This window comes from Molothrus ater, chromosome 20, assembly GCF_012460135.2.
Source record: "Molothrus ater isolate BHLD 08-10-18 breed brown headed cowbird chromosome 20, BPBGC_Mater_1.1, whole genome shotgun sequence".
NCBI lineage: Eukaryota > Metazoa > Chordata > Aves > Passeriformes > Icteridae > Molothrus > Molothrus ater.
The window spans coordinates 6473988-6720827 of record NC_050497.2 but is presented as its reverse complement, the minus strand read 5'-3'; the positions used below and the strand labels follow the sequence as shown (position 1 = coordinate 6720827).

Genomic DNA, 246840 nt, shown 5'->3' with positions numbered 1-246840 from the left:
GGACACGAGAGGGACACGGCAGGGACAGGGCTGGGAGCGGCAGCGCCGCTGTCCCGGACCCTGCTCTGCCCCTGACAGCCCCTCCCCGCCTGTGCCAGCCCGTTCCCGCCTGTGACATCCCATTCCTGCCCGTGCCATCCCATCCACACCTGTCACATCCCATCCCTGCCGTGCCACCATCCGTGCCTGCCAGTCCCATCCCATCCCTGCCTGCCATTCCACCCCATCCCTGCCAGTTCCACCCCATCCCTGCCCATTCCCTCCCACCCCTGCCTGTGCCATTCCATCCCTACCTGTGGCCATCCTCTCCCTGCTGATGCAATCCTCTCTGTGCCCCTGCCATCCCATCCCTGCTGTGCCATCCCATCCCTGCTGTGCCATCCCATGCCAGGCTGTGCCACCAGAGCCCTCACTGAGCCCCTCCCTGGAACACACCTCCCATAGCACCCATTCCCTGCCTGGTTTGGTCCATGTGTTTGAGGTTCCTGACTCTCGTGGCCATGGCTGGACACTGCCATGGTGTTGGTGACGCTTTCCACAAAGATTCTGGGCATGGGGTGCTCTGGGGAGGTCTGGAGGTGCCCCCAGGTCTGGTCCAGTCCCCACTCCTGCCACAGTGGAGCAGCAGGAGACTCTGGGATGATGCAAGGACCAGTTAGTCAAGGATTCATGCAAAGAACATGCAAAGCTTGTTCCTTGAGCAGGGCCCTACACAGCCCTTCCTGCTGCTTTTTGTGAGGGTCATTTTTGGGTGATACCTCCCAAAATGCAGCCTGTACCCAGCTCCTGGTTGGGTTTACACACTGGAGCAGTCCAAGGTTCACTGACCCCACAGCCCATTTCCCAAAGCCCTGAGTAGGAAATTCAACACCTGAGGGACGTCCCACAGAGCTCTGTGCTCCTCCTTGGCTGGGTCTTGCCCTTTCCAGTTCTGTGCATCCCATTTGTGCCTACAGGAGCAGGAATTGCTGAGCTGATGGAATGATCTGGGGTGCAGAGTCTGCTCTGGTCACGTCCCCACACCAGTGGGCTGGCTGCTCCCAGCCTTTCTCCTCTCAGAAGCTGGGGTCATTTTAAGCAAAAAGCCCATTTGTTTTAGGAAAATGGACACAGCCCATGGGGGAAGGATTTTAACCACAGAATGGTTTGGGGCCTTCAAGCTGCTGATTCCACCCATTAGACACCTTCCATTAGACCAGGTGGTTCAGAGCTCCATCCAGCCTGGCCTGGAGCACCTCCTCACCTGAGATGATCACCACAGCCACCCCATCATCTTCTGAACGTGATAGAGGCAACATCTCCAGCCATGCCCAGGGCTTTGTTTCCTCCTCTCTTGGGAACACCCAAAGACTTTGGATTCGGGGAATTTTCCCCTCCTAACTCTGGCTGGGAAGACCCAATGTGCTCAGCACCAGCCTCTCCCCAGCTGCCCCTTTTTCCCCAGGCATATCCTGGGTGGGGGATCACCCCAACAGCCCCACTTGGCTCTCAGGGGTGCCCGGTTCTGAGCAGGATCCACCCTGTGAGCCCCCAGCTGATGCCAATCTCCAAGTGGCTACAAAGGTGACCCAACCTGAAGCATAAAGCCACCAGCACTGGGACACAGGCAGGGAGGAGCTGGAACCTTCCCCCCCAGACCCAGAGTGGTGCCCAGGGCTGTGAGAGCTGAATTTTGGGATCTCAAGCCCTGGTAAGAGAGGGAAAATCCTCCTTGGCACTGGGCAGGAGCAGCTGAAGGACCAGGCTGCTGGGAGGGTGACAGCCAGCCTCAGCACTGGAGCTGGCAAGAAGAAGACATCAGGCAGTGATTGAAAAGAGGGAAATTACAGGCCTTAAACACTTCCAGAAACAAATTTCTGATGTAAATCTTCCTTTTGAGGAATAAAAAAATAAAATAAAAAAAAATAAAAAAGCAAGGGAGTGATTCTACGGCTGCATCCCCCAGCTCCCCCCTCTCGAGGCACACACACACCTTTGCACACACACACTGAAATTAGTTGTGACAGCTGAAATTCTCCGCTCATTGGATGCTGTTTGACAGGGTACTTAAAAAAGGAGGAGGGAAGGGGAAAAAAAAAAAAAAAGAAAAAAAAAAGGAGAAGAAGAAGAAAAGGGAAAGTGGTTTGGTGTCGCACGGGGGAGGCAGAAGGGGGGTGATGTGCTGGGGGGTTTCAAGTGATACAAGACGCATAATTCAGGCTTCTTGGATTGCAAGAGCTCCTCTTACCTAAAGGGCCTGCTGCCTTTATTTTTATCCAAATGGCTCAATTACTGCAAAGCCCCACAGAGAAAATTATGGATGTTTGCCTCTATTTTTCTCCCCTTGTCTCGACAACTGTAGATATTTTGTTTTCCTTCTTTCCATCTCTTTTTTTCTCTTTTTTTTTTTTTTTTCCCTCCCTTGTGGTGGTGGTGGTGGTTGTAGGGCGTAGAAGGTGGCTGGGAATGAGGATGGGGGTGAGGGGTGGCGTGCTGGCATGTGGTGGCCCTGCCACCATCACAAACCTTGGTCCTCTCTGCATCTCCCCTGTGTCACCTCACACCTTTGGCTCCTTGCATCCCCTTCTCCCCCAGAGCCCCCACTCTTCTCCCTTCCTCCAGCCCTCTGTCCCTCTCTTCTCCCCCACCTCCCTCCTCTCCTTCCCCCTACTCTCCTCCCCACCACCCCCTCCCTGTGCCTCTCAAAGCCACCATAATAGCAGCTTGTTTGGCACTTCACTTGGTCTCAATGAGAAAATTCCCCTCTCTCCCTCTCTTTGCCTTCGTTATTTCCAAACCCTGCAATAGCTCCTTTGCTCAGGGCTGCGGGAAGTGCCCATTTTTCAACATTTTTCTTTGGCTTATGTTTGTCATCCTCTGAATTACCGCCCCGGGGAGTCCAGTCAGCCCGACACCAGGCCCTGCTATTCACACCTCTCCTGCTCCTTGAGATCATGTAGGGAGAAATTAGTTATTTATTTCGAGCACCACTGCAATGCACTTCCCCACACAAGTGTTTGTTTTGATCCCCTGCTGGAAAAGGAGGCTCCACGGGGAGCGCCGGGTCCGGCTGGAGATGCGGTGAGGGCAGGGCAGGGTGTGGGAAGATCCAGGGATTCCCAGGAAAGCTGTGAGCACAGAGACCCTCAGCACGGTCCCCCACCATGCTGAGCTGCTTTTCTGCAGGTGCTGAGAGTTTCCAGGTGATTTTGTCCCATCAGGAAATCCGTCTGTCCGTGGTTTTATCTCTGGGTCCCCTGGCACCAGGGCATCATCCCACCCTGATGTGGCAGGCAGTGTGACCCAGGAGCCTCTGCCAAACGCTGAAAGATTTTGTGGCTGGAAGGAGAAACTCTGTTCTGACACAGCCCACGCCACTGGTCATAGTCCCCAGCCCCATTCACCACCTGTTTTTCTGCCCACCCTGTCCCAGTTTGCAGAGCAGGGCTAGGCCTGCATCAGCAGCCAGCCTGCTGTACAAGGGCAGCACAGCCTGGGCAACATCCTCCAGCCCAGAGACAGCCCAAGATGATGGGAGAAGGGAAGGACCATCCTTGGAGATGGTGATCCACCTCCTCTCCTCCCTGTGCCAGTGAGTTTCCATTTCAGACCAGGCTGGCATTGCTGTGGCTCCACAGTGAGGATGCTGCCGATGCTCCTGAGCCCTCGTCCCTGTGCAGATGCCATGGCCAGGCACAGGCAGCACTGGCACTGGCACTGGCACCAGCAGGCTGCAGGGAAGGGGCCCAGGGAGCTGCAGCTTTAAAGAAAGAGGAGCAGCGGGGAGGACGAAAATGCAAAATTGGCCCAGTGGGTAGAGCTGCTATTTAAGTGCAGTTGAGAAAGGAGCAGGAGGAATTACAGGAGAAATGATAGTGTCCTGACAGCTGCCATTTCCCAGCACCAGCCTCCCCTAATGGAGTCCTAATGTAGTGGTGGGCTCCTCGCTGACAGCACAGCCCGACACAGGGCTCGTCTTTGTGCTGCTGACAGATGGGACAGTCCGGACACAAACCTGTAATCCTCGGATTCCTGCCGCCGCTTAACCCCTTCCTCCCCAGCACCCGCCCCTGCCAGGTGTGGGGTGGGGTCTGACCAGCCCGCAGGGACACCCATAGCACAGCAAGGGAATGGGAATGGGGATGGGAATAGGAATAGGAATGGGGAATGGGGATAGGAATGGGGATAGGAATGGGGAATGGGGATAGGAATGGGGATGGGAATGGGGACAGGAATGGGGATGGGGAATGGGGATGGGGAATGGGGATGGGAATGGGGAGAGGAATGGGGTTGCGAATGGGGATGGGAATGGGGATGGGGAATGGGAATGGGGATGAGGATGGGGATGAGGATAGGGATGGGAATGGGAATGGGGATGGGGACAGGGATGGGAATGGGAATGGGGATGGGGACGGGAATGGGAGGCAGCTGCCTGCATCTCCCGCCTCATCCCTTGGCTGCCTCTGGGGCAGAGGCTCAGCCTGGCCATGGAGCTGGAGCAGGCGGCAGCACCAGTCCCCGTGGGTCACTCAGACTCTGCCCCGTGCCAATGAACTGCGCAGGTGAATGCGGGCGGGTGAGCACGGGCAGGTGAGCGCGGGCAGGTGTGCTCCGTGCCCACAGGGAGGGCTCTGGGCTGCCCGCCCAGCACAGCGCCCACAGGCAGCCTTCCCACTGCCTGGCACTGTCTCTGAACCTCCTTGCCTGCCTCAAGTTAGCCCCAAACCCGGGTGTGATTGGGTGGCTGTGAGATACAAGGTGTGACAGCTCCCCCGCCCCCAGAGCAGGCGGCAGTGAGTGCGTGCTGCTCCTGTCCTGCTCCCCAGGATGCCGGGGGTGGCGGCAGGAGAAGCTGTCCAAGTTTTTCTGCAGGAAAATAAATGCAGATACTGCACATACTTGTGTCTCTCTGAGGCGGGGGAAGGCTGGGTCCCCTGGTTGCAGAGGGGGAGGTTAACCACCCTCTGATCTCTTTCCCATATCCCAAAGGGCCCAAAGGATTCCTTGGGAGGGATTTTTGGAGGCTTCTCTGTTAGGCAAAGGTCGAAGCCTCTCTGCCTCCCTTCCAGCATTGAAGCATCTCTGACTTGCACCCTCTCTGCCCTCCATCAGGCACCTGGATCTCCATTCCCTCCAGTGAAACCCACTGGCATCCCTCTAAGCTGCCACAAAGCTCTCTCCCATCAGCATGGGGCAGCCAGCTCTTCTGGCTTTCAGCCCAGAGTCACAGAGCTGAAGTCACCAGTCTGGCAGGGTGGTACCCATCTCATCCCCCCAGAGCTCCCATTCCACTGCAGCTGCCTGCTTTCCTTCCCAGGAAGGAATCAGCAGGTAGGGCAGAGTCCAGGGAGCTCTGCTGCACCCATCTGTTCATCCATCCTGCTGCAGAGTGAGGGCTGAGCTGAGCCCCACTCCTGGCTCTGAGGGGGAATGGAAATGGCTCTGACCATCCTCTCCAGGCTGTGGGGAACAGAAACATCCCAATCCCATATCCCTGCCCCACCACACCCTGCAGAGCAGCTGAGACACCCCCAGGGCCAATCCTGGTGGATGCTGAGGGTTCCCATCACCACTGCCCTGGTCCCTGGCAGCATCAGAGCCTCCTTGGCAGGAGAGCGCAATGCGGGCCCTTGGCACAATTAGCCAACAAGTGGCTGTTTTGTGAGGGATTGTTGCTGATGTGTTTTAAGTGGCTTTCTGAGTGGAAAATGTGAGGCGCTGGAGAGGCCGGCAGACAAAGAGGGGGATGCATTAGGTTTTATTGGTCTGCCTCGCACACATCTGACATCACTCCACGGAGCAAGTTCTGCCTGGCTTTAGGGAAAATGAAAAATAAAGCAAGAAAAAGCAGCCGAGGGTGCAGGGGCGGGGGAGCGCCGGTGATTCAAGCAGGCAAGTGGGGGCTTAATAGCAGGAGACACTGGAGCAAACTGTGTCAACCAGATGGGACCCGGGTGCCGCGGGAGGAGAGGGGAATTAGCCAACCCTGCTTTGTTCCCGCAGAAAGCGCAGCCCTCTCCTCCCAGGAGCTGCCTCCATGTGATATAATACAGCCCCTTTCAGCCGCTAAGCTGGCCAAGGACAAAAGTCACCAATAAATAGCGAGAGGGCGAGGCTGAAAGCAAAAGGCAGAGTTGCCAAGAGCTCCCTGCTTTTCTCCTCGGGCTGCCCGAGCTGCTGGGCATCTGCCCTGGCTGCTGGCACAGGGACCCTGGGCACGGCTGTGGAGTGGTTCTGTGGGACAGGAGGGGCTCTGGAGGTGTGGTGCCTTCAGCAGAGGTGGTGTTGGAGTGTTGCCCATGTGTTCTTTGTCTTCATTCCCCAAGACAAGCCATAAAACCAAGAGTCCTCATGCCCTGGGCGTCCCCCAGTGTGCAGCAAGAAGGGCTGGAGGCTGCTGTCCCAGCCAGGGCTCTCACTGCTTGGACTTATTCAGTTGATGATCATCCTTTACTGTCACCTCCAGGCTTCTGTAAAAACAGCCCCAGCACCAAGTAGAACAGCTCCAAAACCCCTCATGCAGGCCCAAACACCACGAGCAAGAAGCAGATCCTCCAAAGCAGCCCCACCCATGCTGAAGCCATCCCAGCTCCTCGGGTTTTGAAGGCAAAGATATCCCAACCACTGTGCCTCAGTGCAGAGAGTGAGAACTGGAAGGAGGAGACCTCACTGGTCTCAGCTCCACCCCTGATTTAGGGTCTTCCTCCCTTCCCAATCCCCAGAAATGATCCAGCCCAGCTAAGCATTAAACCAGCTGTGGGGCTGTGCAAACAAGCAGGATCCCCTCATCCCCTCCTTCCCCTGGAGGGATCCTCTTTGCCCTTGCAGAAATATTGATCCAGATAAACCAGGGAGACACATTAGGTGCCCCGGGGAGGGTCAGGAGATCAGCAGCTCAGCTGGGCCCCTGCTGCCCACAGGGTCCAGCCATGCAGGACCAGGATGGGCAAGGGCACAACTGAGGGCCTTGGGAAGCTCCTTATGCCATGGAAGGGGCCAGGGCAAAGTGCTTTAGCCAAGGGGAGGTAAAACAAATCAATGAGGGGCCGCTGTGACACGCTGACCCTGGCGCTGAGCTGGGGTTTAATGTGTGACAGCAAAGCTGGGCAGGGGGCTCAGAGGCAGATGGCTGAGGGGGGAGGTGAGAGAGGGCCCTTACTGGTGGGACAAGGGAAGGGCAGGAGCTCCCAAACTGAGCAGAGGCCAGCAAAGCCCCCAGGGAAGGAAGAGGAGGTGGGAGAGGGGAGCTTGGACGCTGACACGGGGATGGGTGATGCCTCTGCCATGAGCAGGGTGCTGCTGACAGCCAAGGATCACTCCAGGGCTCCCTTCCTGCTGCTGCACCTGCCCCGTCCAGACCAGAGGGGTGCCTGAGGCTTGCTCCAAACCCATTTCCAGATGAGGAGAAGCATCCCTGCTGAATGGAGGTCTCATTTCCAGCCTTCATCTCCTCACTCCCACCCCCCTGCCAAAGCCAGAGCAGAGGGCAGGAAGGCACCAACGGCTGCAGATCCTGTTACCTGCGGCCAACAAAACCTACCTGTCCCTTCCCAGCCGCTCCCCCTGCCCCCTCTGCGGGGGGACAGAGCACAAGGAGCCCCTGGCCCTCCCTGAGCATCTCCAGGTCGCTCCCTGCCACGATCGAGTGACCAGATGGACACTGGGCTCCGAGTGCAGCCCCCTCTGTGGGTCCCTTGTCCCTCCCCGAGCCGGCTGAGCTGTGAGGCTCTGTCCCCCCGGGGCAGCCTTTGTCAGGGCCGTGCAGAAGGGCCCCTGTGTCCCTCTGATCCGGCCCCACAGCAGCGTGTCCCCAGGCAGAGCATAAAGCTGGCTTTCAGGGACCCGGCGTTGGGAAACTCCCGGGGAAGGAGCGAGGGAGCTCCTTGTTAAACGTGAGACAAAGCCACCTTGTTAAGGGCTTTACAAAGGCCACCATCTCCCCCCTGCCTGGGAAGATCAGGACTAGTGACTCCCAACCTCACTGGGGGGATGGCTCTGCCTTGGAAGGACGGGAATGCTGAACAGCCGTGCTGTGCTGCAGCCCTGTGACCTGTGTGCAGAGCCCAGGGCACCCTCTGTGCTCCCATGGACCACTGGAAGCCACATCCCCAAAGGAAAATGGGAGCCAGCCACTCATCCTGGGGAATCCTGTGGTTTTCCCAAGAGTAAACCATTGCTGCCAGTGTCCCTGCTGGGGGGATGTCATCCAGGGCTAGGGAATGCCATCTGCACAAAGTGATGGGATACTGGGCAGCACCAGAGGATTTTCTGTCCCTCCTTTGGGAGAGGTGGTCCAGGGTCCCCTCCCACACACCCAGATGGGAGATGGAGCCCCAGGAAGGGATGTGACATGGGCACAGTCCCACAGGGCACAACCACACAAGGCCTCCCTGCTTCCCTCCTGTAAAACATAATGGATTTTTCCTTGTAGGGACCCAGTGATGCGTTTCTTTGCCCAACAAAATAAAGTTTCAGCAAAAACCCAGCAGCCCCACAGCTGCTCTATCTCTCCAGGAATTTTCTCTTAAAATCCATCTATCCTCACTGTCTTTTGCAGGAAAAATCCCTACCCCAACAAGGTCAGCACAACCTTTGGCATGACTTTTGCGGGCTCTGATGGTCACTCAGCCTCTGAGGGGCCCCCACCAAGCCCTTGGGCTCCCCATTTTCCAGCCCACATCTGGGAGCTCCACACACCTTGGCCGTGCCTGAGCCCCCAGGATGTGCTGCACACACCTGGGCATTGTTCTGAGCTGTTCTTGGCAGTTCATGCTAAAATCCACATGCATAATAAACCTCACACCTGGCAATTACCTCAGAGAAACGGGAAAATGTATGATGCCACTGGTATCCAGCAGGATGTGGTAGCCAGGGATGGCTGGTCAGCTTCAAAAACCAGAACCCCCTGGGCCCTGACCCCATCTGGGTGTGATGCACAAGGAGGGAAGGGCAGACCTGGCTCTGCAGCAATCCTGAAGGATGGGCAAAACAGGACGAGTTCCAGGTGGGGAGTCCCACCAAGCAGCAAGTGTGATGCCAAAGAAGCCAAATTAACAGCAAGAAACTGCCACCCTTGCTCTTCCCTGCCTCCCTCCCACACATGCAGGTGGCACTTTGGGGGTCCACATCTCTTCTGGCATCATCCCCACATCCTTCTCCTCTTCTCCCTGGGGAACTGCCACCTCTGGAGAACACATCACCTTCTCTTCTTTGACCCAGTACATGTGAGCAGCTCTGCGGTGACACTGGGGGTGCCAGTTCTTCTCTGGGGAGCCCCAGCCACAGCTCTGTGCCCCATGGAGCCAGGCTGCAGGCAGCTCTCCCTCCCCAGGACAGCAGCAAATTGCAGTGCTACAGCTTTAAAGAAGTGTGTCTGCTCCTTGGCAGGGCTGGTGGCAGCGGGGAGAGCCAGAGGACACCTGCAGAGATCCCGTACAGCTGGGGAAGATTAGCCTTTTCCACTAGACAAGAGCCATTACCATGTTCCAATATACCATCACTTCCGCTAGGAGAGCCTGCAGATGAGATATCGATTGCAGTGACCCCGGCCAAGCCCTCCACCAGAGCCTGGGAGGGTGGCAGAGCAGCCCCATGGCAGGGCCCGGGGTGCAAAGAGGGGCTGCACCTTCCCAGAGGCATCCCCAGGGGTGGCAAGGGGCAGCCTCAGAGCTGGAGTGATGGGTGACGCTGTGGGGGATGCTCAGGAGAGCCTCAAAGGCCAGCAGTGACCCAGGTCCCTTGCCAGGGTCACTCTGGGCTCTTTCCAGGGCAGCTCTGCCCTGGGAATGGACAGCCCCCAACCCATCTTCACTGCCCTCAACACCCTCAGGGCGCTGCAGAAAGAAGTTTTCACCTTAAAGGCCAAAATATTCTCCCCAAAATTTCTCTGCCGAGGAGTTCCAGGTGGTTCAGGAGGTGCTCAGAGTGCTCCTCACCCACTGCTTTTCCCTCCTGGCAGTCCCAGCCCCTGAAATACCTCCCTGAGACACAACAGGGTGGAAGGACACTGAGAAACCACCAAATCTTGTGAACTGGAAGGGTTGATGGCAATTAAGGCAGCAAAGTAATTAAATGTGGTGTCTGTCTCACAGCATCCTATCACTGCAGCCCCAATGGGAAGCTCAGGCACTTTGGTGGGTGTCCTCCATGCTTTGAAACCAAGATTTCTGAGAGTTTTTTCCTTTCTCCAAGACTCACGCTGGGTTTGACTTGGCTTTTTGAATACACTGAGCTCTGCCTTACCAGCACAGTCCACTTGCAGCCCAGCTGGAAGCAGCAGCTGGAAGCTGACACGTGATACTCCTCCAAGGCTGAGGTGTCCTGTCCATCACTGCCTCCGAGAGCAACCCTGTGCTTCCTGAGGAGCTGGAGCTGCCAGGGTGGATCATCCTCTGCCCTGAGCCAAACACCTCCCTGGACACTCCAGTGGGCAGCCAGGATCCCCTTGGATCTGGGCTCTGGTGTGAGTGCTGGAGGATATTCCAGGACTGGGAGTGAAATGGCTTTTTCCAAGTGATGATTTAAGCACCCAGCTGGCCCAATGAGCCCTCACTGAGTTTTCCAGCATTTCTCAAGCTTTGGGGCACAAGAAGCTTCTGCCAAGACACTTGGTTTTGTTGTTCTGTTTTGGGTTTTCCCTCCAAATAAAAGACATCAGCTCCCCATTACACAAAATTGCTTCAAACTCCACTTTTCCAATGGGCTGCTCTACCACAGCCAAGGATGGGCATGGGAGGGAACTCTCACAGCTGCCAGGGCTGCTCACTGTCCCATGGGGCCAGCACAGCATCCATCCCTGGTGTGTGGAAGGGAAGCAGCTCTGTTCCCATGGTTTTGTGAGGTTCCAAACCCTTCCCCCAGCTGAGAATGAGCTGCTGTGGGCTGAAAAGGGCTCCACACTGGGCACCCAGCCAGGCTGGCTCCTCAGCACAACCTGCTGCCCACCAGCCCCACTGGGGCTCATGCAGGACCCCATGTGCAGCTGCACTTGCAGCATGGACTTGCTGCTGGAAGCAGTGGGATTAAAGGAATGGGGTGGCCCTGCAGAGCATCCCCGCCTCCCCACAGCCCACAGGGGTTGGACAGGCTCCACCAGCCCAGAAAACCATTTCTTTCCTTCTTTCCCCTCTCCTGACAGCCCTCTGCTGCTTTCTCCTCCCAAGATGGTCGCTGCCAATAATAGCAGGGAAATTCACATCCAAGCTGGGAAAATAACATGTTATTTTCCCAGCTGTGATGTCAGAGCTTGTCACACTTGCTGGCTTGGCAGCAGAGTGGGCAGGGCACGCCTGGACGTCCCCAAACGGCCACTTGGCCTGACTGTCCCATAGGGGCTATTAAAATGTGCCCCTTTTTGGGGGCAGCTCTGCTTTTGCTCCCCAAGCACGTTGGGAAGCCCCACATTGCTGCTGCTGGGCTGGGGCTGCCACAGCAAGCGCCGTGCTTGGTGCCCCCCAGCTCCAGGGAGCATCTCTGCTCCTCTCCTGGGGACATCCAGTGTGGGGACATCCCAAGCCGTGTCCTCTCCCAGCCTCAGCAGTGCTGAGCACCAGCACTGAGTGTTTGCACAGTTAGGAAATCCAGTCCTTTCCTCTCTCTTTTCCCTCTGCTTCCACCACAGCTCCAGGTTTCCCTCTCTGAGCCTCCCAGCCAGGCATGAGGATGGGGACCACAGGGACCTGCAGCTCTCCAGGCACTCTGGGAGAGGGACACCCTGCCCAGCCTGCACCCAGCACTCCTTCCCTCCTCACCTCCTGCAGCACCACCAGAGGCTATTCCCTGCATTTTTGCCTTTCCCGTGTCTGCTCTTTTAAAACTCACCAAAACCTGCAGAAAAGATCAAGCCCCATTGACCCTTGAGCAGCCAGCTCAGCCCTGCAGCCCCTGAAATGCCTCTCTGAGAGGTGTTTCCTGCTCCCCACCTTCCCCACAAGGTACCACCAACCCCCCTCGTCCTTCGCAGCCACTTAACCCATCACAAATTCACAAAGCCGGCCTGGGGGAAGCGCTGCCCCGGCGGAGCAAACAAACGAGGCAGGAATAAAGCAATAAAGCCCGGCTCTCAATGCCGGACCCCGCGCGTGGCTGGGGTTTATTTCTTTCCCCACTTCTCCTCCGATGGACAAACCTCTTTTTTTTTCTTTCTTCCCCCCTGATTGCATTTCACTTGCAGCCCCGTAACAAAGCCGTCACCTCCGCTCCAGGGAGACGAGTTACAATTACCAATTGCCACCACAATTAGTGCTACTTCTTCCAGAAATTAGAAAGGGGAGCGGGAGGCTCGCGTGCGATTGATTGCTATTCATCCTGCTTTACGGTGACCTTGCTCTGGAGACGATGATATTCCTTCAGCCTGGAAACCGGGATTCGAAAAAAAAAAAAAATTAATTGTAAATTAACAGTAAGAACACACATTTCCTTTCAATTAATTTAAGCAGAATGAGGGGGCGTGAAGAGCAGGCGTTTGTTAAGGCCCGTACAGTTTAATTATTTTTTTTTTCCCCCACGAGATAATGTAATTAATCTTAGAGAAGTCGGGGGGACACGGAGCATCGGGGAGAACAAAGCAGTTAACAGGCAAAGGAAAAATTAAGAGCCCATTATGTAAATGCGGTGTGTTTTACAGCCCTGGAGTTGGGAGGGGTCTGAGAAATAAGTAAAATAACGAGGCTGGCTGTGCTGGGGAAGGCTGCAATTAAACAGGGCTGGTACTGGCGGGGCTGGTGGCACCCCACTGCTCAGGGGGGGCTTGCAAAGGGGGCTTGGATCACCCCCAGAGCCTGAGTGAGGATGGGGGAGCCCCGAGGTGCTGGGGAGGGTGCCCCTGGACCCCGCAGACCTGAGGGAGTTGATGTTGATGAAGCCGGTGGCATCAGCAGGCTCGTAGTCCCCTTGCACATTCATGCTGCAGAGAGAAAGGCACTGTCACTGCCACGGGATCCCCAGGGGAACCTGGGCTGCCCTTTGGGAAGGGAGAAGGTGTGGGGGACCCCAGAGCAGGCTGCTCTGCCCTGCTGCTGCCCCCTCATCCGCTGTGGGGGGCTCAGGGCAGGGTCCCTGCCAGCCCCTGGGGAAGGGGCACATGGCTCAGCCATGCCCAGGCTGCACAGGCCCTGCCAGAGACACAGCCCCAAAATTCCCTCCTTGGTCCCTCACGTGCATCATCACTCTCCCACCATCATCACCCTTCCACCATCATCATCACCCATCCACCATCATCATCACCCATCCACCATCATCATCATCACCCTTCCACCATCATCATCATCACCCTTCCACCATCATCATCACCCATCCACCATCATCATCACCCATCCACCATCATCATCATCACCCTTCCACCATCATCATCATCACCCTTCCACCACCATCATCACCCATCCACCATCATCATCACCCATCCACCATCATCATCACCCATCCACCATCATCATCACCCTTCCACCATCATCATCACCCATCCACCATCATCATCACCCTTCCACCATCATCATCACCCATCCACCATCATCATCACCCATCCACCATCATCATCACCCATCCACCATCATCATCACCCATCCACCACCATCATCACCCTTCCACCATCATCATCACCCTTCCACCATCATCATCACCCATCCACCATCATCATCACCCATCCACCATCATCATCACCCATCCACCACCATCATCACCCATCCACCATCATCATCACCCATCCACCACCATCATCACCCTTCCACCATCATCATCACCCATCCACCATCATCATCACCCTTCCACCATCATCATCACCCTTCCACCATCATCACCCTTCCTCCCCGTGCTCTGGCACTGCCCAGGGATGCTCACCCTGTTCCAGAGCAATCCTGCAGGGTTGGCTCTAGAAAAGGGATGGGATTCTGGGCAGGAGACACTGCCCCAGGCACGAACAGGGCTCCAGGCAGGCAGGGACAGCCCCAGGCTGGTGTGGGGGTTTATGGACCTGGCAGTGATTCCTCAGTGCAACACTGAGCTCATCCCCTTTCCCAAGGCAGCAGCCACCCACTGAATCCCAGCTCCAACAGTTTCCTACATCCCCAAAACACATGGCTCATTTCCCAGAAACCACAAACCTTAAAGCGGGAAGTGGAGGGAAATAAAGAAGAAAAAAAATAAAAAAAGAGTTTACAACGATTTTACCTCCCCTGACGGGCTACAGAAAAACCTCTGTGCTTTTATTTTTGCTCATTCGAGTGGTTCTGACCTGCTCTATAATTACGTTACTTTCTACCTACTGTGCAGAGGCATTTCCACACAGCTCTGCCTCTCACAGCTTTCTCTCGGGTTCCTGTGACGCCGTCACTCAAAGGCTTTCAAACCAGCGATGTAGAAATCAAAAAGAAAAGGAAAATGGTTGGAGACGCAGGGAGAATAAGTGCCCCTGCTTTTCTCTCCCTCTCTCTTTTTCCTCCGTCACACCCCCCTCCATCCTCCTTTTTTTTCTTCCCTCTTTTTTTTTTTCTTTTTTTTTTTTTTTAATACTTTATTCATTTAATCTCTCCAAGTGAGAGTGCAAAGCATAATGAAGGGTTGGGACGGATTATTAGTAGCTGTTGATTTTGAGGGGGAGGGAAGGGGGGAAAAAAAGCCAGAGAAGAGAAAGAGAGAAGATAATTTGACTCCGACTGATCTAAACTCATTCGGGTGTATTTATGGCTTATAAAGTGTTTAGAGAGATTGAAAGGAGTTGAGGGAGGGCTGAGGGGGGAGCGAGCAAGCGAGAAAACAACACGAAGAGAAAGGGAAAACCAGAAGGGGGAAAAAAACCAATATTGACTTGAAACATGGCTCATGCTTCAGCTGGATGCTGGGCTGGGCCCATGGTGTCACCTGGGGATGGGATGGGGTGGGATGGGATGGGGATGGGATGGGATGGGAAGGGAGGAAGGCCGCTGTCACCACTCCTGCCCAGCCTGCCCCACTCACCTGACCAGCTCCTCGTTGTAGAGGGACCGTGGGGACTCCCTGCCCAGGATGTAGACGTGGCCCTTGAAGACAGAGAGGCGCACGGTGCCCACCACGGGCTCCTGCGAGCGCCCGATGCACTCCCGCAGGAACTCACACTCAGGGCTGTGCCAGAAGCCTGGGGGACACGAGATGGCATCAGCAAGGGGCCTGGGGAAGGCCAGAGGGGTCTGGGACCCCAGGGCAGCCTAGGGTGGTCCCCAGGCTAAGCCTTACGAGGCAGATCCTGGGAAATTTCCAGGGGAAGGGATGGGATTGCAGGACTGGGTGAGGAAATGAGATGCTGGGACACGCAGGCTGAGCCATGGGGATGGAGATCTCAGGTGTTTCCCTTCTCCTTGGCGGCCCTCAGGATGGGAGAAGAGGATGGAACAAACTAGAAATAGGCCATGGGGCCATCCTTGTTCCAGCTCTGCTGGGCAGGGGTGGTCATGCAAATGGAAAGATTTGTTAAGTAGGTATGAAATTGCTACTCAAACATCACCATCTTGGGAAGGCCAGGCGGAGACAGACAGATGGACACAGAAATGATGGGGGGATCAGGTCCCAGCCCCCCAAGAAAGGGATGAGCCTTTCTCCCCTGGGATGGCAGAGTAGGGGTCTGCCCCAAAAAGTCAACCCCAGCCTGTGGACTGTGCTCAGAGGGATGCAGCCCCACAGGAACACCTCACCCCAGCAGCTCTGGGAAGGGAAACCCCCTCAGCACTGGGGGTGCCAGTGGGGCAGTCACCCCAGGAGTGCCCATTTCCCATCCCAGAGGGATGCAGAGCAGAGTGCTCCCCCGGCTCACACAGCCTGGGCTGGCACTGGGCTGTGCTTTGGGCCACAGGGGTCTCAGCGGCCCCATTGGGCTGTGCTTTGGGGCACAGGGGTCTCAGCAGCCCCATTGGGCTGTGCTTTGGGGCACTGGGGTCTCAGCAGCCCCATTGGGCTGTGCTTTGGGGCACAGGGGTCTCAGTAGCCCCATTGGGCTGTGCTTTGGGGCACTGGGGGTCTCAGCAGCCCCATTGGGCTGTGCTTTGGGGCACTGGGCTCTCAGCAGCCCCATTGGGCTGTGCTTTGGGGCACTGGGGGTCTCAGCAGCCCCAGGTGTGCTCTCCACCTTCCCAGCCCCCCAAGGTCAGTGAGGCTCAGCGTGTCCCTGCTGCCTCTCATGGGGAAGTTTGACTTGTCCCCACTGTGGTCCCAGCACGAGGAGCTGGTGGCACACAGGGAAGCAGTGCTGGCACCCCAGAAAACCCCATCTAACCCTGACCAGCCTCCTCCTGCCCTGGCTCCAGGGGGGACAGCAGCCCCTGGCAGCCCAAATGCCCTGAGCTGAAGCCCAGGTGAAGAGTGAGTGTTGGGGTGATAGGCAGGCACACCCTGGTCCCCCAAACACATCCTGGGGGAGTGGCTGGGGCACTGCAGGTGCATGGAGGGGCCGTGCCCTGCCTGCCACCCCCACGCCCCTCCTGTCCCTAGGCAGGGTTATTAGCCAGGGAGTCCTGGGGGACCCGGAATAAAGCCTGGGAGATGTAGAAAGAGATAGAGGTGGAGAAAGAAAGAGCCCATTCACCGCCCTCCAGGCATGCCCCGGTTTTATCTCTCCCATCTCACACCGGTGCCCTCTCACCTTTCCCTCCCCAGCTGGGCTCTGGGGCCGAAGCCATTAAAGAAACAAATAATTTCTTTTGTTGTTTGGCCTCACCAGCCGCTGAGCAGGGCTGTATCCTGCAGCCTCGTCCCCGGGGTCTGTGTGGCCCTGTTCCAAGGCACAGCACCATGGTTCTGCAGCCCCTGAGCACCAAACCCACCTCTCTGAACTGACCCCCTCTGCCGGGGCACAGTATGGCTGGGGGATTTGGGGACCCCTTCCCTGAAACCAGCACTGCCATGCCAGTAGCAACCCCAGCTCCAGGCAAACACGCTCCTTTTTTTGGTCCCCACCCTCCAAGTACAACTCTTCAACTGGCAGGATTGATGTAAAAATCCCCGTAAAAATAAACACCAGACACACTAAAATAATAACCAGCTGCTTAAATCCTGACTCTGACAGCTCCAGGTGGGAGGAAGCATCCCCCCCCTCCCGACCCCCCACTGCAGACACTGGAAGCGATCCCCCTTAATGACCTCCCCACCATCCTGCCCTAATCACGGCGCAGGCAGGGGGACAATGGCATTTCCGCACCTGGAAAGGAGGGAACCGGCTTCAAAGCCGCCCCTCCACAATGGGATCAATAGGAACAGGGGGGAAGATAAACACTAATTCTCCTAAAAACGGGGCTGGCTGCAATAATGAGGTGTTAAAGGAAGGTGAGTTTGAAAGCCTGGCCTCGGGCACGGGGACCCACGGGTGCTTGTTGCACCCTGCTGGGGTTGTTCCTTGGATTTAGGATTGGCTGGCAGGGGAGTCTAGGACCAAACTGGGAATCCCTGGGGATTCAGCAGGAGGAGCCAGGGAAACAGCAGCCTCTGCCTGGCAGAGGTGGGGAGGGAGAATTCAAACCGTGATTCCCTGAGTGGCTTTTTAACCTGGTGGCTGCACAACAAGCCAGTGGTTAGGAATAAACAGACAAACAGGTTTATGCCTGAACTACAAAAAAAAAAAAAAAAAAAAAAAAGCCAAAAGAAAGGCAGGCCAGGTCAAAGTCTAATAAAAATGGCCAGAGGCAAGAGTGGCACTGGGGAATGAATGAGGGCAGGGGCTGTGATCCAAGAGGAAGGTGACAAAGGCTCCCCCAGCCCCTGTCAGGGCCCTAAAATGTGATTTAAGCAGCAAAGGGGCTCAGGCATTAAATGCCAGTTGCTGAGGAAGATACAAGAGTGAATGTCCTTGGAGGGGAAGGTGACAAGCACTGGCACAGAAACTGCAGGGGAGAGAAGCCTGACCCAGTCCTGCTGGATCTGCTGCTGCCCAAAGCCTGAGCTCCCAAAATCAGGTAATTTCAGGGTATCTCCCCATTGAAAACCCCACAGGAATCACCCCAGCCCTTGTGGTTAGAGACCCCTGCAGTGATGGGAGGAGGAGCTGGGAGGCTGAGAAATCAGGGCCTGTGACTGACAAATGTTTGGCCATGGGGCAGGAATCTCCTGCTGTGGGGCCTGCAGGGGTGACAGCTCTGAGCACCCAGGTGTGGGCAGAGGGGCTTTGAGCCTGCTCAGGGCATTTTGGGCTAATCCCACTTCCTTCAGCTTAGCACCAGGGCCTGGGTCCGGCTGGATCCATGGAGCAGCCCCCAGGGCAGTGCTGGTTCTCCCCCCGGGTGCCAGGACAGGAGCTGCTCCTGTGGCACAGGGCGAACGCTGAGCTGTGACCCCCTAAACTCACCCCACGCTCTGGGGCTGTGGCTGCTGCCCGGGAGGGAGGACACAGGGCTTCCCTGCTGGGTGAGCCACTATCCCCTCGTTCCTCAGGGCTCCCAGCCCTCTCCAGGCAGGGCTGTCCTGTCCCAGAGCAGGAGCCCCAAGCCGCAGTGCCCCTGTGTGGGCTGTGCACCACATAGCACAGCCAGGACCCTCCATCCCTCCAGAGAGAGCCCCCTGTGCCACACTGCCAGGGCGCAGGGACACTCCAGAGCCCCCTGTGCCACACTGCCAGGGCACAGGGACACTCCAGAGCCCCCTGTGCCACACTGCCAGGGCACAGGGACACTCCAGAGCCCCCCGTGCCACACTGCCAGGGCACAGGGACAGCTCTCCATCTCCAAATGCCACGGCAGGTCTTGAAGTTTAACGTTTTGGTGCCCCCTATCCCAGATATGGGAGGCAAGGGCAGAGGTGGAAGGGGTTGGAGGTGAGAGCTGGGGAAAGGTGACACAAGAGGGGACAAAAGGATGGTGAATTACATCCAAAAGTGCTGGTTGGGATGAAGTGGTGGCACTGGGCTGGGAGAGATGGCAGGAGAAATCCTCATGGAATATGGCATTGCCTCCCAAAGGCAGGCACAGAGCTCCCTGGGCAGGAAAGCAGGCACAGTGTGGGGTTTTGCTCAGCCCAAACCCACGTTTCTCCCCAGGAGCAGCCTCAAAACCCACACCTCAATTTTGCCACCAATGGGACCTGCAAGCTCCAGCAGCAAGGAGGGAGGATGAGGAGGAAGCTGCTGTGGCAGGACTGGACTGCACCTACCGTTGTACACCAGCTCTGAGAATTTCAGGGAGAGCCCCTGCTTGATTTTCCTCACTTCCCGGTCCATGGTGAAGGCCTCGATATCTAAATGTGCATGGTATAGGATCGTTCCTGCTGGGGTCTCATAGATACCTAGCCATTTTTCCAGGCAGGGGGAAAAGCAGAAAAAGAGAGAGAAACGAATGAGACCAAAACTGTCAGCAAATGACAAAAAATAATGACTTGGCTGACAGAAGGAGCCGTGGTCGAGCGCATTCAGTCTCAGCTCGCTGTAAAATGCATCTGTCATTATATTCATGCTGGGGCCGAGACAGTCCACTCCGCACCTTGCGGAGAAAATTTCTAGATTCCCCTCTTTGAAGAGGCACTCTGACGAGGCTAAATGACAGGGTTTGGGAACCGATCCCCCCACCCATCCGTGCCCAACGGTCTGCAGCTGAAAACCTGTAATTAGCAGAACGAGCGGGGCACAGGCATGGGGAGCGCGGGGCCCGCAGTGCCCTCCTCTCCCCGCGGCTGCCGGCAGCCAACGAGGCTGCCTGGGGCTGGCAGGGCAGCTCCTTCGGGCTGGGCAGGGCCCCCCAGTCCCTTCCTGCTGCCCCCCCCCATTGCACAAGGCCTGGGGATGGAGGGTGTTTAATTATTTTGGCGTGCTGCTCCTTTGTTCCAGCCGTTCAAAGCTTGTTTTGTGCGTGGTGTTTAAATGCGAGTGTGGCCAGGCTGTTCTCCCGTCCGTGGTGATGGAAATATTGTGGGGAAATGCTGAGCTGGTCTGGCAGTGAGGATGTGATGGGAAAGGCTGCGAGCTGTCCACAGCCAGGGCTGCTCCACCAGCATGTCCCTGTCCCCTGCCTGCCCACAGCAATGGTCCCTTCCCAGTGCTGGGCATCTGCTGTGGTGCAGTCATGGGAACGGCAAAGGGCACAAAGTCCCCACTGAAGGGGATGTGTCCCCAACCAGCCCCAGCCCCAAGAGAGGCTGAGGGGAGCCCACAGGGCTCAGAGCTTCACCAGGCTCTGCTCTCTCAGTGCCACAGACACAACAGGAGCCACGAGGGCAGCAGCCCAAGGCTCTTCCATTACACCTCAGCCCAAGCAGTGCCCATGATTTCAGCATCCTACAGGACCACAGTCTGCCTGTCCCAAAGGAGAGCAACCCCTCCTATCCAGCCACCCCAGTGATGGCGCAGCCCAGTCCCTGGGGCAGCTCAGGTGCTCACCAAACATCCATTCCCTCAGGATGTGGGAGCAGACAGCCAAGTTAACACCAAACCCCAGCTGTCCCCATGGGCACAGCAGTGACACAGGGCCACAGGGAGCTGCTCCAGCCCCTTACTGTGGAGCTGAGCCCACCACTAACACAATTAATACAATTATAATTAACATTCCCTCTCCTTCCCCTTAGGGGCTGTTAAGGCCAGTTTGGTCTGAAGGTTTGGGAACATGCCTTGACCCCCACCTCCTGCCACTCTGGGGGTGCTGGGAGACAGGACCAGAGCATGTCAGCTGGGGCAGAGGGGAGGGCAGCTGACAGCCACTCTCCAGCCTCTGCCGAGGAGACAAGAGACACCTTCAAAGTGACACTCGCGCAATCTCCAAGTGTCTATTTTCCTCTCCCCATGTTTACAGGAAAAAGACAGAGGTGTCAGCACTGCAGCCCAACGATGCTTCAATCACCCCATAATTACTGCTAAGGAAGGGGGGACGGGAGCAGGGGGGACAGGGAGGGAGGCAGCGAAGGAGACAGCTGCCGCTACTTAAAATTTTCTAATTTGTAACCTCGGCTGTCACTTCACCTCCATCGGAGCAATTCTGCTGTGCTGAGTGCAGGCTGTCACTCCCGACGTCATCCCTGGGACAGGAAGGGATGTGCTGCCTTCCTGAGGGGAAGGGCAGGGGGATGCTGTGCCCACGGGAAAACGCTGCCCAAATTTCCACCCCTGGTCCGGGGCTGAGCCATCAGGCCCAGTTTGGCCTTTTCGTTGCAGGGAAAGGTTTTCCACTTTCCTCCTCCATCAGCTCAGCGCATCCAGAGGAGGAAGAAGGAGGGAGCCAAGGGGAGGAAAAGCCCCAGCCGCCGGCAGCGCTCGGCTTTTGGCAGTGGCCGTCCCCCTCCTTCCCTCTTCCTCCCCACTGATTTCATTTACCTCACTTAATTAGCCCCCCTTCGGAGTTAAAAAGATAATTTGATAATGAGGGTGTGAGCGGGAGGCAGAGGCAGGGCCGCGCCCCCCGGCCCAGCCGTGCCCCCGACCCTGGCACCCTGTAATTAGCCACCCTCCTGCCACTAAAACAAATAGGGCAAACCCGAGTTAATTGGGCTTGAAAGGCTGCGAGTGGTTCCGTGCCCCCTCGCCCATTAGGCCTTAACGAAGTCCAATTAGGAGCTTAGTAAAAATCAATGCAAATGAATTTTTCCTCTTCTCTGACTTCCTGGCACTGGGAGATGAGGAAGAGGAGGCACCTCGCTGCCACCTCCACCACAGGGAAGGGTCTGGCCATGCTGCTGCCTGTGCCTCAGTTTCCCCTGCAGAACCCCGAATCTGCAGGGCAACCTCACACTGCTGGGGTTTAAAGGATTGTCTCCTCCAGGCCCAGCGCCCACCTCCTGCACCACTGATCCTAAATCCATTTGGAGTCCCAAATGCACTCAGGTCACATCCTGAGTTCCAAAACCCTGGAGGAGAGCAGGTGCCCACAGCCCCCTCCTGTTCTGACCCGCTCCCATCCCACTCTCCCTCTCTCTCCTGCAGAGCACTTTTCTGGGAGGTTTCTCTCAATCCCAAAAAGCCAACCAGGGGCAGGATCCCGCTCAAAGCAAGGGAGAGAGCCTTCCCCGAGGTCTCATCCCCACGGGGAGCCACCCCAGGGTCTCCTCCCTGCAGGGCTGGCCCGGACCCCCCGGTCCCCTGGCTCAGGAACGCGGCAGCGATCGCTCGGCGGTGTCACACAGCAGACAGACGTGACAGTTAAATGGGGTTTGGAGGAATTATTAAATGCTGGAAGGGTCACTAGAGCATGTCAGTGGCTCTTAAAAAAAATAAAGCAGTTTTTGACAAATTACTCAGCATCCTGAATGCAAATGCACAGGCTGGCGTGTGTGGGTTGGGGTTGGTTTTTTTTTTACTTCCTTCCTTTGGTTTCAATTTGATTATTTAAACTCAGATCAAATGATTTGGGGTTTTGTTTCTTGCTCTGCGGTGGGGAGGAACACTGCAGGTTTAGTCTGACCAAAATATTTGCTGTTGTCCTGCACAGAGGGCAAGTTTAAAGAAAGGAAGCATCTAATTAAGTATTAACAAGATTTAAAACAAAAGAGTTGGAGCAAGGAGTTGGGAAATGATGCTGAACCACCTCCTTACTTAGTTTTGCACTGGGGAGTTTGCTGCCTCCAGAGGTTTCCAATGAAATTGATCCCAATGGAAGATCAATATTAGGAGACTCAAAAATGCGTGGAAAAATCAAATATTTGCTTTTTTTTAAAAATCAAAACAGTAATTTGCATCAACTTCCTGTGGTTTGTACAGGTATTGGAGAGTCTGGCACCATCCAGGACCTTCCATGAGCATATCCCCACACAAGCCCAGAGCCTGGTGTGTTTGCTGTGGGGACAGGTCTCACCTGAGGGCACTGGAACCGCTGGGCTGGTGCCAGCAGTGGCAGCGAGTGGGAAACTGCTCTCATTAAAGAGCAACAAGGAGTCCCTGTCACGGGAAAATCTCTGCCAAAATCTGATGGGGAGGGAAAGGCTGTGGGCTGCTGGTGTGACCTGAACCAGAGCACCCAGCATTACTGAGCACCCACCATGGTTTTCCCATTTCTTTGTCTTTTCAGGGCAGTGCTCTCACCTCTGGACTTCATCCCAACGAAGCGATTCTCCACGATGTCGATGCGCCCAACCCCGTGCTTGCCCCTGTGAGGAGAAGGGAGGTTGCAGCAGTCCCAGCCCCACAGGTGGGTCAGAGGGGTGGATAATGGGGAAAAACCCCAAATAACAGCAGGCCAGCCTCTGGGCAGCACTGCTGACCAGCAGCAGGGACCCCAGATAAGGCAGGTGACAAGGAAATGGATTTTTCTCTCCACCACTTGTCACTGGAGCTACCAGTACTGCAGGCAGCTGTGGCACCTAGGCCACTGGGCAAGGAGGCAGGACATGGCACAGCTGTATTCCCAAAGTACTTTTGAAACCACTTATTAACCATTTGAAAAGCGAACAAAGTGGAGAAGTTCATTCCCATTCACCACCAGGAGGATAAAGGCTGAGGCACAGAGGACTGGGTGGCACTTAGGAGGGGTGGGTGCCCTTGTGGGTGGCCTCATGGGTGCTGCTGTATTTTTGGGCAAACTCCTGAGCATGGGTCTGTGCCAGCAGCAGCTGAAAATGGGCATAGGGTGGCACACGGAAAGAAAACCCCCAAGGAGCTGCTGCTGTGGAGATGGGAATAGAAAAGGGCAATGAACCTGGCCAGCAGGTCTCCATTCCTTCAAAAAGTCAACTCTCCACACAAAAAGGACACTGAGCCCTGTCAGGGAGACAGGGCAAGGCAAGATGTGAGAGCAGGGCGTCCAGGACTGAGCTAGTAAAGGGTGCCCTGCAGTGGGCAGGGCAGCTGGGCACACAGGGAGCCCAAAGAATGCTCAGAGGGCTTTTTAATCCTCCTCACACCCAGTGAGCAAAACCCTGAGGTGTTTATACCCTTGTGCTCCCGGCCTTGGAGCCCAGCTCTGCCTGCTGGCATTTATGGCACAAGTGGCACCATCCCATCGCTGACCACCGTCCCCTGGGCTCACCAGGACGTGAGCATCCCGCTCCCACCCCGCTGGGTGCCCTGGGGACGCTGCCCCTGTCCCCTCTGCTGGCCGGACAGGGTGGCACTCACGCGATGTCGTTCAGGTACACAAAGAGCTCCAGCGCCGAGGAACGAGTGGCTCCGTCCCCAGTGTTGGTGACCTTCACTGGGACACCTGCAGAGGCGGGGAGAGAGGATGGGCAGGATCAGCCGGTGTCAGGATCCCCCCGGAACATCACCCCGTGGGCGTTAAATAGATGTGACAGATATGAACTCTAAATAACTTCTTAAAAAGGCATATCCAAGCTGGTGCGAGGGGGAGGCGAGGGGAGGGGGACCCACCTCGGGAGAGGAGCGAAATAAATAAATAAAAAAGGCCATAAAAACGTCACACACCCCCCCCTCCTTTTTCCTCTCTCTCCACCCTCTCTTTTTTTTTTAGGGCCTGTGAAATTGCAACCAGGCCCTTAACTAATTGAATTTCACGCTCCGCAATTGTCTTACGGCGCTGCACCTTCTGTCCCACCAGCCCTTGCTGGGGAGGGGGGACAGAGTGACAAATGTGTGTCCCCCCCTCCTCCCCTCGGCGGCACGGGGGGTGTCTGGGGGGGACCCCCACCCCGGGCTGCTCGCACACGCACGCACACGCACCCCGCCGCGGGGCGCTCCCCGCCAGGAATTCATTATTGCACCTTTTCTTTCTTCCCCCCCCTCCTTAATTTTTTGGGTTTTTTTTTCTTTTTTTTTTTTTTTTTTTTTTTTTTTATTTTAAGGGCACCGGGCAGGAGCAAAGCAGAGCGGGGTGGTGGTGGTGGTGGTGATGGGGGGGGGGGATGCTGAATAGAAAGAGGCATTTTTCTTTAGCGGTGTGAAATGAGCAATAAATGTATTAGGAAGCTGACAAGGGGGCTGCGGAGCCCACAAAGAAAAGCGGTGCGGAGTTGGAGGCTAATCCCCCCTCCATCTGCCTTCCTCATTACCATTTAACGCACTATCAGTTGCCAATCAGCCTCAATGCCTCCCTTTCTAGTCTTTATTATATAGGCGCCCGCAAGAGCCCTGGCTAGTGATGGGGGCTGTCAGCTCCCCCCCAGCGCCCCCCCCCCCCCTTAAACCCCCTATTTTCCAGGGGTTTATAAACTCAGTTGTAAATTGCTATTAAATGTAAACTCGCGGCAATAATGAATCTTAAGCTGCTTCTCGGCGTGGGCCCCCCCACCCCGCGCCTCCCTCGCCCGGCTCTTTCTCTCCTCATCCTCCACCGGGATATTGGCCGGGGTCCGCTCGGCGAAGAGCCGACAACGTCGGGGCTGTTGTTGCTGAAAGCTGCTTAGCCTTTGAAATAGTTAATAATTAGATTAAAACTTCAAATAAATTAACTAGGGGCTGAATGGGCTGCCGGGAGGGGGGCTGCTCCTTGCAGGGGGATGGTTATAATGGAGCTGGCGGTGGGGAGGGGGCGTCCCCTCCCAGCAGGGTCTCCCCCCCAGCCTGTGCTGGGCTCACCACTGCTGCCAGGCTGGGTGGTGGCACGGGGATGGCCGTGGCTGGCAGAGGTGGAGATGCTGCTCAGTGTCCCCTGCTCTGGGGCTGGGCCCTGCTGTGTGTCCTCAGGGATGCAGTGGAGCATCCCTGTCTCCTTCATGATGGCATCACCAGCCAGATCTTGCTGAGCAGCTCCCCAGCTGTTACCTGGCCAGCATCACCTGCATGCCCTCAGAGCCACCTGCAGGAGAGGGGATCCTGTGCCCATTGTGCCCTAATGGGAGGTGAGGGAGCTCAGATCCTTTTCCTCTCTCAGGGGGGGTCTCAGAAAGCCCCTGGGATCTGAGCAGACCCTCAAAGAGCCCTGGTGTGCTGCTGCACCATCCTCAGCCCCAGCGTCAGAATCAGGGCTCACCCATCTGCCCCCACTCTGGGGGTGCTCCCAGCTGCCAAGAACCCCAGTCCCAGCTGGGAAGTGGAGCCTGGGGGCCCAGGGACAAGGGCCTGGCAGCAAGGAGGCTCTTACCCCGCTCAAACTCGATCTCCAGCACGTCTGGGGTGTCGGGAGACTTGGCCAGATCACAGGTCTTGGTGTAGAGCCCGGGAGGAGCCTGGTTCTGCAGGAGAGGGAGAGAACAGGGACAGTCAGTGGCACTGCCATGGGCAAGACTGCTGGCAGCCCCAGCCCAGAGTGCATCCCCCATCCCAAAACACTTCCCCATCCTAGGGGTGCATCCCCCATCCCAAAGCACATCTCCCATTCCAGGGGTGCATCCAAAACACATTCCAAAAACACATTCCCCATCCTAGGGGGTCATCCTCCATCCAAAAGCACATCCCCCTCCAGGAGTGCATCCCCCATCCCAAAACACTTCCCCATCCTAGGGGGTCATCCTCCATCCCAAAACACATCCTCATCCCAAGGGGGCATCCCCCATCCCAAGGCACATCTCCCATGCCAGGGGTGCATCCCCCATCCCAAAACACATTCCCCATCCTAGGGGGTCATCCTCCATCCAAAAGCACATCCCCCATGCCAGGGCTGCATCCCCATCCAAAAGCACATCTCCCATTCCAGGGGTGCATCCTCCATGCCAAAGCACATCCCCCTCTCAGGGCTGCATCCCCCATCCCAAATCACATCCCCCTCTCAGGGCTGCATCCCCCATCCCAAATCACATCCCCCTCTCAGGGTTGCATCCCCCATCCCAAATCACATCCCCCATGCCAGGGCTGCATCCCCCATCCCAAATCACATCCTCCATGCCAGGGCTGCATCTCCCATCCCAAATCACATCCCCCATGCCAGGGCTGCATCTCCCATCCCAAAGCACATCTCCCATTCCAGGGATGCATCCCCATCCCAAAACACATTCCCCATGCCAGGGGTGCATCCCCCATCCCAAAGCTCAGGACCAGCACGGCGCAGCACCGGCGCTTACCGGGGGCCCCGGGAACAAAGGGGTTGGCAGAATCAGCCAATTTTTCCCCTCAACTTGATCTCATCTTTTCCTCCACCGCCCCCACAGCTGGAGGCGGGCTGGCTGAGGAGAAGCAAGTCAGGCAGGGAAAAGCGGGGCGCCGGAGCGGGCGGGCGGGCCCCGCACGGCCCCGCACCGCGGCCGGGCTCATTCGGCACCGACCGAAAACGCTGATGAGGAAGCCTGACCCCAGCAGGTGCTCCCGGCACACCGGCTCTTTCACGGTGTCCCCGGGGTTAATACACACGGGGGAAAATAGAGCGGCAAAGCAAAAACCCATTTCAGAGCACATCAACCTTTATGTGTATATTTTTTTTTTCTCTCTCTGAGATTTATAGGGAAGAGGCATCTTATCTCCATCAGAGCCAGGCCAGCAGAGGCTCGGGTGCCGATGGTGAATTGCTGCAATTGAAGTGCGTGCCAGAAGGGGGGTGGGGGCCGGGAAATGTAATATGAAAAAGCTTTCCGTCCCGGAGAACAAATGCTCTGCAATTTCACATGGCCCCTCAGCACTCACCCATGATGCGACTGCACAGGCTGACCCCAAAATACTTTCAGATCTGTGTTTGTAAACTCCTGCCTCCAGAGGGACTCCCCACGCAGCCACAGCTCCGGGAGGTGGAGGAGGAATGGAGGCGCAGAGCAGCCAGGGCACTGCAGCACCATGGAGAGTTAAGCAGCCTTTTAAAGGTGGCAAACTGGTATTTCCCCACCAAACCCAGCTGGAGCTCTGGGTATCTCTGGGCAGGGAGGCCCTGCCTGCTCTCACCCACCCAATGCCTGGTCCATGCTCTCCCTGTTCCTCTTTCCCTTTTTAAACCATGATTCTGCTCACTTAATCAAATCATGGAACAGTTTGGGATGGAAGGGACCTTTAAATGTCCCTTTACCTCCCTTCTCTTGCATTCTAGCAAGGAAAAAAATGATAAGGTATAAAGCAAGTTAGGAAAAAAGCCCCATAATAATCCATCCAAAAGTGATTGCTTAAAAAAAAAAAAAATAAGCTTTTTAAATGGAAAAGTAATTTCTCTACAGAAGAAGTTTTCATCTAAAATTTTTCCAGACTAGCAACAAGAATTCTAGTGAAAACTTCAATTTATTTTCGTCCAAATGTATTTATATTTCCTGGTCCACTGCCATCCTGAGGAACCCACACAGCTGCAGGGAACCCCACACCACCCTCCACACTGGGGGGGACCCCTTGCCTCACCCCAAACCTCGGGGTGCACATCCCAACACCAATCCTGGCAATACAGACACAGCTACCCAAGCACCCACTGCAGCAAACCCCTCCTCAGTGCCCATTTAATGTCATTTTTGTCCCTTTCCCTCGTTTTAAGGGACAGGCACTGGCAGGCAGGCGCATCTCCCCCGTGCCCCCACGCACAGATTACACGGGCTGTGGATTTCAATTTTACATCGTCTGGCCTTTCCTAGCCCTGATCACACTTATTAACTAGATGAACCTGTGAGAGATGATGAAAAACTTTGAGTTCAAAAGGAAAAGGTTGAAGGGGGTGGGAGAAAAAAGACCGGAAAGTATTAAAAACTCTTTACTAAACATTGGAAGTCAAAGTCAGGTAGTTTCCAATTTTCCGAGCCAACTATGAAAACCTCTATTAAATAAAATAACTAAATAGAAATAAAAGTGACATTTGGCTTGCATTCCATCATTACGGTGTGAGTCTGTCCTCTTTTTATTCTCTCTCCTAAAAGCACAGTTCAAATGACAAATAGTTTGTTGCAGTGTATCAATGCCTTCTATTTATCCCTCCCCGCAGGGGGGCTAGTCCTGCAATGTCATCTTTAAAGGGAAGAGAGGAAAAAAAAGGGGGGCAAGAAGAAGGGGAAAAAAAGGGAAGAGTGTGTGGAAAGTGAGAGAGGGAGGGGGGAAGAAAGAAGCAAGAAAAACGGGGCAAGAAGAGAAGAAATTGGAAGCAAATGGTCCATGAAGTAAACCGTGATGCAGAGCTATCGATGCCGCAAATGGTTTATTCATCCGGCTGATATTGTTGTGCCCGGGACTGAATGAACTCTTTCAGAGTGCCATATGAAGTTAAAGCAAGTAAATTTCTATCTTTCTCCACATTAGCTGCCTCATTGCCCTTCAATCGGGCCTCACAGAGGCAGAAAATAGCTCAACCATCTGCTTTCAAATCCCTGCGTTTGGCAGGCCCCGGGGGTTTGGGGAGGGGAGCCCGCCGTGCCTGGCACCCCGGATCTTGCCAGGGCCACCTTGTGCCCAGCACCTCTTCCCGGGCCGGGCAGGGGACAGCGGTGACAGGAACAGCAGCGACAGCAGTGACAGCGCGCTCCGGGGAGCCACCCCCAGCACTGCCACAGGGTGAGGTGCCCGAGCCGGGGATGCTCCGGATGGGGTCAGGGGCCCCGTTTGGGAAGGGAACGGGCTTGGCAGAGCCTGGCGAGAGGCGCTGGGTGCGGCGGCTGGCTCGGGATGGGCGCGGGTCAGGCCCGTGCCACCTTCGGCTGAAGCCGTGAGCGCCCATCCCGCTGCCAACCACCGTCCCCGAGGAGGAGACCCTACAGGAGCCCGGCTCTGACCCACAGACACCCCTCGGGAGGGCACCAGAGGAAGAGCAGGGCCCCCTCTCCACCTTCACCTTCCTCTTCCTCCCTCCCCGCCGCAGGCACGCGTCAGCCCCGCTGCGGGAGCGGCTGCGGGCACGGAGCTCCAGCGGCTCCGCTCCCTCTGCGCCCGCCTTCCCCTCCTCTCCCGGGCTGTCTAATTAGGCCTGATGGATAGTTTAAATAGATAGTTTAAATAGATCGTTTAAATAGCGGCCGGGCCGGGGACCCGCCGGAGCGTGAACGGCGCAGGCAGCGCCAGCAGCACCGCGGGCACGGCTCGCACGGCCGGAGATGTGGCGCTGTCACCGGCAGCGGTCCCTGCTGGTACCCAGAGCTGGTGGCCCCCATGGGTGCCCACAGGGCCTCCAACACCACCACCCACCCAACGGGAGGTTTTAACCCGCGCCTCCATGGAGAGCGGGCTGGCAAAGCGAGGAGGGCTGGGGGGGCTCAGGGGACACCCCGAACCTCTGCCACCCATCACCAGCACCGCGTGTAACTGCGCCTTTAACGCTGCCCCGCGACTCTGTCCCCTCCGGTGTCACCCTGGTCCCTGCCCCTGTTCGAGCTGGCCATGAACGCGCCGGGGGCGGCGGCGGAGCCTCCCCGCACACACGGGCGTGAAATTTCCAATTAGGCTGCAAATACACGAGACGCCCCCGGCCCCGTGGCTGCCGTGATCGATTACCTTGGGGTTCTCCAGGATCCCGGCTTCGTAGCTGCAGCAGGCAGGGAAGGAGAGAGAGAGGTCACTGCAGCACCTGCAACTTTGCAACCCCAAAACCCACCGGGATGAGACCCCCGCTCCCACCCACCCCGTGAGGATGGACATAAGCACACGTTAAGGATTTCCAGAGCATTTTAGCAGCAACCCTGAGAGGAGAGGCAGGCTTAGGAGAGTCTAGGAGATGAATGCTGCCACGTGGAATGTGGGTAACTAGATAGAGAGGGAGGATTGGAGGATTTGGTGTGGTCAGCATGTGGTGGGGCAGCCTGGAACAACGGATGTGCAAAGGGCTGCTCTGGACACGTAGGTTGGAGGGGACTGGGGCTCCAGATCTCAGGTCTTCACCTCATGGGAGCTCCCCACCTGCCCAGCTCCTCACCTGATGTGCATTAGGTTCTCATCCATGCTCCAGGGTGTCTGAGGTGTCACAGGCACTGGGATCCCATGTTTCTGCCAAGAAAGGGAGAGTGGGGGTAAGCCAGCCTGCAGGGAAGGCCAGCCCTCATCGATGCTGGCTCCCTGCAGGATCAGCCCCAAAGGCACAACCCATGGCACCAGCAGGGCAGCACAGAGCGAGGTGCACTCCAATGTCCCTGAGCAACATCAGCTGTCACCACAAGGGCCACCTCAACAGGGACATCAGGGACACTGCGTGGCTGGGTGGGGGGAGAATGGCCATCCCAGCCCTGCCACACGCTGAGGAGGGGCCCCAGGGCACCCCGTGAACCCCAGAGATGGGGACACCAGCACAGATGTTGTCTGCTTTTCCCAGCTCCAGGGCCAGGATGGTGCCATGATGCTCTCAGGTATCTGGTGGGATTGTTGGGATGTTCTTTGCAGGGCCAGGAGCTGAATTTGATGACCCCGTGGGTCCCTTGCAACTCAAAATGTTCCATGGTTCTGTGATTCCCCCAGCCAGGCTTCTCAGCAAGGAGAGGTGACACTGGAGTCCCCAAACCCACAGGAAGCTCTAGAGCCTCCAGAGGACAAATGCTCTGTCACGAGGGGACAGCAGCACATCCTCAGAGCCTTGTGCAAACCCATGGGGCAGCAGACACACCCCAGGCAGGCTCAGTGCCCAGGGACGTGTGGCCCCACAGCAGCTGCCTGGCCAGCGGGACTGCAGCACCAAGCCCAGCTCCCTAACAAGGTCACCAGCCTGCCATTTATCCACTGACACTTCAATGGGGGAAATTGCCTGTGAAAACGAGGTGAATACGTGGGGGAATTAGCAGGAGAGGTGACGGCAGCTCTGAAACTGGAGCCAGTGGGGATGTCACCCACCCTGCAGGGACACTGAGTCACAATGTGGCATGGTCATGGCAAGACAGGGATGGGGACAGCAGCTCCCACTGAGCCTTGATGTGTCTGTACAGCCTGGGCAGCCCTGGCATTGCAGTGTCACCACAGCAGGGACGCAGTGAAGGGCTCAGCTGGGCACAGAGGAGCAGGAGCTGAGGGGACATTTCTTGTTTGCCAGGAACGGGGGAAGGAAATGCTCGTGGTTGTTGCATCACAGCCCTCAAACCATCACCTGAGGAGGGAACAAGGTTCTGAGATCTCCTCATGCTGTAGAGGGACTGACTCAGCCCTGCTCCTGGGGGGACATGGCCTCAGGCTCATGGGTTCTGATTTGCTGGTTCCCCACCATAATTCCAGCATAGGACCTGCTGAGACCCCTCTATTATCCAATCTAGACCTTCTCTGGCACAGCTTAAGTTTTTTTTTTCCTCTTGCCCTATCTTGTATTTGTGAGAAGAGACCCAGCATTGGCACAGCCACCTCACGTGGGGTGTACAAATCCATCTTCCAGACCTGCACACCAGTGATCTTGAGCTGACTTGTGCCCTCTGCCAGCCCTCTCCTGGAGGCTGGGGAAGCCAGAGCTCCCCCACCCATTTCAAGTCCAGACCCAATATCCACAGAGCCTAGGCAGCCTTTGCAGGAGCCAAAGGTGCCAGCACCAAAAAGGGATTTTGTTCTCAGCTTCACTGGCTCTGCCTGTGGCCAGGCTATTCCTGGGGCAGCACCCAGGAGAGTTTGGCTGCTCTCATTAAGGCGTGTGAGAATGAAGCAGCCCCTGCACAGATTTGCTGCCAGAGCAGGGCTGGGTTCAGCCCCTGGGCAGCAAATCCATGGAGAGAGCTGTGCCACAGTGAAACAGAGCCTCACTTTCCCTGGCACCAATGGAGCCCCAAACAGCATCATTTTCCAATTCCCCCAGCACCAAGGTGAGCACGTGCATGTGCTCAAAGGACCTGGCCATGCATCTCCCTCTCCTCAGGATGAAAAAGAAGGGAAACCACCTTTTTTTTTTTTTTTTTTTTTTTTTTGTTACAGATAACCAAAGACTGAAAAGTACTTAAACCCTCACCCACAACCTTTTGCTCATGGAATGGGGCCCCAACCCATTTCATTTCCCTTCCTCCCCCTTCCCAAACAAACAAAACAATCCCCACAACCAAACAAAACCCCCAACCCCAAAACACATGTTCCATTTTCCATATAATAAAACCATGGTGCTCTTAATAACTCCCCTATTTGACAATTTGTTTGGCAACATATGGAAAGCTCTCGTAAACTCTCCCCTTCATAATACAGCAGCAGATGGCAAACACAATCCTCAACACACCACGCTCTCCTGGCAGCCCTAATGGGCTCAGAGGGCTCCTCACCCCACGCCACATCCCTCCAGCTCCACACCTCTCCTTCCCTGAGATTACCCAGGCAGCTCCAGTGGCAGCTATTTAAAAACCTGAAGCAATTTTCTGGTTTATGCACAGAGCTGACTTTTCCCTTTTGATTGATTGAGCTGAGTTGTCAAGCATTTCCATGAAGTCGCTAAAAAAGAAAGGTACCCTGGTGGGCACATAAAAACCTGATGCAAAACTTCTAATATGTTTTATTGTAACTTGTACTTCAAAAAGGAAGGGACAACAAAGGTGAATGTATTTGCTTTGTCTGTTACACAAGTCAGGGAGCTGGGACCCGTTTCCTTGGAAAGAGGGTTACAATTAATAGCCAGGTAATTATGGGGCTTTTAGAAAGGAAGGAGAAAAAGAAATAGAGGAAAGGGGGGGTGGGGGGAACTCTGACCAGGAGGCTCCTGAGTGGTGCTGCAGGGATGTAGTGCAGGGTGTGCTGCTGTCACCTGCCAAGCCTGGTAAGCATCCTGTGGTGGCCCTGAGCATCCCATGGTCACTCCAAGAATCCCACGGCTACCCTGAGCTTTCACAGCCACTCTGAGCACCTTTTGCTGCCCTGGGCATCTTGTGGCTACCCCACACCAGCTCCTACCTTGGCATAATCCATCAGCTCACGGCGTCCAGGAAAGCGCTGGTAAAACTCAGGCAGCCTCCACGGTGCAACAACCTGGCAGGAGAGCAGGAGATGAGAATCCCCCTGCCCTCTTGTAGCCCCTGGGAGCCAAGAGCCACAGGGTGTTGCTCCCTCAGCTGAAATTTAATCTCCCAGCACAAGGTGGGAGTAAACCAAACCCCGACCCTAACCAGGCACTGGATGCAGAGGGAAACAGGCAGCATCGATTAGCCAGCAGCTGCCTTGGTACTGTCTCCTTCCTCTGTGGCCTCGTGGTGTTTGGGGTAAAAATAGGTCAATTAAGGATCATTACAGCCCCCTGAAATGCCAAAACGTCGCTGAGTGCAGCTGGTGGCTTGTTAAAGTGAGGCAGGGCCGTTTGCACGGGTGTTAAAACAGAATTCCCAGCAGCTGCAGAGGGCCAGGAGCCCGGCAGTGGGGAGGCAGGGGATGGGTTTGGGTGCCTTACCTTGATCTTGGGACACAGGGCATAGCAGCTGAGCTCAAAGCGAACCTGGTCATTGCCCTGAAACAGGAAAGGAGGTGCTGAAGGGTCACCCCAGCCCAGGGTGTGACACACACACACTCACTCACACTCAGCCTCTGAGGAGCTGCTTGGCTCCAGCCACAGCTGCCCCTTGGGCACAGAGGGTAAGGATCCTCTGCCCTGATCATTCCTGGTCCATCTCCACGGCCGGTTGGAACCCCAAGCCACCTTTCCTATAGCTTCTGATATGTGTTCAAACCAGATTTGGGTATTTTTCCCCCCAAAGACATCAAAGGACAAAGAAGGAAGAGGGCAAGGTGGGGGTAAGACCACAGTGAGCAGAGGGATGCAGAAACTCATCATTAAACAGCTCCAAACCTCCCTTTACCTTAATTGTCCCTTGCTGATTAGATCCCACTAATGAGTCCAGGTAGCTGGGAAGGGGCAAGGAGCAGCAGGAAGGCTGGGAATTATGAGCACTTCCAAGGGAATAGCACTCACTGAAACCTATTTTCCACCCTCGCCACGGGGTGTATGTAAGGAGCCCCACTTCCCTGCCGTGGGCCTGGAGGATACATTTACACCGGGCTGGGCATTCCCCGAGGACTATTACACACATCCAGCAGAGCACTCATCTCCCTCCCGGGCCCGGGCCTGTCCATCTGCTCGGCAGCGGGATCCGCACCCCAGATGGTCCCATTTAAGGCCCCGCAGCCGGGTCGAGTTACCGGCAGTCAGTTCGTCCGTCCCTGCCCGCGCCCGCGGCTTAATGGCTTGGGGAGTGCAGCCACCGAGGGTGGCCCTGCCAGCAGGGAGGGCTGGTGGCACCTGGGGACAGAGGGGACACCGTGGCGTTGGGGGTGCGCTGCTCCAGGGCACCTCTGAGCCGGAGCTTTCAAGCAAAACTCACTGGAGATGGATAGGATGGACAGAAAGGGGTGCAGGGACCCGACTGCAGCAGGACAGACAGTAATTCTGGTCATGTGTCCCCCCAGCTGCCCCTCTGCCCCATCTCCTGGCTGCTGGCAAACCCTTCGGCAATCTCCTGGCTGCATTTAACATCCCCTTTCTAGCAGGGTCCCCGCCGCGGGGACCCCCAAACCCATTGCGATCCCCCGGGGACCCCAAAGACGTCACCTTAGCCCCAGGCACGGGCTGTGGGAGGAGGAGAAGGAGGCACCGGCAGGTCCTGGGTTCACCCGCTGAGCCCTCACCTGCGCCAGGTGTCCCCACCCCGGCCGGGGCAGCGGCTGGAGGTGTCGGGGGTGACCCACGGCCACGTCCCGCAGGTCCCACGGCCCCACCACGCTCCCCGAGGGGGATTCCCCCTCTCCAGGAACGGGCTGGCCCCGAGCATCCCTTTGCCACGGTCTCTGGCTGCCTCTAGCGGCAAAGTGTCCTCCCTGCGGCCAGCGGGGACAGCGGGGACGGGGACAGGAACAGCCGGGACAGGGACAGGAACGAGGACAGGGGCTGGAACAACGGGGATAGGGACAGGAACGGGGATAGGGACCGGCACAGCCGGGATAGGGACAGGAACGGGGACAGGAACCGGGAGAGCCAGAACTGGGGACAGGGACAGAGCCTGTTCCAGGATGCCCCTGACCGTGCCGGCTTGTGCTGGCTCAGTCTCAGCCGGCTCCTGGCCCGGGCAGCCTCAGCATTTTGACATTCTTGCCAGACACAGAGTGCTCAGCTGTGACTCCAGCCTTCCCAACAGCGAGACGGAACCGAAATTGGGCACAGAAATCCCAGAAGCGAGGAGGAAGTGTTGAAACACGTTGGAGTTTTGCACAGTCCCCCCAAAACACCCTGTGCAGCCCTCCGGGCACCCCCTGCTTGCCCCGCAGACTGAGCAGCTCCCCCACCCGAGCACCTGGAGCCATCCCTGCCCGGTGCCCGTGTGCCCCCCGCTCACCTTGCCCGTGGCCCCGTGGGCGATGTAGGGCGCTCGCTCCTGCTGGGCGATGCCCACCAGCCCGCGGGCGATGCAGGGCCGTGCCAGGGCCGTGCCCAGCAGGTACCGATCCTCGTAGAGCGCGTTGGCCTGCACTGCCGGCCAGATGAAGCTCTCCACGAACTCCCTGCTGACGTCCTCGATGTAAACCTGCCAGCAGAGGGACCCTGATGGAAGGGCTGCTGCAGGGGAAACCCGCTCTGCAGTTTTAGGAACAGTGCAGCAAAAATCTCTTTGCCTCTCTTTTCCTAAATGGCACTAAAAGGCTTTGGGGCAAATTCTCTGGAGAAGGATTTCTCATTGGCACAATTCCCTCCCTGGGGTGTGCGAGAGCCCAGGGTTCACCCCCGTGGTGGGGAGCAAGGGCAGGGATGCTGTGTTACCTTCTTGGCCCCCAGTGCCAGTGCTTTCTTTCGTGCTGCCTCAAAATCTTCCTTCTGCCCGATGTTGGCCTGAAAAGCAATAAAAAAAGAGACTTGGACTTTGTGGTCTTGAAACAAGACTATAAAACCCAGAGCAAGCCCAGTTTGGCACAAGGCATCACGTGTGGCATGACAGAGTCTGTGGTGGCTGTGCCTGAGTGAACCCAGGATGGGCAGGAGGGGAGTTCCACCCCCTGAACTGGATATCTCAGGGCCATGCCCCCCTCTGCCAAGCCCCTTGGCTCTGCCCTGCGTCCCTGCCTTCATTAGCAGAGGGTCATTAGCTGGCAGGACAGGCTGTGCCACACAGGGCTGGCAGCTCAGCAGAGCAGCAATGAGCTGGGCCATGGTTAACCAGTGCTAGCAGGGTCACACCCACAGCACACACACACAGCTGGACCCCCATTGCTCACCCAAGCCCCCCCAGCCCAATGGCCCAGCATCCCCTGCCCCCCCAGCCCCTGGGGACAGCCCAGAGCTCACCAGGTAGGCGATGACATCGTAGCCCTGCTCCTTCAGCCACACCAGGATGCAGGAGGTGTCGAGCCCCCCGCTGTAGGCCAGGACCACTGTGCCCTTGGACTGAGCCATGGTGCTGCCAAAGCAAAGAAAAAGGGGGTCATGAAGCCCCTGCCCCTACTGCAGCCATCAGCTGAAGCAAGAGCCCTCCCAGGCTGCAGGGAGCCAGGGCAGGGCTGGGGGCAAGAGAAAAAGCCACAGCACTGTGACCATGGCCAGGTTGTGGCTCTCAGCCAGGGAGGACACCCTGCCTGTGCCCCAACCTCTGTACCCTGAGGTGGCTGGAACAACGGAGGAGCCCTCCCAGCCAGGAGGGTGGCTTTGCTCTTCCCTTTTCTCCATGCTGGCAGCCCCAGCACAGCCTGCCCCACGCTCTGCACGTGCCCTGCAGTGCTGGGGAGGAAGGGCTCAGGCACTGTGGCAGAGGCACAGCTCAGTGCCCTGCTCTAGCACAGCCCAGCACGTCCTGCCCGTCTGCAGAGCTGCCTCGGGCTCAGCCCCCGTGCCCATCAGGACAGCAATGGCTGCAGGGCTGGGGGGCTTGGCAGCATCCCCTAGAGCCCAGCCCAGCCCCAAGTCTAATGAATGCTTACAGAGCATTTATTCTAATTGTGCTGCGGTGTTTTCTGCCAGCACCAAACTCCTACGTGGGGATTCAGCACCTTTCACCCCCCAGCCAAGGATACCGAGGACTTCAGCCAACAACGGGAGACAGTGAAGGGTGCAGCAGGCTGGATCTCAGGCGAGGGTTGGGGCTCCTGGGCAGGAAGGGGCTCAGGACTGTCCCTGCAGTCCCCAGGCCAGGCTGTGAATCCCAGGGCCCCACGAGGAGGCGATGCCAGCTGACCCTTGGCCGGGGGAGGCGGACGCGGCACCGGCCAAGCCCTGTCCCGAGCCACTTTCACAGCGCTGCCGCTGCCAGGTCAGCACAATCCTGCTCCTGCAGGCTGCCCCGGGCCGTGCCTGCCGCTCGGGGCCGGCCCACCCAGCAGCTCTCCCAGGGATGGATGGAGTTACACCGGGGTGTGCTGCAGAGCCAGCATCCCGCGGGGCGAGGCTCGGAGCCAGCCACAGGCAGCTCTGCGCTGCTCCTGCCGGGTTCTCGCCGAGGAACAGAGCTCTGGCAGCCCCGGACCCTTCCCCACGGCTCCCCGAGCCTGCCCGTGCCCGTCGGGCTGTGCCACGCAGGCAGCACCCGGTGCCCAGGCTTGTGCAAGCAGCGTTTCCCCGTGGCTGTGCCAAGCTGGGTCCCTGCCCAGCGAGCTCCAGCCGTCCCCTCCTCACCGGGGCATTTACAGGAAAGCAATCTCAGTTCCCAAAACGGCCCAGCCCAACCCTGACGCTGCTCCTGCGGCTCCTTTAGAGACAACTTCCCTCCTTTAGTGCCAAACTCGTCCCCGCTGCGGCCACCAGCATCGCTGTGGTGGTTGCCAGCCTGAGTAAGCAGCTCCGAGAGCAGGCACACTCGCTCCACCAGTGGCCCAGCAGGGCGATAGGGAAATGCCTCCAACTTGTGCCTGCGCAGACCCGTCCCAGTGTCGCAATGCCCGAGGGGCCTGGGGGCACTTTGTCCTGGAGACGCATCCTGCATCCCAGAGACGGGGCGGGACCAGCAGCGCTCCCAGCTCGGGAAACACGGCTGGTGCCAAACCCTCCTGCCCAGGAAGGGAGAGCCCCGAAGTTTCGGCGGCAATAAATCAGAGCAAACAAAGCTCGGTGAAGGGGAACGCGGCGGGACTTTCTCAGCCCTTGTTGTTATTCCGTAGCGATTTCCGTGTGAGTTGGGGCAGGGATTTTGCTGCTGGAGAGAGGCTGGGGCTGCCCTGCGCCAAAGGAACACGGCGCTTTCGGTTTTAAAACCAAGAAAGAAACGGAAGGAGGGAGGAGAATAAAAAGGCTGAAACTTTGGTGAAGAGAGGAGCTGTCTTTGCCAGCCGGGTTGCTGCCTGAGGGCTGGGATGGAGCAGGCAGGAGAGGCTGGAACAGGCAGGAGGGACAGGGACAGCTTTTCCAGCAGCAGAGGCGTGTGCTCAATGCTGCTGGGGTTTTCTTCAGCATCACTCCTCCACCTCGTGGAGGTCCCATCCTGCCCCCCAAAATCCCCAGAGCACAGAGGGCGTGAGGAGGTACCAGCTGAGGTCGCAGTTCCCCTCCCTGAGGTGGCCAAGGGGACCCTCAAGAAAATGGGACTCACTTGGAAGCTCCCCGCCCATCCCAAGCTGAGCTGGGAAGGGTTTGACTGCAGTCTGCACCGTGCTGGGAAGGGGCTGGCACCCCCCTGCCCTGCGCCACAGCCAGGGACACCCGTGGGTGGGTGGAAATGGGACAGACGGGATGAGGGGACATCCCCCAAGGCAAAGCCCCCCCTCTCCCCCCGTGCCGTGCCCACACTCACTCACTCCCGGTGTCCGGCTGCCCTCGGTGCTCTGGGCCGGTGCCTGGAGCATCCTCCCCCTCCTGCTGCTCCTTTGTACCGGGCTCAGGCGGGCGGAGCCGCCGCAGGACAGTCCCTCCTTGGGCACCGTCCCGGGAGAGGCCCTGAGCTCTTCCTGTCCCGCAGAACGGGGGGAGAAGCTGCCCCCGGGCAGGGATGGAACCAGCCCCAAGCCCTGCGGGGCTGCTCTGGGTGCTGCCACAGCTCTCCCCCCACTCCTGACCTCCTCAGCAACCTCCACAGAGCACCCACGGGTGTCACCCCCCCCCCCCGGGAGGCTCCACGGAGCCACCTGCCCCCAAGGAGTGGGAAAATGGGGGCAGAGATGGTGCCCTGCAGCACCTGACTTTCCTCCCCGGACAGCAGGGAGGGGAAGGTTGGGTTTATTTGAACCTCCATCAGGAGGCAATGCAGGAGGGGAGGGGACAGGAGGGGACAGGGCAGAGGGCTGTCCAGGGGGCCAAACTCACCTTTCCCCCCTGCATACCCCCAGAGCACCCCAGACCCACAGCAGGCCTGGCTTTGGAGGACAGGAAAGCTCCATCTCAAAGGACAGAGAATTTTAGGGGAATCTCTGACAGGTGCAGCAAGAGCCAGTTCCAGTGACAGGATCTGACTATGGAAGGAGCAGAGCCACCATCAGCCTCTATGGCCCAGCCCTGGTGGCTGTGGGCTCACATCTCCTGGGGCCAGCAGCCCACACCCCACACCATCAGCTAGGACTGAAACTGTGTTTAGGAACAGCCTCCATCTTCACCATGTGCAGAGAGGCCACGTCCTGCTCTTGCTGCTTGAGGGGCTGGACACCAGGGCAGGATTGGACCTTCAGGGCTGGACATTGGCCTTCTGGCATTGCTGCATCCAGACAACCTCCCTTCTGTGGTCCAAGGCCAGGCAGGGAGGTGTCCAAGCCTTGGGAATTCTCCCACACACTGAAGGAAGCTGCTTTCTTCAGGCACAGCTAATATTTAGCTACAAAACACCTTCATAAATCAATAAGAGTGCACAGAGACCAAGTGTATTAAAATAACAAACAGACAAACAAAAAGACTATTTCAGTTTAATAATGGTTAATGCTGGGGTGCCCCACACCCTCCCCAGCCCAAGGAATCCCTCCCTGCACCCTGGTGGGACCCTTGCTGGGCACTGTCACCCAGTTCATCCTCCCACCCCCCACATTTGGGGACTAACAGTGGCCAAGGCCATCCAAACACACCCAAAGCTGTGTTTGTTCTGGGATTTGGGACCTGATTGCAGGAGATTGGTGGGACATCTTATCCCCTCAGGATCCTGACCCTCCTGCTGAGTCAGGGCCTGGCCCTGGGTCAAAGGAACGCAGCTGAGAGGGGAAGGGGTGTCTGGGAGGGACAGAAGAGGTACAAGCTCAGCATTCCCTGAGCCACACGCCCCACCGATGGGGTGGGGAGGGACAGGAGGAGAAACGCGTCCCCTCCTGTCCCTGGGCTGTGTCAGTAGGGGTAGGGCGAGACGGAGATGAGGAGGAGGAAGGTGCTGGGTGCTCGCTGCCCGTCTGGGAGCAGCGCCTGCACCTGGAGCCGGTGGGTGCCGGGCTCCCGCAGCGGCCGCAGGGTGGAGATGATGCCCCGGCCCCGCTCGCTGCGGAGGGCGAAGGGGCTGTCGGGCTCCGGCTCCAGCAGCCTGAACACGGGGCGGTGGCGCAGGGCGGTGGCCGGGGCGAGGCGCAGCACGTCCCGGCGGGCAGCGATGCCCAGGGGCAGGGGCAGCAGCTGGTACTGCAGCGTGGGGGGACCGGCCGGGCCGCAGAACGGGGGGCAGCGACCCACGCACAGCCTGCGTGAGAGATGGGCAATGCGGGATGTGCGGGGTGCCGGAGAGTGGGCAGGACACTCGGGGGGGCGTGGTGGGATGGGGAGAGCGGGATGGGCACTGCCAGACCCACAGCACGACTCACCCTGGGCTGGAGCCTCGCCGGTACCCACCCGGGCACGGCACGTCCGTGCAGAGGGCACCTCCGCGAGTGTTGAAGCACATCTGGCTTGAGCCACACTGGATTGTGCCCTCCGTGCACTCATCCACATCTGCAGGGAGAGAGGGGACAGGTCTGGGGTGGCTGAGATGGGGGTTCAATCCCCAGCTCCCCCAGCCTCCCACATCTGCCAGGACCCTGAGGCAGTGAGACACGAGCACTGAGTGTGGAGAGCTGAGGCTGGGAGCAACCATCCTAAGAAAGGAGAAAGACTTGCAGCCCCAAAAAGATGACACCCAGGGCACCATGGGGACGAGGCACCCCCCTGGCACCCCTGCACTGACCGTGGCAGGTTTTCCCGTTGGACAGCAGCCGATAGCCAGTGGGGCAGAGGCAGCTGTAGCTGCCCGGGCTGTTCCTGCACTCGTGCTGGCACTGGTTCAGTGTCTGACACTCGTCGAGATCTGTGGGATGAGAGGGGTGAAGGCAAGAGGGGAGGATCCGCCCCTCTGGTGCCACTGCCTTGGGCCAGCCTGGCTCTCACCTCCCCTTCCCAGCACAGCAAAGACCACAGGGCACAAAGTGGTGACAGGGCAGCAAGAAGGACACCAGGTACCTTTTGGGGACAAAGCAATCTCTGAACTCCCTTCAACACCCTTTCCCAAGCACGCTCACCAGCGCAGGTGCCATTCCTCCTGATGTAGCCCGTGGGGCAGGGGTGGGCCCGGGCTCCCCTCCCTGCATCCTTGGCCACACGGCGCAGGGCCAGCTGGCTGTACCAGGACCGTCCCCGTGGGCGGCTGCTCGGGCCCTGCCGGCTCAGGGGAGCGTCCCGGGGTTCGCTGCTCGCTGTGTCCCCTCCCTCCATCCCCGCCGTGCCGCACCGCCCGCCCGGCAGCACGGCCTGGCCGCCGGGGCACAGGCACTCGTAGGAGCCCCGCAGGTTGCGGCACTCGAAGGCACACGGTGGGGGGAAATTCAGGCACTCATTGACATCTGGGAAGGAAAGAGGTGGGGAGCTGCGGCTGGATGGGGGAGCTGAGGCTGGAATAGGGCAGAGGGAGGTGACCACGGGCCCTGAGAGCCCAGCTCATACCCAGGCATGGCCAGCCCGTGCCCAGCGTGCGGTAGCCGGGCGGGCAGGAGCAGCTGTAGGAGCCAGCAATGTTCTGGCAGACCTGGTTGTAGCGGCAGCCGTGGGAGCCCTCGGTGCATTCATCAACATCTGAGCAGAGAGCACAGGGTTGGGGGGACAGGGAAGTGCCACCAGGTGCCCCTTGCCATCCTCGTGGCCCCTCAGGAGGGTCCGTACCCACGCAGTACAACTGCCCAGGGTCTGGGATGAATCCCAGCGGGCACTGGTCTCTGTCAGCCCCTGTGAATTGAGCAGAGAGAATGCGACATGTCACTGCAGGAACATGGCCTTTGCACCCTCACAGACACCCAGAACTGATCACAGATCTCCATCCCCACGCTGGGGACTCCCCTGCTCACCTGCGTCAAGCCAGGCACGGAGCTGGAAGCGGAGCTCCTCTTTGGCTGGGTCATAGGAGGCTGTGATGGCTCTGGCCCGCAGCTGCTGCACCCGGGGGGGCTGTGGGCCCACGGGGGGGTCGAACACGATGGTGTGGTTGCAGTGGGCACGGAGGAGGCGCCCATCCCGCAGGAAGCTCTGCACCGAGCCCCCGGAGAGCTGCCCCGCGCCCGTCCGCACGTAGCGCTCGCTGAAATCCTGGGGAGAGGCAGGGGCGGGGGTCAGACCATGGACCCGCCGTGCTGCCGGCATGGCAGTCGTGGTTCCCATGGGGATAACGGGCAGTGGCAGCACCTGCAGCAGCAGCACGGCATCGCCCAAGCCCTCGGGCACGGAGCCGCTGATGACGCTGTCCAGCCGCAGAGCGCCAGCGCCACCCGCGCCCCGCGCCACGTGGGTGACCCGCAGGAGCTCCCCTGCCAGGAGGGGGACAGCGATCAGCACCCCACAGCACCCCACACACAGCTCCACTCTGGATCAGTGTGGTGCACGGGGGAGGTGGAGGCTGAGCTGACCAGGCTGTGCTGTCAGGGACCCCTCACCTGTGGCAAAGTGCAGCAGGGACTCGTGCTGGAAGGTGCCCTGCGTGAGCAGGAGCCCGTTCTGGGCTGCCCCGCGGGCCTGGGCCAAGGACCAGTAAATGGGGGCGATGATGGTCACCAGCACCCGCATCAGTGGGCCTGGGAACGGGGAAGAAAGGGTTTCACCATGGAGGCAGCGCCCTCCTGGGGGGCACCCGGGCTGCCCCATGTCACTGACATCTTTATGAAAAATCCTTTCCTTAAGATTTTTCCTCCTGAGAAGCTGAGAGGCCTCAGGAACAAAATGTAAACAATGGTTATCTGCTGCTGTGGAATGCAACAGGTGCATCTGGGATTGGTCTCGTGTGGTTGTTTCTAATTAATGGCCAATCACAGCCCAGCTGGCTCGGACTCTCTGTCCCAGCCACAAACCTTTGTTGTCATTCTTTCTTTTTCTATTCTTAGCTAGACTTCTGATGAAATCCTTTCTTCTATTCTTTTAGTATAGTTTTAATATAATATATATTATAAAATAATAAATCAAGCCTTCTGAAACATGGAGTCAGATCCTCGTCTCTTCCCTCATCCTAAGACCCCTGTGAACACCGTCACAGTCCCATCCATCCTTGCTCACAGTGGAAGTTTTGGGGGAAAAAAGGTTTGCTCTTGGGGGGACAAAAATATAAATAAAAACCTTTCCCCTAGGATTTACATCTGACAGAGGTCAAAACTCTCACAAGGGTGAGGGTAGAAATGTCCACCCACCTATGGCAGGTGGGATGCTCCCAATGCTGCTCTGGAGGGTGGTGGTGCTGGACTGAGAGTCCCCCAGCACGCTGGCATCAAGGCTGGACACACCGAGCTCGTGGCCATTGATGGCACCGACCAGGCTGCCTCGCACCTGGTGCAGCTCCCCTGGGGCAAATGGGATCAGGGTCAGGCAGCAGCACTGGGACTGCACTCCCTTGGCCTGACTCCCCTCTCACTAATTTGCATGTCAAAAAAAATCTTGTTTTCTGGAGGTGAAAGCAGCCAGAGCAAGGCAGGCAGTGTCCCTGCCTGGCTGCAGCTGTCCCCAGGGACCCCATGGCTCCAGGCACAATGCCATGTTGACAAGGGATGTTGTGAGTGTGGCCCTGTGCCTCGTCACACCAACAGGCACTGACACCCCCAAACCCTGCTCTGTATCAGCCTCAAGGTCCTGGCAGAGCCCCAAGCTTTTATTTGCTTCTCCAGCGTGCCTGGCAGCGAAATGCCACCAGCCACACAAGGGCACATGGGGCACCTGGCACTTCCTCCAGCCTGGCTCCCTGCTCCCGAGGGCCAGCAGGACAGGATGTGTCTGTGCACTCAGCAGGGCCCCTGGGAGCGGGGAATTTAATCACGGGCAGCTAAGGCAGGAAGGCCGAGGAGAGGCAAGGGAGGGAGAGGCTGCTCGGGACAGGGCCTGCTTGCGCTCAGGGCTCCAGCTGAGCAGTGCAGGAGAGGACAGGACAAAGCAGAGTTTGAGTCACAGGGGCAGAGCAAGCAAGGCAATGTCACTCCACAGCACCAGGCTGGAGGTCTCACCCTGCTGGAGCAGCCCTGCAGGCAGCCCCGGCCCCGGGGCAGGGCGGGCACCCACCTCGGACACCCAGCGAGGCGTGGGCGACAGCAGAGCCCAGGGCATTGCGGGCCAGGCAGGAGTAGCTGCCGGCGTCGCGGTGGGCGACAGAGGGCAGCAGCAGGGTGGCATTGGGCAGGACACGAGCCTGGGGACCCTCGGGCAGGGGCTCCCCGTCGCGCTGCCACTCCACGGAGGGCGTGGGCTCCCCTGACACCGCACAGTGCAGCAGCGCCTGCTGCCCGGCATGGACCCTCAGCTCTGCTGGTGTCACTGTCACCACCGGGGCACCTGGGCAGACAAAGGGGTGCAGGTAGTGATGCGGCACTCCCCACAGGGCAGGGGGAGTTAGAGAGGCTTAGAGGTGATGGAGTTTGCAGTCCCTTAAAATAAGGGTGCAGAGGGGGGCCAGCACTCACTCTGCAGAACGAGGGTGACAACTTTTGCCGCTGTGCCCGCGTCATTCTCTGCCACACACCGGTACTGCCCCACATCGGTGCTCTACAGGACCAACAGCATCAGCACGGCCTTTTGCTTTGTCAGGAAAGCAGCCTAAAATGTGCCAGCACCCCCCGGGCCCCGCTCACCCTCACAGCACGGATGGCCAGGGAGCCGTTCTGCAGCTGGTGCAGGCGCCCCCGGGCCACCACCGGCCCCCCGTCCTTGCTCCAGCGGATGAGGGGCTCAGGGTGACCCTGGGCGGGGCAGTGGAGGAGGACATCAGCTCCGGAGCGCTCCACCTGGTACGTGCTGGCATCCCCCTGTATGACGGGTGCCTCTGGGAAAGGGAAAAGGGTGGCAGAGGAGTGGGACTGGCCGGGTGTCGGAACTCAGTGCATCCCTCTGGGTGTCCAGAGTTGCTGAGGACCCCGGCGGGGGGCTCAGAGACCCTGGCACACAGCCCAGAGCACCTGGGGATTTGATTTTGACCCCTGGAGCAAGTTGCCAACTTTGCACGAGGACCTGAAAGTCACAGAGGTTTGAATGGTGTAATAACAAAATGATCACAGGGTGAAAATGTTGATTTTGGGATTTTTGGTATGGGGGTTATGGGGACAAGATGGAGGAACTTGGGCATGTCCAGCCTTTCTTCTTCTTAGTCTCCATTTTCTGCAGTGATGTTGGCACTTGGGGATTGGTTTAGAGTAGAAGTTCACTGTCTAACATAGGTGATAGGTATTGGGAAGTAATTGTAAATATGTTATACATAGTTTGTCGTATAATAAGACAACACCACCTCTGGGGCGGTCAGAGCGCTTGTGGCTGCCCTGCTGAGCAGATCTTGGCTGGGCAGAAAGAAAATTTTATAGATAAGAATTAATAAACAACCTCAAGACTGAAAAGTGAAGAGTCCAGACTCGTTCTTCAGTTGCGTGGGCTGAAGCAGAGACACCCTGAACATCTCGGGGCAGCAATTAACAACCAAAACCCGAGAGCCGGGCTACCCATTTTCCCTGCCAGCACCTACCTGTGACAGAGACGAGGACAGCGGCCCTGATGGCCCCGGCGCTGTTCTCGGCGTGGCAGACGTAGGTGCCGCTGTCCGTGGGCGCGGCCGCCTCCCGCCGCAGGATGCTCCGCCCGCTGTGCCCCGAGGCGACACCTGCGGGGTGCAAACACCCAAAAAGGGTGGTTGGCGATCAGCTGGCTACAACCCCGCACGGCCAGACGTGCTGGCACCCCGGGGACCCTGAAAGGTGGGACAAGGGTGGCACCAGGATGGCATCTCCCCCATGTTCAGCATCGCCTGCCCAGGTACCAGTGAGGAGCTGCCCGTTGGCCATCCAGGAGACGCGGGGCTGGGGGCTGCCCGCTGCGGCACACAGCAGCTCCAGCCTCTCGCCCCGGCTCAGGGTGATGTCTGTGGGCAGCTGGGTGAAGGTGGGCAGGGTGTGGATGGAGAGGGAGAGCCGGCGAACGGCCCTCCCAGCGGAGTTCACCGCCGTGCACGAGTAGCTCCCAGCATCCCCTTCCTGTGTGAGGATGAGAGGGAATCACCCTGAATCTGGGCTGAGCTACAGCTCTGCAGGCTCTTGTACACCTAAAAAGTCACAGTTTGGGCAGAGCCACTTTTTCCAGCCCGCATCAGCAACCTCACACTGCCCCAACCCTCCAGTTTGCAGCACAGGGCTGCACGGGGCTCTCCCTCTGCCAGATGTATTCACAATCAACCAAAAGCTCTTCGGCAGCAGAAGCCACTCGTTCCTCATCACTGCAACCTCTCAGCAGCCCTAGGGGATGGTGCTCACCTGGACATCCCGGAGCAGCAGCTCCCCGGAGGGCAGGACCGTGGCCTTCCCGCCGCGCAGCAGCGCTCCCTCCCGGCTCCAGGACACGCGGGGCTCGGGGACACCGCGGGCGGCGCAGGGCAGCAGCACCTCCAGCCCCTGCAGCACCTCCAGCTCCAGGGGCCCGGCAGCAATGGTGGGGGGCTCTGGATGGGGCAGAAGGGCAGGGACAGCAATGATGGGGGCACTGGATGGGGCAGAAGGGCAGGGGCAGCAATGATGGGGGGCACTGGATGGGCAGAAAAGCAGGGGCAGCAATGATGGGGGGCACTGGATGGGGCAGAAGGGCAGGGACAGCAATGATGGGGGCACTGGATGGGGCAGAAAATCAGGGACTTGCTCACAGCTCAGCAGCCACGTTTTGCTGAGAGGCGCTGGGGAGGGTCTGAGCAGAGCGGGGAGCACCGGGGCTCTGGTCGCTGCTGTACCTTGCACAATGAGCCTGGTCCGCCCCGCAGCGGTGCCCGAGGGGTTGCGGGCCATGCACAGGTAGGTACCGGCGTCCTCTGGGGCTGCTCGGAGGAGCCGGAGCTGCCCCCTGGGGAGCACCTTCAGCCCAGACCCTGGCAGAAATGAGGGACAGGATGGGGCAGCACAGCTGAGCCAGGACACGGGTGGACGATGTGCAGGGACTGCTTCCCCTGCGCCTCTTCCCAAGGAGTCTCCATGGAACAGCTCCACCGGCCACCACACCCACCAAGGACAGCAGCCAGCAGGACCCATGCACAGTGACAAACCCCTGGCATCTAAACCTCCCCTTAGGTAGCAGCTGGCAGCACCAGGGGGCCGGCAGCAATGGTGGGGGGGGGCACTGGATAGGGCAGAAGGGCAGGGACAGCAATGATGGAGGGCACTGCATGGGGCAGAAGGGCATGACACCCCCAAACCCTGCTCTGTATCAGCCTCAAGGCCCTGGCAGAGCCCCAAGCTTTTATTTGCTCTCCAGCGTGCCTGGCAGAGAAATGCCACCAGCCACACAAGGGCACATGGGGCACCTGGCACTTCCACCAAGTGGACAGCAGCCAGCAGGACCCATGCACAGCGACAAACCCCTGGCATCTAAATCTCCCCCTAGGTAAAGGCTGGCAGGTGATGTGGGCTCTGCCAGCCCCCAGCTCACTCCTGCTCACCTCCAGTGATGCCAACACCATCCTTTTGCCAGGTGACCTCCGGCCGGGGGATGCCTGTGGCCTCACAGGACAGCACCACGCTGGAATTGACCATCACCATCACCATGCCAGGCAGGGGCTTCAGGGCAGGGGGCTCTGTGAAGGCAGGGAAGCTCTACCCCGGGCAGAGGGCGCAGGACCCGCAGCAGCAGCAGCCCGGAGCTGTGCTTACCGTGCACTGTGAGCCAGAGGTGCTTGCGGGCCGTGCCCGCGGCGCTCCGAGCCGTGCAGGTGTAGCGGCCGGAGTGGGCGGGCAGCGCCTGCCGGATCTCCAGGGCTCCTGCAAAACAGCAGCAGGCAGAGGGGAGGCGGCGGCGGGGCTGGCAGGGGAGCCCTGTCCCCGCGGGGCTGTGCTGGGCCGGGCTGTACCTCGGGGCAGGACGCGGTAGCCGCCGCCTCTGCTGCCCAGCTGAGCCCCCCCCTTGCTCCAGGACACCGTGGGCGGGGGCACGCCCGAGGCGTAGCAGGTGAGGACTGCAGGGGACAGCCGGGTGACAACCACGTCCGTGAGGTCATCAGCGATGGTGGGGGGCACTGCAGGAAGGAGGGAGGGAGGTTGTGAGAAATCCTTTCCTTAAGATTTTTTTTTCCTGAGAAGCTGAGAAGCCTCAAGAACAAAATGTAAACAATGGTTATCTGCTGCTGTGGAATGCAAAAGGTGCATCTGGGATTGGTCTCATGTGGTTGTTTCTAATTAATGGTCAATCACAGTCCAGCTGGCTCAGACTCTCTGTCCCAGCCACAAACCTTTGTTATCATTCTTTCTTTTTCTACTCTTAGCTAGCCTTCTGATGAAATCCTTTCTTTTATTCTTTATCCTTTCTTCTTTCTTCTATATAGTTTTAATATAATATATATCACAAAATAATAAATCAAGCCTTCTGAAACATGGAGTCAGATCCTCGTCTCTTCCCTCATCCTAAGACCCCTGTGAACACCATCACAGGAGGTGGGCAGGGCTGCATGGCAAATGCTGAAGAGGATTCTGTCCCTGTTGTTATGGGCATGAGTATTTTTCTTCCCCTTTTGTCCACCCCCAAGCCCAGCTCTTGGGTGGGCACCCACCCAGTGTGGGGCTGGAGCACATCCATGTCACAGCCAAGGTGGTGACAGACCCTGGGAAAGCCACTCTCAGCAAGACCCCCAGCCCCAGGAGCTCACCATGGACAGACACCAGGAAGGCCTTTCGAGCCTCTCCAGCAGCGTTGGTGGCGATGCACTCAAACCTGCCCTCATCCCTGGGAGTGGGGCTGGAGATGAGCAGTGACCCTAAGGACTGCAAACTGTGCGGGCAGAGCACACACCAGGATCAGCCCTGTGCCCCAGGGAGCAGCAGGGGGGGCAAACCCCACCCTAGAGGGGAACCCTTTGGTGTACAGGTACCTGTAGGTGCCAGGTGGGAGGTGCAGGCTCAGGGGATGACCATCCTTCTCCCACCTGATGTGGGGCTCAGGGGACCCCCAGGCATCACAGCCCAGCGTGGCTGGCTGCTGAGCCAGCAGGGTGAGGTTGGAGGGCCCAGGTGTGATGGCAGGAGGGACTGTGGGAGGGCATGGCAGCCATGAGCAGCGCAGGGTTGCAGGAGGGTGAGCCCAGGAGGGATCCATCTGACTCTCCTACTTACCCAGGACGTGGAGGTCCAGGCCTTGCCGGTCAGAGCCAGCAGGGCTGGATGCCATGCAGAGGTAATGACCCAAATCCTGGGCCTGGACAGGGTCAATTTGCAGGGAGCCACCTGGCAGGACCTGCAATCTGAGGAGGGAGAGAAGGTGAACCCTGTGGGAGCTCTGCATGGCCAGGCTGCATCACACAGGAGCAGGGGTTGGGAAGGTGACAAGTGCCACTGTAGCCACATGCAGCTCTTGCCCTAAACTGGTGTGAGGACAGAGCACAGCAATTCACAGGGTGACTGTCACACTAATCACCTACTGCTGTGGAGGCTGGCACGACCTGAGTGCCAGCTCTTGGTGCCACCAACCCACAGAGCCTCATACCTGTCACTGCCGGGCAGAGGCAGGAGCTGGCCGTCCTTGCGCCACGTCACCCGGGGCACGGGCCACCCCTGTGCCCGGCAGGGCAGCACGGCCGAGCTGTTCAGCAGCACCTTCACCTCCTGGGGGCCCGCCTGGATCTCGGGGGCCACTGTGGCAGCACCCAGAGACAGCACCGAGAGTGTGGGACAAGGCTGGGGGAGGGAGGGCACCAGCACAGAGCAGCACTGGGGGCTGTCCAGCCCTGCCACCCCTTCACCCGACCATAAGATACCCTATAACATCCCAAATCCTGGATTTAACAGGGAAGGGAAGGGAAGGGAAGGGAAGGGAAGGGAAGGGAAGGGAAGGGAAGGGAAGGGAAGGGAAGGGAAGGGAAGGGAAGGGAAGGGAAGGGAAGGGAAGGGAAGGGAAGGGAAGGGAAGGGAAGGGCTCACCGTGAACCCGCACCCGGCCGTGGGGGCTGCTGTCCCCGGGGGCGGCCCTGCAGCTGTACTCGCCCCCATCTGCCGCAGCCACCGCCAGCACCTGCAGGAAACGCCCCTGGGCCAGGAGCTGCCTGCGGGCATCCTCCTAAAAGCACCAGGAGCCGTCAGCAGGGACCCAGCATCAGCCCCAGCACAGCCCCGTGCTGCTGGTGACCGTGGCCAGGCTCTGACCATGAGTGTCCCTGTCCCCTCACAGGTACCTGCAGCACGGAGCCCTCCCGGTACCACTCGATGCTGGGGTGGGGCTCAGCAGCCTCTGGGCACTCCAGGAGGAGCTGCCCCCCTGGCACAGCCGTGATGATGGGGATCTCCCCGGCGCTGGCAGTGCTGGGGGGTGCTGTGGGACACGGCCCGGAGTTGTCAGGGTGGGCTGGAGAGCCCCATCCCTGTCCCCATAAGTCATGCATAGGCCCCCACTCTGTAGGACTGTCACTGTGCTACAGATGCCTCTTTTGGAGCCCACACCAATCCCAAAAAGGGGGTTCTGGCTCTCTGGTCCCCCAGGGGTTCGAGCATCCTGCAGCCCCCTGCAAGCCCCCTCCTGGCTGCTCTGCTGGGATCACGCTACCTTGGATGCTGACATGGAAGCTCCTGCTGTCCTCCCCTGCAGGGCTAGTGGCCAGGCAGGTGTACAAGCCAGCATCAGCCACCTGCACAGCCAGGAGAGGGAAAAAGTGAGGCACAGAAAGAAAACCCAGGCAGGGAGAAAAAAGTGGAACTCCTACCTCAGTGCTGTCAATGTGGAGGGTGCTCTCATTCCCTGTCACGAGTGAGGGCCCTGCCAGCAGCTGTCCATCCTTCTCCCAGGTGACAGTGGGCATGGGGACACCCATCACCACACACCTGAGCCCTAGAGGGGTGCCCACAGCGATGGATATCTCAGTGGGATGGGACCCAGCCTCGACACGGGGTGGCTCTGCAAGGCACACAGCAAGGTAGGAGGGCTCATCCCCTCATTGCTCCTAAAAACTTGGCTCAGCTGCCCTTCCCAAATCCCAGAGGGATGACACGCACCCATCACCACGAGGTGGAAGGCTTTGCTGACCTCCCCCACTTCATTCACCACCAGGCATGAGTAAATGCCTGCATCAGCTGGTGCCACGGCCACCAGGCTCAGCTGTGGGCCCCCAGGCACCTGGGCCCTCTGCTGCCCCAGGGGCTCTCCGTTCTTCAGCCAGGTCACTGACGGTGCTGGGGACCCGGTGGCTTTGCAGGTGAAAGTGACATCGGAGCCCTCGGCCACCATCTGCTCCTCACTGCTCTCGGGGCTCTCCAGGACGGGGGGCACTGGGGAGAAAAGGCAGGTTCTGGACACCGGGGTGGGTTTGGCCACTCCCTACTGTCCTGAGTGTCACAGACATCTTTTATGAAAATCCTTTCCTTAAGATTTTTTCCTCCTGAGAAGCCTCAGGAACAAAATGTAACCAATGGTTATCTGCTGCTGTGGAATGCAACAGGTGCATCTGGGATTGGTCTCATGTGGTTGTTTCTAATTAATGGCCAATCACAGTCAGCTGGCTCGGACTCTCTGTCCCAGACACAAGTCTTTCTTATTCATTCTTTCTTTTTCTATTCTTAGCCAGCCTTCTGATGAAATCCTTTCTTCTATTCTTTTAGTATAGTTTTAATATAATATATATCATAAAATAATAAATCAAGCCTTCTGAAACATGGAGTCAGATCCCCATCTCTTCCCTCATCCTAAGACCCCTGTGAACACGGTCACATCCTGCGAGCAGCCAGAGATGGCTCAGCCCGCCTGCAGGAGGCTCTGGGGCTGCTCTGGGGCTGCTCCTGCTTTGCTCCCACCCCAGCAGTGGAGGAATGGCTCGGGACTGCTCGGGAATGGGCGCCATGCACAGAGTGTGCTCTGCCAACAAAAGCAGTGCCCAGGTGCCCCTGCCGTGCCCTCCCAGCCCCTGCCCTGTACCCTGGATCTGCAGGACGAAGCTGTGATCGGCCACTCCCGCCCGGCTGGAGACGATGCAGGTGTAGAGTCCAGCATCGGAGAGCTGAGCCTGGGAGATCCTAACGTGGGATGGGACACGGGGATGGGGAGGAGACAGCAGCTCCGGGTGCCCGCCTGCTCCCCAGGGCGACACTGGAGGGTGCCGCAGTGTCCCGAGCACCAGCCCCGAAGCCTGACCACGGCTGCAGGGTCGCTTCTCACCGGAGGACGTGCCCAGCCGAGAGCAGGGTGACACGAGGGGACAGGCGGAGGGGCAGCCCGTCCTTCAGCCAGCTCACATGCAGCGGAGGGGACCCCCGTGCCCAGCACTGCAGCGTCACCGCGGCGGACAGGACTGCGCGGGCCGCCTCCGGCTCACCATGGGCGCCTCCCTCGATGCTGGGAGGGACTGGGAGAGGGGACACAGGGGCTGCTGGGGCGGTCGGGGTGGGGTGGCCCCGGCACTCCCCGCAGCTCCCAGCCCTGCTCACCCAGCACGTTCAGCGTGTGCAGCCGCGCGTCCTCGCCCAGGCTGTTCCGGGCCACGCACGTGTAAGCCCCGGAGTCGGCGGCTCGCAGCCCCTCCAGGAGCAGGGCGCTGCCATCGGGGGACACCCTGCGTGGGGAGGGCGGGACGGTGACCCGGGTGCCCATCCCGTGGGGCACAAGTGCTCTGTGTGCTCAGTTTACAGCCAAGGATGAGGATTCTGGGCACACTGCAAGGTCAGGGACCCTGCAGGGTGACAGTGGCCATCCCAGACTCCCAGGTTTACCCCAAGATGACATTCTCCCAGCAAAGAGCAGGGATGAGCACATCCCAGACCAAGCAACAGAAGAAGCAGCACAGCTCACCGTGCCCTGCCCAGCAATTTTGCCCATGAGGACGCTTGGGCATCCCCCCAAGACTCACCGGGCGTGTGAGGGCGGCTGCAGCCCCAGGGGCCGCCCGTCCTTCAGCCAGGAGATGTGAGGGCTGGGCTGCCCCTCTGCCCGGCACTCCAGCCTCACCCTGCTGCCCTCCAGCACGCTGTGCTCGCTGGGGTCCCCTGCACCGCTGATCCGGGGGGCCACTGCACGAGGGGAGAGGGAGGCTGAGGAGGAGGAGCAGGGGGAGGAAGGCTCGCCTCTGAGGCTCCACAGGGAGCTCAGCCTCTGAGGCTCCCCAGGCTGCCTCGGGGAAGCCCTACCTCGCACCAGCACCATGAAGTCCTTGCGTGTCTCAGGCCCCCAGGCCCTGTGCCAGGCAGGTGTATCGGCCCTGGTGGAAGGGCTGCAGGGGGCTGAGCAGGAGCTGGGCCCCCCCGGACACCAAACCCTGCTCTGGGCTCACCTCTGCAAAGAGACACCCTGGGTGAGGGGGGCTGAGCAGGGCTCCTCCACTCAGCCCTCCCCAGGCTCATTGCTGAGCTTTCCCCCCAGACCCAGGTTTGGGGACACTGTTAAAGCAAAGCAAAGCAGGGTTTTTGCAGAGTTCACTGCTGGAGCCTTACAGGAGAAAAGAGACACTGGCTTGGGGGCAAACCCCTGTCCCAGCAAGCACCCCAAGGGCTGGTCCCCAGAGAGCTCACCCCCTGCATCTCCCTCCATCATGCCCACATCCCGTGGCTTTGAGCCTCAGGAATGAACCTCAGGTCTCTCCTGAAAGCTTGCAGGGAACAGGCCAGACCCTTCGTGCTCTGTCCCCTCCCTGTGCAGCCCTGAGGGTCTCTTGCAGCGGGGTTAGAAGTTGGGAAACTGAGGCAGGGCTGCTTGGAGGGGAGCAGCAGGGAGGCTGGCTGGGGGTGGCAGGCTGGCACAGCGATCCCCTGCACACACACCCAGCAGGTGCCCGTCCTTCAGCCAGGTGACAGAGGGCACAGCCACACCGGTGACAGGGCAGCTCAGCACCAGGGGTGTCCCCATGTCAGCTTCCAGCGTCTCCTGCTGTGGGTCTCGGGTGCCTGGGGGTTCTGAGGAGGATGAGCAGGGACAGGGGTGTGAGACAGAGCCGGTCTCACTGTCAGCTCGGGGGAGAGCTCCTGGCTGAGCCCTCAGCACTCACCATGGATGGTGAGGATGAAGCTCTTCTGGTCCTGGCTGGCCACGTTCAGTGCCATGCACGTGTATGTGCCTGAGCTGGAGAGCTGCAGGCCAGGGAGCTGCAGCACCCGAGAGCCTGGAAGAAGAGGAGAGCAGGGAATCAGGACAGCCTGGAGCAGAACCAGGTGACTGATCCCCCAGCACCCGGCCAAGCTCCATGCAAAAGGAGTCTGGCCATGGAATTCCCGTCTTTGAGATCCAAAGCCTTGCTGTGTCCCGCAGGAAGGAGCACTGAGCCACCAGGGAGCAGCAGCGTGGAACTCTGCAGGATGCAGCCCTTGGTCCTCTCCAGAGAGGATCACTCAGCATTGTGCCATTAGTGTGTCATTAGCATGTCATTAGCGTGTCACACAACACAGAGGCTGAGCTGGGGACCCACCGTGGCATCCAAAAAGGGGGATTAGGGGAGCAATGATCCTGGCTGATCCCAACACACCTCGGGTGACAGTCCCCTCCTCTCCGAGCCGCAGGACGTGGCCGTCCTTGTACCAGGTGATCTCTGCAGCCGGGTGGGGCTGGATGTCACACACGAGTGAGACGCTGCCATTGACAACACCATCGACCTTCTCGGGGTCTGCAGCCACACTCCAGGGAGATTCTGCTCCAGTGCACCCAAAAGACAGCGCCAGAGGGGAGCCATCACCGTGGGGCTGATGCCTCCCCAGGAGGAAGCACACACGGAGCCTTTAGCCTGCTCAGCCTCCTCACACAGGGTGAGCGTGACCAGCACAAAGGGACAGAGGCAGCCACGCAGTTCCAGAGCCAAAGGGAACTCCAGTTGGTGGAGAAAGAGGAGGAGGGCAGTAAATCAGTGACCCAGGGAAGGGGAGATGCCTTACCCTGCACAGAGAGGGCAAAGTGCTTCTCAGCTGAGCCAGCTGGGTTCTCAGCCACGCACGTGTAACTCCCAGTGTCACCCACCTCCACCATTGCCACCTGCAGAGGGGGAGCAGAGCACCACTGAGGGCTGCCCCAAGCTGGGGAGGTGCTGGGGCTCCCATGGGGACCTTGGTGAGACCAGGGCAGCCACCTTTGTGAGGAAAGGATGCCCCATCCCCTCCATCCGATGTCCCCTGGGTCTCTCCCCAGCACAGCCACCTGCTATGGGGAACACCAACCTGCAGGAGAGTGCCACCCTCCAGGAGCTGGTGCCGTGGGCCAGCCTCTATGGGGACATCATTCCAGAGCCAGGACACCGTGGGCTCTGGGTGCCCAGTAGCTTCACACTCAAACTGGACAGTGCCATTGATGGTGGCCGTCACCTCCTCCTCCAGGTCCTCTGTGCCACCACGGATGGCTGGGGCAGCTGGGAGCAGCTGGTTATGGGGCTGCCACGTGCCTCAGCCCAGTGTCCCCTGTCCCTGTACTCACTGAGCACCTCCAGCTCGTAGTGCAGGCGGTCCCGGCCCGCAGCGTTGGCCGCCTCGCAGGTGTACCTGCCCCTGTGCTCCTCCTGCACCGCCTGCAGCTGCAGCACCCGGCCCCCTGTGGCACAGGACAGGGCACAGGGCCTGTGGGATATCCCCCAGCCCTGCCCTGCACAGCCCCAGTGACTCAGAGGTCCCAGGGATGCTGTGGGTGGTGGCAGCAGGAAGGGGACAGGATCCATCCTCCCCCATGCTATGGATGCTCTCAACCCACAAGGCTGCAGCAGGACCACCCCCAGGCCCCACAGGGGGGTTCACACCCACTGCCCATTACCTTGCAGCATCAGCACCCCCAGGCCAGGGGAGAGGGGCTCCCCATCCTTGTACCAGGTGAGCTGGGGGGGTGGGATGGCACTGGTGTCACAGTAGAGAGCGGTGGGCTGGCCAAGGACAGCCTGTCGGTGCTCTGTCACCTCCCCATCCTGGTCCTCCTCCCGATAAAAGATCTCAAGGGCTTCTTTGGGGCCTGTTTGCTGCTGGAAGATGGGGGGCACTGCGGGGACAGGCTGTGGTCAGCTGTGGGGAACAGGGACATTGATCCCCAGGTGCATCCACAGCACCTGCCCTCACTGCAGCTGAGGAGATGTTTGTTGTTTTCCAGCAGGCTTTAACTTTTTTTCCTGCTCACTTTTAACTTTTCCTTCTCTGCTCCCACAAGTGGCCCTGAGGACCCCTGCCCTTGCTGAGACACCCCCTGCTCTGGGTGCTGGCTCTCTGCCCAGGGCTCACCTTGGATGTGCACAATGAAGTCCCTGTCATCTTCACCCACAGCATTGGTGGCCACACAGGTGTAGTGCCCTGAATCCGAGACACCAGCAGCTTGGATCTGGAGGACCTGCCCCTCACTGAGGATCTGGATGTGTTCAGAGCTTTCCAGAAGCTGAAGGGAAGAAAGAGAAGGGCAGGAGGAGGATTACACACCCAGGAGTGGGGCAGAGCCCAGCCAGCTGTGTAAAGGGTATCTTCCCACTCCATCCAGCTGGGACAGTCCTGGGACAGTCCCAGCTCCTCCCTGGTCACAGCTGGACCTCACCTGCTTGTCCTTGTACCAGTGGATGGTTGGCTCGGGCACAGCCCAGGTCTCACACTCCAGCACCACTGTGCTGTTCACCCTGGCTTTCACCTCTTTCACAGCAAATTCCCCCAGAGGATCCTCTCTGGCAATCCAAGGAGGAACTGGTGGGGAAAGACAAAGGGAAGCAAAAGGCAGCCAAAGGAAGCAGCACTGGGCTGGTTACAGTGGTGGGGTCACTGCAGGAATTAGGAAGGATGTGGGGAGCTCCCTCACCCAGGACTTTCACAGCATAGCTCTTCACAGCCTCCCCATCCTCACTGGCCACGATGCAGCTGTAGGTGCCTGTGTCCTCCTCCTGGGCATTCAGGATCTGCAGCCCGTGGCCACCTGGACAAAGGGGGTCTCCTGAGAGGGCTGCTGCTCACAGCCACAGCTCTCTCTCCCCATGCAGCACCTGAACACATCCCTAGGGATCTGCTGAGCACCTGCAAGCCTGGCTGGAGGGAGCCTGATGCTCTTCTAGAGCCCAGTCCCAGGTTTGTAAAAACCAGCACTGAGGAGTCTTGTTATTATCAGAGGATGCAGCACTTGGAGGAGCAGCATCCAGCTGATCCCTGAGCCCTCAGGTCCCGCAGGATGATGATTTCTCACCTTCTCACTGTGCTGCACCCCTGCCAGACCAAGAAAAGGCCCCACTCCCCAGGGCATGCACAGCAAGGGGCCACCACAGTCATGCAGAGCCAGGGAACAGCAGCACAGTACCAGGGAGCAGGAGGACATTTCTGGATGCTTTGAGAGGAACCTGGTCCTTGAGCCAGGTGATGTTGGGAGATGGGTATGGCAGGGCCTCGCAGAGCAGGGAGATGGGGTTGTTGATGATCACTGTCACCTCTTCTGCAGAATCATCTTGAGCAGAGGTGGGACTGGCTGCAGAGACGTGGTTGTGTGTTAGATCAGCACTGGCACACACACTTCAGCTTCCCAGTGCTTCATCCCCCCACCAGAGAGCACGATCCAAGTTCAGGCAGTTGGAATTGACCCAGCCTGTGCCAGCTTCAGACTCTGCCCTGCCCTGCTGCCCTCCAAAACCACAGAGACCCAGAAGACACATCCCCCCTTCCACAAGCCACCATCACAGATGGATCCTGCACTAAGCAGGTGCTTTCTGCTCCTCCAGGAGGTCTCACAAGGGCTTTGGGACAGGTCCCTGACACGCTTTGGCTGCAGGACTAAGGGATCCTCCCCACCTACCTGGGGCAGGCCATTAAAACCCACTAAGTCTGCTCACACCTGAGACCCTGCCTCCATCCAAAGGCATCTCATACCCAAAACATCCAGCAGGTAATTCTTGGTCTGATTTGCCACAGAGTTGGAGGCCACACAGGAATAGAGACCAGCATGGGCCAGGGAGGCTTGTGGGATATGGAACAAGGACCCATCAGGGGAGATGGAGAAGGTGCCAGGGAGAGGGTGGTTGTCTTTCATCCAGGTGATCTTGGGTTGTGGGTTGCCTGTGAGGGATGGAAAATGGGCTTTGGCCTTTGTGTGAAGTTTTTCCATGTGTGAGCACAGCCTGGCTGGGATCACTGTCAGAGCTTTTCTGAAAAGCAGAGACATCATCCCAAATCAACATTATCATGATCTGGATCAGGATTTTAGAAGCTGCTGGATGAGCCAGCAAGAAGAAAGAACTGTCCTGAGTGGGAGGTGATTAATTATTCCCATCACTAAAGGGAGAAATGAGATTAGAGAAGTTTTAGCTCCATTTGGGAAAGATTGGATCTTCCAGTGTGGAACAGGCTCCCCACATGGGCGTCCCCTCCCCAGCCCTTCCCGGACAGCACAACTGCAGAGCCAGGAACCATCCCAACCGAGCTCTGCAGCCCATTTCAGCTGTTTCCATGTCTCTGCCTGGAGCCATCCCTTTGTTCCACACCCCAAAGTGAGACTCAGGTCTGCCCCCTGGGCCCCATCTCCCCCTTGCTCATGCCACCTCCCTTCCCCACTCGATGCTCACCTGAAGCCAGGCAGGACCAGGTGACAGCGTGGCCCTCGGGCACCTTGAAGGTGTCTTCTTCATCTGCATTCTCAATGTGGGGAGGAACTAGGAACACAAGCCCCCAGGGACTTCAGCAGCTGGCCAGCTTGGCCTCTGAGCTCACATCCTAAGGACTCCAGCACACCCAGCATGGCCAGTCTTAACTCATGTCTATTCCTGCAAGGGTGGAGCTCTGAAACCCCAGCAGGAATCCTGCACCAGACAGAAGAGCCCTCCTTACCTAGGACCTCCACATAGAAATGCCTCCTTGCCTCCCCAGCTATGTTGCTGGCCAGGCAGGAATAGTGACCACCATGCTGGGCTTGTGCATGGGTGAGCCTGAGCAGCCAGCCCCCTGGAAGGACAGAGCAGAGGGGAATCAGGGCCTGGATCCAGGTACCAGCACATCCCAGCTGGATGGGAGGGGTGTTTGAACTGTGCTCCTGTGGGGCTGTAGCTCCACCATGAGTTTGAACTCATCAGTGTTGGGGCAAAACACATTCCCAAAGCAGACCTCTGACCTGAAAGCAGCTGTGTGTGCTCGCTGGGGGTGACAGGAGAGCCATCCCAGAACCAGGTGATGCTGGGCTGGGGAATGCCAGTGGCCTCACAGGTCAGAGTCAGGGATCCTTGCAGGGAAACGCTGACATTGGTTGTCAGTCCTGATCCTTGAATGAACTCAGGAGGAACTGGGGATGCAAAAGGAGATGGACACTCATTTGCAAAGCAGCTGGGACATCAAAGGAGCAAAGCAAGGAGGGGAGAACTGGGTGAACCTGGGTTTTCCCACCTTCTTGCTTTGTCCAGTTTTAGGACATGAACCCAGAAGGATCATTAGCATCACCTGGAGATGGTGACTTTAAAGGTGTTGTGGGACAGGTGACCCACAGCAAGTATGTGCCACTTACCTGCACACCTGAGCCCAGGCTTACAGGCTCACACTGGGATGGCCTGAGCCACCCCAGAACTTTTATAACTCAAGTGACCTTGACCCATGAGGTAGTAGAGGACTTTATATGAGATGATCTGCTGTGATGGCTCTGGAAAGAAACTCCTACTTGTTGGACACAGTTCTACAGCTATTCCTGAAGCAAAACCCTGGGACCTGCTGGATTGTCCAACACCTGCTGTACATCAAGTTACTCCCCATCACCACCCTCCTCATCCTGCCTGCATCCACCCCACCCCCAGCCCCATCCCACATCCTTACCATGCACCACAACTTCAAACTCCCTCTGCTCCTGCCCCTCTGGGTTGGCAGCCAGGCAAGTGTAGTGTCCTGCATGGGCCACCCCTGCCCTGGGGATGTGCAGCCTCCTCCCCTGCTCTGTGAGCAGGAGCCCATCCCCAGCAGCCACGGGCTGCCCGTCCTTCACCCACGTCACCCACGGGGCTGCTGTGCCCATGGCCTCGCACTCCAGAACTGTCTCACCACCCTCGATGACAGAAACCTTCCTTGGGGTGCTGCTGCTGCTGCTGCCCTGGGGCCTTGGCAGTGCTGTGGGCAGAGGGACAGGGGGTGGAGGGGATGAGCAGCAGCTCCCTCAGCCATGGGGCAAATCTGACCTAGGGAGCAACATCCCTTCCAAAATATCCAAGGAAATGGCTTTAGGGTCCAGCTGGACCTTGCACTGAGAGAAGTGCCAACAGCTCCAGCTGCCCCCACAGGTCTCTGGTGCCCCATGCTCACCTTGCACCTCCAGGTGATGCTCCTTGCTGCTGCTGCCAGCAGCATTCCTGCACTCACAGGTGTACGTCCCCTGGTCCAGCAACTCCACCTTCTCCATGTACACCATGTTCCCCCCTGGGGACACCAGCTTTGGGCTCCCTGGCTGGCTGGAGAGGGGCTCACCTGCCCAGGGAAAGGGACAGCAGCTTCCCCTCAGGCTCCCAGCAGGACAAATTCCCACCCACAAGCTGGATTCTGCTCAACAACAAGCACTCCTTGCTCCAAGGAGAACAACGGCTGGGTCAGCCCATGTGGGGAGAGATGAGGCTGAGGAACAGGGCCCTACCATCCTTCCACCAGCTCAGGGTGGGCAGGGGGGTCCCATGGCACTCGCAGGCCAGCTGCACAGGCTGTCCCTCCAGCACGGACACGGCCTCGGGCTCCGGCCAGGAGAAGGATGGAGGCACTGCAGGGATGAGAGGAGCAGCTCATTGATGGCACTGGGCAAGAGGAGAAGGGCAGCTTGGAGCTCCATCCTGCTGGATACACACCCCCTGCAGCCCTGCTGGGTGCCACAAAAACCCCAGCGACATTCCCCTGCCCTGGCTCCATGTGCAAACAATAATCTTGTCTCTCCAGCCAAGCGAGGGATGCTTTTAATTGCACGTGGCCCACAGCAGAGGATGACCAAGCATCCCACACACAAGCCAAGGTCAGGTTGGCCAGACACAGCCTTATTAGGCAGCCCTGCTCACTGAGAAGGTTACCCAACTCTTTCCATTACTGGGTGATGTTCTCAGCTGCTCATAAATACAGCTGGCTGGAAAATGGTAACTCCTTCCCATGAGGGATATCAGTTTGGAGAAGAAAAGCCTCAACACCCAGAAACCCTTGAAAAACAAAAACAGCAGAACCCAAACAATGCACCCGAGCCAGGACGGCAGACGTGCAAACATTTCCCTGGGAAGAGATTGCAGGAACAAGCCCAGAGCAGGAGAACTGGATCTTCTCCACGCCCTGGCCACCTGCCTGCAGGACTTCCACCAGCTAGAGCATCCCTGGGAAAAGCCAGGGCCTGGCTCAGCCCCCGGAGCTGCGGACATGCTGAATGGTCTGGGAAGCTGCAGGGGTGCTTGGATCAAGGGAGAAAAAGCATCCAGTGCCTGTCTTGGAGCCACCACTGAGTCTGGGGGGACAGAAATGTCACCAGGCACACGGGGTGCAAAAGGGACAGGGTGGGTGGGTGACCCTGTAATGGGGACCTGGAAATACCCATCCATGGGGCCATGGCTTTCCAGGATATCATTTGAGATGAACACAGGGGATTGCATGGCTGGAATTACAGATGAAGCAGAGGACAGGGTTCTGCTAGAGCCATCTCCCAGAGATGTATCCTGAGGGCTGGGACAACCCCACCGGTCCCACACGATATTCCAGGGGGGAGCCCCCATCTCTCAGGAAGCCGCCCCAGCTGCACTCACCGGTGACCCGCAGGCTGTACCGGAGCTCAGCCAGCCCGGCCGCGTTGGAGGCCACGCAGCGGTAGCTGCCGGCATCGGAGAGCCGGGCACGGGGCAGCTCCAGGCGCTGCCCATCCCCGGACAGCGCCAGCCCCGCTCCGGCCCAGAGCCGCTCCTGCCCCTTGTACCAGGCGATGTCTGCAGGGCAGCAGAGAGCTGAGCTGGGAGGAACGATGCTGCTGTCCCCCTCAGCCAGGGAAAAGCCCAGGGATTCGCGAGCAGGAGCTGAGGACAGGATTGACTCACCGGGGGCAGGCAGCCCCGAGGCCAGGCATTCCAGGGATGCCGAGCCGTTCTCGGGGATGGCCAAATCCACCGCGCTGGGCTCGATGGTCGGAGGCACTGCAACCCAGCAGCCCCTGTCAGCGGCTCTGTCTGCCTGCAGCCAGCACAGGGCAGAGCCCTGGGGCACAGCCAGGCTCACCCAGGGCTCCTGGCACAGCAGCAGCCAGGGGCTACAGCTCAGTCCCTGCTCTGGGAGGGGACCACATCCCCCCACGGTGCCACCACTGCTCCCCAAACTAGCCAGAGGTTTGGTCCCTGCCTCGATGAGACATCCATTCTTCCCAGGCAGGGATCTCTGTGCTCAGCTTCAGAGCCACGTCCTGCTGGTGGAGGGGAAATGGGGCTGGGGGAGGACCCTCCAGCAGGAAACACCAGTCAAGGATTTACTGTGCTGCCAATGCCATCACCTCTCAGCTTCATTGACCAAGGACAAGATCCTGAGGGATCAAGCCAGTGACCCTGCTCCTACCAAAAATCTGGGCCAAGAACTCCCACCTCTTTGGGCAGCCACGTTCCTCCCAACACACAGGAGATGGACAGCCCCCCTCACCCCAGATGCTGCACTCACCATGCACTGAAACCTGCACCTCTGCCTGGGCCAGCCCTGCCCAGGTGCTGCCCTGGCAGACGTAGAGCCCTTGGTGACCAAGTCCCACTCGTGTGAGCAGCAGAGTGCCACCATCCTCGGACACCACCACTCCATCCTGTCCCTCCAGAGGGTGCCCATCCTTCAGCCACCTGCGGGCAAGGGGACGGGCAGCAAGTCCTGCCACCACCCACACCCTGTCTCTGCACACCAACAGGGCGAGCAGTGGGCTGCTGGCAGCAAGGACTGTCCCCTTGTCCCCTGGAATGGGGTTGGCAGTGCCTGCAGGGGACACCAGGGACAAGGAGAAGGAATGGATGCCTTCACCCTAAGGGTCACCCCTAGCACCCATCCTGGGAGCACAGGGAGCCTCAGCAGTGCAGCACTCACTGGATCTGGGCTGGGGGGATGCCCCTGGTGTGACACTGAATCCTCAGGGAGGTGTTGGCAACAGCTGCCAGGTGCCTTTCCCCATCACCAATCCACAGCTGGGGGGGAGCTGGGGGAGAGGGGACCTCAGGCTGTGACCACCCTCGGTCTCTGGCACAGGGGTGTGAGGCAGCCAAGGGTTTGGAGGGTTAGGGGCACATGGGCAGGGTGTTTGAACCTTGCACGTGCAGGCTGTAGCTGAGCGAGGCGTTCCCTGCAGCGTTGGTGGCCGTGCAGGTGTAGAGGCCATTGTCTGTCACCTGGGGCTCAGCCAGGTGCAGGGATCCTGAAGGGAGGACACTGAACCTTGGGGGAGAAGGAACAGAAAAGCTGGATGGGAGAAACAGCCATGTCATCCATCACCCAACCCTGAGCAGGAGCTGAGGGCTCAGAGCTCACCATCACCCCAGGACAGCCAAGAGAAGGTCACCATGGCCACCTCCCACTCAAAGAGGGTGGCACTGTCACAGACATATTTTCTGAAAGATACTTTTGCTAAGATTTTTCTCTTGAGAAGCTGAGAAACCTCAGAAACAAAATGTAAACAATAATTATTTCCTGCTGTAGAAAGCAACAGGTGCATCTTTGATTGGTCTCATGTGATTGTTTTTAATTAATGGCCAATCACAGTCCAGCTGTCTCAGACTCTCTGGTCAGTCACAACATTTTATTATTCTTTTCCTTTCCTTGCTAACCTTCTGATGAAACCCTTTCTTCTATTCTTTTATTATAGTTTTAATATACCATTTTCTTTTAATATAATATAGATCATAAAATAATAAATCAGCCTTCTAAAACATAGAGTCAAGATTCTCATCTCTTCCCTCGTCCTGGGACCCCTGCAAACACCACTACAGTGGCACAGCTGCCCATGGGGGCAAATCCCCTTTGCTCAGCCCCTGCACGAGCTCAGCACGAGGCAGCACATGAGCTCAGGGGGATGGAGGAGGACCAGGGTCCCCCCAGAGCTCAGTCCCTGCAGCTGGAGCTGGCCCTGCTCTCATTGCCAGCCCCATCTGTGCTCCACAGACATAACATCATCTCAGCCCACGGCTGCAGATTCCTCCTGCTGTGCTCCCATAAATCACCCAGCATGGACAGGCCAGCTGAGATGTGGGGAGCAGCACAGGTCAGCCAGGAACAGCCATGGCAAAGCAGGCATGAACAGCAAGGCAATGCATGCCCCAAGAAGAGCAAAACCAAGCTGCCTTCCTGCTTCCCCAGGCTACAGCCATCCTCAGGGACAGGTAAGAAGTGTTTAAGCCCAAGACCAAGGCCCGTGGCTTTAGGGATCCCTTCCAACATGGTGCTAACACATGGGGAAAACATTGGAAGACCAAGACACCAGATAACCTGGAGAATGGTTGGATATGAGTTTATCCTCACCCACCAAATCACATTAACTGACTGTCCCATGGCTGTCATCAGCTTCAACGCCATCTACAAATTGATTTGTCCCTCCAGAAGTCACTCACTGGAACTGAACTGGCCTAAAACCCCAAATCCAGGGCAGACAAAGCCACTGCTGGGCTAAAAACTGTGTTTGTGCCAAACCTTGTCCCAAGAAGCACCAGGCCCTGGTCCAACACTTCCCACAGGGATTCACCATCCCCAGGCACATCCTTGACCTTGTGACAGCACAAGGCAGGAATGTGCAGGAAGGCAGACAGACAGACAGCAGACTGAGGAGCTGCACTGGAGCTGCCTTTCCTTCCCAACCTCATGTCCAGGGTAGGCACATGAATGATGGGAAGCAGCTGCTTGGTCCCAGATGTTTGGAAGATGGAAGAAAAGCCTGGTGCTCTCCAAGGAGAGCAGAGCTAATGCTCTGCTCACTGCCTCAGCTCCTGCATTGCCCACAGGATGCCAGGGGTGCCCTTCACGTCCCCCTGCCAAGCAGCTCAGTCCCTTCATGGACCTGGCATCTCTCTGAAGAGACACAAAATCCCTGGAGATGGTGGCCCCAGCACCCAGAACCCTCCTTACCTGGTGCTGGTGAGGGGCAGGGGCTGGAGCTGCCGGCTCCACACCACCAGGGGAGGGGGGAATCCTTGGGCCTCGCAGGGCAGGGTGGTCTCCTGCCCCAGCACAGCCAGGATGGGGACAGGGTCTGATGTCTGTGATCCATTCACGCTGATCCTGGGCTTTGCTGCATGGAGAGGGGGCACAGCTGGTGCAGGGACACTTCAGGTGCCCCACAGCCCTCGCTGCTCCTCTTCCCATCCTCCAAACCCATCTGGCACCTGGATTGGTGCTCCAAGGATGCCAGGAGCATTCCCAGGTCATTCTCTCTCCCTCCAGACCCCTCTGGAGCTGTCCTGAGCACTCACTGCTGATGGAGAGCTGCATCTCCCGGCTGGAGAACCCTGCTGCACTGGTGGCTGTGCAGAAGTAGGTGCCAGCATCCCCAGGGGACGATGAAGGGATCAGGAGAGTCCCATTGGGGTCAAGCTGGTAGTGTGGGCTCGGTGAAATGGGCTCTGTGCCCTACAGAGGAAAAGGAAGGGAGAAAGGCAGAGATTCTCCCATGAGCTGAGCATCCTAAAGGCAAGAAGAGAGCTCTGGACACATCAGGGCAGGCCACACCCTGGTCCCAGCTGCCCAGGGCACTTGGTGCCACCTCCCCAGGCAGCCACAGCCACTCTGGAGAGCTCTACCCCTTCAAACACATTTCCCTGAACCCGAGGATGGCCCCAGCCGGGCTGGCAGGGGCACACAGCCCCCTGTCCCTCTCCCCTACCTTGGCCCAGGTGACAGTGGGGGGTGGCACGCCGGTGGCATTGCACTGCAGGGTGACAGCAGCTCCCTCGGTGGCAGTGACCAGAACAGGGCCAGGCTCAATGCTGGGAGGAGCTGGGAGGGAAGAGGAGCCTCGTCCTGCATGGCCAGGGCCACATCCAGCATGGAGAGCACCTGCCCTGTGTCACTGCTCAGAGGGGACACCCAGCTCCCTGCCACTCACCGTGGATGACCAGGGCCACGTCCTGCCTGTGCGAGCCGAGGGCGTTGGTCACCTCACAGGTGAAGGTTCCTGCGTCCCCCTGGGACACCTGCTCCACGTGCAGGCTCCCATCAGCCCGCATGGAATAGCGGCCACCCGGGGCTACCTGGACACGGGCAGAGAGCAGGGACAGGACAGGTGGCAGGGTCAAACGCCAACACATCCCTGCATCTTTGGGGCACATCCAGGAATGAATCCTTGAGCAGCACCCTGATGTGGAGATAAACCCACAGTGCCTTCCCAACACAAATGCTCTGCTGGATTCTTTCACCGGCAGCTTTCGCCCCAAAGGCTGGGGGAGCCATCCTGCAGTGAAGCCCCCCCAGGGGGCAGGTGCCCACCCACCCACCCAGCCAAGATGCCAGCAGGCTTGGAATTCTCACCATGTGCCCATCCTTCAGCCAGCGGCGGGCTGGGAAGGGGCTCCCAGCCAGGATCACACAGGGCAGGGACACGGGCTGGCCCGGCAGCACACGGACCACGGGGGATGCAAGGGCTATTTCTGGGGCTGCTTGAAAGGGGGAAAGAGAATCAGCATTAATCAGTGATAAACTGGCCAGGAGCACTCAGGAGAATGGAGGTAGATCACCTTTGTTCCAAGGTCTGGATCCTGGCTCAGCATAAGCCAGCTCTGATTCCACTCCCCAGGAATTTGGGGATATTCACTGCAGTGTGAGTCCGTGGCAGCACATGAAGCCAAAGAGGGCTTGCAAGGGCATTGCCCAAACCCTGCCCTGGGGTCTCTGAGCATTCACTGTGGCCAGCTCAGGACCAGAGACAGCTGCTCTGGTCTCTGCCCTCACCCCTGCCGGCTCACTGGGATGGATTCCCGAGCAAAGCACTGAAAAACAAACCCTGTCCTGTGACTGTGAGCTTGATCTCTGCCTGGATCTTCCCAAACTCGTTCTGGGCTTCACAGATGTAGATGGCTTGGTCATCCAGCGAGGCACCTGCAGCACAGTGGGAAGAAGCCTCAGCCTGGTGGGGCTGGAGAGCCCTGAGCAAGCTCCAAGGCAGGGACCACCCTCCCCTGCCCCACCACCATCTCCAGTGGGGACAGACTGCTCAGAGCTGGATTCTTGCAGGCTGTTACTGCACGCCAGAGTTAAAAATACAAATAAATGCATGCACACTCAGCTCTTACTGTCAATGAGGAGCTGGGCAGTCTCCAGCTGGCTGGAAACCTCCCGTGGGCCCTGCCAGCCCACCACGGGCTTCCCGTCCTCCCGGGACCAGGTGACCTGTGGCAGGGGAGATCCCTCCACACGGCATGGCAGGCTCACTCTGTCCCCAACCTTGACCTCCACGTCGCCCAGGGGCTCAGGAAAGTGAGGGGCAGCTGGAGGAGAGAGCAGCAGAGAAAGGGCTCAGGCAGGTCCAGCATCCCCACAGCTGAGCCTGGAGAAGGGATGGGGCTGCAAAACCAATGGGCTGGGTGCCCTGACAAGTTACAAGACCCACATTTGGTGCTTTTCCAAAGCTGACAGAGCCTTTGCAGTTTCTACCTCTTCCAGTTACACTCATCAACCCCTGGCTCAGCAAAATTACTTGCACTTTTCCACCTTTAACTACTTTAAACCCTGCTGCCCTCAATGCAGAGCCTTCCCTCCTCCTCCTCCTCATGCTCTTTCATCCCTTCTGCCTCCAGCAAAAGATTTCCACCTGCATTTTCAGACAGACAAAAGTCAGCCCCCACCTCTGCCTAATCCCACTGCATGCACTTTGCATCCCCAGCTGCACCCCAAGCCCTCATGTCCCTGTGCAGAAACAACTGCCTTGTCTTTTCCCACTTGCTGAGCCTCCTGCATCTTCCCAAAGCTTGGAATTCCTGTGCCAAGCACCAACACCTCCCTGCTGGGAAGCCTTGGAAAGCAGCAAAGGGGAGCTGAGGCACCAAGCCGAGCTGTGGAAAAGGCTTGGGTCCCTCGGTAGGACGCAGCAGGGCTTACATCCGACGGCAGGACTTACATCCCACGTGCAGCACGGTGCTGTCCGAGGCAGTGCCCGCCTCGCCCAGGGCCCGGCAGCCGTAGAGCCCCGCGTCCTCCTCCCGCACCGCCTGCAGCCGCAGCACCGCCCGCTGGCTGCCGGCCGGGAACGCGGCCAGCGCCTGCTCCCCTGCCAGAGCCCCGTGTCAGCGCCTCGGTGGGCTCCTGCCGTGCCACAGCCACGGGCGGTGTCCCCGCGGGGCGGGGGAGGGGGCCCGGTGAGGGCCCCGGTCTCACCTTTGTGCCACACGATGCGGGGCGGGGGCCACCCTGAAACCCAGCACTCCAGGGTGACATCCTCGCCCACCAGCACCTTCAGGCTGGGCGTCACTGCCAGGATGGCAGGGGGTTCTGTGCCGTGGGGAGAGGTGAATTTGGTCACCCTCTGCTGCTCTGGGGGCAATGCCATGCAGCCCAAGGGGAACCCAGAGCCCTGGGAGCTGTCCCCAACACCTTTATAACACACATCCCCCATCCCCAAGGTGCTGTCCCCCAGTGCCTTTTATCACACACATCCCCATCCCCAAGGTGCTGTCCCCCAATGCCTTTTATCACACACAGCCCCATTCCCACTGTGCTGACCCCAACACCCTTTATCACACACAGCCCCATCCCCAAGGTGCTGTCCCCCAATGCCTTTTATCACACACAGCCCCATTCCCACTGTGCTGACCCCAACACCCTTTATCACACACAGCCCCATTCCCAGTGTGCTGCCAGGGATCAGGTACCAGTGAACTCCAGGGTGACCACTTGCTCATCCCAGCCCAGAGTGCTGCTGGCATAGCAGCTGTAATTCCCTGCATCCTCTGGGACAGCAGACCTGATGTGCAGGGAACCCTCAGCATCCCTGAAAACCCTGCAGCAAATGGGAGAGAAAGGGAGAAACAAGCCCTATGGAAACAGGGATGATGGAAAATGTGTTGATATAAATAAGCAGGTTTCAGGCCATGCTGGGCAGGTGGTGGATGTGGGTCAGCACTTAGAGCCAGCTGCTGCAGGGAAGGACTTTGCTTTGAAGCAGGGAAAAGCACTGAGAATTGGGCTTGTGAGATGAAAAAGCCTTCACCAAAGTGAACCCCTGCACTCACAGCCTGACACGGGCAGGAGTTGAAAGGCAAAAAGCAGAAGAAATTAAGGGGAAGTACAAGGAGTATTTTGAGACCTGAGCTCACACCAGGTGTGCAAAGTGGGGACAGTGACCTGGATAAGGCAGGACAGCTTAAAAATAAATGTAGGAAATTAAGGCCAGCAGCATGCCAAGCATCTCAGGAGCAGGGGCTGGGATACTGCAATGCCTCCCTCTTTCCAGGGCTATGGCAGCCCCAGGCCTCCCTCCCCTCACCTCGTACATCCCTGCAAGGGGAGCCCCATCCCTGTGGGACAGGCAGGATGGAGGCTCCGGGCTCCCCAGGGTTACCTCTCATCCTGCTGCAGTGGCCAGCCCCAGTGCCTCCAGGTGGTTTGGGGCTGGGGGTGGCCCCCGGCCGTGCAGTTCAGCCGCAGCTCCTGGCCCCTGCTGAAACGCTGGGGACTGGGGTCCACCTTCACCCACGGCGCTTCTGCACGGGGTTGGAGCAGGGCTCAGCCTCCAGGTGCCATTCAGCACCCTCGCCCAGGCCAGGCTCCCACACAGGGGCACAGCCTACCCTGGATGAAGAGCCACAGTGAGGCAGTGGCAGTGCCACGGGCGCTCTGTGCCACACACTCGTACAGGCCCCCGTCCCCTGGCTGCACGTGGCTGATCTCCAGAGAGCTGTTCTGCAGCAGCCGGGTCCTGCCGTCCCCTGGCTGTGCCACCTTCCCATCCCAGCTCCAGGTCAGGTTGTAGGGCACATCCCCCAGCACCACGCAGGACATGACCACGTCTTGGCCCGGTGAAGCTGTGATGTTGCCCGGGGCGATGAGACGTGGTGGTGGCTCTACAAACGTGGGATGGATGCCTGGGTGAAAGGAGCCTGTGCCCAGCCATGGGAAAGGCTCCAAGGCCTGGCACAAGCAGCCCCCACCTGAGACAGAGAGGTAGGCGCGGGCCCGGGACACTCCGACCTTGCTCGTGGCCGTGCACTCGTAAAAGCCTTCATCACTCTCAGACACTGCAGGGATCAACCAGCTGATGTTCCCTGAAATCCTGCAAAAAGGGAGAGATGAAAATATGGATCACTCCCACCGTGGGTCCGCCATGCCACCATCCTAGTCCTACTCCCTGGGGCTTTTGTTTCATCTGAGTCAGGCAGAGGTGCATCTCCATTTGCTGTGGGCCTGTCTCTTGGGATTTTCCTCTTGGGATGCTCAGAACCTGAAGGCACTCACTCAGCACACAGCACCCCTCATCTGGCACAGCTCAGGGACTCACATGGGACCCTCCTGGGGCTCACTGGGCCATGCCAGACGCTCACCTGAAGAGCTGCTCTTCCCCAAGCTTCCTCCTGCCACGGCTGAGCTGCAGCTGGAAAGGGACCTCACTCTGTGCAGAGCAGGAGATGAGCTGTGGCTCACGGCTGTAAGCCTGGATATTGCTGGAGATGTTCACTTTAGGCAGACCTGGAAGGGGTTGGGGATGTGCAGATGTACAGCACCCTTGGAAGCAGAACGACTAAGGAGAAACCAAAGCAGAGGTGGTGCTGCAGCCTCTGGTCCCTGCTCAGCACCCGCGGGTTGCACTCACCGGGGACCACGCTGGTGTAGGTGACCCCTGAGAGGCGGTGCAGGGGGTGGCCCTGGCCATCCTCACCCTTCACCTTCAGCAGAAAGTCCCCCGGGGGGACCCAGAGCGGCGAGCCCACCCAGAGCTGCGCGCTGGGGCCGGCGGAGGAGTTGAGGAGGGGCTGCACGGGCAGCGAGAGCAGAACGTGGCCCGAGGTGTTGAAGAGCTCGATCTCCTGCAGGCGCCCAGGCGGCCTCAGACCCGTGCAGTTCAGCAGCACAGAGATGGGCAGACCTGCAAAGCGGGGAGGGAAAAAACCACCAACCACATTCCCGGCTGCAAAACCCCCAAATGCGGCACCCAGCCCCTCGGGCAGCACCAGCCTCACCCTGCACCGGCCGCTCTCCGGGCTGGCTGGTGTCAAATTCCGGCTGGGTGGAGAAGCTGGCTTGAAAATTAACATTGCTGATGCCCGTGATCCTCAGCGAGTGGCGGCCACTGCTCCGGGTCTGGAAGCAGATCGAGAGTCAAGTGCTGAGGGAGGGAAGGGAGAGGAGGAGGGAAGGGAGAGGAGATGGGAAGGGAGAGGAGATGGGAAGGGAGAGGTTGCAGCCGGCCCCTTCCAGCCTGCTCACACATCCTCTGCCTGGCCAGAGATGGATGGGGATAGTCCACCCCTGGAAAAGCCTGGCAAGCTAAACATCCATCAGGGAAAGGCAGAGGATGTGCAGCTCTGCCAGCAGCCTACCGTGACCAGCCACGTCCCTGGCTCGTAGGGCTCCAGGGCCACCACCATGGCTGAGTTGGGGATGCTGAGCAGCTCCTTCAGACCTCGGCCCTTCTCCAGGACCTTTCCTGTGACAGGAAGCGAATGCCTCAGGTGGGCAAGCCAGGTCCATCCCCTGGCTCCTACAGCAGCTGGGAATCACCTCCCCCAGGGCTCAGGGTAGTGCAGAGCCCGTCACAGCTCACAGCCAGGGAAAACCCTCAAAGGCAGAGGCAAAGCCAGCCTGGGAGGGGAGCAGGGACATGTGCTGGTGTTTGCTGGGGGCTTTGTAGCTCATCACCTTTTCATTTGAGTTTTAGGGCAGGTTTTGTGAACCCCTTGCTGCTTGTCCTCACCTGAGGTCTTTGTGGGGGCCAAAGCCCCACCTCTCCTTGTTGTCCCTCTCCCAGCTCCTACCTGCTGGGTCCTGGACCCTGATCCCTGGGGCAGGGCCACTCAGGGAGATGGTGACCTCCTTCAGGCTGGGATCAAAGGCGACCTGCCATGTGTTCTCCCCACCATCCTCGTGGTCTGTGGACAGCAGGTGGACCTTGGAAGCCTGGATGGCCTCTTCCACCCACTTCAGCACCTGCAGGCAGTCAGGGGAGGATTAAACCTGGATCTCCCCTCCCCAGCCGGCACAGCCTCACTTCAGCACAAGGGGCCAGGTGTCCCCACTCACCTCTGTCACCTGCTGCTTGTCCAGGTGGAAGATCTGCCCTGAGCTGGTGGCGGCGATGCGCTCGTACACGCGGTACCCGGGGTGGCTCCTGTCCCCGCAGTCCCCCGTCAGCACAAACACCACCTGCCACAGCAACCCGCGGGAGGGGACACAGCTGGCACCCACCAGCATCCCAGGACATCGAATCGGCCCCGGGGGGGTGCAAAATTCCCCCAGTGCGAGGGTTTCATCTCTGCGCCTCGCTGATGCGGTGCTGCAGCCGCAGGAGCCGGGGCCGCTCACCTGGCTCTGCTTGTGCTGCAGCAGCCGCAGCAGCTCCTCCTGCTGCTCGTAGTCCTTGGCCCGAGCATCCGAGAAGACGTAAACGAAGGAGCCGGGATGCGAGATCTCCACGGCCACCCTGATGGCGCCCACGCTCATCTCCGGGCAGTCCCCCCCGCCCTGGGGACACAGGCACGGAGCCACCCAGGGCTCAGCTCCCGGCAGGATCCCACCCGGGGGATGCTCACGGGGAGGAACGGCCTCATGTTACTGGAGTCAGCGGGATGGAACTGCAGGGACATTCGGGATCACACGGACCCGGCCCTGTCTCGCTAACGAGGATAATTAAAGCACCCGTTTGGGGATCCATGGTCACAGAAAGCTTTAAGTGGGCACATTTGTGCCAGCCACCCCAGGGAAGCCTCCTGGCACAGAGAGGACCAGCTCCCACTTTCCCAGGGCTTGGCACCCCGAAGGGCTGGGAAAGCATTTGCAGCCTCAGCGTGACACCTCCTGCCAAAACAGCTGCATCCGAAGGGAAAAGCCACAGGGATTTAGCAATTCACAGGAGGCAGGGCAAGAGTGGGGATGGATAAAGCAGGATTAAGCTCCCGGGGAACATTTCAGCTGGCAGAAAACAGACAAAGTAATTTAAAATTAAAAAAAAAAAAACAACCAACCCAGAAATTAAAAACTCAATTATCAGGCAGTGGTTGTAGAAAAGGGGATTTTTGGTTCCATGAAGAGTCTGGGCAAACTCTTCTGGGATCAGCATAAGAACTGTGAACTGGGAATTCTCTGCCCTGTTGCAGGACTCTGGGACAGCATCATCACCAATCCTCTCCACTCCCAGCCCTGTGTGCAGCCCCCAGCCAGTCTGGCTCAGCCTGAACCCCCATCACACTTGTGGGGGATGCAGGAATTGCCCCCAGAACCCACCACCAGGCAGTGCCAAGGATGGGGGCTGAGGATGCCTACCTGGACATGGAGCTCCCGCAGGCGCTGCTGGAAGAGCTGGGGGTCCGTGGTGAGGGTGACAGGTCCCACCTCTGCGAGCACACAGATGCCACCACTCAGTCCCCTGAGCCCAGCACCAGCTCCTTCCAACACCACCCACACTGCTGGTGCTCCTGGCACCCGTGAGACTCAGGGTCCAGCATCTACCCTGGCCTGGCACCAGCAGAGAGGTGGCTTTGGGCAGACCAGCCCCTGTGCCCATACTGCGACCACGTTGGCAGACTATTCCTACAGCCAGGAATTTCTCCCGACACGCTGGGTGGTCCCAGCCAGGGTGAGCTGCAAACCCTGTGCCCTTTTCTACTGGGGGAGGCTCCCAGCAAAGCAATGCAGGAATCCATTCACTGCCTCTGCCTCCTTCCCTGTCTGGCGCCAATGATTTCACTCAACTCTGTGTTTCAGCTGAAAATAAAGCTTGGGTGCCTCTCTCCTTGGAGGAGGCCAGGGCTCTTTTGGGGAGCAGCTGCTCTTTTATGGATGTGCACAAAAACAGGACAAAAGTAGGGGCAGAAAGAAATGATTCTGGTATCACAGCAAGTTATCAAAGCCTCTTAGCAAGTGTTGTTTTTATTGAGGTGACCTGGAAGCTCGTTGTGGAGTTGGACAGAAATACCCCCATGGTTAGTCCAAGGAGACAGAGCAGGCTGGAAGGGGAAGAGCCACCCACAACAAAGTGCCAGCACCCCTGGGATTAACACAGTGCAAACAACCCAGCCTGTGCCCCCAGGATGGCTTGGGGACAGGAGCCCCAGCCCAGCTGCTGAGGTGTCATCCCCAGCACAGCACTCACCACGGCATCTAAAACAGGGAGAAGGAGCAGTGGGAGCACTTGTGAAGTGCACGCTTCAAGCACAGACCCAGCCAGGGGCACAGCCCAGCTCCTCACAGCCCCTCCATGGCAGGACACACCCTCAGCCTGTCCCGGACCTACCTGGGTCATGGAAGGGCACCAGGGCGTAGTTGCTGATGGGTTTGGTGCTCCTGCTGCGCGTCCGCTCCAGGATGCGCGAGGCGCCGTCCATCACCTGCACCAGGTCGTCGTACATGGAGCCGGTGACATCGAACACAAAGGCCAGAGTGGCCCACCCTGGGGGGCTCTCGGCCGCACCGAGGGCCAGCAGCGTACAGAGAGCTACGAACACCCCTCCGTGGGGCGGCATGGCGGGGGGACACGCTCAGGTGTCAGGAGCGCCCCTCTTGTCCTCGTCCTTCCCGCAGAGCCGCTGGGAGCGTCCCCGCAGCAGGGAGGGAGGGAGGGACACGGTGTGCGAGGGGCCACACGCGGCGGGGACAGCGAAGGGACCCCGGGCAGGCACCGCCCAGCCCTCCGCAGCTGCGGACCTGCTCCTCCAGCGTTCAACTTCTGGGAGGGAGCAGCGAGGGAGGGAGGGAGGAAAAAGCGGAATTTTGGAGCCAGCGACGCGGCAGGGAGGTGGGTGGGAGTTGGAGGGAATCGGGATGGAGATAGAGCGGTTGGGAAGCAGATCCTGCAGCCCACGGGATTGTCAGAAACGCTGCCCAGGCCCCCTCCCCAGCCCTGACCCCCTGGCTCAGAGAGCCCCTGCTCTGCTGGGGGGAGCAGGGGGTTAGGGGAGGACACGGGGGTCACAGCTGAGCACCTGTGAGGAAACCCTGCCAAACCCCAGCGGGGGAGAGACAGCTGTGAAAGGAGCCCCAAGGACTCGAAACTCCCCCTTGCTGGGCAAAGGGCCCTGGAACGGGGGTCTGCAAAGGGGCTTGGAGGGGAGGGGGCTCTGTGGGGGGCTCAGCCACGCAGCCACCCCACGAACAGGGAGCAAAGAGCCACGCAGAGCACAGACGGAGCCGGAGCCGGGCCGTGGGCTGGGACAGGCAGCGCTTGGCCGGGGCAGGCAGCGCTTGGCCGGGTGCGGAGCGCTGAGCTCACGCTGCTCCGCTGGGATGCTCTGCTCTTGCTCAACTCCCCCGCAGCGGGAGCCAGCGCGCAGCCACGGCCAAAAGCCGGCTCCAGGTGAAGCTGGGCACCTCCTGCACCCCCAGCGGCACCTCCCAGGCACAGGAGCTGGGGGACCTTGGAGATCACCCATCTCATACCCCACACACAGGACGGTGGGACCGTTCTGTGCATTTCTTCATCCCTGCAAGCCTGGGCTCAGCCCAGCCCAACCTCAGAGCAGGCAAGGACAACCTCACAGCAGAGCAACGACACTTCTGCCTCTGGGGCTGTGCCAGTGGCCTGTTCCCCTCCTGTCCCAGTACCAGGGCTTGCACTCCCCACCCCACAGAGCTGAGTGGTGTCCCCCACCCCACAGTGCCTCAAAACCTACCTTGGAGCACCCCCAGTCACCAGTCTGCATGCCAGCTCCATCCTGCACCCTGGCAGGGAGCACCAGCACTGCTGGCACAACCAACCCCCAACAGCTTCTCCTCATCACCAAATTAATCCCAGCCAGCCCTTCCCACACCCACCAGTGCTCCCAGTCCCAGGGGCACCTGTTAGCTGGGCTTTAACCCCTTCCCTGCTGGGGTTTAAGGCACAGACTCTGGGTAACCACCGTGGTTTGGAGCCTGTGCCTGTCCTTGCCCATTCCATGGCACAGGGGAGGAATCCCTGGGAGCTCCCACCATGTGCTGGCTCAAAGCACCCCTGCACAAAACCCCCTGCACAAACACAGCCTCCTTGTTCAGACCATTAGGGCATCTCCTCTGGCCTCCTGAAAACAATTAGTCAGCCTCGTTAGGGGAGCAGACACAGGGATGTGGCTGCCAGGGAGGCCTCGCAGGGCTCGTTTCCAGGAGAGTTGGCAGAGCAGAATGGCCAACGCTGCACGTGAGAGCCCAGTCCAGGCTGTGAGCCCCCTGTGAGCCCTGCCAGGAGCAGGGGGCTGCCAAGGGGCACATCCAGGCACTGGGACGCAATTGTGGAATATTTGTATCAAGATTCCTCTGCAGCCACTGTGTGCCAAAGTGACCCAATGGCTCCCAGCCCTCTGCATCAATGAGGGGGCTCGGAGGGGACAGGGACAGGGCCCATGGCTGTGTTTTCATTGCAAAAGGAAAACGGGGTGCAGGCACTGTGTCAGGATGGGACCCAGCAGGGAAAGCCGTGTCTGGGTAAAAGGAGGTGGGAGGAGCAGTGTATGGGGTGCCTGGAGCTGATTCCTGGCAGCTCATCACGGGTGTGGGCACAGTGCCTGCCCACAGAGCCCAGGGCATCCCTATTTGCACCTGTCCTGGTGCCATCACCTGTGCTTGGGGACAGGACAGTGGCACCCCCAGCTCAGCTCCCAGCCCCACCAGGCGCCAGGGCAGCTTTGGGGACCCCCATGATCCCCCCATATCCCACAGCACATCACAGACCACTGCCACTTCGTTACTGTCATTAAGCTTTTATTTCCACTGTCACAAAGTTCCTGGGTTTTGTTTTGTTCTGTTATTAAACTGTTTCATTTGCTTGGTTTGCTCTTGAATTCATCTCAAGACAAGGCAGCGGGGCATGCAAGCCGAGACACACACAGGCTTCATCTCCACAAACAAGGCTCTTTGCTGGAGCTGCTGCTTCCCAGCCCAGGGCTCAGCCACCCCCTGGGCAGGGCTCACCCCTGTGGGCACCCAGCCCAGGGCTGCTGGCCACAGGAGCAGAGAGAGAGAAGGGAAGGATGATTTTGCTGCAGCGCTGCTGGAATAGGCAGGGCTGAAATGTGGAACTGAGACCCCAAAACTGCTGCACCCCAAACTGTGCACTCATGGGGCCATCAGCTCCCTGCTTTGCCCTCAGCCCTCGCTGCTGTCCCAGCCAGACCCTCCTCTCCAATGCCCTTGGGGAGGACAGGTGAAAGATGCTCTCACTAAATGCCCCCAATGTCCTCCTTGGGTGGGGACAGTGAGCTGGCTGCAGGTCACTCACCCATCCCAAATGACCCCCCAACCCTAAATACATGGCAAGGGGGCAGCTCTGCCAGTGATTTCAGCTGCCCCCACACCATGCCTGGCCCTGCTTCAAAGCCAGCCCTGCTCCAAGTGGGGCTCAAATCCACATCCCAAGACTCCAAGACAATTCCACCCTCTGGGCAGCTGCATCCCTGCCCACTGAGGAGCAGTGGCCTGGGCTGGGATTGCCACAGCCTCAGCCTTCCATCCAACAGGAATGTGGTGTCCTGATGGCATGGGAAGGAGCAACAGGCATCCTGTGAGGGAGGGTGAGATGCAGGTGGCACCTGGCACAAACAGGGTCTGGGGTCCCCCATAAGCAAACACCCCCCTCCACCAACCCAGTGGAGAGCGCTCCTGGGACCAGCCTGGTCTCGTTATAAATTGCATTAATTAACAGCCTGCTCCAGAGGAAAAACCCTTCCCTTCTCTCTCTCTTGGGTCCTGGTTTGTGCTGTGAGGAGAGGGCAGGGGGGAATTTGTCCCCAGAGTCCCCTCCCACGTTCTTGCTTCTGGGGGAAACAGCTCAGCTCAGCCCAGCCCCAGAGCTCAAGGAAAGACGGACACAAAGCAGCAACAGTCAGCACACAGACAGAAAAGTGAAAAGAAAGGAAAGTACAGACATGGCATTTAATGGGGCAACACTGACAGGGACAAATGAGAGGGGGCACATGCCACAGTCACCAGGGCTGGAGCCTCACCTCTGCCTGGCTGTGCTGTGAGCCCCCTTCCCATGGCCAGGGCTCTATTTTGGACAGGCACCAGGAACCCAAGCACAAACAGAGACAAACCAGGGCTTGCTGCCTGTTCCATCGTGAGCAGGTGTAAAACAAGGCTGGAATTAAAGACTCACTGACAAACCCAGTGTTCCATGCACTGTTCCTGGTGCTCTGCAGTGCCTGGTGCCCGGTGGGTCCTGCCAAGCCCTGTGCCCACAGTCTTGAGCCGTACCCAGCACTGGTGCTTGCCAGGGCACAGACCCCAAACTGCTTTCAGAGGGGGAGGGCTCACCCCAGCCACTCCACTGATGGGGAAACTGAGGCACAAGGAGGTTAAGGCCGACATTTCCAAGCACAAGCTGCTCCAAGCCTTATTCTCAGTGATACCAAGAGGCTGCAGATCCTGGGGGTGGTCAGGAGGAATCAGAGGCCCTCAGTGCTCCCCAAAAGTGGGACTGGAAGCTTCCAAGCCAGGGTCCCAAATCCACAGCCAAGGGGGAACACTGGGGCAAAACATTTTGCTCAGGGACGCTCAGTGTGCCAAGAGCCCTGGCAGGGCTGAGCCCCTGGGGACACATCTGTGGGCACTGATGGAGCTCAACCCATGACAGGTCCTCCAAAAACGAAAAGCTTTCCAGGGGAACAGTGTCAGAGTGAATGAGGTTTGCCTTTACCTGGGAATTATGTCAAACCTGGCAGGGGCCATCATTCATCAGCAGAGGTGATTACAGCAGTGTCACATTCATTGGGAACATTGATTGGCACCAGGAGGGGACCAGTCTGGCAGATGAGCATTCAACAAGTTGCAGGCACTGCAAAAACCTACCCCAGAGAGTTCCATTTTGGCCACAGAGCAACAAGGAGAAGGAGGTTTCCATGGGAGTGAGTAGGGGACACCCTCCAGAAGCACCCCCACAGTGAAACATGGGCATCCTCAGGGCAGGAACTGCAGAAGAGGCAGAAATATTGCACGTGGATGTGAGGTCAGTCTCCTTGGGGACGGGGAGAGGTGGTTTTTTATGGGCATCAAGAAGTACCACAAGCACAAAATCCCAAAACTGGGGAGTGGGGCTGCATGGTGAAGAACCAGCATCCCTTGGCTGGGGCATCTGTCCCTGCCATGCCAGGAGGATTCAGAGAATGCTGAGGCACCTCTCTGTCTCCTGCATGGTGAGACAGCTGTCACACTGTCCTCCACAGGCAGATGTCACCTCCCCCTGCCAGGGGACAGTCCTGTGTCTGTGCTTAGCCACAGGAGCTGGGGCACAGCTGGGTGGGAAGATGCTGCTGCCATCAGCTGGGCCAGAGATGGAAGGGTGAGGCCCCAGCATGGCTTTAGGGGTCCCAAAAGCTTCTTGCACTCTGCTCCTGAGGGAAAGCACATCTCTCCTTTTCACATCTCTCCTTTTCACATCTCTCCTTTTCACATCTCTCCTTTTCTCCAGCAGAGATGCCAACTGTGCCCCACGGTGTGGGTGCTGGTGGGGCCGAGCTGGGGGCACATCCCAGAGGGGTGCTGGGTGCTGATGGAGTTTGGAGAGGCCCTGCAGGCCTGAGGCTGCAGCTCAGTGTCCCCAGGTGTAAATTCCCAGCCCTTTGCCTCCTCCAAGCCGGGTGCAAGCGGCTCCGTTTGGGGTCACAGCAAAACCTCCCACGTCCTGTGGGAGTGGTGGGGTAAGGAGACACCCTGAGCTGTGCTGTCACCCTGTCACCCTGTCCCAGCTGGGAGGGGGGCACAGAGCAAGGCAGAGCAAGGCTGCCCCTCCAGCACACCAAAGAGCTTCCCACCGTTTGCAAAGCAGAACACAGCAAAGGAATCTGCCTGAAAGCAAAACCCAACTCTGGGCTCCATTAATACTTTTTCATGCAGTGAGAAAATGAAGGGAATGAAGGAAATAGGGATGTTCTGGTGCCCAGCAGTTTCCTCACCCTGCCCAGCTGAGGGATGGAGCTTGGTCTGCTCAGAGGCTGGGCTGAGTGAGCCCTCACTGAGCCCCCAAAGGGTGAACAGGAAAATGCAGGGAACACGGGAACAGGGAGAGGAAAAGAAGCTACAGCATCCCCTCCAAACAGCAGCCAGCCCACGGAGCTTGGGATATGAGGGGTGGGAGGAGAGGGGGGAAGGCAGATTTTTGGCTTCATTGTTATTGCAGGCTCCCGGGTCCCCGCAATAGTGTACGAGCATGTAAACCTTACAAATCCTCACCTGGGTGGGTGGACACACACACGAGAGACAAAACACAGCAGCAACATTTACAACAAATAAATAAGGATATCGATCGTCGAGATAGGCATATAAAAAAAAGCCTCACTTTTTTCCACCGAAGGGGGGAAAAAAAAAAACAAAAAACCAACAAAACCAAACCAAACCAAAAAAGCACAATACTGTCTCACCAGAAAAAATAAAATAATAATATAATATATATCCCTAGTGAGCCGAGCCGGGCTGTCAGCGGCGTCGTGGGTGACGCCAGGACTCTGTTCCCCATCGCCGTCGGTGCCTCCCCGGCCGTCCCCGGTACCTTCGGGCTCCTCCCCGCCGGCGCATCCGCGGTCCCGTCCGGAAATGTGGGGAAAAGGGAGCAGAGGGGCTCGGAGGCCGGGAGGGGGCTCTGCCCGCGGCGATGCTCCAGCGCTCCCGGCCCCGAGCTCTGCGCTGCCGCTCAGACCCGGGTCTGGCGCGGGGAGCGTTTGGGAAAAGCGGAGTTTGGCGAATGGCAGCGGCTGGTTCAGAGTGCAGAGAGGGGGCTGAGCTCGCGCTTTGAGGGCACTCCTCGCTCGCAGGACAGAAAGGGAGGCCGGGAGGGACAGGCAAGCTTCGCACGGCGGTGGTCGGATGGCACGGAGAGCATCTTCCCCCAGGCATCTGCAGGAGAGGGGGGAGAAGGGAAACGGGGTGAGAAGCATGGCCAGAAATTCCCTGTGGCCGTCTCAGCACAGCTGGAAGGGCAAAGCCAGAAGCAGAATAGGTATTGAAAATCTCGAAACTCCAGTGGGGTTAAAAACATCCCACCCCCAAGGCACTCCTGGACTGTGATGAGCAAAAACACTCCAAGGAACTCTGCACCGCTCCACAGGGCACAGCAAGGACCACGGGATGCTCAGCCCAGCACCTGTATGATGCTGTGAACCAGTGTCCCTGGCACTGCTGTGCCAAACCAGCTCCAGGGCATAATATAATAAGATATAAGATAAATAAACCATTTAATATAATCTGTCTCTGGAGTGTCCCCATGTCCCCAGCACGCCAGCTGCCTCCCTGCCTCCTGTGCAGCCACATCTGCCGGTGCGGGCACGAGCTGTGCCACAGGCAAGCATTTCCATCTCCATGGGATGAGGTCTGAGGGGGCTCTGTGATACGGAGAGAAACTCACCAGAATGGGGGCAACATTCCCCCTTGCTGGATTTGGGGGGGATTTCCACGTTTTGGTGCCTCAGCAGAGGAGAATCAGCTGCCTATGCTGGGGCAGGTGGGATGGGGGATTTGGAGCCCCCAGTGCTGCACTCACCGCCGCTCGGCCCCGGGACTATACGAGCCCATCGTAGAGGGAGAGCGCCTGCACGATGGAGGGGTCGGCCTTGGAGCCCTCCTGAAACTCCTGCAGCGTCAGCTTCCCGTCTGCATTCTGCAAAACACTCCTGTTACTGCACTGCTCCACCCAGCTGAGCACCCAGCCTGTCCACACCAGCCCACACACCCTCCCCACTCCGCTGCCTCAGCCTCAGTTTCTCCACTGAGTCACCCATGGAGGGGACAGTGCCACCCTGGAGACCCTGAAATGGATGCAGGGATCCCAGAGGGATGTGGGTATCCCACAGTGACCCTGAAATGGATGCAGGGATCCCAGAGGGATGTGGGTATCCCACAGTGACTCTGAAATGGATGCAGGGATCCCAGAGGGATGTGGGTATCCCACAGTGACCCTGAAATGGATGCAGGGATCCCAGAGGGATGTGGGTATCCCACAGTGACCCTGAAATGGATGCAGGGATCCCAGAGGGATGTGGGTATCCCACAGTGACCCTGAAATGGATGCAGGGATCCCAGAGGGATGTGGGTATTCCACAGTGACCTTGGCAGCAGCTGAGATCTTGTGTTGGTGGGACAAGGAGGCACCTGCAGGAGCCAAGATGCAGCAAAGGGACCCACAGCACCTCCTAAATCCCTTGGGCACAGGGAAAAAACCTTCAAGCATCCTCACCTTGTCCATCATGGCAAAAATCCGATCCACCCTCTTCTCTGGCGTGTTCTCCTCCTCAGGAAGCTCCACTGTGTTCCCCTGCAGCAGCAGGACAGGACCAGGTCACACACTCACCTGTGCCCTGCCTGGAGGGTGTCCCCAGGCGAGGATTGTCCCCACACACATCAGGACAGGGTGCAAGGGGACAACACTGGCACCAGAACCACCCTCAGCAGCCAGATCCAGACACTGCCCTGGCCATGACGGCCACGATGGCCACAACCCCCCACCAAAAAAGGCCAGAGAAGGAACTGGGGGTGTTTCAGCATTCCCACAGAGCTGAGCTCCAGCCCAGCAGGCACTGCTTGCCCCGTGCCCCCCCTGCCCCTCTTACCACCATCTGATAAATGGCATCCACAATGTCCAGCATCTCGTTCCTCGTGATGTATCCATCATTGTCCAGGTCATACAGCTTGAATGCCCCTGTGAGACAGAGCAGCCCCGAGGGGCTGGGACTGTGGCCCCACCCTGGACACACATCCCAGCACCCTGGTGGGGCTGAGCCCACCAGCAGCCCCCGGGGAGCACTTACACCTCAGCTTCTCGTCCAGCGTGCCCCGGGAGGTGACTGACAGCGCCTGGATGAACTCTGAGAACTCGATCCTCCCATCCTGGGCGAGGAAAGGAAGGGAGGGGTCAGGCTGCTGCAGCCACTCCTGCCCAGCAAAGCCCTCCCTGCCCATGTATCCCCTCTGGGGGGCACATCCGAAAAGGCAGCAGGGAGGGAGGAGTGATGCACGTTTATCCCCAGCACTGCGATCCAGCGCTCAGAACATCCCAGCAGGAGCAGCTCTGGAATGCAGGGGGCACCACAGGAATGGGCTTTTGTCAGAACACCACTTCTCCTTTCCTGCTTTGCCACTCCATTGCCCTTCCCCACATGATTCTCCCCAGCTAAAATAAGCACAGGGGCTTGCTCCAGCTGTGCCGCTGCAATTTCACGCCCCAGCATGGTGGAAAACACTGGAATGTTCTGCTCTTCCAGTGCCAGGCAGACACATCCCAAACCCATCCCACCATCACCACAAGCCCAGCCCTGACCCCGCTGGACCCAACCTCTGGATCCCAGACTTACTTTGTTCTCATCGAAGACATTGAAAACAAAGGTGGCAAATTTGGTTGGGTCTCCGAAGGGGAAGAACTGCTTGTAGATCTTCTGGAAGCCGGCGGCATCGAGCTGCCCGCTGGGACAGTCCTTGATAAAGCCCTTGTACCTGAGGATGGAGGGCACAGCATGGGCCCAGGAGGGCCTCCCCACTGATTTGGGAGGCCCTCCCCAGTGCTGCAATGGGCAGGAGCTGGGAAGGTCCCCAGGTGGTCCCTGTGTCACTCCCATCACGCACCTACAACATCCCAGCCCTGTGGGCACCACAGTGAGGGTGGCAGAGGGAACAAGCAGTGAGTGGCACCAGTGACACCAAGTGATGCCCACTGCACTGCCCCAAGCTGCTGCCAGCCCACAAGGGCCACAACCTGGCTCATGTTGAACACTGGGACATGGGAGGTGACAGGGACCCAATGCCCAGCCAGGACTGGCACTGATGCCGCACTGCAGCCGTGCCCTGGCAAAAAACAATGGCACAGTGACCACTGAGTTCTGTGAGGGTGCTTGGCCACTGGAACGGGCTCCCCAGGGAAGCCTGCCAGAGGTCAAGAAGTGTTTGGACAACTCTTGCAGGCACATGGGATTCTTGGGATGTGCAGGACCGGGATTTGGATTTATGCTGATGCTTGTGAGTCCCTTCAGCTCAGGATATTCTGTGATAATTTTTGCACAACCACAAATGAAAGCTGCTCAGAGGAGCTGGAGCACACAGCGAGGTTCCTGTGTCCTCAGATGGCACAGCCCAGGTCACTTCCAAAACCCATCAATGCTTTACCACCCCAAAAAGCCCTCGGTGCCAGCTCCAGGCTGGACCTGGCAGCTGGAAAGTGCCACTGAGCCAGAGGGAAGGGGCTCGGTGGCTCTGTAGGTGTGGGCACCACGCAGAGAGCACGAAGGGAGCATGTGGGACCACATGGGCAGCACGTGGGGTACGTGGATATTATGCAACACCTCGCCCAGATCTGTCAGGCGCCCGCTGCAGCGGGACAAGGGCTGGAGGAGGAGGGGAAGGGGGTGGCGAGGTGGGAAAGCGAAGTGGCGGTGACATCTTCTTCATCTGCTGCAGCTATGACTCACCGGGTGGGGGGGAAGGAGGAGAGAGAGACATAAAGAAAGCAAACCTTGACTGGTGGGATAGGGAGATGAAAGGGAAGCAGTGGCTTTTCTAGGGCGCTGTGTTCGGTGGGGCGGAGGGGACGGAGTGAGAGCGTGGTGCTGATGAGAAACTGTGGATCCTACCCCTGACAGCCTCTGCTGCCAAAGGGACAGCACCAGCCTCCTGCACCAGGTCACCAGCTGGACAGTCCCCATGTCCCCACGCTCTTTGGCTGCTCATATAGGGAGGGAAGAGCCACTAGAACCCAGCCCCTGTGCAGGGTGTGCAAGGAAAACCCCTCTATTTTCTGCTCTCCCCTGTGTGAGGCAGCACCTGCACCCCAATGCAGGTGCACCTGCCCACACCTCCTGCATGTCCCGCCCTGCCCAGCCAGTGGGGTGGCTGAGTGCCACCAGCTCCTGTCCCCTGCCCACAGCCCCAAGCCCCAGCCAGCTCACCACCAGGGCGGGCACTCACCACTGCTGCACCTCCTTCTCTGTGACTGCGAGAGAAAACAGGAGAAAAGAGAAAAAAGAGACAGAAATTTAGTGCTTTTGCAGTGACAGCTGCTCCTCTGCACTGCCCATCAGTGAATTCCCTGGGGAATGCTCTGGGGTTCCCAACAATGAATTCCCTGGGGAATGTCCCAGGGCTCACTGGCTCCATGAGCTGCCAAATTTTCCCCATGTGGCAGAAACTGCTTTTGAGGCACAGCCTGGGCCAGCCCAGGTGGTCCATGGGGCCAAGGCTGCAGGTGGTGCTGGGGACCCCAAAAACCAGGGAGACTCCCAAGATGTTTTATGTTGTGCTCAGGGAGTGCAGAACCACGAAGGAACATGAAGGGGACAAGCTGATCATGCCTGGGGAGGATCTGGCCCTGCTGCCTCATCTTGCCAGAGCCAAAACATGCCCGAAAACATCTGCCAGAACATCTGCCTGGAGGCGGCTCAGGGAGGGGACTTGCCTGGCCCTGACACTCTGAAGGTGGGCACAGGCACAGCCCCAGGGCTGGCATCCCCCAGGTACCAGATGTCCCTGGAGAAACATCCTCAAACCCATCCCAGCACACAGGGCTCTGGAAAAACCCCCAAAATACAACAAACTAGCAAACAGACAGCACTGGCAACCCCAAGTGTCCCCAGCCATGGGTGAAGCTGCTGAGATGAAAAATGTCCTCAGCAGAGGGAAGGCTCTGAGGGGTGCTGGGCAGGGGCTGGCCCTTGTCACTGCGTGTCCCTGTGCAGGAGCTGTGCCTGAGCCTCCCCACAGCGGGGAGCCAGGTGCCAGCAGGTGGGCACAGGGGGGAACGGCCTCTTTTGTCATTTCCTTTGCATCTAAATAGCGATAAAAGAGCCGCGGGTCTGAAAGGCGCGGGGATAATGAGGCGAGTGGAGATGTCAATGTGCAAACGGCTGATAAAAATAGAGAGCGAAGCCACACCAACAGATGCCAATTACCTTGGATGGCAAGAAAAATAAAGAAAGCAATTTTCCATCAGGAAGATTTGTAACGTGCCCGGCAGAAGGTGCAGAGCTCAGAGGTGAGGGCTGGGGCAGCAGCACTGGGGTGGCTGGGAGGGCACACAGCGGCCTCCACCTCACCACCAGCTGGATTCTGGCTCCAGCACCCCTGTCAGCAGGAATTTCGGTGCCCAAGGCTGTCCCCATGCGTTGGAGGGTCCCTCCATCCCAGCACAGGGGTTGCTGGAGGGACAGAGCCTTGAATTCCCCATTTCCCCTGGGGTTCAGCCAAAGCAGCACCCACTGTAGCACCACGGAGTGTTGGACAGCAGCTCCCCAGGAGAGGAGACACAGGCACAGGGATGCTCAGCATCTGGGATGAAGGACGTGGAGGGCTTTGGCAGTGTCACAGGAGGGATTTGGAGGCTGTTTGGTTTGGGCACACAGCAGTGTCTTGGCAGGAGGGAGGCAGGAAGGACACGCTGCATCCAGCAGCCAAGCTGGGGTGGGCTAAAACATCAATCACAGCAGTTCCAAGAGATTTCCCCATCCCAAAAAAAAACCCAAAAAAGGTTGCACAGAAGCATCCATTCAAAAGAGAGATGCTGAGTGACATCTCCAGCAGGAACACCTGCATTGAGACAACAGCGCGACCTCCACCCTGAGGATGCCCAGGGGATGCCCCAGACACCAGCTCTGCAGGCCCAAGCACCCACGAGCACCAAGGAGGGCAGGTGGAAGGAGGAGGATGAGGGTGAGCCCTCAGGGCAGGCAAAACGCACGGCAGCAGCAGCCGGGGCTGCAGTCAGAGCTCGGCTCAGCCCCTCCAGGCAAATCGCCTTCTGCTCTCTCTTGTTCGACTGCTTTTCCCCCACCGTGCTATTTTGGGCCCGGGAGCTGCCTTTCAACTCCAGCAGGAAACAATTAAGAAATTGGTGCTTTTTTTAGTTCGGGAGAGATGCTGGTAATGACAGCTCGGGAGGGAGGGCCGGAGCCAGCTCCCCTCGTGCCGCAGGAGATGTGTGATGCTCCCAGGAGAGGCTTTTCCGACGGGGGGAACCGTTCAGGTGCCAGGCTGGGAATCAGCACAGGGCTCCCGAGGAGGGAATTGTTAATGTGCATCCTGGCATGGAGCCACACGGAGCCCCATCCCTCCCCCCGCACACTGGCACCGCTGCCTCTCCTCCAGCTTTGTGTGCTGGGGAATCCGTGGGGTTTGTCGGGAGCGTGGCCTCATCTCCCAGCCCTTGGAAAATCACCCAGCTCTGGGTTCGCCCCTCCACTGCCACCAAACCTCCCGTCTGAGCAGGGGAAGAGCGTTCCCAGGGCAGGAACACCCAGCCCTGGGGCAGTGGCTGAGCAGTACCTGCCCCCCTGCACCTGCCGTGATGGATCCAGGACTTCCCGGCTGCCATCTCCCGGCCACTCCGACCCTGCTGGGGTCACACTCCGAGTGGCACCGATTAGGAATGCTGATGCCCGATGTGCAGCCACAAAAGCCTTGGGGAGACGCTGCTGCGTGCGTGGCTGTCCCGAGGCTGGGGAGAGAGGACACAGAGCGGGGACAGGGCGGGGACAGGGCTGTCCCTCTGCCCTGCATTGCCCAGCCGGGCTCACAGGCACTCCCTGTGCTGCATTTCCCTCCCGCGGCACCGATCACTGCTGAGCCCACACACATCAATTCTTACCCATATAAACCTCGGCCAGGCGCACCCCCGATCCTCCAGAACAAGGGGGTGACCCACAGCAGCCCCCCAGAGCCCCCCACCCGAGCCAGGGCCGGGCTCTGCCGCCGTGCCGCGCTCCGGGGCCCTCCGGGTCGGGCTATAAATAATGCACGTAGCAGCTCGTTAGTAGCAGCGTGCCCCGGGCTCCTCGGGGATGAAAGGCGCTAAATAAAGGCAGAGCGTTATCGTTTGTTATGAACCGCAGCTCTGGAAGAGGCATCGCCGAGCCGGGAGCCCCAGCGCCGCCCCGCAGGCGCCGGCCCGAGCGCTCAGCCCCGCTCGGCAGCGGCGGCACCGGGCAAAGAACGGGAGGGAGCGGGACTGTGAGGGCAGGAGCGGGGACAGGGACAGGCACCCAGAGCAGCTCAGGAGCTGCCCCACACGGCCAAACCCCGTCCAAGGGCCCTCTCTCTCCGCCGGGCGGTTCCTTTCCTATCCCACCTCAGGGAGGGAGGTTTCGGCGTCTCTCACACAGCGCAGAGGGGCAGAGCCTCGGAGCAGCCCCCAGCCCCCTGCCCGCAGCTGCCGGTACCTGACTCTCCCCCCCAGGCCTCTCCCCCCACCTCTCCATCAATCGCAGGGGCACAGGCGAGGAGTGACAGCTCCGTCACCACCCGCCCTCCGCGGGCCCCCTCTCCTCCCACCGCCCAGCTGCCACTGCAGCAAGAATCAGCTCTGGTTAATCAGTGCTCAAGCCTGTAGTGTTTTCCAGGCAGAGAGGAGAGGAGGGACCCGGGACTGCAAATCCCCATCCGTCGCCCTGCCGCAGGGAGCTCGCTGGACCGCGGCGGGGACGGGGCGGGAGGAACCTGGATTCAAATGGTTCAGGAACCCCTGGTCACGGTGGGATGTGTGAGGTGATGTGATGTCTCAGCCCCCAGGGGCTTGGTTTGTGCCGACATCCCTTCCCCTGTGTGCAGGGCAGGGGTTTGGCCACGGCCGCAGGGCTGGACCCTGAGCAGGGCTGTGCACACTCGGCTCAGCCCCGTGTGCCAAAACCAAGGGCACGGCCCTGTGCTGGCGCAGGTTTGGCTTCCCGAAGGCTCAGCAAGCGCCGTCTCCACGCAGCAGTAGTGAGGAGTCTCCCCTGAGCCCCCACACGTCCCCCCTTGCCCCAGCTGCCCCCCTGATCCCGCGGGGCCGTGGGCACCGCAGCCTTATCAGAGAAACCAGTTAAATATTTCCAGGCACAAAGTGCTTCCCTCACCACCACAGGGCACTGCAACTGTGCCAGCTCATGGGCTGTGCCAGCAGCGCACACTGGGTCATGGCAGGGGCAGTCCCGTGGCATTGATTTCCTCCGGGGATCTGCTGTGGCTCCTTCACAGGGTCCCCGGGCATCCCAGTCTGGGGGAGCCGGAGCACCACCCCAGGATGGGGCTCCCGTCGGGTTTGGGGCTGCCTAAACCGGCTCTGGGTGCTCAGAGCAGTGCTCAGGCCAGGGGAAATTAAACACCCACAATGGGTGCTCAGGCGTGAAGGAATGGGGCACTTATGCACGAACTAAGTGGGTACCCATGCCTGAGCCAGAGGGGCACTCATGCAAAAACACAGCGGGAGATCATGCGTGGACTAATTGGGCACTCGTGCATAAATTATGTGGGTGCTTCTAGGTGAACTAATTGGGTGCTCATGCATGAACTGCCCGGGTGCTGCAGCGAGAGTGCAAGGGCTGCTCATGCACGAACCAGCTGGGGGCTCATGCATCCATTTTTTTGGGCATTCATGAATTCCCGGAGCGCTCATGCACGGATTAATTCAGCAGTCGCACGTCCGTTCGCTGGGCACTCCTGCGTGAGCTAATTGGGCACTCACGTGTAAATTAGTGTAATTAGGAGATAACACACTTGTGCACGTACTAATTGGGCACTCAGGTGTGAATGCATCAGGTGCTCATGCATGAATTAATTGGACATTCAGGCGTGAGCTAATTGCAGCCACGTGCGCCAATTAATTGGGCACTCATGCATCAACAGCCGGGGCGCTCATGCACGGAGCGATCCAGCGGGAATTCGCTGGGCAGCCATGCATAAATCCAGCTGGGTGCTCGTATGCAAATTATTAATTGTGCGCTCATGTGGGTGTTAATTGGGTGCCCATGCGTGAATTAATCGGGCCGATGCTGATGAGCCCGGGGTGCTCATGCGGCTCCTCAGGGGTAAAACCCCCGGGAGCTGCGGGCTGAGCCCCGCACACCCTGCAGTTCATGCCCAACGCACTCCGCCCCTCGTCCCGCCGAAACACACATTTAAGAATTTTCTGAGCGTCAATGTGACACGAACTGCACTCTCAGCACCATCCCAATGTTAATATTGACCCATTAGGAGCGCCCCGCTCCCTCCCGCCCGGCCCGGCTGCGTGTGTGTGCTCACCCGGCTGCACTCCAGCCCCGGGATCACAGAGCCAGCATCAGGGTCTGAACAGCCCCTGCAGAATTCGCCTCTGGTCCCTCAGAGTGGCCAGAGCTCGGCACAGCAGGCACTCGGTGCAGATTTCACACCTGCAAACAGGGACACAGCGAGGTCCCGTCGGTTTGGACACAGGGACCCAGGGCCAGCCCTGGCTCTGCAGAGTGAGTTACCTGGGCCAAACACATCCCAGCCCCAGGGGCCATTCCCAGTTCCAGGCCTTGTCCCTACAAATCACTCAGCCAAGAGCACGGCAGCTGCAGTTGCAGGTGAGTGCAGCACTGGGGACTTCATCCAGCCCCCAAAATTGTCTGGTTTGGGGCACCTCCCTGCAGAGAGAGCAAGATGCCCTGCATGCCAGGCCTGGCTGGGGTCACCTCTGGCAGCCTGGGCTGTCAGGTGGCTCTGTGCAGTTTGGGCAGTCAGGGGGAAGCACTCAGGGACAGCTGAGCATTGGGACAAGGTTCCTCCCAGTGCACTGCCCCAGTTCCAGCACCAAGCCCCAGCACAGAGCCCAGTGCCCACGGGAGCTGCACGGTGGTGGAGGGAAGGGGTGAACTCTTGCAGGCTGCCACGGGCTCAGTCCTCCCCTGGGACTGTGCATCAGCCCATCCTGGGGCACTCAGAGCTCACTCAGGTCCCTGTTTGATGACAGTAACTTTTAGGATACACCACACGTCAGCACTTTGGAAATTTGGGTAGTTTGGTCGTGATGATGTGGTCTCCTTAAAATTCAGGTTGAATTCCTTAAGGATGTCCTAGTCCTGTGATCTCTGCCAGCTCTGGGGCCACCACACCACCCCTGGCTGGGCTTTGCTCCTGCTGCCATGGACAGCTCTGGGGCAGAGGCAGTAAAACATGACTGTGGCACCAGGGTCACCCCCATGCAAACAGCTGTTGCTGGAATGTGACTGATGTCATTTTCTTCTGCTCCCAGCTTGCCCCAGCCACTGCTTCCCCAGCTCACCCCGTGCCCATCCCTGCTCCTGGGATATCACCCACACACCGGGGTGTCCCTGTGTGGGAGCTCATCCCTGCAACATCCCCAAGGGATTTGGGAGCAGCCCCCAACACAGCCAGGGCTGCCTGCCTGTCACAGTGGGACATCCCCATCCCAGCTTTTCTCTCCCCATCAGACACAGGCATCACCAGCACCTCGACAGCCTCCAAGACATTTGAGCTCGAGCCTGACAGAGTTATTGGTGTCATTTGTTACTCTGGGCCACGGAGCAATGCTCACAGCAGCACCAGGGTGTTTGGCACCCTCCTCACCAGCATTGCCATTAGTGGTCTGCCTTGCTCCCAGGCTGGATAAACAGGTCCATGAGCAGCTCTCATCTCCCCCGGGGCCGGTACCAACAGGAAAGCCAATATGCAGCTGAAATCCTTTTTAGACTTTATTAAATATTTAAGGGCCCGACATTAGGCTTTGGAAATTGGGTTTAGGGAAAAAGCAGAAGTTGTTCTTTGAAGCAAAGGCAGGAGAGGAAGGGCAAAGACAGTGCCTTCATTTGGAAATGATGAATCAGGCTGAAGCACCCCCACAGCAGGAGCTGGTGGCTGGGGCAGGTCTATCCCAGGCTTGAATCCCAGCTTCCCCACGAGCCAACACAGCAATGCCTGGAGGGGCAGAGGGTTCCCAGTGCTGCTGGGAGCAGGGATGAAACAGCCCCCCTGCCCAGCCATCCAGGGGCAGCTGTGTCCTGTCATCTGCTCAAATCCATCCCTTGGCCACAGGGATCTCAGTGTGCTCTGGCACTCCAAGGTGCCATCTCCAACCCAAGGAACAATTCCTGCCCTGGCCAGGGGAGAAAACTCTCCTCTAGACCAGTGTGGGCAGTAGGAAGGAAGTGCCTCTGGCTCAGCCATCACTCCCTGGAGCCATGGGAAGGTCAGGAGGATGCTCAAGGCAAAGCCTTGCTGGCAGCAGGGCCACCTCTGCTGCCCTCCTGGTCTCTTGCAGGCATCACTGTGCACTGAGGGGGCACACAGAGACCCAGAGCAGCTCCACCAGGTCCAGCCATCGATCAGAAGATGCTGCAGAAACAGGTGGATGAAGCACAGGCAGCCCTGCTTCCAGCAGGAGGTGTGGGGAGGGAGCCCTGTGCTGGCAGCACCAGGCTGGGGAGCCCATGGCAGCGATGGTGGTGGAATTACACAGACCATGCCCTGGGGCTGAGCCCCCCATGGCCACCCCTGCCCAGGGCATGAACCCTGGCTTCCCTTACATCCAGCTCCCTGGAAGATCCAGGAGAACAAGGAGGGGAAGGAGGAACAAAGCGACCCCCCAAATGTCACCCCGCTCTCAGAGTGAGCGTGCCCAGAGGCTCCTCCCTGGAGCAGCCGCTTCCTTTGATGCCTTCAGAGCTTCTTGTTTCACAACCTTAATTATAGCGGCAGCAGCAAAGGTCAGGAGAGTGGTTAAGCAGATCCATTAACATGTCAGGGGATAAATGAAATGTGATTCTTGTGATGCTGGAGCAGCAGCAGCAGCCAGCGTGGCTGGCGGGGACGGCTGCTCCGCTCTGCCGCAGAGGAAACCCTCAGGGTGTCGGTCATGGCTCCCCCTGCCCACCCTGGCACTGCAAGAACCTCCCAGAGACTGCAGGCACTCCTCAAAACTTGCTTCTGAAACCCTAAAACTTGTTTTGTTTGCATCTCCCTATGGAGCCCCAGGTCCATGGGCACGTGGGATGCTCTGGGTTGGATTCACTGGGAGCAGGTTGGGGTCGCCCTGGAGAAGGAGCTGGAGATGCCTCCAGAGCACCAGAGTCCTCCAGAGGCAGCACAGCAGGTCCACATCGACCTTGCAGTGAACCTGCACCACAGCAAACCCCTTCACAGCTCTGGCTGCAGCAAAACCAGGCCCCAAACAAACTCCAGCCCCTGGGCATCCCTCTGGCACCTCCTGCCCCTTGTTCTGCCCCAGTGCCCCAAACCAACCCGGCCTTGAACACTCCCAGGGATGGAGCAGCCACAGCTTCTCTGGGCAACCTGTGCCAGGGCCTCGCCACCCTCACAGGGAAGAATTTCTTTCTGATATCCCATCTAACCCTGCTCTCTGTCAGTTTGAAGCCATTCCTGCCTGTCTGTCACTCCAAGCCCTGTTAAAAGTGACAATTTCACCCAGCCTTTGCCACTGAGGGTAACAGGTCTGTGGCCACCTGGCCAGCTCACCCTGCTTTCTGCTGGATGAGCAACAGGAGGGATTTCAACACAAACCAACCTGGCAGAGATACCCAGAGCCTGGGGCCAAACACTTTGGAGGCTAAAAATAAACCAGCAGCAGTGGGGGGAGCTACCAAGGTTCCTCCTCTGCTCCTGCCCACTGCCCCAGCCAGCACATTTCCTCAGCACTGTGGTGGCACGATGGAGCAAAGCCCCAGCCTGGCTCAGCCAGCAAGGAACCAATCCATTTTCCTGGCTGAAAACTGCTGCAATCGTAGAATTTCCTTTCCTTTCCCAGAGAATTCCACCCGCCACCATATTCCCCTGTAACTACAAATCAGTATGTTTATAGTTTGCTCTTAAACTAATGCCCTTTAATTCCCTGCATTACTGTCGAGCAATGGAGCCAATTTTGTGGCTTATTGTGAAAGAGCAGAAAATGATGATGCTGGAGTGAGTTGAAAATCCACAAAATAGATCACAGTGGGTGGGATGCGGTTCTTGGGAAAAGAGCATCTTCCTCGCACCCACTCTGCAGCCTGGCTGTCATTTTGGCACCCTCACCGTGGCTCCCACACCTTCACCCGAGCCCCACTGTGGCCTCAGGAGCACCAGGAGCAGCATCCCCAACCATCCTGACCCCAGCCTGGCCCCAGAGCCACGCTGCTGCACCGGCAGAGCTCTGAGCATGCCTGATTGCTCAGCTATTGCAGCCTCAAAAATAACGCTCAGCTAGGTCTGGACACGGGCAACAGCTGTGTAAAGGGAACCCTGAAAGCCAATCTTCCCCAAAATGACTGGGAAAAAAAGAGCTAAAAGGTGCTCTTCTGAAACGAGTGCACGTTTTTAAAACTGCTTCCTGTTAGTTAAAACCTGCACGTTTTTAAAACTGTTCCTGGCCTGCTGTGAGTAGGGACATTCAGAACTGTGCTTCTCTCCCAGTTTCTCTCCCCACACCAAGTCCTTTCCACCCAGGACATGTTTTGTGCTCCCACAACTTCATTTAGGCTGCAGCCACACCTCAGGACCTTCATAAATCTCCAGCTGAGCAGAACTCTCTGACTGTGGCCCCACAAGGTTCTTAAACACAATCCCAAATACCATTGTGGCCTTAAGCCATGAGCACCTGGCCCAAGTTAAGCTCAGGTTTAAATCCCCATGGAAGAGGATGTGATCCAGGGAGGATGGTGGTTCCTTCAAGTCTCAGGACCTCCTGGGACACACCAGCAAACTGCATCTCTGAGCTGCCCCAAAGAGGCATCAGAAGGATTAATAAATTAATTATTATCAAGCACTTTTTAATGAAAGGATCTATGAAAGCACAAAGAATTACATAGTTTATTATTCGGTATTATTATCACTCAACATTGACTTCTCCTGCACGCTCCTGTGTGGCACCAGCCTGGTCTCCAAGGAGGGTTAAACAGCCCTGCAGCCTGGCAGACGGTGGAGCTTGGCATTGCCAGGTATTCCTGGGCACTCAGGTGCCCAGAGACACAGAAAGGCACACGGAGATGGGTCCAGCCCAACAGGACTTGGGCAGCCAGCCCTTCAAAGAAGCCCTTCTGCGCCTTTAGGTGTCCAAGTGCCATTAAAATCTGGCCCCCAGCACTGGAAGTCAGGAGCAGAGTGGGGAGGGGAGCCAAGGGATGAGGTTTCCAGGCTCCTGCCTTTCCATGTCCAGCTCCCAGCAGGGCCTGGGACAACCTGCTCTGAATGCACACAGGAAAACATTTCTCACAGCTCACAGAGGCCGCTGATGCTGCCCTGCAGTATCCTCAGTTCAACCTCCCTGTCCACCTCTGCCCTGGCACCTGAGCCTTCCCCTGCTCCTCTCCTGGCTGCTCCCACCTCCTGCTCTTCCCAGGATTGCTGCAGCTGAGGCAAGGCCGGAGAAACACCACAAATAGGAGACGGAGAGCTCAGAGGGGACAAGGGACACAAGAAGCCACCAGGCACTGAGGAGCACCAAGGGGAAGCAGATATCCTCTGTGTCCCATGGATGAGATAAATTAGGAGAAAAACCATGTGGGTCAGAGAGAGGGAGTGACATTTCCCTCTGATCCTGCAGAACTGAGAGGGGGCTTTTTGGTATTTGCTTTGTTTTGTGTGGAAATCCATACAAACAGAAAATGATGCAATGGAAGGAAATCCCAGCGTGGGAGAAGCCCTCACGTACCACAGGCACAGCCCACACTGCCACAGGAACCTCCCTGAGACAAATGCAGGCTCCCATCAGTTTGGGCTGCTAGAGACATCTGCCCAGATGTGCTGTAGCACCAGCAGGAGCAGCACCACACACAAGGCAGGGACAGCACTTGCTCAGCAATGTGGCAGGACATGGGACAGGCAGCACAGGCCAGGGATGCTCTCGTGTCTGCCAGAAATGAGCCTAAATACCAACATGCTGTGGAAAAAAAACCTTTTCCAAGCAGGCCCCCAGAAATTCTTGAGCAGGCCATGGATCTGTGTGTCCCCTGCTCCAGCTGTTCCACCAGCCACAGCACAGGGGCCTGGACCAGTTCCTCCCTCTGTACTCAGCACAGCCCTGCCCTCCTACCTGCCTCTCCTCTGCCTGGCTTCCCCAAAACACAGAAGGAAATTGGTATCTTTCCAATCTCCCATGGTCTGAAGATAAACCAGAGGCTCTCAGCCGTGCTGGGAGGGCCCTGCAAAGCCTTCACCAGACAAGGGAATGCACGCTTGCCTTGACAGCTGCAGAGAAGGGGCAGAGGCTCACAGCAAAAGTAATTAATCCCAGAGACAAGAGGTGGAATGAGCAGAGCTCAACAAACAGGCCCTGGAATTAGTGACAGCTCTCCCTGACAGGCACCACACACCAGCCACATACTGCTGGGGCACGTTGGGATGCTGCACCAGACTCCAGCCATGCAAAAGGCCATGTGCTGCTGGGTGCTGCTGCCTCACCTGCACAGGTACAGGAATCTTTAAAAAGAGGCAGTGAGAGGTCCAGAGCAGGCAGGCAAAGCTCCAGACAGACTGGAAACTCATTGAGGGAGGGATCAGAGGACCACAGTCTTTCTTGGAAAGGGTACAGTAGAAAGGGGAGGGCACCCAAAAGAGAGGAGCAGAAAGTTGGGAATGAAGTGATTCAAAAAAGCAATGACCTGCTGGCCTTATCCAGCAAAGAGCCATCCCTGTGCCCAAAGATGTTGGTTTCACCAGCGCCGTGTTTGACTGGCTTTGGCTGCACGTGATACATGGGGCACCACTGCCTGTGTGCCCTGTGTCAGCCCCACTGGTGTCAGCACCTTCCTGGGCAGGGGAGCCACCCCAGGTGTGCAGAAAGGCCAGCACACAGGAGATCCCCAGCAGACAGGGCTGTGCTGGGGCTGGCAGTTCCCAGATCCCTCTCCATCGGAGACCAGCTCGGCACAGCGGCCGCAAAGGGAGCGGGGATTGCAGCACAGCACTGCCGGCACCTGGCCCGGCGCGGCTGCACTCGCCGTGGGCGACAGCTGCAGTGAGGACACCAAACCCAGCTCAGCTCCAGCGGGGGCTGTGCCCACCTGGCACCGCCACCTTCTCACGGCTCCCTCCCCCCGAGCACTTTGAGGAAGCCCAGCCAGGGTACCCCAACCTCTCCTCCCATCACGCCCGGCTTGGCACTGCGGACATGCCCCCGGCACCTGCCCTCCTCCCGCCGGCGGTGCCAGGCAGAGAGCAGCCCCGCGTGTAGGGTTGTGCAATGCACCAGAATTGCCTCTTCTCCATATGGGAGAACTTGCTGCATCCTAATCTATTGCCTTTTTGGGTAAGCGCTGCCGTGGGACTGCAGCAATGACAGAGGGGAGAGCTCGCAGGTCTGCTGCACGTTTGGGGAATATCTGCGACCTGCAAGCGGGGAGGCAAACTTGAGCCACCAAAGCCTTTGTTTCCTTTGTGCATCCTTCAGGAAAAAAAATGATTTTTCTAAAACTGGATGGCTGAGGCACCAGCCACGTTAATTAGATTACGGTGGAGGTCCAGACGGGAAAGCCACTCGTTCAGAAAATCAGGTTATTAAACCGATACTGAGATACTCAGACAAATATCGAACTCGCTCGTGTCGGGCTCTTCTCTCCACTTCAGAGCGCAATAACAAAGGGAACCCCTCCAAGTAACGCACCCAAACTTTGGAAGGCACCCAGAGGCTCGGCACCCTGCTCCGGGAGCTGCTGCCGGGCTCCGGGGAGGCAGCACGGGCACCACAACCCCCGCGGCGGGCCCTGGCTACCGGGGCCCGGGCAGCCCGGGGAAGGATGCTCGGGGCAGGGCCGGGGGGCGGCGAGGGAGGGCGCGATGCTCCGCTGGGCGCCGCGGGCGGGCAGGATGCGGCCCTGGCCCCGCCGTTCCCGGAGGCTCAGAAATAGGCCACGGAGGATGGTTTTTATAAAAAAACAGCGCGTTCCCCTGGCTCGCTGCCCCTCTCCATGTCTCTGCTGCCTTATGGGCTTTTTCCTCCTCCCAGGCCAATCCCTGAATTCTTCCAACAAAGCCCGGCCGAGCCTGCGCCCTCCCCGGGAGCGGCCCCGCAGGAGCCGCCGCTCGCCGCGGCACCGACCCGGCGGCAGCGCGGATCCCATCGCACCCCCGGCATCCCCCCGGCAGCCCCCCGGGCACTCACAGTACGTTTTCCTGGTCAGCTCTTCCACAACTTCAGGCTTCAACTTGCTGTTGGATTTGCCCATGGTGGCGGCAGCGCCTGTGAGCCCGCCGCCTCCCGGCCTCGCTGCGGGGCACGGAGCGGCGGGGCCGCTGCCTCGCTGGGGCTCCCGGCCCGGCTACATCCCGGGGGGGCGGCGGCGAGGGGGGCGGAGGGGTCTTTGTTGGCGGGGTTTGGCCGCAGAGCCGCGCTGCGGGGCCGCGCTGCGTGTGCGTGTCCGTGTGCGTGTCCGTCTGCGTGTCCGTGTCCGTCTGCGTGTCCCCGGCTCCACGCGCCCTCCCCGCCCTCCGCCGCCGGGCGCGGAGCGGCCGCGGGGGCGCGGAGGGGCGGGGGGGCGGCGCGCCCCGCCCCGCGCTGCGGGAGCGCCATGGGGATGGCGATGGGGAGGGGGCTCCGGCACGGCCCCGCCGCTGCCAAAGGCGGGAGGACCCCGGAGGGAGGGGGATTCCAAACGCCCCCCCCCGCCCCCGAGCCGCCCCGAGCGGGGATCGGCGGAAACGCTCGGAGGGAAATGTCGGGAATCGGGGTCCTGCTGGGGGGGGTGATGGGGAGAAGGGGATGAGGAGAAGGGGAGCTGGCGGTGGGAACACGGAGCCTGGAGCGAGGCTGAGCTCAGCGTCTGGGGGTGACCTTGGTGGGACATCAACACCTCCAGCTGTAGAAGCATTTTCCAGCCCCTGGGCTCCCCAGATGAAGAGAGGTTTGTTCCCCACGTGGAGGAGTCAGATCGCTGTGGGTCACTTTCAGCTCAGGATGTTCAGGCTGAGGGCTGGGTTTGTTCAGCCCGGGGAAGAGAAGGCTCTGTGAGTACCTTAGAGCCCCTTCCAGTGCCTAAAGGGGCTCCAGGAGAGCTGGAGAGGGACTTTGGACAAGGTCATGAAGGGACAGGACAGGCAGGAATGGCTTCACACTGACAGGGGGCAGGGTTTAGATTAGGCATCAGGAAGAAATTCTTCTCTCTGGGGGTGGTGAGGCCCTCACACAGGTTTCCCAAAGAAGCTGTGGCTGCCCCATCCCTAGAAGTGTTCAAGGCCAGGATGGATGGAGCTCTGAGCAGTCTGGTTTAGTGGAAGGTCTCCCTGCCTGGAAAGAGGGTTGGACTAAATGATATTTAAGGTCCCTTCCAACCCAAACCCTTCTGTGCTCCTACCATTCTCTCACACCAGGGCTCCACTGAGCCTTCACTCACTCTCTGCAATGTGTGCACTTTGAGGGATGAAGTTCAATCACTTCAAAAGCCCCACAGATTCAACCTACAGCAGGTTTGTGGTGCAGCCAGGAAACCATACAAGTGTTCAAAAACAGCAGCACACAGCTTTTCCCCACCTCAAACCCGTGCAGGGCTTTGTGCCTCCACAACAGCTCAGTGTCTGTGTGCAGTCATTAGCTGTGCTGATGCACACGATAAATACACTTTTCTTCCTGCCTGTGTTGCAATGAGGGCCCTGCTGGAGCTGCCTGGGCATGCCTGGACTCCCGTGGTAGCAGCCAAAGAGGGGGAGAATCTGTGCCTGGATACAGCAAAACCTGTCTGTGGGGCTGTGGAGAGCCCAACACAACACACACGGGGTGTTTGCAGAGGACACAGAGGAGCACAGCTGACACAGCACTGCTCTTTGCACCTTTATTGTTTTTAACCAGCCAAACGTTGCCTGACACTCACTTCTCCAGGGATACATTCCCCAAGTGGATGTTTCTAAAATGCCTCGTCCTCCATTACCCAGCCTCGCACAAATGAGCTCATTAAGGCAGAAGAGGATAAAAACACCATCACCATGTCCCAGCAGCAGCACAGCCTGGGGATGAGCTGGAGGGATGGCACTGAGCACAGGGGATTGGCAGCACGTGGCAGCCAGAGCCCTGTGAGCTGTGTCTCCCCTCCAGCATCCCTCCCACAGTTGCTTCCAGCATTTGCATGGCTTTTAGGGACAAAGGCCTGCCTGTGACTCCAACAGGCCTCAGCAGATTCCAGTCTAGTCCCCAAATGTGCTGCAAAACCATCCTGTGTAGCCCCTTCTTTGCTGCCCCTCAGCAAAGCTCCAGTTTTTGCAGTATTTCCCTTCATCTGTGCTCCCTGGGCTGTAACCACATCACAGCAGGGGTGTCCTTTTGTGTGCAGAGCATGACCTGTCAGTGCCCAGCTGGGGGTCCAGCGAGGTCCCAAACCTTCCCTGCACAGCACAGGCTCTGCTGCTGCAAAACTGATTTTGAAAGGATTTAATTCTATTTAAAACTCTACCCTGCCTCCATCACATGAAACGCTGAGGAGAGAACTCAAATCATACAGACGAGAGGAGAAAAGTAATCGGAAACTATGCAAGCCAGTCACTTTCACTCCCCAATTATTAGCTTTAACCCTATTACTGTTTAAATAACAACCCTAGTGACATTTTCTAGAATGAAGTGACATTTCTGAAGGCAGAAAAACACAGCCCAAGCCTGGAAAAACTCCTGGGGCCGACAGCATTGAAATCTGAACAGCGACTGGGACACAAAACAATCGTGCCCAGCTGAGTGTGGTCAGTGTGCCCGGGAAGGAGCTGGGTTGTTTGCTCAGAGGAAAATCCACTGCAGGCCAGTCCTTGAGAGTAGTTCTGCTTCATAAATCCCCCTGGCTTTCTCTTCCAAGACAGACCTCAGGCACTGCTCACATCTCTCACCACCAGCAACTGCAGGACAAGCTCAGAGCCAGCCCTGACCCGGGCTGGCTTTTTGATTAAGCAGTGTGTGCTTGCAGGGCTTCCGCTGTCTGACCCTCACTGCAGCCATGGAAATGAGCATTCCCTGGGCAATGTTTCCTGTTGCTGCTGTGGTCAGAGCGGGTTCCTGCTCCAAGGGAAGCTTTACCCCTCCGGCCACGCCACTGCTGGAGGCTGGGATGGATCCAGTACTGCACGTTCTGACTGTAAATGCTGGGAGCTGTGTGGGCTGCACCGCCCAGTGTGTGTCTGCAGAAAGCTTTTCCTTCCTCAGGTATCTGCTTGAAAGTGTTTAATAAAACCCCAAAGTTCTTTTTGCCCAGGACACAGCAAGTCTGTCAGGCTCAGCCACGCAGCAATTTGTTCCACGTGGGTTCACCAGGCTGTGCACATTTAATCAGCATCCTCAGACGCCATCACGGGGGTTCTCCCCAGCTCATCCTTCCTGATTTAATTGCCAGGATTGCAGCTGCCTCGTGGGAATAGCACTGCATGCATGCAGCGAGGTGCAGACTGTCCTGATCTCGTGTGCTCACTCTGTGCTTCACCACAGATGGTCTTTTCTTTCCCCCTTCATCCTCCTCACTGATGTGCTCAGAGCTAAAAAATCATTGGTGTCACACAGCCCGAGCACAGCACCCACTGAACCCCACCTTGGCACGGCTGGAGCTGTTTGTGGGGTGGGAAGCTGAGGATGGGGTAGTATCCAGCATGGCACGCTTGCACTCTAGGATGTGCTTTGACGCAGGAGCTGCCCCAGGAAAGGGAGAAGAGAGGCAGGGGATGGACCCCGGTTAGCCCATCCCATCCCCTTCCTCGCTCCTCCCCTTCCCAGGGCTGGACGAGGCGCCTCGCAGGGTCCGTTCAGGCTTCTCGAAATCGCTTTTTCCTACTGCATCACGAAACCCACACATCCACCCACCCATCCATCACAGCTGTCTTTGTGGCCAGTGTCACCCCCGGTCCTGGCAGCTTGTGAACATCCCCCTTCCACATCCACCCACCCAAAAACAGATCGAGAAGATGCTCCAAACCTAACAGACCACATGAGCGAGGAATCTGTGACTGGAGACACCAGCCTGGCAGTGAACTCACGGAGCAGAGCACACACAGCCTGTAGTTCGTGCTTTTTTTGTGGAAAAGCCAAGTTTTGCTCAGAGTTTTCTTGTGCCAAAGCAGGAGTGGGTCAGCAGGGGAGTGGTGAAGCATCAGAGCCTGGAATAGGGAAGGAACATACACACAGAGGAGATTAATTATATCAACTACAAAAATAGTTGCTATTTTAAGGTTAATGCTTGAGTGATCTGACTCAGTCAGAAAAAGAGCCAAAGGAATTATTGGCATCAGTGCTGGCTGCTCCCCCAGACAAGCCATGGTCACCGCTGGCACAGAGAGCCACCAAAATAGCTGCTTTTCCAGAGGGTTTGAACAAAAAAATGCCATTAGAGTGAGTTCAACATCCTGGTGCAACAACCACAAGCACAGGAATGCATCGGCTCTTGCTGGGGACACCCTCGGCTTCCCAGGCATCACCCGCATCTCGGATTACAACCATTTTACATACGGATGATCTCAAGGCTGTGAGCAGCGTTCCACGGGACTCCACAGCTCCCAGCTCACCAACCAGGGTGTTCCTGAAGCTGCTTTCTGCTTGACAAGATGCGAGTGAGCTGCTCTTGCTTCGCCCCTGGTATCACTGCGGGTCACAGCAAGCACCCAGAGCTGGCATTTACCAACTGCTTTGATAGCTGAGCTACACAGGACTAAATAAGAAAGCCTTCAAAAATCAAGACTTATAACCCAAAACACTCCAAGACTCGGACTACAGCAGCTCTAATGGCTATCGCTGCCATAAATTAATTTCTATGGCACAGCACTTTAATGCCAATACATCACACGTCTGCAGAAAAACGCGACAGACACAAAACACTCCAGGTTTTTGGGAAAGTGGCAGCAGGAATGGTGCCCTGCAGGCTCTTTCCCCAGGAAATGGAAGTGTAGATATTGAAATGATGGCCAAATGCAGGGGAAGGTCTGGAAATCAAACTGTGCCAGGGCTGCACGTACAGCTGTCGCTCGAGACTGAACGCAGCCGGCACGCTCAGCGTTACAATTTGCTACGCTATTAATTTCTCTGTTAAATTCTAGTTTATTTTTTAAAGCCTGTATTTTCTTTACAGCCTCTGGGGCTGTAATTGTTATGCTAATGTAGGAACCCGGCAAGGGTGGCTGTGGTGAACTCATCAGCTGTTCGTTCTCCCGTTGCCTGCAGTTTGCAGCCCTGGGCTGAGACAAAGCCAAGCAGGAGGAGGTTTTGTGGATCTTCCTTCGATCTTCCTTCGTGGCACACCACAAATCCCGGCTGGCAAGTGGGAAATCACCCTTGTTCTGCTCCTGCCATCCTCATCCTGCAGAGCTCAGCCCAGCCACCTTGAGCTTGATTCCAGACAGACTGAAAATTAAAAAAGGCTCCTTGTAAGGACAACCGAGGAGTGCTGTGCACTTTGTCTGGGGGAGATAAGATCACAGTCACAGAGGCAGCAGTAGCATTTTGCAGCAAAGACTCCACTGGCACCCTCAGGGCTGGAAAAGGGGTTGGAGGAGCTGTTCTCCACATTGCTCTCCACCCACTGCAGGTGACTCGAGCACTGCTCACCAGCTCTGCTGCCAAGCTTCAGCAGGGGGCTTTAATAACAAACCCCACATCTGTGACAGAAGCGTCCTTAAATCTGAAAGAGGTTTGGAGCAGAACAGAGCTTTTAGAAAATATACATATTTATAAGAACCTTCAAAATAAAGGGAAGTCACGTGGCTTCCAGCTCTTCTGTGATCCTGCCCAGATGTTTGCTCTGAAGGCAGCTCCGTGTCTGTTCCACGCTGAGCTCTGAGCCTGCAGAGGGCACAGGGAATGATGTGGTGGTGGGCTTCACACCACAACCCAGACAGAAATCAGCCTCTTGATTACTCATGACTCCTACATTGGCTCATCAGCCCCTCGGTGCCTGGGGTCTGTCTGCTGGGGCAGCTGGTGCTGACCTGCTCTGGTTTCAACACAAGACACAAGTCTCTTGAGCAAGCTTTGTAAGCAAACTGAGCAGTCAGCAGTGATGCCTGCCCACCCAAATCCTACCCTGCAATCGTTAAAACCAAACCAAACCAAACAAAACCACAACAATCCTCAAAACATTCAAACATACAAAAAAAAAAAAAAAATCAACCTGATCGACCTGAACGTATTCTTCAAATTTTGTTGCTGTTTAAGAGTTTGAATTGTTGCCTCCCATAAGGCTGCTCTGATTCATGGAAACACTCAGGCATTGTGTACTTGGTAAATCCCAGCAGATATTTCCACTCAGATTTTGCAGCAACAGTTAAAACCCTGACTGCCTCAGAATACAGATTAGGGCACACACCAACCAGCTTCATTTCAACGTGTTCCTCCTATGGAGCAGCCAGGCTCACTCAAGGCATCTGTGAGGTTTAACAGTAAAACTAAAACGACCCCCCCAAACCAGGAATTATGCACGCAATATATTTCCCACTGAGATAAGCAAATGGAAATTGGCTGAGCCAGGCATTTCATCCAGCTCACAGCTGACAAGGGGTCATTCCCTGCAGTGTATTTAGCAATGATTTGTCCAGCCTAGTGTTGATTATCTAAAACAACACAGAACTGCCTCCATTTCTCCAGGGAGATTGTTTGCAGCCAAACTCATTGGCAAAAGGCTTCTCCTAACATCTTGTTTTCCTCCACAGCTCAGCCCTCAGCCACACTAATTCCAAACCCATTTCTGTGGGTTACCCCCATGCAGCCATTTTGTACTAAGCTACATCTTCTTGGCTTTCTTTAATCATCACTTAGTCAGGCTTACAGCTTTAATTCTTGTAATCTTGTGCCATTGCCCAATTCCTTCTTCTCAGTCACTGCAGCTGTTCTTTGTAGCCCCTCCAATTTGGCTACTGCCTCCTGGTATGAGATCTAGCCCAACATGAACAAGTTTGGCTTCTCCCAGGAGAGGCAGATCCATACCTTCACAGCTGTGCTGGGTGGAGGATTCCTTCCAGCTTCACAGAGCTCCTGCAGAACAAAGATCTGAGCAGTTCAGGGAAGAAGCAGCTGGAGCACTGACAGGGACTCTTCCACACCTGCAGGTAAGCAGTGGGGGCAATCTCAGGGAGAAGCTGGCAATGGGATATTGGGGGATATTGTGACACCTTACCCAAATGACTCAGGGCTGAAGGCATATAGATCATCTCCACCCCAGAGCAATGTCCTCAGGGACTAAAACCCCCAAATTTATTACTACACTTAGAGGTAACCCATGTTTTAACTGCTCATCTCATCAAGGATGCTCTTGCCAAGCTCAGCACAATCAGCCCAAGAGGGAGCAGTTAAAGGAATTTCACACTGCCTCTTCCATTTCAGTCCTCACCTATTCCACCTGCCACCCTGTAACAGCCTCACCTCACATGCCTGTTTATTTTTTTTTTTTTTTTCAGGAATACAAGAGCCATCTCAGGTATTGTGTCTCAGCCTCCCCACAGAAAATATCCCACAGGGGAGAGGAGCCACAACAAAGCAGTGTCACCCCCAATTACCATTTTCCATGGATGAGAGGGGAGAAAAGGAATGGATGATATGCACTTTTTACTACTTAAGACAGAAGAAAGCCTTTGTCTCCTTACCAAGGGCCCCAACATCAGGATCAGCTGTGCCAATAACAAGCTGTGTTATTACCTCTGCTGTACAAAGCAATTTGGTTTTTATTGACCACTCACTATACAGGGCACTACAACACTCTCCTCTCATTAGAGCCTGTCAGTCAGAAAGCAAAGGAAGACAAAAGCAGATTTAAGGAGAAGGCAGCTCTTTGCAGTCATGAAGATAACCTTGCTCGAGCAAAAGCATTGGCAGCAGGCAGCCAGGACTGCAATGAGGAGCTGCAAATGATCAGACAGCTGGGAATGTCAGACACTGGAAGAAAAACCTTAGTGCAGGTAGAACAATTTACCTCCCCTGGGCAGGAAAACACCTACAAAATTACATCCAAACTCAGAACACTGAGGAAAGTTTTGTTAGCTGTGGTTTTGTTTCTTCTGCTCCCTGTGTAAGTCTGCCAGATGACCTCTGCTTGCAATAGACTTCAAATACTGGGAGCTCTTCTTTGTGTCTCCTTGGAGAAAATGGTCAGGAATCAATTTTTCCACTGATAACTTCATTCGGTCTCCTTCTCAAGTGAGTGTTCCCACAATTCAGTCCCACCTTACCCACTCCACCCATAACATTTCACTTTTCCTTATTGGCTGAGTGCAGGCAGCTCTGGGGATGAGTCTCAGCTGCTGTCAGGGAATGCCAAGGGGGAATGTGAATGTCTTAAGGCCAAATACACAACAGACAGAAAATGCAGAGGATGTTCAGTTTGGAGAAACCTGCATTAAAGAGATTTAGGCCACTCCAGTGCAACAACCAGCGACCACCTGCATCAGGAAAGTTTGTGCTAACCTACAGTGAGGTATTAGGAAATCCAAATTCCAAGTGTTTTTTATAATTTAGCTCCCTGGTAAAACACTCACCCAGAGGCTTGAGGCAGTGCAGAAGTGGCTGCTTGGGAGGTGCAGGGTAGAGAAGAGAGGCTATTTCTGGCATTACCCCTCGGTGGAAGGATGAGAACCACAGGCTGAACTCGAAGAAACATCTTGAAGACTGGAATTTTGTGCTGAAGGACAGATGCTTTTGAGGGATGGGGGATTATCAGGAAGAACACTTGACAGGAACACTGTGCCCTCCTCATCCCTGCCAACCCAACCAGTCTGCAGAATTGAAATGTAAGGTTAGATCTCAACACCTCAGGAAGAGCACAACTACAGATGTCCCAAATCACCATCAGTCTAACTTAAAACAGATCAAGGACTTGCCCCTCTGAGATATGTGGCCAGATCCACCAGAGATATTAGTTTAAAGTAACCTTCTATCCTTAATTTGTATCTGGACACTAAAGTTCAGAGCATCAGCTCCATCTGCCCTCACCTGGCAGCTGACAGCAGAGAACACACAGACCTCAGGGCTGGGGAGCAGCAACAAGCCCAGATGCTCCTGAATTCCTGCCTGCCCCAGACGGCAGGAGACACAGGGCTGGGAGAAACATTTTTGTTCAAGACTCAGTCCACAAACACTGCCTAAGTTCAGCTTGCAAAAGTGAAAGAGCAGCTGGGCACACACAAGCACAGCTCCAGCACCTGGAGCTCAAGAAAAGGCACCTCAGTGAACCTCACTGGGTCACTGACAGGAAAACTTTTCCCTTCAACACAAGTTTTCCACACAAGTTTTGCGATTCGGCCCTGAATCCATGATGCAGATGTTGATGGCTGGAAACAGAAGTTGAGCAGAGGGAAATGCAGACTTTGGGAACAATGGGTCAGCTTGGCTGCTGGCAGTTCAGAAGGAGAAAATGAGATGCATTAAAAACTTCTTTCTGGTCAATCTTTATTTTACACATTTGCATCACAGCAGGGAAACCAAGTTACACAGACTGTCCTGACTTGTCTCTACCTTGCTTCTCTTCAAATACTGTTTGCTGTTCTTTTAATAAAGTTTAAAAAAATACTGAAAAAAATCCATTTTTACATCTGAACAGGAACTGAGGAATAGGATATTTACAGGTCACCAAAACCCCAGGAACTGGACCTTGCTGTACACAGAAAAGTCTTTTTTAGTTCTTCTGGAGGTCATTTACTGAATGAATTCAAAGCTACATTGTACAAGATGCCCTAAGGCTGCTTAATGACACAAAAGGATCTAGAATTAATTATTAATAGTTCCTAAAGGGCAAGGGAAGCTATTTAGACCCATACTATGTTTTAACAGAGCAGGTACCAGCTCCACTGGCTGCAGGATGAAGTGCTTCTGATGATGTGGAGGTCAGACTCTACTTTAGTACACAGAGAGCAGAACACTGAGTGAAATCCCACAGGGAAATATTTATTTAGAATTGTCCTTTCTAGAGGATTGCTGCAGTCAAAACATAAATGGGTTCTTGAGCCAGTCAGCCTAAAAGGAGTGACTCTTTTCTCAGCCACTTTCTTCCTACACCACTCAACACCTGAGTATTGATGTTTTCCTACATCCTGTTCCAGCCACTTGGGAGCACAGATCATGTGCAGTTCTCACTGGATCATGGCTATATCCAGGCAAGACACTACAAAGGGAAAATGCACAGCTTCCCAGTATTGCTAAGGAAAAGTGATTAACCAGCCCAAAAGTATTGTATCCAGCAGCTACAAAAAAGAAGCCAAATTAATTCAATTTAAAACAACGTTTTACAGCATATCAGCCCCAGGGAACACAAAGAAACATTGGTCAAGTGTCTCTGGGCAGCACCACCTCAGCTTTCATGAAACATTGAGGCTACTGGCACTACACACAAGGTCACAGTTTCAGTGTGAGTCCCACTATGTTCAAACCTCACTGCACCTCCCACTCCTGCACACCACAGCTCCTCACTTTGTACACAGGTGAAAAATGGGGATGTGCTCTATGAGTGAAGCAGAGATCATAACACTGGAGCTATAAAACATCTTCTTTAAAGTGACAGCCATCTGTTAGCTAGCATGACAGGTCAAATTGAAGGAGACAAACCAAGTAGGCTAAAGGAAGAAATATTTCCTTCCCTCTCCTTAATAGCTAAAGAACTCCAGTTCTCAGAGCTCAATAGAGCCTACAATACCCAGTATTTGCTTCAAATTGGGCAGTTTTCAAACAAACAACAAAATCCCCTCCCTTCTCATCAATTTGATTGTCAGTGGCTCAACTGCTTTTCTCTAAGAGGAACACACAGTAAGGAAAAAAGACTTAACACTAAAAATCTTCTACAGGACTTGCACCAGATGTGCACACTGGAGTGATCAGGACATGGCCTTTGATGGCCAGAAGGAATGCTACAGTGCTCAAGGACACATGGTGGATGCACACTCGTGCCAGAGAGAGTCCACTCAGCTCAGAAAAAATACATCTTCCACACTATGAGCTCCAGACAAAATGCTGCAATGCAGCAAATTTTTACAACATGCTCTCCCAGGGCATGCCAGCATGGAAATCCAGGAACAGGGCACTGAGCTGGAGGGAAACACTGAACAATGCACTGCACACATCACAACAGACAACATGAAAGAGCATCTTAATAGGACAGCATGTGGCTTCTTCAACTCCAACTGCTCCACTCCAGCAGGCAGCAGCTCTGTTCCACATGACCCCATTATGTCTTGCTTTCTTTTAGTATGTCTCTTGATGAACCATCAAGGAAAACATTTTCCAGCCCGAAGAATGCAAGAGGCTGGCAGTGGCACTGCAAGGAGGCTTCCTCTGGAAGACAGCCTGCTGAGCAGCCTCGGCAGGAAGGAGGAGAGCAGCAGTGCCATGTGCATGTCAGCATCCCCAGGGATTTACTGGGGCATAACCTGCACTGCAAGTGAACACTGAACCAATCTCATTTTTGTCTGCAGAGGGGACTGAGTGTTCGGCTGCAGCAGCACACGGGAAAGCTTTCAAACCACTTATTCCCATTGCAGCAGAGCTGCTGTTCCAGGATTCCTGTCACTCTGCTGCTGGAGATTGCTCCAGCTCCTCACTTCAGTAAAAGCAGCGACAGGGAATCAAAGCTACACATTCCTAAACGATCTGTAACCCACAACAGCTCCTCTCTTCCCTCCCTGTGAGAGGCAGAGCTTCCTAGCAGATAAGCAGCCATCAGCACGTGAAAGGCAAGCACTGATTATCCTGCCTGGGGAGCTCTGAGCTGCTGCCCTGCACTGGCCCTGGAGCCCTGCAATGCCAGTCATGCAGCTGGGGGTTTGCCTGGGAAGGAGGGCAGGGAGCAGTCCTGTCTTTGATGCTTTGCAGGGCAGCACTTGCTGTGCTGGAGAGAAGCACAACTGCAGCCATGCCCTTCACTCTCCAACTTCCCAGCTGCCATCCCACCCATCAAGGCAGACTTTCTGTCCTGATCCAAGGAATTGCACCTGAGAAAACTCATTTTGGAAATGGCCACAATAAGAATCTTTTAGGTTTTGACTTGTCCATGACTGATTTTCCCTCCTAATGCTCAGGTCTGACCATTTCCTGCTGCTTGGCATCCTGTGCAAAACACCAGCAGAAGCTGGTTGTGGAGCTGACTGCTGAAGCTCAGGGCTGAACTTGGAAAAAGCTCTTGTAAAAAAATGGACTTCCAGAATACTGCTGTGGCATTTCATGCCAAGACAAAAAGAAATGACCCATTTTTCTGGCCTTTGACAGGTGAGCCAGAGACTTGGCAGAAAAACCTACACCATATGCAACTTTAGCAAAAAAAGAGCATATTGAAAAAAAAAAAAAAGAAACCTGAGACTAAGGTAACAACAGTAACAACACTTGCCAAATTGTCAGCTCCCCTGATGCTGAGGTATGGAACAGGCAGCTGTTTGGAAGCAGCTCAGCATTCCCTGGGATCACAGCACAGCCCTCGTGGTTCTGGGTGAAACACCACACCTCTGACAATTTCACATCTCGTTCACAAAAGGATTAACAGGCTCTAGAATGGCATTGCCCAGATGCACTTTGTTCCTGACAGCACATCCTTATCCCTTACATATCTCAGTGCCAACACTTCAAGTCTTCAGTTCAGTTCAGGGCTTCTCTGAACAAACCTTACAGCCTGTTTGAGCAGCCCTTTGGATGCAGGGAGTGACAAGGGACAGAGGAACTGCAGAGGATGAGTTTTCCAGGTATTGCATTTAAATGTAAGAGCTGGGACTGCCTGTGTTTGTTTATGGCCCAATTTCTCACACTTCAGGCTAAGCATGTAGATTTCTTCCTCCAGAAGGCCTGAAGGCCCATAGGTGACCAAACAGCCCTTCCTTGGTACAGGATCTCTTCTCACTAAAACTCTCACTGCAAGGCAATGACAGCAAAGTAGAACCATCACTGCTGTGATTACTGTGAAGTTACAGCTGAGGAGGAAAACAGAAGAGGATTCTGCAGCCAGAGACAAATGCTCTTCTTCTTGTGCTTTATCTGAAGAGAAAGCAGTTCCAGGTATCAAAGCAGGCAGATTTGTTTCTACCACCTCCATGGTGCACAGAACCAACACCTGGGAAAAGAAGTGGCAATGGGGGAAAGGGATGCTGCTCCTCAAACAGCAAGGCTTGCTACAGACAGCTCACCAAGAGCTCCACAATCCCTGCTCAGGAGTGAGGAAGTGGTTCAAGATTCTGGAGGAAATCCTCCTTCTCAGCTTGAAGAATAAAATAAACTTTAGGCTAACAGTCCTCTCATCAGGTGTGCCCAGAAATGTAGTCCCTCCAAAGAACCAATTCCTGAACGAGTCTGTAAGCAATGCTGGCACATCCAGAGCTCTGCTGATGCCTCTCCTGACACCTGGCAGAAGCTCTTGGCTCCACAGCACCACATGGCAATGTCTCTGCATGAACATTAAGGCTTCAGTGGGTCAGTGACTTATAGCTGATTTATTTTTGTTAAAGCTAATCCTCACTCCACCAGTGAGCCACTTCCATCCTCCCCTAAAATGAGCACTTTTTCACTATTACAGCTCTGGACACCAACTGCCCTACTGACAACCCCAGAGACTACAGAGAAAACACATCTGGCATTTTGGAATGTGTGTGTAAAGACTCTACTGCAAGTCTGCAGCTAACAGTCAAGGATTCCATATTCCCCTGCATCAAGGTTCTGGTCATAATCTTCTCCTCTCCTGACCAAAAAAAAAAAAAAAAAATTAGGACTGGGAGTTACAGTTGCCTGTTTTTGGTGGCAATACTACTTTGACCAGTTCAGCTCACCTCAAACAGCAGTGTTATTAATCCTACACAGCCAGAGAGGTACAAGTAGCCATCCAGAGAGGCCCAGTAACTCAGGGTAACTGTGAACCAGAGATTTATGCTGCAGTAAAATGGCTAGACAGATTTCCACTGGAGAGTCTGGTACTGTTTATACTGTGCCAGAAAGGAGTGACTTTTGAAATACCTTGAAAATATTTTATGAAGCTCTGGGTCACAGCTTGAAAGTAAACATTTAGGCAGACCCCTAAAAAGCAAGCATCAGTCTTATACCTCTTGTGTACTTCTTGTCAGGTGGGGGTGAGTCAAGAGCAACTCCATGGACAGTGGAAAATGTACATAAATACTTATTGCACTATGGGCTTAGTGCTTTAATGGAGAACAGTCACTCATTTCCTGTATAGCAACACATCTGAAAACCTGACACATTCAGGTGGACACCTGCAGGGATAAGACAAGAAGATACTTATCACCTTTCACACTTGCATGAGCAGTGGCAGAAGTCATCTGATCCAATACCCTTCAGTCTCTCAAATAACTGCAGTTGTTCCCATCCATTTGTTTTGCAATGTTCCATCCAAGCCAAAAGGAGAGTTTATAAAAAGAAAAAAAAAATACTTACATGTCTTTATCTTCTTTTCCCACCTTCTGACAGGCTTTGCAAGTCCCAGCATTCATGTTACAAAGCAAGTGTGTGTGTGTGTGTGCATATATATGAGCATTATATAAAATATATTCTTTACATACACACTGAAGATCCCTCTTCACATTAGTATTACACATTCTGAGGAACACAACAATTCAGAATAAAGAACCGATCCAGAAAGGGGGAAAAAAAGCTACCCAAAATCCCTAGGAAAGCTTCAGGCTCCTTGCAGGTACCAGGAGATCCCATTTTCTTATGATCAAAAGAATAGTTATATTTCTGCACTGCTTTGCTCTCCCTAGACACACCCCACTCTGCAGTTTCAGTGGTGGGGAGTGCAAGTTGCTCCCTTTCCACTGAGAGTAATATTAATAAATTAAAAAAGTTTCTCTGAAAGTGCTGCCTTAGTCCAGTCCATCATGCTGTGCTCTCCCATTCGCCCTGAGGCTCTGCTGAACCATTCACCACTTTCTTGACTTTCTTCATGCCCTCCATTACTCCTGAAGTCGTCACCCTAGAAGAGAAGGGAGAAGCATCAGACATCAGACCTTGAACGGTAAAATCCATTTCAGCAACAGCTCACACCCATCAAACAACACTTCTCACATCTCTTTACCCACACTGAGCAGTTCTCATGTTTGATCTTTTGTACTGCCCTGACACAGCAGAGCCACTGTCCTTGAGCACCTCAAGGCCATTCCCATCTATCACTAAACCAAAGCAGCAAGTAATATTGGCTCGTACCTCAAAAAAGGTAACAGGGGTGGTAAAACAGTTAAACCAGGTGTTTATTTGCTAAATTTGAGCAGTTCACTTAAAAAGCCCCATTTACTATGCAGCTGGCCACCCTTACTTCTGTGACTTTCTTCTGCATTTTAATAGGCACAACATATGACACAAATACACAGTGGACAGTACCCCAGATGAACCCTATTAGCTTAATGCACACCAGCTCCTCTTAATGATGAGGAGCAAAATGAGCAGCAACAAAACAGAAAGGAGAAGTTATCCTTTTATACCATCCAGTCCTGGGTTTGTCATGGCAATCTGAGCATTGAACTACAAAGCCTCACAATACCACTCAATATGAGGCAGGCTGAAATGTTTATGCAGGCAGAACAGCACCATTCCTCTTGGAACTGCCTTGGCTCTCCAGCAGCTCTTCAGCTTTCCTCTGCTGCTCCACCAAACAGGCAATTTGGATGCACAACACATTGCCTTTATTCTTTTGCACAGTGTGATTCTCATTCCATACAGGTATTTTTTTCCCCACAAACATGCTACAAAGGTTATTTTGGATGCTGAAGGTAAGAGTGTCAATAGCTCAATGCATTCCCAAGGGATGCCTGGAAGCACACACAGACCTGTCCTGTTCAAAGCTGCCCCTGTTGGTCTGTGAGCACTTTCACCTGCTGTTTACCATGGCAGAGTGCTTTATTTGATCAGAGCTGCTAACAACATCTCCACGGCATCACCCCAAGAGGAGAAGTCAGATAACACTCCTCTTCCCTTAGCTCCATGTTAGATCCCAGCTTCTGCTCATGTACTGTAAAAATAATTTACTCAGCCTGCTGTGTTCAGTGACATTCCAGCAGTGGCCATACTGGGATCATCACTGGTTCTCACTTTAGATGAGCTTGTGCTTAATAGGAAAGGGTCACAAGAATACAGATCAAATAACTTTTATCCCTACTAAAGTAAAAAAAGGCAAGTACAGAGAAAAGTAAGCAGGTTGCTTAAAGAAGAAAGATGGAATTACTAAACAATAAACATTTCCTAGAAGAGATCAAACTAATCAGTACAGAGGCATGCAGATCTTTTAAGTTCTCCCTGTTGCCAAAGGTTTCCTTCCCACAGTCAGATAGGAAAAAATCTGGAGAAACATAAGCTAGACAAAACCAAAGTAGATGGATAACTAATTGGAAAAATATGCATTGAGATTTACTTAATGGTTTCCTGTCAAAAATGTAAGAACATTGAGTGTGGTTCCAGAGAGGCCTGTCCTGGGTTCACTTCTACTCAGTATTTTCAGTAATTGCCTGAGTAATGGAATAGAGAACTTGCTTATTAAATCTGCACAAGACACTAAGAGTTACATACTGGAGAACAAGACTAGAATGCAGAAAGATTCTGGCAAATTGAAGTAATAGTCTGAAAAGTATAGGAGGATGCAGCAAGACAGCTACCAAGTTTACTCTTCAGAAATAATCAACTTCATAATTACAGAATGAGGAGCTAAGTATCCATTCCTCAGGGAGGAGCTGAAGATTGCCATGAACTACAAAGCAGAAACGAGCACCTCACACAGCAATGCAGCAGCAGAGACACTGGGATATATAAAGAGGTGTTTCACACATGCATGACACCAAAGCAGTCCCAACACTTGACTCACAGCTGGGAAGATCCCACCTGGCACACAGCCTAGATTCCAGCACTGCACTCTGATGCCATCAGAGAGCCCCTGCACACCAAGGTGGTGACAGAAGCAATGCAAGGTTACAGCCAGGAGGGAATGATCCACTTCCCACGTTTATGGACAGTTACACACTGAAAGTGCAGGCAGATCAAGCCACATCCTTTGCTACCAGAGGGGCCATTTACTGTGTCCCCTCTCAGTAACAGCAAACAACTGGGAGAGATTTCTGTGTGGATTCCCCAAGAGTGAAGGTTAAATCCCATCAGAAGAGCTGAAGAGACTGTTCTGGTCTCGTGACAAGTGCATGAAGCAGCTCTCAAGTCCCTCCTTTTCTCAGACTGTTCAGGCACAACAGGCAATTCCTATCACTCTCAAAATCAGTCCAGTCATCACCTTTTAGTGCCCAATAAAATAAGGGTAGCAGCACTAAGACCAAGCACACTGAAATCCTCATTGTCCTCAGCAATTCTGCTCTGACCTGCAATACAGCAGGGAAATGTTTCTCACCTGCAGTCTGCTGAACTGCATTTCCAGCCCACAAATCAGCAGCAGTTAAAATGCAACAAATCCTTCTCACTGAAGCATCCCTCTCCAGAGAGCATTTCTGTGCCTGCCAGAGGGATATCTGTCACAAATGAGGCAGAGAAGGAGCTCCCCAAGCACTCCATCACACAGTGCTACGTGCTGCAGAGATTTCACGGGGTTTATTTTTCTCCTGCATTGTATCCAAGGTATCAAGGAATGCCTAAACATTCAGAAGTGTCTCCAGCTCTCCACAGTGGTGGATTTCAACTGTCTCTTCTCCTGTTTATTTGTTTTATAGTCCAACAAGAACCACTGCAACACTGGCAGCAGCCAGCCCTTACAAGCTATTGCAAACTGGAGTGAAAACTGATCAGCCATAGAACAGAAAAGCTGATCTCTGCAAGCAAAAGATGTGTTAGGTGAAGAAAATCACTGCAAATGGAGAGCACCATGAATCAGTCTGCCATGAAGCACAACCTGAGAGAAAGCAGAGAAAAACAACCAAGCAGGTCTTCAAATCTCAGCACAGAATAAGCTGCCTCATGACACAGAGAGAAACTCCAGATCCCAAGGCATAAGCAAAGATGAGTGTTACCACAACAGTTCCCTGTGTTGAGGCTGTTTTGGGTGTTAAGGAGAAGCAAAGTCTCCACACACTGAGTAAGATGGATTTACCAACTTGAGAACAAAACCATTAATGGTTTCTTCTTCTGCAATCCCTCCTCCAGTGGAAATATCTTAACCTCCCCTGCATGCATGAACATCATTCTCAATAAATATCTGTTAAAGAGCATTTTGATATCCAGCATCTAAAGCCAGCTGAGTTAATGAAATTAAAAAAAAAAAAAAAGAAAAGCAAAACAACAAAAAAATTCTTCCTTTCCCCCCTCACCCCCACCTCATCTACTGTACTGTTCATATTTTTGTGTTCATGCCCCAGAAATGACATTAGGACTGGAAGCCTGACAGCTCTTTCTGCCAAGTGTGGCTGCACCTTTTCAAGCAGGGAACTTGAATCTCACAAACTGTCAGCGACGAGCCCACGTACTGACAGAGCCCAAGAGGCTGCCCAGCACTGAATACACAGAAAGCCACTTTGCTGATGATGAATGGCTATTGAACCTGCTTGAAAAAGGACAGACAGCCCCTTAGCTCAGCTTTAGTCACACTCTCCTCCCTGCCAGGACAACTTCTGTGCAGCCTGGAACAACTGAAGAGATTCCAGCAAAGTCTGTGGATCCTTTCCCCAAGCCAGAGTTATCTTTGTTATTCTTGATTTGTATTTTATTCCTGAGAGTTACAAGGACTTACAAAGAGAGGATTTGTGCCTTGTGTTGCTTCTGTGCAGACACCTAATTTGCAGATTTTTCTTGAAACTTTCCAGATTTCCAATGTCCTTAACAATATTTGCATTTACTGCCAGATTGAGATTTGAATATTTTGCAATGCATGAAAACAGACCCAAACTAAAGAGCTGCACTTAAAATGTCCTATTTTTTTTCATGGAAAACAAGCAAGCCTTGAAAAGAGGTTTGATAACCTCACAGCTTTTCCCTCTGTTGGCTCTTAGAAATGTTGAGTCTAAAGGAACTGAATGCTTCTGTTTTAAAGAACCTGATTTTAAACAAAAACCCTCTGGAAAACAAAAATAACAGTAAAACTGACATAGCAGAACACCACGAAGTTTGCAGGTTTTTAGTTTCTGCCGTAGCCTGTAAAGACAATGGGTATTTATCACGTCAAAGACAAAGCACTCATGCAGTGGTTAGTCAGGACACTGACAGATACTTAGTCACCTGCTCAAATAAACCCAGGTATCTTTTCCCCCCAGAAAACAGAAACAACATTTAATATTTATGAAGACAAAAACAGGACCAGCAAGACCAAATCAAGGAAGAATTTAATACACATCCATTGCAGTGCTTCACCTGTCTCAGAATTTTAATAAACTCTGTTTTTCAAATATCTACAAATGTAACCCTCCTGATGGAGCTGGGGAAGGGAGAACTAGGCACAGATTATACCCTGCCAAGTGCCCAAATGGAAAAAAACTTCTGGTGAATCAGATCAGAAAATTCAAGCAAGCCTAAGGGGAACAACCCACGAGGCACAACAATGGAAACTCCCAAAGCAAAGAGCAAAATGCCTTACTAGGAAAAGGCTCACAAGGAATTCTAACTCTGATGAGATGTAAATCACCGAATTACTTCATTAAACTTCCTCCAGCTCATTTTTGGCAGATCCTCCTAAATTTAGCAACTTCTCAATTGACTAAAATAACTGTATTTGACAGGTGTCCTATTATTAGTCCTAGCAAAACCCCCACAAGCAAAAATTCATTAAGCACGTAATACAAAGTTGAAATTTGCTCTAACAGGCAAAAAGGGAAAAAAGCTTGTTTTGGTACAATCACAAATCCTGCCAGTTCACACAGTGACTTCCTGATGTGAATGCTTTTTTACCAAACAGCTTCCAAACTGAGACCAGTTTCTTACATAAACCATTTCAACACATGTAAGTGATAGTGATTTTAAGGTCACTACCCACTAGTTGGATTCCACTTGCAAAAATGACAGATTTTCTAGACCCAAAGCAAAAATAGCTAAGCATTTAAAAAGATCTTTGTTACTAGCCATATTTCTGAGAAGTTAAACTCCTTACATGACATTTCAGTCTGGATTCTATGATTCAAACCTCCTTGTAGCAGTTTTCAAATAAGATTAATTTCTTTTTGAGCTAACTATGACAGCAAACACATTTGGACTTTTTTTTTGCCTCTGTAATAAAAACAGTGTTGATTTATTTCACCCAGGTAAAGGAGATTTACCAAACTGGAAAAACTCTTAGGAACAGGCTTCTGAGCCTGTACATGAATTGCAATTATGCATCAAACCTGTAACTACCAAAGGATTAGGTTAGCTCTGCTCTTATTAAGGCAGCAGACTCCAGGGCATGTAAAGCAGTATCCAACACTCCTGGCAGGCAGAATTTCTTAGGGCATTTTTAATTACATATTCAAAAATGCCACTCAGTTTTTAAGTCCTCAGAAAAACCACTGCAAGGAAAATGACAGGGACTTAGCCTGAGCCCTGCTGTATAATTTTTCCAGACTAGCTCAGGTCCTGAAGCATTTGTGGTGCCTCGTGGTTTCGCAGCAGGGAATAAACCAGCGAAGATATTGATAAAAATCCATCTCCTTGGCTCAGTATTGCTTAAAATAAATTTTTGCAAAGCTATATGCTGAACACCAAGGCAGAAAGGACTTTACACCCTATTAATCTATTTAAGATTACATTATTTTTATACATTTATTATTATTTATGTTCTGCAGATTGGTGGGTCATTTTTGTTGTGAAGCGTATGAAGCATTAATGATGAACTGTAAAACTCCTTCATGTTCCATATCTAAATTAAAATGAAAAGCTTTCTTACTTCACATTTTCATGGGCATCTTTTTGCCCCATGAAAAGCTTTACCAGCTTTTTCCACACTACTGCAATATCCAGGTCAGAGGCTCCTGTGCACACCACAAATCTCTTTACACACACCAGTACAGACACCTCCTCTTTAAACGTGGGCAGATCTTTGTCACAGAAGGATTTAGAGAGATTCAAGTAAATTGGTTTTAAACACTACTTTTCTCAAATCAAGTGAAGAGGTAAATCAAAGGGGAGAGGGGCTCTTACACAGCTTCCATCTCCAAGTCATCCTCATCATCCTGAGAGAGCTGTAGGTAAGGGTTGTCTGATGCTGGACGGAACTTGTACCCAGTGAGGACAAAGAACACCAGTGTGGCCATTTCATCCAGCAGCTGCAAGTGAAAACATGAGACTGAGGTTCAGTCCTGCTATGCTCTGTGGTCACAAAACATTGCTCCTCATTCGTAAGGTTCAAGGTTTAATGGCCAAGAGGCCTGGGCCACAGCAGAAATAAAATAATTCCTGTCTGGTTGTCATTAATCCCAGGCTAAACGCTGTCAAATCCTTTGTTCTTTCAGTTTTCCCTGTCACTTTAAATAGAGTTACAGTTCTATCCATCTCTCCAGAGCTTTCAAAGAACTGTGGCAAGACTTGGCTTTTAAATGGTGGGGGAAGGAATCATCCCTGTGTTGCTTAGTTTTTCCAACAGTTAATGTATTCCAAGGACTCCCTGCACAGTCACTTGGATTATGAGTTAAGAAACCAAGTATTTAGAAGTCCATAGGCAAAAGAAGCCTGTAGATGGAAGAGCAAAAGCCTATTTCCCTGGCTCCCTCAGGCTTCAATTATATAGAGCAAACCTGACTAATTTTTTCTCCTTTGTATGTTCTTGATTAATTTCCTTCAGACATTTTTAAATTGAAAGACTGAAAATCAATAATGCAATTACTTTCAGACATCTCATGTATAATCCAGCAGCCTTGCTGGACAAACATAAAACTAAGAATATATTCTTTCACCTTAAGCACATCAGTGATAAAATCAAGAGGAGGCAGGGTACTGCACTGTGCTTTGAGATGTTTTAGTACAACGTGAGGAACATTTTATGGAATTTTGTTGTGCAGTTATATTTAAAGAATAATAGAGAAAAACATCAAGAAATTGATGTCTTTTCCTTTGCTGGCAAATACCTGGTACAGCCATTTCCACTGGAATGGAACAGCAATCTTTATGAGAATTGCAATGATCCGTGTGAAGTAAATGTAACACACAATCTGGGAAGGAAAAGGAGAAAGCATGAGAACAATAGCACCATCCTTATGGAACCTTCTTACCCCAGAGAAACAGCTCAAGCAATTCCCAGACAACTCATTATGTCAGACCAGCATTATTATGCTCCTCAATAAACATGGAAGATATAGGCTGAGGGTTCTACTGCTTGTTGAACATCCCATAACACAAACTATTGGTAACATACTCAAGTTACAGCAGGAAATTCTTTAAGTATTACAATTCCATAGAATTTCAAGAATCACAACTGTAATTTATTACTCTTGCCACTTAGGAGAGCCTGAAATGAGGCCGTTGGAAATCATTAAGAAGCCTGTGTTCTCCTGGGAAACGTACTCATGGCTCCCACTGACTTAATCAGGAACTGCACACATGCATCTCCAGGCACCATTTGGTCCCAAGTTTAATTTTTAGCAAGTTTACAGTATGTTATTCAAGCCCATCAATTCAACTGGCAGCTCAAGCTGTCTCCAGAGGAAATCAGGAAGCATTACAAATAGCTGGAATTTAAAGAGAGACAGAAGGATATAACCATTAGGAGAAAAAAAGGAAGTTGCTTTTAGGATTGTAAGCCAGTTGACCAAGATGTCAAAGCACAGCAGTGCCAAGAGCCTCTACCACATGCACCAGCTGCAGTAGTTTCCAATAAGTATTCCATCAAAAGCTTTGAACAGCTTCCAAGCTCCCCACATGCATGTGTGCAGGTGTTTGACTTACCATGACATAGTAATGTCTGAAGAGCTTCAGCTTTGCTAGGTTAATGGCAGCTATCAAGAGAACACAAAAGTCCATTAGAAAATTGTTAACATGAGACAATTTCTTTTGATGCCTGTCTGCAGGGTAGGCAAGTGGTCAAAACCAGGACTCAGGTAATCCCAGGCTAGAAGGATTTTACTGAGGAGTGCCAGCTGGGCATGTCCACATACAGGATAACTCCCAGGCTGGGGTGAATTCATTCTTAAAAAGGGAACTGAGATTGCTTTTGCATTAAATTTTATATGCACACACTCTGCATTACAGAACCTTCCTCTACTTGTGTACAGCCAACTGCATACTGTCACTCTCTCCTGCAGAAGGGCCACTCCACCTGACACTGCCTCCTAGAAAATTCCTGTCTTGTCTAGAGCCCCCCCTGACCTGCTCCATGCCTATAGCTGAGCTGAGCAACTTGCAGGTAATCACAGCTCTGGGAACCACTGCACCTTGCTGAACAGCAGCCCAAGCACCTGAAAACCTAAGCAAGGTCCTCTATCATGGCTCAGGCACAACTCACAAGCTCAGGAAATCATCCTGAGCAGTTCCCAAACGTGCCAGCACAGGCCCCGGGCAAACCTGCATTATTACACTCATCACATCAGCTGGAGAGCACAGAGAGCATGTGAACCAGCTGAGGTCAACAACAGATGGAGCAGCTGTCAGCTCTGCTCTGAGAGTCAGCTTTTAGATGTGCAGCAGGATTACAAACACAGGCCACTGATGCTTTTGTGACAACATGAGAGGCAAAGAGTCCAAGATCTGTTGACAGCATACAGAGATGCAGTTCAGAGCCAATGAACATGAGATGCCAGTTAAAAAATACTGCCACATATTTACTGGTATTCCCTCCAAGTCCTCCTAATGTATTTATCAGATGTGGAAGTGCAATACATCGAGCTGAAGTTCACCTGCACCCCCTCACAGAACTCACCCACTGCAATGATTTATAAATGGCTGCATATATTTGCATGTAAGGTCTTCCAGGTTCACAAGACAGCAAGATACAGTATTTGAGATGAGGGAGAGGAGAGCTAATAGCTCCCTAAGAAATGCTTCACCTCCTCTGATGAAAATAAAGCAGCTTTTCTTATGCAAAGGAAGTGTCAAATGCACCACTGCAAATAAATTCCTGTAGGTTCCTACTACAGAAACTAGTGAAGACAGCCAGCATTCTATTATAAAGTACTTTTATAATCTAAAGATGAAGAGTCCCTTTCCAGTTTACCTTTAGTGTTCCAGGGGTACTACTGAAAGCTACAGACACCTCAAGCCAGATACAAACCCTCCTCCAGCAGACACACTCCAAGAGCAGCAACCTGACCAACACAAGGCATGAACTGACTGATGATCTGTAGTTAAGAGCTTTTCCTAATAGAGTTGGTGAAAGATGAAAGCATGTAAATATGCATGGTAAGTGCAGTGAATTGTGAAACAGGAAAGCAATATTGTCCTATTTAAAGAAGAGCTGCATTGAGTGTGACCATGAAGATCTTGTGATTTCCCACACACTGGTTTGCACACAGAAGGATCTATTTTGAACTCAACACGTCCAGCTTCAAGAACTGCCACCAGTTGGTGCATTGACAGGCCAGGAGAATTACCAGGCTTTGTAGTTGAAGGAACACCAACTCAACAGCTGTGATTCAAACTGCCAGTCTATCAGTGCTTTACAGTCAACACCAGTGAGCTGGGGAGTCATTTCTGCTGGATTCATGCACTGCATAGGAGGAAAGGACAGCAAAGCCAAAGATCTGACTGTCAGATGAAGTGTCATAATTCCACCACTCCCAGTTAGAGACGGAGCATGGCTCAACATCTCAGCTATTCATCATGATAATCAATAGCAAAGCGTTATAAATTGTGTATACATATCAACTGGTATATTCACATATTCAATGTCTGAGCATGGGAAGGAAGGGCAAGGAGAGGGAAAAAAAAGACAGCTACCACCAAGGAGAAAGGCTAAGGAGGCACCTGTGGAAGCTGACTTGCTCTCCTCAACTGCAGCAATATTTCTCTCCACTATCAGATATGTAAGTCAGCATTAATGGATGTCTACAAAATTCTGCCAGTTTTTTTTTTTAAGCAACTCAATGTTACAGGACACACTGTTCTGGAGAAAAATCTAAAATCATCATTGCTTGGCATCAGCAGCTTGTGAATTGCTTCTTCACAGGCTGAATGTGCTCCAAGTAGTATTATTTGAGTCTTGCTATCATGGACACTCCAAGATTTCTGTTCACCTCAGCCTGGCAGCCCAGACAGCAACAGCAGCATTTACAAGGAGCAAGGCTCAGCCAGCAGCTGTCACTTACAACTTGAATCACTTGCAACCCAAACCTGTAAGGCTGTGATAACACAGCAGCAATCTCAGCATGCAGTAAAGGTTGGGTAAATTTATATTTTGAGTATGATAACCATTCTGCAAAGGACAGTACTTAACTGCAGAGAAGGGAAAAAAATTTAAAGAGAGACCTTCCACCAAAGGTTTCAGAAATTAATTCATGCTCTTTCAAACAGTAATTAGAAAGATAAAAGCCACCTTCCACAGAAGATTTATAGCATCTATACCTTGCTTCACTCAGGTTTCCCTCTCTATCACCATTTACTTTAACAGCTTGTGCCTGCAATAGCCTAATCTGCATCGATCAAAACAGAGCACACCCAGTGTTTTGATAAGCAGTCTCTTTTTGAGATTGTCCCCATGCTAATTTCCAATGTTGAGGCTGTCTAGAAGATGGAAAAAGAAGCTGGACCATCCACTTGTACACCACACAATAGCCTTTTGATGAATAAACCCAACCTTTTCAGGATATGTATGTAATAACAATCACAGGATTGCAGCTGAGGGTGCAGGGAGCTTGAGCCCAGACAACACAATCCATAAAGAAAAACCATAATGCAGCCTGTGAACGTGCTCAAGGTACAGCTGAGAGTATTTCTTCAATGCTTTGCTTGCCCTACTCATGCTGATGCATTTGAGATGTGATTTGTGCCATTATCAAACTGTAAATGGAAGCTTTCTGCTCTCCCCCAATGATGCAGCACATGTAGATCTAGCCCTTGAAAAATCAGCTCTGAGATGACAGCCTGAGCTCTCTGCTTAAAAGCATTCCTGTACTAGAAAGAAGAGGTCAGACAGATACAGCAAGGCTCAGTGTCACCAAGAAGGTGGCACAGACTTGTTAATCTTGAATGTCCTGAACCACATCAGCCATTTGGCACAAAAGTGCTCCACTAGGGTCAGATGAAAGTCCAAAGCACAGGATCAGCACCCTATCTCCAGCACAGAGCTGCCACATCAACCCTGGACAGCTCTCTGGGGCACCTGGAAGTGGTGCTGAGCCAGGCAAGCATGGGCTGCTCTGCACCACACAGGACCAGCCTCTTTGTTCACAGCATTTTCATGGCACAGCAGCAGGAAGACACTGAATACTGCAAATGGTTTTTCCTGACATGGGTGCAAGCACAAAAGCATTAATCATCATTTGCCCACTGCACAGAGCACAGGGAATGAATGATGCCTGGGAGCAACAGGCTGCCATCTATTTCCCTAATTCTGCTGCCAACTCTAACTGCAGTGCTCCAGGAAAACAGCAACCCATGATTCAACAGTGCCATATCAAATCTCTCATCACAAACACACAGGTATCAGCAGAACAAACTGCTTTCCAACCCATTCCTCCCTCAAACAACACAGGATGTGATCACAAGAGTGTGCTTATGAGACCTTTTGGTCCAGTGACCAAAAACTGGGAGTTTCAAACAAAAATGATGTATAAATTATATATATACTCCCTCTCTTTTCTCGAGATGCCTGTAAACAAGGTGGTGGCAGTTGAGCAGCTTTGCAGGCTGAGCAATTCTAGGTCAGTTTGCAAGGATGATTTCCTTAAAACTGCAAGACATTTGCAATGCAGATCTACAAATGGACAGAGAGCAAAGGCTCCCACCTAAAGGAAGATATAGTGACAGATCAAGGGTGTAGCTAAGCACTTGCTTAAGTCTGAAGGTGGCGATTTTGAAAGGGGAGGAAAAAAGATTCTAAAAATGGGATGTTTACGCCCACTGCTGTGCAAGATAAGAAGCCTGTGTAGGTCAGATATACTGCTTTAAAGATTACCTTCAAGGGTAAAAAGCAAACAACCAGGCAGCTCAAACTCAGCCATAGCACTGTGCCCTGCCTACTCTTCACTAGCAATCCAGAGCATCTGGGTATGTAAGGTGTCCCTGGATAATTATGGCTTTAGACCCATTTCTCCAGCTTTCCCACTTTGCTTTTCTTTTAAAATACCCAATCTAGTTTAAATTACTATTAGCTAGTGACTCCAAATCAGTGCCACTTATAACAGGCTTTTTTATTATTTGTATGTTGCTAAAACAAAGGCCCATGACAAACCCAGACTAAAGGTCTGGTAAATCCAAATCTGCTTCATTCCTAATCCAGTCACACTACAGTCATGGCTGCCCCTTGACCCAGGGGACTGCTACCTAATAAACAGGTGGAGAAGCAGCTGCAAGAGAGCATGACCAACAGTCAGGAAACACCACCAGGATACTGAGCCGTGAAGTCCCAACAGATGCAAGGAAGAAAAAATAATTTTCCTTAGGTCTTTGTCATCAGCAAGGACATCACCAGAAGACTCAGTGCCAGGAAAAACAGCTATTGAATGTGTAGTATGTAATTCCCCAATACATCCTATAAGTTAATGAAGTCTGTGTGAGAGAAGAGGGAAAGCAGCCCTTGACTAGACAATAAATCCCAGCAGGCCAGAGGCAGCCCAGCTAGCAGTGTCTGCACACAACCCAGCCAGCTCTGACCATGGGACACTTAAACTACATAATGAGAAAACCCAGTAACTTTTACTACTCCAGGAGAAAACCGCCTTTAACTGCAGGGGAAAAAATGCTTGTGATTTAATAGTAAGCATTAGTTCTATTTTTTATTCCCATGAGAAGCTGAGACATCGAGCAGTGCCTCTGAAGAACAGGGCCTCCAAAGGAAGCTTACAGAGCATGTGGTTCTAGTGAAGAGAATTCACTGATAAGCCTAACATGAATGATTTCACTTTTTTACAGTGCAACCAAATCATTTTTGGTTTTCTCAACCAGCCACACTAGCAGCATGACAGCATGAGGTAACATTCTGCTTCTGGCATCACTTTGCCATTCACTTGCTCCCCGTGGGCTCCTTTCAACAGCCTCTAAATAGTCCAACCAGATTGCATTTCACAAGTGAGTCCCAGCACTGCAGCCACAATCTGCTCCCAGCCTGTGCAATGTTTTCCCTGAAAATCTATTCCTTAGCTATTCTTTTATTATCAATGTAGCATAACAGAGTTGCTAAGTCCCCCTGCACAGTTACCGAACTTGCAGGATCTGCACAACCAGAGGGCAACACCAGTAGGTAAAGCTGGGAACAGCAGTAGGTCACTTTCAGGATAAAGAGCACCATCAGTCATGGAGGACAACACAAAACACAGGACTAAAGCAGACCTGAAGTGCTATTGTGCATAGCACTGACTAGCTGTAGAGACACAGCCAGTTCCTCTCAAATTAATTAATTTTTTTCCCCCCACAGTGGGAAAAAACACCACAGTGTTTTTTACACACCACAGTGCATCCTATAGAACTGCCTGGATTTACTCAGATCTGGATTTCACCTGGTATGAGGTGGATAGGCTGAGCCTATACACTGAACATCCCTGCTGTTGGCCACCTCACTTCTCTCCTTCTCAGCGTGTCTGAGGTTTATCAAACTCCACAGCACCATCTTGTGATAACAACCATGATAGGTACAGGGAGATCACATGGAGCCACACAGACCTGAAGGGTTTCTGTCTTAATTACATGTATTAGTTGCTGTGTGCTCACCACCAGGACACAGATCCATGGCCACTCAGCAAAGAACCAGGCCTGACATGTGTGAAGTCCTTGGTTCAGGAGAAAGACTGCTTCAAGGAAATCTGAACTTATCAGGACTTTTTAAAGGTAAGAGCATAAATACTCCAGAACATATGTTCAGTGGACAAGGTAAAACAAATCCACCAGTAAATGTCACTGAAGCCAAGTGAATACACTGATAAGAAAGCTACCAATAACATTTATATTATTTTGATAACTGACCTTTTTAACATTTGTTTCTATCAGAAATTAGTAATTTTCCACCATTAGGTTTGGGATAGGTAGCTTGAAGGGCTGTTGTTTGGTGGCTTTTTTTAACAGCTTGGAACATCAGGAAAGCATTCTAGGCTCATCACAAGTATTGTTTAGATTTAACAGATGGCAGAAAATGAACTAATCAGTGGTCTATATAGAGCTAAGTTCAGTACCCAGCCTTACATTTTCACCTACAATCAGCAGTGAAGTGCAGAAGTGTCTGTGAAAGCCAAGGAAAAGGCTGGAAGAGTATCCAGATCTGGATACAGAATTCCAGAAAGGAGAGCCAAGAGCTGAAGGATGGGACTCAAGTTAAAAGGCTGTTGCCAACCAATGACCTTCTACAGATGAAGCTTCAGAGAGTAAACCACAGAATGACAGAAGATGGAAAAGGCTGCCTGCTTCCAAGGAAGCCAGTGCTGTGCTCCACAGCTTGGATCCAAGGACCTAACCCAGAAGAAATGAGCAGATAAGGCAGGAAAAGCACACTCTATAGCAGCCGTGTTTGGCCTTTCCATCCACCCGCTCCTTTCCAGTGCTACAATAAACATAACTCCACTTTCCACAGGCAGCCCTTGGAGCTGCTGCACAAACATGGACAAGTCAGGAACTGTGCTATGTTGAATGCCAAGTTATGTTTTGTTTCATAATGAAGTTTATTTCCCTCTATTCTGTCAGGAATACATTTCTGCAGAAATTGAAATAAGTGGGTCTATTTGGGCTAATAGTCAGCAATTCTGGAATTCATTTCTAGTTCTGTTTCTGAACACTCAAGTGAGGAAAAAATGGCAAATCTGTCAAGATGATTTGCTCTGGATGTCATGTGTAGCTTGAGAGCTGTGCAAGGAGCAGAGAATGGGTTATACACCGCAGTTCTGATAATTAAAGCAATACAGGAAAAAGGTAATTTTCCAAAAGTTATTCCCATGAGCCCACTGAGGAAAAGCAGAGGGGCACTAATACAGTGTAGATGTATAGCCTTAGTTTGGTTTTTACATCAGCATCGTGTGTTTGAAATTCTGGCATTATAATATGTAGCATAAAAGAGGACAATGAATACAGATTACTTGCCTTTCCCATCTGTTGCTGAAGCCTCTTGCAAATGTCTTATTGACCTGAAAAATAAAGATTAGATTAATGGTAAGTTTTACACTCCCTTTTCATAGCAGTTCTCTAGATCACTGATAAATTTTGTTAGCTCTTTATGGCTGGAGTATGATCTTAATTAACTGTACTTAGCACTGCACACACTTTACCCTCATGCCCCCAGCTCAGGCAGTCAGCTCAAGTATCTCTATTTCCTTGGGATTAAGAAAGCAGATTGCTAAAACCTACTTCAGCCTACAGAAGGCTTTGTGGGAGGGAGGGAACAGAGTGAGAAACTGGGGCATTTTCCAGCATAATGCTTTCCACTTGTACAATTAAGCTGAGCTACTCTTCCAAGTACTGCCAAGCATTTGGCATCTTACTGCTCTTTTAAGGTCTTTTCATTTAAATAGTTGATTACAGCTTACATATCTACATAGGCAACTTATGTAACAAACTACCCTGCAGGAATGTAAATTCAGGGGCCAAGTCTTAGTCACCTTGCTCACATGAGTCATCCCACCAGCTGCAGTGACACTATCCAGAGGAAAAAGGGGCAGGATTTTATGTCAGGGGCTTCACTGCCAGTTTATGTTGGCTCCATGGCAATGCAGGAACACTGGTTGCACACCATAAACAGTCACAAAAGACAGCTCACATTTGTTTTTCAGATACAATTCCTTTATAGAAATAAGTTTTGTACCAACACCTCGCTAGGTTGGGCACACAGATCCCAGCATAAGGTAGCAAGAACTGTGACTGCAGAAGCCACCTTTATCATAGGAGATTGAGTCCCTCTGCAACTGAAGTTAACATCCCTCAGCTTTTATTTACCATTGCCAAATCCTCCTCAACCTCAGAGCTGAAGCACTTTTGACTGGAGCAAGGGGAAGGGCACGTGGGTAGAGCAAATATCTTGAAAAAGATCTCCCAGCCTTGGCAGAAGGCCACCAGGAGTGTGCAGGGGAAGAGAAGGCCAGCTGAAACCCACCTTCACAAGTCAAGCTGGAGCTTATTTCCATCTACTGAGCCACACCTCTGAAAAACTCAAGAGTTACACTCTAGAGTGATGACATGCTACCAGACATTTATATAATCTGCATTTCAGAAAAAAATAATGGAGATACTGGAGAAAAAGAGGAATATTGTGTGTTTACTAACCAAGGAGCCAGAAACTCCTTGACATCCTCCTTTAAATCCAGCTGTTTATCCAATTAAGACAAAATGCATTTAGAAGATAAATGTTCTGGCTAAGTGGCAAGCAGCAACAATAGTGTTTATCTGAATTATCTGTGTTTTGGTTGAGTTTTATGTAACCAACATTATTCCCTGCCAAGTAGAGTGGAAGGAAGGGCAGGGAAATTCTCCCTGTGGGATTATTTCTTATAAACAGTCAAATAAACATGCAGCTTCTGCTTGAAGGCAGCCCTGATCTTAGACAGCACTTCTGTTTTGAAATTTAGCAGTCAAGTATCTAATCTCAGTCAGTGAAGTCAAATCCCATTTTTTTTCAATTTAGAGAGTCAACACCTCTGCAAAATTCCAAGTCTCAAAAGCACCTACAGCCTTGCACAGTGTTGGCCACATGTAAACTGCCACCTACCTTCCCTTATGCCCACTCCAACATCCCCAAAAGGAGCATCTTCCACAGCACTAGACTGAAATGTTAAGGCTGATAGAAAAGTTAACAAAATGCTTGACTCCACAGGACCACAGAGCTCTTGTGTTTTGGCAGAGCTGTCAATGGCCTTTAGTTCAGATGTTTTTCACATCCAGCAACTCACCATACCACTGGGAACAGGATGGCTCCACAGCACAGCAAGTCCACCAGGAAAAGGATTTCTTTCCACAGTCCATACTCAGTTGTCCCCTCCTCTGTTGACTCTATGATAATGTAGGCCACGTTTGCCAGCACCTACACAACAAGACAAGGTTCTGGTTTAGAAACTGCCCAAGGAGCCACTACAGGTGGCTGCCAGCTCTGCAAAAGCCCAGCCAGTACCATCAGTAATTTTTCTGCAGTTCTACACCCAGAAGTCACATGTTCAGCAGCATCTTCATAAGATTTACAGAAATGAAACTGATGGGAACTTATTCCTGCTGACATTCAGAAAGTAGTTCTTTTGTTATGTACTGTGCTTAATTTACTGTACCAGTTAAGATAAAAAGGAGCAAAATTTACTTTTGATACACAGATATAGGACTGTGTGGCACATACAGCCAATAGTGAAAACACGTAATTCTAAATTAAGCCAGTAATTCAGACTGGTCATTGACCATCTTTTGTACTCCCCACCTGAGCTCTGTAAGAGCCTCAAACACTAATTATATATACTTCTGCTAAGGGCTTGCATCTGGAAAGGCAAAACATCTCTTCTACATACAACAACAGCAAAAGTGCTGTTCTCCTATGTACTTCAGTTCCTTAAGTAGGAGACCAGCACTGAGCACTCTGAACCACTGGGAATGTTTCCCTCAGACCCAACAGACCTACAAGTCTTGTTTTTCCCATTTTTTATTTCATTAAGACATTCAGCAAGCATTTCAGCAGTGACAACTATAATTCATTTCCTCTACTTATTCAGCACTGTTTTCCAGCCCAGGTTTTGTCACACTCCTTATAGCCAGTTTTCATTTGTTGAAACTGTTTGATCACTATTATCTCATGTTCAATATGGGAGAAAAATTGGGAGAACTACAGGATCTTCTGGACTAGGAAATAGCCAATAGGCTCATACAAGCAAGAACTACATGCTACTGTGTGAAGCTTTCACAGCCTTTTCCAGTTTGCACAAGCAGCTCTCTCAAGACAGGAAGCATGAGCACAGCTCAGTCCTCACCTGAAGTGGGATGACAATCATGAAAATTTTTTTGTCTTTATCTGACAGGATGTGTTTAATGAAAGCCCAGCCTGTGCCAATGAGGGCAATAGTGATGAACAGAAGAGCTCCCTTCAGTCTGGAAGAGAAACAGACACTGCAGTGAGAGACTATTTTATTTTATCACACTTCCTCTTCTGCTCAGGTTTCTCCCACTGCCAATAAAGCCACAAACCCAAACAAATGCTTCCCTATCCATAATTTTGGCAAGCACTTATCCATCCCACAACAGTGAAGCAGATGCACTTGCTACAACTCTGTATCACAGAGCAATATTAGGCTTCATTCACAATATATGCAATCGTTTCCTGGGGGAGTCATCCATTCACCATTGTGAGCAGCAGCAAATACTGACAGCTGTATCCACTTACCATTCACACCAGGAGCAAATGAGATACTTGAATATTAGTGTGAACAAAGAAAAGTAAAGCATTTGTTATCCTTTTACTCCTCCACCCACAGAAGTGCCAATTCTCTGCAGCTGCCCTCTGGAAATGGAGCTTTCCCCTTCACACAGGGCTGATTGCTGAGTCTTTGGTACTGTGGTGTGCATGAGAACAAAGATTTCCCACTCTGTACAGGAGGGAGACAGCCCCAGTAGCAATTTCAATCTATCACATCAATCTTCTGACCTACTTACAGGTGAGTGATGTAATAAACAACAGCCCAGCCCTCGATGGGGAATCCCTGAGAAGAGATGTAGTGATAGTCGATCTGGAAACAGAAAATACAGCACTTGACAAGCTGCTTTTGACACCCCACCCTCTAAAAACAGGTCTGCTCCACATCCACTGCCACTTTCACTTTCCAGTCAGTGTGTACAAACCCAGCTCTGTCACATTCAGAGAGCACTTCCTCCCAACACATTCTACTTTTGTTTAGCAACAATGAGATCATTTCCATTTGCTCTATTTCCTAAGTGCTAGTGGATGTATCTTGTACAATCTACATCCTTCCCACACAACTCCCCTGCTTAACTACAGTGAAACAACTGCAGTTGGAACCCATTTTTTCATTCATTTCTTTCAGGTTCAGTTGCTTTAGGTGAGTAGAGGCTTGCTAGTTTCATTTTCACTGGAAGCAAGATTCACTTCATTAGACTCCAAAAATATTTGTAGCAGATATAACACCCTGGGCATGAAGGTGAAGAGCATGGCTGGCATAAACACTGAAGGATTAAATGCTTGCCATTACCTCTGTTCATGAGATATATTTCCAGTGGAAAGTCAATGCAATTCAACAGAGACATTATCTATGGAAAGTCTCAGAGCTGATAAGGTGAAGTCGGTTGCCACACACCATAATACTTCCTTGCCTTTGAATTTTACAAACAAGGTTTTCATTTATTAATATTTACTGTAAGTCCTGGAGCTGAAGCAGCAGCACAGCCCAAGCTTTCAGGCCCACTGCAGATGGCCAAAACATTAAAATTTGTGGAGTTCACTCAACCCCCAACCCTTGCTGCTTCAACACTTCAGGCCATGATCTCAATTGTATTTAAAGTTAGAAAACAAACACTGATGAAAACAAACACTTCCACCAAAGAGCTGCAGTTCAGTTGTAATGCTTCAGTATTAAGATGACTTCTCCCTCCCACTGTGCTCCCTCCAAAGCAGATTTCCCTAACAGCATATCCTGGATTCCATGTTTCTCCTTCCTAGCTGAACAAATTCAGGCAGAGATGTTGCACGCACCGCGTGGAAGACCAAGGACAATGATTTGGTGAAAGGAAGGGCTGCCATGAGCCAGTGGATCTTAAAGACATCATTTCTGGGAAGAAAAAAAGAGAAGAAAGAGCATGACTTAAAAACCAGCAGTAAAAATTTCAGTTTCCAAGGATATTTCTTTAAAACCTATAAGTGTCAAGCAGTTGCTTCCAGGTTGAGGTGACCATCAAAAAGATTCCCCTTAATGCTGCAGTCCAAGTTTCTGCCCCATCCTGAGCAATATTTCAACTTCATGTTCTAAACCCCTGATTTTTACTGCTTGGGATAATTGAAATTATTAACTAATAAGAATATCCTGCATATATATATATATATATATGACACTGAACCTACCTGCGTTTACGAAGTATGTGGATCCATACAGTCCCAGACAGGAAAAAGAAGAGAGCCATGGAAATGTAAAGTTTTGGCAGTGGGATTTCACCTGCTGAGAGGTAGCTTTCAGGATTCTTTTCCGTAACATCTATCTGAATATTAAAGGTGTGTTACGTGTACAGTTGGAAAAAAAATCATTTTGTTAAAGCATTGAGTTAACAATTACATTTTGCAATCAAATTCACTCATTTAACATGAGCTTTTCTGACGGGGTGACTTATGAGTCTCAAAGAAAAAAACCAAAATCTATTCTTCATCCTTAAGAATCTCAAAACATTTTGCAAGACTAAAAAAGAAGAAAATAATCCCCTTGGAAAGCAATGTTTCAGTTATGAAACATAACTCAGAAAGGTAATTTTCCCAAAGAATACTTGTTCTCTCTAGCAAACGTCACAATTTGCCCACCTTTGATTCAGAAACAATATCTACAATGGGCTGCCATCCTGTTTTCCCATGACTGAGAAAACAGAAGTATTATTTAGCATTCTATTTATACCCTTAAGTGGCTTAGTCATATGTGCTAGGACTTCAATAAAATCATGCATTAAGTCTAGTTTGAGGCACTGAAGCTGTCCTCCATCTCTAAGTACACCCCAGCAGACCAATCATCCACATTTTGTTCTCTTTCTAATCTCTTCAGTGGGTCAAAGTGACTCACACAGCAATTTATGAAAGCTGGTCTTCTAAACCTGTAACTTCAGAAGCAGCTCTGAAGTAGTCTGAGTCAAGTTAGGGCTGCTAAGTTTTATCACCTCCATGTTCCCTTGCAATAGCATTAACACAAACACATAAAAAGCAGTTCAGGGATTGACGTGGCTGAGGTACTTCAGTCAGTGAGAGGATTCATACCAGACCAGCTCATTATACACCAGTATCAGCACAGGAAAGGGAAAAAAGGGAAAGCCCAAGCTCTGATAGCAACCAAAACCACATAGGAACAAACCCCTGTACATCAAAAGAGATGAGGCATTTGCTAGAACACATTTCCTTTAGGATGTGTATCTAACACCATAAAAACACATCGTTAATTAGGCCAGAAAAAGCAAAAACACTGAATTCAAATACCAACAATTTACATTGCAGCAACAGCCTTAATATCTGCAATCATGTAAAGAGAAAAGTGACTTTTGAGTGCAGCAAAACACAAGTAGCTGATGCAGCTCCCATCTCATTACAGCATCAGGTCACAACTGTGTAGACTGAACCCAGCCCACACTCAGCCTTCAGATTTTCAGGCATTTCTGCAAAAACAGTATTTTAATTATTTTTACAGTAGTCACTTCTTTCAGAAATGCCACTGCAGAGACTGGCACACAATTCTGAATCACTTCCCACCCCATATGTGCACTCATGTGCAGTGTGTGCTTGGTTACAAGCTGGAGCTGGAAGCTGGATGTTGTAGTCTAAGCTAACAAGTTAATTATCCTTTAGAAGCCATACTCACATCAAGACTAAACAGCTGCTGATCATTAGCTGGCCCTTTCTTGCCAACACACTTATGGAAATACAGGCTGTAGAGACCTTCTTGTTTGTCCGAGCTGATGTTAAAATAGAACTGAAAATAAGGAATAGAGAAGTCAGCATTCCTCTCATTCACAACAGGGTTGCCCTGGTAGGAAGTCATCTCTACTGAAGCATGAAAGAAGTCTGTCATTTGAGGTCAGCAGGTTCCCTTCAGCAAACAGACTGTTCAGAGGATAGTAGCACATCTGGAAGTTTCAACAGAACTCCAGGTGCAAAATCACTGCATCCATCTAGGATTATGCACTCTGGTAATCCAAGCCTCTTAAGTGTCCGTGCTTAACTCAGAGAAAAGATAACCACAAATATAATATATTTGACATGGCAAAGCATATAATTTTATTATACCCGCCCTGCAACTTTTCTGCTCCTCCCCCAACTATGCAAATTGTGATAGCTCTGGAAATGAGATCTGTGTCAGATAACAGAATTTCAAATGTGTTTGTAGTAACCAACCATCACAAGTGAACCGGGGTGTTCAAACAAAGCATTAATCTGGCTTCATACAGAGGATCTTCCCTTGAATCATCAGTCAGGTCACAGCTATTTGTTATCAGCAATCTGCACTACTATCACAGTAAACTTTAATATGCTGAGGCTCATAGACTATGATATTTAGAACAGCATCACAACAAAGCCAAGTTAAAAGCAGCTCTCACAACTTATAAAGAAAGATTTCCATCACTGATGCTTAGCTCAGTAAATTTTCAGGCAAACTCCTGCTATCAGAGAGACATCTATATCCTAGACTTTCACTTTTCCAAAGTAGGACAGTGAAGGAACTGAGTTTAGACACTGGCAGACACCCTACCTCAAATGAAAAAATTCCGTGGACATGGCGTACAGGATGTTCTTGTTCTACCATGCTCTGGGAAAAGGGAAAGAGACCTTTAGATTTTATTTTCTTCTGTAACTAAAACATTTGGCTACATCAACCAGACAATAAAATTTGCATTCTGTATATTTACAGTGGAGGCTGAGAGCAATAGCAAATACTCTCCACTTTTCTGCTATGATTCTACTGGAATATCCCCCCAGGGTCTTTGTGAAAGAGAACCCCAGATAGTTTCTTACCTGGGAGGATGTTGTACTTCGTTTGGACTTCTTATCTAGAGATAAAAGTATTAATGGTACATTTAGTGTTTGCATTTAGACATCCTCAGAAACCACCACGTTGTCAATACCTTACTCACACCTTCCTACACTTGTCTGCGTGGCAGTTTCCCAGCTAATCATTGACAGAGACACTTCCCCAGCCTCTCCTTACTCTCAGAGGACTCTTCCCACAGCCAGCATTCATTCTGAATGCATCCTCACATGCCAGGATGGGATTCCCTATTCTTACACCTCCTACGAAACTCTACCCTAGAAATCTTTCCAACCCCTCTGGTGAGAATGACCAGAGGCAGGTGACCTAAAGCAGATGCAAGACACAGCTCTGACTTTTTATGCTATGACTGAGCACTGTTAATCTCACTGACACATCTCAATCTGAGCATTAATACATGGCCTGACAAACATATGGAAATCCTAATTTCCATATGAGGAAGGTAAAAATTCACAGCTTTCCACTAAGCTCCCAGTAAAAATACAAACAAACAAAACACAAAAGCATAGGTGACCTGCCAGGCCAGCATTTCCTCTGAACTTGAGGTGACAGGAGCCTTCAGTAGAGCAGCATGTCAGGTTCACAGTTTGACTCTACTCCTCTAAGAAGCTTTTCAAACATTAGGTCATCTCTTTCTACCAGGAAGCAAAAGTTCAAGACTTGAGCTTTGCTTTTGTCTCCCACACCTCAGTGCACTGTCCACACTTTTTACACCAAAGAAAGCAAAACTACAGCTGTCACATCCATTCTCTCAGTGCCATCCACCCTTGGTTCTTGACTTGTTACCAACAGCTTGTCCAAGCTTTTGAATGGTATCAAAGCTGGTGAATGTGACAGGCCAAGACAGACTCAGACTACTGCTGAGCAGTCTGATCTGAAGTCTAAACTCTGCCAGGAAGGGATAACATGAGCTAATCCCATTACAGCTGAGATTATAAAATTATTTTGTCTGCTGGTCTGGAAGCCAGACAAAGGCTTGTGACTCCTAGAAAGATTACTGGGACAATTACTCCTCCCTCCCCATAGTTTCTAAGTGATAGGAGTTCAACTCTTTAGACAGACACAGACTCCTACAAATGTTGGCTGGAAAGGACCCCTGAAGACAAATCCAACTTCTGACTCAAAGTACACCTGGTATCAGCTGCACCATGTTGGCCCTGGTTTTACTTTGTCAAGCATTTAAAACCACAGAATATTGAGATTGGATTGCACAAATGATCTGCTACAATACTGGAATGCCTATTTAGGAAAGATATTTCTTTTACTTACTTTCTGTCTTAACATCCCATCTGAGACATCCAAGACTTAACAAAGAGAAACAGACATTGTGTGCCACTACTAAAAATTGATTGAAATTGTCCTCCTAACCTTTCTTCAACTAGTTGTTGGTGGCCATAAAATTCTCACTTTAACCTTCTTTTTGCCAGACAAAAGACAACCAAGTTGTGAACCCCTCCTCAGAGGCACTGAAGGTCTCCAACACTCATTGTCTCTCTGATGGATCAACAGGAGTGGTGAACACAAATCACTGAGCAGGAGACCCCAGCCCCACAGGCAGCTCTGTGCACAGCTTTACACAGGATGTACACTAAGTTCTAGCCCCAGGGGACCCCAGAATGTGACCTCAGCTCAGTGCTGGATGCACAGCAATGAGGAATCAGCAGTGAGAGCACACACAGGTCAGGTTTAGCTGGCTTACCTTTTCCACCTGTACTTTCACTGGTCTTTGGAGCATTTTTATCAGAATTACTGCTCAGTTCAGAAGTTTTTAGCAGCTTGGTATTTAAGGCAGTACCATTTTCCTCAGATACAAATACAATTTTAGGTAACAAAGAAGCAGCTTCTGAAGAGAACCGTACTTTCACACTAAAGAAACAAAGAGGTTTTATTACAAAATGAAAGTAAACCAACATTTTTAAAGAGGCTGTCACAGCCATATACCCAATAAAGGAACATCAACTTGTCTTAACTTGTTTTTTGTACCACAAAGAACAGGCAAGAACCAGATCATGACTCACAGCAGAACTGATCAGTGTGGGAAAAGTCACACTCTACCTCTACATGAAATACAAGAGCAGATGAAGAAAATTAAGTTTCTTCAGCATTGGTAAGCGGAATCTCACTAGAAATTATGTCACCACACGTGAGCTCTTGCAAAAGGAAGCAATGCAGACTTGAAGGTACTTCCATAATAAAAGACAATTCAAGACAAACAACAAAATTCCATATTGAGTGCAAAAGTGACTCAAGACATCAAAGCTCATGAAGCTCATTCAGCACAATTAAGGTAGTTTGTTTTTGCCTGCTGTCCCTTTACCCCTCCAATACACAGGAAGAATTCTTGGACCATTTTATACTGCAGATGTTTTACTTTTACACTCATCTCCTCTCAAGTGTCATGTAACCCCTTAAAAATAAACAACCTACATGCACAGATGCTTTCCAAGCCCCTAAAAAAATCTCAAGTGTGACATTATCTTCAACTGAAGAAGTAACTTTTAAATATTTTTACATTCTTTACTCACACTTCATGTTGGATGTCCAGAAGTAAAATTACAACAGAGACATCTGGCTCTGGAGTCTTCTTCAAGATACAATAATCCACTTCTTCATCCTGGTAACATGAACAAAACACCTCTGAAGTGCCCTCTGGACACGTTCCCCTCCAGGCAGAGGTTACCATTCTTAGCCCACAAGTTGTAAATCCATTCTGCCCATGTCTAAAGTCCCCCCAATTTTATTTTTTTGTTTTTATTTCTTCCAGCCATCCCCAGAGTGAGGTAGACTATGAGATGTCCCATCTTAGAAAAGCAAGCTCACATCCCTTACTCTTACCAGGTAAGTGGAGAAACCATCATTCCTTGTTCGATCCAAGCTGAACCCGACCTAGGAAACAATTGAGAAGAATCTGTCAAACTGAAGCCAAATCACCAATGAAAGAGTCAAAAATACTGCTGTCTAAACAAGTTAACCTACATTTAAGGTGGAATTCAGGTATTTTCTCATCACCAAATCAGGCAGAAAAATACATTCAAATGTAACAAACTCATCCATATCTACCAAGAAAAAAAAATCATGATTCAAACCCAAACTAAATCTGAAGTATCTTCAGTCTCTGAACATTTTAACTTATTTCAGTATTATTCCACGTGGTTTTGCTTGACAAAAACATTTAATACTTTTATAATGAAGAAGTGAAACTGTGCAGCAGAGGAAGAACTCAGGTATGTCATCCAATCTCTATTAAAACCCCTAATATAACGTGCTGTATAACATGTAATATTAGAGTTCTGTTAAAAATAAGACTGTCACTGTTCTGGAAACCTACTGACACAATGTTCACAAGCTGAATTGCAATGCAACATGACACAGTGTGAAAAAACTCATCAGAGGACTGTTAGGAAATTGATGTTCAATGTAAAGTTATGGATGTGTGCATTGAGTTCAGCAGAGATCCAACAAGTTAAAGGTTCATCCTTACAGCAGAATGGAGAGTGCTCAGGGATAAATCTCAATACACAGATCCTCATCATTGGCTCATGCTGGGAAGCAAAGCCAACAGCATCAAGAGTTTGGATTTGACACCTCAGACAAGTGGAGGGCAATTTCCCAGGAGGAACTCACTGATAAACTGTCCATCTCATCAGGGCTTGGTTCTGGATTCAGGGAAAGGTTGCTGACATTCACACTCATGAAACCATCCTTGAAGAAACCAAAGGTATTCAGGTGCACTTTCTGCCTCACATCATCCTGTTAGAGAGGAAAGCAAGTTTACAAACACATGCAGAGTCATCTGCTGCAGCAAGGGGAAGCAGGGTGAGTGATTGACACTTGAATATTCATGCAAAAGATCTAATTGTGCAAACAGCAAATTTCTTTAGGATACCTTCAGATGTAACCAACTATTTCACTGGAATGGACCAACTTTTCCAATAACCTGAACAGCAAGAACTTTAAACAGACATGTTTCTGCTGGCTGGCTATGCTACTGGGAAAATGCAAGCAAAATTCTGGGAGAATTTAAACATCTGGCATCACTGATTAATCAGCATACAGCAAAATCCCCCAAAGTGACAGCAGATACATCAAGACAGCTATTGTTCCAATTGTGGCTGCTGTCATTGCCACAGACTGAAGAGGAAATAGACTTTGGGGATCTTGCCTAACCGAGAGCTGGGGTTTGGCCAAGTGTTTAGCAAGTGCATTGTCACCACCCCAGATCATCTCTGTTAGGCAGGGTCAGTGTTTGGACAGGCAGACATTAATACACTGGAAAACCATGTGTGAAAATAAAGTTTTATATGTAGTCCCACACCTCCAAATGATTTTTGGCATAAAATAAAAAAAAAAAAAACAGAATAAATACCAAACCCAGAATTATTTGGGTTAGTTTCTCTAGCAGGAAAAATCGAATCCCTTCCTCTGCTCCCAGTTTAGCTGCAGAATAATTCCCTCCCTCTCAGTCTGACAAGGAAACCATAGCAATTGATCTCTCTTCATGCCCTGCTCAGCTTATAAAGGTTCAAGTACAGTGAGCTTTAATTCTTTTTTAAAATAAGGAGGCCACGAAGGACCTCACATGAAAGGTAGCTGACGTCACACACAGCTGCCACATCAGATGACAAAAGGTCACATCCAACGTCTGCAGCTGGTCCCTCAAACCTACTGGGTCATTACTGGAAGAAAAGCAGAAGCAAAACAACAGAAATCAAAAAGCAAATTTAAAATGGAATCTAAAACATTTGAAATCAAAAAGCAAATTTAAAATGGAATCTAAAACATTTGACAAGTTGGCAATAAAAAAAAATAAAAAATGTTTCTTCCTCCTGCTTCTTCTAGGAAAAGATAATCAGATTGCAGAATTCTCTAAAAAGATAAGTGAGCTGCTAAAGGCACACTGTTCTGGAGACAGTCCTGGAAGACTGAGCTATGAGCTGTACAAGTACAAAAAGTTCTTTCCCTCCCTCTAGCCCAGTATTGATTTTGACGCCTCTGCACAAAACGTTCCTGACTGGTAAACATCCCTCACTGTAACAGCAGGACACTCATCCTGACACAGCTAACATGGAATCCAGCTGTAATTAGATCACCCTAATAGAATCAAGGTGACCTGGCAAATAACCAGATGGTTCCCTTGATTCTCAGAAGAGGAAAGAAAAGTTAAGTGCCCCAGGGCTTGCAGCAGATGCTGTGTTTAACAGAGTTTTGCAGCTCTGCTGTCTGTGGGTTCTGGGTCATGGAACATGCTGGAAACAGGAGCCCCCCTGGTTCCTCTAACACTGCACTCCATGAAACCTCCCAGCCAGAACAGAAAATTCATCCTGGCTCTTTACAGGGCACAGCAGATGTATTTAATCCCAAATGGACAGAGGAGAATTTGGGTGACTCTGAGGGGGACACGGTGCCATCCAGACACAAGGGTTTGAACCTTGCAAATGTGCCCAGAGGCAGCTGCTCAATTCAGAGCACTTGCAAGAGCTCCTCAGCTCAGCTGAAGTGATTTACTCTGCTAATTTACTGATATGCTCCCCACCTCAGCAGATAATTAATATACAACACACACCACTTTCCTCCCTGGTTTTATCTCAGCTTTGAGTGCTTAGAGTTTACAGATTTAGTTCACAAATCCTTCAGCTTTACATGATCCCCCCCACACACACACACTGTCACCAGTTGCCACCAAGCAACAGCAAGAGCATCTATTGCTCCACATATTGACAGCCTAAAGACATTGGCTTACTAATGGGGTTGAAAGAACCCAGCTTTTATTTAAAATCACTTAACTACTGACTTCAGAAATATTTAAGTTTACAACAAAGGTGTGAAGCCATACAAGTGAATGCTTCAGCATCCAAGTTGTTAATACACACATTAACTTAACTGACATAGGATGCATTTAAAATTAAGCCTGCCTTACCAAGAAGAGATGATCTGGGACTCATCACTAACAGCTTACAGTCAAACCAATACCCAAAGTTCTCAATCTTGTTTCCATAAAAATCCTCCCCATTCTTCCACCCCTGTAGGACAAGAAGTGATCCTGCAGTATTTGAATAAGGTTATAGGGAAGTGGAATCCATGATTCTGTGGCTCAGAATGTGCAGAAAAATATTCTCTACCATTTTACCCTAAACCTAATTGGGATCACACTGTCAGTGCAGTGAAAGTTCCACTAGTGACTGGTGACCCTTACCTGGAAAGAATCTTATTATTGGTGTGAGACTAGCAGGAAGGCTTATAATTTGCATAAGACTGAGTGAATTATTGTGAAAGGTATTTTCAGCCTGAGCTATTGAAGTCTGAAACCTATCAACATTAAAAAACCCCAACTATTTACAAGCAACCATTGAAAACCAGCATCTTCTCTATAATTCCACGTCTGACAAAGGCTTTGTTTTTGGTCAAGAGAAACATTTGAACTGCAGCTACTTCTGGAATCCTCTGGAAATTGTTTCTGTTGGTTTTCTAAAACTTCCAATTTTTGTAGGTTTTTTTGGTTTTTTTTTTTTTTTGGTAGGAGGTAGGTTTTGTTAGTTGAGGTGTTCTGGTTTTTTTTAACATATCTCATTAAACTAATGAAGCTGATAACAATTGCTACTAAGGAGGAGCTTCTCTGACAAGGTCAGTCTAACAGCAAAATTCAAGCAAATCATTTCTCTACTGCAAAAAAACCACCCTATTTTGTACCCTTTTATAAAGATAAAATGTTATTTTTAGAACTGGAAACTGCTCAGACTGTGACTTGTTTTTCTGACAACAAAAAGGCTTCACATTGGCACAGTAACTACAAAGATACAAGAATGAAGCTATTCTGAATTAAGGAATAACAGCTTGTTTGAGGAAATTTAATATCAAACACTCCCACAAAAGTGTGGCCTTTAGCTTGGCTCAGTGTCAATGCACACTTGCAAGCAAAGCAGGAGCCACTGGCAAGAACAGCAGACAGGAGCTTTCATTGTGAAAGGACTCAGTTGTTGGAGCCTGGTGTTTACATAAAGACTGTAAAGCAGGGGATGAAGGAGGAAGGGAGAGACTGCCCCAACAATAAAGCTTAACGGCTCTAACAATGAAGCTGTTTATAAAGCAGGTGGGCAGAGGCATTCACTCACTGCTACTTCTCACAGCAAGTTCGTGCTGCAACTTGCACAAAACACCTGCAAAACCAAACCCACATCCCACTCTGAGAGGAAAAAAACCAAACAGGATTCAGTAATTGATCCAGGCAGTCCCCAATAGGGACTAAAGGCCAGGAGAACATTTGCTTGAGGCAAGCTGGGAAGTTTTCTACTAAAAGTTAGAGAATCACCCCAGGAGAAATCCTTCAGTGCTCAACTGTTTGTCACAAATTCCTCAAAACAATGATGTAACCACACAAGCCTCCTCACTGACTGCTGCAGGGAAAACTTTACTTCTCCTGCAGTACAACAATATTCATGTGGTTGCACTTTAAACAACTACATAGTCTGGAGAATTTCCCAAAGTAAGACATGAACACCTCCAGCAATCATTGTATCCTAAAGGATGCAAAGTCCTGGATTCTCCGTAAACTGCTACAACAGCACAGCAATGCAGGACCCATCATTTACCACTTTAGTATCCCTTCCGATATTTCCACTGACGGAATATTGCATGCTGTTGACAACCAAAACAAAATTTAAATGCTGAAGATTGACAGAGCTTTCCGTGAGCTCTTCAGAATCTGGCATCACCCCAGTGCAGAGCCCCTCTGTCCCCCTGCAAGCTCAGGCACAGCACAACAGGCAGAGCACACCTTCACCCCTGACCTCCAGCATTCCCCATCAACAACGCTGAACAACGAGTTCTTCTCAAATATAGGCACAGCCTAACAACATCACTCCTTCACAGCACACCCTGCAGTCCGTGGAAACAAAACAAAGCTGCCAGCATCAGTTTCCTCAGCCTCTACCAATGGCTTGGTTAGGGCACAACAGCTGCAGCCAAACACGCTTCGGAGCAACCAGGACACTGCAGAAAAGGAAACTCAACCAAAATCCACTTTCAGAAACCTCTCCCTCAGCCCACGTTCGGCCCTCTCTTATCACATGGCTTTTATCAGAACGTGAAGCAGCTGCACCCCCACACTGCTGCGGCTCGGGGCCCCTCACGCTTTACCCGCTACTCAAACAGGCGGCCAGAAAAAGCGGGACGGGACTTGGGGGACGCGGGCAAAGGGAACGGGAGCATAACGGCAAAAGCAGAACAAGGCGGGCGTCGGGCGGGCCTCGGCGCAGGGAGGGAGCTCAGAGAGAAGCGAAAAGAAAGAAGGTTCGGGGCACGCAGCAAAACGAAGAGAGAGAGAGACGTGGGGAGACCAATCCCGGCCCGCGGGAGCTGCGCGGGGCCGGGCCGGCCTCACCGCTCCCCTCAGGGCACCCGGGGGCCGAGCCAGCGGGGCCGGGGGCGGCGCAGACCTTACTTTGAGGGTGAGGTGATGGACGCGGGCGCGGGCCGGGCCCGCGCGGAGCAGCAGCAGCAACAGCAGCCCCAGCACGGCCCCAGCGCCGCGGGCCGCCATCTTTGTTCCAGCGTCAGCGTCCCCCGCGCGCCACTTCCGGGTCAGGCGAGTCACGTGTCGGGCGGGGCGCGTCACGTGACCGCGGTGGGCGGGGCCAGGTCCTGTCAGGGAGTCATGGAGGGGTTGGGGATGGCGGGGGGAGCTGACGGTTCGGACAGTGCCACCCCCTGCCCGGGCAGGGACACCTCCCGCTGTACCAGGGGGCTCCTAAACCCGTCCAACCCGGCCCGGAACGCTTCCCGGGGAGCAGCCTCGCCTTCCCTGAGCGACCTGTGCCAAAGTCTCACCGCCCTCCCAGGGAAGAATTTCCTCCCGATATTCAGCCTGAATTTTCCCTTTTTCGGTTTGAACCCACTCCCGTTTGCCCTGTCACTACAGTTCTGCCAAGAGTCCGTCTCCGGCTTCTGTAGCCCCTTGAGATCCTGCCAGGCGCTGTGAAGTCTCCCCACAGCCTTCTCCAGGCTGAGCACCCCCATCTCCCTCTGCCTTTCCCCATGGGGAAGGCGCTTCCCGCCCTTTTCTCTCCCCCTGAGAGCCTGTTGGGCTTCCCCTGCCCACAGGCTGCTCCCCACGGTGCCCCCGAGGCTGGATCAGCCCCTCAGTGAGGACCATGGCAGCCCCCAGGCTCTGGACTGGTCCCTCCCCAGCCCTGGGACCCCCTTGGTACAGGGGTCCCCCCTGGGTGTGGGGTCCCCCCATGGCCATGGGGCTCAGAGGGGGACAGTGGCCAAAAGGAACCCCCTGAGCCTCCCTCAGATCAGCCTCTGTGGGGTAACACCAAAAAAAAACCCCAAAAAAGAGTGAAGCTCTTCCTACCTCAGCCCTGCAGCATCGTCCACAGGGAGATGTGGGATGGTTGTTTACAGGGAGGGGTGAAGTGGTTGTTTCCAGCTCAGCCGTGGATCTACCAGTAAGTTCCAGCTTCTTCCTGGGAGCTATGGCAACAGCAGACGTCTGAACATCAGGTAGTCCAAACAACAGGAAAATTGCTTTTCTATTTAAAGCCAGGGTTAAAGTATTGATTTTGAATATGGCCAGAAAAATATGTGACAAACAAAGAGATTTCTGCTGCTTTACAGGATTAGTTTTGCACCTATTTAAAATATTTTGCACCTATTTAAACTAGTAGACGTGGTCACATTCACAAATAAAACAAAAAGAAGATTGGGCCTCGTTTCCATGACTTGTTGCTCAAAATGAAAATAACAGAAGAAGCAAAGTGAACATGAATAGGGGCAATTAAAATGGCTTTTTGGTTGGCACATTGCTAAAGAAAAAAAAAAAATTGGAAGACTATGCAATGGGAAGCCATCCATGTCAATAAATCTAATTTTTCAGTGAGGAGCCTTGTGCTTTCAGCTCCTAAAACTCAGATATTCTGATTTTCCCTTTCAGTGTGTGGAGTAGCAGCTGTACAAGTTCTGTTGTCTAGAGACAGATAAAGAACTGGACTGGACCAGACCAGGCAAAGTGAGGGTGAAGAGAGAGATAAAAATCAATGGCCTTGACCTTTATTTTATCAAGATTTTGTAGTATGTCCCATCTTTATTTAAAGAGATGATTCAGATGTTCCTGTACGTTTTTTCTCACAATTTCATTTCCTCCTTGTATATTCTTAGGTGAAAAAACAAACAGAGAAATCTCACTGAGAGCCAAAGAAACCTGGACTGGTACCAAGAAATATCTGGAAGCATGAAAAAAAATCTGTTTTTCTAGTAATGTTCTTTCTCTGGGCAGTACGTATGTGTGCCACTAGATGTCCTGGCAGCATCAGCCCTTGCACCGCACGGAGCTGCAAAACAGCTTGGAAAAAACCCACGGACCTGCAAACAGCGGATGATTTATTCTAGGAAACTCCGGTTAGAGATTTTCTTGGAATTTGGCGGGGGTGGGGGAGGTTTTTTTTTTTTTTCCTTTGGTTTTTTTTTTTCGATTTTTTGATTTTTTTTTTTTTTTAAAGATTGTAATTATTATAATCCCTGTATATGGACCACCTCGGAAATCTGGGGAGTTTTGACTCCTGAGAAACAGCTGCAGCCGATAACAAATATCAGGGGCACTTTGTGCCAATAACAAATATCAGGGGCACTTTGACTGCTTGAGGGGTCAAAAAATTCCCCTATAATTCTGAGATTTGGTTCACCTGCAGAGTGTTTTTTAGTCTGAGAATGCTTCCTTTAGAAGCTTTCTTCAGAACCACAATCATCCTTAGCCTGACGATGATTACTAACAATCAGGGATTTTTATGCAACAGAATGGAAATTTTCTGAAGATCTTTATTTTTTTCAATATTTCTTCACCAACTATTAGGATATTGTGGTACCTGTAAGTTCCCTGATTACCTATACAAAATGAACAAAAAAGAGAATTTATAACATGTTTATTTTCTTTGGCTATGCATTTTTCTAAGAATTTGTATGTTAAAAGATGTCTGTATTTAAATTTACATCTCTATCAAGATACAAAGCAGCTTCTGACTGTCATTAATAATCTGTAACAATAATTTTCATTGTGATGTTGATTTGTTTCATTGTAGCTGCCACACAAGATCACTTTGCTGTTTCAATACATGCAGTTATTCTTAGCCTGGATTTTTTTAATTCCTTAATTGTAATTAAGCATATAATTAGAACTCATCACAGAATGTTTGGGGGTTTTTTAAGTGTATCGTGGAGAATTGTTGACGTTGGATGGAAGGTATCAGCAGCGTCAGAAAATCATGATGGAGGAACAGCCTGCAGGCACAGCTCAGCACAGAATGAGCCAGATTGCCATTTCATGGCAAATTTATATTTTGTGAGCCAGAGAACAGGTGTGGAGAGGGGAGGTGAGCAAGATAACACAGACCAGGGCAGGAGCTACTCAGGATCCCACAGTCCCTGGGGAAAGAGAGAAGAGGAGGCCCAGGGGTCAGGGCTGGAGGCAGCCAAAATCCAGGTGATCTGCTGGATTCATAGCAATGAGCCAGGGCCAAGGCTGAGCTGGGAAGTCCATCTGCAGTTTGGGTGATGGGAACCAAGGTCAGTCATGGTCTGATGATGGCTGGACAGGTCCACAGGGACAGGGTGGTATAGGTGAGGTCAGATGTGAGCCAGGCTCCATAGCAACGGGATCTACAGCCAGGCACAGCCTGAGCTGGAACTGGGACCGCCTAACACAGGGCCAAAACAACTGGGCTTTCAGGCCAGAGCTTAAATGCAGCCCCTGGATCCAGGGCAGAGGGTGTGGGCAGAGGCCCCAGGTGAGGCTGGCCAGGGCCATTAGGATTTATCAGGTTTTTATCTGGTTTTGATCAGGCCCCTCTGGGCTCTGCTGGGGCATTAAAGAGCACCGCGGTCCCCTGTTGTGTCTGAGTGATCTGAGTGGTGTTGTAACAGCAGAGAGGAAACAGCTGTGATGATGATGATGGCCTCTAGGAAAGGAGTGTCCCCTTCCTTTCCTGGTGCTGTTTCGGTCCCAGTGTACGAGAGGTTCCAAGCGATATCCATGTTCCTTATCTTGGACATGGATAATTCGGGTAGAATTGTAAAATCAAAGGGAAGCAGCTGTAAGGGTGGTAACTCTGGGGGGAAAGGTACATCCTCTTCCTGCTGTGTCCTGGAAGCTGGAAGTGCTTGTCCGTGCTCTGAGACTTGTGATTTTTCTTGCTTTGCATAAGTAAACAAACACAGAGTAAAAAGGTTTCGATTGAACTGCAGTTTAGGGATTTATTGTATCTACTTTACATGGTTTCTCAATCGTTTAGCAGTCAATCTGGCTGTTTTCAAGGGGGATTGGGGTTTCCTAAACAAAGTCCTGGCTTTCTAAAAATGGAATTGCTTCTAGCTGGGTTTTGGAGCTGAATCTGGGAGTGTTCTGAATCATAACAACAGGGGAGATAAACAGAGAATTTACAGGAATAGGCCCATATCTGGATAACAGATCTGCATGGTCTTGTTCTCAGCCTGGCTGAGGGAAAATTGTACCCAGCTTCTGTTGCTCAGATATGAATTGTGCTAACTCAGTGGAGAAGTGCTAGATAATCTAACTTTTAAGTGTAATTTTGAGTTATTTTTTCGGACTGGAACCCACTGGGCTTTCCAGCATCGACTTTGGCATAAAGGGCTCTTAATGCTCCTGTCATTGCTAATTACATTATTAATTAGGGACCAGCCAGGCTGCAGGCCCTCTTGTTTTGGGTACTGCACAACTGAAAGTAATAAGGTAAGTGGCAGTCCCTGCCTTGGAGAGTCTCAGGCTAAACAATAAAAGCAGTCAAAAATAGGGGAAAATCCTTTTCTTGAAACATCTGGAACTAACTTTTTTTAGTTTTTGACTTGAGCCTCTGTCCACAGAAATTTTGACAACTAGTAATAGCTTTTGGCATGGTTTATTCTAATGTACCATCAAAATACAAAACTCGTATTTCTGGCCTTTATCTCCCTGGAACTGGTGGAGCATTTCTATCTCTCAGTGTGGACAGGTTTCCCTGCCCATGCTGGTGTAACAGGTTTGCCCTGTTCCCCTCCCAGCTCTTTGTGCAAAAGGAAATTCCACACAAACTTAGCTCAGATGATACCAGTGCTGCTTTCTGCTTCTGTACATTCTTTTTCTGCAAGTATTTATAGGTTAAGCTCTGAAAAAGTGGTGATGGAAGAGTGCTGTCTGGTTTTGCAATGTGTCCTGGGTGGATGTAGGGCTAAAGAGGGTGTCTGGGAGCCTGTGGAAGTACAGCCCTTGGAAGACTGTGGTTGTGCTTCAGGCAGCAGGGCAGGCTTGGATATTCAAATATGTTGGCAGTAGAAGGAAGAACTATTCTAAAATGAGCTGAAGAGGGTGTCTCTTAGTTGTTATGAAGCCAGCCCTTTAAAGTAATAACTTTTAATGATGAACAAAAGCACTGCCTGTTGTGTCTCTTCAAAGACAGCTGTGTGAGGAGCTGCACTCTCCTCTCATGTTCAAATCAATGGACTTGGATAAAAATAAATGCAATTCTGTTATTAACATTTGTCTTCATTGTTGTTCAGAATGTTGGAATTGCTTAATGTATTTTTCTTCCTCGTGCAGGGTACAGCCAAGCATCAGTGGAAGAAGTGCATTAATGGAGGGGAGATAATGCTTCTTGTAGCAGCTGGTCGGTTTCTATCTTCTCACATCAAAAGCATCCCCACCCTTTATGAGCAGAAGCCTTTTACCTCAGGTGAATTAATATGCTTCCCTTTTTTATCCCCCCCATGAAAATCTCTCATGAATAGATACAGCAATAAATATATTGGTTTACAGCTCTTTTTACATTTGTTGTAGCTGAAAAGCAGAAATGCAAAATGAGATTAAGTGACACAGCTCAAATAAATGACAGAGGATCGCAAAACAAATATTTTTCTGGCAAGAAAATGAGACATTTTTTGCAAGGCCTGTGTAATTGCTACAATAACCCACATTTATGCAAAGGCAGATAATTTGGTTATTTTCCTGCTTGCTTGCTGAGCATTTTGGTGACAGATGGTGGATTTAATATTCTTGGATTTGGGTTATTTTGGGGGTGAGGGATGTATATACTGCTTAGCTGAGTTAGAAGTCAGCCATTGCAGTGAGTTCACAGAATTAATTCAGTTGGAAAAGACCTGTGAGGTCATTGAGTCCAACCTGTGACCAATCCCCACCCTGTCAGCCAGACCATGGCATTGAGTGCCACACCCAGTTTTTTCTTGAACACCTCCAGGGATGGTGACTCCACCACCTCCCTGAGCAGCCCATGACAATATTTAATCACCCTTTCTATGAAGAAATTCCTCTTGATGTCCACACATGAGCCAGCTTCAAGGGTTCTGGGTTCTAAGGCTGTGGGTTTTCTTCCTTTCTAGGGCCCTTTCCTCCTTTACAAATGACCAAAACTGGAACATTTGCTTCAAAACCAGCCTCACCTGCCTCGGGTAAGATGCAGAGAAGGGCACCTGAAGGTGGGTGGGGCTGGAATCACCACCTGTGCACTTGGAACAGGTGAGGCACCTCAAATACTGCATTCAATTTTGGGTCCCTCACTTGAAAAAGGACATCGAGGTCCTGGAGCGTATCCAGCAAACAGACTTGTAAAACTTGTGTAAGTTTTAGAAAGCACAGAATGTTACCATAGTTAGGGTTGGAAGGAACCTCTAAAGGTCATCCAGTCCACCCCCCTGCAGTAAGAAGGAACCTCTTCAACCATATCAAATTGCTCACAGCCTGTCCAACCTGGCTTTGAACGTTTCCAGGGATGGAGCATCTACCACTTCTCTGGGTAACCTGTGCCAGTGCTGGTGATTCTGTGAGCAGGCCGGGGAGATCCTCCTCCCTGGGTGTGACAGCCATTCCTTAGCGACCCCTTCTTTCAATTGACCCTGCTCCTCCACTGATGCCATTCCCCAGCGACCCGCGTTCTTCATTGATCCCCGCTGGCCCATTGACCCCCTGCTCCTCCACTGACCCTGTTCCCCAGCCACCGCTGCTCCCCATTGATCCCCGCTCCCCAGCGATCCCCTCTCCTGCACTGCCGTCGTTCTCCGCTGATCCCCGTTCCCCACTGACCCCCTTTTCCCCACTGATCCCCTTCCCCACTAATCCCCCTTTTCCCTGCCGATCCCCTTTCCTTCGCGCCCCGTTCCCCACTGATTAGCTTTTCCCCGCTCCCCACTGATCCCTCTTTTCCCCATGGTCCCGGTCCCCGCCGATCCCCTTTTCCCCGTTGATCCCCCTTTTCCCCTCCGATCCCCGTTCCCCTTCGATCCCCTTTCCCTGCTGATCCCATTTTCCCACAGATCCCTCTTTTCGCCGCTGATCCCCGTTCCCCTTCGATCCCCTTTCCCTACTGATCCCGCTTTTCCCCACTGATCGCCGTTTTCCCCCCCGATCCCCTTTCCCCATTGATCCCCTTTTCCCCTCCGATCCCCTTTCCCTACAGCCCCGCTCCCCTCGCGGCCGGGCCGCGCATGCGCTCTGCCGGCATGGCCGCCCCCCTCGCACCGGCGGCGGCGGCTCCGCGCCTGCGCAGCCCGGAGCTGTCAGTCGCCCCCCCCCGCCCCGCGCCGCCCGGGCCATTTTGCGGCGCGATGAGGCGGGAGTGGCGGTGAGCAGCGCCCGTCCCGCCCGCTCCGCTCGCACCGCCGGGCACAGCCCTCCCGACGGCGAGCAGGCACAGCCAGGGCACAGCGACACCGCCAGCGCCCCCCGTCCGTCCCTCAGCGCCGGCGGAGCCATGAGCTGGGGCACGGAGCTGTGGGTGAGTGCGGGCGCGGGGGGAGCGGGGCTGCGGGAGCCGCACCGGGGCATAACGGTCCGTGCCCGGGGCCGGCCAGGGGAACCGGGTGCGCTCCGCGCCGCCGCCTCGGCGCAGCTCAGCCCGGGGGTCCCCCACGCTCCGGAAAGTTTCATGTGCAGCCTCTGCATGGAAATCCCAGCGGAGGTTCAGGAGTTTGATTTAATTTTGCCGAAGGAATTAATTTTTTTTTTTTAAAAAAAGCTCCGTAGCACGAGAACAGCGGCGGCGGCTGGGGAGCGGAGGGAGGCTCGCAGCGGAGCGTGGGGTGGGTTTTGTGTGTGGCTGCTGCGGGAGGCTCCGAGGTGGATCTATGGACAGGGGGTCCGGTTTCAGGAGAGGGAGCTGCAGGGAAGAAAAGCCAGATGATAAAATTTCCTGTCGCTGCTGTTAAGGGGCTTCTCTCCACGCTGGATCTGAAGGACGGAGATTTTTACGAGGAGAGTTTTGTGTTGTGTGTAAATAAAGCAGGTTTTAATGGTGCAGAGGGTTTCAATGTCTAAAGCTCCTTGATGCTTTTGAGGAGAGGCTGGAAAGTATAAATGCATTTGGTTTACGGTGGAACGTTAATGGAAAATATCGGGCTGTTAAAAGGAAAGAGAAGTGGGCAATAGCGATGTGAAACGGTCCCTTGCTAATGAGAAGAAATAAGGGAAGGCAGATGAAAGAGGTCTGGGAAGGCAGAAGAGCTGTTCCACATATTCAATCACAAAGAGGACATGGTGCAGCCATGTTTGATGGTGGAGCATGGAGCAAACCTGCTGGGTCTGGGAGGGCTGGTACCCGCGGACAGGAGCTGTGGAGCGGCTCTTCCCCGAGTGGTGGGACATGGAACATCTTGGGACAGATCTGTGCTCGGGAGGAGGGGGAGGAGGGAGGTGGAAAGGGTGTTTTGAATGAAGAAGTCAAGAATAAGTGGCAGAGGGTCATCTGGATTGTAAAGCACTGCAGGATTCTCTCCTGTAGTCATGTGTTTGTAGCTGGTAACCAGCGTGAGTTGAGATGAAAACATATCTGAGCTTTTGAGCCGCCTCTTGCAGAAATGGTTATTTTAGATGTGCTAATTGCTGTCCTTTCTGGGTGCATTCCTGGCCCGCTCTGGCAGGCAGCTCAGCATCCCCTTTTGCTGTGACATTGGAGTCATGTTTTAGCCAGATCTGGTTAGACCTATGCAGTAAATTAGGGAGCAATTGCTGACTGGGAGAGGTTATTTTGGTGTGGTTTTATATGCCATAGAAAGAGAGGTGATAAATGCTGGTGAAGTAGTGTAGTGATGCTATATTGATTCATCAGTATATAAACAGCTCTGCTGCATGGGAATGTTTCTGGGAGAACCTGCAGTTGCCTCCTTTTTCTGCATCTTGGATGCTTTGGGAGGAGACTGAAGAGTTAGCGTGGAATTAAAGTAAAAGGCATCATAATTTGACAATTTTTACACTGTAAAATAAACTCTGAATTCTCAAAAAATGAACTTTTCTTTTTTTTACTCCTAAAACTGCAAGCAATACTGAGGTGTTCCTGAACCAGGATGGTAGTAGAGAGTAGTGCCTATAAATAGTTCTTCTTTTATGTAATATTTGTAGGGGTGTGTGCATGTGTGCAGCCATATACGTCTTCTGCAACAGTTACAAATTGCTTTTGTAGCAACTTTTAATCTGATAATTTTGTTTCTGAAATTGTCTTTCAGCAGCATCAAAGTATCATTTTTTCAAGTCCTCAGTGTAGCACTCTGAGAAATGTAGTAAGTTGCTGAGGAAAAGGGTTGGATCAAGAGAATGAATGATTTTAGATACAAATTTGGCAAGAGTTGTTTCATTTTAATTTGGGCAGAGCTCTGAAAACACGTCGGTTTCCAGTGCTTTGGGTATTTAGGTATTTGATTTCTTACTCTGTGTTCTCCCTTTCACTGGAAAAGAAACCACACAAACAACCTGTATTTAATATATGCCACTTTCTTTTGTTGATCATGGCATTTCTTTTTTAAACAAAATTAAATTTCCATTTACTTTAGAACTCAGTTGTCTTTATTTTTTTTAATGGGTTTTCAGGAGCAGGTGTGGTAAGCAGCTAATGCCTGTTCTACATGTGACTCATGTATATGTGACATGTGGTTTGAAGGGCTGAAAGTTGAGGCAAAAGCAAGTGTTTTTAACTGTAGTTCAGAAATTTGCTAGAAAAATCAGCAATGTTTGATCAGGCTTGACTTGCACCCTGTTTTACTGTTCTACCAGACTGGGTGCATGTTCATGATTCACCCTTTAAATTTAGCAAAGAAGTAAAATCAGCTTGCTTTTTAGAGCTCATAGAATGTTAATGTTGGAGTTATGTAGAATTTCTGTTCATTCCTTGGGGGAGAAAAAGCCTGGTTGCAGAAAGCCTCATACTTCAGAAGCTATAAAATCCCTTTGGCAGTGTGTGAGTTATTCCCCAAACAGGCTTTTAGCCTTGTGCTGTGATGTGAGTGCATCCTGTGCCTTTGGCTTGCAAATCCTATTGTTAAGTTCCTTCTGATATTTCACTTGATTCTGGACTTTGGGTAACATCTCAAGATTGTCCCTGGGAGTGTAAAAGGACCCCCAACCAGCAGAATTATCAGATGTCCTAATGCAGCGTTTATATCCTGCATGGGGTGGAGTTCTGGGGGTAATGAGCTCGGCTGGGGCCTCCCAGCAATTCGGTGTTGCAGAACAAAACCTGGAGGTCTCACGGAACCCTGCTTGCAGCTTCTCTCCATCCAAGCCCTCCAGAATTCTTCCTATTGTACTCCAAACATTCAGGAGCTGAGGAGGAGGCAGTGGGTTAAGAAAAAAGTGCAGGCACAGCACCAAAACATTTTGTTTTTGACCTGAGTTCAAGAGTGCATGAAGGGCTGACAGGTAGGAGGGTGTAGTACATATTTATTTCACATCTGATTCTTGAAACTGGCAGTGTTTTCTAAATACTTAAGAAGTGGAAGTGATAAGTAAAGGTTATGTAGGGATGCCCAGACCCGACTTGTACCTTCAGTGCTCTGCTTTGGGGACAACAGGCTGTAAAAGCACACTGGGATCTCCTTCACCTTTTTCCTCTCTTGGCTAATGGGAAAGAACATGGAGCATGGCAGCCACAGGTCTTCTGAAGGGTACTTTAGTGGGTAAAATCATGAGTGTGTGTCACATGTCCCACCAGTGTCCTTTTGTGTGGTATGAAGCCCTTGAAACAAGTGGGATTACATTGCAGACTGACCTCAGCACTTCGGCGCTTGTCTTCAGGGTAGAAAAGGCTCTGGCTGGTGTATTGAATGGAATGAACTTTCTTGAGTGTGACATTTGGTCCAGGATGTAGTTTGGGGGAGTTAAGTGTAAATTTGTGGTTAGGTAGTCCAGGAAAATTCTGCCTTTTCAGAACACTGCCACAGCACGTCAGGTTCAGGTGGCCAAGTGATCGAGTGTGGAAAGTTTTATCTTTTTGTTACGAGTGTTTCAGAGGTGCAGACACTGTGGGTTTGCTGCTGTGGGGTTTTTTTCCACATTCAATGTAAAATTTAAAAAAAGCCTGGGGAGGGAGGTGATTTAATCAAGTTTTTCCTTGACCTTTGTGAAAGCTGTGTGGCTGCTAACAGCTGTCACTGTCCTTTCAGCCTGTGAGAAGGTGGATATTCAGTATTTGCACGGGTCTTAATTTGCTGCTGGAATGCAAGGGGCTCTGTTGGCCAACCTCTGACGGAAGCGATACTTTGGGGACCACACCTTTTGTTTATTGGGTGTTCCAGGATGCTTTACTATGAAAACACATGGTTTGTGGATATGGGGTTTTTTTTGTCTTTTAAAGTTCATTCCACATAGGTGTAACTCTGAGAACTTGAAGGCCCCCTTGCTATTTGTAACTGCTAAATCGTTTCCTCTTTCAGTACTCGCGCCTCTATTTCAGCAGCAGAATTTGTGTTTAAACAGCTGTAATCTTGCATTTCTGCAATTTGCTTGAATGCAGCATTGTTCTTCAATAGTATTTGCAATGTATGGGTGTTGCATGTGGTGGTGACTCACATTTGGAAGCCATTTGGAGTACCTGGGTGATTTTGACCTTAGTGGCATTGCCCAGGGCTGTAATAGGCACAATAGTCACATGTGATCTTCAATGAAAACCCTGTTTTCTTCGGCTTGTAAGAGCATCTGCAGGGCTGGATCTAGGTTTGATTATTGATCCTTGAGCCAACATTCAGTTTTATTGTATGCAGCCCTGTATCTGATCGCAGACAATAGAAATTGTGTGTCATCCCACCCATCCCATTCTCACACCTCCTACCACCCTCACCCCCCAAGCTCTTTGGGGTTGGGTGTTAAGTGTTGTTTTCCAAGACTTAAAAGAAAAGGAGATGGTTTCTGATGGGGAAAAGGACACAAGTAATTAGTCTTTCATGATTAGTAATGGGTTAATTCTGATGAGCTGGGAGTTTCCATTATGGGCCGAACCTTCACAGGTGGTGGGTGAATGTTGGCCTCTTAGACAATCTTCTCCTTTGGCAGGAGATGGCAAATGCTCTTCTGAAACGTCTATTTTTGCTGTGAAACTTACTTGATGACTTTCAGACAACTCCCAGAGGCAGAGCTGGGTATCCCTGACCCTTTTTTGTGTGTGTCAGTTTCTATGAAACTTGGTTCCTGGGTAGTACACGCTAAAACTTTGGTATATTTCAAGGAGTCTGGAATTTCACCCACAGAAATATACTATAAAAGCACCCTAAAAGCAAATACTGTGAAAGCCTGAGGTCAGCCATGAATGCACAATATTTATAATTTTTGCTTGGTTATTCTAAAGCTCTTAGTAAAAGTTGTACACGGAGTGCTGGAGATGGGCACTTCAAAGCAAAACACGCTTTTTATTAGTTCAGTAGTATTAGTTTAGTATTCTGCATAGTTATTTGGACAATCTTGAGGTAGCAAAATTGTCTGACATTAATATCCCCGTATTTCTCTCGCTGTTTTAAGTGGTCAGCCTGTACATGCAGATTAGTGAGTGAGAAGTAGTTTATAGGAGCTGAGTCATTACAGAATATCTGCATTGTGCAGCTCACACCTTCCTTCGTGTGCATGCCCAGCTCGGGGTGGGATTCGGGGCTGCTGCAGCCTCTGTGCTCCTGCATTGTAAAGTTATTGCCACCTAAGTCCTTTCCGTGAGCTCAAAAAGAGAATTTGGGACGATGTGTGGTGTGGGGGTAGCCCTGCTCGCAGGTTGGGAGGTTTTTGGGGTTGTGTGAGAGGTCCCTGCTGCACCCCTTGGCACCTGCAGGAGTGGAAAGATTCCCTTTGGGTACGTGAAGAGCTGCTGGGACTTTAATGTTTGAATGTCTGAGTAATTTCGTTTACAATTCTGACTTGCTTTAAGAAAGAGGATTTTTGTAATATTGTCAAACCACCTATTCTCGTATTTCCTACCTATTCATTAACGAGTGGGGGATTTACGGTCTTTGAGCGTGAGTCAAGACTTGCAGAATTCAGTGTTTTCCCTTCCAGCCGTATTGTGGCTGCTCAAGATCCCCTGCTTCCTTGAACCATATGGGGAAGGCAGTCAAACATGAGCCGATGTTTTTCTGGTCTCTTTGCAGCTCATTAGTGTTACTCATGTTGTGAAACATTCTTTTACGGCAGAATTTCAAAAGCTGTAAAACACTCTTTTAAAGCTGAATTTCAAAAGCTGAGTTCCGCATAAAGAGTAGGAGCCACTGTTGCACCGTGACACCTTAACTTAATAACCTGCTCTACATTATTGCCTTTGATTGCTGGACAGGTAACCTGCTAATGAATTTTTGGAAATTCACTTTCATCCTGTTTGAAATGCTGCTGCTGAGATTGGTTATACATTGAATCCAGTCCAGCTGTCAAAATCCAATGGTTTGTTGAGTTTCCTTAGTGTTCATGTAAATATTTTTAAATAACTTCCCCCTTCAGTATGATTGTACACTTCAGATGAAACTTCTTCCTTTCACCCCTAGAAACTCTGCTTTTCTATTTATTTTTTTTCCTGAAAACAGTAACCTGGTTAAATTGGTAAAACACTTGTCTCTTGGTGTATTGCAGTCTTTATCATTCTCTTCAGTCAATGGCTTTGGCTCTAAAATACAAAACAGTGAAAAAGTGGTGTGTGTGTATATATATATATATATATATACACTATGTATGCACAGGATATGGTGCTTTTAGTCTTTCTTCTCAAGCAAGTGTGGTGGGGTGGTTTGGGTCCCTTTGGAATTTAACACGATCACTCTTTGTCTGGAGGCAAATTTATTAATCTGGTCAATAATTTCTTTTGGCTCAGTTTATTAGGAATGGCTTGTTGGCATAATTAGATAAAATGTTTATTCTTGCATCTAAAAATGGAAAAAACTGTAGAAGGGCTTCTAGATTAACTCTTCTGTAAGTAAAGTGCAAGAATGAAATACTGTTTGCCTGGTGTTCGTTGCTGATCACTGAAGCAGATCATGTTGTAAACCATGTAAAGAAGCAGTTCTGTTGAGTGTTGTCCTTAATTTATTTGAAGAAGAGTCAGTCTAATTGGCAAAACAATCAAAAGAACAACAGCAATCTCCCAGATGCCCTTAGAAACCTTGTAAAGCAATAAAACTTGAAAAGGAGTCACTTGGGAATTAATGTCTGGTTTAGAAGGATGGCCCCCAATGAGCTACCAAATCACCCAGATAGTCCTTAATCCTGAGGAAATCCCAGAGTGGATTTTTCTTCTTGTTGTAGCTGCAAAAATATAGATTTCTTCCATTAAATGTGTCACTTGGCCATCTCTTGTTCAGTGTTTTTCAGAGTGCTTCTGTTTGGTACCTGAAATGTTTCTATAAATTAAAACCTTCAGTTCTGCCCCTGCAGTGGGGCTGGTGTAAGTGCTGCTGGTACCATTCATTCCCTGAAGGGGAAGGGTAGTTTGTAGTGTTTAGATTTACTCCTCTGGGAATAGCAGGTACAATTTCTCTCATAAATTATTCATTTTATAGTTCAAAAATTAATTTCAATGCTCTGAGTCTGTGGATGTGCAGATAAAGGAGTGCTACCTATGTGACAGAAGGATTGTCTTGCAAGGATTCTGAGCATATTCCTTATTCCCAGCTGCACTCCTGGAGATTTTTCTCCAATTGACACCAAGAAATTGCTTATTTGGTGCCTTGAACAGTTTTCTCTGTCTCAGACTCAATTCTAGACTGAGCTGGCAGCACTTCTTATTGAGAATGTATTTAACATTTTTTGTTCAAATCATCTCTTTTCTGCTGCCTAAATTTTTTTCCCTGTTAGGGTGCTCAGGCTGCAGTTTTCCTGTTTCTGTGCCTGCCTCTTGCTTTTTGTGTTTCAGAGCAGTTGGGATCATTGGGCTGTTACCAGGGCCAGTGTATTGCACATGCTGAACACGATGCCTCTTTGGTTTTTGGAAAGCTGTAGTGTTCCCATTCATTGGAGCAACGTTTGAAATTTGGCAGACAGAAGCTGTTGAACAGGGATATGCCTGCTGCTGTTGTTGAGAAAATATTCCTCAATTAGGCAAACCTGTAAGTCCTTGGAGAAATACCACCTTGCCTGTACTCAGTGAAGATGTTATTGACCAAATCTTCCTGGGTGCTTGTGGGTTTTGGCCTTGGAGGGATTTTCGTGGGGCAAGATGAGGTGACCCAGAGAATAATTGAAGAAGGCTCAGTCTCCTTGCAGGAGAGCAGCCAGAATTCCCCTGCCATGGCTGCTGAAGGCCAGGGTGGATCTGGGCAGCTCCTCTGCTCTCAGGCTCCTTTTTTGGCACCCAGAGGGAGAAGCTGGCTGGAGAACAGCTCTGATGGGTGGGATCTGATGGGAGAGCACCATGGGTCAGTGAGCAGGGACAGGGGGATGGAAATCATGGCTGCACCCAGTCAGGGTAAAGATCCCTCTGACCACTTTGATTCTTTGTTAATAGCAGCAAACCGGTTCTTCTGTCCTCATGGACTGGTTCTTGTTACACTCACTGAGGGTGGGTGAGGTGTGTGGTCAGAGGAAACCTCCTGGTTCAGGAGGCTGAATGTGGAGAAGAAGGACTGGAGATGATGCCAGGATCTAGTTACAGACAGCTGGGGGTGCTTGTCTAGGAACTGTTGCTGTGAGGGAAGTGCCAGGGATGATGGAGAGGGTCATTTGAGGAGAGATAATTCAAATTGGCAGTTCTGACAGTGAGTGAGGAAGGACTGGTAGAATGAAGGAAGCAGCAGAAATGAGCTCAGGAGGAGAAAATTAATTTAAACAAAGAAAACAAGGAACGAGTCAGTAACAAGGAAACAGCTTGGATAAAAGCACATAGAGAGAGCAGGGCTGGGCTCTGGGCAGGGTGGGTGGGATTGTGCCTTGCTCTCAGGATGTGCAATGGGATTAGTACATTAGGAATGGCAAATCAAGAGTTTGATGGGATCAGGAGAAAGTATAGTGGGTGCACAAGGGGAAGGAGCAAGCAAGGAGCAAAGGATGAAGATTAGGTAAGTAAAACAGAAAAGGAGTGCAGAGACCTAGCAGTCCTCTTCTGGCTTTGTAGTATTGCTATTTTATGTGGCTTTTGCCATGTGGTGTTTAAGTGGAGTTGATGTACTGGTTAGAATGTGTATACATTGATTTCTGTGGTTGCATTTTGCATCTTTCCTCCCTGTGGAAGAATATTTGACAACATCCCCAAATAAAAGCATTATCCAGAATTGTGTGCACTGCTGTTTTCCATTCACTCATTCTGTGCAGAAAGCCTGAAGGAATTTTTTAGCAAATAAGTTCAAAATGTGTTTAGATAATATTTTTCACTTTGCATTATACTCTCTGAGGCAGAGAGAAATGCTTTAGCACTTTTATCTTGTATTTACAAAAAGAAAAAAAAGATTGGCATGGAGCAGGGAGTGAATGAAAGTGTGTTTTCTCAAACAAAAGTTAAATGGGGAAGAGAAATATTTCTTGCCCTCTTGAGGGCTGTTGATCTGTCAAATGTGGGTCTTACGGAGTGGTAGTCATTAAGAGTGTGTAACTCAGGTTTTGCTTTAGTAAAAGAAAAACTGGCAGTGGGTGAACAGGGAGAGCTGTGATAGAGCACTACAGAAATATTTTTTCACCCATCCTGGCTGTCTCTCCCAAGTATAACAGCCTGAGACCCTTTTGCTCATGTGTAGTCACTGGAAAAGCCTAAAAATAAAGGGTGAGAGAAAAGGGTCCTGTGCTGGTCCAGAGCCTTTATTTCCTTACAAGTCTTTGGAGCTGTGAAACATCTGGGTTTCACAGAGGATGTTTTTGGCATGTGTTTGTAAGTTAACATTCAAAAGCTGAAAAACTGCACAGCTCTGCTTCAGGTTTTGGTTTCTTTGTGCAAAACAACTCCTAAGCAAATCTTTTAGTGATGGAAATATTGGTTAGGGGTTCCTTTGCTGCTTTGCTCAAGGACACCATCATCAGCTGATCTGAGAGGCTGCTCCATCCTCCCAAAGCACTGCCAGCCCCAGGCTCAAGGCACCCATCACAGATTGTGGCTACATGCTTTACCTGAAACCCAGAATTGCACCAGGCAGCCCTTTAGGTAGTGAGAATGCATCTCACATGACATGTGTGACTGTGCCTGTCTAAATCAGTGCCCTGGGGATTTACAGCCTTATTTTTGGAAGGGGGGCTAGCTAGGTTCCAGCTCTATTTCAAGATAAAATCAAGTGTCTCTGGCTGTGTGGCTGCATGTGTCCCTCTGAGATGCACTGGAGCAGCCCAGGAGACCACCCTGGAAGGGGTAGGAGCTTGCATCCATTCCTGATATGTGTGAGCATCTCCCCACCACCTCCTCCTCTAGGTAACTGTTGGGCTGATTTTATTTTTTATTGTGGTTCCTATTCTGATTCTTGTCTGCATCATCTTTATACCTGTATTAAGTATAAAATTGCTAAAAGCTCCTGTTCCAGAGGTTCAGTATGATTGACACGAAACTGTCTTGAAATGGGAAAGCTATAATTGTTGGAAAACTACAATTTTAGCTAGAAAATGTGCTGTTTTGAAACACATGCACCTAATTTAGGCATCATTGGAGGCTGGGTCTGCATAGTTGTCACTCTTGGAAAATACTTAGTCTTGAACAGAAAGGTATCACAGTGCCAACATTTAATGGTCGAGGGAGTGTGTTGAATTGTTCCACTAACAGAAACCTTTGCCGAGCTAAACAATACAAATATAAATATTTCACTTGGCTATTAGCAGTTGAGTTGAAGTACTGGATGGTTGGGAACAGCATGACAGAATGGTGTGCTCCATTCACACAGAGGTCACAAGACATTCTACATGATATTTATGGGTTTCATGCACACATTTATGAACATTTGTATTGACTTGAATCTGCTGGTGGCTTGGTGTAGTCTTCTGTGGTTTGCTTGTGGGTTAATCTCTGGGAACAGAAATAAATGAAATAGTCACAGAGGAATCAAAAGTCAGTATCCACACTAGGAGAGTTGAACAAGTGGAAAATGTCAAAACAATGGAAATTCAGACCCCCTTTTTACAGTTAGAATGTAAGAATGAAGTGTTTGGGGGTTTTATTCAACATATATTGACACATGTGGTGTTTGGGAGGTGCTGGTCAGTGGAGCACCATTGATTTCCCTCTGGGGGCAAGGCATCCATCCAACCTTCCTGGTGGGGGGTGGGATTGGTTCTTTAATCAGAACAGCAACAATCCATCCTGAAGCTTCCTCAAGGTATTAGGGCTGAATTAAACAGTCTGGGACTGGTGTGTAAGCCCTAATGCACTTCAAGAGGCTTTTGTGGACAGGAGAGTTTTGATAATAATCAGATGAACCCAAAAGTAACAGCAAAAAGCTACAGGCACAAATAACCCTTAAAAAGGGGAGCATGATACATTTTCTTTGTGTGGTGCAATGCTTAATGCTCAGATTCTCTTAAGGAAGAAAAGATGCATGAACTATACAGCTCTATTCATGGCACTGCATTTAGAATTTGTTTTCTCTCCTTTGTGTATGTATTCCATAGCTGTTCCAAAAATAGATATGGTTGCAAATACCAAATTAGTGGAATTAGGCATCTTAAAGCCAGGAAATACACCATTTTTAAAACAACAATCACTATAGAGGAAATGTGGGGTCCTATGCATATTGTGTTGTGTCTTTATTTGACAAAATGTTAAGATTGTTTCCTTGTGTGCATTTGCAGAGTCCATAATCTGTGTGAATTTTGTAAGGATAAAAATGTCATGGTTGCATTCAGCTTAATTTGGAATTTTACTTGTCTTTAACTTGAAGGAGCAATGAAATCTGATCCCTGAGCTTTAGTTGGTATAGTAAGTGCTCATAAACAAGAACTAACTACAAAGTGCCAGTAGCCTTGTTAGATGTGCTCACTGATCATTATGGATGTCATTCATGTACAAAAGTACTCAAAAAATAAAAATGAGGAGCCCACATGACAGCTGTTCTGTCCTGCTCTTAGTTCTCACTTTGTCTTGGTCCATCTCACTCACTCTCAAGCCAGGTAAGCAGTAATTTTATTTTTCCAGAATATTGGAATCCTTTACGAGTATATCCATAAGGCCTGAGGACTTCATGAAAGATGGAGTGTTTTAGGGTGGCTCTTTGCTAGAGAATTTGTCTGTGAATTCTGGATGTCCATGATGGAAACTGGCAGGTGCTGTCATCTTGAGCCCCTGGCTTCAGAGATGCTCTGCCCAAGTCTTCTCCCATAACATGAACTTCACTGGTCCTAGTGGTTCTTGGTCCACCAGTGTAGGCCATGAATTAGCAGCCAAAAGTTTGGAGAGGTGACTTTGAACTTCAGGGTTTGTGAAAAACAAACCCTTTATTTTCCCTTCCTTGGCTGGAAGCAATTTTGACTCAACTTTGGACCAGAGTTGTAGCTTCCAAAATCTATTTTAAGTGGAAGGCATTGTCATTGGAACAGCTGTAGAGCACTGAGTGACCTCGTTGTCCTCTCTGTGGGAGGGGATGTTCTTGTCAATTTGTGAGAAATTTTCTTTCTTTCTTTCCCTGCCTTCTTTTTAAGTAGGTAAACACACATTTATTTTCCTCTTCCCCTCTGAATCAGTCTGGTTCAGAGGCCAAACTTGCTTTCCCTGCTTGGCAGATAAAGCATCTCTTAGATTCAAGTCAGTATCCTCTTTCATATTTTTTAGATGATTCAACTTCTCATCAAGCAACTGCTCTATCCCTGTGTTATAAAATGGTTGGGGAGTCATGGGATGTTCAGGGAGCTGAGCCCAGAAGCTGCAGTTGCTGTGTGAAGATCAGTAGCTCAGGCCCATGCAAGTCAAAGGTTGGACAGGAGGTTCCTGTTTGTTCTTTTAACAAAAGCATTTCTTGTGTGTTTGAGGTCTTTAATCCAACAGGCAGAGCTGCAGCCTTATAATGGATGAGATCTGGAGTAAACAAAGGGTAGATATGAGGAAGAGGGAAAGGGGAAGAAGAGGAAGGCTGAGATGTTGTTGTGCAGATGCCTTACACCTTAGTCTTGACCTCTGCTAAAGAGAAACTTTACTTTTCGAATGTTCTGCAGCAGGACAGGTTCTTTGTTTTAATATCCCTTGATTTTCCCATGTCCCCCCCCATGCATCTTGCTTCCCATGAGTAGATTATTTATTCTCAAAACCAGTTTGTTTTGCCTTTCTTGCATTACTCATAAGATTTATCTTATCTTGTACTTTTTAGAATTTGCAACATTTGTTTCTAAAGCTGCTGCCTAAAGAGCAGTGTGATAACCTCTCACAGACTTGAGTGTCACATTTAGCAAGGGTCCTGCAGGTCAGCTGAATACACCAAGTAGCAAATAATTTATTCTGGGAGACCCAGAGCACTGGAGAGAGACTTGCTGATGGTGATTTAGCAATATAATAAAACAGCAAGATATTTCAAAATTTTTAAAAAGTGTTTTGAGGTGATGAGTTTTCATTTGCTCCGATGAACTGTAATATCCAAAGCTAGGCATCTCTTCCACAAAAATATGGACTTGCCCTTTAATATCTTCTGCTTTTGAGTAAATGGCTAGTACTGTCTCATTTCAGTAATAAATTATTTGGAAGTCCATCCAGCAAGACTTTTGAGGAGTGCCTCAGTGTCATTTTTAAGGTGTCAGTCCTTGTAATGCTTGGGTTTCTGCTTTTATTTAGTAAGTGCAGTGCTTAAAGTATTGTACTGTTCCAGAAGCCCCTTGCTTGTTTTTTTTGTTTTTTAATTTGAATATTTGTTTGTTTCATGAATTTGGATTTGTTGGCAATATTTTTTGCTGAAGTTCCCACCCCCTGGTTCTGGGTAGGGATTGTGCAATCCAGGCACTGATGGTCCCAGTCTTGCAAATTATATGACATGAATTAATGACTGGAAAGATTGGAAGGATGGAGCACAAGACACTCAAGGATGTGGAAATCCTCAGGCTCTCCCATCTCATGACTCCTCTTGTCTGGGGTAAAATATGGCAATTTCTCTTGTGCTCATGTTTGTTATGGAAGTTCTTCTGTATTGTGAATTTGTAACTATTGAATAGTTACTGTAGTCTGGGACAAACCTAAAATTAATAGAGGATATCTATTTTATTGTATCTTTTGATATTGAAAAGCAATATAGCAAGCTGATAGTACAATTTATTTTAGGTATTACAGTGTTCCCTGGATGTTATAAAAAGTATGTATGTCTGACATCCACATTTCAAAGAGTTTTTTCAATGTACTAATTAATTCTCTTGAAATAAATAGTCATGCAAAAAAATGAAATACAACATCAATATTTAATGGCATCTGCTTGAAACCCTCCCAATCTAGACTTCTGAGCTTGTGTGGGGGTGATATTCACATATCCCTGATAAAGGGAGGATGGAATGTGTGTGTTTTCTTTTCATTTGAGGAATGAATTACTCCTTAAAAATGTGACTGTGAGGTGCCCTACCATGGCCCTGTGTAAAATAATGTAGGAATCAGTTCCATGTGTCTCTGGAGACTGTTGCACTGTGAATCCTGTGGCTGTTACCAGAAAGGGAGATTCTGTTTCCTGAAAGGAATGATCTGGTCTCCACCTTGCAGGCCTGTCCAGTTGCAGCAAGTTTGCAGAAGTCGCACTGAAAATGAGCTGCAGTTCTTCTCTTGCTGCAGGAAACAGTGAGCCCAAGTGCCCAACATCTTACTGTGCACATCACATTGTTTCATGTTCCTCTGCTGAGCAGCACAGCAACGAGCTGACCTAAATTCATGGTTCTCTGGTGAGATGTCAGTCTGCTCTTAAGCTGTTTGCAGCACTTTTATCTGTGAGCTGCCTGTGTTTGATGTTAGTGCTGTGTTATCAGCTGCTGATGTTAAATGGAGAATCATTCTTCTTGTGAAGAAGTGAATTTGTGACAGATTTGGGAGCAATTTGTGGGCACTGTTTATGCCAGAGTAGGGGAATCCATTATTTTGTGGAAATGACAAGCATTTGTTAGACTTCCTCCCACAATAGTGTCAGAAAAGAGCAGCACTGTGCTTGCCATCCTCTTTTAATGCTTCATGGTTTGTTATTGCTGTCACAGGAAAACACAAGGAGCAGGTTGTAGTGTAAGCATTCCTTGTGTTTATTTGTTGGTGGTGTTGTGATAGCCTTCCACTTGATCTTCCAGGAACGTGGGAAGAGTGGAAATCAGGGTGACATAGCTGTAGTTTTACTCACCAAGTTCCACCCCATGTGCTCTGTGAGCAGCATACTTTGCCATTACGGAGTCCTAATAAACCAATTAATTAAGAAATATTCCTTTAACACACTGTGCTCTCACAGTGACCCAAACTTAACCAGCAGCTCTCCATGACAAAGATTTTAATAACATTTAACCATGGTTTGTGTTAGTCCTTTGACTAAGCACATCATGATGGATGTGGTGTGGTGGTCTTGGTTTTGTTTGCCCTCAAGACACAAGAATGCTTTTTATTGCTGTCCCAGTAACCAGTCCAAAGTACAGCAAGCAGCTTTACACTTGAAAAACTGTAGCACCCTTTCAGGAAATATCTGCGGCGCCTCAGATTTTTTCAGCCTGCTCACACATTCAGAACCCCGGACAAGCAGCTTAAGATCTGAATGAGATTGTTCACCAAATGAGTTGGTGCAGCATATTAATTTGCTGCTGCTGCTTCTAAATGCCTGCAGTGTTACAAGAGCCTGCAATGGCACTAAAATACCAGGAGCTTTGTTGGCTCTAAACTCCTTAAAAGAGAGTTTTAAATTCTTGTCTGCTTGCCGTAGCCTTACCAGCTTTATAAAGAATTTGGAGATCTGTACTTCAGAAAGGTTCTGCATCCTGGCCTTGGGAAAGTTAGTAAGAGCTTTTCCTGCTAGTATTAATTGTCTTGGAGCTTGATTGTGCTCTGTATAGCTGATTATATGAGACTCCTATTAGTGCCTTTATCTAGATGCTATTGGATATGTTTATTGCATGGTTTTATGCATAGGATTTATGGTGCAAAAATATTTGCCTTTGCAGTTAGGTGAATGTCCTGGGGTGACTTTATGGTGCTTGTAACATAATGTGGTTTTAATGAGGCTGGATGCAGCCTCAGCCTGATTTTATGTGTATTTTAAGTTACTATTTAAATGCCACAGTAGAACTGATATGACATTAAAACTTTTTTTGTGTGTCTTTGTCTGGTGAGACAACACACTCCTCCTCAAAACCAATATTCTCCCTGGCAGCTGGAGTGGGATATGAATTGTTGTCAACAACTACTAAAGTTTAAAACTTTAGAAGTCAATTTTCAAGGTCTTGAAGTAGATGATTTTATTTAGAGGCTGAAACAAATATTTCAGTGAAAGCTAAAAAATCCAGTGTTCCATGCTGTCCCTTGTTTCACTGTTCCTGGATTTAGGCTAATATGTACTTCTAGAAGATGGAGTGAGCAGAGGCAGGTGGTCAGACTGGTGTGACCCAAGTGTGGTTTTTAATCTTGGCTCCAATAAGCACTGCTCTAAATTGAGTAGTGATTTTCTTCACAACTTGGTCTGAAAAGTTTATTAATAGGAGGCTGTTTACTTATGGTATTGTAAAGATATTTATTTCTTCATATGCAGTCAAAGCTTGAAATCTATATCATGGTATCATTGTTACAGCATGAGTTATAAAATATTCACATGTGTTTTTGGAACCTAAGGAAATGAGATTGTTGTCACAAGAAAACTGGATTACCCCTTTTGCTCAGCCAGACTTGCCTATCCAGCTTAGGAGCAGAATCTGCTTGCTGAGGGAAGCAGTCCTTACTTAAAGGATCAAAGGATGTTGCTCTTCTAGCTCAGGATGGCAAAATGTCATTTATTCCTAATGCTTAGATTTCCAAACCATATTGGTCAAAAGAAACTGTAATTGTTGATTTATTTCCATAAAATATTCTGACTGTTTTTCTTTGAGAGGCCGGAGGCTGTGTAGGGAGCCAGACTGAAAGGTTTGGACAGTGTGGAGCTGCCCTACTTTCTAGAAACTGTAATTTCAGGTTGTCTTGGCTGGCACAGCATGGTCAGCAGAGTGAACTTGAGCTTTGTCTGCTTGGCTGGGAGTGTGGCTGTCCTGCAGCATCCCTGTGGCACAGGCAGCAAACCACAGCGTGCTGTGGTTCCCCACAGGGCTCTGATTTCTGAGAGCTGGGCCCAGTCTGGAGCTCTTGGGGTAAAGGCAGCACTCAGCACAAGGAGGCTGCTGTTAGACTGGGGAGTCTTTGCTGCTTGCTTTAAATGCTCTCTGGTCAGGTGCTCAGGCACTGAAAATGGATGGGTGATAGAGACAATTGTGCAATAAACTCTAGTTCTGCACGTTTCATCAGTGTCATTTATGGGGCAGGGAACTCTGATTTCTCGCCTTTTACAAGGCTGGGTGACACGTGGGCTCTTTATTCTTCTTGGGTGAATGTTTGTTTAGTGTGATGGAGTTAAATTTACCTCTTTCTCTTCAGATTCTTGCAATTGTCATATGTACTGTGGAGAATGTCAAGCATCCCTCAGTGAGCAGCCAGAATGACTCTGTCACAATCCTGGCTGCATTGTGCTGCTCTATTGACTCTGCAAACCTGAAATGTGTGTGGGAGAACTTTCTCTTGTAGTCTAGCATGTAATTTAATTGATGTTTGTTTGGTAATTTGCCTCAGATTAAATTATTCATTGTCACCACTGAACAAATGCTTTGTATGCTTCTGGTGGGTCAGCATTTTACACAATGTTTCCCCCTTCTTATTCCACCTACTTTGATGCATTCATTTCATTTTGCTGCAGTCTTAGAACTGAGAGCAGCCTCTGTTGGGAGAAAGGGGAGACCCAGTGGACTTTGAGAGGCTTTGTGCAGTGATTATTTGGTTAAGGGAAATGCGATTACTTTTCCTCAGATTTAAACTTTGACGTTACACAAGCTCACACTACAGTTAATGGGAGTTGTTACCTGAGGATAAACTTCATAGAAATGTCACAGAAGTGAGCATGTGAGAATAGGAAGATATGCTCTTTTCCTCCAAAGCATGAGAGACTGAAGCAATTGAAGAATTATTATCAATAGCAATTCATGCTTTGATGCACAGGTGGATGTTTCTGATCTTAGCAAGATGTGTCAGTGGTAGAGTTGCCACATTAGTTTTGGTCTGACCATATTTTAGCTCGGTAATTCTGTGGCTGTACAGGTGCTGTTGTCTTTTGTAGAGGAGGAGAAGCATGGCAAGGATCAGCATGAAGTCTGAATATTTTCAGCAAGTGGGATCAGACTGAAACAATGTTTTTGTCAAAGTTGACATAAATGGCCTGACTCTAGAACGTTGCAGAGTGCAGATGCAGCTGGGGTTAAGCTCTTCCTTGAATGTTTATCAGTGAAAAACTGAGAGGAGAAAGGTATTGGGTAAAAGAAAAATATGTAACAGGATGTTAGAGGTCTGTCTTGGTTGCCAGTGTTACAGCTGCATGAAGGGCCAGATTTTATTGTAATAAAACTGTGTGAGAAACCCTAATAGATGGATTTAAGGCATAGAATCTCTACAGCTTTCTTTTGGCTCTTTGATTATATTTCTGGCCTAGTTCCAGAATTTATCCATTTTTTGCCAGTGTAGCTTGACTCCACTCCACAGAGTGGAGTGTATGAATAGATAATTCTGAATTATGAAATGCACTTTGAACAGAATATGTTTGTTAGCATATTTTGAAGTGACCAGCTTTGTTGTTTGCAGACATTTTAAATGTTATACACTCTGACATTGCTCTATCCATTGCATTAGATTCCTGAGTTGCATATATCTCTGATAATCTTCCTGTTCTGGAAACTTCACTATTTCTTGGATCAAAGTGGAAGCACCTAATCTAATTTCTGGGTTAAAAATGGAATGCAATGGCAGATAGAAATACTTCAGGCATAGCAGTAATCTTATTTGGTCTTGAGTGTGAAGTGGCTCTTGAAAAATCTAGGATTGTATTTGTCATGTCATGGTATTTAAGGTATTAAATGCTTTTTGAACCCCATCTACAAAGAAGTTTTTCAGCAGTTTGTTCCATTTAATTTTGAAATGAGAGGAGGGAACAGTCAGTTCACATCTTCATTTTTCTTTTGAACTTTAGGAAGGGTTTGGAACACCCTGAAGTGGGAGAGCTTATTTTTTTAACCCTAGATATTGCCATTGATCCAGTGATTCCAGGTCTCAGCCTCAAGCTAAGCAGAATTAGTGATTTTTACAGCATTTTTCTTTCCTGAGTGTCTGCATAAACACCCTGGAAGGACATGGTGCCTGCACTGGGGTTTGGTGAGTTCTGGCTTCACAGCCAGGGGAGGAGGTGAAAAGGAGTACAGGCAGGTGAGTTGAGTGAATAAATACATCTTTGCATTAACCTGTGTAGGAAAGAGCTTTGAACACGTGCTCAGTTCTACACCCACCAGGGGATTTATTTAGTGGAGATTAGAAGTTTTGCTGTTGAGAATACCAGGCATACCTGACAAGACCTTTGCTAGTTTTTTTAACTGTTATCTTTTGGGGCTAATTTTGATAGAGGGAGACCAAGGACTCTTATTTGCAAGGTGTAACAATGTCACTGATTGTTTTCAAGTGGTGATATTAAAAAAAAAATAATCAAATTAATCCCCCCAAATCCCTTTCCTAAACTCCAACTGTGTGCTCAGAGCTGAATCATATTCAAAAAGGTTTGACACTAATGAATAAATTTTGACTTTCAGGATGCATAAAACAACTTGGGTATCCTACATGATGAAAGCAGTATGGCATTGGTTTGTGGTGAAGTTGGGCAAAAAGCTAATTTACAAAAAAAAATTCCCACAGACTACTACAGTTTGAGGTATTGTTCTTGTGGATAAGATTCTGCTGTTGTGATTCAGTATGGTTTTGGATAAGAGGGCAGAATTGTCTTTTTTGTGTGTGTTCTTTTAAATGGATCAGCAGGCCTGTTTGGCTTTCTATTGTAGTTAGCCATGCCATGCAATAAACAGGAACACTCTATGGCTCATTTTTAATAATCAGTACACAGCTGCCCAAAGGGGAAACCGTGGGCAAGAGCTCTTGTTGATCTTTGTTTTAACAGCTGGTATTATTAAGGGAGAGCTTCACAGACTGGGAGAAAAAAAAAGAGGATGAAAATCAGTCAACAGTTAATCCAAGATGTGGCCAGACAGCAAAAGATTTACTGGGAATTAGTTCTAAAATTGCATTTGTTCAAATAATTCCAGAAGAAACGAATGGGTGTGTATTAAATGGGGGAAGTGGGATGGTGCTGGGGAACAGTGAAAAGTTGCAACATTTGTCAACTGAAAAACCTTCCTGGAACAACAGCAGCAGTATATTTAGCATTGTTACCAGGCTGCAACTCCTGGGGGAGGCAGCTCGGATCTGGAGCTCTGCTGCAGCTCATGATTTATACCCTCCTAGCAGCAGAGCCCCACAAACCAGGAGGATCTGCTCATTTTCAAAGTTCTTGTTTATAATGCACGGAACAGTGAATCCCTGTGGGTCCTTGCAGCTTTCAGGCTGCAGCTCTGGATACTGTCAGCAAAAACCAAATCTTTATCCCATTCCTGTTCCCCCAGGATGAGCAGAAGGAGGAGGCTAGCATTGCTTTGTTTTGTTTCCTTGTTTTTTGTTTCTTTTTTAATGAGATTTGTGGGTTTAATTAATTCTAATGGTAGAGATGCATCATCTCTGTGGTCCCAGTAGATTTTAGCAGTTATGAGCCTTTGCTCAGCTAATGAGTCTGGATTTTAAAGTCTGGACTTTGCTGTTTATCCTCATACCTAGTACAAATAAGTTCACTTAAATCAGTCGAATTGCACTAGAATCACCAAAAGAAATAGCATGTGCATGTTTGTATCCAATTTAAATAATTGAACAAGTGCATGAAAAGGTTGAAATGCACTCAGTCCTTCAATAAAAATAGTCCAACTTAACATCTGGCATTAGTTGGTTTCTCTCTTATTATCTTGTACTTTTAGAGCTTTCTTACATCCTGGGTTGTAATTTGCACATTATAATGTATTTTGAAACAAAACTGTGTCTTGTTCTGGGGTTTCTTGAGTGTGTTTTATAAGCAGAATTGTAGGTTTGAAAAGAAGTGTTCCTTTCTGAATGGGCGGCTCGTGACAGATGGTTCTCATTGTGGCAAAGTCGTGCAGTGCCTCAAACCTCAAAGTGTATGAATTTATTTGAAGGAAATGAATTGCTGCTGCATCATGGCCATCTATGAAAAGTGTCCTTGGACATTGAAATGGTGTTTTTTGAGCTTTTCCTTTTCCTTATTCAAAGAGAGCTATAAAATTCATTTTCAAGAGCACAAGAGCATGAAACTGTGACACCTCTAAGAAGCACATTTCGTTTTTCAAGAGATGCAACATTATCAGTGGGAGATCCTTCTAAAGATAACAGCACTGGTGCCTCAGTATGCCCTTTTCAGGTACCTGTTTGAATAAAACCAAAATAGCATCTCCTGCTCCATGATGGATGGACTTCTGTCCATGCAGTCTAGGACATGTAACCTGCATAATTTATCATCAAAAACTCCCTTGTTCCAAGAAAACAAAGGGTGGTCTTATTTGTCCCTCACTATCCATTATTTGGCTCAGTTGCTGCTTCTCTTCATCACCTGTTGCTCATCAGCTCTGTCCTGCTGCAGCTGAGCTGATCACATCCTCCTGCCTTCCCACTCCCCTGAATTAATCACTCCTCTCTGTTCTCTTACCTCTTTCAGCATCTTTCTGAGCTGCTGCAGTACCAGCAACCACATCCTCTCTCAGATGGTACATCCCCTGTCTCACCTTCCTTCCTGCCTGCTGTGTTAGCACAGTTACTTGCCCTGTTGCTATGGAGGAACTACAAGTTCTGCTTTACCACATCCTCTACAGGATACGAAGGCGTAGGGGGAGGAGGTTTGGTTTCACCCCAGGATGGGGAGGATGGTGGAGGGTTTGGGGCTTCATTTGCTTTGGGCTCAGGTGAGGAAGGCTCTTTTTGCTACAGTGGTAAGAGCAGCCCCTGGGGGCAAGACCAGGAGGTTTCTTGCAGGATCACCTGCTCCTGGAGCTCCACTGCTTCTATGGCCTCTGACTCAGAACCTTCTGGCTGCTGCAAAAGGAGCAGTTTCACTTCACAGCTTAGGCTGTCAGCAGAGAGAAGGAGACACTGAGAGTGTGTGTGTGTGTGAATGCCTTGGCAGCGGATGACATCGGTTGTACTCACCCCGGGAAGCTTCTCCCCGTGAGCCACGTGCTGGGTTTTGCAGGGCTTCCATAAGAGGTGTTTGTTCAAGTGGGTCACCATGGCTGCACTCCCAGTGACCTCTCCAGCAGGCAGAGCTGGCCTCTTGCTGACCTGTTGCTGCTCAGAGAGCCGCTCTCCCTCCCTGCCCTGCTTTGGGAGCTTGGTGTTGGCTTTGCTGCTTTCACTGCTGTGGGCTCTGTAACCCAGTGCTGTGTGTTGGGCACCTTCTCTACAATGAGGCTGAGCCTTCACCAGTACAGAGCTCACCCCTTTCATTAGTGGGGATGTTCCTGTGCAGCTCTGCTGTAGGTGGATCTTGAAGTGAAATGTTGCAATCAAACTGGTTCCCTGTCAGCCCTGATGATCTGGTTGTGCTCCCAGGACTGGCCATGCCTCAGAGCAACTGGAATATTCATGGTGCTCTCCAGGTGCTGGCCTTTCTGCCAGCTGCTCATAGTTTTTCTCAGAAGCGTTTCTTGTTTGAATTAAAGTCAGGTTTTTATCCAGGTAGGGTTAAGGTATGGCCAAAACCTGCCTGTGGGACAGCTCCCTGGATTAATTAGCAGGAGGGGTCACTCGAGTTTGTGGAAGGTGGTTTTTGGGGTGGGGATGAGTGTGGTTGGTCTCAGAAGCAATTACAAGGCTGTGCAAAGGGCCTTGCTATTATACTGAGACAATGTTATTTTCTATCCAAATTAAAACTGGTAGAAGTATTAGAACTTATTTTGCTTTCAGCTTCAGCAAAATGCTGAAGGAGGTTAAGCATTGCAAGGCTGAAATATGGCCCAGAAACTGCTTTATTCACAATATCTACTGAAACAGGCAGGATAGTAGAGGCAAGTTTATCTAGCAACATAAAAGGTATTTCAACCTAAAACATAGTTTGTTTCCACTCTTGCTTTCTGTCAATTCCCCTTCACACAGGTTTGAAATACATTCAGTTTCCTAATGATGCAGCAAAGAATCTTATGTTTCTTTTTGTGGTCTCCTAGCTAGATCAAGTTCCCAGGTGAATGGAAGGGATAGACTAGTTAACCTTGGGGACTTTATGGAAAAATGTGTTTAGGGGATGGCAATGAAAGGAAGATGGAGATGGGCAAGTAAGATGGCTTTTTTCTTTGGGCTATTTATTATTCAGCTCAAGCAGAAATCATACCTGTTTAGGCATCCTGATGAAAAGGTTGGGAGGAATTTATTTAATACTTGAAGGGTACAATGAAATTAAGCGTGTGTGGCTGAAGAGGTGATCTGCATGACAAATGCACGTGATCATAAATAGCTTTGTTAGCAAGAACCGGATGTGTGCAGGAATGGAAGGTTCAGAAAACAACCAGTGAAGCCACAGCACTGTGTGAGTGTGAACCTGGCAGAGATGATGTCCCTGCCCCATCCCTCTGTGAGTGCTCCTTGTCTCTGCTGCAGGAAGGGAAAGGTTGGTGTCCTGTGTTCCATATATAATCAGGGGTATTTGTTTAGTGTCATTAACTGAGGGTTTCACTGACTTGCTGACAAGTTTTGTGTGGGAAGTTGATTCTCATCAGTAGTGGCTGAGTCAACAGATGCTGAATTGCTTTGGTATTTTCTACTCATCTCTGTTTTCTGGAAGGCTCTTGCAGTGGTAGCCTGTATTTTATGCATTTTCTTTCATTATTAATTTGCCTGGAGACTGTTAACATTTGCATATAGCTTTATTGTAGGTCTCTGAGGATCTGTGATCTGAATTCCCCTGAATTCTGCCAGCACTGGAGTGCCATATGGGACTCAGCCGAGCCTGTGAAGGGCTCATCCTCTCGTTAATTATTTTTATAATTTGAAGTTGTTAAACCATGGAATCTAAAAAAGTAATTTAGAAATTGAACACTGTAATGTATTCTTGATCTTCACTTTAATTCCTTTTTGCCTATGAAAGTGAATGAGAGTGTTTAAAAAAAAGATATGGGAGGAGAAGGTATGATCAGAGGTAAAAATTAGCTATTAATTCCCCTATTACTATTTTTGTTATTAATGAAAGTAAACAAATAATCCTGTGAGGAAACAGAATCAAACTCACTGGGGAATGAGATAGTAGAAAGTCTTCAAATATTCTGAATATTCAATAATCCTGAGTCTTTATTGTATTGCTGCATGAGAATTACAGGAGGCATATGCTAAAAATAAAGGCTTTTCATTTGCTATTAGCATCTGACTTTTCATCCTAGTCTTTCTTCATTATTCATCTCCATGTTAGCATTCTTAATTTCACAGTTCTGCACTGTCACCCCTGACAGCAGCAGAAAGGGTGACAGTGACAGTTTAGCCTGGATACTGGTACAGTAAAAGCTGCCAGCTCAGTCTACTCTGGGCAGGTTTGACAGGAAGATTTAAATTGCAGAATTAATTGGTAAATTCTCCTAGAATCTAAAGTTTTGTTCACAGCTGAAACCCAGTAGAAACCCCAGTCCTTCTGGCCTGGCTGTGTTGGAGCTGGGCAGGGTGAGTCTGTCTGGCTGTAGCTCAAGAGAAAAGTGAGGGCATCCCCTTTATTTCAGTCAATAAGGCTGGAGAAGCCCCTTGGTGGAAAGTGAAGAAGGTCCATCTTTGGATCTGAACACCATGTGTTGAACTATTTTGCAATAGATGGAAGCCTTCTAGAAAGAGGAAGGAATATCTCACTGAGCTGATCTTCAAAGACCTCATGAATAACACTTTATTGCTCAATAATTGGTTGTACTCCATGTTATATGGCCAAGAAATGGGAAGAAGGTTTTTCTTTTGCCTTTTTTTTATCCCTTAATGGCCAACTTTCCTCTTCCCAAAATACTTTGCATAGCTGGGGAATGTGACTTCAGGAGGGCAGTTGAGAAGTGAAGGGGATTTGACAGCTTAAAGCAACCATTCAAATGGAGCAAAGCAAATGGGCAGCACTATTTCCATTTTAAGCATTGTCAGGGTAACAAGCATGCAACTGAATTTCACAAAGAATGCATGGATGGGAGGTTATTTGGGCAGTGGTAAAAGCACCAGGAGAGAATTAATGGGAACAGAAATGAAGTTAGAAAATGAATTTAGAAACACACTTTGCCTTAGGGTTAAAATAGTCAAAGCATTCTGGGTACTTGGATGTCAAATTCCTGTTCAAGTTAATAACTAAAGTTCTACTTCCCTCTTGAGCTTCGGTTTTTGTGTGCATGCTCAAGAATATATTAAGCTCTGAACAGTTTTTTTTTAGGCATCAGGGGCTCTGCTTTCCCACCTGAGTCAGGTGGATCAGCTCCTCTATCACCTGGGTGCTGTTGCTGGCTTTGGGAAGCAGGGGGAATCTGATGAAGGGGCTAAGTTACAGTTCCACAAGTTGTTTAATTACATGCAGATTGTGCCAGGCAATTAGAAGTCTATTCTTTTTAGTAAGCTGATACCACAATAACCACAGGCACTTGAAACTGTGAGAAGATGAGATTTGGCAGGTTGGAAGGACACAGTAACATGAAGGCTGTGGTGGGAGCCTCCTGTGACAGACTGCTGACAGTCAGTGCAGGATTTCTGCTCAAAAAATGCTCTTAGGTGTGAACCAGTCTCTGAGCCAGAGGAAAGTAGGGAATTCTTCTAGAAAATGTTTTGGTGGTTCTTTTTCTGAGAAAACAGGTGTGGTGTGACCTTTTGTTTCTCCCTCACTGTGGCCATGTGGGAGCATTCTTACTGAACATTGCATCACATTTCTTGCCTTGTTTTCTTGAATGCTAAAGCCCTGTGGAGTTTATTGTTTCCTAATGTTCTCCCTGACTGGAAGGGTGAGGATGCTGCAAAAACGAACAGAGGAGAGTCTGTGTATTGAAACTGAAAGCTGAAACAGCAGCTCATGGGGCACCTGAGCCCTCCTGCAGCTGATGACTGAACCTGCAGAGCTGCAGTGGCACAGTTCACCTGCTAAACCACCTCTGCCAGGGCTGGTGCAATTTGTGCTGAAAACATGTGGTGTTCTTATTAGACTCCAGAATAATTGATGGGGGTTTTAAACTCTAGTTTCCTATTGATAATGCATTTTTGTAATGAACTTTGAGGAAAAGTAAATACATTTCCAAAAAGTGTTTTCAATATTGATTATTTGAAGGCATGATATTATTACCTGCTCTCAAAAATCTCTTCTTCAGAAGTCCTATTTTGCATTGATTGCATGTATCCCTGGACTTTGGGATTCCATGAATTGAAGGTTATGCTGGACACATTTTGTGTCCTCTGTCATCCCTTGATTCATGAACTCGGAGCCTTTGTGTACCTTCAGTGTCCTTCCAGATGCATGGAGCGAGGAGGACAATCTGTGTGGTGTCCCTGTGGCTGCACTGCCCTTCCTTTGGAATCTCATGCTCAGCCAGTGATGGTGTTGCCAATTTTACTGATTTTTTTTTCATCCTCAAGGCACTCAGCAAAGGGAAGGGACAATGGAATGCATGACCCCAGTGTAACACACTGCTGTGGGGCGTTGGCTGCTGGTGAAATGGCACTTGGGCCAGCACTGTTCCATGCCCAGAAAAGAACAGAAACTCTTCTCTTTAGCAAATTTGCAGAGAGTTAAACTTCCCCTTGTCTCTCTTGATAGTGGAGGTCAGTGCTTGTACTTTTGAGGTGGTTCTGCCTAGAGCTTGGCACAGGGCAAGCGCCTCATCTCACTTTATAAATAGAAATTCGGCATCTTCCCCTGGTTGATGTGTCTGACAGCTGCACCACCGTGTGCTCCTCTTACACTGCTCCTCAGGGAGTTTTATTTCACCAACTTGGCCTAGTGAGGCCTTAGAAACAGTCCAGCAGGTCCCTCTGGAGCCATTTCTGGGTTTTTATTCAAACTCTGATCTAAATGATGCTCTGAGAATTGATTCAGGGTGGGCTGCGGGTGGGAGTTTTGGATAAGCCACCACCAGGGTCGCCTTTTGAGGGTGAACCCGCTCTGTCTTGAAATCTGGATTACCTTGAAGGGCAGGATCTCCTTGAAAGGCATTCTTTCCTCTGGGAAACCTTGACCTTTCCTCTTTCTATGGGGTCACAATAGGATAATAAGCTGGTTTATCAGATCACATTTGTACCAAGAAGGGTGGTTAAATTTGCTTACAGGGATTGCAGGGTGAATTTCCCTCCCCGAGATTTCCCTTTTCTAAATCAGGAGTGTGTGAATCCATGTAAACCTGTGACTAATGGACTTCCCCATGGGGTATTTATTTTATATGCATGTGTTTATGTTAAAGAATGTAAATTAAGGAAGAGTAGGGTGTGGGAGAGCTAGAAGACCTCTTTATCAGAAACCTTCAAAAGGCCATGTTTGCATTACTCCCCTGATTCCTGCATAATCCCAGAGATGGAGAGGTTGTATATTTGAAGCAGAGCAGAAGGTGCTTCTCTGTGCTGGCATCAGACTCCAGGCTGGGCTGAGCCCCCTGGCAGGAGGAGGACCATTGCTACCCCTGATTTTGCCTTCTCTCCAGCGATGAAACTGCCTGAAATTGAGATTTGTATATAGCCAAATGTGTACATTTTTAGTTTGTGTATTCCCTTTCTGCAGAATGCACACATCCTCTTTCTGAGTGACTGATGCTACACTGGTTCAAGGGTGATTTGCTGGAAGTAAGAATTTTATTTTGTGTAGTTTGAATTTTTGTACTCCAGTTGCTCTCAAACACTTTCTTGTAGCTTCTGGAACACTTAGTCCTGGAGCACTTAAGGTTCTTTACTATTTTTCTAACTTTGTACCATTACCTTTTGCTGTTTCTTCTGCCTTCAGTGCCTCTTTAATTGACTAAAACTGACATAAGTTGAAACCTAGTCTGGTTTGGCTGACTTGGTTTGAAATAGTACCCAATGCTAAAGCAGAGCAAACACCCAATGCACAAACCCAGTGTGTCCCATTCCATGAGCCTTTCCTGCTGATTTAACTCCCTTCTTGATGGTGTTTTGCAGATTTTGTCTTCTTTACATGGTTCCTATTTCTTCCCTTCCTATTACAGTTAAGCAGGTTATTTTCTTTATTAGCTCCTGTGTCCATGACTGTTCAAGGCTGGCAGAGTCCCTCCTGCCACCAGTGTAACTCTGTCACAGCCAGATGTGCTGAAAGTGGTCTTGGATAAAAGCACCATATTCACAAACCAGGCTTTGTTGTAGCTTTCAGTTATTTTTCTGCTCTGTGTCTAAATGGAGTGGGCTTGTCTGGCTTTTGTATCTCAGTGATAGCTCTGCACACTGAGTCAAAGGGCCAAATCTTTTGATGCAGAGAAGCATCACTTGTATCAGAATCTTTGGTAGTGGCAGCTCAGCATCCCACCCAAATCTAAGGCTGTGGGTAGTTTTGTGGAAAACATGGTCAATCTAATTTGTAGATTGTACAAACTTACTCTCTATTTTCTTTGTAAACCATAATGGAACCTGATGCCAAATAAGTTAGGCTGATATTAAAGCCCTTGTTTATTTTACAGTGTATGTCTGTCAGAATAAATATTCAATGTATTACAGTTTAAAAATTATATTTCAAGTATTGTAGAAACAGTAACTTCTGCAAAGCTGTGTGGAATGGATTGTGGAATTTGAGTGCTGTTGAAGTAACCAAATTTTGAAAAATAAGGTGATTAAAATTGAAATCTGCAGATAGTAATAAACTGGCTTGGATAATTAATTTGGATTTAGAGTTGCTTAATTTCTCTTGGCATTTGCAAATCCCAGACTGACTTGTGGAATGTTCTTGATTTCATTGAAAACATGTGTGACCGTTTTTGAGGGCAACAATATTTGAAGAACAAAGCAGTATCTGTATCTAAATGGAGGTGGACAAGAAAACTTTCAGAAAACACAGCTTATGTCATTTTGGGGGGCATCATGTCATCTGCTTTAGAGCAAACAGGCTACAAAGGAATTGAAGTCTGCTCTGAAAAAAGATTTACTGTTCTGAATAACATTTTAAATGCATAGCACTAGAAAAGCTGGAGTTTAAATCTACCATTTTCATATGAAAATCTGAATTATTAATTAGGAGTAGATTCCAAATTAGTGGAACTTCTGTTACTTTTTCAGAGTAAAACAAAATACTGTCATGAGTTTCTATTTATTATCCTACATTTATATATTTATATTAGAAGATGGTATTTAATAGAATTGCCAGTATTTCTGGAATGAAACTGATTCAGCAATGAGTAATGAAGAGTGTTACTGAATTGGGCTCATGTTAAAATACAGATTTCTGTTGTTAAAAACCTGTCTCACTATAAAAGTATCTAACTGGTAATGGAAAATATTATCAACACTTTCTGTATGGTGATACTGCCTTTGTAAATTAATTTTAAGTTGTCTCTGTGTTCAATGAGACTAAACTTTTTTTTTTTTTTAATTTTTATTCATTACAGGACCAGTTTGACAACTTAGAAAAACACACGCAGTGGGGTATTGATGTTCTGGAAAAGTACATCAAGTTTGTAAAAGAAAGGACAGAGATTGAACTCAGCTATGCAAAGCAGCTTAGGTAAGTTGATAAGTAAAATTCTGGACTTTGAGTTGCATCTCTTCAGAGCCTGTAATCAACTTGAATTTTGCTGTGTCAGTGGTGATTTTGTTTATAATAATGGCTTTCAGAAAATAACTTTAATTTAGAGATTGGAAAGTAAAAGTTAATTTAAGATCCTGTTGTATTATATCTGCTAGTAATCATATGTTTTGCACAAAGAGAGGTTGTTGAGGTGGCTGAGCAGCACACTAGGGCTTACTCACAGTTTATGCATGATGAATGGCTCAGGCTTCGAGGACAGCACTGTAATGTTTTCCATGAAATTGGGGCTGCTATGCAAAAATGCTGAAGGGTTTAAGGATTCAATGGAATAATGATCATTTGTTAGGAGAAGTTTAGGTTTTCTTTTACTAAGACAGGCCTTTGTTGAATGTGCATGGGGAGGAATTACAGGTCAGAAAGTCAGCCCCAGCCCTTGGTAATTTTTACTATGTAGTTAAGAAGGTTACAGCCTGAGATTTGAATTACAGTTTTATGATCTTTTGAGGTGTCTCCTGATCTCTGTCTCTCAGAGCAGAGATTTTTGTCAATTTATCTCAAATAATTGCTGCTGGGTACTTTCTACATGTCCATGTCTGGTTTGATTGTAGTCGGAGATGAGAATGTGTGAATCAGACACAGAAAAATTCTTCCTTGAGGTCAGGTCCTGGGGAAGAGGTGCTAAGAACCCTCCCACAGGAGCAGATATCACCTTGCTTTTCCCAGTGAGGTAGAAAAAACTGAGAATTGATCGGGGTGAGAAGGGAGTAAAGCACACAGGGGGGTCCTGCTGAACATTGTTGGCAGCCACTGGTGACCAGTGCTGGTATTAACTGGGAGGGGGAGAGCAGGATTAATTATTCCTAACCCCTCCAGTTAACTCACCTTTTATTTGCATGGTGATAATAAATCTTGAGAACTCTTTCCATTATTATTGGCTTTTAAAGTTATGGGATCTGAGGTTTCAGTTGATCTGTGTATTTAACAGAGTTTCTATTAAAAAAAAAAAACCTCACCCAGAATTTGCTTGTGTTTGAGTGGAGTGGAGATGCACAATGGCCTGTGATTCATGAGGAGCTGGTTGTAGATAAATCCCTGCCTTGATGGTTGTGTGCTCTCCCAGGGGAATGCCAGGAGGGTTCCCCAGGGTTTCTGCTGCAGACAAGCAGGAAATAGAAAATGACTCGTGCAGGAACAAATTGCTCACATCCTATGGAGAGGAGCAGAGGGTGAATTACAGAGGCAAAATGAGCTGGAACAAAGAGAGTGTGACTGGACTGGGAAAGCCCAGCAGAGTATCTGGGTGAGCTGGCCTCTCTTAGGAACAATCTTGCACTAGACTCACTGGGGTATTCAGGATGACAAATTCCAGGTATAAAGAGCTTAATTATTAAAATAAACACCCAAACAACATATAAACAAAAGTGAAAGATTGTTTTACCTGTGGCTATGTAGAAACTATGAATTCCTGAGCTTTATTTCTTCTTCTGTTCTAGACTTCCCAAAAACCATGGTCTATTTGTTTCCTGCCTCTCTGTATTTTTATGGTTTATGGACAAATACATCTGTCCCCAAGGAGCTCTTAAACACAGGGTTGCTTGCAGACACCTAAAAAGTATAAAAGAAAAAAACAAAAAAAGGAGACTTGTCATGTGTTGAGGTAAAACAGTGCTGGACATTAAAAAAGAAAAATAAATCATGTATCTGCTTTTATTTAATAAGGGTCCTTAAGCCTGGTGCAAACCTTTTTTGTACCACATCAATTTGGTGTAAAAGGGCTGCATCACATCACTGCGTGTCATAACATGCAGAAAATGTTATTAAAAAGAGGCAGGTTAACTCCAGGTACTCCTGTGGATGTAACTCAATTTTGTTTGTAGCGTAAGTAAAGCTGCTGAAATTTATTTCCTTCTGTACAACTTGTACTTTCTGTTCCATCCCTGGGTTACCTAACTAGCTATTGCTCCTCTCTATCTATCTACATCTCAGCCTGGTCATCTATTGAAGTTAAATTTTCTTCGATTGAAAGACATTTCTTTATAATTCTGCAGATGTATATTTAATATTTTTTGGTTAGACTTACATCCCATTTACAATTAGCCTGGTTTGGGAGTCCAGATCTGACTTGGTTATTTTCTTAATTGTTTTGCATTGTATTTATTGAATCATTAAGCTAGGCTGGAATGTAGGAACTATGGTAGAATGCTTCTTTTAGGTATTTTAACTTCCATGGGACACAGATGTGCTGGATGCTGTGCTCCCAGTGCTGAGCTGCTGTGTCCTTGTCACTTCCCTTGCAGCACATGCACTCAGAGCATCACAAAGGGTGTCAGAACCCTTGCCTAATGTGATGATGGATGGATGGATGGCCTCAAGGAAAATGTGTTGGAAAAAATGCTTCAGGTGTCAGGATAATCTGAGAATCAGAACCCCTGATGTCTGACATCTTTCTCTCACATTTGTCACCCAAGTTGAAATATGGGAGCAGAGAAACAAGTTGGAAAGGCAGAAAAAATGAGGCAGAATGAAAGGCAAATAGAAACACTCATGGAGATGGGTGCTCAGAGTGGCAGAGAATCTTTCCAGAGCTGCTTTTGTTATGTGTCAGCTCCCTCTGTAATCATTGTTGGCACTGAAGGTGTCACTGTCACTGCTTCCTGGGCAGTGCTGGTGGCTGGGCAGGACTTGTGGATTCACTGGCACTTGTGGGGGTTTTTGTGTGTACCTGGTTAAACCTACATCTGATTTTTGAAAACAGCAAAAAATAATTAGAGAACTTCAATATATAGACTCCATTTGTGTGTTGTGTAAATTGCACAGAAGATAATGAAGTGTTTAACCCAGATGCTAATCCTTGGTAAGTGGTTTTTGTCTGTGAAAGCAGACTGTGGATTTTTCCCCCCCCCCTCAGCTCTGTAGCATTTCTGCACCTTTAAAGATTCACAGGAAGCCAGTTGCTGTGTGTGTCAGAATTAATTGGGCAGCTTGACAGTACAGGGAGATGGAGTTTGACTGTGTGAAAATGCCTTATTACTGTAGCCTTCTGTGCTTTTTTTCTTGTGGTTTTTCCTTTCCCCTTCAAGCTGGTGCATGGAAGGAGGCATTCCCATGGCATACAAGGGGTGCTGTAAAATTTATTTTCATCATGCAGAACAGTTTGCAGAACCCTTCCCATTCTGGTGGTTGGTGGAAGCTGCAGAACTAGAGAAGTTAATTTTTCAGAGCATATTCTTGGAGAGAAGGCACAGACTGAGAGGGAGATACTCATTTGGATCCCTTCCAGTCAAGATACTTAAATTTTGAGGAACACATGTTTGTCTGTGCAAATCTGCCAGCGTTCTGGCTACTTCTCTGCTGGGGCAGATGCTCCTTAATTCCTCAAGGAGAACAAAAGGAATAAGAAATGTGAGATGGGAGGCCCTGCTGTCCCCAAGTCAGCAGCAAAACCAGCATCAGCAGGGAATGGGTTACACCTCTGAAAAAGCAGTTTCTTTACAACTTGATGTATTCTGGGACTTCTCCAAAGAGTTTGGCATGGATAAGTTGATAAAACTCAGTCCTCCTTCGGACAATGATTCCATCAATACTCCCTGTGTGCTGCTCTTCGTCACTGAAACAACCTTGTAAAACTAAACCAAATGGCTTCCCTTTCCCAGCAGGGTGAGAGGCTGCCAGAGAGAACAGAGTAATGGGGCTCAGTTTAGGACAGAGGAGCACTGAAACATCCTTAAAATTGCTCAGCTCTGTGCTGTGCTGCAGTGCAATGTGCATCCTGGTCCTGACACCAGCAAGGTGCACTCAGGGCCAGGTGGGCAGCACACCTTCCCAAATCCCTGGGTTTGCTGCTGATGAGAGGCTTGTGGGGCAATGAAAACCATCCAGTCACTGTCAGATGTGCTCACAGCAAGCTTCAGGTTTCTTATTTAAGATACAATCACTCCAAGAGCATATTGGTGTTTTAAAATTAAATCAGTAGTTGGCTGGGGGATAATGAGATACAATCATCTGTGCTAATTAGGATAATCAAATGTCACACTTCCCCCAGCATTAGTTGATAATCACAAAATGAACCCCCTTTTGCTATCTCAGTTCAGCTTCCCACAGCTTTGTGAAGGTTTTTTTTGCCTTCTAATCATCCTGCTAAATGCAGGCAAACCTGCCTGGCCAAGAGTGTCATCTGCTGCTTCAGATCTCCCTTTCCTGGGCTGACTCCTGCTCTAAAAGAACCTCTCCCCTAGATCAGGTGAAGGAGATCAGTGCATCAGCAGAACCAGAACCCAGCTGTATCAACTTCATGACCTTAATTTAGCAACATCTTGGGCTCAGAATCTGCTGCTTTGTTGTAGATAGAGACTGAAGCAGTGTGCAGCCCATTGTGAGTGTCACTACAGCACAATCAAAGCCTGATGATAGTCATGCTTCAGGAGAGGTGTCTGCTCACTGCAGATAAAAACTACAGCCTCACAGAATGTGTGTGCACCTACAGATCATCAGTAAGCTTCAAAGGATATTTTAAAATTTTATTTTATGTCTCTTTATTTTTAATTTTAGGAATCTTTCAAAGAAATACCAACCCAAGAAGAACTCCAAAGAGGAGGAAGAATACAGGTATGTTCATGATCCCCTGCTGGGTGAGCATACATTGATGAAGGAATGGCAAAGTTTGGGTCATCACCTAGGATTTGGCTTGTAAACCCAAGGTTTTAATGTCAAGGGTAAGAATACAGACACCACAGATGCAGAAACAGGCTTGTGGGGTAGATACTAAGGAGTGGATTTGCCCTGTAACTACTTAGTTCCCTTATGTTGCAGTTTCTGGATGCCTGGGTTGGGGTTTTGGTTTCATTTGTTTTTTAATGTGCCTTAAAAACTTCAAGCCAGACTGATCCTGGTTCTCTGAAGTGAACAACCAAATTCATATCTGCTTTCAGCAGGAGCAGAAGCAGTTGTTAATTTTAGCATGAAACTCAAGCACTCTGTGTAAGTATTAAATGACTCAAACAGGCTGACAACACAGATTAGTAACTTACAAAAGGAGTAATGTTCTAACACCACAGTGGCTCCTGGAGAGCAGGGGGGAGGATCAGGGTTGTACTCCCAGTGTCCTGGGGCTTGCTGCTGTTGAAGGATGTGGCACAGCCTCACCTGTCTGCTTGTGATTCCCCTGCTCAGACCTGTCCCCATGGCAGGGGATTGATGCTGTGCTCACAGGCAGAGCAACAAAGTCCAGGAGATGAGACACCACAGGTCCCTAAGAACACGCCTGCCCTTGGGGAGAATAAAGGAGAATTTTCTAGAAGATGAGCTTCCCAGCAGGCTCTAAATAAGAGTGAGAACCTTTCCCCTTAGAGCACTGTGACCCCTGAGTTTCTCAGCGTCAGGGTTTTGTAATGCAGCTCTGAGGGAAGGCATGGCAGGGGCTGACCCTCAGCCTGGTGCTCCAGGAGGCTGCTCTGCCTCTGGAGAGCCCAGCAGCAGCCTCAAACCCTTGACCTTGAAATTTGACATGTTTCAAAAGAGTTTGGATATGGCTCCAATTGGATGATGATATTAATACAGATTTTTTGGGTCAGCCCTCCAAGCTGCTCTCTACAGCTACTCCAGTGGCTTGTGTAACAGAGATAACAAGCTTTTTGCTTGCTTTTTAATTTATGTTTAGGAACATTGTTTGGGAATCAGTTATTTATGCCATTGTTTCCTGAGATATTGATATTTACACAAGGAAGATTATGTTACCAGCACAGTGGCTGTTTTGGTCTGTACCCAAGATTAGGAATAAATCTGCCTTTGGATAGCTCTACCATAAATGGGTATTTTGAATTTACTACAATGGGTTTTGGCACATCCTTCATTGCTGAAAAAGGATATTGGAGTTGAAAGATTCTATGTGATGTGGCACATAAGATCCTGAGCATCCTTTGCCCTTTATAAATACAGTCTTCACCTCAGTGTGGTTACTTCATGTCTCAAAACAATGTCTGGGGATTTGTCATGTGACCTTTGGGTGCCTCAGATGCTGCTTGGAGACAACCTGGCTGAAAATCAGCTTTTTCAAGCTCATTGTCAGTCTCTAGTTCTGTGCCTTTTATATCTTGGGATTTTTTTTCAACTGGGATTTCTCTCATTTCACATCTTGACTGTGAATATTTCTGCTTGTAACGTTTTTAGTCCCTTTTAGTCCTGTTTTTAGTGTCTTCTGTTTTTATTTTCATCTGATACTTTTTTCATCCCTACTTCTACCACTCCATTCTATTTCCTCTAAATATCTCCATCTTTGCTTTGATTTTTCACCTTTAGATGATGTTACCAGTGCAGGCCACTACTATTTTAGAATTAGAATAATAATAATAATAATAATAACAACAATAGTTTTTCTGGTATGTAGTAGTGTCTTGCTGCTGGCTTCCAGCTGCCCAGCACAGCCAGCTGGGGTATTTAAATGCAGCTCTTTTGGCACTGGGCTGAATATACCAGTGACATAATCTGCTGCTTCAAAATTTGTGTGCACAGATGTTTCTTCCTTTCAATAATACATGGAATGCTCTATGGGAGATTATTTGATATGAAAAAATAAACCTTGTGATGGAAGGTACCAAAAAAATATGGGTTGACAATGAACAGCTGGTTAGTAAACTCTATTTATTTGAAAACTTTATGAACTATATCTGATTTAAATCAAATTTACACTATGAAAAACTTTCTTTTCTAGGCTATGCTGGCCAAAATTTTGCTTGCTTAGACAGGATTTTTCCAGGTAGGATATACTGATGACTCTGTGCACTGAATTGTAGGAATTGAGAGAATACAACTAGAAATGGTTGGTGAGTAGAGATTAGAAAACTGAAGCCCCAGAGCTGTGCTGATAAAGAACCTGGCACTCTCAAGTGGTGATATTTTAAGAGCCAGTGTCAAACTGTCTAAATTGAGATAGACTTATCAGACAACTGTCAGTGTGCGGGACAGGCTTCCTTTGGAGAAATTCCTTCCAGTGAATCTGTGCTAATTCATTGCAATGCTAAGTGCTTAAGGAGGATCCCATCTCCCTTTGCAGGGTGTCTGTCAGGAAATAAAGAGACTAAAAATGCATTTCTGTCCTTTGCAGGTACACATCAACTAGAGCCTTCCTAGCCACTTTAAATGAGATGAATGACTATGCTGGCCAGCATGAGGTGATCTCAGAGAACATGACCTCTCTGATCACTGCGGAGTTAACGCGCTACGTGCAGGAGCTGAAACAGGAGAGGAAATCGGTAACTCATCCTTCTTTATTTATTATTCACAAGGAATTGCTATTTAAGACAGCTAATTAGTGGTAGTGGAGTTCAGTGTTAAGTGAGATTTATTTGTAGTTAATAAACATGAGCTGTGCTAATGAAGTGGGTTATGTGCCCTGGCCAAGTCGCTGAACCATTTGAATCAAATGTTATAAAATCAGACAGGAATGCCTGCAGGAGAATCCCTCCTAAATAAGGTCAGAGACCCATCTGTGCTTAAGGCTCTGCTAGCCAAAAGCTTGCTTGGGGAAGAGTCCAGCAGCACCGTGTAAAGCCTGAAATAGAGGAACTGCAGTGCTGAGGCTGATTGAGGGAATTATTTGGATTTTGATTCACATTTTTTGTGCTTCTCAGCCAGATCTGGCCAAGGGGACTCTTTAAAAATTATTTTGATAAGAAATAGGTGATTTATCTTGTTTGAAGGTGTGGAATGTGGTTTTTCAACCTGTTGTCCTTCAAGACTGGTAGAATTAATAGCTTTATGTTAGTGCTCTATTGCAGCTGGTACGTTAGGGACCTGTGTGCCTGCTGCAGGAATGATCAAAGCTGATTAATTTGCACATCACCAGCTCTGTAAAATGGATAGTTGAGATGTGATTTCCTTCCTTGCCTTGAACCCTTTTATCTCCTGCATGTGTGAGCACAGAAGAAGGATTCTAAGCACTACAAATACTCACAGAACAGGTATAAAATGACTAAGCAAAGTGCAAAGGGAGCATCAGAGCATTATATTTCATTTCCAAGCTGTTGGTCTATTTTGGAAAGTGCAAAAATACTCCTGCAGAACTTATGCATTTATAAATAGTCCCACTAAACACTAAGCATGTGTTGAGGTGCTGTGTGGGAGCAGAGCCCTGGAAATCACCACCTTTTTCTAAGTATAGCATTAGAATGATAATTCTGTCAGCAGAGGAAAAGAATATATTGACATACCTTTAATCTGCAGAATGGTGTGTAATCTTCAGCATGGAAAGATGTTTTACATACAACTGTGATGGGAATGTTTTCTCAGCCCCTCTGTGACCTTGTATCCAGCGTGGATCTGTGCAAAAAGGAGAAAAAAAAGAAAAAAAAAAGTAGCATTCTAGTGTGGCATTTTTCTGTCAGCTCTTGTTTTTTGCCTGTTTTTTCAATTACATGGGTATATAAGTTGATTGGAATATCTAGATGTTTTAAGTACCATGGAAGAGGGCTTGCAATATTTCTTGTAAAGAACTTGAGTAGTAACTATTGCCTTTTTGTTTTGTTTGTAAACTTTTCTAGTAAGTATGGCTCATGTAAGTAAGGGGTGAATGACAGGAAAATGAGTGTAATATTGGCCTAGTGATAAGAACAGGGGAACAGCAAAAAGCAAGTGAGTTGTATTTACCTGCTGTTGCTGATAATTACTGGCCTTTAACAGAGAACAGTTGTCAGTCACAGTTGTTTTGTTCTTGCAACATAAATCAATTTTAAAGGAATTAGGAATCCTTGTCTGGTTCCTGTAGATTTCTCATTCATGAGAAAACGGTGTTGAAAAGGAAACTGTTCCCACCCTCAGGCATTTTTCATGCACAGCCTCTCACTTCATCCTGTAACAGCATTGATCCTGCTGAGATCTGCAGGAGGGAAGGGTGGATGTTGTGTAAATATTACAGAGAGCTGCAGCATAGGCAAAACCTTTTATGATATCAATTAATGAATGACTTGGTATTTCCAGAAATTTTGTTGGCAGAGTTCTCATGCTCACTGTTTGTTCTGCCATCAGCTGCTGTGCTCCAGGTCCAAAGAATCATTTGGATGAGCCACTCCTGGGGTTGGGTCCATGTGTAGGAGTTGGGAGACCCACATTCTTCTCCACTGAGTCTTGAATTAAGTCATTCAGGTGTCCAAATACCTGTAAAAGGGTAAAATTTCCAGTGATTTCAGCATGGCTGTGGTAGATAAGCACTTCTGCTCTTTTGGTTGTACTTTCCCACCTGGAAGATGGAAATGATACACACAGAGGTGTCATAACTATAAATGTGTGAAAGATGAACTCAAGTCCAGCAGAAAGTGGTCAGACAAATCAGAATGGGGTTGGAAGGGTCCTTAGAGCTCATCCCATTCTCCTCCTGCCATGGGCAGGGATAACTGGACCAGCCTGTGCCAGGCCTGGCCAGCCTGGCATTGAACACTTCCAGAGATGGGGCAGCCCCAGCTTCTCTGGGGCCTCAGCACCCTCACAGGGAAGAACTTTTTCAACTATTTCTAAATACAGCTTCTGTTTCCAAAGGAAACCCCTTTGATGCACAGGAGTGTTTGCTGGAGTTGTGAGCACTGAGTGTGACTGGTCATCTTTGAACACGTGGGGGCTGGTGCCTGCCTGCTCTGCTCTGTTTTTATGCTCATTTAGCTCTATTGATTCCAGTGGAATTACACCAGCAGATGATTGGGGTCACGCAGTAATAAATCATTTCTTGGCTTTTCCTTGGCCTGCAAGTGATGCAGAACTGATACTGTATTGTGCCTTACATTGGCTTTATGCTGGGTAAAATTCATCTGGCATGCAAATTGGACATATATTGGGTTTGTTTGGCTCTCTGAAAGGTGTGCTTGAAGGCTGCCTATGTCATGTTTTTTCTATAAAAGATGGTTGCTAGTGGTGAAAATAAGGAAAGAAGCAACTGATCAAAACCAAGACAGGACAATTGTGCACGTTGGACAAGTGGGATGATGTGCAAGGTCAGTGCTTTGGTGCTGTTGTTCAAAAGAGAGATACCTCCTTTTTCCCCTCATCTGATTTAGAACTTGGGAGAGTTCTGGGTTAGCTTTACATTTTTTCAGATCCTGTGCTTTGTTGCATGATGGCTTTTGACCTTTAGAAAGTAGTTGCAAAAAATCAGGCAAAGGCTCCTTGTGTGAAACTTAAATATTTTTAGGAGCAAAGGTACATCAATGACTTTATCATTTTACACATTCCTCTTCCATAAGATTGCTCCCAATGTTGTCAAATGAGTTGTTTTGCCCTCACAGTCAGTAAGTCATGTACACACCCTGCCTGCTTTTCACACAGTGAGAGGGAGAACTCCTTGTGTTGTTTCCGTTCTTCCCAGCTGCCCAGTGAAGTGAAACTATAGTGCAGTTCCTCACTTGAACTTCTTCTTGTACTCTCTTGATCTTACTGTGCCCATGCTCTCTCAGGAGAAATTCTCATCCTCAGGGTCCTTGTTAGCTGGCTACAAGCTCAAATTTCAGTTCTGTGTTGTGTGAAGTGCATGTCCCATCCATATTCCCCTTGAGGTTGTTGAGGTCAGATGTCCATGACTGAATTGCTCTTGGAAGATGTCATCAAGTCACACAAATGAGGTGGGAATCACCTCTGGGTGGTTCAGGGAAAGAACTTGCTTCTGCAGTCATGCTTCATGTCACCCCAATGTCACCAAAGCCTTACTTTGGGGTGGCTCTCAAATGTGTCAAGTTTGACCTTGATGATGTTGAAGGTCTCATCCAACCTTGTGATTGTGACCTGCAGTATTACAAAATTGGCTCTTAATCTTGTCCATCTTTGACAAAAGAGAAGGTGGTGATCCTGTCATGTCAAGATGAGTGTTTGGACTTTACTTCACAAGCACTGACATGTAATGCACTTCTAGGTTGGAAATAGGTAAGATTTAGTGCAATACAATAGAAATGTACTGAGCCAACCATTGAGAATTTTTGGTTTTTGCTTATTTTTTTCCCTTAACACTTCACAGCACATGATTGATTTATACATCCAACTATGGCTGAGGAACCCATCCAATTCTGTGATTTGGATAGAAATTCAAGAATTATTTCCTGGAGCCATTCTGATTTAGATCTCTGGTCACAAACTAGGTCTGACTTACAGACTCCTCTGGCAGCAGCTGCTCTGTGTAGCCACTGCTCATGGCGGCTTTGCTAAAAATGTGTTTGGGAGTCATGAACTATCCCTCTGATTACTGCTGCTGCTCTCACCTCTACCTCCACCTCCCCTTGGGGCTGATCTGGCTCTGTACAATCAAGCATGAAAGTCAGGTAGAAGCCAAGGGCTTTGCTGCAGACTGAACTGGTGCAGCACTGGGATTCTGTGGTTGGGAGAGAATTTACCTGATGTCAATACATTCCATTTTGTGTGGGGATAGAAGGGGAACAGGGAATGAATGAATCCTTATGGGTACCATGGGGGCAAAACAGGTCTGGTTCTTTCTGGTGGACCCTCCTTGTGTGCATTCATCCAGGGGGTGCCTCTCAGAGGACTTTCTGTTTCTTGTAGGTTCTCAGGTGTTGATGAAAAGTAAATAATTGGAGGAATTCTGTCACGTTCACTCATTCTGAATAGTGCCCTGTTCTGCAAAGAGTCCTGTGGTTTTCCAGAGGATTTCTCCAGCATGGAGCAGGCATGAGGCAGGGTGGCAGCACACAGCCCTGTCAGGGGCACAATGGATTTTTCCATGTTGCATTTGGGATGTGCCTCAAGGTCTGTGTGTGTTTGGAGCACAGCTGTGCACTGTGCTGCAGGGGCACAAAGAGACTTTGCTGCCCTCCAGAAGTCACAAACCAATGGCCAAGTGAGGGGTGGGGAAAGGAAAAGAGTGACAGTGAAAGGAAGTGATTTGCCAAACTTCACATTGATGCAATTCAAACCAAGCTTTCCCCAACTCTTGTTTTGCAACCAACTCACTTCCAGCTCATTGCCCTGTGAATGAAGGTCTTAATTTTAATCTAAATATAAAGGTATTTGTGGGAATTTGTTGTGCTTGATAAATACACTGCACAGCAGTCCAACTCTAAATATTCATCCTCTTTCTTGTGAGGTATTTCAGCTGTATTTTGTTAAGTTAAATTGTATCAGTAGAGTGTTAAGTGGTAATTATTAAAAAATTTAAGAATGCAGAAATTATTTAGGAAAGTTCATAATAAATTGTGTTTTTATGGAGCGTTTGTTGGTTTTCACCAAATTATGGATAGTAAATACAATGAAGCTGTGTTAAATATTGGTGTGTTATCCTGGAATTGTGCTGTGAAGGGCTGTTCAGTGAGGGGGGAAAAGCAAGTGCTTATTATGGAAGTTTCCAAAACACTTTTGTGTGGGAAACTAATGCTAATATCCCACCAGCTGAAAGGTATAATGTGACCTTTGGATTTAGCAGGATTCAAAGGTGAGACCACTGAAGTTCATATCCTGCTCTTCCCAGTTTTGAATGGGTACACTGAACTATGAAATGATAGCCCAAATAAATAAATTGGCTTCTGTTTACCACATGAAGGAATCAGATTGGGAAAACAAAATCTGTTTACTAACAAATGTAGTTCCATTTTCTGTGAATTAGTCTGAATACTGCTCTGCACAGCAAGAGCCTTTAGGAGGGACAAGATGAGAGATGCCTCCTATGAGCAGTAACATTTCCTGCTCAGTGCATGACTGAGAGGTGCCTGAGGCTGAGGGGGTTGAGCATTGGCCATGGATGCATTTTCCCTTTGTGTTCTGCCTGTACAGCCACAGAGATTGGCCTGAAAAGAAAGAGCAACAATAAAGCCAGATGAGTAGTGCATATGTTAATTGTGGAGAGTGGTGTTCATCCAAGCCTGTGGTACATGTGGGCACATTCAGCTGGCTTTTTTGCTGACATTTAATATTTTATATTTCTGTTACAAGTCTTGGTACTTCTGTGTAGGTGAATGTGTGCATGGGGTCTATGGAAACACTAAGAGTATTTCCTTGCATATTGAGGCATTAGCTTGTACATTTTCTAGTTTTTGTAGTGCAAATCTTCCACAGCAATGTCACAGACCATTTGAAATGACATATTTTAACTGTGGATCACTGGAAGGAGAGCTTGGTGACAATGCTGGGAATGAGAAGAGGTGGAAGCTAGAGCAGCATGTTCCTCTAATTTCATTGAAGGATATAAAAGCACAAACAACTTTTCACACCATAGTTTTAGTAGTAATGATGAATCTCCATTTGAAAAGCCCTAGGTTTACTTTTGTGGACCACTTGGGCACTGGTGAGCTTTTAAGGATAAGAACTGCACCAACCCTAGGGCTGGGTTGGAGGAGGGCACATGATCTCCAAACAGCCTGTCACACCTGTGTGCTCACTGGTTCCTGGGCCTGCTGGCCTTGCTGCCCTGAGGGCAGGTGGTTCAGCAGGACCTCTCCAGGAGCTGGCCAGAGCAGCAGAGTGCTCCTGAGGATCATCCTTAGCTCTGCTGCCATGGAGCTGTACTGGAAGCTGCAGGATTGCCTCTGTGCCTGAGAAGAAGTTCTGGGTTCCAATTTCCAGTATAAGGACTTTATCTGTCATATGTAGCATGAAAATGACAAGTTACCATGAATATTACTGCCACAGTGTCTCTTAGGTTTGTGCCAATCACCAGGGAGTCCCAGAATGGTTTGGTTTGGAAGGGACCTTAAAGATGATCCCATTCCAACTCCCTGCCCAGGGCAGGGACACCTTCCACTGGCCCAGGCTGCTCCAAACCCCATCCATCATTCTGCTGTTACAGCTCAGGTACAGCAGCGGCAGCTACTTCAGGTTGTCATGTGCAGCTGATCTGGAATTTGAAGCCTGGGAAGCTTTGGTCCATAGTGCTTATTAAATGGAATTTCTTTGGAATGCACCACTCCAGGAGCAGATACTTCCATCAGATTAAGTACAGATATTTGTATAACTTGTCCCAGGCTCGACCAAGTTGATGAGTACATGTTAAGAATAATGTTCCTATGGATATTGCAAAGGAGAACAGGTTATGCCCCAATATCAAGTAGCTGATAAATATGTGTTAAAATAGTCATGAATTTCATGTCAACATTCACAGGACTGTCTTATGCTCCTCTTACTACAACTAAGAGACATAAGACCTCAAGAACATGTTGCTGTTTTTGGAAACAAAAATTTCTTTGGAGGAAACTGTTTCCTGTCTTTGCAGCCAGAAAAAGAAGAACATTTGACAAAGATTTTTGCAAATGTTGCTGAAAAAATTGAGGAAAAAATAGTGTTCTCTTATTTCCGTCTCTGGTGTGCTTTAATCACTAGCCATTATTTTAGAAATCACTTGTAACAAAAATGGAGATAAGAGTTTGAATTGGAGGATGGAGTACTGTATTTTTATTTATTATCAGTGTGAGCTGGGAGTACTTGTTACAGAAGCCAAGGGTAACTATTTTGTCAGTCTGCTTTATTATCTCACATGTAAATAGAAAAGAGAATAAAGCACCCTTGCCTTAGATATATTTTTGAGAATTCTTGAAAAGGATGTTGTCAAATGAACCATATGCTAAGCATATAAATTAAGATGTTTTTATAATTATTTCTAATACAAACACTCTATAGATCTACAAGTCTTTAGTTTAACCATGTAATCAACTCCTGTTTGTTTAAGAAAAACAAGGCTGTGTTATTACAGCCTTTTGAAAAATGTTTCACAGGATCAGTTTAGACAGAGCCTAAGGAGCCCTGTTGTCATGCTGGGAATTTACATGTTTCAGGCAATTATTTAATTTAAAATTGCCCAGGAACTCTTCAGCAAAAGCACTGGAATGTGTTGTCCTTCATTAGATGCTTTTAGCAACATCTTTTCTCCTGCTTCTCTCAAAAGGTCGGGGGGGGAAAAAAAAAGGATAAGATGCATCTTCTAACAAGCTGTTGTTGTCTGCTGGGTGAGCTCTGGGGCTGTGTAAACCCTCGTGCATACCAAGGAAGTTTTGCAAAAATATCCTGCTGCTCCTAATTGTGGCAGTGCTGGCAGGAACAGGCTCTGCATTGTGGGACCCTCGCTCGCTGCTCCCGGGGTTCTGATCAACACGGCTGAAATCTGAGCCCAACAAAAGTCAATGAGAGGTTTGTCTTTGATTGCACAGCAGCCAGGGTTGCTCCCCAGCTGTTCCAGACACAGGCAGCATCCTAATGAGGAGAGCACACCAATCCCCATGGCTGCATTTGCAAAGGGAAAAGCTCATTCCTCGAGCTGCGAGGTTGTTGAATACAACAAAAGCTTTTAAAAAGTTGAGTTAAACCACAGACCTCACATGAGCGACTTAATACTCTGATAAAAGTATCTCAAGTCTTAATAACTGAATTTTGCAATTCCAGGAAGAATTTCTTCATGGAAGGGGTTGGATTGGGCTGTCCAGGAAGGTGGTGGAGTCACCATCCTTGGAAGTGTTCAAGGAGAGACTGCATATGGCACTTGGGTCTGGTTGAAATGATGATGGTTGGTCATGAGTTGAGCTCAAACTTGGAGATCTTTTCCAAACTCATCTGTGAACTCTCCTGAGATCACCTAAAACCTGGATTATTGTGTTAATCCTATGAGCTGGAATGGATGGAGTTGTCCAGTGAAAACATGGCCATTGTGGATTGTTCAGAGCACCCTGGGACACAATGGGCTTTGGCACAGGGAAAAAGGACAGTTGTGGACATGTATGGTTTGAGCTTAGCAATGCTGCTGTGTTTTAAGCCATTTAGTTGGTTTAATAGTTCAATAAAATATTGCTCAGGGAAATCTTAAAGTTGGCACAGTGTTTGCCAGCCAAAGACTGCAAAATACAGACTTCAAGGTGATTTAGGGGAGGTTGACTTAATGAACACTAATAACCCCAAACTTTTCACTTTACTGTGCTTCTAATGTGTTTTTAGAATTCTGTGGAAATGGGTGAAAAGTCTGGAGGAAATCATGGCATGTGAGCCACCAACACTGCTGCTAATGTCTCACTGACACACTTGAGGTGTGATTTATTAATTGAATATCTCGCTCATATTCTGATTTTTTTTAAACAGTCTGATTGGGGCCATTAGTTTGGACATTCAGTTTGAGTGGGGGAAAAAGCAATATTGTATGAATTACTCTAAATTCATCTGTGTGCTGCTGAAATGCCTGTGACTAAGAGTGGTAGTTTGCCATACCAATTATTTAATTTGTTCAAAGAAATTTATTTAAATTAGAACTTGTATCTTGAAACCTTATCAAGGAATAGTTGAGCTTGGAGTTATTTTTGCTGGGGTTTTGGAGGGGAGGAGGTGAAGGTAAAGGACATTTGCTGTTTAAGAGGATTGTAAAGGAAATGAGTTTGCAGAAGTTGAAGATAGTGCATGGTTTGAGGAAACTGGAGGCTTCCTGTATGACTTTAGGCAGATCACTTGACCATAGTCCCTTGACTTTTCTAACCCATAAAATTGGGCCAGTGAAGAAATATAGATAGTTGGAAGGTCCCACTTAGGTGCTGTATATAGAAATGAATTTTTGGAAGGCAGAAATTACCATTTGAGGGCAAAGATTTGCAAAACCAGAAGTGCCTTAGCTCACAACAAGGATATATATGGGACAACACAGCAAGAATTAGGGGTTATAAGTATATTTAGAAATTGGTTGAACTAAAAAAAAGGCAGTATTTCCCTGAACTCTTCAAGATGTGATGCACCTGCATTTATCACTATTTAATATTTCACTATTTAATAATCTTCAACAATGCCCATTTTACATCTCAGCATTCCATTTGTGCAGAAGAATTAAAAAAAAAAAGTATCAAAGTGCAGCAAAATCTGAACTGGATGCAGTCTCACTGCTTCTTGTATGTACTTTCAGAAGCTTGTGCAGCTTGTTTTACAGAGATGACAAATTTGGAAGTAACAGGGATGGCTTGTTCAAATGACATTATTCAACTACAAAGGTTTAAAAATACACATCCTGTTATCTGATGGGCTTTTGTTTCCAAGTTCATCCTTCAGCTCCTCTCTGCAATTGTTTCCTGTTAAACAAACCTGGCATGTTGTTTTCCTGAGGTTTATGGGTCATTGACAGTATTGGGTTTCACACAGTCCAGCTGCTCCCAAATCAGGTCCCTTCCTACCCCAGCAAAGTGGGGAGCACTGAAATGGGGGCTGGTGGAAGCAGGGAAGGCAACATGAATCCATCAGAGTCATTTTACTTCCAGCTTCACTGTTAAGGCTTCCACGAATTTCATGCTCATTAGCAAAATGTTGAAAAATGTAGTGTTAAATTACAGTTGTTCCTTGGGACTGTTTTCCTAAACTCTAATGACAAAAGCTGAAACGAGGAGCCCCTGGCAGGGAAGAGGCAGCATCTGTCACACACGGCGTTGAAAGGACTTGGGGATCTACAAAGGGAACTGAAATCAACTTGGAGCCTTTCCCTGCCACCCAGCAGTTTCACAGTGATGTCAGGGTTTTTAATGTCACAGTGTGGTGAGGCAGTGTTTGGAGAAGGTCTCTGCTGTCCCAGCAGTGCCAGGCTGTCACTGCTCCCCCTCCATGGCCCAGTGGCCACACGTGCTCCCTCCTCAGAGGGCAGGAGCAGAGCCAGAGCTGATCATGGCCTGTGCCAGGATGGAAAACATTTCTGCCACTGGGCCTCTCTTGCCTGCTTTAAGAATTTTCCTGTGGAGATAAGCACCATCCAGACACACAGAGCTGTAGAACGTCCCTGTGCTCAGTTCTAGGTGAGCATCCCTCCTTAGCAAGCAGTGTTTGGGACTACAGATAGCCCCCAGGGCAGCCCTGGTGCTGTTCTGTTCTTGCAGACATGTTGAACATTACTGTGATATTTAAAACTAAATGAGCCTGTTGGACATAGCATGATAGAGAATTGCAGTTTTGGGGCTTTTTGCTGTCATGTCTGATGGAGCCAGAATGGCAGCTCTGAAATGTCCCTCATTCCCCTGACCCAGGAAAATACCAGTTGCTGTAGTGGAAGATGCAGGGAACCAAGGAGCTGCCAGCTGTAAAGTGCTTGCAGGCAGATTTTTCTAACTGTGGCATTTTGTAGCAGGTTAATGATCTGGAGTGTGAGCTTTTTTTAACCCAACAAACCATAGGTATCACATTCCTTAAGATTTATGGAAAATCTGATTGCACTTGGGCGTGAGAGCACATGAATTCTAGTGGGATTATCTGGCAATATCTGGCCTTTATTTTCCAAGTTTACTTTGTGACACCATTCCTGTATTTGAGTAAAACTAATTACCAGTAAATAATACAAAAGAAAGACCTCTCTCTTCCTGTTTCAGTTTGCTTCATTATTTATTTTACAGGGTGGTGTGTGGAGGGGAATAACCTGTTGTAGCAGTCAGCTGGGTCTGGGGTCTGCATTCACATTCCTGTCCAGAGCTGGGTCACTGATTTCTACAATGATCTGGAATGAATTGCTGATCTTGAGGGAAAGCCAGGCATATGGAGGAACAGCCTGCCCAGAGCAGCTGTGGCTGCCCCATCCCTGGAAGTGCCCCAGGCCAGGTTGGACAGGGCTTGGAGCACCCTGGGACAGTGCAAGGTGTCCCTGCCCTGGCAGGGGGTTGGAACAAAGTGTTCTTTGAGGCCCCTTCCCACCCAAACCATTCTGTGCTTCTACAGAGGGATAAACTCTAATACAGATTAGATTCTTTGATAAAGAACATTGTGTAAGGGCTAAGAACTGTTACTTAAACCAACTGCAATTAAGGTTCTTGTTCCAAAAAGCACATCAGGAGAGGAGTTCCTTGTTTAGCTGACATCTCAATTTAAAACTTGTGTTACACTCACTCTCTGAGCACTCACTCACCCCCAGTGTGTGGGAGAGGAGGGATTCTGGAGGGACCCATGGCACCAAAAACCTCTTGAGAGGCAGGAGCAGCTGGCTTTGACACACAGCTAGTAACTAGGAAGAAAAGGGGTTTTTTGTTGAGTCTGAATGAAAATCAGGACAAACATCAGTTGTTAGAATGTGCCAATCAAGTGCATCTTGGTAAATTCATGTAGAGAGAAATTTTAATTTAGAGCCAGTGTTCAGTCTGTCACCAAAGAAATACTCATCAGATAAAAGTGCTTCAGATCCCATGATATGGGAAACCAATAATTATGAGATACAGCGAACAATACAAGGTAGAATTGCTAAAGGGATTAATTAGCTTTAGTCGAACTAACCACTATAATTGATGCAAATATCCATCTGCAGCCTGCTGAGACATTAGATAGTCATCACACACCTGCTCAATTCACCAGCCTTGCAGAACACAGCTGTCAGAATCATTTCTGCTTGGGCTTTTTCTTGAGCATACTTGACTGTTTGTTCTTTTGTTGTTCAAAATGTTTTCTTTCTCTTTTCTTTTTCTAAACAGCACTTCCATGATGGCAGAAAGGCACAACAACACATTGAAACTTGCTGGAAACAACTTGAAGCAGTAAGTGGCAAATTCCTCAGAGGTGACATTTAAGTCATTTATATATTGTTTTCAAAGAGATGGTTCCAAATGTTTTATTTGGAAAACAAAAGGTATATGGGTAAAAGTTGTAGAAATGGGATTTTTAAAACTCTGCTGTCTTAAATACACTCACAGTCCTGAAAAAATCTGTTTTAACAGAACATTTGGCTTCTGTGGGCTCTTTGTCTATCACGAGCAGCATTTCATTTGATATGACTTGAAAAGTGTGCTAAGCATTGCTGAAACTGCAGAGTCCCTAAGGGTCCTGCTCAGATATTCCACTGCTAGTTGAACAGCTTCATAATGTGTGAATAAATTGAACAGGAACGACTCTTGGGCCAGGTGCTGCTTCCCAAAAGTAAATATACATTGGAATTGTCTTTCATGTGATGAATGAAAAGTGACGCTGTAAGTACAGGAGAGGATAGAAAAGGGGTTATCAATGACCAAAAGTCCTACTGGCAAATTTATAAATCTTAGTAACTCCCTCATTCATTTACAAAAATGAAGGAGTTAAGTGTTGGAAGAGAATTATTCCATCTACAAGAGTGGAAGTGATGCTAAAAGGGAAAAATACTGAAATATGAGCAGCCTGGATAATGGAACCAAAAATGTGCCTCTGGTAACTCCCTTTTTTGAAGTTCATAAATATGGAAATGTATTCCAGCGTAAACAAGAGAGCCCTAAAATCCTTCAGTTGTTACAACAGATTGCTTTAGTGGCAGGCATGAATTTTAGGCAGAATTTGGGATCTTTTTCTTCCCATAATGAAGGTTTCTGGATTTTCTTGTCAGAGTAAAAGGCGGTTTGAACGTGATTGCAAAGAAGCTGACCGAGCACAGCAGTATTTTGAGAAAATGGATGCTGACATCAATGTGACAAAAGCAGATGTTGAAAAGGTGAGTTGGAGGGTGGAGACTGTTTGTAAACATGGATGTGATAGGTTTATTTCTTCAATCCTCCTGCTAGGATAAACCCTCTGAGGCTTAATGCCTTACTTGAGTCAGTCTGCTGGTTAATTAAAACCTGGGAGATCTCTGCAGACACCTTTATTTATATAAAAACTCTAAACAGATACAGTCAGGTTTTTTTAGTGGGTGGTATCTCAGTTTAACAGAGCTGATATGGCTCTAAAGGAGTTTATGCAAGCTCAGTTTTGACAACACCCCAGGTTCTGTGTCAGCCAGGCTTGTGAGGGCTCCCTGAGGGCTGCTTGCAGTTTCCACACATTTTCATTCCCTCTCTGATCCAGGTAGAACCAGACTTCTTCCCCTTGCAGCAGCACTTCAAAGATTTCCCAATGTCATTGGATGCAATGAAGTATTACCAGAATTGTTTTTCATAGTTGTATGAAAGAGCAGGACAGCTTTCCATGTGATGCAGGATCCTGGAATCCATGCTTGTCACAGATGGCACAAGGCTCTTTTATTTTCTTTTCTCAGTTGCTGGCTGGTTGCAGAATAATTTGTGGCTTTTTTACTATGATCTCCACTCAGTGAAGCTTTTGAACTAATGCTTAATTTTAAACATCCAGTCCTGTTTCGGCACATCTGTCTGGAAATACTTTCTCTCTTTAGTTTGATTCAAAATTGGATGTGTGAAAGGATGCTTAAAGTTTAAATTTTACTGGTCCAAGTCCAATACCTCTAACTTAAGGAAGCAATGAAGAGGAAGAAAATGTTTTAAATAGCTTCTGTTTTTGGAGTTACACATTTGCTCAGAAGATGCACTAATGTAGATCAGAAACACCACATTACAATGTGTAAGGACAGTTTTGTCCTCCTTGAGTTTGAGTCAGACAGACACAAAATAGCCAGAACATTTGAAAATGTTTATTTTTTGAAGGAAAAAAATAAAAAGAAAAGGCAGCCAAAAGAGAAAGGAAAAAGGAAAAGCTGAAGGCTAAAATATGCCAAATGTTTTGTTGCAGGGACAGGAAAGGAAAGTGAATTATAGGTAAGAACTCTTTCTAGTCTGAGGTCTCCTTGTAAAATGTAGGTTTTGCTTCTCAAGAGGTCTGTTTCATTCTATTCTAAGTTACTTCAGTCCTGTGAAGATATGAAATATAAATTTCCTTTTACATCTGTGGGATCTTATGTTTCTGGTGTGCTGAGCATCAGGACACTGTGTGGCACAGAGCATCAAGGATGCTCTTGGAAATGAGGACAGTAAATCATAAACAAGCTCAGGAAATTTCCCCCAAGTGCTATTGCATATCAAAAGACAAAATACCTCTGTGGTCTTGTAATTTGCTTGGTTCTTAGTTGCAAATTCACCATGTAGATTTGATCCTTTGTTGCCTTCTGGATTTGCCAGGGCACTTGACAGATGAATGCATGTACAGATTGTTAAAGATGTAGCACCACATGTGGGTTTTTCTAACAGAGAGGGATCATCTCTGCTTTATCTGTATAAAGTGATTTTAGAATACTTCTTTCATAGATAAAATTAGGGCTTGCCCTAGATTTTTTTCCAAAGCTGAGGTCATGTCAAAGGGATACAAAGACATGACTTACTGTTGAAATAGGGGACTGAAACTCCTTACTTCTACATCCCTTTCCAAGGCTGTCCTTTTCTGGTCAGATTAAAAGGTGGCATATTGGTGATATATCATTTTAAGAGCGTTGGGTAAATTCTGGGAAGCAATTTCCTACCCTGGTGCTCTTTCCCTGTCAAGTGAAGCAGAGAGGTTTCCCTTTTAAATTCCTCTAGCTTTTTATTGTGTGAATTTGTAAATTATTTATTGCAAAATGAGGCTCAGTGGTATCTTGAAAGAAAAATCTGTTAGTTATGCATGTTGGCAGCTCTCAGGAGAAGGCATTACTCCACTTTCCAGGCAGTCAACAGAGTAGATGGGAGAAGGAAAAGGTTATCAAAATGAGTGGAATGTGAAATAATATTACTGAACAGAGAGAACAGTGTTTTCCAAGTGCATGTGTTAAACTGGGTTCATCCATGTCAGGCTGTGAATAATGCCCTTTCTTTGCTCCCCTCTGCCCGTGTGACTGGGAGGCTCTTGCATAACTCCCAGTGCAGAATGGGATATTGTTCCACAGCCCTGCTGCTCTCCCTGACTCTCTCCAGGGGATGCAGGAGCTGCTCAGCTCCAAATGAAGCAGTAGGATGACTTCAACCTCCTCCTACTGCAGCACTTCTGATTTCTCTTTCTCCTGCTGCACTTCTGCCCCCAAAAGCTCCCAGAAATCCACCTGGCCAGGAGAATGGGCAGTCTGGCTGTGTCACAGCTCTTCTCTTTGGCAGAACAAGGTGCTCCTCAGGTACTGGGCCTGGTTGCCCTCATTTCTTTGGCTTGAGATTGAGACCTTGGCTGCCTCAGCTTGTACCTGCCAATGTGAGCAGACACTGGAGCTATTTTTTGCATCACACACGATAGAGCGGATGGCATTAATGAAATTAAAATTCTACAGTGATCACAATGACACAGTCAGAAGAGAATACAGCTGCAATTTCCTAATGCTAAGCTGTGTGAGGTATTGAAATGCTCATGTCTCTTCATCTTTCAAGTCTTTGTAGCCTTTGACAACTGCAGCAGGAAATTCTGTGCCAGAGCTGCCATCTACCAGCACTTATCCCTTGCCCAAAGTATTATAAATTGGAAACCTTAAGTAACCAGAAAAGTGGCAGAGAAGCAGAATAAGAGTCACTTTCCTCCTTATTTCTCCAGGACTGCTTGGCAAAGGGCCTAAAGGCAGGGCTGGATGTGGAGCCTGGGCATCATGTACCAAGGTCCACATTCCTTCTGTAGGACCAGGAATGTGGAGGGCACATCCCTTCTCTGCCCTTTCTGTGGCCAGCATGGGCTCCATCACCTTGCCAGGCAGCAGCCTGGTAGCTGATCTTGGAGAGACGAGTGTTTGGCTTTGTTTCCTCTCAGCTCCTTTTTTGGCAGTAGAAACATGGAGCAGAAGCTGTGCTCAGTCTCTGCCATGATCACAGAGTGCAGGAATAGAGGGAGAGAGGAGCAGGGCACCTGAGCTCCCTTCCCTGTTTGCACTGAGCCTCTAAACCACCAGCAGCCAAAGCTTGAAGAGATGTTTGTGTCAACACAAAATGCAGTGTAGCAAAGTCAGGGCAGGAAGCTCAGAGTCTGTGAAAATATCCTTATAAACTAAATAAATGCTGCAACATGCTGATGCTGCTTCCAGGAAGCCTTGTAGGTATCACTGAAAGCTTTATTTCATTTGGATCACAGTGGGCTGTGTGCTTTAAAGCATTTCTCTTTCAAAAACCACAGAGGAGCTGCTTCAATTTTTTGCCCATTTGGGGAAATGGTCTCTGTCGCCAGCACGGAGCCTCTGTACATATAAGGCAGAGCTCTATTGTTTCTGCCTTCTCTTCAGAGCTGCAATCACTAAAAAGCTGACATCTTTATGGGATAATGTGGTACCCAGTGGTGCCTTTGCAGACTTCTGGTAATAAAATTAAAAAATCAGCCAGTTTTTCTAAGGGTTTCTTTTCCAGGTAGGCATTTCAGAGTCTGATTTTTAAAGAGGAAGTGGCTGAGGGCAGCCATGGGAAGGGTTTGCCTCTTGATTTGCTCAGCAGTTGTGGTGAGGAGAGTGGTTTGAAGTACTTGGTGTCAGGCAGGATCTGTCCTTTGGCTGAAGATAAACACGGTCAAATGTTGACCTTAGGCAATAATCTGAGATACTTAGGAATTTTAGGTGAATTTGCCTGTGGTTTTGAAGTGGAGAAACTGAGGGAAATGGGAGTGATCTCCAGTTTACTGAAATCTCTCAGAGCTTTCCCTTATGCTCTGCAACTTTCAGATTATGTATTCAATATCCAAGATGTTTTGGAGACCCAGAATAGCTTCAGATTTGCATAAAGCCTTAAAATAGATATCACTATGATAGTAGTTTTCTAGTCTGTAAATATAACTGTGGGGAGATACTGAGGTTTCATGTTTGAGGTTTCATTTTCTATTTTCTCATGCCACATTTCCTGGGTGCTGAATTTCTGCACAAAGCACAGAGTCTGCCCCCCTCCTTACCCATAGGAGACACATTTAGCATAGCTTGGGGTAGCTGAACCATGAGCAAAGTCTGACAGAATGCAGGTGTAGAAATTCTGCCAGCTGGGAACTGGGATTAGCTGATCTTTCTTGTGCTCAGCAGTGCTCTCAGGTGGGAACTGCAGCTCCAGCCTCTGGACTGCCTTGCTGTGGGACACAAACCCCTCCCCTGGGGGCTGACACATCCTTGCAGTGAGGGGTGTGAGAAGCTCTGGAGGGCTCTGGAGACGTCTCAGGTGGGTGTTTCAGCAGTCAGGTCACAGGGAAGGCAGGTGCAGTCACTGACACCCCCAGACTAATCTGGAGCAACTCCAGCTCAGGGCTCTGCTGTTGCCATATCCCCCTGAGGTTTGGTCAGCAAAGTCTGTCAGCAGTGAACTTCACCCTGACCCAGGTTGTGGGTGTTTGCCTTCTGCAGACTGTAACTACTTTACAGGCCTAATTTTCCAGGAGATGCCAGCTCATCTGCTCTGTGATGGTGAGACTTGGATCCCTTCCCTCTCCTGTCTATATCAAGGCACTCCGTGAGTGTACCAGTGTTGTAGGAAATGCAGTGCCATGCAAAGGTGGTGTTGCAAGGTGGAGAAGACTGACAGTGCTTGTGTTATTAATACTGCACTGAGTGGTCCCAGAGGCTTTGCTTTTCCCATTCTCTGCTGTGAATTTGTAGAGATACAGCAGCAGCATCAAGGTGAACATGCAGATGAGGTGTGCCAGGCCCAGTCCTGAGCATGGTGCAGGCCTGGCCTGTGCAGTTCTTGTTGGAGAGTTTGACACTGCAGAGGATTTCCCCTGTGTGGTGGTGAGTTTTTTGTATGTTGAGTAGGCAGCTGCTTCTTTTTTGCTCCACAAATGGAACTGGCTAAATTTCTGTGTCTTTGCTTGTGAACTGTGTCAGATTTCTCATCAATTCAAATGCTGGGTAATTGTGATTTAATGTTATTTCTCTGGGTTATGCAGACCCCAGTCTCCTTCCTGAACTGCTTCCTTCCTAAAGGATGATGCAGTGTGTGAACTCAGGGAGTCCCTCAGGAGAGCAATTTGCATTTCTGGAAGAGTAAGCCTTGTTTACAACCTGCCATCCCAGCCTCTCCATGCAGAGCAGCTGTTTCCCTTTTGGAATCATGACTAATTTAAGAGGGTCGATTTCTGCTCAATAGAGAGTTAATGACTCCAGCAGGAGTGTCTGGGGAACTTCATAAATCTCCATATGTACCCTATACATACCCTGTGCTTGGTGATAAGAGATCAAAGAGCAGATCCTGAGCCACTTTTAGTGTAAGGCAAGGAAATCCAACTGAACTCAAATTTCCTTTTAGCAGTGCTCCCCTGCAGCAATGCTCTACGTGGCAATTTGAGTGAGTATTGTAACAATACAACTCTTTTGGGAGGTGATTGCTGAAGAGAAGAAAAGGAGTGTGAAGGGGAGGTTTAAGAATGTCTTCTGAATTGAACAACTGCAGTTTGAATCACCAGTGCAATAGAACTGGTGTTCTAAACTAATGCAAAGCAATTATTTCATGCTGTACAGTTGGAAAGCTTCTTTACAGTCATTCTTTTTCTGTCAAAACATTGGAATAAATCTTTTCACCTGCGTGAGAAGGCCTCAGAATTTAGCTAATTTCATTTGTAAGCTGTTCAGTTCCAGTGAATCATAGAATACCAGGTTGGAAGGGAATTGAAGGATTGTCTGGCCCAGTGTTCCTTGGCAAAAGCACAGTCTAGACAAGATGGCCCCAAACCCTTTTCACTGAATTGTGCCCCATGTTGGGGATTCCACCATTTCCCTGGGGAGATTATTCCAATGGCTCATTGTTCTCACTGTGAAAAATTGTCCCCTGGTGTCCATTTGGGGTCTCCCCAGGGGTGACTTGTTCCCATTACCCTTTGTCTTTTCACTGTGACTCCTTGTACAGTCTCCATCCTCCCTGTATGACCCTTCAGACCCTGGGACACCGTGACAAGGTACCCTAAGCCTTCATTCTCAGGCTGACCTAACCCAGGTCTCTCAGCCTTTCCTCACATAACAGCTTCCCTGGGCTGGAGCATCTCTATGGCCTTTCTGGACCTCCTCTTAAACTCTGTCCAGGTATTCTTTTTCTAAAGTGGGGACCACTGGACACAATATTCCAGCTGTGGCCTGACAAATGCTGAGAGGAGGAGGACAATGACTTTATCTCTGCTGGGAAAGCCCTTGTTGCTGCAGCTCAGCATCACCCTGGTCACTCAGACTTATTCACCTCCCTGAGAGACAAAGTTGTTTATTTTACCCACAAAATTGATCTTCAAGGCTACAGAATTTGTCCTGGTAACTTTTTCAACCCTGACTGTCCCTTCTGTGTTGGCTGTGTTTGTAAATTCTTTCTTGGAGAGAGAGGAGTAGAACCGTGCCCAGTATTCCAAGTATGAGCTAAGCAATCTATTACCCAGTCCTGAAATTTCCATTATTTATATTCAAGAAATAATTTCCATTATTTATATTCAATACCCAGATTTATACATGGCAGAGTTTAATTGCTTATGTAGTACAACTAAACAGACCTCCAGAAATCATTTAAACATTGTGGGCCAGTGCTCCAAATACATCTTTTCTTGTTACCTCCTCCATCAAACCCACATAACCTTCCATCCACAGAGATTATCCTTCTTTTATAATGAATTAGATTTGCTGGGTGTTTGCAGGGATTCACAGTTCAGTCATCCAGAGAGTTTGGTTATTTAGTATTCATGACATGAGAATGGCAGTGCAAGGAGAGGAACTTTTGAGTCTGAGGCACAGTTATTCCCCAGGGCCTTGGAGCAGTGTGCTGAGAGGTGCTGCTGTGCTGCTCTTCTTAATTAATTTAGTTCATCTCTCTTGTTAGACTTTCAGCAGGACTGGGTTGTTTGGGGATATCTTTTGTTAGTGTGAGTTTCTGAATTCTGGCAGAATTGTGTGTAGTGAGACTGCTCTAGATAACAATTCCTGAGATGTGGTGAGGAAGATTTTCCATCCTCTGTCAGTGGTTTGCTCATTTGTATATTATATTCAGCCAAAGGATTTCAGGGACCCACAGAGTCTCAGATTTTTCCTCCACCTCTTCAAATGTTAAAAGAAAGGATTTTTCTTTTTGTTTCTTTCCCTGCTGTTATTTTGCACCCCCCATTCTGCTTTTTTTTTTTTCTTTCGGGAAAGCAAATTTCCAATCCTTTCTCTTCTTGCCAGTTCAGAGAGACCCAACTGGTTATTGCAAAATAGTAAAGAGTGGAGCTTGACTTGGAGGCTCTGTAAAGCCAAGCCTGGAGCCTTGGCCCTGTTTTGGAGTGTGGGGCAGGATGCCCCCTGTTAATAACGACCCTGCCCATGCTGCCAGTGCAGCTCTCCTGGTGCCCAGGTCACAGGAGGGAGGGCCAGAGCCTGGAGCTGAAAAATCTGGGAGCAATAGAAAGCATTCCTGCAATTGGGGAAGTGTTTCTGAGTCTGCCTTTATCATTAAGCTATTTTAAAAGGATTGGGTAGTCGAGGGGCGGGGGCAGGGGGTGATTTTTTTTTTTTTTTTTTTGTGTTTGCAATTTAGTCTGATCTTGGATTTGCCAAAGCCAGATCTGTTTTGGCAGGCAGTGGCCTGGCAGTGATGCATCTCACATGCTGTCTGAGTTTGAGAGAAAAGAGGGGGTGCAGAATGGGAGAAAAGAAAGAAGAAACAAAGTGACACCAAAGTTTTGACTGGAAACTCTGCCATTCTGGACAGGAGCAACTGCTGAGGAGTTGAACTGTTCCACTTAGTGTGGACCAGCTGAATAACAGCCAAAGTTTTTTTCTGCCCTTTTCAGTTATTCATATCACTCCCACCATAACAGCCCTGAGGAGCTGCATTTTTTGTCTGTGTAAACCCAGAAGACAGTGTGTCTATTGACCCTTCTGCTGTTTCTGGAATGTGTCTCAGAAAATTGTTCTCAGCAAAATATCCTCATTCTTTTCTGTATTGGAGACCAAAATGGCAGAAAATATACTGGATTTTAAAAAAATTATCCTATACTTCATCACAAGTTGCATTTCCTATCAAAGGAGGCTTGGGGGAGAAGATAAATGGAACAATATAAATGAAAGTATTTAATTCTCTAAGAGCCTTCATGTAAAGTGTAGCAGTTTGCAAAAGATTTTTTACACTTTCAGGGTTGACCGTGCCCATCATCAAGTGTCCATATTCCCTTTCTCTGTTCAATTTTCCTGTTCAAAGGCATAAAGTATTAGGACAGATTTAATTCACACCAATATATAAAGCTTTACTAGTGCTGCACGTTTGCAAGGATTATGGATAAATTCCCTTGCCTGTCATTCTTTGGTCTCATTCTGCTGTGCACTGATTGCTGAAGTTGCATCTTATTGATGAACTTATTGGTTTCAAGCAGGTGATAAGAAGGCTCACACTTAATATATCTCTCTAACATGAGTTATTTCAAAGGTTTGCAGGTCTAACTTTCTTCTAATTTCTTATTTTAAAAGGCAAAGAAATACCCCCATAAATACTTAATTAGATTTCAGTGCATCAGTGTCCTACCCTGGCATCTCCTTTCTGGCATCTCTGAGCTCCTGGTAGAGTCATTTATCCAAACCAACTCCTTGTTATTTTGGGAGTCTGGTTTCTGCAACTCATTGGTTGAGAAGAAAATCTGCAGGAAATGTAGTTAAAATCATCTTGAGAGAACAATGTTTGTGCTCTTCCCACCGCCTTAAGAGACAGATGCCACAGTGTGTGTTGACAGCTCATATGGCCTTTGAATTTAGGGTTTTTCACCTAAGGTGGGTGTGCTGTTGAGGCCCGATTTTTTTAAAGAATATTTTTAAAGTACTGAAGACAGCCACAGAAATCAGCACTTTTCAAGTTAATGCTACTCTGCAGTTAGCTACTGTCCTGCATTCTTGCCCATCAAGCAGCAAGGCTGTCTAAAGAAAGGGGAAAAGATTGGGTTTGATTCTATTTAATGGCAGTTCTGCCATAGATTCTGAGAGAGAAGCTCACCTGTAATAAAGCTCACGTGCTGCAGGTGAGCAGATACTGCTTCAGTCTGTCAGAGCTGCACTCCTTTAGCTGGAGTGCTCTCTCAGAGCTGCAGAAACACTCCCCTGCTGTGGCTGCTCAGCTCTGATTGCAGGTGCAAGGGCAGCCCAAAGTTCACCTGTCTGCTCCCTGCAAGGCTGTAGGTGCTGCAGCTCCTGGGCTCTTCATTTTGGGGAGCACTTTTCTGGATGAGACCAGCAGTGACATTTGGGACCTTTTGGTTTTGGTGCTGCCTCATGAACTCAGACAGGAGCTGCCTTAACAAACCCCGACTTTGGGGAGGAAGCAATGCCTGTATGCACTGTGCACCTTTATTTTGGGGCAAAAAACTGTTACAAAGGTGTCTGGGGTGGGAGATGTGTGGAATCTGTGCATCTTTTGCAGTGCCAGACATTTGGAAGCAGAACACTGCTGTTCTCCCCACAAACCCCTCAGGTGTACATAACCCTTTTGCTTTTCTGCAGTGCTGAATGGTGACCTCATTCTTTTTTCCTTTGAAGAGGGGAGTTTCTGCTGCATTCAGAGTCCCTGGCTCTGACATCTCTTACAACTGAGCAATCTGTCAGCCTGGAGAGGTGGATTCTATTTCACATATGGGGCTGGAAACTGAGCTCTTGTTCACTCATCCCTGCCCAGTTAAAGGAGAGAATGTGTTGACTGAAAGTTGCATCCCAGTATTGTTCTGTATCTGAAGTCATTGTCTGGTTTTCCAGACCCCAATTATTCCAAAGCCTTTCCTCCTGGAAATACTGTTCAGAGCAAATCTTTTAGCATTAACTCTAAGAAGCCCCCAAAAAACCTTCTCTGGAGCTGTTTGCATGCACAAGTGAGCAGCAAAGAAGCAAAACTTCATTTTCTGTAAAGCCCAGCTATAAATTACTCCTGAAATAGCTCCTGTGACTCTCTGCAGTTCTGGGCTACTGCATCCATTACTCTGAATGTGAAACTTAACATCATTGACTTGTTTTTATCATTCTGTGCTTCATCAGAGTGCAGGAGTCTCACTATAAGGTACAATTCTGGTAATACTGGAAGTGGTGATGTTAGAGGAAGTGACATACTGAAATGAAGTAATAAAAAATTCTAGATTTTAGAAAAATCTATTTATTTTCAGATCCAAATACCTCATTGGAAAGATATTTAAACAGTTTGAAGCTTGCCAAATGCATTAAATGGCCAAAAGAAACAAAGCATCACTAGGGCTCTCATACAAAAAGTTCTGGTTTTGGAATGCACCCAATTTTATTTACTCATTTGCTGCCCCCTCTTATTTGGGGCCAGTTAAGATAATTTTGGAAACTGAGTGTCTAATCTTGTATACATTTAGCTCAGAGTTACTTTGTCATATCCAGCCAATGAGTTTGAAAATGAACTCTGAGGACTTTAATGCTTGCTGGGTCTGCCTGGAAATGTGTAATAATGGATTTCTTGTTTTTCTGCTTCAACAGTAGAGTCAAGGGACAAATTCCTGAGTTGCATTATTTAAAATTATTTTTAAAAAAAGAGAGGGAGAGACAGCTGTATGAGTGGGAGTGGGGCTGGTGTAAAGTCAGCTCAGACAATGGGTTCCTCTTAGGTAGATGAGGAGAATGGGCCTCACAAATGGATATTGATCTGCAGCAGCTGGGATGTGAGGAAGGGGTTGGGAGATGAGTGTGAGCCACTCTTACAGCTGCTGCCTTTGTTTTCCTGGTAAATTTGTATTTGTGGCACAAGGATATATTGTTTTCCACTTGTATTTAATGTAGCTGCATGTAAGTGTGTGGATGGTAAAGTTTAATAAACTTTATAGCACTTGGGCAGGGAAATGATTGATGTGGCTTCTTGGAATTTGATTGCAGGAGGTGAATTTTCTGGAATTAGGCACTCATCCTTTGGACAGCTAAAACTCCTGGGAACAGGCAAAGTTGAATATATGTCTTTTATTGGATTCACTTACTTGGTTATACTCACATTCTTCTCCATTTGATGCTACTGTTTCATCTCCTGTGATGCACTTAGTGCCCAGTATCTCCTCATTCTGCTTGAATTATTTCTGGAGAAAGAATGTGAAGGGGATCTGTGAAATTTCTACAATCGACTGCAGAAGCAATATCTGAATTGAAGTGAAATAAATTATTAGGTGAGATGTGCAAACCTGACAAATGTGGAGGAAGGCTACTTCTTTACAAACTGAGATTTGAAACCTCCTGGCAGAATTTGTTGCCTTCCTTCCAGTTATGATTACAGAAATGTTCCATGATTTGGTATTCCATGGATTTCTTGTCAGGAAACTATTGTCTGCTTGGAACAGTTCAAAGAATAACCCTGTTCTGAACTGGTTTTAATGGGAACCCACTTAAAATATGCTAAAATTCTTTGTTGTGTTGTATCCCCTGAAACATGGTTTTTAAAGTAGCATTTCTCTGCCTTGTCTGAAGGAATTATTCAGAAATTCAGCAGCAGAGCTCCAGCAGGGAGGGGGAGCTTCAGTGTAGGGAAGACATAGGGAATTTTGGAAGGGAAAGAAGAGCTGCTGTGTGAAGGCCAAAGGCAAGGAAGGAAAAGGCATCTAAACCAAACAGATGGGAGAGGCAGTAAGGGAAGAATATTGGGCAGTGAAACAGATAACAGAAGGCCTTGGGAACAGCACTGTAAGGGGAGGAATCTGAAAACATGGAAGGGTCACTTGGGGACAAATTATTCTAGGGAAAGAAGTGAGATTAATTGCCCAGTGCTCTGCTATGTTGGGTAGCAAAGCAAATCATCTGTGTGGGTAAAAATAGGAAGGGAGGCATCTCAGCTGCTGCTCAGGCTCCTCTTTCCTTGTGTGCTTCATGCCAGGGCTGTGTGAGGAGTGGAGAAAGGGCTCTGCAGGGCACACAGTTAAGAGGTTTTGTCATGGTTATGTTGGCTAAAATGACAAAAAAACTGTTGGGTTTTTTTCCCACTTCCCTTTCCCCAGAAAACCCTGCTCACCAACAGGGAAGCAGCTCATTAGAGGAAAGCATCAGGTGCCACCCAGCAGGGCACAGGGGGAGCAAGAAATGAGTCCATGAATGTGCTGGGAAGGTGCCTGTCCCGTGGGCAGGTGGAGGAACCAAGTTCTTTTTGGTGTTTGATGTGCAGTTCAACCAGAGGTTGCTCATGGAATGCAAAATGGTTCATGAAGCAGCACATTGTAACCCCAGAAAGGAGCAGCAGCACTGCCCACACTGCAGCTTGAATGCTTCACACAAGAGGAGTCAACCAAAAGCTGGTGTTCAGAGTCTCATCAGGTTCCTGGGTAGTAAGATAAGGAGTACCACAGTGCAATTGCTTTCCATGTAGCCTAAATTATAAATTTCTTTTGGTATTTCTTCAGGCAAGACAGCAAGCCCAGCTAAGACATCAGATGGCAGAAGACAGCAAAGCTGAATATTCTTCCACCCTACAGAAGTTCAACAGTGAGCAGCATGAGCATTATTACACACACATACCAAACATCTTCCAGGTAAGGTAGCCCATAATCCTGTGACAAGAATATATTGCTCATCACCTCAATTCTATAACCCTGACTTTTAACGTTGGGTGGTTTTTTTGGTCACTCTTAGCAAATTTTACATGCAATCTGCCACCCTGAGAGATGGTAGGATAAATGATTCCTTTCTCTCAAATTAGATATGAGGGGATCAATAGCACACAAGGAAGGTGACGTTGAAGTGTCGTGACAGATGAGGACAGCCTTTGGAATCCTCACAATCTGTCTCTGTTCAGCTCCTGTGTCTGTGCAGCTGGGGATGAGGGAGAGCATCACTGGCATTGTTGGGGCAGGAGGCAGCTGGGCATTGTTGCATCTGTGAAGTCCAGCAGCCCTTTAAAACCTGTGTTCAAACCAGGCTGCACAGATGGTTAAATGGGAACCACAAGAATTCTGCAGCAGTGAGTCCAAAGGGTTTTAAGGAAGCCACTGATTGTGTCTTAGGGTGCCTAAGGACAGGCTGCAGAGGAAGAATAAAAAAGCCATCAGATTCATTCTGAGTGAAGATCTGAGTTTGTGCTTGAATGAGTGAATTGAGATTAATGTAGTAGAACAGAACTTCTAAATGACTGTTCCCTTGTAATGGGTCATGAGCATCAGAAGTGGAAAATGCAGCCTTTTCAAGGGAGGACATGTCACATGCTTGTCACCAGATGAGCAGGAGCTGATATTTGCGTGGCAAACACGCACTTCTCACCCACTGCTGAAACTTGTGGGCTAAATGGCCAACTCCTCTTTTGCCTCATGGTATTTCAAACCAGTGCCTTGAGATAAACTGTTCCTGGAATCCAGCAAAGGCTGGAGCTGAGGAAGGGCACTCTGATCTGTAGGTGAGCATGGTCAAGTCCTGCAGATGTGCCCTCTTCCCTGTCAGTGCACTAGCAACCTCCAGGGCTTGCTTTAAATGTTGGAATAAATTGGTTTGTAAAGAATTGATGTTGCTTGTGGATCAGTCAAGGCCAAGGGGATTTTTGACTGCTCCTGCTGCCCAGTGAAACAGGCTGCTCCTGTTCATGCCCTTCTGTATCCTGCTCATGGAATTATGCCACATTCAGTTTCCCTCCCGGTAGAGGAGGGAGGTCCTGGAGCTGAATCCACTGAGCAGTGAGGAGCTGTGCTGTGAACAACACAGGATGTTTTTATTGTGCATTAATACATCGATACATGATGCATTGTGAACAAAACATGACATACAGCACTCCCTAAACACCAGAAATTACCTTCTAGGGGAAAGAAGGGGAGATATCAAGATCTTTGGTTGGAGTCTACAGTGGAATGAAAATGAGGTTGTTCTGAACATGCACAGAAATGAAAGAATTTGTTGCAGAAATTCTTTTAAAAGCCTTAGGAACCATCCTTACAAAAGTCTAAAGCTGGAGTTTGACAAATCAGCATTTTTTGACATAAAAAGTTAATTGAAAAATTTCCAGTAATAGTAAAAGAGATTACTTTAAGAATGACATTTTGATGTGTGAGGGAACAGTACCACTTGATGCCTTCGTGAGAACCGCTGTCCTAGTTTGTTCTTAAAAATATATTTAATCCTTAAGTTTTAAAGCAGTTGATGTAAGCTGGAGAGGAAAATTGGGTGAAACTGTGAAGTTAATCTTGATGTTTGACCTGAATGAAATGTAATATTTTAGAAAATACAAGAGATGGAGGAAAGAAGAATCGTGAGGATAGGGGAATCCATGAAAACCTTTGCAGAAGTCGACCGCCAAGTGATCCCCATCATTGGGAAGTGTCTGGATGAGATAACAAAGGCTGCAGAATCAGTGGATCACAAGAATGTAAGTGTTGCATTGTTGATTGTTAATTTAGTACTGGTCTCAGATTCATGGAGACTGAAATCCTGGGCCCAGGCTCAGCACAAGAGCTTTGCAGTCACAGAATTAAACCAAAGAACAGCTTCTTGTCCCAGGCTGCTTTGTCTGAGGCAGGATGTGCTCAGATTATTCCCCAAATCTACTTAACATCCAGAAATGCCTGCAATACTTTTTAATTATTTTGGTTTTTATTAAGGAATATTCTCTCATTTTATTAGGATAATTACTTTTTGAAATATTGCATTTTAAAAGCAGGCATCGGCATGTGTTGTTAGACATAATTTCAAATACTTAATCACCAATTCTTATAAAGGTGGTTTCTATGTCTCATAAACAGAAAACTGTCTGTTTCAGAAATGCCTTAATTCCAGTTAGCTTTATAATAATGAAAGTATTTAAAGTATTGGCAATAGGAACTATCACAAAATCTTTCTGTAAAATATTTCTTTGCAGGTTTGAGGTTTGCTGGCAACCTATAAATGAGCAAATCTTGATGTCTGAGCATCATTTTCCTTCACAGGATGCAAAGAAACCTCTCTGTCGGAAAAGCTGATAAAGATTTCAGTTGAGCTTCCTGATGTACAGTAACCGCAAGGCCAAATGTGTTTTTTGTTTTGTTTGCAGAGTGATCTGCTCCCTTCCTACATGAAGCCTCTGTTCTTCCAGCCTTTCACATTAGTGCTTCAAATGCTGACAGCAAGTGTCTTGCTGCCTGTTTGAATTTCCCATACATGTTTTTCACTGCAATCTTTTCTGAGCTGTTCAGTGCCTGGAGCCATGAACTGGCACCATAACCCTGAGGCTGAAGTTTTGAAATTAATCCTCTGCTCTCTGTTCAGCAATTGATCTCACAGAGAGCAGTATAGGAAACTCAGGGATCTGAGATCGACTCTGAGTGGGAAAAGGGGGAATTGGGGCAGCAATTCCCATATTAGAACAACATACCCTGCTTGAGGTCCAGCTTTTGGTGCTGCATGGTGAAATCATGCTGGGGAGATTCATATCTCAGCCTACACTCTGCCCAAGTCTTAGCAAAACATGCATAAAATTAAGCTGGGTGTTGGAATCAGGGTGAATTTTATATTCTCTTGCTCACAAATAAGCCCATGATGGCTCATACACAAGTGTGACATGGGAAAATGATGACTTTGAGCATTGATAACTGAGTTTACCAGGATGTCTGTAAACACTGTGCTGACAAAAATGTATTTAACCAAAATAGTTATATCTGAGCAGCTGCAGAGGGTTTAGTCTGTCCTATCTGGAAACAGTTATGTTCATAAAGAGTTCTTTCTCCTTAAATATCTTCAAGGCTTTTTTTATCTCTGGAGCAGTAATTTCTAACTGTGTTGATTATAATGAAAGTGCTGGATTGGGTATTAAACATGCAACTGTGTAAATAGGATTGCTTTATGCCCTCACTGCACTGCAGAATTCCTGTTAATGCCCATAGAAACTGCCTGGACTTAGCAGGGAATACTGGTTTGCTGTTATAGTGTCTCTAAGTCAGTTTTAAATTTTTTTTTTTTCCATTTCCCCTTTCTAACCACTTGAACAACACAAAGGTCGTGTGGCAAGTGGGAGCTGTGGTGGCTGCCAGGTGAACCTGTGCAGAACCTGATTCAGAGGGCTCTAACAGCAGATAAAATGAATTTGTTATGGGCTTGGAGTTCCTGTTATGACATTATCTCTGTGATATATGGAGCATGCTGCTTATTTTTAGCTCCATTGTAGTGGAATAATGTTTTGAATAAATGGAAGGAACACTGTAAAATTCAGAAGGGAAAAAGGGAAAAGCTCCATGCATAGGATAAAATACCGGTGGAATATTCAATATAACCTAGTGTTATCTCTTAGAATCAGAGAATGGTTTGGGTGGAAGGAACCTTAAAGCCCATCCAGTTCCACCCTCTGCCATGGGCAGGGACACCTTCCACTATTCCAGGCTGCTCCAAGCCCTTTCCAGCCTGGCCTGGAACACTTCCAAGGAGAGGGAATCCACAGACTCCAGGCTCTTGTAGTCTCTCCATCTTTCCTGTAGGCTCCCCTTAGGTGCTGGAAGGTAGCAGCTGAGTCACTCCAAAGCTTCTTTTCCAGGCTGAACAATCCCAATTCTCTCAGCTTTTCCCACTCTTTCCCCCTCTTCTCTAATCCTTCTTCATCTTCCTTTCATGTCTATCATTAAAAATATCTTCAAGTCTAGATCTGAGGAAGTTTTAATGTCAAACAAGGAAGGGATAATGGAAAGTGTTGTTCTACCTCCCTAAAACTCGTGCAGGAATTTCATGGTGCCACCTGATAGATTGTGAGGATCTTAAATCCATGTGAATCTTGACAATCCCATGAAGACTTTTGCAAAGCTTTTCCTGTATCTGTATTTTGCTCACTGGAGCCTGGCCTCTGGATATGTTTACATCCCAGCAGATTTCTCCTGAACAGCATTTTACCTAGAGCCATTACAGAACCTGTGAAATGCCTTCAAAGCAACAAGTTCTTTTTATGTAACAGGGCAGTGATGCTCTTCTCTAGAGAATAATAAGAGATTTGTGTGCCAAGGCACAGCATCTCTAGAGATCTTGGACTACATCTGTTAGAGTATAACATAATCTCTCTTCCCAAGAAAACAAGTAGATAAGAAGTCTATTAGGATATTTTTTTCCTGAGTCCATTAGATTTAAATGCATTTGGCAAGCTGAGGTCTGACTTTGATCTTATGTATAATTAATTTTGTTTGTAGACTTGAGTAGGAAGAATGCTATGGATTAGTTTGCCTTTGATTTTTTTTTTTCCTTTGCCTTTTGTCCAAAACAGAAGAGCAAAGCCATTGTACACAATCTACAGCCAGTTTGTGGCTGACTTAGATCCCTCCTAGCAGTGCCAAAAGGGAATTTGGCTTCAGTGGCTCCCACACCAGGGCCCAGGGCTGCTGGTGTGACCTTGGACTGCTCAGATGTTGTGTAAAGCTCATGAAACATTTACAGCCATTTACTCTCACTAAATTCACAACCAACTTGTTGACTTGTGGCAGAGTGATCACCTAAGAGCTCTGCTTTATAGGAGTCTTTATAGGGATTTTCCTCTGATTTACTAACAGCTGTATTCCCAGCAAATCTGTACCTTAAATCTTTGTTATGAAACACTGACTGAAGTGTGATTTGCTTTTCTAGTCAGTAAAGTTCACAAGCTCTTACTCCTTTCCAGCAGAAGGAGTTAGATCCTTACTCTGCACTGATCCTGGGCTCTGGAAGGGGATTCAAACCCAGGAATGAGCCTGGTCACTCCCAGGGTTGGTCCCACACACACAAACCTTCTTGTTCTGCCTTAAAGTGCCAGCAATCTGATGTCAAGCCTCCCCTGAGATGTTCACACCTGTGTTGGTCTGTCCCATTCCAGGATTCCCAGATGGTAATAGAAGCCTTTAAATCAGGGTTCGAGCCTCCGGGAGACGTCGACTTTGAGGATTTCACGCAGCCCATGAAGAGGACAGTGTCTGAATCCAGCCTTTCCAACTCCAGAGGGGATGGGAAGTCAGAGCCCAAGTTTGGTAGCAAATCCAAGGGCAAGTTATGGCCATTCATCAAGAAAAATAAGGTACTGATTTGTAAACTTGAGCTTGGTGCTAATCTGTGATTTGTCAATAACCTGTGTCTTGTCTAGTAATCTTGGCAAGTTTAGTTTTTTTAAAGAGAATTTTGGATTCAGAAAGTTAATAACTGATGTCTTAATATGGTGTTTTGTTGTAGTCTTTGGTTACTTAAGTTTCTTTAAAACTTTAATTATTTTTTTCTTGTATAATTTCGTTAATTATGTTGCAGTTTTTAAATTAATTTAACTTAAGTTGTCACGTCTCTGCCATGGTCCATTTCTGTTCCTAACTCAGAGAAGGAGTTGTAAACCACTTACCTAGTGCCATGTGTGCCAACTAACCTTGTTTCATGTGGGAAGCTTCAGTGTGGCATTACTGTTTTGACACTCCTCAAACTCTCCTTGGCTTTCCATTTGCGTGGTCTTTCCAGTCTGTGCACTGGGGTCAGCAGGTGGGTGGCTGGGAGCAGGGAATTGCTGGGATTCACTCTGAAGCACAACTAATGGAGCAGAACTAACTGAGCAGTTGACTGTTTAAAAGACCATATTAACTTATGTACCCATTAAACCTTTTTCATCCCACTGTCATACTTTACACCATAATGCATGGCAGCATTTACCTGGGGTTACCAGGACGTGTCAGGGGGACTGGACTCAATCAGGTTTCAGTAACACTGATGGAAGCCCAGAATAGCTTTGTATTTTTGACCCCACTCTTGCTCTGACCCTTTGCCAAACCACTTAAATTTGAGTTTTAAAGGGGTTCTCAAGTTTCCTGTAGTGCTGGTGTGGGAGAGGACTTCGCTGTCTGGTGCTTACATCAGTGTAGCCAGAATAAAAACACAACCAGGACTGACTCCTGAGCAAATTCGTAGAGTGATCTGTACAAGTGAAGTGTGATGCACGTTGCTGAGGTATGATTTGGAAGCAGGAAGGAATGTGGTTTGTTGTTTTCCAGATAATAGAAACGCTACTGGGCACTAAGGTACCTTCCTTATCTGATCCATTTAAATTCAGGTATTTGAAAGCTCTATCCATATGCATTATTGCAGCTGTCCACAGAGCAGAACAGGGCAATTTATGGGGATAGTGCTGCATGGAAGAGTCTGCATGAGCTTCCTTCAAAATACTTTTGTGTTACTCTTCTGTTGCATCACTTACTAATACTTTCATTTATCACAACTCTTCATTTAACACGACTCTTAACTACTGCTTTCTCCCCTCTTTTAAACCATGGCCTTTAATATTTAATTATTTAATTGGTTTTTTCTCTGGATTTCAAATATTGGTTTTGATGCTTATTTTCGTTTTGTGTTTTATCTTTTTATTTTGGTTTTTATTCTGTCACTTCTCCATCTCTTATACGTAGCTTATGTCCCTTTTAACATCCCCCCATCAGCCCCCTCCTCCTCCCCCTGCCTCACCCTCTGCTGTTCCCAACGGCCCCCAGTCTCCCAAGCAGCAAAAGGAACCCCTCTCCCATCGCTTCAACGAGTTCATGACCTCCAAACCCAAAATCCACTGCTTCAGGAGCCTAAAGCGTGGGGTAAGTTCTCCTCTGGATACCTCTCTCTCTTTTTCTCTCTCTCTTTTCTTTCTTGCGCTTTTATTGCACGTTCTGTTATGTAAAAACTTTTGTTTTGTGAACGGTTCCATTGTGTTTTATCACAACATGCAGACAAATCCAAGAGTTCTCAACATATCAAGCCATTTGTAGTCAAAACCCCCACAGTGAAACCACAAAAAGTACATTTCCTGGTGGGAATTACAAATCTGGGTGAGTGGGGAAGGAGGAGCTGAACATTGAGTAATGCTCGTGTAAGAAGTCAAAGTCTTCAGTTTTTCTCTCTGCAGCGTGGGTTCAGCTCAATGTCTGTGTTAGAAGAGTAAATTAGGAGGGGTTCTAGGAGATAATAGTTGTGATTTCAGTTGGTAAAAGCTCAGTCTGGAATGATGTGACATTGTCACTGGAGCAGTGGGAACTTTGTTCCAGTCACTCATCTCGTGGTTCAGGTGCTGCAGTGTTAGTTTGTGTAGGAACTCTGAGTATTGACATAAAAACTGGTGGGAGGAGGAAGGTGAACTGATTCTGGGTGGGAACAAAGCCTTTCCATGGCCCAGGTGTGCTTTAAGCCAGGGCTGCCAGGTCAGGGGAGACTGGGACACAATTCCCATCACCACAATCACAGTTTAAACTCATATCCTGTGTGCAAAAGCTTCATTGGTGCAGTATGCAAGCTCCAAATGACAGAGGAGAGGTTCTGAAGGAGCAGGATTTGGGATTCCCTGCCAGCAGCTGCAGTGTGTCAGTGCTGGTTTAAGCATTGTGTGGTGGAAAGATGCTGAAAGTCTCTAGGGCTGATCTGGGGATTCTCCTGGGTTTAGGTCACACTGGACCCACATTTTGTGACACAACACCACTGTTCCAAGCTCAGTGTCCCTGTCTCCTTTGCTGCTGATAAACCTCAGGCCATATTTCCTTCTTTTCCAGGTCAGCTGCTGTTCCTGTTGCTGACAGCAGCTGTGGTTATATTCATAAATCAATGTTGAAGTGTTTGTCTGGAATTAAATCCTCTCATTGGTGGTCCTCATAAGCAGTAAATAAAATGTTAGGTCCCTGAGATAAAATTTGCCATTTTTCAAACAAAATAAGACTTTGTCTTCCACACATGGCATGATTTGTACTGAAAATTTGCTGCCATAGCATGGCTTTGCCTCCTAGGTGAAACCCTTAGAATTATTTTCTCCTGTAAAAATTACAGGAAGGAGACAGAAATGTTCAGTATTTTAAATGATTTTTAGAGCAGACAGTAACAGTGAGGAAGTGACTACTTAGAAAAGCCCAAATTCTGCTCCAGGCACTCATTTAGGTCTGAGGACTGGAGCTGTATAAAAGCAGAGATGATTTCCATGGGGAACTCAGTGGTTGGTTACAAAGAACTGAGAGCAGTGCTGTAAACAATGCACTGTCTCATCTGGTTGCAGAAAGAAGAGTCAAAAATAAAGATGTTTTAAACAGTTTCAGTTCTTTGCTAGGAAATTGCCATTTAATGGGACACTCAGAACACAAAAAATCCCATTTCCTCCCATCCCTGTTTCACTGGGGAAGTGGGAAGTTTCTAAGCCGTCCAAAGATAAGTTCTGAACATGTCCCTCTTACCTCAGTTGCAATTTGGCTCAGAGCATCTTTTCTCAGTGGTTTTATCAGGTGGAGACAGACTTTCAGTTCTGCTTGTGCAGCAGCAGAGCTGAGGGTGTGCTGGGTGGTGGCACCACTCCAGGAGTGGCAGCTGGAGCCCTCCTTGTCCTGGGCAGTGCTGGGTCACTTTGGGGTGAAGGCACTGCTGGAGGTCAGGGGGTGTGTGGCCATCTAATGCTCCACAGTGGCATTCAGAGAACAGAATGTTGAAATGGCTATTTCCTACTTGACTTGAAAATACTGGTTTGTAGTTCCATGGGCACTTCACCAGTTTGTATTTCAAATGTATGAATCCCTACTGACTGATTGCTTGGCCATATAGGCAATTATAACTAATTGCTTTTCACAGTTCCTGAAGGAAGGCCATTATTTTATGTATTAAATAGCTAAGAAATCCAAACACAGAATTAAGAATTCTGCATGCCATATTGTTTTAAATCCTTTGTGTGAAAGGCAAAGTAATGAGAACAATGTCCTATGGTCTTCTCTGGAATCCCTCAAATTTCTGCTGACACATTCATTGAGAATAAGCAAGGAAGGGCTATTGCTAAATCTTCATTTCAACCTTTCACTGTGTTCTTTTGCTATTTCATTTCCTTCCCCTCTCAGCTACCAGGATGTTTGTGTGTAAATACTTTTCCTGCCTGACTCATCCTGAGGATTTGGAGTCCAGTGTTCAGATCATCATCTCTCATCCCAGAGGGATGAACTCAGGCCCCTTGGATCATTTAGAGATATGGAGGAGGAGGAGAGGCTGAAACCTCTGGCAACTTACTCTGTCTCATTTGGAGACTTGTCAAATTTACATTTTAGAGCTCCTTGGTGATTTGTATTTTACAAATGGTCAGACTAAGAGATCATCCAAGTGCCATATGACCTTCAAAAATAAAACCGTTCTAACCAGGCAAAAAGAAAATCAAGAGCCACCCACAAATCCTTTAAATTTATCAGGTGCAAAAGAAGAACATTTGATCTGTACATCAGGGAAGCTGCATTTTGGAAGGTCATGCAGGGAGCAGCAGGGTAGCACAGTGTAACAGGAGTTGGGACTCTGGATCATTTCATTGCTCTGAATTGTCTCTGCACTGCTGGGTTTGTTCCTTGGCAGAATTCCACTCCAGACACCTTCAGTGAAGGTGCCCACAAGGCTCTATAAGTCTTATTTTAGAGTATTCAGCCAAATTGCCAAGCAGGTGCTCCCTGGATTTCTTGATAACCTGAGCTCTCAAATCCTACAAAGCCAGGGGAAAAAGTTTACTTCAGGAAAAATGGGATCACACTCCTTTATTGCAGTGTCTTAAGGAATAAGGAAAAGAAAAGCAACTATTTGACATGAGCAAGTCCTGAGACTGTAGCAGGATAAATTCCAGCAGCAGGAATTGCACATTGTAATTGATCCTTGAAACACAACACAGGAATGGATTCCATGCAACTCCTCCATGAAATCTGGGAGATCACGACGTGTCTGGAGAGGGAGAGTGTTTTAGCAATTTCCTTTTAAAATTTTGGTTTAGCATCTTAGGTTGCATTTGGCAAAATCACTGGCGACTGTTAAAACACATTATATAATTAGCTATGATACGTTCTATGCCCAGTCTGGTTTTAATTTTGCTTCCAAACCAAAAATCCAATGAATCTTGTTTTCATGGAAGGAAACAGATGCCTGAACAATTCACAACAGATGCAAGGTTAATGTGGAGGCACCAATACCAGTATCAGTGGTCACTGCCAATATGAAATCCTAGTCTGTTAAAAAAAATTAAATATTTAGGTGCTGACTCTTGTCAGTGTCTATGGTTTTCTAATCACATTTTTGAATTTCCCTCAAAGCTTTTTTCATCTTACCCCAGCAGCAGAAATGTCCATTATAGAGAATACCATAAAACTGTTAGAGCACTTATTATGGATCAGAGCTAGGAGAAGGGGAAAACTGTCATACATTTTTTGTGTTTTTTCTAATAGCTGCTTTAAAAGACACTATAAAATTAGTGTAGCACTTCAAATCAACTTCATCTCTTTAGGGAAGTTAAAGCCAGAAGAGCACAAAGAAAGAGGAACCAGTTACATAACTTATAATTTCATTTATGCTTGCTCTGCTTTTTCTAATTCCATTTTGAGGACAAAGGAAACTCGGTATTCTGCTGGTTGGTATTAATTTTGTGTTCTTTAATTTTATTGCTGCAGCAGCAGTAACATCAGCACCATTTTTTAAAAGAGCAATCCTCCAAACTAACAACATCCAGGGGTAGAACTTACACCTTTGAATGACTCCGTGTGCACTGGACTTGGCTTCCCTCCCTCTCCTCAGAGCCTGGGAAGGGGCTGAGCAGGGAGGATGGTCTGGGAGCTGGGGCAGACATTGCTGCCAGTATCCAAGTTCCATAAAGCACAAGGAGGAAATTTTGTGGTTTCCTTTCTAGTGGAAGTTGTTGACTTCATTACAATGTGATTTTATTTCCATTGCACCCGTTGCTGTGTCCCTCCCTGCCCGTCTCCTCTGACACTCTGTGCACTCCTGTCCCTCAACACCCAGCTCTGGATCTGCCCCACTGTTCAGTACTTTGTTGTTCTGTGAGCATGCAGAGGCAGCAAGCAAACCACCCCTTGTGCAGCCTGCTCTGTTCCCTGCCCTGGGAACACTTGTTCCAAAGTCTCTCTCTGTGCCAAGACCGGGGCTTTTTGGTGGGTGGGGTCATTAAATCCATGGTTTGTTCTAGCACTAAGAGAGATGCCTTCTGACCTTGGTATTTAAAAAAGCATTTAAAAATACCATGTTTTCTGATCTCTCTGAGCATGCTGAACTCTTAATATCCACCTGGCTCCCAGGAGGCTCCCACTTTGAGGGCAGTCAAACACCACAGCTGCCTTTTGCTGTAGAAGCAGTGAACACAGAGGTGCCGTGCTCATCCCCGGTGTAACCAATGTGTGTTTTCTCTTGCTGACTCACCAGCAGACACAGTCTTTGTATATTCACAAAGAACTCATGAAGAGGACTTTAGGGACACCCACGTGTGCCGTTGAGGCTAGGGAATATGTTGTAAGTCTGAGTATGGTGTGATCAGCCCATACTGTTGCTGCACAGTCGCTAACCCCACTTACAACGCCGGCCCCAGTGTGCTGTGGGAATGTGCTTTGGCAAAGAGCCAAGGAAAATTTGGTGGGAGGCAAGTGGCAGCTTACAGTGTGATGTGCAGGAAAGATAATGTCTGCTAGTCCTGGAAATGCTGAAATTGGCACAATTAAAATAGCTGGACCTGTGAAATTCAAGGTGTTGCAAACAGGTTCTGCACATTTATTTTAAATGATTGAATGAATGCAGTCTTGAGCATCACGAGCCCTGATGGACAGGAATTCTGTGCCTTGGTTGTGAAGCATTCCCTAGAGCCTTTGGAAGCTTCTGTGAGCTGTCTATAATGATGATAATTCATGGAATCAAGATATGTGACCTCTAAATCTGCTACTTGGACAAAGCAGAGTATGGGGAGATTGTTACAGGGCCACTTAAAAAACTAAAACAAAAAAAACCCAAAAAAAACCAAAGAAAAGAAAATTACCTCTTGGTTGTATGTATGGAAGTCCAGTGATTTATTTCAACCCTGTTTTCTGTAAGTGAGGTTAGTGGCCGTGACTGTCCAATAACACATGGACCTGCTGGCTTTCATGCTCTCATGTGTTATTGAAGCTTGTGGCTCTTAGACTCTTCATTATTTTCCCTGCAAGACTAAGCTAGGCTTGGTTTAAATTGACAGCTTGAAACACATTTGCTCATTTCAAGGAAATGTAACTTACTTGATCATTCGGGGGGAAAATGCCTTTGTTCTCCCAGGAGCTGTGAGCAAGTTTCTAGCTGTGAAAAGCCAACAGAATGGGCAAAAGTAGTTATGTAGTGTTTAATGCAGATTTATTTTCAATCTGCTTATATTTGTTTATAGAAACTGAATCACTGTCACGTAAAATTACCAATAAATTTCAGAAATGGAAAACTGTGAACATGACTTATTTCAGCATTTCATTGTTTCCAGCCTATGAACTGCTTTATTTATACTGGTTATAACAATCCCTGATGTACTATTTGGAAATGCTATTAATAAGTTCTCTATTTTTGTCATACTTAACAGCAAAAGAATTGGGCATACAGTGTCTGTAATCCCTTTCAAATTTGCTGAATTTGCAGCAAAAGAATAGCCTTGATGCAGATGATTCTCCGCAGTATTTAGTGCCTTTAGAGTGAGTAGTGTTTAGCCACTAGAGCATGTAGCATACATTTGTGCCTTTTCTTAGAGTGCTTCATAGGTAAATATTTATTCTGCACCATGAGTCTTGTCTGTATCTATGTACAAGAATCTCAATTTGTGCTGATCATGTCTATGCTAAAGTTCACAGGAGTGCTAAAGCAATGATGCAAACACAAGCTGCCTACGCTGAATTTCTTCAGACCATTCTTTCTCCTTCTATGATTGCTCTCTCCAAGGGATTGGTTTTGTTTGCTTTATTTTTTTAATGGCCTCTTTAGCTCAGAGGGTGAATTTCTCCATGGCACTGTGATTATATTATCATGTGTTTCTTCCCTAATGGACTGGACTGCAGAGGGAAGTGTCACTGCTGCCTTGTCACTGAAGGGTCAGTTCACATGCAGCATTTCACTGTTATTTCAAGATCATTTCTTTTCCTTGAATGGCTGACATGTGTTGCTGTAAAAATCCTGGTAACTAATGGGAATTGTTATTTTGGGGGGGAAAAAAAAAGTGTATTTCTTAAATCAGCTGTCCACAAGAGGTGTGGAGCCCTTATTTTAAATCCAATCCTAATGAACTGTGTTTTTGTTAGAAATGGAGCATCTGTTTGAGAACACATTGCCAGGAGCTGTTGGTAGTGACAGAGAACTGAATGGAAAGAGGTTCCCAAGTCTGGCAGCACAAATCCTTGCCTGGAGAGAGGCATTTTCCAGCTTTTACCTTCCAGCTGTTGCTAACATGAAGTGTGTGCTTTTATGCACCTCAAGTTTGTTGGGTAGCTGGAGCATTTCACAACTGCCCCAAGAGCTGGCAGAGCAGCTCAGTGCCCCTTGCTGGAGGAGGAGGAGGAGGCTGGGTGGAGTTTGGATTCTCCTTTTCTATCTGGCTTTAGATCCTGAGCAGCAGCTCACTTGTGCTTGGCACAGCACTGAGCACTGTCAGTCCCCCTTATCTCTTGGAAATCCTCTGAACTGCAGCTGTTCTGTCATTTTGCAATGATGGAAGAGGCTTTGGGAATTCTGGTGGTTGTGTGCCCAGGCACAGTTGTTCACCTGGGAGTTCCTGGGGCACCTGCCCAGAGCTGTGTGTGCAGGTGAGGCAGGGCAGATGCTGCTCCATGGGCACACGCTGCTTTCAGTCTTGCTTTCCCAGAGTAACTAAAGATAATATTTGGGCTCTGTCCCAGGAAATGTGGTAACTTCTGAAGAATTAGATCATGTATATCATTTAAGGAGGTTGAATAATGTCTTACCATGCTGTCATAGAACCAATTTGGTGTCAAGAGAATAGATGTTTTTTTTTTCCTCCTCCTTGGGCTTGACCTTGTCCGACTATGGCCAAAGTACGTTTGAGTCTGAGTATTTATTTCTGAATTGTCCAAGAATGTGAAATGGCTTTCTGTGCCTGCCTGGGCAGCACTCTGCAGTCCACAGGGACAGTCCAGGGGTGTTGTCCTTTGGCTGTAGCCAAGAACCAGGCATTCCCTGGAGGTCCATGGTGCCAGGTGCTGCGGGAGCTGCTCCTCTCCTCTCCACCGAGGTTTGGCTCAGGGCTGACCCCCCCAGAGCCCTTCCATGAAGGGGCTGATGCATTTCAGCACATTTTTGATCTAAAGTGACACCCATGCATTTGCCAGCTGGGAGTTTTTCCCACCTCAGTGCTGTGATGGGAACTCCCAGTGTTGTTGGTGTAGCTGTTGTCAGTCAGTCCAGGTCTGATCTCACCTGTGCCCAGGTCCAGCATTCCCATTCCCATTTCTGGCCAGGTCATGGCAGCTGCCCAAGCCCATCTTGTGAACTTTTGCACAGATCTGTTAGTGTGACCCATTTTGCCTTCCAACAGCAAGGGGATTGTGTCATTTTATTGTAACATCAACCTCAAAAAGTTCCTCTTCTACTGATGCATTGTTGTTTTTTCTCTCTCTCCCCCCACCCTGTATCTCTCCAATTTTACATGAAGCTTTCTCTCAAGCTGGTAAGCACATTTACAGCATGCCTGTCCTGTGTTTTAATCACAATTTCCTGTGTGTGTTTAATGTGCACTGTGCCACATGTGACATGCCACTGAAATTAACTGTTAAATTTGTTTCTTCTTTGTGTTTGCTTTTTTTGGCATTTATCAGATAAATCTGAATACACAGGTCTGGAGTCTAATAGAGGTGATCAGAATTCAGTCTTCTAATAAGCTGCTAAAAAATTAACTCTAATATATAGTTTAGTTTTCACTTTTATAATCTAGGGCTATGAAAATGTAGAAAAACGGTATTGAGCAATTCTGATACTGTATAAATATACATTAAAACATTAAAAGAAGGGGAAAAATAAAATAAAGGTGTCTGTGCTTGCTGGACTTTTTCCAGAGAGCCATGCATATCTTTCTGTGTAAAGTAGCTGCAAAGTTTGCTTTCCATGTCCAGTATTACTGGAAATCTGCATCATTATCACCTACATTTTACAGCCCTATGTAGTTCTTCAGAATAACCAATAATGACATTAATTTAAGTTCTGTAAACCTTAACCTTAACAAGGTTAACTCAATCTGATTTGACTTTGCAAATTGAGAGATATGAGTTTGTGTGAATCCTAAATTCCATCTTGGATGCAGCTGGGAAGGTTACTTGAACTATGGTAAGATAAAGATGTTACTGAGCTGGAAAGGGAAAGGGGGAACAGAGCTGGGAATGCAAATTACTGCTGAACTCCATGCACAAGGTATTGTTTTGCTTGAGACACTCCACACCTTGTTGTGTCCCACAGCTTGGCCACATTCCTTTGGCCCTGGAGAGCCCCTCAGCAGCAGAATGTGCCTGGTTTGCTGCCCCACCTTGTGCAAACACACGAGGGCTGCAGCCAGTGAGGGCATCTGGGGACCTCAGGGGATCCACAGGGGCACCTAAGCTGTGTCAGCCTTCCAGGTTCTCTTATTCCTCACCAGTTTGTGCCTTTGGGTGCTCTTTCCCTTCCCTGTGAGGGTGGGCAGGCCCTGGCACAGGGTGCCCAGAGCAGCTGTGGCTGCCCCTGCATCCCTGGCAGTGCCCATGGCCAGGTTGGACAGGGGTTTGGAGCCATCTGGGATAGTGGAACATGTCCCTGCCCATGGCAGGGGGTTGGAACAAGATGAGCTTGAAGATCCCCTCCAACACAAACTGTTCTGGGATTCTACATTTATCTTGTGCTTGGACACATCATTGTGGGCCTCTTCTGCTCATGGCAGCACATCATGGCAGCTCAGAGCTGGGCCTGGTGCATCCCTGGCAATTTTGGGTCCTGCTGCTGCTCTGGCAGCACAGTGACTTTCTTGGGCTCCTTTAGCAAGGTTGCTTCTCACTGAAGACCTGTGGTGGGTCTGAGGAATGATGGGAGTGCCTGGAATATGTGCAAACCTTCTTTTGGCCATTGCCAAGCCACTGTCCTGGGAGGCCACTGCATTTATAGCAGATTTCCACTCCTTTTCTTGGTCACAGTGCTAGTGTGCTGTGTAGCTGAGTTAAGCCTTGGCATGTAGGAATAAATCCTCCAAAAATGGCTGACATAGCCTTTCCCTGGGAATTGCAGAAATTGGAAAGATGTGCAGGGAGGGCTGAGATCCATTTTCCCCTCAGATGGAGAAAAGCAGCTTTTTTAAATCTCCTCTTGGATCCTCACTATGCAGGAGCCAAAACTGGAGCTGAAAAAGCTCATGTTCTCACATGTAGCTTCAGTCCAGAGCGGGGCCTGGACTAACACAAGCTCTGTTTTCACAGTCCTTCATCTTGGGACAGTTTGAATCCTAACTCAATCTCTTTCTGCAAGGACACCTTGTGAGCAGCACACCAGAAATAGCACAGCTTTCCCCTCACCTCACTGCTGCAGCATTTCTAAAAGCGTAGGCAATGTCCACAGCTTGAGAGGTAGCCCAGGTGTGTTTGTGCTTGAGAGCATGAAATGTGCCCAGCATGTGCAAAAACTGCTCTTGACTCTCCTTTTTGGAGCAGGGGCTCCAGCTTCTGGTAGGAAATTCCTGAGCACAGCCTAAAGCTGGAGTGAGGTCACCTCCCAGCCTTGGGTGGCAGCTCCATGCAACTCCTGCCTTGGTCTGAAGCATTGTGAGCCAGGCTGCTGGATTTAGTCCAGCTTAGAACTCTTCAATCAACTTGAAGAATCAAAAATGAGATACCAAAATGATGCTTTTCCAAATTTCACTCTATCTGCTGCATTGTGCTAATGTACAGCTGGGGATATTTTCAAGCCTGTCTCTTCTGCTTAGAAGTGAGGAGGAGATGTCAGAATGTTATCTAGACTTTCCTGTAAGTGCTTGTTTGTTTACAAAGCTGCCTCCAGATGCTTTGCCTTAAGAATATGTGTTTGACTTTAGTGTAGATTATCCATAAAATAGATTGAATCACTCTCATATCTGTTGTGATGTGGGAGTTCCTGTCAAGAAAAATCTAAATGTTAAAGAATATATTAAAATAGATCTCTCCTCTACCAGGCACATCAAGTAATGTAAGCACTGGTAGGACTCCATGTGGGGAAAGTTTCAGAATCAGCATAACTTTCTTAGTAATTTGTCTTAAATTTGCTTTCTCATTGTCTCACAAATGGAATTTTAAGTATTATTGCAGAGATAGTCAAGGCTTCGTTAGAAGCACATGCCATCTTTGGCTGACAATCAGTACAGCAGCAGTGTCCTCAGGCCTGCTCTGTGACTTTGGGCTGGCCACTCCAGAGGAGAAGGTGACCTGTGTGTGGCTGTCCTCCAGCCCTCTGACACCCCAGACCTTGGTTTTGAACAGCAGCTGCAGGAGAAAGTCACAGAGTCCCAGCACATTCAGTACAGAGCCAAGGTCTAATGAGCAGCTTGTGTGTCCAAATCCCTCTCCTCAGAGAGAATTTGGAGTTTTAGCAGATGATGGCCCAGCTCACAGGCTCTCAGTGAGCTGAGGGACCACTGAGTTTGGTTACTCAGCTTTGTGGTTTTACCCCTCTATCTCCCACATTCCCCCTCAGAAATGGGACAGAGAATGAGCAGAAGCCAAAACAAACAAAACCTGCCCAAATTCAAGCTCATGCACAAGAACCTCACTCCCTTATGGTGCAACTAATCAGTATTAATGTGTTCAGTATAGCCCACCCAATCTGCCTCCATTGCCTTCTGGCAAGACAAAAATAGGTGTTACTGTGAAGAAAAGAGTGTGGATGTATTTTATGTGTCATCTATCTGCTATATGAAATGGAGGCAATCAAGAGGAGACATAGCAGAAGGCAGAAAAGGGGTTTTCAAGCAGAATCACACAAAGGTAACCACTGTGGTCTTCACATTTTATTTTGTTTCCTTTGGTTATAATTTCAAACTGACTGATTCCATGGCTTTGATATAACTTCTGGTTTTTATGTGAGTACAAGTGAGAGAGGAAAAACTGAGAGACTTTGGCGTGGAATGTGGACCCTGGAAAGTAAGCAGCATGTTTTTTAAATTGCAGAGTCCAGTGGGGAATGCCTCTGCTAGCTTGGTGTGCTCAGGAGAGCCCTGACATAAATGAACTGTGTTGGATCAGCAGTCAGTCAGCAGTGCACAGAAGTACAACTGAGGCATGGGAATAAAAGCCAGGAACTGCTTTTATAGGAATGCTGTTTGTAGCTGAGTGAAAGAAGGCAGGAAGGATCAGCTTTCCATGAGAAGGGAATGCTGTTAAAAAAAATTGATGATAAAACTGTAGAAAAATATAATTTCTCATTTTTGCTGTTGAATTCTGGAATCCTCCAGCTGATCTTCCATTGGCGACTGTTAGGGAAGCAGGATGTTCCTGGGATCATTTTGAGGGCATCCAGATTCCTCACCATTCAGGGACTGATAACACACTACAAACAAGAACAATGCTTCAGACCACTGTGATTTTGCACAGGTTTTTGTGAGCTGCTTTCAAAATGCAATCCCAAAGGATTCTTTCAGACTCTGATTGTTAATTTATTTCCTTATCCCCCCACCCTCCATTCCACTCTGTGCAGGGAGCAGGCCCAGAAGACTTCAGCAATCTCCCACCCGAGCAAAGAAGGAAGAAGCTTCAGCAGAAGGTCGATGAACTAAACAGGGACATTCAGAAAGAGATGGATTCAAGGTGAGTCAAACCCCTCCAATGAAAAGTGAAATTGCACTGAGCAGAGCCCTTGTGTGGGATGGATGTGGGTACATCCCAGCAGGAGAGGCTGTTTTGAGATGATGGCATCATCCAAAGTCAGATCTGTAGCTCAGATTTCCTGGAAGATAATGACTCCTGTGCTTCTGTGAATGCTTTTTCTACAAGGCTGCGTTTATCATTCTGGTTGAGAATAAGGCTATTTTAGCTACACACTTTTAATTGATTCAGGCAGCCTGTATTTGTGCTTTGTGTTTGTTCACATTCTGTAGTTGCATTAAAGATTCAGTGTGTTTTGTTTGTGAGACACAGAACTTTTCTTCCCTGGAGGATTTCAAGACTGGTCTCTTCCTAAATACTGCTTTGCATTTGTACACATGTGCCTACATTTTGTGTCAGCTTGCTTTCAAGAACCTATTTATTTTGCCTACTAACCCAGAATTTCTCCTTTATATTTTCTATCATGGATAAGAAAAGAAAATTGCACATGGTTATATGATTTCTCATTGCTTTATTTTTTTCTTCTGTAGTAACTTAGGTTTGCCTTTGTGCAGGTTTTTCTTTCTGTTCTGTATTGATTCTGAGGTAACCCAACATTAAATCAGATATGGAATTGCAGCAGAGTGAAGTTTAAATGAAGACAGTTTATGATGGAGAAAATAGCACCAGCAGTTAAATAAGAGTTAAACAAACAGTAATAATTGTGAGTCATATGTTTGCAACATTGTCCCTTAGGGGCTTCAGGCACAGAGCAGTCCCACTTCCTTGCCACCCACTCTTTTTCCCAGTTTCCACACACACAAGGCAAAGGCACAGGATTGCAATTGTCAGGAGTTTGGTGGGAAACTCTAAAGCATAAAGAGTGTTAACTTGAGCCGTGGGACTCTCATTAACCTCTCCCCCACCAGCTAATGCTTAGAGAAAATCTGAATAGTTGTGCCTAAAACCAGCCACAATTCCATTTTCAGATCTGAAATGTCCATCAGCAGCTGAGAGGAGCTGCCCTGGGACTCGGCCGGACGCGGGGTCACATTTTGTAGCCTCAAGTCCATCTGTCTGTCCCTGTGCTGTGGCAAACACAAACCATCTGCAGCCAGCTTCCTTTTAAGCAGTGTGAAACAAATAAATATCTTTCAGATTATTTGGGTTGCTAAAGACAAGCTGCAACAGGCAGGGTGAGAATTTCTTGTTTGCCCTCCGTTGCTCTTATTGATACATCTTTGTTCCACTTTCTCAACTGGAGGTCAGCCCATGATGGATGATAATGATTCAACTGTTTGTCCATGCCCTGAAAACTGGGAAGATATTAGTCTAGGAAGTTGGAGCTGTCATAGATTGCAATGGTTGTGAGATTTATTATTATTATTTTCCCCAGGGGAGCAAGTAGGTACTGTTGTAGTACATAAAAAACCATGTCAGGCTAAAAATCAATATCAAATATCTTCTTATGTTGTAGGTAACTCACTGGTTTTTATCTCTAACAATGTAAATTCTCTTCTGGCAAATAATTTTACTGGTTTTTTTCAATGGCTGGTTCTATACAGGGCAAAAGCCCCATCTGGGTGTTGTCAGTTCCCTTTGTAACAGCTTAGGTTGAACCTCAGAGTGAAAGAACAGTTTACTAAAGGCATTTACCCCCAGCTGCACTAAATGTGTTTGGTTTTTGTTGTGCCCCTCAGAGATGCCTTAACAAAGATGAAAGATGTGTACATCAAGAACCCCCAGATGGGAGATGCAGCGAGCGTGGACCACAGATTGGCAGAGCTGGGGCAGAACATTGAAAAGCTGCGATTAGAAGTTCAGAAATTCGAGGTATGAGAAGAGATATTTCAATTAAAAGCAGCTCAGCAAATGCTCAGGTCTGAGCAGGGCCTTCCTGGCTTTTCCAGATGTTTTGATGCACTTTGGTGTGTGAGGGCAAGGGCTATGTGATCACTTGCATTAATAGGGGTCTTTGAGCTGATTTGTGTAACACAAACATGAACATCTCCTGTGGCAGTCAGCCCACAGTTAAATTTGCCACAGGAAACAAATTGTGCTAAGTGAAGGTGAAGAGAAAATGTAGTGCTCTCTGGACTGCCCAGAGGGCTTCAGATGCTTATTTAATTAATTAAATAGATTGAAGCATCATGTTACAGACCTCTGTGGAAAATCAGAGTGACATAAATGCAAAGCACCATTTAGAGACTAACAGCAAGACAGAAGCCATCAGATGAAATATGTTTTGAGGAGTAGTCTGCCATGAACAGGAAGCTGCTCTGTGATATAAAATCTCCAGAACAGAAGGGGAGTGTTTGGAATATATGAAGCCCATTATAATTACATGAGAAGGATTAGACAGCTGAGAAAAGACTTCACTTTCTACATTATGCTTTGAACATAAACAGATACAGCCCATTAATTTCAGATGTGGTTTTACTATCCATTGCTTTCCTACCCGTTTGAAGCCAGTGGCTCTTTCATTCTCCCCAGCTTTTGTTCTTGTGCATTCAGCAGTTGCTGAGTTTCTGGTGTTACTCAGACTGCTCTAAGCAGCCACACATCATTTTACTGGATTGTGATGGGAGCAGCATCATCTCCCGCTGGCTGTTACCTGCTTCTCTCTCAGGGTGTTTCCAGGACCCAGTGCCAAGAAACAGTTACATTTTCAATAAGATTGAATAACTCAAAGGAAAACGTGAACATGCTTACAAACCAGTCTGTGCTCTATAGCCTGGGTGTCAGGAGTGCCCCAGCAGGGTGAGCACTGTCTGTCTGTCCGTCTGTCCGGCAGGGCTGGCTGGCAGAGGTGGAGGGGCGGCTGCCGGCACGGAGCGAGCAGTCCCGGCGCCAGAGCGGGGTCTACGAGGCACAGAACGCATCGGGAGTGAACAGCTGTGCCCAGGACAGGGAGAGGTACAGTATCTGAACGGGCTGGGGCTCAGCAGAGCCTCTGCAGGCACAGCCAGGGCTCTGCAGCCTCCTCTTGCCTCAAATTGCTGCTTTCTGTGATGAGCTGTGTGACAGCCCCCTTGCTCACTGCTGTGAGCCAGTGCGTTTTTACAGCTTTTAATGGTAAAAATGAGGGTTCTCACTTATCTTAGCTAGCTCCAAGCAAGCTCTGGAATCACTGAGCTGCTCCAGCTGGAGTTGCTCCCCTTGCCCCAAGCCTGGTGACCGAGTGGTTCTCTCTGCTGCTGAGGTTGGTTGCTATAGTTGCTGTGTTTTTCCTCTCTTGAGCAGCCCCGATGGCAGTTACACAGAAGAGCAAAGCCAGGAGACTGAGATGAAAGTACCTGCAACAGACTTTGATGATGAGTTTGATGATGAAGAACCACTACCCACCATAGGAACGTGTAAAGCTCTCTATACATTTGAAGGTATCGCTCAAACTTTACCCTCATTTCTCTGACTGTGACCGTGTTCACAGGGGTCCCAGGATGAGGGAAGAGATGAGGATCTGACTCCATGTTTCAGAAGGCTTGATTTATTATTTTATGATATATTAAAACTATACTAAAAGAATAGAAGAAAGGATTTCATCAGAAGGCTGGCTAAGAATAGAAAAAGAAGGAATGATAACAAAGGTTTGTGGCTCGGACGGAAAGTCTGAGCCAGCTGGGCTGTGATTGGCCATTAATTAGAAACAACCACATGAGACCAATCCCAGATGCACCTGTTGCATTCCACAGCAGCAGATAACCATTGGTTACATTTTGTTCCTGAGGCCTCTCAGCTTCTCAGGAGAAAAAAATCCTATGGAAAGGACTTTTCAGAAAATATCATGGCTACACTCTGACTGGGGTTTTTCAAGTTTATATGCCAAGGGCAAGTGGGAAACCTTCATTAAACCTTAAATAGCCAAAGGGCAAGTGAGGATCTGGTGTGATTCTGCAGAAAGGCACCAAGACAGGGATTTTTCTCCTGTTGCACAGGAACTCTACGACTCTACAGAAAGAACCAAAACTCTGCTGTCAGGGTCACATTTCTGGTTCTTTATGTACACGCTGCTGCCTCCTGAATCACAAGCTTCTGTTCTTGCTACCAGTGATGCACCAAAAGCTGTGTCCACCCATGGTCTGAGTTACTGATTCCTGCTGTGCAGCACAGCCTGAAGTGCCTGTTGCTGTGTGTTTCAGGTCAGAATGAAGGAACAATCTCTGTAGCAGAAGGAGAGATGCTCTATGTCATAGAAGAAGACAAAGGGGACGGGTGGACGCGGATCCGAAGGAACGAAGATGAGGAGGGCTATGTCCCCACGTCCTATGTTGAAGTCTATTTGGACAAAAATGCCAAAGGTGCTATGACCTATATTTAATGCTATTATTATTGTTTTATTTGCTTTCACAGAGATAAACCAAGCCTGAAGCTGCTCTGTGTTGCAGATAGAGCCTTTTAAGAGTCTGTACAATGCCACCAAGTGCATTATTCCGTACGTGGACTAATCATGGCTTGTTGTACTGCAAAATGTGCTTTTCTTGCTCAGAGAAGGGTAGTGTGGGGGATTTCTAAAAGCAGAGGGGAAATGCAGCCTTGCCTGGACAGTGTTTGCTCAAGTGTCACTGCCATTGCACGCCCAGCTTAGTGCAGGAAGCACAAAGCCCTTTGGGATCCTTCAGGCTCTCCTCAGAAACCCAGGTGACATCTCAGACTGTTTGTCCCAAAGTCACTCAGTGGAACTTTATGGAGGGAATATTTAGACTGCTGGTTTGTGTCTGTGTGGGAGCTTTACAGAGCCTGTTGTGTTCTGGGGACCTTTTGGATTGAAAACTGGTGGTAATTTAGTTTAGTATGTGTGGAAGGGGAAGGAGAGATCTTACCAAACCCCCTCTACACAGCACTCTGTGGTCCCTGATAAATGGGTAAAACATTGAGAAAGCTCCTCTGTTCTTTCCCACCTTGCTACATTTCAGATGTATTTGCTGTTGCAGATGACCAGAACTAATGGTTTAATCTTTTGCTTACTTGACATCAATGGAGACATTCAGAGTTTGGACTCTGTAAGCTGCTGTTTGTTGCTTTTAATTCCTCCCAAATGTTTTGTGTAAGGAAGCAGTGCTGCAGGGCAGACCTGGCTGGAGTAAATGCCAGTGCTGAACACCTGGTAGTGGGATACATTGAGAAATCAAAAGATTTTAGCCCTGTTTCAAATCAGGATGTGAGAATTCCATTGTGTTAAATAATTTGTGTTTATTCAGCCACTTAATCCTTCAGATTATTGTGTTTCCTAGACTTGAGAGTTCTTGGTATGAACCAAGTGGCCTCATCTAAGTCAAAAGCAAACTGAACCATTTTCTTTGGGGTTTATGGGCAACAGGAAGAGAGGACTAGGACTGTACCCATAAACCAGCACTGAAACCTGGGCAGTTCAGAGTTGGGTTGGGTGTTAATCAGTGCAGTGCCTTGTCTGGGCCTTGTTTTATTTTGCCATGATACAGTAGTTTTATGTTCCTGTTGGCAAATACATGCTCAGCTGAGATGCAAAAGAGTACAAAAAGTTTAGCCCCTCTATTGGTTTTTATTGATCTGTGAAAGATGGATCATCCATTCCCCTTTATTGCCAGAACAAGGCTGAAGGATTGGAAATATGGAAACACAGACTGATTTGGGTTGGAAGGGACCCTCTCATTCCAACCCTCTCCATCAGAGTAAAAACACAAACTGTGCCAGGGGTGAAGGCTGATACAGCTGCAGCCATGTCTGTAGCCACAATGGAGGCTTTTCAGATCATTTAAAGCTTTTCCATTAATTTTGCTGGATTTCAGGAACAAAATCAAACAGATCTGTGAATATCTAATGTATAGGAACAACAATGTTTACCTCTTTTATTTCTCAAGTCTCTGGTTTAAAAGAAAAGCTAAAAGAGAATGCTTCAAAGAATGCAGCATAAAGATTTGGAGGAAATGCTGCTGTGTTTAAAAGGTGAACTTTGTTGCAAGCTGCAAATTGATTTTTAGGGTATTGGTAGAAGTGACTTGATTCAGGCCTTGAAATAGAAGCGATGACATTCCTGAAGACAATATTGTAAATACTAATGCAAACTTTAGTAATCCTTTCCTCTTTTTGGAAGGAAGGTTGAGCAGCTGGCGCCACAAAAGGCTGGTGGCAGAAGGGTGGGAGCTCATAGCAGCCCCTGTGACTGTCCCAGCCAACAGAGCCAGTCCCAGTCCTGGCTCAGCCTTTCCTGCCTGGCCAGGCTGTGTCTGTGCCATGAGCCAGGGGCAGCTCAGTGCCACTGCTCAGTGCTCTCTGAGAAGCTGCTTTTTCACTCAGCTGGAGCCTGTGTTGTCAGGGCTCTGCTGCAGAGCTGAGCTGAGCAGGACAGGTAAGTTGTGTGCTGCAGGTGCCCTCCTGATCACAGTCTTAGAGGAGCCAAGCTGGGTCTGTGCCCTGCCAGTCCCTGAGTGAGGGCTCCTGATGACATTTACAGGGGTGCCTCTGGTCAGAGAGTGTTGGCAAACCCTGTCACAAAAAGAACAGTAATGCCTATCTTGTTTTGCCTTTTTTTTTTTTTTCCAGATGTGCACAAACCACTTCAGAAAATCTCTGAGTAGGTTTGCATAGGCCTGTCCACCCTTTATTCTCCTGGTTTGCTGCTACGGTTGTTTTAAGCGCTCTGTTTGAGAAGGTTTTCTTTAGAAGAGATGAATGCACATGTCACATCTCCATCACTGAAAGACTTTGTTAGGTATCAGGCTGGCTCTGAAATGAAGGTGCTGCCCTGACTGTGTCCATTTAGTGCAAACAGCACTGTTGTCCTTCTGAATAGAAAGGAGAGCTGCAGGCTCTGCTCCCCTGGGATTCCTGCAGGAGGCTGTTCTGTGCACACCTGGGTGTAGCATCTTGCAGGGCTTTTCTGTACCTGTCTGGTGTCTGGTGCTGAGAACTCAGACACAGGAACTGGTTGGGCCTTTCAGCTCGAGACCGAGCACCCTGTGTCACTGCCTATGGTACCTCATCATCTGCTTGGCAACAAAAATGTCTTTCACTGAGGGATGTTGTGAAATCCTGTGACACAAAATTCCTGCATGGAGTGCCCAGCTCTGTGCAAACCCTGCACTGCACCCAGCAGCAAGGCCACGTTCCCTTCCAGCCAAAGCCTGGCTGTTTGTGTGGGGGGCATGCAGGAGTGGAGGCTGCTTGGGGAGGTTGAACTTCTTGATAAAAACTATTTTGGAGCTGTGGGCTGATGAGCATTTTGGCTCCTGTTCCCCCTCATCTTTGATGATATCAGTGATTCCTTATGGGCAGCTCTGGCATTCCCAGTGCTGCAGCTCTGCTCTTTGCTGTAACCATCATGCAGAGCCTTGACTTATATAAATAAATAGGTAAAAGTTAACCATGCTGATGCACTTTTTATCTAGGATATATCTGATTATTTAATGCTTGCCAAATTATTTAGGAATTGGTAATTATAAACTGGACTGTGGCTTTTTAAAATCCTCTTGTTAAATACGTGCCCTTAGTTCTCCCAGTATATAAAAAAAATTGTATATAACATAACTTAAAGACTAAAGTTACTTGAATTTGAATTGTTTTTATCCTTTTATATGTGTATAAATATAAATGGTTTTATAGGCTGTTCTTCTGCTTAACCCAGCTGTTTTGGTAACTGCTCAGTCCCTCTGATGTTGATAAGTGGTTTTGGTTACTCAGCTGCCTGCACCTGGACTTGCATAGAAGCTGCTGTTGTGTGTTAAGGTTTGTTCAATCTGGCCAGTGTGGTTGTCTTGTTTCTATTCTTATTTTTTAAAGAATCATCATCTGTCAGGAATCTCTTTATAGCTTGATGTACCATGGTGTCTTCTTCTAATAAACATTATATTTTCTCATTCCTGTGAGGTTTTGGTTTTTGAGTTTTTTTAATGACAGTAACTAGTAGATGGCAATGATTAGTGGCAAAAAATAGTGGCATTTAACTTTGCTAAGGGACAGCAAATGGCCCAGAGCTGCTTCTCACTCTCAGCACAAACGAAATTCTTCTCAACAAAAATATTTTATTGTTGCTCTTTGGAAACTTCTTTGTGCTATCATTTGGAAGGATTTGATGGAAGTGGGTGCAAAGGGGGTGAGAAGGTTCCCCTGGTTTCTCAAATGCAAAGGAAGTTTGGACTCATCCTGTATTCCCTTGGATACAGCAGTTTGGGCCAAATCACGTCCTGGATTGTGGCTTCACTTGGCCAAAGGCAAAACTTGTCCTCAGCCCCCAGCCTGTGGGAACAGGCATGGCCAGAGGAGGCTTTGGAGGCTTGGGCTGCTTCACTGACCTGCATATTCCTGGCTTCCCTTGAGAAAGAAAGGCCTCTGCAGCCTGTGGTGGAAAGGAAAGCTCTGGATCCCTCTGCAAATTCTTTGATTTAATTTCCTGTTGTTGTTCAGTGTCACTGATGGTCTCTGGAGCTGTCACTTGAACAGATGCAGTGCTGCTTTGCTGACAGAAAATGAAAAAGCTGTTTGTTTGCTCAGTGGCACAAAGCAGGTGCTGGCAGGGTCCTGGCCCTGTGCTTTCCTCCCAGAGCACAGCAGAATCCCAGGGATGCTCATCCAGGCTGGAGGGAAGGGCTGAGGGTGCAAGGTTTCTGTCTGAGTCAGGAGCCTTCCTAAGCCCTGTAACCCAGTAGATGCTTCATTGCTTTATTCCTTTAACCTCCTGCAGGCAGAGCTGCTCTTAAGGGACCCCATTTCCCCCAGCCTCTTTCTAATCCAGTCTCTTTCTTTTTGTCTTTCTTATGTTTTAGATTCCTAAAGGTGTTTGTGCTGGTGCAAGAACCTCGGGGCGAGCTTGTCACAGAAGGAGAAACAAAATGGTCTGTTTACCCTGCAGGCAGTTAAAACACACCCATGGAAAGCCAGACTCCCACTCTTGTCTGGAGTTCCCACTTGAAAAATTCAGACCTAAATTCCATCCCAGTACCATTCAGATGCTTGCTCTTTTCCATGGCATGCTACTTGTGACTCGGATTTCCTTATCAGCCTCTCCCACTCTTCTGCCAGCCTGGCACAGCCCCTCTGTCAAACATAACACACACTTCTCCCAGCCCAGTCCCTCCCAACTTCTGTCAGACATCTGCTGGCTGCCCTTGGACAGCCAGAGAGTCCCAAGCATGTTCTGGTCTGTCTTCTGTCCCCTTGTCCCTCAGTCCATCTGGATGTGCACACTGGTCCATCAGCATTCACGTGGTGCCTTCAGTGCCAGACCTGCAGGTTCCTCTCACCAGAGAGCCTGGGAAGGAGGTGGAAAACCTCCCTGGGCAGTGTCACAGCAGCTGGACTGGGCTCTCAATCTGTCACTATTAAATCTGATCCACATGCATCATTCAACATTCTGCCTTCCCCAAAAGGTCACTAATACTTGTCAGCCTTTATTTCTTTTTTCCAAATCCAGGCTGATGCTCATTCCAGGTATTAAACCCCTCTGACCCTGCTGTTTCCTGAAACCCTTCAAGCTCACGTATGTACTTGTTTTCCTGCTCGTTCTGTCTGCCCCCTCCTGTGTCCCTGCTGTTCCTCACACACACACAGACACACACAGACACAGACAGTGGCATTTTGGTTGGCAGCCCTTGCTGCTGCTGCTCACAGCCCAGTTTGGCTCTGGTTTCAGCCTGCATGCTCGCCCTGTTGCCTTGCCTGCGCCCACCTTCCTCAGGGTCACGTTATTTTGTGGCTCGTGGTTTAATCTCTCTGCAGTTTTCTTTTGGTTGGTTTGTTTTTCAGCATTTCAGACCTGCCTTCTCTTTTTTGCATGACCTCCTGTGCGTTCTCATCAGTTCATGTTGGAATAACAGAGTTTTTTTAGATAAATAAAAGAGGAAAGAAAAAAAAAAAAAAGAAACTGCACTGTTTCCTTCTCCCATCTTGTCATGGACTGGACCTGGACCCAGCAGCCAGACAGGAATTGTGACCACCCTGTTCTCACATGCTTTGGTTTGAAGCAGAAGTAGGATAAGTGATTCTGCACTTTATCATGTCATACAGTGGTAAGAGAGCTACAATATCTCCAAAAACCACATGATCTGGACTTCAGCTGCCTAACAAAGGGTTAATTCCCTCTCTAAACTTCTACAAACTTCTATATTCTAACTTGGTTTCCCCTGAATTGTTACCATTGCTTGGGTTTTGCAGTCATGGACATGTTTGAGCCCTCCAAGAATCAGTTGCCACTAAATAGCTCCTGAGGGCCAAATTAATCCATGGATCCATGCCTTGTTTGGGGGAATCTTCTGGCTCCAGTCCAGCTCCAGCATATGCTGTACAATCCCCACAAGTTGAGAAATGTTACATGGAAGCCACTCTGGGCAGTGACCCCAAAATGAAACCTCTCAGGGTTTGTTTGCAGGCAGGTGGGTGTTGTTCTGCTGCCTGCTGGGCTGTCCTGCAGGGTCAGCACATCAAAACACAGCCCAGAATCTCAGTCTCTGTGTTGGGGATGAGGTGATTTTTGAGCTGGGTTATGTGTGGTGTTCATAGTTCTGTCCCTTTCTCTCCATTTAAGATGCCAACTTTTGTTTTTACCAAGTCCCTTGGTGCTACAGTACATCCTGTAGCTGTTGTGTGATGGTGCTTAAGAGTTGCCAGCATGAACCAGCAGAAGGTTTGTGATTTAAACCCAACCCAAATGTGCTGAGCACAGGCAGCACCAATGCTGGGGCTGTTCTGCTGCAGCACTGGAGGGTCAGAACCCATAAATCACTGCCTTACCCCTGCTGCTGCTGTGGTCACTGAGCTGTTCAGATCAAGAGCAGAATGGGATCCCCCTGGTTGGCACCTGTGGCTTTGTGGTCTCCACTGCCAGGGGATCTAAAGGGTTGAACAATTAACAGGTGTGCAAAAATATCCTTAAAATATTTTTAGCTGCAGTATTTTTATTCTCGTGTCCAATGCACTGTTGAATCAGCAGCTAAGAATTCACTTTCACCTATTGTTGTGCCATCTATGTAAAAACTAGATCAAAGTTTGCTTTTCTATATTTAATCTGGGTGGACAGTATATTATTGTCAGCCTCTGTGGAACATTGGAACAATTGCAATGTCTGTGTTTCGAAATTGTGCTGTAGAAGGAGCATTAGCTTTAGCTGACTGATTGATTCCTGAAGTTTTAATAAAAGACCATGTATGGAGTTTTTATAAACTTGGCAAGTAGTTCCCAAAAGCCTGGATCTTAAAACTTATTTAAGGAATAGTCACAGTCATATCTCATAGTCTGCACATGTTTATTCTGCTGCTGTTATTCAGGGTAATGAATAATTTTTGTAGAATTTACCTTTGGCAAATGCTGAAGAACTAAATATGTGACTGGTTTATAAAAACTCTGCTTGGATTTACTAATCTTGCCCAGCAGCGTAGACTGTACATCCTATGAAATGTCATGATCCCCAGCAAAAGTCTCTAATGCCCTTTCTTAACACCTGTAAATAGAGAAGAAACATATTTACTGATACTCAAAGTTGTGTTTAATGCTGAGTATTTTTCAGAAGTTCATTTAGTTTGATGCATATTGTTCTTTGGTTTTTTGTTTTCCTGCCTGAAATGACAGAAGACCTAAAAGAAGCCAAATTCTATTTTAACATGATGATGTCGAGCACTTTTTTATTTGTATATGTGTGTGTATGTGTGTTTGAGCACTGATCTCGAGATCTTGGTGGCATCTCAGTGTTGTGATTTCATTGCCAATGTAAAAGGTTCTGGTGTTGCCCATTCATTTCTGGAGACAGAATTCAATCAAATAAAGTGCTTCCATTTGAAAGCGAATATTGACCTTGTAGCAATGAAACAAAGTCATCTGCATACTTAAATAAACATTTAATTCCAGAAATACAGTTTCACTGGACCCTTTTGATCAGCCAGACAGGAAGAAAAATGGATTTGTTGCTTTTTCCCCCCAACAGAAGCGTTGGTGCCTCTTTGCTGGGGCTCTCGGGGCTGTTGAGATGCAGCCATTGCTCTCCAGGAGCTGCTGCTTCCCTCATGTGTCCAGTGGAGAGTGGGAATTTGAATTTGCCTGTGGCTGCTGCTTCAGCCACAGAGAAATTCAGGCTAAAACTCCCCAGAGCTGCTCTCTTACTCCTCATTATTCTTCCTGACTCTGGGGTGGATTTGGGTTTTGTTTCCAGCTGTAAAATGTACATGGAACAAGTGGCTCAACACATTCCAGTGTGGTGCTGTTCCTGGTTCTCTCCTCAGAAAAGTGAGGACACATTTTCACCTGTGGTACCTGTTGGTTTTGCTTTTGTATTTTATTTTATATTATTTCTTACTGGAATTTTCAGGAGTAATAATTTAGCTCTGTCTGTACCTCTGACTGTCCCACAGAGCTGGGTCCCATCAGGTCACTTTGATTTTCTCAAACTTTGACCTTTCCAGCTGGCACTGAAGAGAGAATGAAGTGGTTGGGTTGTTTGTTTGTTGTTTTTTTTTTAACTTAGTCATGTGAGGAGAAAGGAAAATGGGCTGTTGTGGCTGGAGCTGGTGTTGGGAAGGGCAGGTGGTTTGTGCTTTTTCAGGAGGAGCCTATCAGAACTGGAAACCTGGGGGAAAGATTGCATCTAAAGAGAGAGCTGTACCATGGAATGCCTGTGGTGAATGCTCTGGTTTAGCTGCAAGCCTTGGCAGATGTTTTTGATGCTGATTGGTTTTATATTAAAACTCAGGCTGTTGCAAGCCTGGTAAGGAATGGTTTGGGCAGGGATGTGAGGATGTGCACGTGTGTCCAACACAGCAATGCCTCCTTCACCAGGTAATCCAAAAAGCAGGCACATTTCTGGGACTCTGGCTGAGGTGTACAATTCCATTCTGGTGTGCAGGGTTGTGAGTAATGTGTGTGTGTCTCTAGCTGAGAGAAAAGCCCCCAGCTCTTGGCCAGCTTCTCCATCACCCCTTGGTCCAGGTCACTGCAAAGAGCCCATCCAGGAGCCGAGATTTGCAGTTTTCCCACTCAGTAGGTGACACCTGGTGCTCCTTTCATCTGACAAATAATCTAGAGATTATTTTTGTTTAATACAGTCAAGCTGCTACATTTCTTCAGCAGGATTTCAGTTGTTCTTTGCCAGCACTAATTAACATCCCTGTCAGCTCAGGACAGATCAGGGCTGTTTGTGACAGGCTGCTGGTCTTAGGTTTTGGGCAATAATGAATAGGAGGGGGTGTTCCTCTGGCTCTCACTTGGATTTATCTTTCACAGAATCAGCACTGCTGACTTAAAATAGAAAAGGCACAACCAAAGGGGTGGGGGAAAGCTGGGGGTGTAGAGCTGAGCAAAAAGGGAGAAAAAAATGAACTAAGGTTTTTGTGTGGAGTGTTTGTGTGACAGTCACAGCAGAGCAATGGCTCTGCTCCCAGGAACACAGGAAGTGAGCTGAGGGCAGGGAACAGATAATCTGACACTGAGGTTTGCTCCATCAGTCCCCACTGCATGAACAGTTCTTTCTGCTCCCCTTTTTTGCAATTAGCAAAGGAACCTGATAAAAAAGGGGGAAATTATTTGCAAAGTGAACTGATAAGAGATCAGCATTGGCACTGGCTCCCAGAGCTGTCTGAGGTGTGCTCAGAAGTGCCACAGTGGAGCTGGAGGACAGCAAGGCTGCAGTTAGAGCTCGGGTGAAATCAGGATGCAGAACAAACCCTCCAGTCCTTGCTCAGAGCAGAGGTAACCCAGAGCAGTCAGGGCTTTGCCAGAGCAGCCCTGGAGCTGTTTGTGGAACCTGAGCAGTCCCTGAGGGCAGTTCTTGGTGTCTCTGGGAAGGTTTGGAGCTGTGCAGT

General features: G+C 49.5%; 5 protein-coding genes and 1 long non-coding RNA gene across 27 annotated transcripts; 2 read left to right on the top strand and 4 right to left on the bottom strand.

Moving 5' to 3' along the window:
• Nucleotides 1–12019: 12019 nt before the first annotated feature.
• On the bottom strand, nt 12020–39295 carry ASS1 (argininosuccinate synthase 1). Its single transcript, XM_036394266.1, has 15 exons — nt 39247–39295; nt 36816–36927; nt 36294–36362; nt 35872–36060; nt 33936–33992; nt 33446–33520; nt 30528–30598; nt 30110–30140; nt 25878–25968; nt 23957–24041; nt 22925–22989; nt 19078–19209; nt 14929–15085; nt 12818–12883; nt 12020–12331 (listed from the first exon to the last, which is right to left on the bottom strand). The coding sequence occupies exons 2-15, from the start codon at nt 36921–36923 to the stop codon at nt 12277–12279; spliced, it is 1251 nt and encodes a 416-aa protein (XP_036250159.1). The 5' UTR covers nt 36924–36927; nt 39247–39295; the 3' UTR covers nt 12020–12276.
• Nucleotides 39296–40329: 1034 nt separating this feature from the next.
• HMCN2 (hemicentin 2) lies at nt 40330–75345 on the bottom strand. Its single transcript, XM_036394203.2, is given in 80 exon segments — nt 40330–41097; nt 41219–41345; nt 41578–41697; nt 41909–42229; nt 42330–42458; nt 42546–42608; nt 42728–42965; nt 43062–43183; nt 43310–43447; nt 44054–44203; nt 44913–45182; nt 45311–45392; nt 45479–45669; nt 46360–46494; nt 46651–46864; nt 47141–47325; nt 47608–47742; nt 48310–48444; nt 48521–48628; nt 48718–48882; nt 49510–49631; nt 49732–49888; nt 49973–50100; nt 50343–50490; nt 50777–50912; nt 51028–51164; nt 51396–51477; nt 51553–51743; nt 51842–52114; nt 52758–52855; nt 52998–53184; nt 53267–53391; nt 53686–53845; nt 53963–54008; nt 54010–54107; nt 54593–54724; nt 54817–54930; nt 55291–55452; nt 55694–55790; nt 55973–56160; nt 56226–56339; nt 56556–56774; nt 57011–57161; nt 57315–57457; nt 57570–57683; nt 58059–58223; nt 58622–58807; nt 59314–59400; nt 59576–59689; nt 59856–60023; nt 60545–60832; nt 61025–61186; nt 61350–61469; nt 62485–62661; nt 62770–62865; nt 63377–63546; nt 63785–63893; nt 64002–64129; nt 65810–65972; nt 66154–66310; nt 66564–66676; nt 66786–66930; nt 67208–67332; nt 67679–67774; nt 67969–68163; nt 68793–68942; nt 69050–69163; nt 69544–69671; nt 70233–70374; nt 70462–70734; nt 70822–70943; nt 71212–71356; nt 71481–71753; nt 71848–71968; nt 72208–72314; nt 72643–72814; nt 72908–73030; nt 73190–73348; nt 74147–74217; nt 75117–75345. Coding segments are annotated over 80 exon segments (12186 nt in total). The 3' UTR covers nt 40330–40754.
• Nucleotides 75346–77537: 2192 nt separating this feature from the next.
• Nucleotides 77538–98988, bottom strand: NCS1 (neuronal calcium sensor 1). Its single transcript, XM_036393703.2, has 8 exons — nt 98646–98988; nt 85733–85757; nt 84130–84268; nt 83587–83665; nt 83389–83477; nt 83016–83093; nt 82323–82439; nt 77538–81679 (listed from the first exon to the last, which is right to left on the bottom strand). The coding sequence occupies exons 1-7, from the start codon at nt 98707–98709 to the stop codon at nt 82341–82343; spliced, it is 573 nt and encodes a 190-aa protein (XP_036249596.1). The 5' UTR covers nt 98710–98988; the 3' UTR covers nt 77538–81679; nt 82323–82340.
• Nucleotides 98989–107850: 8862 nt separating this feature from the next.
• GPR107 (G protein-coupled receptor 107) lies at nt 107851–145541 on the bottom strand. Of its 2 annotated transcripts, none has more exons than XM_036393677.1 (18): nt 145470–145541; nt 139742–139867; nt 138953–139003; nt 138643–138731; nt 137817–137983; nt 136084–136118; nt 135821–135877; nt 134933–135043; nt 133447–133580; nt 133081–133156; nt 132027–132100; nt 131348–131465; nt 130292–130422; nt 128493–128536; nt 121224–121273; nt 120407–120490; nt 119484–119608; nt 107851–113370 (listed from the first exon to the last, which is right to left on the bottom strand). In XM_036393677.1, exons 2-18 carry the CDS (start codon nt 139808–139810, stop codon nt 113274–113276), a joined length of 1512 nt encoding a protein of 503 aa, XP_036249570.1. In that variant the 5' UTR covers nt 139811–139867; nt 145470–145541; the 3' UTR covers nt 107851–113273. The 2 variants fall into 2 exon arrangements, with proteins under 2 accessions (XP_036249570.1, XP_036249569.1); XM_036393676.2 differs by lacking the exon at nt 145470–145541 and adding an exon at nt 144555–144684.
• Nucleotides 145542–146278: 737 nt separating this feature from the next.
• On the top strand, nt 146279–149914 carry LOC118693487 (uncharacterized). The gene is made up of 2 exons (XR_004981260.1): nt 146279–146512; nt 149700–149914. It is a non-coding gene; the product is annotated as an uncharacterized LOC118693487 (long non-coding RNA).
• Nucleotides 149915–151724: 1810 nt separating this feature from the next.
• On the top strand, nt 151725–244897 carry FNBP1 (formin binding protein 1). Of its 21 annotated transcripts, none has more exons than XM_036394250.2 (20): nt 151725–151887; nt 180978–181093; nt 185666–185722; nt 188217–188364; nt 200485–200547; nt 201363–201467; nt 213989–214117; nt 215788–215934; nt 219364–219561; nt 220514–220540; nt 221006–221101; nt 225705–225791; nt 228949–228963; nt 229112–229147; nt 232977–233086; nt 234784–234916; nt 235878–235999; nt 236324–236463; nt 237223–237381; nt 239603–240915. In XM_036394250.2, exons 1-20 carry the CDS (start codon nt 151864–151866, stop codon nt 239635–239637), a joined length of 1947 nt encoding a protein of 648 aa, XP_036250143.1. In that variant the 5' UTR covers nt 151725–151863; the 3' UTR covers nt 239638–240915. The 21 variants fall into 21 exon arrangements, with proteins under 21 accessions (XP_036250143.1, XP_054372894.1, XP_036250140.1 ...); XM_054516919.1 differs by having other exon boundaries at nt 220955–221101; XM_036394247.1 differs by lacking the exons at nt 220514–220540; nt 239603–240915 and adding an exon at nt 241822–244897 and having other exon boundaries at nt 220925–221101.
• Nucleotides 244898–246840: the final 1943 nt, after the last annotated feature.

Excerpts from the sequence above, each read along its gene's own strand:
- FNBP1 (XM_036394244.2), top strand. The coding sequence starts at position 151,864 with ATGAGCTGGGGCACGGAGCTGTGG. Across the intron at positions 151,888-180,977 it reads GCTGGGGCACGGAGCTGTGG|GACCAGTTTGACAACTTAGA; the intron begins GTGAGTGCGGGC and ends TATTCATTACAG. Across the intron at positions 185,723-188,216 it reads AAAGAGGAGGAAGAATACAG|GTACACATCAACTAGAGCCT; the intron begins GTATGTTCATGA and ends TGTCCTTTGCAG.
- NCS1 (XM_036393703.2), bottom strand. The coding sequence starts at position 98,709 with ATGGGCAAATCCAACAGCAAGTTGAAGCCTGAAGTTGTGGAAGAGCTG. Across the intron at positions 85,758-98,645 it reads GCTGACCAGGAAAACGTACT|TCACAGAGAAGGAGGTGCAG; the intron begins GTGAGTGCCCGG and ends TTTCTCTCGCAG. Across the intron at positions 84,269-85,732 it reads GAGAAGGAGGTGCAGCAGTG|GTACAAGGGCTTTATCAAGG; the intron begins GTGAGTGCCCGC and ends CTCCATCCTCAG.
- GPR107 (XM_036393676.2), bottom strand. The coding sequence starts at position 144,653 with ATGGCGGCCCGCGGCGCTGGGGCCGTGCTGGGGCTGCTGTTGCTGCTG. Across the intron at positions 136,119-137,816 it reads TGAAAGTACAGGTGGAAAAG|ATAAGAAGTCCAAACGAAGT; the intron begins GTAAGCCAGCTA and ends TTTTATCTCTAG. Across the intron at positions 135,044-135,820 it reads ACGGAATTTTTTCATTTGAG|TTCTATTTTAACATCAGCTC; the intron begins GTAGGGTGTCTG and ends CCTTATTTTCAG.
- ASS1 (XM_036394266.1), bottom strand. The coding sequence starts at position 36,923 with ATGGCTCAGTCCAAGGGCACAGTGGTCCTGGCCTACAGCGGGGGGCTC. Across the intron at positions 25,969-30,109 it reads GGATCCTGGAGAACCCCAAG|AACCAGGCTCCTCCCGGGCT; the intron begins GTAATCGATCAC and ends CCTCTCCTGCAG. Across the intron at positions 24,042-25,877 it reads GGAGATCGAGTTTGAGCGGG|GTGTCCCAGTGAAGGTCACC; the intron begins GTAAGAGCCTCC and ends CCGCCTCTGCAG.